At 45.4% G+C, this 240,493-nt stretch overlaps 7 protein-coding genes and 1 non-coding gene across 8 annotated transcripts; 2 read left to right on the top strand and 6 right to left on the bottom strand.

Annotated features, from left to right (window-relative positions):
* Positions 1-664: 664 nt before the first annotated feature.
* On the bottom strand, positions 665-89,190 carry LOC132493269 (centrosomal protein of 78 kDa-like). Its single transcript, XM_060103620.1, is given in 11 exon segments — positions 665-1,219; positions 1,759-1,806; positions 2,129-2,300; positions 3,355-3,521; positions 4,990-5,067; positions 14,581-14,711; positions 17,378-17,513; positions 20,428-20,491; positions 22,708-22,821; positions 84,535-84,641; positions 89,079-89,190. Coding segments are annotated over 7 exon segments (975 nt in total). The 5' UTR covers positions 17,487-17,513; positions 20,428-20,491; positions 22,708-22,821; positions 84,535-84,641; positions 89,079-89,190; the 3' UTR covers positions 665-949.
* On the bottom strand, positions 28,703-47,250 carry LOC132493265 (BCL-6 corepressor-like). The gene is made up of 10 exons (XM_060103614.1): positions 46,772-47,250; positions 45,403-45,589; positions 44,527-44,589; positions 39,768-40,013; positions 38,322-38,503; positions 37,753-37,938; positions 32,701-32,867; positions 31,403-31,548; positions 30,569-30,725; positions 28,703-29,143 (listed from the first exon to the last, which is right to left on the bottom strand). The coding sequence occupies exons 2-10, from the start codon at positions 45,578-45,580 to the stop codon at positions 28,852-28,854; spliced, it is 1,617 nt and encodes a 538-aa protein (XP_059959597.1). The 5' UTR covers positions 45,581-45,589; positions 46,772-47,250; the 3' UTR covers positions 28,703-28,851.
* LOC132493272 (interferon regulatory factor 6-like) lies at positions 47,250-57,919 on the bottom strand. Its single transcript, XM_060103624.1, has 6 exons — positions 57,834-57,919; positions 56,935-57,223; positions 56,369-56,408; positions 49,869-50,074; positions 48,698-48,826; positions 47,250-47,337 (listed from the first exon to the last, which is right to left on the bottom strand). Exons 2-6 carry the CDS (start codon positions 57,029-57,031, stop codon positions 47,255-47,257), a joined length of 555 nt encoding a protein of 184 aa, XP_059959607.1. The 5' UTR covers positions 57,032-57,223; positions 57,834-57,919; the 3' UTR covers positions 47,250-47,254.
* Positions 58,203-68,513, top strand: LOC132493271 (interferon regulatory factor 6-like). Its single transcript, XM_060103623.1, has 5 exons — positions 58,203-58,495; positions 59,022-59,061; positions 65,212-65,417; positions 66,461-66,589; positions 68,130-68,513. The coding sequence occupies exons 1-5, from the start codon at positions 58,399-58,401 to the stop codon at positions 68,354-68,356; spliced, it is 699 nt and encodes a 232-aa protein (XP_059959606.1). The 5' UTR covers positions 58,203-58,398; the 3' UTR covers positions 68,357-68,513.
* Positions 69,708-70,632, top strand: LOC132493276 (BCL-6 corepressor-like). Its single transcript, XM_060103630.1, has 2 exons — positions 69,708-69,887; positions 70,206-70,632. Exons 1-2 carry the CDS (start codon positions 69,710-69,712, stop codon positions 70,382-70,384), a joined length of 357 nt encoding a protein of 118 aa, XP_059959613.1. The 5' UTR covers positions 69,708-69,709; the 3' UTR covers positions 70,385-70,632.
* Positions 89,191-100,973: 11,783 nt separating the features above from the next.
* Positions 100,974-105,275, bottom strand: LOC132493278 (forkhead-associated domain-containing protein 1-like). Its single transcript, XM_060103636.1, has 2 exons — positions 104,906-105,275; positions 100,974-101,379 (listed from the first exon to the last, which is right to left on the bottom strand). The coding sequence occupies exons 1-2, from the start codon at positions 105,047-105,049 to the stop codon at positions 101,254-101,256; spliced, it is 270 nt and encodes an 89-aa protein (XP_059959619.1). The 5' UTR covers positions 105,050-105,275; the 3' UTR covers positions 100,974-101,253.
* A 96-nt stretch (positions 105,276-105,371) lies between these two features.
* Positions 105,372-216,433, bottom strand: LOC132493280 (forkhead-associated domain-containing protein 1-like). The gene is made up of 16 exons (XM_060103637.1): positions 216,302-216,433; positions 211,757-211,863; positions 192,015-192,221; positions 175,652-175,922; positions 161,560-161,669; positions 158,225-158,461; positions 145,551-145,659; positions 141,771-141,901; positions 139,438-139,527; positions 138,306-138,410; positions 134,455-134,562; positions 129,991-130,143; positions 128,943-129,138; positions 117,329-117,453; positions 106,253-106,348; positions 105,372-105,828 (listed from the first exon to the last, which is right to left on the bottom strand). The coding sequence occupies exons 2-16, from the start codon at positions 211,847-211,849 to the stop codon at positions 105,412-105,414; spliced, it is 2,448 nt and encodes an 815-aa protein (XP_059959620.1). The 5' UTR covers positions 211,850-211,863; positions 216,302-216,433; the 3' UTR covers positions 105,372-105,411.
* LOC132494555 (U6 spliceosomal RNA) lies at positions 121,548-121,654 on the bottom strand. The gene has a single exon (XR_009533131.1). It is a non-coding gene; the product is annotated as a U6 spliceosomal RNA (small nuclear RNA).
* Positions 216,434-240,493: the final 24,060 nt, after the last annotated feature.

Here is a 240,493-nt window from a genome sequence, read left to right as displayed (position 1 = left end):
AAGTCCATACATTTAAAAAAAAAAAAAAAAAAGAGCATGGGTTCGGGTCACATTGCAACTTCCCACTTACTTATAGCTGTGTAATTCTGGGCAACTCACATAATGTCTCCTCAGACTGTTCATCTATAAAATGGGGATGGTAAGAGTTCCCTACCTCAGAGCGTTGCTGTAATCCATAAACACGGTTAAGTGCCTTGGTAAATGTTTGAGGCTCTCTGGTTATTATGAATTAAAATATGTCAATGGCTTCTGGCCGTGTGATTTATAATAGTTTGATGTTTAACCAAATGGTAAAACTATTCCATTTATTATTCCCATCTCTTTTTAACCCTTAGCCTGCTTTGTTGTTTATGTTTTCTCCCACCACAGAGTGCTAGTTCCAGGAGAGTAAAGGCTTTATTTTGTTCACTGCTGAAAGCAACAGCACCCAGAAAAGTACTGTACATATGAAGCCCTCAGTAAACACTAGCTGAATGAATGATGCAAAGTGTTACAAGGAAAAGTACACCCAAACTTTCATTATAATAAAAAAGTATAGATAAAAAAATCTTTCTCTAATGGCTTCCAGTCAAGTAACTGAAAACACCATATGCTATAATAAAAACATAAGTAATTTATGAAAATTTGAAGGCAAAAACATAATTTTAAAAGATTTAGACCTATGTTAGGCGTGATAGAGTATGGATGCTTTCTTGAAATTCACAATCAGATCCAAGAGTATCACTTTCAGACTGTTCTAGTACACTGAGTTTACTTTTACTTGTCTTTGATGAAACAGTCACTATTCTACTCTCTTAACAGAAATGTGTTTTTTCGAAGACTCACTTTTAATTGGTTTATTAACCAAAGAATTATTTTGCCCAATTCCTTTGCTTTTCTGCTTTACAGGTGAGTCAGAGCAGGAATGCAGGTCCTTCCCAGGTTGTTTCTTAGCAGAGTAGTTTTTGGTCTATTCACCTGCTTTGCTCATTTTCTCTGAAGAAGACCTGCTATTTCTAGATAATTCCTCTTCTTTTCTTTGACTTCCAGTTCCAGAAATGATGTCTTCTGAAGGAGAACATGTTCTAGCAATCAAATCTTCAAAAGACTCCTGCCGCTGCTCTGTGACTGGGACCCCCAGGTTGTCTTTGGAAGTTTCTAAGGCCTCTTGAGTAGACGCTGGGACACGGAAGGAGTCGAGAGGCAAAGGAATCCTAGCATCGCCTGTAATTTTCGGAAAGTGGAGGGGAAGACAAAAGACAAGACAAAAATTCAGTGATAAACAAAGCCAACCATTAAAAAGTAGAGTTCAAGACTTCAATGTTACTCTGTAATCTTATTATTAACACAGTCAATTGATTAATCAGAAGATTTCAGAGCCAGTTTTTTTTTGTAATTATATCTTGCCAAGTGATTCTCAGCTTAACCTAGCTATATCCAAGGCTATGTCCGCTACGTTTTCAGACTTTGGTGATTGGGGTAGTTATTACCCATTTCCTTTCCCTCACTAAAAATAAAACCCTATTCTGTAAGATAATTAATTTCTTTTCTATCCTCCAGGCACATGTAAACCGTATATAGTTTGTGACCAGACTGTATTCTCAAGCTGTCAGTTCCCAAGACCACTCTGAGATTGGTTGATGGGGGCTCCAAGTAAGGCTAGAGGAAAAGCTGACAGGTTTTCCCCTCCCATTCCCATAACCAGGTGATTCACTCTAATATGTTACCTATTAGCTATGTCTGGATTACTTATTTTAAAAATTATATCAGTATGTGTACCTTCATTAGTGTTCTTTCATTGTAAGCTGACTGCATACAAATAGAAACCTAGATAAAATATGAACAGAATAGACATTTATACAATTTAAAATCTGGAATATTTTCTCTAATGTCTTCTTTCTTCATTAAGGATAGTTTGCTTTAACTCATAAATTTTCTAAAGAACTTCCAGTCTCCTTATTTACAAAAGTACAGTATCATGAAATGGGCACACATTTACTAATCTCAGATTTGGAAAGGACTCCAGAGTCTTCTAGCTCCCGAGCATGTGAACTATTAGGGACTGATCGTTATTGTTTTCTCCCTGACTTGGTCATTTCTTTTTTGCTAATCACTCTTAGAATCATTAAGTGCTGTTCTGTCCATTTACTTGGCTATTTTGCATTTGTTATGGGGCACCCTGTTTTGATTCTGATTTTCCTTCTTCAAGTGCCTTCTTTTCTTCTTTAGGTGGACTACTAACAGTAGAATTCATCGGGGGACGACCTAGTAAATGAAAATCTGACTGATCTATACCAGCCATTGTGGCCAACTGCCCAAGCCTAGACGAGAGGAGGAACGGAGAAAAGACAAAGATTATAATCACAGAAGAGCAGTTTAGATTTCCCCAGACCTACAATCATGAAATACTTCTAAAATCTTTTTTTTTTTTTTTTTTTTTTTTTTTTGCGGTACGCGGGCCTCTCCTGTGGCCTCTCCCGTTGCGGAGCACAGGCTCCGGACGCGCAGGCTCAGCGGCCATGGCTCACGGGCCCAGCCGCTCCGCGCCATGCGGGGTCTTCCCAGACCGGGGCACGAACCCGTATCCCCTGCATCGGCAGGCGGACTCTCAACCACTCCGCCACCAGGGAAGCCCTACTTCTAAAATCTTAAAAGCCAACATCCTACTCCAGACTACAAGCCTCTCTCTCCCCCAAATCCTCAGCCCTTTCCGGATTCATCCTCTAGGAGACATCCCACTGTCTCACTAGCAGCTTCAATATGTTCCATGCACCCTGTCCACTGCCTGTCACACCTCCATTCCCACACTTCTTTACCACCTTTCCTCCAGTTTCCAAGAAAGTGTTTGTTCCTTCCTTCCCAACACCAACACCAATTCATTCACTGACAAAACACCACTATCAACTATCAATCTCCACTTCCCTCTTTCAGCAAAATTGCTCCCAGTTGAGAACCACTGACCTATATCTCCCCTGCAGATTAATAATCATTTTTATGTCTAAGGCAAAGATAACTTTAATTCAAACTTATCAAACAAGCAAAAGAAGTGAAAGATAGGAAAATTCTTATGCATTCCCGACTATTTTCAATGAAAACTGCCTTTAATTTAGTCTTTACAAAACAACTATACCTACTAATTACTCTGTCTACAGGTTACTCTTTTATAATGGGTTCCCCACTCTACCAAAGCAGGCTTCCCTATTTGCATTTCTTAAAAAATTTAATTCCTCATTTTAAAACGTCAACTATATTACCTATAATTACACTAAATTTGGCTAAATATGGCCACGTAAGTGATGAAAATTGCTCCAGTTCCTCAGCAAACTACCATTAGAGTCGCAAAGAGAAGAATGCCATGAAGAGAAATGAACTAACCCAGCATCTTTAAGGAGAACCAGGAAAGCGTGGAACTTCTGAAAAGAATTCTCAGTGCTGCCCAAAACACCTTCATCATCCAGGATCATGCTTGTCAATGAGTGGGCATGAAGGGCTTCAGACAAAGAGAAAGTTGTGTTTCTTAACTGGGCATTTTCATGTTCCAGCTATACAAGAAGACTGAAAACGTCTGACATGATTTTTTCCCATTGTCATCAAAAGTAGTCTTGCCTTGGGCTTCCCTGGTGGCGCAGTGGTTGCGAGTCCGCCTGCCGATGCAGGGGACACGGGTTCGTGCCCCAGTCCGGGAAGATCCCACATGCTGCGTAGTGGCTGGGCCCGTGAGCCATGGCTGCTGAGCCTGTGCGTCCGGAGCCTGTGCTCCGCAACGGGAGAGGCCACAACAGTGAGAGGCTCACATACTGCAAAAAAAAAAAACCCAAAAAAGCAAAAAACAAACAAAAAGTAGTCTTGCCTAGTTTCAAGGAACAAAACTAAAACACTCAAAATGTAATTAATTTATAATTAATGTAACCCTCCACCAGTAAAGACAGAGACCATATCACATAATGACCAAAATCCACAGGCACCCAACAAAGTTTCCTATATAACACTTAAGTGGTATATAAATAAACCAAAGTTACCGTTTTATTAATGATCTTTCACAAAAGATCACATTTCTAACTGGTTTAATTCATAATGGAGCCTCATTCCACATTAGAAAATTACCTGCTTTAAGTTTCCCTTAAATTCGAAAGTGAATTATAGAATCTGATTTGAACAAAACATATTACAACTCTGCTGAATGTTAAGAATTAACTTTAGTGAGTAAAATATCTAATGCTTACGTTTAAAAGTCCTAAATCATATCCAACCCAATTTATTAAATGTACGATCACCAATATTTTCTTTGGCTTCTTGAACATATTCACCCCCGTGCACTCTTCCCCTTCCGCTCAGCATCTACGCACTTAAAACCTCCTGTAAGCTCAACTCTCGTATTTCTCAGAAAGGTCGTTAATTTTCATGATGCCCCTTTTGCCTTACATGAGCAGGTGCTCAACGTTTACTGAATGAGTGTCTGCCAATCCAATGGATGCACTTTCAAAAATTCCTCCCTACACTCACCCTGTGATAAATTATATTTAGATAGAACTTTTTAGATTATGCCCTGCTTTCATGCACATTACCTAATGTAATTCTCATAGTATATATTTTTATCTTTCATTGCATTCTTAGAAGTTTTCCAATATCTTAAATTTATTTCAATGATTCACTTTCCTAATTCATTGCCAGGAGAGTCTCATCATGTCTTTTATGTTACTGTATATACAATATATGCACAGAAAGTGCCTTCTTGAATCAAAGAATCATGAACAGGAAATAAGCTAATGTCATATAAAAGCACACACACACACACACACATACACAAAACCAGATTTTCACATCTTTAAAAACATGCTTTCTGGAATATAGATCATATGATCACTAAATACCAGTAAATGCAAAAGTCCATATGATACAACCAATTTGCAACATATTACAGTTTTAAAGCTTACAAAATATGCGTATATGGCTTAAAATCAAATCAAAATAAAACCAAAACACTCTCAAAAGCAGATGAAACGTGTTTACCTCACTGACTCGTCTATCAGCCTTCAGTCTTATTACTCTTTCCTCCTTTAACTGCTTTAGGCACTCCTCCAGGGTTTCCTAAACAGAGTCCATATTATAACTAATTCATAGTATAATATCCAAAAGCCTTTCCAGCTATTGGTCTCGTCAGGATTTAGGGGCAGAGCCAGAAGTGAACTCAGATTTTAGTCTGCTACTGGTCATATCATACCATGCCAGTGAAATGAATGATCAAAATCTATCAAATTGGCAAAGATTTATTTAAATTCCACTCTTTCCAACATAAATTTGTGGCAGCCCACCATAAAAGGCATATGCATATAACATAGTAAGTCAGAAATAAGAAGTTACGACCAAGAAAGAAAAATTCTATTTTTATTTGTGGGTCTCTTTATAGCAGGAAGTCCTATTAACGAACCTGCTTAGCATACCTGAATTGCATAATTGCAGATTCAAAAGCATGTTTTAAAAAAGTAATCACTTTTAGGGCTTCCCTGGTGGCGCAGTGGTTGAGAGTCCGCCTGCCGATGCAGGGGACACGGGTTCGTGCCCCGGTCTGGGAAGATCCCACATGCCGTGGAGCGGGTGGGCCCGTGAGCCATGGCCGCTGGGCCTGTGCGTCCGGAGCCTGTGCTCCACAACAGGAGAGGCCACAGCAGTGAGAGGCCCGTGTACCGCAAAAAAAAAAAAAAAAAAAAAAAGTAATCACTTTTAAAGCAATTTACAGTCAAGCACTGTTCCTGGAGTTCCCTGGGTATTAAATAATCAAATCATCAAAACCCTAAGAGGGGGCTTCCCTACTGGCACAGTGGTTAAGAATCCGCCTGCCAGTGCAGGGGACACGGGTTTGAGCCCTAGTCCAGGAAGAACCCACATGCCGCAGAGCAACTAAGCCTGTGAGTCACGACTACTGAGCCTACGCTCTAGAACCCACGTGCCACAACTACTGAAGCCTGCACGCCTAGAGCCTGTGCTCCGCAATAAGAGAAGCCACCGCACCGCAACGAAGAGTAGCCCTCCGCTCGACACAACTGGAGAAAGCTGGCGAGCAGCAACGAAGACCCAATGCGGCCAAAAATAAATTTATAAAACAAAAAACCCTACGAGGAAAGAACGATCACTAACTCCATGTTATTTTACAGATGAGGGAAACAGAGGCAGAGAAGTAGAGTAAGTAGAGCAGCACAGCCAAGGTCACACCACTAAGTAGCAGAGCCACACTGTGGACTCAGGAAGCTGGCTGCCATTCCTGCTCACGGAGGTGGTAGTCTTCCCGTCACCAAGGTCACTGAAGTAAAATGAACACTGATAAACTATCTTAGGAGTTTTAGGAACTAAGACACTTCGGTCCTTGAAGTGGGGACACTGCTTGCAATAGGCAGAATTCTGACAGAGCCCCCAAGATGACCACTTACTGAAGTACACAAACCTTCCACTTATCCAATCAAACTCTAAATGTAGGTGCTGTAGTGAAGGGATTTTGCACATGGAATTAAGGTTCTTAATCTTTTAAGATTAAGATCTTAATCTTAAAAGATAGATAGATCTTTTAAGATAGATTATTTTAGGTGGATGTGGCCTACTCGGGCACCCCATGAATAGGACCTGAACTCTTCCTGAATTGAAGTACAAAAGGGACAAGAGGGAGACTCTCCATTGCTGGCTCTGAAGAAGTCCAAAGCTGCGGCAGGGAAGGCAAGCGAGGCCTCTAGGAGCTGAAACTCTCCCCCGACTGACAGCCAGCAAGGAAATGGGGACCTCTGTCCTGCAACTGCAGAATCTGAATTATGCCAACAAGCCGGAAGAAGCCTGTAGGCATTTCTGGACGCTAACACAGCCAGACTGACATCTTGATTTCAGCTCTGTGGCCCACACAAACTATGGTGAACATCCAACGTTTGGGGCTCAATATCTTACACTTAAATTTCACGTGCTTTAACACTCTCAGGAGGGAACCCACAAGTTCCCGTGTGTATCTGAGCAGGAAGCCCAGTCACGCTGTGCCTGGACTTCTGACCTACAGAACTCTGAGCTAGTCAAATAGGTATTGTTTTCAGTCAGTAAGAGTGTAGTAAAAGAATTAATATTCTACTCAACCTCCAGGTTCGTGAACAAAATAAATGATTGTCATTGTTTTAGGCCACTGTTTTGGGGTGGTTTCTTATGCAGTGATAAACAATCATAATACCTATACTTATGAAAACAGTAAGGTATATTTATCCATGTTAACTGCTTTGAACAATCACTTAAAGAATGAGGAACTCTATTACCTGCCATCATTGGGAGAGGAGCTGGTATCACTTTCTGGACAGTAGCTTTTGGTACCTAACAACAATCCTACATCAGGAGTTTACCCTAAGGAAATCAAAGATGTGGGCAAAGATTTATCTACCAACATGATGTCATAAGATTGTTGATAACCAAACCCTAGAAGAAAGCTAAGAGCCTCCGAATTGGGACTGGTTTAAATAAAAACAGCTCATCGTCTGAAGGAATGCGCTATGAAGCCACTAAGAATGACAAGAGGTCTCAACCAGAGTTAATGAATGGGCTTCAGGAGTGCTACATTCAAAATATATCTGTGCGTTTTTCCTGGGAGATGATGCATAAGCTTAATCAAATTCTCTGATGTAGAAGAGTAGTTAGTGACATGGCAAAATATTTCTGATACTTTTTTAAGACAAAAGAGCAGATTAGGTGTGTGTACATGCAGAGGTGGCTTTCATTTCCTTCAAGAAGTTGTTCATTGTTTTCAAACATTTGCTCAATGAACATATATTTTTATATTCAGAACATGTTTAAAAAATTGAGAGTCTAAGAACTTCAAATTCTTTAATGGTTCATTACTAAAGCCAGTCAAGTTTTCAATGGGGAAAAAGGGAAAAAAATTGCAGAATTCCTCTACTTTTAATATAATGGTTTAATCAATCTTCTAAAACTGATTTCAAAGAAATTCTAAACAAATAAACAAAAAAACAAAAAACCCTCAGCACGGTCAGAGGAAAGTAGACTAAAATTCCTGACTGGTTCTAAATAGCACATCAAAGTGCAATTACATGCAACAGTTTCTCCCTCTAATGGAGGGAATTAGAACACAGTGTTCAATTTTTGTGAAAAAGTGTACCCTCCTCCTACAAAGTATTCAGAATTCATGTCCCTTACATGGAAATATGGAACCAAAAAAGTTAGAAAGTAAACTTGCTTGATATTCTATTACTTAAGTAAGACTAATGATAAGGCTTTGGAGTAATTTTCCTTCCTGCCATCTGCTCTCCCTTCCTCCCTTCTGTACACTGGCTAGGGTGATTTTTCTGGGACAAAGCTCCCATCATATTGGATATCAAATTTTATGTTCAACTTTTCTCCATTTAACATTGAAATCAATCATTTCTCATATAATCAGGGGATTCATAACCTTGAATTTTTGTGCGGGCTACAAAATATTCCACTGCGTGGGTTTACTGGTTAACCATTTTACACATTTAAATTCTTTCCAACTTTTCAATATTATCAGACAAAACAACCGTTTTTATGCATGAAGGCTTTTTTCCATATTGAGAATAACATTCTTACAATAAATCCATAAAAATGAGTTTGAGATCAAAGCAAATGAACATTTTTAAGGCTCTGAAGTACCTATCTCCAGACTTCTTTCCAAAAGATTTCTGAGATTTTACACTGCAATCAGCGATGTATCACTTGGTATATAACCTCTACTATAACTGTTGGCTTACTTCCTCACTCAGAGTGCAAGTTATTTGAAGATAGGGGGTGTATTTTATTAAGTGTTTATCCCCAGCACCTGTGCCTAGCACAACGTAGACGGTCAATAAATAATTGCTTAATAAGGAAAATCCCTGCCACACACGTACATATAAAATGTATGTGTGTGAAAGACAGACTGTGTGTTTTTCTCTAACTGGATAGATGAAAACTTGTCATCTTCTTTAATGTGCAATTTTTTTGTTTATAATTAGTCATTAAATTTCTCTTTTAGATTATATTGTAAATATTCAGATTCTCTGAGGCAAATGGGCCTGGCACTACCCATTAGCTACATAACCTTGGACAAGTTCTATAACTCTAGGCCTCAACTTCCTCATCTATAAAATGGAGATAAGCTCCCATATTACAGAGCTCTTGTGAGAATTACATGAGTTACAACACATATAAAATTAGAAGAGTGCTTGGTACATAGAATATGTGCAGTTAATGCTGAATGAATGAACATGCGAATGCAAACAGTAGTGAAGGGCTTAAAATGAAACGGTCTCATCCCACTCCCACATCCAGCACTCAAGAAGCGACCGATTCTTTACGCAGTTTTTAATTGTAAAATACGATATGTGTACTGAGAAGTGCACAGAACAAAACTGTGAATGTGACAAATAAAAAGAGAATACTTACATAAGCACGACTCGAATCTGAAAGTATTGAGACTTGTCAGCATCGCAAAAACCCCCCATATCCTTTTCTCATGACAAGCTCCTTCCCTCTTCCCGGTTAAACACCAACCTCACTTCTTGACAGTCATTTCCTTTAACCTGCATGCATCCCTAACAAAAGAGTTTAGTTGTGTCAACATCTAACTTTATGTACAGGATCATAGTATATGAAGTCTTTTCTATCTTATTTCTTTCTCTCAACGTTGGTTTAAAAAATTCATCCACATTGCTGCCTGTAGCTCTACTTCATTCAATTTTATTGCTGGATAGTTTTCCCACTGTACAAATACACATCATTTATTTAATTTTTGACTCTTAATGGACATTTGGTTTGTTTTCAGTTTGTGCTAATGCAAATCATGGACAGGAATCCTGCTGTACCCGTTATTCTGGTGCATTTACACAGGGCGGGGGTTAGGGCTGCTGCCTCACAGGCTATTTATATACCTTCAGTTGACGGAGAGGGCTAAATGCTTTCCAAAGTAGTTGTGTCGATTTACACTCCAGTATAATAAACAGGGTAGAAGATTCCCATAGTACTTCAGGTCTACAATACCTGATACTACCAGACTTTTTATTTATGTATTTGTCAATCTGATTGACATGTAGTTTCCTTGGTTTTGACTCACTTTTCACTTATTACTTAATGAAGTTGTACACTTTTCTGTGTTTACTGGCTGTATAGATTTCCTTTTTTATGAGGTTTACGTCAAATATTGTTATTTTTATTATTTTATTATTATTATTTACTTTTGGCTGTATTGGGTCTTCGTTGCTGCGTGCAGGTTTTCTCTAGTTGCGGCGAGCGGGGGCTACTCTTCATTGCGGTGGCTTCTCTTGTTATGAAGCACAGGATCTAGGCGCGCAGGCTTCAGTAGTTGTGGCACATGGGCTCAGTAGTTGTGGCTCACGGGCTCTAGAGCACAGGCTCCGTAGTTCTGGTGCACGGGCTTCGCTGCTCCGTGGCATGTGGGACCTTCCTGGACCAGGGCTCGAACCCGTGTCCCCTGCCTTGGGAGGCAGTTTCTTAACCACTACGCCATCAGGGAGGTCCAACTATTGTTATTTTGAATTCTTCTCCATGTCCAAGTAATACTCTTCCATGACTATTTTCTCACTAAATTGGAGGCATTATCTGTTCACTTTCTAACTTACTAATAAGTAAGGGTTTAGTTCCTCTACACTCTTTCCTATGTCCACACTGCTCAGTAAAGTTATGTCATCAGGAGTTATTCCACTGCTCATGATCTCTTTGACTTGTAGTCATATACTTAAAAACCTACATTGTTGATCAACTAGAAACTCTCTCAACGTCACGCTTTGTAAAATGAGGACATTCATACCATCTTCCCTTTTTTCTACCTCCTGTCTACCTTCCAAACCTAGCTGTTACGTTGTCAAAGTTGAAATTTATATTCTGTTCTATGTGCAGTTAAGTCTTCTGTTATTTGAGAGTCAGTACGGAGTAAGGTTTAAGAGAACAGTCAGAGAGCCTAAACTCAAAGCCTCGATCCAACCTTAAATTAGGTACAGCCTGGGCAAGTTCCTTCCCTGACTTAGCTTCCTGCTCTCAAAAGTGGGAATGATATTAGCACCAACCTCATAAGGCTATTCAGAGGACTAAATGAGTTAATATATGCAAAAACACTTAGAGCCTAATATATACTAAGTACATACTAGTACACAATACATTTCAGTACATACCAAGTTAATACTCATACATACTAAGTATAGTTTACTTTAGTTATTTGTGATTACATGCACGTTGACAATAAAAGCTGCAAACCAAGACAGTATTGCCATTATTACAATGAAATTAATATTGCCCACTGCAGATGTACTGTGTCTCTGTGTATAGACTACACCTCGTTCCATACTGTGCCAGTGTCACTGCCCTTGTGCAGGGTGACCACATACCCCAAGCCGCCTTGGGCTGTTCCAGTTTATACCTGTTGTCCTGATGTTACAGCATTAGAGTGCCTCCTTACACTATTGAAGTGTAAGGAGTTTGGACAAGTTCTGGTTTGGACAACAAATTAGATAGGTGGTCATTACCCCTGTGTGTCACTGAAAAGGGGGACATCTATAGTGTCACGTTGAAGTGGATTCTTCCCTTCCTCACCAATAGTAGGTTAAAAATCAACCATAGTTTAGTGTGCTTCAGCTTTATGTCCGTATAGCCTTTTCTCCTCTGGAGTTCAAGTTCCTTCTCCTCTTCCTCTCCCTCCTCCCTTCCAACAGTGCCTAACACCTAGTAAGTACAATATGCCTCAAGGTGTTTCTAAGCTCTCAATCATACAATCAATAGAAGCCTCTCCACTCTAGACTAGCTGCAATCTGCACTGAATCCCCTATTATCTTCCTTCTTGGTTTATTGCCTCATTTTGCTGGATTATGTCTATAAATAGCTTAAGGTGTAGCACAGGAGGTCAATTTTTCAAATTTCTTTCTGTACAAAATATCTTCTTCAGCCTCCACGTATGACTGATAGTTTGGCTGGATACAAACCCCTAGGGTGAAAATTATGTGCCTGAAAAACTTTGGAGATATCTTTCTAATGCCTTCCAGGATCCATGGTGCTCATGACAAGTATGATAAAGTAAGATTTTAACCTTTTTTTTTAGGTGACCAGTATTTTTCTCTCTGGAATGGATGTATCCTCTCAGTATTTTATTCTATTTTAATTTATTTTTTCAGTATTTGAAAGTTTCACAATGAAGGGTGCCTAGGTATGAGTCTATTCTTGCTCATCTTGCATAACTATTTTCAATCTGAGGCCTGATGTCTACTTTCAGCTGTGGGGAATTTTGTTGCCCTTTGACAGCTTCCCTCCATTTTTTTTCTGGGTCTGGACTTTCTAATAGTAACATGTGGGACCTCCCAGATGCAGCCTCTCTAACATATTTCTGTCACATTTTCCATTGTGTCTTTCTTTTTTATACACTGAGAAATTTTTTAAATTCCTACTGAATTTATTTCAGCAACCATATTTGCATTTCCAGGAGACCCCTCTTGCTTTCTGACCATTCTCCTTTTCATTAATACCCTAGTCTTATTTTATACTTGCTAGCTCTTTTTAACCCTCTCTCAGGATACTAATTAGGGTTTTTTCTTAAATTATTCTGTTTCCTACATTGTCCCTGGTCCTACTAGGATATGTTTGCACTCTTTCCCCCTCTCTCATATTGTAAGCTTTACTCAACTAACAGGCAAAAGACAGTTATTTTCTATTTAAGAATGAGCGCAGAAAGCTCCCTGAAGTCAACGATTGATTGGCTTCTTATGCAGGAAGAAGCGGGGAGTAACTGTAACAGGATCTCCCCCAAACACAATTTTCGAGGGTGTAAAAACTCACAGTAGCTGCCCCAGTTCTCACCAGTTTCACTGTTTTCAAAATGAAATCATCTCATTTCAGGAGGGTGAGGGCGGTGCTGGGAGTCCACTCCTCCAAACACATCCCTTCAATGAGCTCCCCTATTTGTCACACTTTCAACTAACTCCACCCTCTCTCCTACATGCGCACCTGAGCATGGGGCTACTTTTTCAGGTGGGGTCAGAATCCTCCTCAGTTGCACGTGGTCCCTGTCCATATTCTAGGTGATGCTTTTCCTCTGTTCTACTGCTTCAGTTTCACACTCTTCCACTTGTCTTCTCTCTTTCAAAACTATGTTGAAATCTCTTGATTGTTGTGGGCATATATACTTAAACACTTTGATACCATCATTGTAGTGTCTTGTCAAAATGGAGAAGAGCTAAAAGGGTTCTCAGTGTATTCTGAATCTGCTATTCTGTGGTCCCAGTGTTTAAACTTCTTGGACTTCCCCAGTGTCTATTACTGCTTTTACAAATACAATCTCGTGGTCTATTCGTGAAGGAAATGAATACACCACATCTAAAATAACAAGGAATGCGGGTTAGATGCTCTAGGGTCTTGTCATACTCTGCCATTTACTAATAAACCACTTACGTTCTACAAATTGTAGGTGCTCATTTATAAAACGAAAGGGAGTAACTCCACTTGAACTATAGATTTCTCCTACTCTAACATTTCATAATTTTCTAAGTTCTTTTCTTAAAATTTCTCTATATTATCATTAATTTTAATTAAAAAATAAAAATCTAACTTTCTCTTTTGAAAATCAAAGAGTAATTCCTGTAGTCCTACAATAATGGGATAATCAGTTCTGAAACCTGTCAAGTATCATGTTTCATATGAAGAGAAAGTCATATTAAATAATTTTAGAAAATTAAACATGGACTTTGTAGCACAAAGATAAGGTCCCCCCCAAATGGTGTTCATTTATTTATTAGAAATGTTCAGCTCTGCATTAAAGTTGAAATAAAATAAATATATTAATTTTGAGGTGCAAAAATTTCTTATAAAAATCAATCTTTCTTTTCTGCCCATACAAACAAAAGTATGGAATGACATTAGAGGTCAGGTTTATTTGGTAATAGAATGTAGCTTCTTGATATTTTTGATTTTAGGAAAGGAGAATATCAACATCAAAACTTTTTTCAACTTTACTTTTATTTAAAATGAGGCCATATTTTCCTCTTATAAAAAGAGAGTTCAGGGCCTCCCCGGTGGCGCAGTGGTTAAGAGTCCGCCTGCCGATGCAGGGGATACGGGTTCGTGCCCCGGTCTGGGAGGATCCCATATGCCGCGGAGCGGCTGGGCCCGTGAGCCATGGCCGCTGGGCCTGCGCATCCGGAGCCTGTGCTCCGCAACGGGAGAGGCCACAACAGTGAGAGGCCCGCATACCGCAAAAAGAAAAAAAAAAAAAAAGAGAGTTCAACTAGAACTGTCCATTTTCTCATCTGTAAAACAAGAGCACTGAATCAGCTGACTGTAGTCATTCAGAACTCAATTTCCTTATCTTATGATCGCTAAGCTTCTCCCTAAATCTAATATACTAAGGTTCTAAGGAAAGGAAAATATATTACTAACGACATGTTTTGATTTTAGTTTCTTAGAGTTCAAATGTCCACCATTCACCTTGGTCTAAGCTTAAGGAACCATTCAAGGGGATACAATGCAGATGGGAGGAGAAAACAGAACCCTCACACAAGCTGTGCTGTGTTGCAATCAGCCTTCCGTTTGAAAAATAATCTTCTCTATAGCTTTAAAGTGATAACTTTGTACCTGCAATGCTTCTTGTTTCAAACGGATTTTCTCTGGCTCTTCCTGAACATGTTCTGAGGAATCATCGACCTCTTCCATTTCTGAGGAGGAAGGACTCTCTACTGTCACAGTCACAGGAAATTCTGATGGACCTGAGTGTCCCAAGAAGAAGATAGAAAACCACAGAGTTGTTACACTAAAGTGCAAAGAAAGAAGACAAGATTGTATAAAAGACAACACAAGCCAGATACCAAATATCCAAATATTAGAGGACATTTAACAAAAGTGATCTGAGGTATCATTATTTATAAATGTCTCTCACTGCTCTTTAGTGTAAACCAGGCAATGACTAAGTAAAAGTACAGGAACTTATTTTTGCTATGTTACTGTACAGACCTCTGTTGTACGTGCTTACGATTAGTAATGGGAATTGCCCATATTATTTTATTAAGTTTCTTTCACAGAAGCCAAGTTAAGATCCAAGGTAAACATTTCTTCTCAGATCAACTTTATACTGCAAATGAAAAATTTATTCTTCACCATCAGACAAAAACAGTCTGGAATAAAATGTAGTTTTTCAGAGGAAAATACATCAGTAAAGGGACTGATGAATAATCAGGAAGTCAACATATCTAAGCTGTGAATAATAGACATTAGAATTTTAAAAAATAAATCACATACACGTACAGAACTAAAACTGACCCATCAAAAATTTCATCTTCTCACTACCCTTAAGCCAAAACTAGGGCAACAGTAATACAATTCTCCCAGCAAGCTTCACTGCCACTGCAATGTTGTTCAATAGGACATTTCCAAACATTTAAAAACTGACCTGGCCACAACCCCATAAAAGTCTACAGATCATAAAGAACTGTGCTGGGATTATATAACCACGCAGAAGACAAGTCACTAGGACATCATTTTGACAACAAGCAGCAAACCCTGCAGCATAGGAAAACCCTAACAGGAGAACGAGGTGCACACCCCTCTCTCTGGGAATGCAAGGCCAGGACTGACACCCAAGATGCGCTTCTCTCAACCTCAGCAGTGGTGCCATTCACAGAGCAACTATGCAGTCTCCCAAGACCACTGGGAAGGAGAATCTGATACTGACAGTATTAGCTTGCCATAAGGCCATAAGCGAGGGAATGTGTGTGGCCTTGGTGAGAGAGCAGAGGTTTGGGAGATGTTGCTTTATATTGGCTTTTAGATCAGGAATTTGTACATATAGCCTGCAAACAACGTTTCTTGAAAACATGCGAATATTCTTGAGTATGACAGCTCCATGTGAGGGGTCAGAAATGGCAGTCAAGTTCGTTTCACTGGGTAACAGCTGATTTGCAGACTGGAAAACAGGCTTCCTTGTTTACAGACATAACCATAAGGCTGCGAGTTGTGCGCCAAATCCACACAACTACACAGTTGCATTGGGAGAGCGACCAAACATGTTTTACATGGATTTATTTCAGAGAGGGAAATGCTTCTTGTAAGGCTCTGTCAATTTAAAAAGCAAGAAGAATGACCATCCACCTTTCCCAATTCAAGCCCTATATATCATAAATATGATAGCTACACACCACCAACTGATTACATACATCACGAGCTTTGATGAATGGAAAGCCCCTAAAAAGATAGCAACAAAACGAAGTTAGATCTTCCTGTAAATACATCACCAGTTAAACCCAGTTAATACAACTATTTAGTAGTATGAACAGTATCCATACAGAATTGTGTATAAAAATAAATAAGCTCAAAACAAGGACCTGGAGGGCTCTGCTACGGAGAAAACACAACAGAATTCAGCCTACTGGCTTGCTAATAACTCTCTGAACTGCTGAGAGGCCCCTTCAGCTCCTATGTTCAGGATGGTTGAGATTTCAGTCTCTCTTCTTTAAATGGTGATATTAAGCGTTCTCTAATTTACCACCCTGTGTGACGAGGATGGACCTGCGATTAAGTGTCTCAGCAAGAAGACAGGAAACCACAGAGCTGTGAAACTCAAGTGCAAACACTGGGGATTCAACACTATAGTTTATGCAACAGCAATTCACATTACCATTTGCAAAAAAGTAGTCGGTTGTCCAGTGGGGATTAGAAACATCCATTTAACATGAGCAACTGAACAGATATTTTACACAGTAACTACTTCAAGTACTATTTAAAATCAATTCTCTTTGTTTTCTTAAGCAATTGTTAATCCCCAATTTCCTGATTACTACCAAGTAAGTCACCTGAAGATCATCTAGAGCCATCTATTTCACTTAGCAAGCCTAAAGCTATAATTCAACCATTTTATTTACTGTTCTGTGACAAAAATTACTATGAACAGCTATCCCCTGGATAAGAAGTCAGGTAATGCTAGTTTGACTCACTAAATCGGATTTACTGAGTTAATAAGCCAGTTGATTTAGAATAGGTCTAATGCATATTTTTCATCCATTCTGCATTAAACTATTTCCCATGCCTAAAATGTCTTTTTTCCCATTCGTACGTCTCCAAATTCCTACTTCTGTGCTGTAGGGCTTCGCTCAACTACACCTGCCTTTAATGAAACTTTCCTCACATGCACAATTGGTGATCATTTTAGTCTCCTCAAGACTCCCACGGAGTTACCTCTGTTGTGACACTTGAGAAACAACTTGAAACTCCCAATTACTTTTAATTTTTCTTCCTTAGAGGGCTCATTAGGCAGAAGCCAAGCCATGTGTGAGTTACCTTTTTTCCTCTACACAAAGCACCAGAGACCACCCACATAATACAAGTTCCAAAATAAAGAACTCTAAATGACTGAAAAAGACAGGGAATGCAAACAGGTTACCTGTTGCTTTTTGCACTTTCTGCAGGACACAATGGCCGGAAACCAGACACTCCAGGTGGTAGCGCTTCAGGAGGGTAACATTCTTTACCAGCAGAGTGTTTCCTTCCATTACTTACAGGCTTCTTTGCGGCCAAGACTACGTTGGACAAAGCATGAAAAGAAGGAATCAAGATGCACCAAAGGTCTACAGAGCAACTGTCACACGTGCACACGTCGAAAGGAATCAAAAAGGCACTTGACAATGATGCCAAGCCCATTAAAAAGAGGATCGTTTTGTACAAAGGTTTTACATAAGCCAGCATTTTTAAAAAATATAAGTTCTCTACAGTAACAAGTTATTTTAACTAAAACAAAAGTATTGACATGTGCAGAAATGCAAAAATAAAGTTTAAAAAAATCCCAAAGTATGATACATTTCATGTATCATGCAGAAACACTCAAGTTTCCTGAATCTTAGAACACCTTTGGCATTTCTGAATCTCAAGGACACAGAAACACAGATACACCCATGACTTCTGCCAAACAGAATCTTCAGAAGTAGAACAAAAGTTAAATTTAAGATGAATTTTTCTATGTAAAAACAATACAAGTTATAAGGCTGCAAGTTGCTGGGGGGTAGGTGAGTCAATTTTACCCTCCTATAAGCCTGTCAACCTTCACTGCTCCTTTGATTTCATATAGAAAACACACAAAAAAACAAATGAAACCCACTGGATGAAAGAGTGAAATGTGGAAACTTACCCTATATTTTAGTAGTAAAGAGGCAAGTATCTTTATATGAAACATTTGGTTGCAAAAACTAGACCTACGTGTTAATATTTTACTTAGAACAAGCCATATATTAAAATTCACATTTAAATATTTAATTTGAATTTACTGAAAACAAACATCATAGGTTAAAATGGTTATATTTATCCTTCAAAGCTACTGTATTTTATGTTATTTTATTTATTTATTTTAATAGATCTTGATTGGAGTATAATTGCTTCACAATTCTGTGTTAGTTTCTGTTACACAACAAAGCGAATCAGCCATATGCATGCACATGTCCCCATATCCCACCCTCTTGAGCCTCCCTCCCACCCTCCCTATCCCACCCCTCTAGGTCATCGCAAAGCACCAAGCTCATCTCCCTGCGCTATGCTGCTGCTTTCTACTATATTTTAGCAGCATTAGGATGCAGGGTAAAATGGAGTGTATGCGGTAATACAGGACAAATATTTCATAGAGTGTAGCTTATTGATAATCACCACACGATCCTCTGTGATTTACATGCCTCTTAAAAATATATAGGAGCTCAGTTCATTTTGTGCTATTTTATTGTGTTTTTTAACTTAATTGCCATCAAAAAAAAAATCTTTGTATGCATATGGTTTGTATGTGTATACCCTTCCTTTACTTTCAGAAACTAATGCAAATACATTTGTATTAAAATTTTTTTAAATTACACTTTTCTTGTTAGGAGATTAAAAAATTTCTAATAAAAGTTCCCATCTTTTATTAGGCATACATAAGTATAATATAAATGTGACACAATTCACACCATTATTTCACCTGTATACTCACCTGGATCTAGGTATATACCCAGATACTGATTTGGCTTACCTCTATGTCTCCAAATAACTGAGGCAAATACAAAAAAAAGCCCAAGAAATAAAATTACTCTTAAAAGAGCTCAATGAGCTTGTATACTTCAATTACATTTCCACTTTGTTTAATCATGCTAACTAAAAAAAAATGTTTAACTGTTCTCATTCCATGATGCCCTATTATTCTGTACTAATTTTACAGAATTCCTAATATGTTTTACATATACATGTTTTATTTATATATCTTTCCATTTCTAATATCATAGCAAAAGTCAAGGTAGCTATTTTAAGAATGCTTTACATAGGATATAAATTTTTAATAATAATATCTAATTAGTGTGATATCACAAATCTTAACTTCTTTGAATGTACTATTTGATTATTAAAATAGCACTCTCTTGAAATAACAATTGGCAGATGATCATAAGCTTTTTTTTGACTTCATAAACACTCTTAACAACTTATTTAATACACTATTGTCCAAGCAAGATGATTAATAGAGAATCAAAAACATACAAATTGAAGTAGGAAAAAAAAAAAGCTGTATTTATGAAGATGTTTACAATAGTTTATTTGAGGTTATTTCCAATTTTTCACCAATTTAAAAAATTGACCTACTCAATGAAACCTTGTGAATGCAATGTTAAAAAGTATAACTATGAATCACAGAATTTAAATTTAGTATGAAAAGAATGGCAAATTATATTGAAGCTATGTGGAATTCTGTTTATAGACAGCAGGAAGAGAAAATTAAAATGTAAATATTGCTTGATAGGATAATGGGATTAGAGGTGGTCTTTTAAATTTTTCATTTTTATGCTAATACAATACCTTTATAAAACCCAAAAATCTTCAAACAACACAGTTTTAAAAAATTGTGGTAAACTACACAAAACAGAAAATTTATAATTTTAACCATTTTAAAGTGGACCGTTCAGTGATATGAAGTCAACAAATTTTTAAAACTTTCAGAGGGCACCTGAATAAAAGATGTGTTGTCCACTGGTGATTTTAATGTATCTGGTATATAACTAAAGTCACCACAAAACTCTTTCTGGGAAATTGGCAGATCATAAACATAAATTTATTTTGCTTTTTATTAAACCTTATTGTTTTGCTGTTTCAAAATTCAAATTTACTCACAAGAAAGAGTCAGTTTCATATTAGATTTGGTTTCACAAATGCTGCTCCTGCTATTCATTCTTATCACCAAAAAAAACAGACTATTTGTGACTAACGATAATATGTTACAGAAAATAAAAAGTTAAAAGGTTTTCAAGCTGCATATCTGGGAACCTAAAGCATCACACAACATTTTCAAAAACAGAAAACCCATTTGATTTGACTAAAATCTTAGTTTTAAGATGGCAGAAAGTACCTTGATAATTTTCTTTTAAGAAAGAAAGAAAACCAAGCCATTAAAGAGAAATTCTTCCGAGAGAACTGAAACATGTTATATACCTCTGACTTGGCACTCCTTCCATCTGGAGAACTTTTTTGGTAACTGTTTTCATCACAGAATGATCTAAAGTAAAATGAATTGAAATTACAGAGTAATTATTTTCCAATGAGTGGCTATTTCCATTTAAAACCAAAGCCAACTAATTATTGCTTTTCCCATACATTTAAATATGAAATCTACATTATATAATTATACACTTATTTCCCCCTTTGTGTATTCTAATTTCTTCCTCAGAAACCTAAGATGCCATCTTGCAGACTGCCCACAGTGGCTACTATTTTGGCAGCAGCAAAGGTCAACTTGAAACATTTTGCATCTAAAGTGGCTTTGGATACCTCTGGATACAAAGTACAGTCTGAGCACCGTCCAGACCCTTAGATACCTAAAGAGCATCTAAGATATCAAACCAGGTCATCCAAGATAACAAACCAAGTCCTGATATTCCCTCAAAAGCTGCTCCTCCCATCAGCCCCCTTCTTCTAAGTGATACCACCCAGTTGCACACATAATCATCAACGACTTGTCTCCTTGGTACTATTTCCTTCATACCTCACATCTATCTGCAGGTCTTGATAGCTACACCCTCAAAACACAACCTGAATTCAACCACTTTTCACTTGCTGCAAACTTCCAACCTAACCTAGGCCATAAACATCTCTTATTTGGAGCACTGTGATAGTCTCCTAACTGGTCTCCCTGTTCCTCTTCTTCTTCTTTTTTTTTTTTTTTTTGCAGTACACGGGCCTCTCACTGTTGTGGCCTCTCCCGTTGCGGAGCACAGGCTCCGGACGCGCAGGCTCAGCGGCCATGGCTCACGGGCCCAGTCGCTCCGCGGCATGTGGGATCTTCCCGGACCGGGGCACGAACCCGCGTCCCCTGCATCGGCAGGCGGATTCTCAACCGCTGCGCCACCAGGGAAGCCCCCTGTTCCTCTTCTTTATCCTCCCAAGGCCCTTCTCTATACCAGGTCACCTTATTCAGATACGATTTGGATCATGCCTTTTTCCAGTTCAAACCCCTCTACTCATTTAGAATAATCCACATCTTTACTCTGGCCTTCAAGACTTTACAAGAGCAGACCCCTGGCTAGCTCCTTGACCTCATGTCCTACCACACTCTTCTTCACTCGGTACTCTGCCCAGATTGGCCTCCTTGCTTTTCCTTAAATACTCCACCCACCTACATGCCTACATACTCATTGCCTCCTTGTCCTGGAATGTGCTTACTCCACATCTTCCATGGCTTGCTCCTCTCTTCATTCACGTCTCCGTTCAAATGCCACTTCTCCAGTGAAGCTGTCCCCTAACAAACCTATCCAATGGAGTCCTACCTGCTCTCCCTCACTCTCCTTACATTAAGAGAGTTTTGCAATTCCTACTCTCTAAAATTATATGACTTATCTGTTTACTCATTTCTTTTTTTTTTTTTTTGCTGTACGCGGGCCTCTCACTGCTGTGGCCTCTCCCGTTGCGGAGCACAGTCTCCGGACACACAGGCTCCGCGGCCATGGCTCGCGGGCCCAGCCGCTCCGCGGCATGTGGGATCCTCCGGGATCGGGGCACGAACCCGTGTCCCCTGCATCGGCAGGCGGAGTCTCAACCACTGCGCCACCAGGGAGGCCCCTGTTTACTCATTTCTATCTGATCTCCTTCACTAGAATGTAAGCTCCACGAGGGCAAGACTTTTGTCTGTCTGGTTCACTGCTTTATCCCTAGTCCCTAAACCCGTATCTGGCACACAGAAGATGATTACAAAATTACTTGTGAATCTGACAAATGAATAAAGTACTCCTGGCAAGAATTCAGAGGTTGCACAGGAAAGAAAGAATGCTCTTGGTGGAAGCAGGCTTAGTATCTAGGTTCACCTCTATTCAGAGTAGAGATAAGAAAAATTTACAAGTATAATTCACTTTAATTAGTACATTAGCTGCTAAAAACATAAGGGAAGTGCAACACTAGAAAAGTACAGTTGAAGCTTGAACAACATGGGTTTGAACCTCGCGGGTCCACTGACACACGCATAGTTTTCAATACATATGTACTATCGTCCTACATGATCCAAGGTTGGTTGAATCCACAGATGTGGAACCACTGACTATAAACTTATACCCAGATCTTCAACTGCGTAGGGGTTGACACCCCTAACCCCACGTTGTTCAAGGGCCAACTGGATATGATGAGGAAAGTTAAACACATTAAGTTTTAAAAAACTGTCAATACCTGAACAAATTCTTTTTGTTTTGCTATGTGTTTATCAATTTAAAAAAAGTGACCACATACCAACAAGCAGATTTTTTCTTATATCCAGAACGAGCAGAGTTCTGTTGGTTTCAAGGGCCTTTAGGAAAGCCTTTGCTCCTTCACTGGTGAGGCCGCACTGCTGCAGGTCAAGTGCTTTCGATGAAAGACAAAAGGTCACTTGCTAACTCTACAGACTTAACATATAGACAACTCTCATTTTCTCACGTGTGGAAGACTCCTGCACAAGACAAGTCATGGCAGGTTTGTAATTTTGGGTATGGAAAAAAACAGAGACATATACGCACACACATAATGCATAAGCCAATTTAAAGACCTCTTCTTGGATGTGCAATGATAACCCTGGCTTTAGTACCAATAAATCAGACAACATATTTTACAATTACAGAACTGAAGAATAACTGTATAGAACCTATGAGCAAAAAGCATCACAAAATGAATCTCAGTTCATAATTAGCAAGGGCGGCAGGGGCATGTAAACCTCACAAGCAAAACCTGGTGGAGCTCAGAAATGCACTGCATTCTTTTGATCATGATCTTCAGCTCCAAATCACACTTGAAACTACTTCAAAGGGGAAAACAAAATAGAAGAAATGTAATAACTGTTAGTTTTAGAGGAAAAAAAGACAAGTCTAAGAGGATACAAATAATAAAAACTTTCAACAATGTGTGAATAGAGAATACATACTAAAAACCTATCATGAAAGTATGATGGTCAAGAACCCTCGCAGTAAAAGGCCAGACAAAAACCAGAAAAACTGATCATGAATTCTAGTAGTTCTGGGCCTGAACAACCTACTCATTTAAACCAAAGGGATCATCACTAAAGCACAGGGATTAAAAACTATTACATGAAAGGAAACTATCATGAGTCTTTCGTTTAAGTGTTGTGTGGACCATCACATTAAAATAACTGGAGTCTTTCAACACCCCCATGACACACAGAAATAGCAAGTCAGACATACGGATCTGACAGGATATGATACAACCCTTACAAACTCTCACTACAGAAGAATGGACACAGGGTATAATTAACCAAATAGCCAAATTAATACAAACAGCCAGTAAACCTCACCAGTCAATCAAATGAATACAAAATAAAACACAATGTGGTTATTCTCCTATCAGATGAAGCCAAGATTCTGTAAGAAAAGCCTTTAAATAATGTCTATACCCTTTGGATCCAACAATTCTCTTTCTAAGAATTTAACCAAAAGAAATAGAGATATAGGTAAGGATATATATCAGAGTACTATTTGTAACTGAAAAACTGGACAAAGCTTATATACAAGAATGGATAAGCTATGTGCACTGTGGCATATTCATATAATGGAATACTGAACAATCTCAAAAAATGATGTAGGAGATGCAAATTTACTGACTTGCTAAAATGCTCATACTAAATTAATTGAAAAAAGTTATAAAATTTGGAGTAATCCCACTTGCATAGAAAATGGAGAGGTACTCATTTTTGTAGTTTTACCTTTTTTTACAAGTGCTACAGGCCAGTGTTTGTGAGAGGCAGGCTTCACATCTACTGTTGGGGTGGACTATAAATTGGCATAGCCTTTCTGGGTGGTAATTTGGCCATGTGTATCAAATGTCTTAAAAATAGGTCACACTTAGTCATTCCACTTGTAGTACCTTATTCTACAGAAGTAATCCCGATGGACACAGAGACGTATATACAACGTATTCACATTGTTTCTGACAGGGAAAAGCAAACTGTCTAAATAGAATTGCAAAGAATTGATTAAACTATGGGACATCAATACGACGCAATACTACATGATACATCATTAAGTGAAAAAAGCAGGAATATGAAATAGCAAGTATACTACAATTCTATTTTTGTAATCCCTAAGTGTACATATATATTTGTAGAAAAAAAAAGACTGAAAGTATATACACCAAAATGAACAGTGATTATATCTGGGTATTAAAATGATAGGTAATTGTTCTCTTGTTACTCTGTATTTTCTATAAAGGATATATGCAACTCTTAGAGAAAGTTTAAAAGCAAAATAAAAGCTATCAGTAAAATGAGGCTTAAAAAAACCTATCACAATAGTATCATGCCAAAAGCTAAGCATATTAAAAATTCAATCTTTTCAATTTTAGAATTTCCCTCTAAGCCATAAATCCTCACTAAGAGATTCTGCCAAAGCACTTGCACCCAGATCACCAATGAGCGTGTGGCAGTTCAGAGTGATGCGCCTCAAACCAGCCATGCAGTCAAGATCAGGTCTCCTGGAATGAAGACTCTCAGCCCAGGTTTCTTCATGCCTTCTGGTAGTCTGATATGTCAAAGATTTAATGGGATGAAATTAAGATGCTTGAATAAGGAAACAGGGTGTGCCTGAGTATGGCTTCTTATGTCAGAGATTTACACACACACACAGATCAAGCATATATGCCAGGAGCATCAACCTGAGAAATTCAACAGTCACTTCTGGTTTACGAGTCCAGTGACCCAGATTCTGCTCGGTCAGTGATTAGATTCTAGCCACTGCATTTCCTGTTTCTAAACACTTATGTAAAGTTGGACAACTCAATTACAGTCTATGAATTATTTTCCTTATCTTCTAAGTCAGGGAATTGGTTCTAAATGCTATCTTTGCTGAGGCACTATATTTCATCATCCTGTCCTCCAATGGCCTCCAAACACCTGACTGGGCAAACCATAAGAAAACTTTTTAATATGCATCTTATTTATTAACAAATTATATACACAAAGTTCCATACATAGAATTTATGTACATGATAAACTACAGAGATTTTTTAAAATAATACAAAGGTAAAAAATGTTCTAATATTTTCTTTTCCTAACTCCTAAGGCATTATTTTATTTTACTTATTTTTTTATAAAGATTTATTTATTTATTTGTTTGTTTGTTTGTTTGTTTGGCTGTGCCGGGTCTTTAGTTGCAGCATGCCGGATCTTTTAGTTGTGGCATGTGGGCTCTTAGTTATGGCAGGCACGTGGGATCTAGTTCCTTGAGCAGGGATCGAACCCAAGCCCCCTACATTGGGAGCACATAGTGTTAACTGCTGGACCGCCAGGGAAGTCTCAAGCATTATTTAAAAAACTATATTTACAAAATGTATCTCACATGCTGCCTAGGGTACGCACACAAGCTTTAGAAGCGTGGACTATGCAGAGCCAGTCTGATGTGCCTTGGGAAAATAATGGTTTGACATTTAAGCAAAAGTACTGTCTTGAAGACATTCAGTTCTTTATATTCATAAAGTAAATTTTGGTAACAGGGAACACTGACTGTCAATGAAAAAAGTCTTATTACATTCCTGAAAAAGTAAAAGACTCAAAGTGCCTTTGTTACTCTAAAAGGAAAATCATTAGTGTCATTTTTCTATTAACAATAACTTATTAAAGCTCCAAGCAGAAACAACAGCAATCACTTACACAGTGCTTAGTATGCGCCAGGCACTATTTATACAAATAAGTGCATTTAAATCTCATAATGAGGCATAGAGGTTAAGTGATTTGCCCATGGTCACGAGCTATGAAATGGGAGAAAGGGAATTTGAACCTAGGCCATTTGGCTTCCGCACCCAAGTTCCTGACTGTTTTCTACCTCAGGGGTCAATGGACTCGCCCTGTATAGGCTCAAAGAAGTTTTCAATTTTTAAAATCTAAATTTAAACATTTCCACATTTGTGGGCTATACAGTTTCTGTTGCAACGACTCTGCCCCACTGGTGTAGGGTGAAAGGAGCCACAACTACCATGTAAACAATGGGTGCGACTATGTTCCAGAAAAACTTCCTTTACAAAGCCAGGCGACGGGCTGGATCTGGCCCACCAGCCAGAGTTTACCTATCCCTGATCTGCACCATCAAACTATTAAAAAGCCTTCATGTCAAATTATTAGCTAACTTTAGGCCTAAATACAGTCATTATAACCACTGTAACGTTGTTAAGGCATTATTTTAAAAACTGTATTTACAAATTGCTGATGTACTGACTTTTATTAGTTTAAAAACTACAACAGCTAATAAACACTTGATTCATTTAAGTCTTGAAGACTAGAATGGCATAGTTTCTTCACAGTATTACAATAAAAGTTTTCAGTAAAAAAAATACATAAAAGTATTATTAGGTATTATATATTAAATCTCTTATTTCTAAAATTAAGTGGACTATCTTTACTAAATGGTAGAATCCCAAACTGAAAACTGGTCATATTCTTTCTGCAAAATGAAAGCTGTGCTCACATGTATCAAAAGACAAAAATTAGGGCTTCCCTGGTGGCGCAGTGGTTGAGAGTCCGCCTGCCAATGCAGAGACATGGGTTCGTGCCCCGGTCCGGGAAGATCCCACATGCTGCGGAGCGGCTAGGCCCGTGAGCCATGGCCGCTGAGCCTGCACGTCCAGAGCCTGTGCTCCGCAACGGGAGAGGCCACAACAGTACCACACACACACACACACAAAAAGACAAAAATTAACTGCCCTCTGTATCAATATATTAATGTGTTTCAATCACATATGTTTTCATGAAAGTTTAAACATAAAATCACCTTTAAGATCTAGGCCATGTGATCTGCTCCATGCCATGTCAGAATACACCCCGTGAAGTTTACTTAACTTGTCTTAAGTGTGATAGAATTCTTTATACCTTGACAAATAACTAAAAGGAAAAAAAAAAAACCCACACACACAATAAGATGAAGAGCCTATACATTTGTCAATCTTGACTTATTTGCTTTTCTTGAGTCAGTTGGAAGTTTATAGCCACATTCTCAAAATCATTAACTACAATCTTCCCAAACAGGTAATTGACGAACAGATGCATTCTAAAACTTGTCAGTAACAAAGTGCTATTCCAGTTTACAGCAACAGTTTAATTCTATTTAGATACTAAAACTGAATACACTGAATACTGCAAACTTTATTCCCAACCACTCAGCAAAGTACTACATACCTTTTCAGATATAGGAAAAAAAAGAAAAAGCATACGACTCTTCCTACTTTCATTTCCAAAGATACATCCCAATCTTAATGACCAATCAGCGATTTAAACGTCAACTATAAACCCAGTATACTGCTGCTATGCAGTGTACTAGAGCAATAGAAGAGAGAGGACCTCAAACCCTCTGTTCCCTCAAATTCAAAGGCAGGCTTCCTGACCCCTCCAGACCACTACTGGACACAGGGAAGGCACACTAATGTTTCAGGACCCCAACCAACAGTCACCTGCTTTGTGATTACTTCCATGACACACCCCTCACCAACACCACTGAGTTTGCTGCTCCTACGGGACGTTACATGTATTTACTATGTTAACACATACCACAGTGCATCATAATTATGATTGCAGATAGATGTTCTAACAATTTAAAGAGAATGATGACTTTTTTGCTCTTTACATCTTGCTATTTCCCTTCCCATAATATTTCTTGAAGCGAAACCATAAAATATAGACAAACACAAAAAACAGAAAATATACAAAACGTGTGCTTTGCACCTTAACGCAAACTTAAGTAAAATGAGTTCTGACAGTATCCAGCATGACAAACTTCCATGGTACAAATGAGAATGGACCAAGGTTTGAGCAGGTACAGGAGACAATCCAGGCATGAACAACACCAAGGCAAGGTAGACAGGAAGTAACATGGTGTGTAGGAAATCACGAGACCAGTCTGATGGGAAGAGACTTAAGACTGAAACTCACTTTCTAAACCTCCATCTCCAATTGGACAATTCGCAGGACACAGGTGCACCAAAGTGGCCAATTTATTCAATCCCTTTAATATGGAGGAAGAGTTTAAAATTTTACTGGTTTTATTTGCCCCAAAAGCAACTCTCAACAGTTATGGCCTCTGTCGTCGGAGCTTTGTATGAAATTAAGTCCAAGTGTGGAGCTCCTTTGCCTTTTTTTTTTCTCCTTAAAAAAGAAAAGAAACAATTGTTCCGAGTAAAAACAAACATATTCCAAAGCATGTGTACGTTGAAAAGTAAAGAAACTTTATTAACAACTTCATAAAAACTGACTTAAAATTTTAAAAAGAAGAAAACATGTTTTGAAGTCCTTCCGACTGGAGTCGTGTCTCATAGTGTCCTTTCTTTACAGAAATAGTCGTATTAGGACACATATGCACAAGGATTAACACCATGACACACTGTACACGGCGGGCCCCGGCGAGCTCACCAGTCGTCGTCTGAGTCCAGGTCTCTGGGGAGGATCCACTCCACGGATGAGCCCAGCAGAGTCTGAAGCTCGTTCGTGAACTCCACCAGATCTAAGAGCTCCTTACTTTCTGGATTACAGGACTCCAGGTCTTTGGGGCAAGAGAATAAGAGACTTGCTGACACTTGCCGGCAGAACTCGGCCTCCGCGATGGTGACGATTTCCACATTTGGGAAATTGCAGCGGAATATGCAGGAGGACATTTGCAGTTTCTTGAGCAGGTCTGAGAGCAACAGCCAGTTACGAGGCCTACACCAGAGAAAGGACAGTGGTTTGAGTTTCCGGCAAAATTAGAGGCGCTCCCAACTATGAACTACCCGTCTCCTGGCGGTGAAAGGGCCTGCTACTTCCACTTTGATTACCCCACCCCCACCCCACTTCTCACTGTCCTTAGAAGATCTACTTCTTCTTCTTTTTTTTTTTTTAATTTTATTTATTTATTTTTGGCTGCGTTGGGCCTGTTGCTGCGCACGGGCTTTCTCTAGTTGTGGCTCGAGGGCTCTAGAGCGCAGGCTCAGTAGCTGTGGCGCACGGGCTTAGTTGCTCCGTGGCATGTGGGATCTTCCTAGACCAGGGCTTGAATCTCTGTCCCCTGCACTGGCAGGCGGATTCTTAACCACTGTGTCACCAGGGAAGCCCGGAAGATCTACTTCTAGCGGGGGAACTCTGGACTCATGTGCATGTGTTAAGAGGCCACCTAGGGCGGATCAGCCAACTTAGACAAAAGCAGGAGCAGCACCCCTGAACCAGCCTCGTTGCAGGCCACCCCAGTGCTGCCTTGGCTCTGGCCACAACTCAGGTCACCCCTCTCCAAGTAAGTGCACCCCGTTCTAGTCACTGGGGAAAACCAGTCTGTATGCCAACCCAAGGGAGATGGCAAACACCTCTTTGACCTCTCCTCTCCTCCGGCCCTCACGGAGAGAGCATGAGAAACACTCGAGGTCACCTGGCTTTCCTTTCCTTTCCCACACCTCCAACCCACCCCTCAATGCTGCCGGGACTGAGGCTTTTTCGAGAAGGGAGGTGGTACAATCCTTCCTGATACCCTGCCACGCTTTATGATCTCTATCCCGAATACAATGTCACCACAAAGGCAGACACGGTCCCAGCCTCAGAGTCCAAGGAGGATGCTACTCCTTAAGCACCGGGCTCAACACACAGCAGAGCAAGGTCTCCTGATGTGTTCACTCCGAAGGGTTGGTCATGGGGCACAGTGGCCCGACCGTGGGGACAAGACTCGATCTAAGCAAATCTGAAGACACATAAGATCCCAGGTGCCACATACGGCTTTCTCTAATCTTATACGAGAAGAGGGTACACATCAGTATCGTCCCGTGGACCTCACGCGCCTTGGAAGGCCCCTATGGTAGCCGTTTGGGGAGGATCCCTTCCCCAAGAGTTTAGTGATTGAAACTGTGCAATTGCAGTCGCTGACTCCCGTGTCCTTTGGGCTCTAGGGGTGTGTTCCAATGAGGGCAGTTGGCTGGGGAGCCCTCCCACCCCCCAAACTTTTCTGGAAAAGTTCCACTGCATTATGTGAGGTCGCTGGACACTTGGTGAGGAATTCACTCACCCCCCAACCCATCCACCCTCATCTGCTGAAGGGGATTTCTAACTCCTGCCACCCCACAGAGCAGCTGGGCTGGCTCTCGACCACACGCTGGCCACACTCACCCCTGAGCGATGGACACCTGGACGTTATAACACGGCAAAAGGGGGTCTTCGGAAAATTCAGATTCTAATAGGTCACCATAGGCCTCGTTGCTGTCGTCCTGGTCCTCCGGTCGTGGGGGATTTGCTAAAACATCGTAACCACTTTCATCATCTGGTTCTAACCGGGGGGGCAAACAAGAGAGAGGTCAGTAAGCTGGAGCAAGATTCCAGCTGTTCGCCAAAAAGGATTCTGGAAAAATTCTTTCCCAAGCAAGTCCTGCTCACAGTACCACCCCCACCCCCACCCCCACAAGCCCAACTGAAACGAACAAGGCTGCTCAGCACACACACAGCTGCCAGAGAACTCCGAAGAGCAACCGGGGCTACCGTCGTCAGGAGCCTGCAGGTTATTTAAACAGTCTGGAGAGAGAGGGGGAGGGAGAGAGAGAGAGAGAAACAAGATAACGCCTGCTGGTAAGAGGCAAATGCTGCTGGAGTTCGGGAACATCTCACGCTGGGGCTGGTGTCACCTCCTGACAAGTCCCACTGCACACGCCTCCAGGTATCTGACTGAAACCTCCCCACGCGTCCACCCGCCTTCCTGAGGGACTGCCCGCCTCACCGCCCCAGCCTGCCAAACAAAAGCTAGCCTGGCTAGCTAAGAGTTTTCCAGCCCCCCACCTTGCAAAACTCAAAGTATGTATCTCTTCTCTGACAGACTAACGTTGGGCCGCTTTTCCCAGTAAAGGGTCACTTAGAGTAAACGGGGGGTGGGGGTAGGGGGAACCCAGGTGAAAGGCTATGAAGTCACCGTCTAAATGCTTGAATAAGACCGTGTCTTGACCTCTGCCGTACCTGTTAAGAACTTCTCCAGAAGTTCGCTGTGGTTCACTTTCTTGATGGTTCTACCTGAGTACGTAGCCAGGGTAGGATCAGCACCGTAGGAGAGGAGCAAGCGGACAATTTCGAGATGATCATTCTTGACAGCATCGTGGAGAGGCCTAGGAGAGGTGCGGGGGATTACACCTGTGCACGCGACGCTTGCTTCTACGGACACGGGGCAAAATCGAGCGTGTGCGGCCAAGCCTCGTAGTCGCGCTATTTCACTGAGGAGGTGAGTGTATGGTCGCTGCGACAAATTACTCTGTTATTTCAACACATAACCCTTTACTGGACAGGTGAAGGGACCATCTCAGGCCTAATTCTTCAATGCAAATCTCTCTTAATGCATGGCCCAAGGAGGAACTCAGGCCACGATGAAAACGTTTCCAATGAACTTAAATAGTGACAGACTGTAAGAAGGTAACATACGGCGGGGTGGGGGGAAGAACCCCAGCACCACGGAAGCAGATACGACAAGCCATTGTTATACCATTACAAACAAAACCCAAAAAGTGCAGTTTGTAAAAGAAACTAGGGGCAAAGTGGAACCTCTCCTGAAACCAACTTGGAGATGAGTGATCAACCCTCTCGCCCAGAAGCAGTCGACAGGCAGGGCGAGTTCTCAGGAGGATACAGAGTCCTCCTGCCCATGTCCGCTGGGGTCAGGAACACTGTCCGCAGTCCCATCCAGAAAGGATGCTATTTGGAAACCATGAACCACCAAATACCTTATGGTTTTGCTCGTTTTATGACCGTCAGGAAAGCCCCAGTGCCCTGCCTCGTGGTGGCATCCCAGGTACAACCAGGAAGATGCTTGGGCTGACTCAGACCTGGGCCTCTGGCCAATAAACCGAGGTCAAGGACAGAGTGGGGGCCAGGCCCGGGGATGTGGGTGGACACGGCAGGTCCTATCAAGCCAGTTGCCACTGGACCTGTCTGTACTCCTGCAACTTTCAACTCACATTTATGTTCAAGATTGAGATTCAACAGACGCTGGTGAAGAGTCCAGGGTCTTAAAAGAGAACACCCCTGATTATTCATGCAGGCTCAACATTTTCAGGGACTTCTGTCCATAAGAGCGTCACAGACTTTTAAAGTTCTGTGTAAATTTGCCAGAAAGATCTGTCCGATTCCATTCTAGAGGACTCCGCCATCAGTGTGCTTACATGGCACTCACTCTCCATCTTTCCTTCTGGGGTTCCCCGCACACCCTGAGAACCACTGCCTATGCCCCAGCAGGGTCAGGCCAAGAGCGCAAGACCGTCACTGACCCGCTTCCATCCTGGGCACTGCAGTTGACATCGGCGCCATATTCAAGGAGGTGTCGTACGATGTTGAGCCAACCTCTTGCACAAGCCTCGTGCGGGGCACAGTAACCCGCGTAGTCGCGGTGGTTCACATCACAAATCTTGTTCTCCAGGCAGTACAAGACCACTTCCTACGGGGAGAGGAGAGGAGAGGAGAGGAGATACCATCAGACCACCATACAGTGAACCTTGTAAGGGTGACCTCCCCATAGCTTGCCGGGGCCCACTTTCAAAGGCATACATCCTTGGGGCCAAAAGCCCACCATGGCGTGGGCAGGCGGCAGGCATCCTGCTGGGGGGCGAGAGTGCGTGAGAAGGGCTTGGAGATGCAGACAGTGTTGTCTAAGGCTCTGCTGCACCAGTGGCCTGGCCATGGGCAAGTTACCCTTGAACTTCTCCAAGCTTCCACAGGGCTGCTGAGAGGACGCATTCGGATAGCGATGAAAGCCCTCAGCCCAGGGGCCGACGTGACCAGTACAGAGGTGTCACGGCTGCTAACATCTTAGATGACACATTGCCAAGCACAGACCATTCTCACTTGATGGGTCTGTTCAGTCGGTGGCAGTGGACGATAACACAAGTTTAGATCAAAGTATGGATGACCAACACTTAAAGAGAGCTTAAATCAGCCGGAGAACATTCCCCAGCTTAGAGAAGCAGGGACACCCAGGTCAGCTACATCCTCGCGCCCCCTGTTAAGACCCCCAATCAGAACCTGGGCCTCAGATGCTCTTGTCTGTATGTTAAGAAGAGTTAAAGAGAAGCTCTCTCCCTCCATCCTCGAGGAATGACACAAAATGCCTCCAATAACCCCACCCTCTATTTTGCCTCACTCCACCCTCTCGGGGCAGAATCAGTCTAATATTTTCATATTTACTCAAGTTAATGACAGGAACCTGATACACCACAGGCTGCAACCTCCACATTTCAAGAATCAAGTAAAACGTTCACCGCCCCACCCCCCACCCCGGAATGTTCTGTGTCAACACTGTGCATTAGAATCACTGTTATTAACCTTCTTTCTTTGGCTTGTTAAAATATTAATATGAACCACTCCCAGTAAGCAGAGCAGGAATTTATTCAATGTTTTATTACCTTAAGAAAGTTTTCAGACACATCGAAAGCATATGCCACCAGAAAACACGTTACACTGTTTAAACTGGGTAAGTCGTGCCCAGCAGAGAGCCGGCAGGTTCTGAGAGCTGGGAGTAGGCAGAACGTGCATGTGGCCCAACACATGGTCTGCAGGGTAAAGGGGGATGCGATGGGGTCAGAACAGGCCTCCTTGTGACATCTCTCAGGTAACTCATCTGTTAAACCCAAACGGGTGTCATTCTAGCCGCCCACAAGTGCGAGATGGGTTCTGTAAAACCTTTTATGCCCTTTGGAGGACACGCCAATCAAAGGTGACCACTCACTTGGGAGCGAACTAGAATCTTCCATTTCCTTACCACGTGAACCCAATGGGGCATGCTGGTAAACCTGGCCATCGGTGCCCTGTTACTTCAGGTCACTGCAGCAGCTCCCTTCCAAAACAAGAGGAGGAAGAGAAAAGGCACGCCCACGAATGCGTTTCTCCGTTTACATCCCAACCTGCCAGAAAGCCCACAATCCTCTGGGCTCCCAGGCCACCTGCCCCGAGCCCTGGTATCCAGGATACCACATGAAGCTGCTGCTCTTTTAGCAGGCCCTCACTAGCCAGACTTGAGTGGACGGCTGCAAGCTAATGAGTTGTGTGCCCCAGCCAGGGAGAGGCCCTGTCACCTGGCTCTGGGATCAGGTCTGAACGCCACCAACTGCTGTGCACACATCAATTTACTCAACCCAGGGTTTATTTGCCGTGACAATCACGGCCTCCGCCTGGAAACCTTCATCACTACTAGGGCAGGTTCAAGGGTACCTAGAAATGAAAGGCCGTCCAAGCTGGTGGGTAAGTCAACTCTCTTCTCCTGGAAGCTGGCAGCACAGGCAGCAGTAGCCCCACGGCCAGGTCAGACCTTTTGCCACGGGCTGTCCTAACTCAACCACGTTGATCCCACTGTTTACACAGTGCTTCTCATTTCCCCAGATGAGGACGTCTTCTGTCACCCGCAGGAACCCAGGAGATCGCAGGAAAGGAAGGTAGTACTATCCTCATTCAACACTTGGAAACTGAGGCCCAGAGATATTAAACCCCAAGTTCAATTAACATGAAGTACTAGACCTATAACTCAGGTCTTTGGTACCTGGTCAGCTGGGAAGATTCAAAAGGCCCAAGAGGGCCCCAGTTAGAGGGATGCAATCCAGCTGTGACGAGCATCCCACAGGCCTTCTCTGTTGGGGGTCAAGTGGGCTAACTACACTCTCCTAGCTAGGAGGGTGATGGCCTCTAAATGGATGGCAACCATCGCCACCAACACTTTCTCTAACTGAAAGGTGAAGAGGCGGGGCGAGTCTGTCGACGCAACACATTCCTTGGTTTATTTTCTCCGCTAGAAATAAACGGGAGTGTCTGAAGGGCAGCCCAGCCATTCCCGAGCAAAGTCAAACTGCTTTTGTCGGACAGCTCTCTGTTCAGCGGCTATAAGCCGAATGCCATTACCTGCAAAATGTGACCATAAAGGCCATAAGCCCGACGTTGTTAGTTAATTAAATGCCTCATTAACTTTTTAAAAAACATGACTTATTCAATTCATAGAAAATTTAACCATCACCGCTAAAGGCACAAGCATGTGGTTGCACACTGGCGTTTTAGCCTAAGAAATAGAAGCCTTTTTCCCAGGAGGGAAAGGTTTGAGGTCTTTGGCCACGCAAGTGATCTATTTAACGCGGATCTGAAGCCAGAGCGTGTTTCTAAACTTCCAGAACCACATTATCATGACATAAAGCTCAGACAGCCTTTATACTGCACATGGTATCTTTGGCTAAGCAGAAGAAAATAACCAAGAATGCTGAAGACAAAACTTCAGGAAAACCCTCCCAAACCACACCCTTATCTGCTTAAGCAAACTGTCCTTCAATTTTAAAAGGTTGAAGCTGCCACATCTCCCAACTGGGCCATCATCCCAACGTTTAAAATTCTGCCCAGAGAAATCCCAGGAAGTTGGATTCAAAGTTGAAAGCGTTCATCTACTTGTCACAATGTTCAGCATCAACACTGGTGATGTGTGGAATCTACATATTGAAATTTACATTTGAAGAAAAAAACAAATCTGACCCTAAACATTCCCAAGGCTTCCTGTGCAATCAAAGGCCAGGTAGCCTAAAAAAGTATGGATCAAGTGCCCCTTGGTCCAGGCCTCAGAGCCACCAAACCAAAATGGAAACTGTCTTAGAGGACCAACGAGGGTCTTTTGACGTCTCTGGTCCCAAAGGGAGGCTGCTGGAAATGATGCCAAGTTCACAGGTGGGGCTCGGAGCCCCGCCCTCCACGGCGGGTGCAGCAGCACCCCGCCCCCCCATCTCCAGCATTTGCTGGAAGCGGGAGTCTGCTTTCTCAACCCTAACCCAAAAGTTGGGGTTAGGGGTCTCCCCCCCACCTCCAGCGTTTGCTGGAAGCAAGGAGACTATCTTCTCAACCACGGGGGGTCTAGCTCAACACTATGTGCAACATCTGCTCTGTCCTCCTAGGCGCCCGCTCTCAGCTCTTGGGGAACCAACTGGGTGCTCCTTGGACTTCACCTGCAAGTAACTGCGCTAACTACCAGAAAGTGCTCTCTAGCTAATGGAGAGGTCTCCAAGAGACGTGTAGATATAAACAACAGCACATTCAACCCACAACAACAACAAAAAACACCCCCAAACTAAGCATAGCCCTAGTGCTTCCAACTTCCCACCCACAGTCATGCCTTAGGGCCAAGGCAGGCACACTTCGAAGGGCTCACGGCACTATGGACCGGGGTGGGGGCACATGACGGGAGATGGGGGACAGGGGCACAGAGCTGGCTGAGGGTGTGGGCGCCAGGGCTCCGGGCCAGCCTGGGTCCTGCCACCCCAGTGCTCAGCCACACCTCCACGCTCAGCCTGCTGCACCGCATTTTACTGTCACCATTCAACTCCCAGAGGGCTGATGCCAGCACAGAAAAATGCCTTTGCCCTGTGGGCTATTACATCACAATTGCTACTGACAAGTATGGTGGGGGAACTGCACAGGGCATGGAGAGCCATCTGTCTCACAGAGGTTTTGAACTGTAAAAAGGGCAATTCCAGTGTGAGCCAGTCTTGCTGAGGAGCGTGGTGGGCTGTGGAGCACTGCTGGATTGCTACCTGTACGGGTATCAGCTAACCCCTCTGAGGCTCAGTTTCCTCATCCGAGAGTGGGCTAGTACTCGTTACTCCCAAGTGAAGATGTTAAAAGGGTGAAAGGAGTTACTACAGATCACACGGGCTTAGGCAGATATCAGCTATCTTTCTATGTTGCTCTAGCAATAGAGGCTATCACTGTCATCAGCCGTGCTGGGTTGGGATACAGCAGTGTGGACAGGGAGTTTTGTGCAAGACTCAACCCCTGCTCCCCGCCCATCAGCCCTCGGCTCCCGTGCCCTCTCAGAAAGAGACTGCTCAGGTCTGCCCCACTCCCACCCCTACTCTGCACAGACACTTCCCACCCGCTACCCCACAGGGGCATCACTCTGCCCCAAACAGCACAAGTTAGTAGAGCTAATAACTACTCTCCTTCTTGCTATTCAGAATCCAAAAGGGCTCATTAAAATTCCCCTGGTCGCCAAGCCCTGGGTTAGGTCAGATTTTGTATCAGAGATAAGTGAGCCAGACTGGCCAAAGCAGCCTACCTGCCTGAATGGGAACGGAACATCAGAGAGGCCTGCCTTTCTTTTCACACCACGACTGAACAAGCCACCAAAGAGCCCGCAGTGTGAGCAGGGCCAACGCAAACACCCTGCTGGAACACCCAGCCCAGCCCGCCACGTGGAGGGGGCTGGGCTCTGAGACCCACCCCCCATCCCCAGCCAGTGTGTCCCCCACCCAAGGAGCAGCAGCCAGCGGATCCTGATCCGGGGCACCCACAAGGATGCTCACCTCGTAGCCAAGCCAGGAGGCCTGCTGTACGAGGGTCTCGCCCGCGTTCTTATTGACAATAAGTCTCCGCGCTTCCGGTGGCATCGGGCGGGACTGGGTGGTCTCTGGACGGGAGCTTGAGCATGTCAGCTGCGAGGCCTGGGAAGCTGGTAACAATTGCTGCAAACGGTCCAAGGGCTTCTGGTCCTGCTTGGCTGGCGAAAGATCATAGTCGGAACTGGGCTCAGGCCGCTTTCAAAATCTCCGGACGGTCACCTATCACGAAACCAGGCAGCGCACACATTTCAGGCTGTCCTTCCTCCACCCGCCTGGTTCGCCTCCTCCCTGAGTTACAAAGGAAAGCACTTTTCCTCCTCTCTGTTTGAGGGAGGTGGGGCGCAGGCGTTGCATTTTTACTAGCTGGAAACTTCACCACCACCCAGGAGACAGGTCCCCTAGGAAGGGGCAGGGACGTTTTGGGGGTGGGGTTCAAGAAAAGGAAAGCTCTGTCCCCAGAAGCAGAGAAGTAGGCAGGCGGGATGTGCCTGCATAGGCCCGGGGGGCGGGGGAGAGCCAGGGGCAAGAGGTACCTTGCCATCCGCATTGTCCACGTAGGAGTCCCCTGGCAGCAGCAAGCCCCGCCTGGGCTCCTGAGGGATCAAATGCTTGGTTTTGCACGGTCGCTTCCCGGATGGTTTCTCGCTGTTGTCAGTGTATTTCTGCGGCAGGGGCGAAGGCTGCCAATCCATTTCTTTGTCCGTGAACAGCACATCTGTCAGGGGGAGAAGCAGCGGGCGTTACACAGTTGTAGCCGGTGAGGAGAGAAAAGCCCATTGTTAGCACTGATCGTTGGAGCACCTTCAGTTTTTAAAGATATACCAATTATGTTTTCAAAGCACTAATATTTTAATTATCCCACATTCAACCGGCAAATAGGCTAACCCACGAAACGCCAAATGGCAAGTCGCTTCAAAGGGCCGCAAGACAGGGCAGAAGCCAGCCCTTCGTGCGCTCCCGTCCCCACCCGTGGGGGGCCTGGCTGCTCGGGACAGGGCGACTGGGGATAGCCTGAGGCTGGAATGAGGGCACTGACAAGCACCCGGGGTCACCCAAGACTTCCCTTCCTGCCCAGCCGCGGGCTGGGTGATGAGGAGCAGCCCAGGAAGTCGAGCTCCCGCCTCACTGTCCATTCCATAAGGAAGTGTGCAGGCTGAAAGGACCTCATGAAGAAAACTCCCCGCTCGCCACACGCTACTCTTGTCAACTTGGATGGCGCTCAGGTCCCCTCCAGGGCCGTTTCCCACAGAAGGCGGGTGATCCACCCTCCAGGAGCGCCCCCCGCCCCGTGCGTACCTTGTTCATTGTCACTGCATTTAAGGGACTCCTCCAACCAGCTTCTGTTGCTTTTGGCCTCTGCCCTTTTCCTGCCAGGTTTCTCTTCGGAGATGCTATTGCCCTGGGGGGTGACCGCAGGCTGAACCGCCTGGGTCACTTCCTTCCTGCCCTGCCGGCCAGGTTTGCTCTCTGCTCCCGCCGTTCTCTAAGGTGCAGCAAGCGGCGCTGCTTTCTGGGATGGAGCCCTGTTAATTCAATGCACACCTCAGGTTGGTCAGCTCACTATAATGTGGCTCTTCTAAGTGGTTAGAGGAACTATTTGTCATTTCCCTCTCAGGCCAGTCAGCTAATGGAGGAATAACTACAAATTAATGAAGAAGCCCCCCGGGGCGGGGGGGTGGGTTGGGGGGAACAAACTGTCTTACACATCACTAACAGGGGTGGGGGAGGGGAGGGGTGTGGTCACTGTGTTGGCTGGAACTTGTCACCAAGTCTCGGGAGGGGGCCTATTTGCCTTTGGCCACCTTTGGGCTCCAGCTCCGGCACCTGGCTTTGGGGGGGTGGGGGGTGGGATGGCGGTGGGGCGTGGGGAGGTGTGAGTGGCTCCCCCCAGGGCTCCAGGGTGGGACTGGAACTTTCCACTGCTCCGCTCCAGGACTTCCGTAGGGTGCCCTGCGAGCCCGAAGCCAAACCGAGCTCACCTTTGGAGACCCGTCTCCGCTTGGCTTTCAGCAGAGAGTCCTCCGGGAGCACAGTGGTCTCAGTGTGGTTCCTATTGCCAGAGACCTTGCGCTTTCTGTTCAGCCGGAGGGTGGGGCTGCGTGACGCGTCCGGGGCCGCCTGGTCGGCGGGGGACTCTCTGGGGGGCTCCGTGTCCATGTCCTCAGGAAGATCACTGTCTTCTGGGGCTTTGAAGGGGTCAGGTTTGCTTCCATCATAACACTCCCCTAGGGGAGGGGAGACAACCCGGAAAGGAGGGAACAAAGGTCACCAGGAGCAGGCAGGACCCCCATGCCCAAGGCAATCTGCTACCAACAGACCACCCCCCTTTGGAGACCAGGGGCCTCACACGCCGGAAGCACAAAACCCTCAGAAAGACGTCCCAAAGGAAGGACAGCTGAACACAACCAGCAAAGAAAGCAGAAAATGAGGCGTGTAGCCCACTCACAATCCATCCTTCAAGGGTCAAGGTGAGGCATCTACACCATCCGTCTATAGGCATGTGAGATCACTCCCTAACTGCTTAACTCTCCAAGGTGGCTTACTTTTAAAGGGGGGGTGAGTGACCTCACAGTAAGATCCAACCAATCAGGGCGGAGCTACAAATGACTATGGAAACAACTGCTAGTAAACAAAAAAGGCTGATGTCATCAAGAGACCAAATAGCCCCCAACTGCCATCTACACAGACATAGCACCCATGTTCACTTGGGTCAGCAGGGGCGAGGGTGAAGAAAAAGGGGAGGGAAAGAATGGTGGGAGCCTGGGAAGCTGGGGAGACCAAGGCAAGAGGAGCCTGGCAAAGGGAAAGGAAAGGCTTCCTGGTGCACACACAAGGGTCAAGGGCAATTTCAAAGAACTCAACCAGATTGCTACAAGTCCGTCTGTCCTCTTTCCACACCCGTGGGGGGAAAAGCATTTCACTGCCATCGAGGGGCTGCTCCTACTTCCTGTCTAGGAAGAAGGCCCTCAGTGACACCAGTCACCCACCTGGCACGTCTCCACGCCTTCCTTCCCAGGCAACAAGCATCTAAGGACATTTCAAAGACAAGACTCCAATCCCCTTCATGGGGGGTGGGGGGCAGGGCTGAACTGCTCACACCCCAGCTCCGCCTGTGTTGCTCCTGCCCCCCTGCTCAATCTAGCATCCACTTGGGGCTTTTCCTCCAATCACCCCAGCCTAACATCACTCCTCACTTTTGCTCTAGCCAAAAAAACAGTTCAACTGCTTAGCTAGTCACATTGTTTCTAACACACAAATAAATTCCATAATGATCACTGTGCTGTTAAAGAGTTCCCTGAAGATGACCCTGTGTCCATCACCGGCCGGGGGTGGAGGTGGGTGTATGAGTTTGGTATTTCGTTAACACCTGAGCTAAGCTCCCACAGCCCGGTTTTTCTAGATGAAATCATGGACACACCCCTCACATGCTGCTCGCATTCCTCCTCCTCTCCCTAGACCACTTCAAGTATCACTCCCACTTCTGCCCAGCCGGCTGGTCCCCTGATCAGCCTCTCTTGGGGGCATTCCCAGCATTTAATGGCAGCCAGTTGTGGGGATGAACCTCACCCTGGCCTGGGCTAGCCTGACCTGTGTTCTCAAAGGTGGAACACACTTAGCTTTTCTCCAAGGCTATCCCAAGGTGGGAGAGATCCCCATCTACTCTTGCCGGAATGGTGGAATCACCCCAACCGCGAGGGTCTCCTGTCATGGCAGCAGGAGAAACCCCAAACTCCTGGCCTGTGCTTACGGGTGATGCAGCCCAGGCTACCGCAGGCCCGGTGAAGACGGCGTGCTGCAACTCTCACTCCGGCTGCTCTGTGACCCTCTTAAACACTCGGGCAGGAATGGCGCCGCTTTACAACTCGGCCCCCTTCACTTGTAAAGTGGGAATGTTACTGCTAGCCTCCCTCCAGGGTGGGCTTCATAATCACGGGCCGGGCTCAGCACAGAGAAAGGCTGGAAAAATCCCTTTAACCAAAAGATGCCAAGACTTTCAGACCAGCCTGAATCTCAGGCCTGAAATGTAGGAAATTTTAAGAGGTGAGCCCTGCTGGTTACACCATTGGACTTCTCTGGTCCAATCTGGTCCATTCAGCCTTCCCTAAAAGCTCCGTGGGAGGGGATCCATGGAGGAATGGAAGGGCTACCTTAAGAACCCTCATGTCCAATTTAACGTTTCTTTTTCCAAACTAGGTCCATCCACCCTTCCCCCAACCCCGGAGCCTTTTAGGGCAAAGATCTCAATTCCCCTCGGCTAAGGCCCCCCAAGACCTTACGCTAGTGTGACCTTACCCAGGCCAGTAATAACCCTGAAGGACACCCACCCCGACTGCCCAAGATGCCCATGGCCACCAGCTATGGGGTAGAGGCTCCGTGTGTGTCACTTGGAGCTTCTCAAAGACTGTTCTAACCACGACCCACAGGAGGATGACCCTTGAGGGCAATGGAGATGGGGAGATAAATAGATACACGGGGATCCTAACCATCAGGCTTTGCCATCATTGCTACTTTTGGCCCTTCTAAAAGTGGGAAGCCATGTGCCCTTGGTCACCCAGTCTAAGCAAGATGTGAACGTGGTCCCTGCAGCATGGTCCTATGACTCACAGCACATATATCCCAAATACATTATGGTTGTACCATAGCATCACCTCACAGAAGCATCACCACAGCAACATTTACAAGTCACTGTGGCAGCAAAGCACCCTCACCACTGTTGAGCCATGCCCAGTGAGGCCTAAACAAGGTGAGAGGGTTCTGAGTTGCTGGAAGGCTCCCCAGGATTAAAATCCCCTTCTCTGTAGCTTAACTATAGCACCTCCAGTCAGGGCTAACCTTGTTAAAAGTTACACCCGCTACACAAGGAGTGCAGGGGATCTCTGTTCCAAAGTAGTTTACAAACGTGCAGGTGCTCAGCTGGAAGAGAAGTTCCCTGAGCAAAGAAGTTTCATGAAGCCCCTCGACTGAGGCTTCCTCCAGCTCCTGGCCAGGCACTGCCACTGAGCAGGTCCTAGGCCTGTCCCAGACAAGTGGTTCGCAAGGGAGATGGTTACTCCAAGTTTGAGAAGGAAGGGACCAATGCCTCCTTGCCCCGCCCCATCTTCAAATGCCACTGAGGGTTCCTAGTGATGAACTTCCAAGTCTGAGGAACCTCCAAACTCATTTGGTGAACTTCCAAAATAAAAATTTCACTCAGCCACCCATGTGATCATAAAGAATAAATGAGTATCTCGGCCACTGTGTTTTCAAGTTAATTCCTTTTTTTAAACAAGCCCCTAGCAACAAGATGCACCCGCACCAGGAAAACCAGGGCCGCGCAAACAGCACCCACCACCTTGGAAGCTCCTGGGCCCTCCATGGGTAGGGGCTGCCTCAGAAGGGGGAAGGCATCTTGAAGGCGTCCTGGACCCTCTCTGTGACCCCTGCCCACCCCAAATCCCCGCCCCAGCTCCCATGTGCTCACAGCTCGGCTCTCGGCCACACCGACACCCATGAGAAGGACCTGAGCCCATATCAGCTCAAGACGTGATGGCCCAAGAACAAGAAGGCCCGTTCATATCCAGCTGAATGGAGTGAAAACCTGTTGGGCCTTGGACGTGGAGGCCGCAGTAAGAACAGTGGCCCCTTCAGGTGACCTTTCCTGACCAGCTATTTACAAACCCCACGTCTCTACAAGACAGAGGGTGGGTGGGGAACCCACCTCCATTGCCCCAATCTTTCAAACGGAGCCCCTCACCTTCCCCAACCCTTCTCCTGCCCTCCCATGGTGGCGATTCATGGCTCACTGGGCCATGTGCCGGGTGCTCCAGGAAGAGACCCGTCGGTCCGTCTGAGATTGGAGGCAGGCGGTGGGGGGAGAGGGCTTTCGGAATCATCTGGGGCTCAGGCCCTGCCCCCCATCAGCCACACCAAGTTCTCGTCTCCACGCTCAGCAGGAAAGACTGGGAAGGACGCACACAAACGTCTCTGGGAAGAAGGGCGGATGAGGCCACTGAGACGTGAAGGGCAGCGGCCACCCTGGATTTCGCCACGTTGCTGGAGAAAAGGGAGAGAAGACTCGAGGCCGGTTAACTGCCCGCTCCCTTCCTCCAGCCTCCCTCACCGTCCACCCACAACAGGCAGATCCCCTCCTCAGAAAAGTGCAGCCCCGTGAACTTGGCCTTGCCCACTTTTATCACATCTCTCTGAGAAACTTCCCCAGGAGCTGAGTTATGAGGCCACTCAGGAGGGTAAGGGCTGCGTTTCAGCTGTGAGCACAGGCAAGGAGGGAGACCTTCTTGCTGCTTCACTCCAGGGTGGCCTGGACCCTCCGTTTTTCATTCCAATCCCGAGGGGGAAGAGCTCGGAATCGTCTACTCCAGGCACATCAAGAGCCCCATCCCTCGGGTCAGGCCGGCACTGACTAGCCCCAGAAATCCCCTTCTACGGGAGCCACGTAAGACACACCGGTCCCGGTGTGGCTTACCCAGAACCCTGGCCACAGGCCTTTGTCTGACCCCAAAGATGAGCTGGGGGAGGGCAGTGCTCCAAGCAGCAGAGAGAAGCACACGCTGCTGCTGACCACAATTTTCCCGAACTGCATCAGGCACCCACGACCTAAGCGTGCGGGCGAACGCCGACCCTACGACTGGGTCCAAGGGCCTGGGCCTCCCAAACGTGCCCACCAACCCCGACTGTCCCATCTCAGGAGGATTTCACGCCCACCCTGTCCTCGACGTTCACCTAGGTGCCCTCACTCACCATCACCCGTGAGGTTTCTGGGGTCCGGAGCAGGCTGCAGGCCACAGGCCACAAGCACGCACACTGAAGAAAGCGGGAGAAAGACCTCCTCTTGCTGCCAACACATCTCATTAGCCCAGGAAGTCTCGAGGGCAAAGCCCGAAGTCAACCCCAGTGGGGGAGCAGCTGATGGGACCGCAGAGTGTGACTCGAGGCAAACACTAGCCTTCTCTCCAGTTTGGCCTCCAAAACCGAATACAGCCCGTCTGGTGGGAAGAACGGCCTCGTCGATCCCACGCCCTCGGAGCGTGCTGTCAACTCCTAGTGACTGCAAACACGCCTCTGCCTCAGAGAACAATTCTGCTCCTCTTTCTGGTGCCTTCATCAGCCCTCATCTCATTTGAACGGAACCTCTGCCTTCGGAGGGAGAATCCGAGTACTCTCCACTCCCTCCCATAGGAGACCGTCACTCTGGAGGGTCTGGCTCTGGCTGCAAGTGTCATTCCACTGCTACCAAAAACCCGTATCCGTACCTGCTACAAAACAGAACACATACCTGCTACGCTGGAGGTCTTGCACTGCCATTGCTCTGCTCTACTGTATCAGACTATTACTAACTACAGGACTAGCATTTCTCCGGAAAAAGGAGATGCGTGCCAGGAAACAACATTTCATAGGTGCTTCACTCCTGGATGCTGCAACGCTCAAAAGGACAACCAGCCTTGCAATCCACAGCTGGGAAGGGTGGCCAGAGCAGCCCGTTCTCCGAACAGCCAGCACCCAGACGCTGGGCCGTCGGAAGCGTATTGTTTCCTCTCACCTCCCTCGGCACTGGGAGCGGAACCGCCCCGTTCCCACCGACGTGGTACCACACGCGAGCCGCCTGGGTTCACTTACATCTCTCACTGTCGTTCTGGTCGGCAATGGCCTCCTCCAGGGCGACCGACTTTGGCTTTTTGTCCTGACTTCCTTTCAGCCTTTTCCAGTCAGCGGGGCTGAATTTGCACACCTCGGAGTCTTTGGTCGTGGGGTGGCCACCTTCTCGCTCTTTCATCTCCAACTCTGAGAAGCGCATCACCGCACGCTAGAAAGAGAACGGAGATGGAAAAAAGACACACCTTACCACCAAAGCTATTTCACTGCCCTTACCTTAAAGGAAAGTATCTTCAAAGAAAAGTTTGCCCAAAACCAACCACAATTTATGATACAACTGAGATATTTTAAAATTGAACGATAAAAATGTAAGAGTGTCTATGTGTAACTAGTCACACACTCTTTCTTCATAAATCCATATGTATGTAGAGATATATGTGGTGTGTATGTATAGCCATACATACACTGTGGCATAGACAGACATTCTCTTTCGAAGGTAAATAAAACAAAACAAAAACACAACGCAAAGAAAGCAAAACAAAAACACAACAGAAAAGAAAACAAATGCACAGTGAATAAAGAAGACCATGGCCCACAAACTTCCCTTTGTATATTTGGAAATGAAATTTAACTCAGAAGGTTTATGTAAGATTCTAGTAATAAAAATTTGAAGAACGGACCTCACAGTAAGCAGCGGGTAGACATAAAATACTGTCCTCTTGTAATCCTTCCATCTATGTCATTAAAATGGGCACTCAATGTCATTTAGATAACTTTAGATAACATTTTTATAAGCATAAACCAATTTTTTTCTTAACATTGCAAAACACTTTGGCTTTATTTGTCTTTTAATTAAAAGTAAAATATCTTAAGGAAATTCCTATACAACATCTATCATTCACTAGCAAGTTAAATACATACTCTATCCCTTTAAGCAAGGTTTGTTTTTTTGTTTTGTTTGTTTGTTTGCTTTATGGTGGAAAAAAAATTGCACGAATCTCACAGACATGCGGCCGCTACACACCTCCACCAAGTATCACGTAAGGCATTCTAAGCAGCGCTTTGAGGTATATTTGTTAACGTACAGTAACGGCAGAGAAAGCAAAGCGATTGATAGGTAAATGTCATGCAGTCTTTTAGACATCCTTCGCAATAATTAAAACTTCCGTTATCAGCATTTGAGTGGAGTTCACTTAAAATCTACAGAATAACTTCAAGTATCCACTTACGTCCCCTTACTGGACACATTTCAAACATTTAAATTATCCTAAGCTTCATTAACCAAATCAGCGCGGTGTCCTGCCCTATCATACCCCCGGCCCCCTCCTCTTCACACATTAAAAAAACCTGACAACTGGTCAGGCTCCTGAAATTCGGGTGGGGGGGCGCTCACCTGCAATGCCCGCTGCTCCCGGCCGAGCTGACTGGAGTCTGCGTACAGTCCGGTAGCGACACGCTTGAACCGGTCACCCACGTAACCAGCGGAGTTTGCGATTCTCTTTGCCAGCTTAGATGGCTTCGGGTTCAGAACTTTGCCATCGGTTGATCCTGCCTCGTCAGCTCCGTCTTTGGTGTAGGTGGGGGTGACGTCCACACTCGGTGGGGCACTGCCCACGCAAAATGGTTTCGGATCCTCTTGGGTTTTCCCGAAAGTGACCGCAGAGCCGTCGCTCCCCAGGGTCGGCTCCAGGAATGGAGTCGAGACCGGCGTCGCCAGGTTCTCCTTGTTGGTTACCGCTGGAACATTCTCCTTGCTTAAGCCGGAAACTGGCTGGCCCGGAGCCTGTTTGAAAGTATAGGCTTCGTGGAAGTCACTGATGCGCCCCAACTCCTCTCTCAGGGCAATGAAATCCCGGTGTGGCTGTAGGGCCACATTTTACTTTTTTATTTTTAATATATGTTCACATGTTTCCATAAAGGATCCAAGGTGGCCCATAACGTAAGGACACACAATATTAGCTTTAAAAACACATGAAAAAAAAAAAAAGGGAAATCATGATCCTGGAAATGGGTTGCATCCTTTTAAGGGGTGAGAATAACAGAATGAGTGAGCCAAAGATTTGGGAAAGGATCTCACATTTCCAAATGTCCAAATCTTAAAATTGCACCAAGTGGGAATGTAGCTGTGGCAGTATTAACCTGAGAGAGCTCTATGATCGTTGTCTTTACTCATCACTTGCTTGCAAGGTTATAAATGACAGAGTAAGTGAAGGAGGGCAAGTAGACAGATAAGAGTCATTTCCTGATTCTCAAAAGAAGGGGCATCACCTAGGGAAGGGGACTCCAAAATCCTACAGGAATCCTCTTCATATACTAAATTTTCTAGGTGGCAAAAGTATCTCATTTGACCCTAGCAGCCAGATGGAACTTAGAAAAGTAGTGAAAAGCTACTCAACTGAATGCACGTCATATGACTAGGAGCAGGTCAGTGAAAAGTTCAAGGGAAGATGCTGTGGAAGAGCAGTTCACCTTGTGCTTGAGCGTCCTCAGAACGTGCAGTGGGAGGTGCAGGACCTGCTCTGTCTCACAGGGACCCTCCAACCTCTAAACTCATCTTTCCTGGGAAGCTGAATTCAAAAAGTCAATTTAAAAAAAAGATAGGGCTTCCCTGGTGGCGCAGTGGTTGAGAGTCTGCCTGCCGATGCAGGGGATACGGGTTCGTGCCCCGGTCTGGGAAGATCCCACATGCCGCGGAGCGGCTGGGCCCGTGAGCCATGGCCGCTGAGCCTGCGCGTCCGGAGCCTGTGCTCCACAATGGGAGAGGCCACAACAGTGAGAGGCCCGCGTACCACAAAAAATAAATAAATAAATACATAAATTTAAAAAAGATAAAAGTCTCTAGTAGAGAAATTTTATCAGAGCCTAGTATTAAGAGCTGTAGAGCCACAAGTTTCCCATGATACAGCCTTAGCAGAGGCTGTTAAGGCAGTGACAGAAAATTTGTACTGAGGGAAATAGCAGAAGAGTTTGCCTACAATTCACGAAAAGGATCCCTGCACTTGGCCTGAAGGAAATCAGCAAAATTTGTAACAGCTTGTGTATTTGTATGTGGGATTGAGAATGAATTTAATTTTTTAATTTCTCTGAATTATCACATAAGATTCAGAAGATGCTCTCTCTGCCTAGAAGCCACCCCACTGGGATAACTATGCCTACGGAGTTCCTTTGCCTAGGACTCCTACTTGCTAACAGACTGGCAGCCTGGCCCCAGGGCCTGGTCGCTGCTCCCAGTGCAATGGTGGATATGGTGTCAACGCTTGCAAAATCAAAGCCCCTCACATCCTCTCCATGCCTCGGTCCCACCCCCCACCCCACTCACCATTGATGTTCAGGAAGGGGAAGGCGTCCTGGATGGGAACGTGGTGCTGTGACTGGTCCAGCTCATCTTCCTCATCTTCTTCATCCACATCATTATCTTTCTCATCCCAAGGAGCAGATCCAGTGGATCCTACCCGAGAAACACACACACACACACACACACACACACACACAAAGGTCAAAAGTGAGGTGCTCACGTTGCACTGTCATCCCTGCAGCTGACCCACTGTTCAAGCTAGGCACTGCCAGCACAGAGGTTCCTTGGGTTCAGTGTGCACCCTCAATGCCAAAGAGTGGGAACCAAGGGTGTTCACCCCACTCCCAGCTCCTCCTACGGAGCCCCAGTGCAAGCTCTCATCTCCTCCCCTATCCAGGAGCTGCAGACCCTACTCCCTTCTCCTAGAAATCTTTTAATTCCTACTCTAAACCCCTTTCTACACATTCGCATCCCTTCTAAGGACCCAAGGAGCACAGCTTCTCTCCTTTATAAGCTTACTGTGAAGACAGACCCTTCCCTCATGGCAGAGCCTCACTAGATTCACTGGAGGTCAAGTCTAAATTATCTGGCTCTTAGTCGGAACTGGCTAAACATTGAGTAAATATAGGGATCAGGTGGTATTCTCCTAGGAAAAATACCATACAAATTAAATGATCACTTACCCATCATTTATAAAGAGAACTTAACAGCCTTCATAATGACATGTCAATGGATTCTAAGAACAGCCTTTGAAATACGCAGGAAAGATGAGAACCCAGATTTTATAGTGGAAGAAGCTGAGGCTCAAAACGTTGAATGACTTGATTCAATGTCCCACAAGTAGTGAAATGGAAAGACCGAGGTTTATAACTCAGACCTTCTAAGTTTTAAGCCCTCCTTCTTCTAAACTACCTGGCCTCTCTTCTCAGTGTTGAGTCCCAAGAGAAGTTATTTTTTATAGAACTCAATACCCCCTCTTCTTTCTAATGCTTTACTGTTCCACTGGGTGGGCAGGAAGACTGTGCTGAGTTTATATCTTTTGTTCTCTGGGTTCTTTCTAGGGACAGCATTTCTTGCTTTATTTACCAGTCTTCAACTTTGTAAGCGAGGCGACTTTCAAGTCGACTATCCCTTTAAGGGTCCAGCCCGGAACCTGGCACACTGTCCACCTTCTCCCCAGCAGCTGGGGCCTCACCTGGGTTAATGATAGAGCCCTGGGGCTGGGGGATGTCACACACTTGATATATCTTCACTGGGTTCATGGGCACCTCCTTGGTGCCGTCGTACATCAGGTTGAATTCCCTGCTCTTGTTGAGCGCACAGCGGAGCTGGGCCTTCCATTTAGCTGGGTCGGGGTCGTCCACCCCTTCCTGGTACTTCCCCGGTCTCCACAGCCCAGGCCTGAGGGATAGGAAACTGCAGTGAGTACCTGCTTGTTGCCCAGAAACACTGGAAAGTGTGCCCGCCCTCCCTCATACAGACACAGATACACACAGCCCTGCCTGACCGCCCCATCACCCCAACTCCAATTTACAGAGACTGCAGCAGAAAACACCACGCTGGGGACCAGGCAAGGCAGGGCCTGAGACCAATTAAGCCAAATGCAAATACAGTATTTTAAAAAGAGGAGCCTCATCTCAAGTGCTTGTGCCAGCATCATCTGTCAACACTACAATGGCCTTAATGAAGGGTTGAAAATAAAGAAAAATCTGGAACAAGTATACACCAAAATACTAATGGTAACTTTTGGATAGCAAGACTTCAGGTAATTTTGTTTTGTTTTGCTTGCCTTATTTGTTTTTCACATGAATTGCTTATATAATAAGAAGAGAAAGGGAGGTGGCGTATGATATGAAGAATTTAGGCTTGCTGTTCCCTCTCCCTTCAGTCTTTAACCTGATGCACAAATAACTGTTGAAACCAAGCACCTTTAGGAGTAGCAGCCCATAGGAGGGCAGGAAGCACGCTCTGGGGGTTCAGCTTGCCTCAGTGCGAGGCTGAGGGCCTCAAGTCCTAATAAACTCACACCACCTGCCTTTCCCTGCTTCCTCAAACTCCCACATTGGGAACATTTTGCTGGGAACACCAGTGGCTGGTGGCCTGGGCCAAAACCAGTGTGGCCCCGCCTCTCTGGTTTTCAATTTCCAGGTCTAACAGGCATTTATGTGTCTGTTCACGGGATATCAGCCCTCCCCCACTGTTAACCTATCTCAGATGTCTACACTTTCTTCAGGGCTGTGACGTATGTGCTGGTGCAGAAAAGGGGGATGTCTTTGGCAGAGGACTCAAGATCAAGAGAACGAGATGGACCGGCCAGACTGCTCCCACTTGATGTTAGGAAGATAAGGTGGCCATGTAGTTAGAATTCTGCAGGGGAACATAGCCTATAGAGTCTATGGGTTTGCGGATCCACAACTTTTATTTTTTCAGTAATGCCAACCAAGCTCATAAGAGACTGACATAAAATCCAGAATGCCAGTCTACTCGTTTTCAATGGGGGATAAAGCTGGTCAGTGACCAGCATGGTTAAGTCCAATAACCTGGACATAACCATGTATGATCTCAACCAGTAACTCCTGTATCTGGTTTCTAATGACAATTCCAAGAACATAAGACCCACTCAACATTTATTTATTTTTTTTTTTCTTTTTGCGGTATGTGGGCCTCTCACTGTTGTGGCCTCTCCCGTTGCGGAGCACAGGCTCCGGATGCGCAGGCCCAGCGGCCATGGCTCACGGGCCCAGCCGCTCCGCGGCATATGGGATCCTCCCAGACCGGGGCACGAACCCGTATCCCCTGCATCGGCAGGCGGACTCTTAACCACTGCGCCACCAGGTAGGCCCCCCCACTCAACATTTAAATCCAAATTTTCAGATGACTCCAAAGCTAAATGGAAATGATTTGATATTGAACTCTAAATTTGCATTATCTAGACTATCTCTTACCCAGTTGGGTAACCCAGAATCGACAGTAAAAGGCTCCTGCTTTCCCAAAAATCACAGGGCATAAAAATGAAAAGCACTGGAAAGGCAAGACCCCCAGTGAATTTGCAAAGCTGCTCTTGTGTCTTTTTCTTTTTGACCTTGAAGCCAGGAGAAATTCTAAAAATACAAAAGTATTCATTTTTAAAACTTGACTTTACTGACTATTGTTCAGATCCCCAAGCCTACAAAAATAATTTTATTTTTTTAAAAATGCTCCCTGGGGCTTCCATGGTGGTGCAGTGGTTGAGAGTCCGCCTGCCCATGCAGGGGGCACGGGTTCGTGCCCCGGCCTGGGAGGATCCCGCGTGCCGCGGAGCGGCTGGGCCCGTGGGCCGGGGCCGCCGGGCCTGCGCGTCTGGAGCCTGTGCTCCGTGGCGGGAGGGGCCGCAACGGTGGGAGGCCCATGCACCGCAAAAAAAAAGAAAAAAAAGAAAAAAAAATGCTCCCTGACCCAAAGGAGTTTACAATCCCTTAAAGGAGACAGGTGAGTCAATAGATCAGAAATACAGATACTATGTGAACACCAGTAAACCTGCCTAATCCATAAAGAGTCGGGGGGTAGGTATGGTTGGCCAAGTTTATCAGAATTTATGATTCTAGGGCTGAATCTTGAACATGGGTAGAAGTTAACCAGGTGAGAAGCGTGGGTCACGATACTCTAAGCAGAAGAAGCTTTATGGGCAAAGGCAGAGGCTGAAAAGCACAGTGCTTAGGGGACCTACAAGCAGTTCAGCTTGCGTGGAGGCAGCATGAGATCAAAGTCTGGGCTTGTAAGTAGGAACCATGCCAAGGAGTTTGGACCTGATTCTTAGAACACTGAGAACCACTGAGAGATTTAAGCAGGTTGTGATGTGATCAGATGTAAGTTTTAGAAAGAACCCTCTAGCTGCAGGACTGAAAAGGGTTTGAAGGGAGGCAAGGCATGAAGATAACACATAGTCTCTATATAATCCATATAATAGTGTCACTAGGGTCTGAACTAAGGCGGTGGCAGTAGGGATAGAGGATACAGGTGACGAATGAGCCGTTAAAGACGCTGACCTGACAGAGCTTGATGATGAACTGAGTCCTTGAAGAAGGAGAGAGAGAAATCAAGGATGATTCCCTGGTTTAGGGTTTGGGAGACTGGGTGGGTGGTGATGCTGGCCACTGAGATAGGAGCAGGTTTAGAAAGATGATTTCCCTTTGGAAATGTCGGATTTCAAATGACTGTGGAAGGCCTAGGGGAGAATGCCCAGCATGCCCAGGGCAGTTTTTTATCCCCACTCACCTCTCACATCACCTGAGGGACTCTCCCTGCCTGCCTCCAGCCTGGAAGAAGGTCCACCAGATTACTGACATCTCTGCTCTGTGGGCAAGGACCAATTTCTTTTCATTTCTGTATCCCTGCTCAGGCTTTAGCACACAGTAGGTCAATGTGTATTTGTTGAATTGCCTCAAATTTACAGAAATACACTTCTTGGGGAATGAATAAGTTGCTATTACAGATGCAAGACCAGAAAAACAGCTATGAGCAGAAGGCCAAGGAGACACTGCAGAAAGTGCTGGAGGAGAAAATGCGTGCGGGACAGCAACTGCAGAGCAAACAGGTGTGGGGATGCTCCATAACCCTTGGGGCTGGGAACCCTGGGGCAGTCTGGGTGGCAAGGGAGCCAGCTGCACAACTCCCTGGAACCCCCAAGGCACCACCCTCTCCTCTGATCTCCCTCAGCGGCCCCTGGCCCTGGCCGAGCACAAGTGTGAAGAGTGGAAGAGCCAGTACGAGAGCCCCCCCAGCATGCAACTGTCCCCTACCCTGCCAGCCCAGTAATCATGAACGCCGTCTTCCTTCTCTTTTTTACAATGTGGTACATATGGATTTTTTTTAACTGAGATTTAACCAGCTTTTAAACCTTTCTTCTTTCTAACAATATCAGTACTCTCTGACTCTCCAAATGCGCCTTTTCAAGTTGATTTAATTTATGGTAAAATCACCCTTCATACTTTCCCTTTCTTTTTTAAACCTCCCCATGGTAGTGTAATGTAGTAGAAGGAGATTTGGCCTGGAGTTTGGACACCAGGGTTCTAGCTGCAGTAACCCACAGTTACACACGTTATATTATTAAAGAAAAAGTAACTTACAGAAATGTATGAGGCCATTATGCACATACACACAAATATATATTCACTCATATATCCATAAAAAAGTAGCCTGGAAGGTTCTATAAAATGTTAAAGGTGTTCATCCCAGGGTGGAGGAGATATACGTTAACTATATTACCCTCTTAAATTTTTACAGTAAATATATATTACTTTTATAATTTAAAAAGCCAAACTTTTCATTTTTAAAAACCTAAAACATGAAAGAAAACTGGAAAACCAAGAAAATTAAAACAATCCCTAAGTCTGAGGCAACGATTTTTGTATCCGAGTACAAGTGATGAATGAAAATACTAAGAATGGTGTGTGACACCTTAAAGTATAGAAAAAAATACAGTAAGGCAAGTAGGCATTAAGATAATAGAATATAAAAAGTTACCCAGATATTTTCAGACAATGGACTACTATTCCAGTAATAAAAAGAAATGAATTACTAATATGAGCTACACGGATGAGTCACAACAACATGAGGAGCCAAAGAGGCCACGTGCAAAAGGGTACTTGTTGTATGCTTCCATTCATATGAATTTCTAGAATAGGAAACACTAATACATAGTGAAAGAAAGCATGTCAGTGGTTGCCTGATGCCAGGCCTGGGAAACTGACTGTAAAAGGACAAGAAGGAACTTTTTGCAGGTATTGGAAGTGTTCTGTATCTTGACTTTGGCGATGACAATATAGATATACACATTTGTCAAGACTTATCAAATTACATGCTTAAAACGGGTACACCTTGTTGAATGTAATTCATACCTCAATAAAGTTGATTTTAAAGTTAAATTAAAAAGTCACCTATGGGGACTTCCCTGGTGGCACAGTGGTTAAGAATTCGCCTGCTAATGCAGGGGACGTGGTTTCAAGCCCTAGTCTGGGGAGATCCCACATGCCGCCGAGCAACTAAGCCCGTGCGCCACAACTACAGAGCCTGTGCTCTAGAGCCCGTGAGCCACAACTACTGAGCTCGTGTGCCACAACTAGCGAAGCTCACGTGCCTAGAGCCCATGCTCCACAACAAGAGAAGCCACCACAGTGAGAAGCCGGCGCACTGCAACAAAGACACAATGCAGCCAAAAATAAATAAATTAATAATAATTTTTAAAAAAATAGTCACCTAGATGTCTGAGTGAGACAGAGTCCCTTTCAGCTTTCAGTCCCAGCTCTTCTCTGAAGCCTCCCCTCATTCACCCTGGCAGCATGTGACCACTTTGCATCTCTTTAACACCTTATATTTATCGGTTCCATTCAGATTTGATGCTTGAAAAGTTTTGCATATTTTATGTCTATCTTCCATTAAACTTGGTCCCTCTAAGGCAGGAACAATAATCTCTTTCATAAATTGAGACCATTACAAAAACAGAATTATGTGCCCTTTCCTCTCAATCAGGGGAATTTGAAGTAGGATTGATGAAACCCTAGAAATCATAAGCAAAAATGTCATTTCTGCATTTTTATGGCCACAGGGTCCTGTGTTTTCATCAGATTCTTGAAGATATCACAGAGCCCAACAATGTTAGGAATCTCTGCTTTGAATCCATGTGCTTTCACCCAGCTCTGTGGTACAAGGCACCCTGCCCCTGGGGCAATCTGTCTGTGGTCCCTGCAAAGATGATAAACCCACATCAGAGACACTCACTCTTCTGCACGTCAGTGGACTCTACTGCCATCTCTTCCTCCACAATGACGTCACTATCGCCATCTTCAAGACTCATTTCTGTCTCATCTAGAACACTGTCTTCTTCCTCTTCCTCCTCCTCATCTTCCTTGGAGACATCCTTTAATGTGGCAAGTAGTCTGTTGTAACCAGAAACTTGTTCTGGTTCACTCTATGCTTCACTTTCAGAACTTGAAGTATCTATAAACTCTCTGACTAAAAGGAAAATGGGGATTTTAAAAACAAAAATTATACTGTTCTTGTTGCTACCCCACGACTATCATCAGGCCCACAGTGGAACCAAGTTCAGACTTTTCTAAATAAAAACTAGCTTTTCTGCAAATATGCAATCCTATCTATTCAACCAGACCTAGCACCAAATTTGTTTAAAACAGCTAATCTAGCTATGATTCTAGAAGCGCTTCCTCTTCTTTGAACTGCTCATGTTCCACATGGGAAGACAGCAAACTAAACACATGGAGATTTAGGTTATAAGGCGATCTAACCTATGTGTCAGACATCTGGCACCTTTAAAGGAGCAACAGGAAAACTTACAACAAAAAAAGTGTACTTTATTTTTGAGTCTGTGGTAATGAAATAAGACCTTTGATGATTTTGCACTCTATTTTATGTTAAGCAAACATGACATTCCCTCTTAGGATTCACCAAGAGCCCTGTGGTAAGCCTCCTTAACAGGTTCTCAAAGGCTAATCTCTTAGGACAGTTTCATACTCTATACGATATATTTTATCACAATGGCATTTTAACAGACATCTGCACTTAAAACTAAGCAATATTACTAAAATATAGCTTACATCTAAAATCAAAGAGAGTGGAAATGTAGCCAAACTTTAGTACCATATATAATCTTAAAAGTAACAGTCCAGAATCTACTATCATAAAGAAGGTATAAAGCATTACCAGTTGACAAGTCTGTGGTTTTGCTTCCTTTCTGGAAACCCTGAGAAGAAACAGGCAATGTTAAACTTTAACTACTAGTATGTAGCAATTAGGAAAAGTCTAATGATACAACTTTCAATGAACGTGGCAGACTATACCATTATAAATACATTATATCTATTGTCAAGTAAAAACTCCATATGCATTTGGACAGGTTTTGGAAGGATATGCCAAATAGATAATAAGAGACGAATGAAAAAGTCTAACAAGACCACATGACAAATACTACAGTCACACAGTAACAGGCTCTCATCCAAAAGATGGGAAATTTTGGCAAATAAAAGCCCTCGGGGTTCACCTTTTCTAGCAAATTTCTTAAGTAGACTATCCCTCTAACTGTTGATAAAGCAGCCCAAAGGGGTGGGATGAGCACTAAGATCATAACTGAGAGTCTGGACACTTAGAGAGGAACCCACAACTACCCAAACATTAGTTTCCTCATGGTCATTGAATAGATAGGTGATGTCGAGGGTCCCAAGCAATTTTTTTTTCATTTTTTTAAACTTATTTAATTTATTTATTTTTGCCTGCTATGGGTCTTCGTTGCTGCGCCCGGGCTTTCTCTAGTTGCGGCGAGAGGTGGCTTCTCTTGTTGCGGAGCAGGGGCTCTAGGCTCGCGGGCATCAGTAGTTGCACCACCCTGGCTCAGTAGTTGTGGCTCGCGGGCTCTGGAGTGCAGGCTCAATAGTTGTGGCGCACGGGCTTACTTGCACCGCGGCATGTGGGATCTTCCCGGACCAGGGCTCGAACCCCTGTCCCCTCCGTTGGCAGGCGGATTCTTAACCACTGCGCAACCAGGGAAGCCCCCAAGCAATTCTTTAAAAACATATAAAACGGGGCTTCCCTGGTGGCGCAGTGGTTGAGAGTCTGCCTGCCAATGCAGGGGACACGGGTTCGAGTCCTGGTCTGGGAGGATCCCACATGCCGCGGAGCAACTGGCCCCGTGAGCCACAATTACTGAGCCTGTGCGTCTGGAGCCTGTGCTCCGCAACAAGAGAGGCCGCGATAGTGAGAGGCCCGCGCACCGCGATGAGGCGTGGCCCCCACTTGCCGCAACTAGAGAAAGCCCTCGCACAGAAACGAAGACCCAACATAGCCATGAATAAATAAATAAAAATTAAAAACAAAACATATAAAACGAACACAAGCTTATAAAATCTCTGCCCAGTCGCCACACAGGAGGCGTGCCGTCTAGCATAAAACTACAGGCTCAACAAAGGGTAGGAAGACCGGCGAAGAACCCCATCTCAGGCGGGAAGCCGCCAGGATCCCCGGGCGAGCTAGGCCGGCGCCGGGGCAGCGTGGCACGCGGCGGGAGCTGCCCTGTCACTACCCCCGGGGCACCGGCGGACCAAACGCGGGGACACGCGGGCTCCCACCGGGAAAGGACGCCGGCAGCGCCGGTCCCAGCCTTGCCTCTCCATACCTGTCATAGAAGGGATGCTCCTCGCCGAAATCCCTTAGATGCTTCTTCTGCTTTTTAGTTAGGGAGTCGAGCAGCTGGCTCTGGCTCCGGCTCCGGCTCCGGCTCCGGCTCCCGCGTTTGCCCATGGGGAAGACGTCAAGTCAGCCAGCCTCCAAGAATCGCGTTTTTCACCTGGAAGTCGTCTCGTCAACCCACTCACGCCGGATTGCCAACGGCGCTTTACGGCGGAAGCAGGGTGCCATAAAGCAGACCCGCTTTACGTCGCGCTTGTACGACAGGCGTTAGAACTTCCTGTTTCCCATTCCGCCCCCTAGCCAGAGCCAGCTGCTCGACTCCCTAACTAAAAAGCAGAAGAAGCATCTAAGGGATTTCGGCGAGGAGCATCCCTTCCCTGGTGGCGCAGTGGTTAAGAATCCGCCTGCCAACGGAGGGGACAGGGGTTCGAGCCCTGGTCCGGGAAGATCCCACATGCCGCGGTGCAAGTAAGCCCGTGCGCCACAACTATTGAGCCTGCACTCCAGAGCCCGCGAGCCACAACTACTGAGCCAGGGTGGTGCAACTACTGATGCCCGCGAGCCTAGAGCCCCTGCTCCGCAACAAGAGAAGCCACCTCTCGCCGCAACTAGAGAAAGCCCGGGCGCAGCAACGAAGACCCATAGCAGGCAAAAATAAATAAATTAAATAAGTTTAAAAAAATGAAAAAAAAATTGCTTGGGACCCTCGACATCACCTATCTATTCAATGACCATGAGGAAACTAATGTTTGGGTAGTTGTGGGTTCCTCTCTAAGTGTCCAGACTCTCAGTTATGATCTTAGTGCTCATCCCACCCCTTTGGGCTGCTTTATCAACAGTTAGAGGGATAGTCTACTTAAGAAGTCTGCTAGAAAAGGTGAACCCCGAGGGCTTTTATTTGCCAAAATTTCCCGTCTTTTGGATGAGAGCCTGTTACTGTGTGACTGTAGTATTTGTCATGTGGTCTTGTTAGACTTTTTCATTCGTCTCTTATTATCTATTTGGCATATCCTTCCAAAACCTGTCCAAATGCATATGGAGTTTTTACTTGACAATAGATATAATGTATTTATAACGGTATAGTCTGCCATGTTCATTGAAAGTTGTATCATTAGACTTTTCCTAATTGCTACATACTAGTAGTTAAAGTTTAACATTGCCTGTTTCTTCTCAGGGTTTCCAGAAAGGAAGCAAAACCACAGACTTGTCAACTGGTAATGCTTTATACCTTCTTTATGATAGTAGATTCTGGACTGTTACTTTTAAGATTATATATGGTACTAAAGTTTGGCTACATTTCCACTCTCTTTGATTTTAGATGTAAGCTATATTTTAGTAATATTGCTTAGTTTTAAGTGCAGATGTCTGTTAAAATGCCATTGTGATAAAATATATCGTATAGAGTATGAAACTGTCCTAAGAGATTAGCCTTTGAGAACCTGTTAAGGAGGCTTACCACAGGGCTCTTGGTGAATCCTAAGAGGGAATGTCATGTTTGCTTAACATAGAGTGCAAAATCATCAAAGGTCTTATTTCATTACCACAGACTCAAAAATAAAGTACACTTTTTTTGTTGTAAGTTTTCCTGTTGCTCCTTTAAAGGTGCCAGATGTCTGACACATAGGTTAGATCGCCTTATAACCTAAAGCTCCATGTGTTTAGTTTGCTGTCTTCCCATGTGGAACATGAGCAGTTCAAAGAAGAGGAAGCGCTTCTAGAATCATAGCTAGATTAGCTGTTTTAAACAAATTTGGTGCTAGGTCTGGTTGAATAGATAGGATTGCATATTTGCAGAAAAGCTAGTTTTTATTTAGAAAAGTCTGAACTTGGTTCCACTGTGGGCCTGATGATAGTCGTGGGGTAGCAACAAGAACAGTATAATTTTTGTTTTTAAAATCCCCATTTTCCTTTTAGTCAGAGAGTTTATAGATACTTCAAGTTCTGAAAGTGAAGCATAGAGTGAACCAGAACAAGTTTCTGGTTACAACAGACTACTTGCCACATTAAAGGATGTCTCCAAGGAAGATGAGGAGGAGGAAGAGGAAGAAGACAGTGTTCTAGATGAGACAGAAATGAGTCTTGAAGATGGCGATAGTGACGTCATTGTGGAGGCAGAGATGGCAGTAGAGTCCACTGACGTGCAGAAGAGTGAGTGTCTCTGATGTGGGTTTATCATCTTTGCAGGGACCACAGACAGATTGCCCCAGGGGCAGGGTGCCTTGTACCACAGAGCTGGGTGAAAGCACATGGATTCAAAGCAGAGATTCTTAACATTGTTGGGCTCTGTGATATCTTCAAGAATCTGATGAAAACACAGGACCCTGTGGCCATAAAAATGCAGAAATGACATTTTTGCTTATGATTTCTAGGGTTTCATCAATCCTACTTCAAATTCCCCTGATTGAGAGGAAAGGGCACATAATTCTGTTTTTGTAATGGTCTCAATTTATGAAAGAGATTATTGTTCCTGCCTTAGAGGGACCAAGTTTAATGGAAGATAGACATAAAATATACAAAACTTTTCAAGCATCAAATCTGAATGGAACCGATAAATATAAGGTGTTAAAGAGATGCAAAGTGGTCACATGCTGCCAGGGTGAATGAGGGGAGGCTTCAGAGAAGAGCTGGGACTGAAAGCTGAAAGGGACTCTGTCTCACTCAGACATCTAGGTGACTATTTTTTTAAAAATTATTATTAATTTATTTATTTTTGGCTGCATTGTGTCTTTGTTGCAGTGCGCCGGCTTCTCACTGTGGTGGCTTCTCTTGTTGTGGAGCATGGGCTCTAGGCACGTGAGCTTCGCTAGTTGTGGCACACGAGCTCAGTAGTTGTGGCTCACGGGCTCTAGAGCACAGGCTCTGTAGTTGTGGCGCACGGGCTTAGTTGCTCGGCGGCATGTGGGATCTCCCCAGACTAGGGCTTGAAACCACGTCCCCTGCATTAGCAGGCGAATTCTTAACCACTGTGCCACCAGGGAAGTCCCCATAGGTGACTTTTTAATTTAACTTTAAAATCAACTTTATTGAAGTATGAATTACATTCAACAAGGTGTACCCGTTTTAAGCATGTAATTTGATAAGTCTTGACAAATGTGTATATCTATATTGTCATCGCCAAAGTCAAGATACAGAACACTTCCAATACCTGCAAAAAGTTCCTTCTTGTCCTTTTACAGTCAGTTTCCCAGGCCTGGCATCAGGCAACCACTGACATGCTTTCTTTCACTATGTATTAGTGTTTCCTATTCTAGAAATTCATATGAATGGAAGCATACAACAAGTACCCTTTTGTACGTGGCCTCTTTGGCTCCTCATGTTGTTGTGACTCATCCGTGTAGCTCATATTAGTAATTCATTTCTTTTTATTACTGGAATAGTAGTCCATTGTCTGAATATATCTGGGTAACTTTTTATATTCTATTATCTTAATGCCTACTTGCCTTACTGTATTTTTTTCTATACTTTAAGGTGTCACACACCATTCTTAGTATTTTCATTCATCACTTGTACTTGGATAAAGAAATCGTTGCCTCAGACTTAGGGATTGTTTTAATTTTCTTGGTTTTCCAGTTTTCTTTCATGTTTTAGGTTTTTAAAAATGAAAAGTTTGGCTTTTTAAATTATAAAAGTAATATATATTTACTGTAAAAATTTAAGAGAGTAATATAGTTAATGTATATCTCCTCCATCCTGGGATGAACACCTTTAACATTTTATAGAACCTTCCAGACTACTTTTTTATGGATATATGAGTGAATATATATTTGTGTGTATGTGCATAATGGCCTCATACATTTCTGTAAGTTACTTTTTTCTTTAATAATATAACGTGTGTAACTGTGGGTTCCTGCCGCTAGAACCCTGGTGTCCAAGCTCCCAGGCCAAATCTCCTTCTACTACATTACACTACCATGGGGAGGTTTAAAAAAGAAAGGGAAAGTATGAAGGGTGATTTTACCATAAATTAAATCAACTTGAAAAGGCGCATTTGGAGAGTCAGAGAGTACTGATATTGTTAGAAAGAAGAAAGGTTTAAAAGCTGGTTAAATCTCAGTTAAAAAAAATCCATATGTACCACATTGTAAAAAAGAGAAGGGGGCTTCCCTGGTGGCGCAGTGGTTGAGAATCTGCCTGCCAATGCAGGGGACACGGGTTCAAGCCCTGGTCTGGGAAGATCCCACATGCCGCGGAGCAACTAGGCCCGTGAGCCACAATTGCTGAGCCTGCGCGTCTGGAGCCTGTGCTCCGCAACAAGAGAGGCCGCGATGGTGAGAGGCCCGCGCACCGCGATGAAGAGTGGCTCCCGCTTGCCACAACTAGAGAAAGCCCTCGCACAGAAACGAAGACCCAACACAGCCATAAATAAATAAATAAATTTAAAAATAAAAAAAAAAAAAAAAAAAAAGAGAAGGAGGACGGCATCCATGATTACTGGGCTGGCAGGGTCGGGGACAGTTGCATGCTGGGGGTGGCTCTCGTACTGGCTCTTCCACTCTTCACACTTGTGCTCGGCCAGGGCCAGGGACCGCTGAAGGAGATCAGAGGAGAGGGTGGTGCCTTGGGGGTTCCAGGGAGTTGTGCAGCTGGCTCCCTTGCCACCCAGACTGCCCCAGGGTTCCCAGCCCCAAGGGTTATGGAGCATCCCCACACCTGTTTGCTCTGCAGTTGCTGTCCCGCACGCATTTTCTCCTCCAGCACTTTCTGCAGTGTCTCCTTGGCCTTCTGCTCATAGCTGTTTTTCTGGTCTTCCATGTGTAATAGCAACTTATTCATTCCCCAAGAAGTGTATTTCTGTAAATTTGAGGCAATTCAACAAATACACATTGACCTACTGTGTGCTAAAGCCTGAGCAGGGATACAGAAATGAAAAGAAATTGGTCCTTGCCCACAGGGCAGAGATGTCAGTAATCTGGTGGACCTTCTTCCAGGCTGGAGGCAGGCAGGGAGAGTCCCTCAGGTGATGTGAGAGGTGAGTGGGGATAAAAAACTGCCCTGGGCATGCTGGGCATTCTCCCCTAGGCCTTCCACAGTCATTTGAAATCCGACATTTCCAAAGGGAAATCATCTTTCTAAACCTGCTCCTATCTCAGTGGCCAGCATCACCACCCACCCAGTCTCCCAAACCCTAAACCAGGGAATCATCCTTGATTTCTCTCTCTCCTTCTTCAAGGACTCAGTTCATCATCAAGCTCTGTCAGGTCAGCGTCTTTAACGGCTCATTCGTCACCTGTATCCTCTATCCCTACTGCCACCGCCTTAGTTCAGACCCTAGTGACACTATTATATGGATTATATAGAGACTATGTGTTATCTTCATGCCTTGCCTCCCTTCAAACCCTTTTCAGTCCTGCAGCTAGAGGGTTCTTTCTAAAACTTACATCTGATCACATCACAACCTGCTTAAATCTCTCAGTGGTTCTCAGTGTTCTAAGAATCAGGTCCAAACTCCTTGGCATGGTTCCTACTTACAAGCCCAGACTTTGATCTCATGCTGCCTCCACGCAAGCTGAACTGCTTGTAGGTCCCCTAAGCACTGTGCTTTTCAGCCTCTGCCTTTGCCCATAAAGCTTCTTCTGCTTAGAGTATCGTGACCCACGCTTCTCACCTGGTTAACTTCTACCCATGTTCAAGATTCAGCCCTAGAATCATAAATTCTGGTAAACTTGGCCAACCATACCTACCCCCCGACTCTTTATGGATTAGGCAGTTTTACTGGTGTTCACATAGTATCTGTATTTCTGATCTGTGGACTCATCTGTCTCCTTTAAGGGATTGTAAACTCCTTTGGGGCAGGGAGCATTTTTTAAAAAATAAAATTATTTTTGTAGGCTTGGGGATCTGAACAATATTCAGTAAAGTCAAGTTTTAAAAATGAATACATTTGTATTTTTAGAATTTCTCCTGGCTTCAAGGTCAAAAAGAAAAAGACACAAGAGCAGCTTTGCAAATTCACTGGGGGTCTTGCCTTTCCAGTGCTTTTCATTTCTACGCCCTGTGATTTTTGGGAAAGCAGGAGCCTTTTACTGTCGATTCTGGGTTACCCAACTGGGTAAGAGATAGTCTAGATAATGCAGATTTAGAGTTCAATATCAAATCATTTCCATTTAGCTTTGGAGTCATCTGAAAATTTGGATTTAAATGTTGAGTGGGTCTTATGTTCTTGGAATTGTCATTAGAAACCAGATACAGGAGTTACTGGTTGAGATCATACATGGTTATGTCCAGGTTATTGGACTTAACCATGCTGGTCACTGACCAGCTTTATCCCCCATTGAAAACGAGTAGACTGGCATTCTGGATTTTATGTCAGTCTCTTATGAGCTTGGTTGGCATTACTGAAAAAATAAAAGTTGTGGATCCGCAAACCCATAGACTCTATAGGCTATGTTTCCCTGCAGAATTCTAACTACATGGCCACCTTATCTTCCTAACATCAAGTGGGAGCAGTCCGGCCGGTCCATCTCGTTCTCTTGATCTTGAGTCCTCTGCCAAAGACATCCCCCTTTTCTGCACCAGCACATACGTCACAGCCCTGAAGAAAGTGTAGACATCTGAGATAGGTTAACAGTGGGGGAGGGCTGATATCCCGTGAACAGACACATAAATGCCTGTTAGACCTGGAAATTGAAAACCAGAGAGGCGGGGCCACACTGGTTTTGGCCCAGGCCACCAGCCACTGGTGTTCCCAGCAAAATGTTCCCAATGTGGGAGTTTGAGGAAGCAGGGAAAGGCAGGTGGTGTGAGTTTATTAGGACTTGAGGCCCTCAGCCTCGCACTGAGGCAAGCTGAACCCCCAGAGCGTGCTTCCTGCCCTCCTATGGGCTGCTACTCCTAAAGGTGCTTGGTTTCAACAGTTATTTGTGCATCAGATTAAAGACTGAAGGGAGAGGGAACAGCAAGCCTAAATTCTTCATATCATACGCCACCTCCCTTTCTCTTCTTATTATATAAGCAATTCATGTGAAAAACAAATAAGGCAAGCAAAACAAAACAAAATTACCTGAAGTCTTGCTATCCAAAAGTTACCATTAGTATTTTGGTGTATACTTGTTCCAGATTTTTCTTTATTTTCAACCCTTCATTAAGGCCATTGTAGTGTTGACAGATGATGCTGGCACAAGCACTTGAGATGAGGCTCCTCTTTTTAAAATACTGTTTTTGCATTTGGCTTAATTGGTCTCAGGCCCTGCCTTGCCTGGTCCCCAGCGTGGTGTTTTCTGCTGCAGTCTCTGTAAATTGGAGTTGGGGTGATGGGGCGGTCAGGCAGGGCTGTGTGCATCTGTGCCTGTATGAGGGAGGGAGGGCACACTTTCCAGTGTTTCTGGGCAACAAGCAGGCACTGACTGCAGTTTCCTATCCCTCAGGCCTGGGCTGTGGAGACCGGGGAAGTACCAGGAAGGGGTGGACGACCCCGACCCAGCTAAATGGAAGGCCCAGCTCCGCTGTGCGCTCAACAAGAGCAGGGAATTCAACCTGATGTACGATGGCACCAAGGAGGTGCCCATGAACCCAGTGAAGATATATCAAGTGTGTGACATCCCCCAGCCCCAGGGCTCTATCATTAACCCAGGTGAGGCCCCAGCTGCTGGGGAGAAGGTGGACAGTGTGCCAGGTTCCGGGCTGGACCCTTAAAGGGATAGTCGACTTGAAAGTCGCCTCGCTTACAAAGTTGAAGACTGGTAAATAAAGCAAGAAATGCTGTCCCTAGAAAGAACCCAGAGAACAAAAGATATAAACTCAGCACAGTCTTCCTGCCCACCCAGTGGAACAGTAAAGCATTAGAAAGAAGAGGGGGTATTGAGTTCTATAAAAAATAACTTCTCTTGGGACTCAACACTGAGAAGAGAGGCCAGGTAGTTTAGAAGAAGGAGGGCTTAAAACTTAGAAGGTCTGAGTTATAAACCTCGGTCTTTCCATTTCACTACTTGTGGGACATTGAATCAAGTCATTCAACGTTTTGAGCCTCAGCTTCTTCCACTATAAAATCTGGGTTCTCATCTTTCCTGCGTATTTCAAAGGCTGTTCTAAGAATCAATTGCCATGACATTAGGAAAGCTATTAAGTTCTCTTTATAAATGATGGGTAAGTGATCATTTAATTTGTATGGTATTTTTCCTAGGAGAATACCACCTGATCCCTATATTTACTCAATGTTTAGCCAGTTCCGACTAAGAGCCAGATAATTTAGACTTGACCTCCAGTGAATCTAGTGAGGCTCTGCCATGAGGGAAGGGTCTGTCTTCACAGTAAGCTTATAAAGGAGAGAAGCTGTGCTCCTTGGGTCCTTAGAAGGGATGCGAATGTGTAGAAAGGGGTTTAGAGTAGGAATTAAAAGATTTCTAGGAGAAGGGAGTAGGGTCTGCAGCTCCTGGATAGGGAAGGGATGAGAGCTTGCACTGGGGCTCCGTAGGAGGAGCTGGGAGTGGGGTGAACACCCTTGGTTCCCACTCTTTGGCATTGAGGGTGCACACTGAACCCAAGGAACCTCTGTGCTGGCAGTGCCTAGCTTGAACAGTGGGTCAGCTGCAGGGATGACAGTGCAACATGAGCACCTCACTTTTGACCTTTGTGTGTGTGTGTGTGTGTGTGTGTGTGTGTGTGTTTCTCGGGTAGGATCCACTGGATCTGCTCCTTGGGATGAGAAAGATAATGATGTGGATGAAGAAGATGAGGAAGATGAGCTGGACCAGTCACAGCACCACGTTCCCATCCAGGACACCTTCCCCTTCCTGAACATCAATGGTGAGTGGGGTGGGGGGTGGGACCGAGGCATGGAGAGGATGTGAGGGGCTTTGATTTTGCAAGCGTTGACACCATATCCACCATTGCACTGGGAGCAGCGACCAGGCCCTGGGGCCAGGCTGCCAGTCTGTTAGCAAGTAGGAGTCCTAGGCAAAGGAACTCCGTAGGCATAGTTATCCCAGTGGGGTGGCTTCTAGGCAGAGAGAGCATCTTCTGAATCTTATGTGATAATTCAGAGAAATTAAAAAATTAAATTCATTCTCAATCCCACATACAAATACACAAGCTGTTACAAATTTTGCTGATTTCCTTCAGGCCAAGTGCAGGGATCCTTTTCGTGAATTGTAGGCAAACTCTTCTGCTATTTCCCTCGGTACAAATTTTCTGTCACTGCCTTAACAGCCTCTGCTAAGGCTGTATCGTGGGAAACTTGTGGCTCTACAGCTCTTAATACTAGGCTCTGATAAAATTTCTCTACTAGAGACTTTTATCTTTTTTAAATTAATTAATTAATTAATTAATTTTTTGTGGTACACGGGCCTCTCACTGTTGTGGCCTCTCCCATTGCGGAGCACAGGCTCCGGACGCGCTGGCTCGGCGGCCGTGGCTCATGGGCCCAGCCACTCTGCGGCATGTGGGATCTTCCCGGACCGGGGCACGAACCCGTGTCCCCTGCATCGGCAGGCGGACTCTCAACCACTGTGCCACCAGGGAAGCCCTATGGTTTTTTAAAATTGACTCTTTGAATTCAGCTTCCCAGGAAAGATGAGTTTAGAGGTTGGAGGGTCCCTGTGAGACAGAGCAGGTCCTGCACCTCCCATTGCACGTTCTGAGGACGCTCAAGCACAAGGTGAACTGCTCTTCCACAGCATCTTCCCTTGAACTTTTCACTGACCTGCTCCTAGTCATATGACTTGCATTCAGTTGAGTAGCTTTTCACTACTTTTCTAAGTTCCATCTGGCTGCTAGGGTCAAATGAGATACTTTTGCCACCTAGAAAATTTAGTATATCCAGATGATTCCTGTAGGGTTTTGGAGTACCCTTCCCTAGGTGATGCCCCTTCTTTGAGGATTCTCAAAAGGAAATGACTCTTATCTGTCTACTTGCCCTCCTTCACTTACCCTGTCATTTATAACCTTGCAAGCAAGTGATGAGTAAAGACAATGATCATAGAGCTCTCTCAGGTTAATACTGCCACAGCTACATGCCCACTTGGTGCAATTTTAAGATTTGGACATTTGGAAATGTGAGATCCTTTCCCAAATCTTTGGCTCACTCATTCTGTTATTCTCACCCCTTAAAAGGATGCAACCCATTTCCAGGATCATGATTTCCCTTTTTTTTTTTTTTCATGTGTTTTTAAAGCTAATATTGTGTGTCCTTACGTTATGGGCCACCTTGGATCCTTTATGGAAACGTGAACGTATATTAAAAATAAAAAAGTAAAATGTGGCCCTACAGCCACACCGGGATTTCATTGCCCTGAGAGAGGAGTTGGGGCGCATCAGTGACTTCCACGAAGCCTATACTTTCAAACAGGCTCCGGGCCAGCCAGTTTCCGGCTTAAGCAAGGAGAATGGTCCAGCGGTAACCAACAAGGAGAACCTGGCGACGCCGATCTCGACTCCATTCCTAGAGCCGACCCTGGGGAGCGACGGCTCTGCGGTCACTTTCGGGAAAACCCAAGAGGATCCGAAACCATTTTGCGTGGGCAGTGCCCCACCGAGTGTGGACGTCACCCCCACCTACACCAAAGATGGAGCTGACGAGGCAGGATCAACCGATGGCAAAGTTCTGAACCCGAAGCCATCTAAGCTGGCAAAGAGAATCGCAAACTCCGCTGGTTACGTGGGTGACCGGTTCAAGTGTGTCGCTACCGGACTGTACGCAGACTCCAGTCAGCTTGGCCGGGAGCAGCGGGCATTGCAGGTGAGCCCCCCCCCACCCGAATTTCAGGAGCCTGACCAGTTGTCAGGTTTTTTTAATGTGTGAAGAGGAGGGGGCCGGGGGTATGATAGGGCAGGACACCGGACTGATCTGGTTAATGAAGCTTAGGATAATTTAAATGTTTGAAATGTGTCCAGTAAGGGGACGTAAGTGGATACTTGAAGTTATTCTGTAGATTTTAAGCGAACTCCACTCGAATGCTGATAACGGAAGTTTTAATTATTGCGAAGGATGTCGAAAAGACTGCATGACATTTACCTATCAATCGCTTTGCTTTCTCTGCCGTTACTGTACGTTAACAAATATACCTCAAAGCGCTGCTTAGAATGCCTTACATGATACTTGGTGGAGGTGTGTAGCGGCCGCATGTATGTGAGATTCGTGCAATTTTTTTTTCCACCCAAAAAACAAACAAACAAAACAAAAACACAAACCTTGCTTAAAGGGGTAGAGTATGTATTTACCTTGCTAGTGAATGATAGATGTTGTATAGGAATTTCCTTAAGATATTTTACTTTTAATTAAAAGACAAATAAAGCCAAATTGTTTTGCAATGTTAAGAAAAAAATTGGTTTATGCTTATAAAAATGGATGAAGTTATCTAAATGATCCATTGAGTGCCCATTTTAATTACATAGATGGAAGGATTACAAGAGGACAGTATTTTATGTCTACCCGCTGCTTACTGTGAGGTCCGTTCTTCAAATTTTTATTACTAGAATCTTCCATAAACCTTTTGAGTTAAATTTCATTTCCAAATATACAAAGGGAAGTTTGTGGGCCGTGGTCGTCTTTATTCACTGTGCATTTGTTTTCTTTTCTGTTGTGTTTTTGTTTCGCTTTCTTTGTGTTGTGTTTTTGTTTTGTTTTATTTACCTTCGAAAGAAAATGTCTGTCTGTATGCCACAGCGTATGTATGGCTATACATACACACCACATATATCTCTACATACATATGGCTTTACGAATAAAGAGTGCGTGACTAGTTACACATAGACACTCTTACGTTTTTATCGTTCAATTTTAAAATATCTCAGTTGTATCATAAATTGTGGTTGGTTTTGGGCAAACTTTTCTTTGAAGATTCTTTCCTTTAAGGTAAGGGCAGTGAAATAGCTTTGGTGGTAAGGTGTGTCTTTTTTCCATCTCCGTTCTCTTTCTAGCGTGCGGTGATGCGCTTCTCAGAGTTGGAGATGAAAGAGCGAGAAGGTGGCCACCCCACGACCAAAGACTCTGAGGTGCGCAAATTCAGCCCCGCTGACTGGGAAAGGCTGAAAGGAAGTCAGGACAAAAAGCCAAAGTCGGTCGCCCTGGAGGAGGCTATTGCCGACCAGAACGACAGTGAGAGATGTAAGTGAACCCAGGCGGCTCGCGTGTGGTACCACGTCGGTGGGAACGGGGCGGTTCCACTCCCAGTGCCGAGGGAGGTGAGAGGAAACAATACGCTTCCGATGGCCCAGCATCTGGGTGCTGGCTGTTCGGAGAACGGGCTGCTCTGGCCACCCTTTAAATGTAACATTTAAAAAAATGAAAACACATTAGTTCTTTGGAAAATGTCACCCACATCATCTTCATCACCATTGCCATTGATCTTTGTGTCCTTTGAACCTTTGATAACCCATGAATGAGAGAAATTCTGTGTGTTACATTTTGTTTGTCTCTTCCCAGGCTTCACTACTTTCAGTTCCTCAAAAACTGTCATGCCATTATTAAGAAATCAAAGCAAGCAGGAAGTTTTAAATGACTCCAAAAAATTGCGTGAGCCTCTACCACATGTTAGGCCAGGAGACAGCTTCCTAGTTCGGCCCTATAATATCACTCGCTCCCTTTACTTGGAAAATTGCTAAATGCTACTACTGGACAGACGCCCTGCTGCTAATACAGACTGACTCTATAAGCCCCAGCCTACTGAGCTGTCCAACTATGAGATGAACTGTTATTTATTTATCATTATTATTATTATTGTTATTATTATCCTTATCATCCTCTAACATATTTTGAGGGCTTCCTGTGAACTGGGCCCTGCTGAAGCATTTTGTGTGCATTTTTATCATTTAATCTGCATGACAGCCCTAAACAGGGACTCTATTATTATCTCCATCTTAGAGATGAAGAAGCTGAGACTCAAAAGTTGAAGTGAGAGGACAGCATTACCTTGATACCAAACCCAGACAAGGACACTACAAGAAAACTACAGACCAATATCTCTTATGAACACTGATACCACAACCCTCAACAAAATAGGAGGAAACTGAATTCAACAGCACATTAAAAGGATCATACACTATGACCAAGTGGGATTTATTCTTGGAATGCAGACTTGATGGTTCAACATATGAAAATTAATCCACGTAATACATCACATTAACAGAAAGAAGGAAAAAAATGATCATCTCGATTGATGTACAAAAAGCATTTGACAAAATGCAACACTCTTTCATGATAAAAGCACTCAACAAACAGGGAATAGAGGGAAATTACCTCAACATAATAAAGGTCAAATATGAAAAGCCCACAGGTAGCATCATACTCAAAGGTGAAAGTCTGAAAGCTTTTCCTCTAAGATCAAGAAGAAGATAAGGATACCTGCTTTTGCCACTTCTATTCAACAAAGTACTGGAAGTCCTAGCCAGAGCAATTAGGCAAGACAAAGAAATAAAGGCATCCAAATTCGAAAGGAAGAAGTAAAATTATCTCTGTTCACAGGCAACATGATCTTACATGTACAAAATCCTAAAGAGTCCATGAAAAACCACAACCCTCTTAGAACTAATAAACAACATTCAGAAGCAAAATCGTAGGACACAAAATCAACACACAAACATCAGTTGTGTTTCTATATGCTCTCAATGAACAATCTGAAAAGGAAGTTAAGAAAATAATTTCATTTATGATAGCATCAAAAAGAATAACATACTTTGGGATAAATTTAACCAAGGTGGTAAAAGATGTGTACACTGAAAACTACAAAGTGCTGCTGAAAGAAATTAAAGACACAAATAAATGGAAAGACACCCTGTATTCATGGGTTGGAAGACTTAATATTGTTAAGATGTCATTACTACATAGCAGGATCTACAGGTTCAAAATCCCAACAGCAGTTTTGGCAGAAATAGAAAAATCCATCCTAAAATTCATATGGAATCTCAGTGGACCCCAAATAGCCAAAAGAATCTTGAGAAAGAAAAGCAAAGCTGGAGGTCTCACACTTCCTGATTTCAAAACTTACTGCATACAAAGGTACAGCAATCAAAACAGTGTGATACTGACATAAGGTCAGGCACATAGGCCAATAGAATAGAATAGATAGCACAGAAATAAAACTTTGCATATATGGTCAAATGACTTTTGACAAGGGTGCCAAGATTATTCAATGGGGAAAGAACAGTATTTTCAACAAATGATGCTGGGAAAGACTGCAAAAGAATTAAGTTGAACTCTTACCTTACACCATGTATAAAAATTAACTCAAAGTGGATCAAAGACTTAAACGTAGTCTAAAACTATAAAACTTGTAGAGGAAAACACAGGAGGAAAGCTTTATGACACTGGATTTGGCAATGCTTTTCTGGATATGATACCAAAAGCATAGGCAGCAAAAGTAAAAATAGATAAATTCAACTATGTCAAAATTTAAAACTTCTGTGAATCAAAGGACACAATAAACAGGGTGAAAGGCCATCTAGAGAATGGGAGAAAATAGTTGCAAATCACAAATCTGAAAAAGGGTTAATATGAAGAATATATAGAGAACTATAACTCAACAACAATAACAACAAAAAAAACCCCAAATAACCTGATCAAATATGGGCAAAGAACTGGAATAGACATTTCTCCAAAGAAGATATACAAATGTCCAACAAGCATATAAAAAGATGCTCAACATTACTAGTCATTAGGGAAATGCAAATCAAAACCACAGTGAGATACCACCTCATACCCATTAGGATGGCTACTATCAAAAACAAACAAACAGCAACAGAAAATAACAAGTGTTGGCAAGGATGTAGAGTAGGGGAACACTAATGCACTGCTAAGAACGTAAAATGGTGCAGCTGATAGGAAAAACAGTAGAGCGGCTTCTCAAACAATTTAGAATAAAATTATATGATCCAGCAAGTCCACTTCCGGGTATATACCCCAAAGAATTGAAAGCAGGAACTTAAAGAGATATTTGTACACTCATGTTTATAGTAGCATTATTCACAATTGCCAAAAGTTGGAAGCCACCCAAATGCCCACTGACCGATGATTGGATAAGCAACATGTGGTCCATCCATACAGTGGAATATTATTCAGTGTAGGAGGAAGGAAATTCTGACACATGCTACAACATGGATGAACCGTGAGGACATGATGTGAAATAAGTGTCACAAAAAGGCAAATTTTGTATGATTCCACTTATGTGAGGTACATAGAGTAGTCAAGCTCATAGAAACAAAATAGAATAGGGGTTGCCAGGGGCTGGGGAAGGGGGAAACGGGGAGTTGTTGTTTAATGGGTACAGTTTCAGTTTTGCAAGATGAAAAATTCTGAGGCTGGTTGCACAACAATGTGAATAACTTACAACTACTGATCTGTACACTTAAAAGTGGTTAAGACGGTAAACTTTATATGTATTTTACCACGATTTAAAAAATGGCTAAGATGAAGGGACTCACTCAACATCAGGATGCTAGCACAGGGCAATGTCAGGGTTTGAACCCAAGTCTAATTCCAAAACCTGTACCTTTGATTTGTACCCTGTGATTTTCAGAGTAGAGAGTGATTTAATAATGAGAGAGGAGACAGGCAGGACCTAATAGAGAAAACAAGTGCATTTTTTAAAGGCTCCTGCATTTTAAATGTTTAAAAAGTATATAGTGAGTCCATAAAATATTGAGACGTTGAAACATCTCTTAACAATGACCATCTGCTCTGATGACTCCTGTGCTTTGAGGAAGCCTCCTCGGGAAGCTGACTTAGTTATGACGTTGCCCTGACGTTCGCTGACGTTGTCGCTGAGGTTCGACGTGTACCTGGAACCGTCCTTTGGAGCTAGGTTTCAACCTTGCATCACCTGGAACTGGGAAGCCCCATCTCAGACCATAACTTCCCGCTCCCAGCCTTCCTTATCCTCTGTCTCGTCCTCTCCTTGAGTCACGTAGCCTTTGCTCCCCGTCCCCTCCCTATGCGTAATGCCCTACGCTCACCCAGCCTGGGCCCTGCTCGAGCTCACCAGCTCCTTCAAGTCCGTCCTGGCCCCCAAACCCTCCTGCCACCCTCACACTTCTGTCCTGAGGCTGTCCCAGTGCCCTCTGGGCCCCCCAGCCAGCAGGTCCCTGGTCTTAGGCTTTTCATTCTACTTTGATAACAGCCTCCTAGGTCTTCACCTCCTGCACCTGCCTGCATCCTCCGTCTGCTTCTCCAGACCCTCCTCCATCCCTTTCCACGGTGCCCTCTGCCCAGCAGGCCCACCTGTGCAGCTACATCCATGGGCTGATGGGCTCCTTGCCTCTGGTTTCTCGTTGGGTTTGGCCAATGGGGGGGTTAGAGATCAGAGCAGGGAGGAGAGAGCTTGGGGTACTTACTCCCCTGGCTTCCTTTCTGTGGGGCCACACAGCTTCCCTCAGAGGACTCTACCCAGCCCTCAGGGTCTCCGGGTCCCAGGAAATGCCCCTGCCCCTCACCCCTCAGCTCTGGGGGTGGGAACAGTCCTCACTCATACTAGCTCTGGGCCCTGCACTATCCTTTGTGGTTTCTCTGAGCCCTGCCCACTCCCTATGGAGTCCCTTCAGGAAACTCCCCTCCATCACTCCACACCCCTGTGAATGTGCCTTCAGCTCCCTGCCAGGACCTGGACTTCCCAGGCATGGAGAAGCTCTTAGGTGGGATCCTCAAGGCTTCTCTTAGCTGCCAAGCGCCTCCGGGTGGTCCTGCCTTCATCCCACCCTGGTCTGGTCCCTCTCCTCAACCATCTCCTCTTCTGCATCCTCACCTTGACAGTGTAACTTCTGTCTAACCTGTGAACGTGCTCACCACTCCCTCGGCCTGGAAACGCCGCCCCTTCCCCCTTCCTTTCCTTTATTGTCAAATGGCTTCAAGAGGTTCCTCTCCCGCTGGGTCCTCAACCCACTGCCACTGCCCTCGGGGGCCTCTTCGGGCTCTCGGCCTCCCTGTGACATGTGACACAGTTGTCAGAGAGAGGCACGTGGCCTGGTGGTTCAGGGGTTGGGGGAGCAGGGCAACGTGGTGGTTATTAGACTGGGCTCGAGCCCAGCTCTCCTACTTCCTAGCAGGGTGACCTTGGGCAAGTGATACCTCAGCTTCCTCATCTGTAAGGTAACAAAAGGACAGTCTTATAAGTTACTGGTGACGTATAAATGATATAATACATACTAAAGCACTTAAAAGAGAACATAGGGCAAATGGGAAATGTTCTCTATTATGAGCAAGAGGATGGGCTCTGGAGTTAGAAAGCCTTGAGTTCAAGTCTCACCTCTGCTACCTTCCAGCTGTGCAGCCTGGGGCACGGTTCTTTGCTTCTCTTTGGTTGCTCCCTGAGCAGCAAAAATGAGTTTGATAAGCTGGGCTTCGTAGGATTGACAAAAGGTACTGCTTGATGACATGTTCAAAGGAGTGGGATAACATTTTCTGAAATTAACTTGTGTGTGTGTGTGTGTGTGTGTGTGTGTGTGTTTTATCTATTTCTTTTAACCTTTTGGTTCTAGGCTATCCCATCCCCCAGCCCCATCCCCCCACTGCTTCCGGAAAGGGATGTAGTGCAGAAATAGTAAAAAAAAAATGGGGTTTTCAAAAGAATAAGGATATGAGGAAACGGCCAGGCGCTGGTGAGACGAGTCTGGGAGTGGAAGGAAAGAAGAAGCTTCTCTGCTTCCCCGTCGGCTGGCTCCTTCCTCCCAGTCTCCCCGGGAGAGCCCTGTGGACCGGCGAGGCCTCAGGAGAGGCTGGTCCTGAAGTCAGACCGCCCGAGCGTGGTGCCCAGTGCCCCAGCCTCCCTCTGTGACCTCAGGCAGGATACTCGGCCTACCTGTGCCTCAACGCCCTCATCTGTAAAGTGGGGCAAACAACACTAACCTCCTAAGGATGAAATGAGTTAATACACTCGAGAGTGCCCAGAACAGTACCTGGCACAAAGCAAGCTGTCTCTGTGATGAATACCCTCAGCCTGGCAGCAGCTCTCTGGCTCCCTCACCTCTCTGACTGCTTCCAGGTCTCCACGCCGGGCTCCTCTCCCCTCAGATGTCCGTTTCCTCCGCACTCTGTCCATGGGCTGGGGCCACTGTACCACCCCCTCGATTCGCAGGTGTGTATTTCCAACCCCTGGTTCATCTCCAGGCCCCAAACTGCCTGGCTGCTTCCGGGATGTTGAGGTGCTCACTCAACCAGTCCTGCTTCCTGCCCTCTTGGTAACGGGATTATCACCTGCCAGCTCATCCAGCCATCTTTCTCCATGGCCTGTGGCATTGATCCTACTGATTCTTCCAGAAAGCTCTCAGACCAGTCCCAAAGCAACGGTCCAGTCAGGTGGTAGTATTAATGTGGTGGGCAGAATGGTCTCCCAAAGATGCCCATGCCCTGATCCCCAGAACCTGGGAATATGCTCCATGAGGTGGCCAAAGGGACTGTGCCGATGTCAAGGTTACTAATCAGTGCTCTTAAAAGAGGGAGACTAAGGACTTCCCTGGTGTTGCAGTGGTTAAGAATCCGCCTGCCAATGCAGGGGACACGGGTTCGAGCCCTGGTCCGGGAAGATCCCACATGCCATGGAGCACCGAAGCCCGTGTGCCACACCTACCGAGCCTGCGCTCCAGAGCCCACGAGCCACAACTACTGAGCCCACGTGCCACAACTACTGAATCCACGTGCCTAGAGCCCGTGCTCCACAACAAGAGAAGCTACTGCAATGAGAAGCCCGTGCACCGCAACAAAGAGTAACCCTCGCTCGCTGCAACTAGAGAAAGCCTGTGCTCAGCAACGAAGACCAAACCCAGCCAAAAACTTTTTAAAAATTTTTTAAAAAGTGGGAGACTATCCTGGGTTATCCAGGTGGGACTAATTGAACTCCACCAGTCCTTATAAGCAGAGAACTTACTCTGGCTGGATTGCAGAGATAAGTGGTGTTTCTTGCTGGGCCCCCACTTAACAGCCCCAATGCTCCTCTTCCTGGGAAAGCACCAGGTCAACGTTTCCTCTTTACCCAAATCCCCCCCTAGATGGCACCACCTCAGTCTGTTGCATGAATGAGGATCAGGAGAACATTGATCTCACATTTCACTGACAACCCCCGTTCTCGATTCCACAGGGTGGAATTTCCCTAGCTTACTCAATTATTTTGTTATCTCAGTTAACTGAGAATTTCCAATTTAGATATTAGATGTTCCCAAAGCTAAATTTACACTCAAAAAGTGAAGCTTCTGTTTTTAGAAGCTTGAGTCAGCTCAGTCTGAAACTCAGCCCCACCTCCCCCGTCTAGCTGTGTGATTTGGGCCAGTTCCTTAACCTTTCTGAGTCCCATGTCCATGTCATCAAATGAGGAAAATAATGATAATAGTAGTTCTCACCCGCACAGGATTTGTTTTGTGGATATAATTCTATAAATATATATACAGAACATACATAGATGATGTATAAAGCCATGTGAGATACAGTAAGTAGTCCATAAATGTATGCTGTAGCTGTTTGTATTATGTATGCTATTCAAAAGATTATGATCTTTCTTTCATCTCACATCCATCAGAATGGCTAGTATAAAAAAAAAAAAGGGAAATCACAAGTGTTGGTGAGGATGCAGGGAAAGTGGAACCCTTGTGCCCTGTTGTGAGAATGTAACTTGGTGCAGCCACTATGGAAAACAGCATGGCAGTTCCTCAAACAATTAAAAATAAAATTATCATATGATCCAGCAAGTCTACTTTTGGGTATATATCCCAAAGAACTGAAAGCAGGGCCTTGAAGAGATATTTATACACCCATGTTCATAGCATTGTTTGCAACAGCCAAAAGGTGGAAACAACCCAAGTGTCCATCAGTAGATGAACGAATAAACAAAATGTGGTGAATCCACACAATGGAATATTATTCAGCCTTAAAAAAGGAAGGAAATTCGGACACATGCTACAGCATGGATGAACATGGACATTATACTCAGTGAAAGGATATTATACTCAGTGAAAGAAGCCAGTCATGAAAAGACAAATACTGTTATGATTCTACTTATATGAGATACCCAGAGTAGCCAAGGTCATAGAGACAGAAAGCAGAACGGTGGTTGCTGGGGCTGGGATGGGGGGACAAGGGGAGTTGTTGTTTCATGGGTGCAGTTTCAGTTCTGCAAGATTCAAAGAGTTCTGGAGATGGATGGGGGTGATGGCTGCACAACAGTGTGAATATATTTAATGCCACTGAACTGCACACTTAATAAAAGTGGTTAAGATGGTAAATTTTATGTTATGCATATCTTACCACAATTTTAAAAAGTGAGAAAAATGAGATCACGATCTAGCCCTTTCCTCTGAACTTTTTCCTCTTGGAAGCCCTCCATCTGCTGGTGAGAAACTAATCCCATCAATTGCTGTGGTGGGTACTGACCAATGAAATCAGCCGCCAGTTCCCAAACAGGGGACAAAACATTGCCTGAGGACTTGTGAGACCAAACAAGTGAACCCCCAGAGCAAGGAGCACTTGTGGAGAAGCCAGGGGTGAGGTGTGGGGGGAGGGGGGAGGATGGGAGCACGACCCAGGCAGGAGGACAAGCGCGATGCAGATGGGGAGCCAGCAAGTACACCCTCCCAGGCCTGTTTCATTCTGTGGATTTCCCCACAGAGAGTCCACCTGTCACCTGTCTCAAAATGCAGGTGTTCGCTTAGAATAAGAGAAATGTGAATTAAAATGACACAGGTACCATACTTCACCCCGTAGATCAGTGAAGATCCAATGGGGGGTCAGCACCCTAGGCTGGGGAGGGAGTGGGAGACGGGCGTCGACTGCTGGCAGGACACCACATCCGGAAACCTCTGGTGGGAAATTTGGCCATGCCCATCAGAGCTACAGCTGTGTGTGTCCTTTGACAGAGCAGACATACCTGCATGGTATGTCCGTGAAATTATGCAAATAGTAGGAGAATCCCAGCAGCTTTGTTTAATAATAATAAACAAGATTATGGTGTAGGCTCTGGTTCTTTCCTGAGAGGCAGCCCAGAACTGACAGGGGCCAGGAAAAGGGACGAGAGTCATCCGGCTGGATGGGATCTGGGGTATGTGTATGAGATCAGTCTGGCTTCACGACCCTCAGATCCCACGCGAGAAGGGCTGACACAGGCTGGAGAGATGGCTAAACCCATGAGAAAGGAGATGGCTGGCAGGACACTGACCACCGAGGGTGAGGTGTGGACACCAGCATTTCATCCCCCTGTCATGTCTGTTCTTTCTTTTTCTCTTCCATCTCCACCTTCCTAGCTGCAGCCCTGCACTGACTTGGGCTGTCCTAGAGCTCAGTCTTCTAGGGATCCTGGGACTTACCCAGGGTGGGACTGGGGGAGTCCCTGGGGAGGGGTAGGGTCAGTCAGCCCTTCATTGTTTACCCTTCGCTTCTCTTTTCCTCAAAACAAAGTTTATTGAAAGAATACACACACACACACACACACACACACACACACACACACACACACACGCAAGCAGGAACTCTGCTGATCAAGAAGGGAGAGGGAGGGAGCACTGATGGTGGGGTTCTCAAAGTGTGGTCCTGGAATCAACTCCAGGGACTCCATTCCCCCCACCTGAACCTGGGGAGTATATAAATGTGAAGATTCCTGGGCCTTACCCCAAACCCACTGGGTCAGAATGCCTAGGAGTTCATGTTGAACAACCACTCTTAAACGTGCGGAAAATCCAACAACCACTGGCTTTGGTGTTTCTTCATTCTGGAAGAACTTTAGAGTCCCTTTCTCAGCAGAGTTTAAATAACAGCCACATCCAACTCTAAAAAATACAGTTTACAAGGCACATCAAATCATATAAATTATAACTTGCAAGGTTTAGCTGTGAAATGAGCAAGGCTGAGGCTTTTGAGCCGTGTAAAATGGGAGAGGGGAGATTGTGAATAGAGCTCCTGATGGCTCGTCTGCACACAGCAGCCAGGATGTTCACTGGCAGGTCTCCCCCTTGTTTACAATCCTTGAAGCCTTCTTCCCACTGCTTTTCAGATAAAGATCAAAACCCTTATGGTGACACGAAGGAGGCCGACTTGTCCCTTAGCCCTCCTCCTTCCCACTCTGACTTCTGGACGCCCTGGTTTTCTCTCAGTCCCTTGGGTTCACAATATGCTCTTCCACCCCAGGGCCCTTTCACATGCCATTCCCTTCTCCTTTTGTCTAGTTAAGTCCTCCTTGTCTTCCATATTCCTTTCCTTTACAGCCCCAATGTTGGAATGGAATTAGTCACACCTTTGTGGGATCATTTGACTTATTTCTCTCTCTCCTGGCAGCTTCCTGATGGCAGGGACCATGTCCAGTTCTGCCGTCACTGTACCCCTAGACTTGGCTCGGTGCTGAGGCTCTGGGTAAATACTGTGCAATGAATGAGTGATAGCAACAGTTATCACTGTTGACTATAAACACTTCTCACTAGCCTGGCTATAAACAGGCTTCCTATTGCCTTAGGGAACCAAACTCCTTACAGGATATAGAAAAAAGTCTGGAGGGTAAAACCCTGCAAATATCAATACTGATTTTTCCCTGAGCCAAATGATTACAAGTGACTTTTATTTTCTTCCTTATATTTTCCTTTCTCCCAATTTTTAAAAACAAGAAGCATGTAACTACCTTCCATTATCGGAAAGAGTAAATGATGTCGAAATACTACGATACCAATAGTCCAAACAACATGTCAGCCTTGCTGATGAGTAGAAATCTTTAGAAGCATGACTGCCTGTTCTTTAGGATTGATCCAGGCAAATAAAACAAACAATCTTTTTTATTTGCTAGATGTAACCTCTGGGTAATTGCAAGGATGATTTTTAGTAATATAAATCCCTGAAAATTTTTTTTTTTTTTTGCGGTACACGGGCCTCTCACTGTTGTGGCCTCTCCCGTTGCGGAGCTCAGGCTCCGGACACGCTGGCTCAGCGGCCATGGCTCACGGGCCCAGCCGCTCCGCAGCATGTGGGATATTCCCGGACCGGGGCACGAACCCGTGTCCCTTGTATCGGCAGGCGGACTCTCAACCACTTCGCCACCAGGGAAGCCTAGTGACGTATTTCTTAAGCTAAGTCCGAGGAGCAGTAAGCAGTCAATTATTTATATACAATGAATGCAACTCAATTTCTGTCTAGTTAATAACTGTCCTCATTAGTTCCCTTTTCCAAATGGCTTATTAATGTCAGTGGATCCTCATCTCAACCCTGTGCACCTCTGAGGATTCTTCTCAGTCTCTGTTTTAGGAGACCATAATAATGATCATTGTGTCATTCACTGAGCACCACATGCCAGGCTCTTTATATGCATTTCTCACTTAATCCTCAGAATAACCCTGTGAGGTAAGAGGTTTACAGACAGGGAAAAGGAGCTCTGAGTGATTAAGTAATTTGGTTGAAGTCACTCAGCCACAAAGTAGCCTAATGAGATTCAAACCCAGCTCTGTCTATCTCCAAAGCCTGTGCTTTTAAAAATTACTACAGTTTTCTAATATCATAGTCAGGTTCAAAACAGAGATCGCTGTCTCTACTTTAGCCAGACAGGAAATAAAGCTACCCCAAATCTATGCCTTGTTAGGATAAAGAAGAAACTACAGTTCTTCTTCTTCTTCTTTTTCCTCCCACTTTGCACACTGCACAGATGTTCTGTGTCCTTGAAGGGAGACCATATCATGGAGGAGAATCTCACGGGGAGGTTCATGGAGTTATCTTTAAATCTGTTGCATTTACAATAAACATTCTCAGAAAACTAGGAATAAAGGGGGAAATTTCTCACTTGGTAAGAACATGTATAAAACCCTACAGCTAACCTCCTACTTAACGGTGAAAGAGTAACTGCTTTCCCCTAAGGTCAGGAACAAGCGAATATAAGGATTTATACACTGCTCTTGTTCAGCAGAGTCCTGGAAGTCTTAACCAGGGAAATAAAGCAAGGAAAAGAAGATTCAAGGCATTCACATCTCCTTTTCTGAAAGGAGAAATAAAATTGTTCTTATTTGCAGATGACATGATTGTTTATGTATAAAATCCCAAGAAATCTACAAAAGCCCTTATATAAGAAAGTGCAGTTAAGGTTGCAAGATCCCAAGAAGCATACAAAAATCAACTGTATTTCTATATACTGTCAATGAACATGTGGACACCAAAATTAAAAATATAATACCACTTACAATCACTCAAAAAAAAAAAGGAGACATACTTAAGTGTAAATCTAACAAAACATGTACAGGACTGGTATGCTGAAAACTACAAAACACTCATGAGAGACACTGAATAAATGGAGAAATACACCATGTTCATGAATTGGAAGACAATGTAGGAGTATATCAATTATTCTCACATTGATATATAGGATTAAACACAATTCCAATCAATATTACAGCATGATATTTTGTGTATACAGACAGGCTTACACTGAAATGTAAATGGAAAGGCAAAGGAACTAGAATAGGTTAAAAAAATTCTTTAAAGAAAGTGGGAGGAATCACTCTACCTGATTTAAGACTTACATAGCGACAGTAATCAAGGCTATGTCATAATGGTAGATCCATTATGACAAATAGATCCATGAAACATAATAGGCAACTAAGAAGTAGCCCCCATAGAAAGTATGGCCAGATTATTTCTGACAAACTTGCAAAAGCAATTCAATGGAGAAAGGATAGTCTTTTCAACAAATGATTCTGGAACAACTAAATATCCACATGCAAGAAAAATGAACTTTGACCTAAATCTCACATCATAAACGACAGTGAACCCAAAATGGTTCATAGTTTTAAAAATGAAACTATAAAACACTTAGAAGAAAACATAAGAGAAAATCCTCAGGGTCAGGGACCTTGTGGCATGTTCTTAGACATGACACTAAAAGCATGATCTATAAAAGAAAAACTAACTACCTGGACTTCATCAAGAGTTAAAGCTTTTGGGCTTCCCTGGTGGCGCAGTGATTGAGAGTCCGCCTGCCGATGCAGGGGACACGGGTTCGTGCCCCGGTCCGGGAAGATCCCACATGCCGCGGAGCGGCTGGGCCCGTGAGCCATGGCCGCTGAGCCTGCGCGTCCGGAGCCTGTGCTCTGCAACGGGAGAGGCCACAACAGTGAGAGGCCTGCGTACTGCAAAAAAAAAAAAAAAGAGTTAAAGCTTTTGCTCTGTGAAATACTCTGCTAAGAGAATGAAAAGACAAGCTACGGATGGGAGAAAATATTTGCAAACCATCTATCTGACAAGGGACTCATATCTAAAATATATAAAGAATTCTCAAAACTCAATGGTAAAAAACCAAACAATTCTATTAGAGACACTTAAAAGATATGAAGAGATATTTCACTGAAGAGGATATGCAGAAGGCAAACACGTACATGAAAAGACATTTAACATCACTATCGATTTGGAAAATGCAAGTTAAGACTATGATGAGATACCACTACACACTTACTAAAACAGCTAAAATGAAAAACCGTGTTTATGCTAATTGCTGGTGAGGATGTGTCTCATACATTGCTGGTGGAAATGAAAAATGGTACAGCAACGCTGGATAAGACTGGCAGTTTCTTTACAAACTGAATATATATTAACACATATGTTAATCCATGCATTCATACTCCTGAGCATTTATCACAGAGAAATAAAAACTTATGCTCATACAAAAACCTGTACACAAATGTTTATAGTACATTTATTTGTAATAGCCCCAAATGGAAACAAAATGTCCTTCAAAAAGTGAATGGTTAAACATAGGTGATACGTCCATACCGTGGACTATTACTCAGCAATAAAAGAACAAGCTAATAACCTAAATGGATGTCAAGGGCACTACACTGACTAAAAAAAAAAAATCAATCACAAAGGTCATACATACATGATGAAAATTATAGAGACGGAGAACAGATTAGTGGTTTTCGGAGTGTGGGGACGATGGTGGGAGGAGGAATTGTGACTATAAAAGGAGCATCACAAGGGACATCTCTGATAATGGAATACTCCTATATCCTGAGGGCCACACCCAAATCCACACGTGGTAAAATGGCACAGGACTCCACACATGCTTCGTGCCATTCCCTCTACTATTTGTGCATCTATAATTATTTCAAAATAAAGTTTAAAAAAATCTGTTGAGTGAAGTCTGAGAGTGGTCTGCCTTTCACAGTCCTAAAGGGATTCCATTGCATTTCTCTTTCTGCTTCAATATTTTAATCCCTTTCAAAATGTTAAAAGGCTCAAAGCCACTGTTTTTATAATTCCTTACTTACAATTTCTTCCAACTTCCTTGGCTGTCAATGAGCTGGGACTGTGGACCAAGCCACAGCTAATTCAGAGAATGGAATGAAATGAAGTGAGAGAGCGCTGAGGCCATGCCCAGGGCTTACCCTGATTTACTACTTGGAGGTACGGGGGCTCGGGAGGGCTCTGAGGGGCCCATAGTCTCCAGAAGCTCTGGAAAGGGCGAGAGGCCATTGCTCAAGCTGGGCACTTCAGGTGGCCGTGGCTGCCAGACGCGGAGCAGGTGAAGGTCAAGCATCAGCTCTAAGCCCACCTTCCAAACCACGCCATCAGGGTGGGACACTGCACACACAGTCAGCAAAGGACACAGGGCCCATCGCACTTTGCACTGTGCTCATTCTTACCACATGTGCCAGGGAGACCCAGCACATGCCGGGATTGGTTATTGGTGGCACACCGAGGAAGGCTGGGACTGTTAGCCAGAGGCTGTGCTTTACAAGAGACTGGAGTCCACAGAACAGTAAGGACTTTTGGTGGTGTGAGGGGTAGGGAGGGTCGGGGACTGGCTAGGAAGAGGTCTTACCTCTAAAACAAGGTCTGAATTTTCATGCCTTCCAATCGTAGTGCTTTTATTCAGGACAAAATAGCCTTCTGCACTCTTTAGATAGGCTTTCATATTCTCTGCTTTCCCTATAAAAGGTTTTCAGAAAACAATTTTGTTAGAAAAATACAGTCCTCTAATTATTCAATGTCATATTTAGAATGAATGGAATACACCATAATGTCCACAGGAGAAGTCAGCAGAGGTAGGAGTGGATAGCTGGATTTAACAATGATCACAATGATAATTCCGCACATTTTTAAGACTGTCCTTTTAACAGTGATAGCCGGCATAGATGAGCTTGCTTCTGATCACAAGAGGACATCCTTTATGTAACTCAGAGCATAAACAAGCAATAGCAAAAAAAAAAAAAAAACCCAAACAAATCTGAATTCCACTGATAACCGCTCTCCACCTCCCATTAAGCTTAGTTTGGGGTTAGTTATCTGACAGAATCAAATACTCAGTGTTACTAACCCACCACTTACTAGCTCTGTGACTCTGAGTGAGTTACTTATTCTCTCTCTATGCCTCTGTTTCCTCATCTGTAAAATGGGGCTAATGATACTCTGTATCCCAAAGAGTTTTGTGAGGATTAAACGTGAAGCATCTAGAATGGTGATTGCTACACTAAACACCCATTTGTCCTACTGTGATTGTGACTGTTATTAATCTTGGGCTTCTGAACTTTGACTCAAGAAACCCCAACTTCTACAGAGCTTCTTAAAGTGTGGAAGAGTCAGTCATCGAGGAAATGGGCATTAGAAGATACTTTCTTTTTAAGTCACCGCATTCCTTCATATATTTAGGTTGAAAAAAAAATGATTTCCAAAGACAAAATATCAAGATTATAGCTTGGCTGTACGGTCAAGACTCTGTACGTATCTTTTGCTGGCATTTTATTATGAAAATGTCAAACACACAGAAAAGTTGAAAGAAGTGGATGGTGAACTTCTATAGAACCACCACCCAGATTCTACAATCAACATTTTGTTCTATTTGCTTTATCACATATCTACCCATCTATACATTTTATATTTTAATGTATTTCAAAGTAAATCCTATACATGTTTTTAAATTTTATTTATTTATTTTTGGCTGTGTTGGGTCTTCGTTTCTGTGCGAGGGCTTTCTCTAGTTGTGGCAAGAGGGGGCCACTCTTCATCACGGTGCACGGGCCTCTCACTATCACGGCGTCTCATGTTGTGGAGCACAGGCTCCCGATGCGCAGGCTCAGTAGTTGTGGCTCACGGGCCTAGTTGCTCCGCGGCACATGGGATCTTCCCAGACCAGGGCTCGAACCCATGTCCCCTGTATTAGAAGGCAGATTCTCAACCACTGCACCACCAGGGAAGCCCTATACATGTTTTTTTATTTTTTATTTTTATTTATTTATTATTATTATTATTATTTTTTTAGCGGTACGCGGGCCTCTCACTGTTGTGGCCTCTCCCGTTGCGGAGCACAGGCTCCGGATGCACAGGCTCAGAGGCCATGGCTTACGGGACCAGCCGCTCCGCAGCATGTGGGATCCTCCCAGACCGGGGCACGAACCTGTGTCCCCTGCATCGGCAGGTGGACTCTCAACCACTGTGCCACCAGGGAAGCCCATATATACATGTGTTTTAAAACATAAAAATTTCAGTGACTTCAGCTGGTTCCAAGATGTTGATGATAATTCACATGATATTTGAATTCTGATCCTTCTCAGTGCCATGTCAAAGATAGTCTCTTTTCTTTTTTTTCCTTTTTTTTTTTTGGCTGGGTTGGGTCTTCGTTGCTGCATGTGGGCTTTCTCTAGTTGCGGCGAGCGGAGGCTACTCTTCCTCAGGGTGCGCAGGCTTCTCATTGCGGTGGCTTCTCCTGTTGTGGAGCATGGGCTCTAGGTGTGCAGGCTTCAGTAGTTGGAGCACGTGGGCTCAGTAGTTGCGGCACACGGGCCCTAGTTGTGGCTCGCAGGCTCTAGAGTGCAGGCTCAGTAGTTGTGGTGCACTGGCTTAGTTGCTCCGAGGCATGTGGGATCTTCCTGGACCAGGGCTCGAACCCGTGTCCCCTGTATTGGCAGGCAGATTCTTAACCGCTGAGCCACCAGGAAAGTCCCCAAAGTCTCTTTTCAACTGAAAGGTCACTGAAGTGTGAAGTTGTTAGACTGTGGATAAAAACAAAAATCATCTAGGTCTGACCGTAGAGGGTCTCCGGTCTGGCTCTGCTTTCCATCAACATCTCCATCATCATTCCGTCACTGAATCCCTACTAAGTGCCAGGCACTGGGCTGTCCTTTTACACACGTGGCCTCTTTTCACCCTCAGAACCACCCTGCCAGGCAGGTGTCAGTATTGTCCCGCTTTACAAATGAGGAAACTGAGACTCAGAGAAGTTAAGGTCACACAATAGTAAGTGTGTGAGAACTCTGGGCCTTTGCATGTAACCAGTGGACAAACCTCCATTGCTGCTGCTGGGGCAGAGTAGGGGTGGGGGAATTGCACTGTCTGCTGACACTTGGGACATGTAGTAAAAGAAAGTCCTTGAAACCAGCATTCTATGCTCTGAAAGGAAGACGAGACCCTACCTGGGAGTAAGAGAAATAAAAATAAGCAGCATAGTTTATATTTGTAAACTTTGAGGCCTGTGGATGTCCCACAAATATTGATGCTTTCAGATAATGAGAAATAAGTTTTATTAAGTTCGCTGTCATGTGTACAGGGGAAAAGACATTTCCTCTTCCCAAAGAACCATGCTCTGCTGCCTTCAGTTATTAATCTTCAATTGCAGAGGACCATGTTAGCACGCAACACATTCAAGTCTAATTAAGCTAAAATGGAAACTTCCAAATGTCTCTTCTGCAGGAAAACCACAGGAAACGCCACTAATCTAAAACTTAAACTTCGATCATGTGCATATTTGTTTTTTAGCTCTCACCCCAGACGTCCCCAAGGCTGGGGTCTTCTCTCTGCTCAGACGTCCCCCCTCGGGGCAACCACCTGACCACTCTGGCTAAAGGCACCCTCAGTCATGTTATTCCCCTGCTAGTTTTCCCCTGCTGTGTTTCCTTCCTTGTACTTATCATTCTCTGACATGTTCTTGTTCCTTTCTTTAGTTATGCTTGCTGTTGGTTTCTCTTTCACTAAGATATATGTTCCTCGAAAACCAGGACTGTGTTCATTTTGTTAAGAAGCAATTCTTCATGGGTATTTTGTGTTTGTACCCATCTTCAGAGCAAAGGCATTGAAAGATTTTGTCCTGCACTCACTTTCCAAGGCTGCTTGTATGGCAAACAGCCTGGGAGGATAGAGGTAATGTTTCTAATAAAGATAACGGCTCCTTCTGGGGCAAAAGTTGGGCAGGTTTGCTAGCAGCCCCTTTCAAAGATTGCAGTTTCCTGAGTTTGGAGTTCCTTACCTGGGACACAGACCCACTGTGCGCACAGCATCCACACTGGCTGCTCTGCACCAGCCCGAGGGACTTTCAGGGCAACAGGAACCAATGTGCATATGCAGCTCTGCTGCCTTTTATGTCAGCTGTGCTGTGAGTAATCAAGTTCTTTGTTTCTGGCCCAGGAGTCTCCTGTCTTCTGCCAGGAACTATAAACTGGGCAGGCTAACTTACTAACTTTCAAACAGGGTCAAATGTCAGACCCTTTGCAGTTCCTGCCAGTTCTGTGCATTACCCCTTCTCCAGGGTAGGGGGTGGCGGGGGGGGGGGCAGAACCTGACACATAGTAGGTGCTTGGGAAACACTTGCTGAGTGAATGAAAATACAAAGGGCACCTCAAAGCAAGTCAGTACAGCCAGCTGGCTAGGAAGCTTTGATAGTAACTACCTTTCATTTTCCCTGTCAGTATCTAGCTTAGATGACTCCTTGGAAAACCTAAATTCTATCTCTTTAGCTTTTGGATTGGACAATATTTCTCCACCTTCATTTTGCCCTGTGCATCACTTCCTTGCGTGAAAACACTGTCAAAGTAATTTGAATGTGTGGAGCTCTGTGAATTCGTTCTTACTCAGTGCCATGGAGCACCAGCCACAGGAAAGAGCAAAAGGGCTTCAGTCATCTGCGTTCCCCCGACCACTTTGGATGGCTCAGAATTGGGCTATAGGAGCAAACTTACTTTTGAGGTATACAGTGGCCTCAAAGTTCCTTAAAGAAGGGGAGTTCAGGTAAGCTGTGGGTGTGGGTGTGTGTGTGTCTCTGACCATTGGGTGGGTGTTGTCCATAAATCAGGGGAAACAGGGGTTCCTCTCTTAATCCCAGCTATACCCACAGGACATCCAAGAGCTGGTGCCCAGGAGAGGCTTAAAGCTCCCGTGCCGCCTCCCTTGGGGGGCGAGGTAGGGGCTGCACTTAGGAAGGAATGGCTGGTGTTGGGGCACCTTTTCTGGGGTGCTCCTGGCGACCGGAGCCTGGATCAGAGAGTTCGGACTCGGCTGGTGCCGGGTCCCCTGCCTACCCCAACGCCCTTGACCTCGCAGGGCTGGCCTCCTCCGGCCCAGGTTTCCGCCCGCCGCCTCCTCGCGCGCCGCTCTCACCTGGCCTGAGGAAGAAGCCCACGCCTCGTCCTCCGCCGAGAGCCCTGACCTCCGCCCTGCCGCCCTCCCGCGGAGTCTCCAGGCGAAGGCCCGCAGCCCGCGCGCCCGCCCGGCCTTTTTACAAACGTCGCCACGGCAACGCCATTCTGACGGCCGAGCTGGGGAGGGGCGTGGCGTGCGCGGCGCCCGAGGATGAGGGGGAGGTGCGCTGGCAGCACCCGGCCAATTACAGCCCGCTGCAGCGCTGCGAGCCCTCCCCGACCTGCCCCCTAGAGGTCCTCAGCCCCGTTTCCAGGATGGGGAAACAGGCTCAGTGTTCACAGAAGTAGCTGCAAGTCTTACAGCGGGGAAGGAGCAGACTCAAGAATCCTTCCTAGTTATCTTAGCTCCAGGCTCGGTGCGTTGAGGAGGGGGTGGTCAGGCGTGGGAGGGAAATGGAGCTGAACCACGAGAAGCTTGGAGATTAGTACCCCCCGTCTCACCGGAATCTCTAGTTCTCTCTGTTGTGGAGGAGAAAACAGAGTAAGCTGGGGGGACCATCACTTCTGGGGGTGGGGGTGGAGATGGGAGATGGGTGGGGTGGAAGGAACACTTCTGAAAGAATGAAAGATTCTCCCACGTGCTAGGGAAAGGGTATTTACAAGCCCTCAACCTTACTGTTCCTGTCCTTCCCTGTCAAAACTCGCGTTTATTCATTCATGTGTTCCTTACTTCTACAAACATCACCTCTCCTAGAGAAATGGAAATAAAGACAAAAATAAACACATGGGACCTAATGAAACTTCAAAGCTTTTGCACAGCAAAGGAAACCATAAACAAGACGAAAAGACAACCCTCAGAATGGGAGAAAATATTTGCAAATGCAGCAACTGACAAAGGATTAATCTCCAAAATTTATAAGCAGCTCATGCAGCTCAATAGCAAAAAAACAAACAACCCAATCCAAAAATGGGCATAAGACCTAAATAGACATTTCTCCACAGAAGATATACAGACAGCCAACAAACACATGAAAGGATGCTCAACATCTTTACTCATTAGAGAAATGCAAATCAAAACTACAATGAGATATCATCTCACACCAGTCAGAATGGCCATCATCAAAAAATCTAGAAACAATAAATGCTGGAGAGGGTGTGGAAAAAAGGGAACACTCTTGCACTGCTGGTGGGAATGTGAATTGGTACAGCCACTATGGAGAACGGTATGGAGGTTCCTTAAAAAACTACAAATAGAACTACCATATGACCCAGCAATCCCACTACTGGGCATATACCCTGAGAAAACCATATTTCAAAAAGAGACATGTACCAAAATGTTCATAGCAGCCCTATTTACAATAGCCCGGAGATGGAAACAACCTAAGTGTCCATCATCGGATGAATGGATAAAGAAGATGTGGCACATATATACAATGGAATATTACTCAGCCATAAAAAGAAATGAAATTGAGCTATTTGTAATGAGGTGGATGGACCTAGAGTCTGTCATACAGAGTGAAGTAAGTCAGAAAGAGAAAGACAAATACTGTATGCTGACACATATATATGGAATTTAAGAAAAAAATGTCATCAAGAACATAGGGGTAAGACAGGAATAAAGACACAGACCTACTAGAGCATGGACTTGAGGATATGGGGAGGGGGAAGGGTAAGCTGTGACAAAGTGAAAGAGCGGCATGGACATATATACACTACCAAACGTAAGGTAGATAGCTAGTGGGAAGCAGCCGCATAGCACAGGGAGATCAGCTCGGTTCTTTGTGACCGCCTGGAGGGGTGGGATAGGGAGGGTGGGAGGGAGACGCAAAAGGGAGGGGATATGGGAACATATGTATATGTATAACTGATTAAATTTGTAAAAAAAAAAAAAAAAAAAAAAGATATGTACAAACATCACCTGAGTCCCTACAAGGTCAGACGGTGGCCCCAGTGTTGACCTGGATCAGATCCTTAAGAAACCCCCCCGCACTCCCCATGGGCACGGGGCTGGGGGGATGGTGCATGTGGAGAAGACATGCAAATGCCAACTATCTCCCCTCACCCCATGTCACCTTTTTCAGATCAGCCCCTTCTGTCTGGGAGCAGAACAGCCCCACTGACTACCTACAGAATGCCTCATTTCCCTGGCAAGAAATGACGGACAAGGTGCCCCAAGACAAACTCAAAATATTCATCTGAGAAAGATGAAAGATGGCAGACTCCACTCTAGTCAATTAGAAGAAGATATAAGAGAGAAAAATCATGGAAATCGATAGGGGATGGAATATATGGTAAAGATGCTCCCACATGCCTAGAGGCTCTTGGAAATGCACATTCCCTGGCACAGACCTCAGAGATTCTGATTAAGCAGCTCTGGAGCATGGTCCAGGAATGAATTTGTTGCATTCTTGCAAATTCCTTGTGCATTTGTTAAAAGCTAGGCAAAACCTCAGGACTTATTCAACCCTGCAGTTGAATCGCAGAGCCCTCCCATCACTTGTACCTAGAAATCTCTTCCAGGCCCTCAGTCAGCCTGGAAGGTTCTGCCTGGGTTAGTTCCCTTCGACCAGAAAGACCTTAGGAATGTATGAGGAGTGACCACAGAGGCCGGGGCCCTGAGTGGTAACTTCAGAGGAACAGAGAGGGTCAGGCTCAACTCTCCAGGCACATTTCTGCCTCAGGGCCTTTGCAGTTACTGTTTCTTCTCCCTACCAGGCACTTCCCCCAGGGATCTCCTTCAGCTCCTTCAGATTTTTACTCAAATATCACCCTATTTAAAAGGGTCTTGGAATTCCCTGGTGGTCCAGTGTTTAGGACTCGGTGCTTTCACTGCCCGGTTCGATCCCTGGTCGATCCTGCAAGCCCCATGATGCCACCCAACAAAACAAAACAAAACAAAAAACACCCCCCCAAAAAACATGAATAACAAAACAAACACCTCACTCTATTGCTCTTCCCTTCATCTTACCACTCCTCTAACATGCTACTTATTTAGTTTCCTTCTCTTATTTGTTGTCAGTCTCCCCACTCCCAACTCCCCCCTGCCCCCCAACTTAAGCTCCATGAGGGCAGGGTTTTTTTTTTCTCTTTTGTTCACTGCTGTATCACCAGTACCTAGAACAGTGCCTGAATGAACGAATGAGTGAATGAACAGGGGCAGCCCTTGCCACCCGCCCACAGCCTTGCCTCCTACTCTTGAGCTGCTGAGCTGAACTGTCCTTACCCCAGGACCTAGGCTTCTGTAGCCTTGGCCCTCGCCAGCCCCACCCCCATCTCCATGCTTGTCTTCAATGTCATCAACATGAACACAGAACGCAACCCTGCTCACTGCCAGCCAGACCCTACGGAGCCCATCCAGGCCAGCCTGGAGCCGGAGCCGCCCTTGGCCCCCTGATAGGCTTGGGAGAGCATATGTTGCCATTAGTCCATCTCTCGATGAGGAAATACTAAACGCAGAACAAAGCTGACATTCAGGCTCACTGGAGCAGAAATTGCCAAATCTTGATTGGATCCTGCCACTCCCCACAGGATGCCACAGTCATGTCAAAGGGTGTGTGAAAGTCTAAAAACCCAGTTCCATGTCATCCACTTAAATTTCAAAAACAGAAACTAAAATACCCCAATAACTCATGGCTTTATCATAGCATGTCCTGGGCTGAGTGAGAGTTGTACTTTGCGATGGTGGGGTGTTCAAAATACTGCACCTGAGGAATTCCCTGGCGGTTCACTGGTTAGGACTTGGTGCTTTCACTGCCATGGCCCGGGTTCAATCCCTGGTGGGGAAATTAAGATCCCGCAAGCCACACGGCATGGACAAAAAAAAAAAGAGGTTTCTAGTTTATATGGGCTCCTTGGTGATGCCTGTAATCAATCAATCTTATTGAGCTCTGGGTGGCTACCAAGGCTGTACTGTATCTCCATCAACATCAGGATGCTGGTGTCTGAAAGGCCTGGGTCCAGGTCCCAGCTTTGTCATTCCCAGCTGTCCTCATAATACTGGAGTGAGTAATGTTAACTCTGGGCTTTCCACCCTCAGGGCTCTGTCCCAGTCTTTCCTGTGGATCATCTCATTTAATCCTCACCATAACCTGGGCCAGTAGGTGTGTGTGAAAAACCTGGAACTCTGCAGAGAAGCGCTCAAAAATGTCGTGATGGGTATTATTTCTATCACATCACTCCCACTTGAACAGGAAAATAGGGCTCGAGAGACATGGAGGTATGTGACCAGGGTGACACAGCCAGAAAAGGATTTGAATCCAGATGACGGTGACGGGACGGTATTTTCCCCGGGGACCACAGGTGACAGGTGTCACAGCCACGAGACACCCATGCTCACCACCTGCTTTCCCTCAGCCCTGAACAATCTGGGCTTCTGGCTGTCCTGAAGTTTGGGCAGTGCCTGCAGCAAGAGGGGGAGGGAGCTGAGGCCAGGAGGGGGTAGCTGGGGCTTGCCAGGGACCTCTCCTGCCACCCACTGGGCTTCTTTCCTGCAGGACCTCTGCCCCATAAAATCTCATTGGGCCACAGTTACCTTCCCTGGGCTGTCCTTGACTGGGAGAGCCCATCCACTGTGCCCCCTCCCCAGATCTGCTTGTTGTCCCCTGCATTCCAACAAGAAATGAATGCTGGCCTCCTGCCTGGAAGAGGTAGGGAGATTGCCCAGCCTTTAAGGGGTAAGAGAGAGCCAGGGAAAGAGCTGGAAAAGGAGAAAGGGAGAGTAAAAGAGAGAGAGAGCGCTCGAAGATCAGGAAGTAGCTAAGCTGTTGAGTAGGTGACAGATGGGAGAGCAAAGGGCCACTGGAGGCTCCACAGTCCATTACTAACCTGGTGCGATGGGCTAAGGAAATGCAGGTTTTTATACACACACACACACACACACACACACACACACACACACACACGTTCACAAAAATAAATTCAAACCACAAAATCACAGCTGGTCACTGAGGCCTTCTGCGGCCGTGCTCACCCCCTTCCCCTGTCAGAAAATGAGAAATCACCCAGGTGTTTTCTCAGATAGAGACAAGGCTGGTTGGGATGTTCATCTCTTGCAAATCAGAGCTCTGCCAGGGGGCTTCCCTGGTGGCGCAGTGGTTGGGAGTCTGCGTGCCAATGCAGGGGACGTGGGTTCGAGCCCTTGTCCGGGAGGATCCCACATGCCGCAGAGCAACTAGGCCCGTGAGCCACAACTACTGAGCCTGCGCGTCTGGAGTTTGTGCTCTGCAACAAGAGAGGCCGCGATAGTGAGAGGCCTGTGCACCGCGATGAAGAGTGACCCCCGCTTGCCACAACTGGAGAAAGCCCTCGCACAGAAACGAAGACACAACACAGGCAAAAATAAATAAATTAATTAATTAAAACAAATTAAAACAAAAACAGAAAACATTGTCTCTAAAAAAAAAAAAAAACAGAAAAAAAGCTTTGCCAGGGAGGTCAGTCTGTATGTTGTTTGAAAACTGCAGATGAAGGGTGCTGATCCCACCTCTGATCGGCCTGGTTTCGTTTGTTTGTTTGTTTTATTCTGTCTGTACCTCACTTCTCTCACCTGTAAAATGGAGGTAATAACAGCATTGACTGTAAAGACCAAATGGGTTAATATGTGTGAAGTAGTAAACTGTGCCCGATACCACAGACTCCTTCTGTGAATGTCCGCGTTGCTGTCTGTCTGTTTGCTTGTTTTTGTTGCTTTCTTGATGATGTGGGAGGACAGCACCATCTCAACCCGATCACGGCCATCCTGGGGAGAACTTTGATTTGCATCGTCTCAGTCCCAACCCAGAGCAAACTTGACCTCTGAACACTCGCATATCATCTTGCTTGTTGCCCAGGGACCTTTCTGGGTGTGGGTGCCAGAGGCAGGCTGAGCTCCCCTTATCACTGCTAGAGGGATTCTGAGAATCCAGCTGGTCTCTGTGGGGTGGCACCTGCAGGACAACTCCATAAATTCGACTTGCAGGCATCCAGGCACATCAACCTCCACTACTTCTTTTTTTTTGAGATTAACAATGAACCATTATGAATGAGGTGAACCAAACTAGCTAATATTTATTGAGGCTTGTTAGGTACCAGCTGTTATGCCATGCACTGTTTTATTTAATTCTTGGCCCAACCCATTTTACAGAAGCGGGCTCAGAAAAGTCAAGTAACTTGAGCAGTTACAAATCTTGTAAGTGATAGGTCCAAGATTCGAACCCTGGCTGTTTGACTCCAGCATGTTGTCATTTTTGTAAACTTTTGTTTTCAAAACATAATCTACATCTCGAAAAGAACACAACTGATAAGTGTACGCTTGAAGAATTTTCACAAAGTGTATGCACCCACCCTAACCAGAACCCAGAACAAGAAGCAGAACATTACCACCCGCCCCCGCCCCTCCGAGAAGACTCCCTGTGCTCACTTCTGGTTAGCCCCTCCTGCTTGTCTGACTTCCAATCATAGATTAATTCTGCTTGGTTTTGAACTTCATGGAAATGGAATCTTACAGATTCCATTTGCTGCCTGGTTTCTTTCACTCAACTATGTGAGGTTCGACCACGTTGTCTGATGTAGCTGTGGTTCATTCATTCTCACTGCTGCATTGCTTTACACTCTGTTATCTATTCCTGCAGAACAAATTATGGCAAACTTAACGGATCCAAAAAACACACACTTATGTCACAGTTTCTGTGGGTCAGGAATCCGGGCACTGCTTAGCTGGGTTCTCTGCTCAGGGCCCCTCCCAGGCTGCAATCAGGGAGGTGGCCAGGGCTGGGGTCTCATCTGAGGCTCAGCTGGGGAAGGATCCTCTTTCCAGTTCATGTGGTGGTTGGCAAGATACAGTTTCTTGAGCGTTGTTAGTTAGTCTGAGGGCCTCACCTCCTTGCTGGCTGTTAGCCAGAGATCCTGCACTGTTTCTTGCCATGTGGGCCTCTCCATAAGGTGGCTTGCTTCATCAAAGCCAGTGAGAGTCCATAGAGAGAGTCTCCAGGCAAGATGGAAGTTACAGTCTTCTGTAACATAATCACAGAAATGACATGCCCATCACCTTTGCAGCATCTACTGATTAGAAATAAGGTACAGTCCGTCCTACTCGCAAGGGGAAGGGACACAGAGGTGTGAACACCAGGGATAATTGGGGGCCGTTGTGTATGCCTTTTGGTCTGCACATGTGCACATATCTCTTCGGTATATATCTAGGAGTAGAATTTCTGGGTCACACATATGTCCCGCTTTACGAGATTCTGCCAAACATTTTTCCAAAGTGCAGGTACCCTCTACACTCCCTCAGCAGGCTATGAGTTTCCCAGTTAGAGCACATGCTTTCAATACACTCCTCCCCTCTCTCCTTACAGAAGGGGTGTTTGAGCTGGGGCTCTTTGGGAAGACAGGTCCTAATTCTGGCCCCATGTCAGAATCATTGAATTCCCGGGCCGCTTCACCAGACATTCTGATCATTTGAGGGCTCAGATACAAACTGGAAGGTCCACTCCATGAGGCAAGGATCCCTGTATCCTTGGTGTCCGGAGCAGTACCCGGCAGCAGTACCTGGCAGGTACCAGGGAGCTGGCACTCAATAAATGTTGTTTTGATTAAGTGAATGAGTTCAGGAAATATTGTTCAAGAGATGGGCCCCAGGGCGGGTATAAGCTGCTTAAACGGGAAGGAAACTTTGTTGTGACTGAGGCTGTGTTCATTTTTCTGGGAAGAGGGCTCAGAGCCTCAACCAGGTATGTCCCCAACAAAGGTTAAGGGCCGCTGTGATTGGATACTGTCCGGCTTAGGTATTTTATCACATGAAGAAAGAATTGTTCCCGGGGCAGGTGGCATGGGAACTGTGGACAAGGTCCCATGGTCTTTAGAAGTAAAAAGCGAGACAGTGTTTGCCTGGGGTGGCTCATAAACTGAGACCTTGCTTGTTTTGACCTTTGACCCATGGTACCTCTTTTGGTACATCTAGCCACTGCCTGGCCTCCTGGGACCCTCCCTGTGTCTGTCTGTTGAACAGAAAATTCCAGAAGGCCTCGGTGCCCTGAGTTTCCATCAGGGGCAAGACAACATGAGCCCTAGCTTTTGAAAAACCCCTTTCAATCCATAGAAAGCCTCCCAGTTTATCTGGTTTGAGATGACCTCATCCTTTGTCACCTTCTCTCTTGTTTTCTGGAGGTTGCTCAGCGTCTTGCTGCTGTCTGCATTCTTTTCTCACGGGAACAGTGCACCTATTTTGGGCATTTTGTCGTTGTTGTTTTGGGTCATTCCCGTCACACATTTTTTGTATTCCTTTCCAGTCAGATCAACCTCATGCCTCTCTAGACATTTCTTCTCAGGTTTCCTCTGAATCATTTCGTTTGGTCTAAATATGTCCAGTGTTTCCTCCTTCCTCACTGCACTCCACATAGACCCTCTCTTTTCCGCGGAACAACTGTTCCTTTCTTTCGAATCCCTGACCCAAATCCTCATTTTTCACCATGTTTTCTGACTTCTCTTAAGAACTGATTGTTTTTTGAAACTTAAGCCTCAAATATCATCCCTTCTAATCTGCGTCTGAATTTGGATCACGATCAAGAAGCAGGCGAGACAGGAACGTGGCTGGGTAATTAGGATCCTCAGCAGAAGGGCTGAGTGTTCATCAGGGCTGTCAGAGGGGCCTGGGGGTGGAGGGAGAGGTATCTTCTTCTGCCTCGGGTAGGGCTTAGGGTGGGGTTGTCAGGAAAGCGCTAAGAAAAAAGGACCCATTTGACTTGAGTTCTGAAGGACGAGTAGGATTTCCGGAGGTAGAGCAGGGAGAGCAGAGGATGGTCCAGGGAAGGAGCAGTGGGAATGGAGCCTAGAAGACGAGTCATCAGAGAAGCTAGGGACAGGAGTACAGAAGGAGAGGGGTGGCCAGGTGCTGAGACCACACACTGAAGGTCCATGGTCAGCCCTCAGATATGTTTGTCTGGCTTTCCCAACGTGTTAAAAGACTTTTAATTAGTTGCTGAAGGAATAGGCCGCTTTCTGTGGAGTGACAGAGAAACCTATTCAAATTGTCTTTAGCATGAATGCAAATTCACTGGTTACCAAAAATGAAAAGTCTAGAGGGAACCTCTGGGTTCAGGCTCAGATGATTTCATGAGGCCTTGGCCTCTCTCCAGCTCTCAGGGATTCTTTGAACCATGTGGATCCAACCTTAGACAGAATCTCTGTATAATGGTCACAAAAAGGCGGCCGAAGCTCCAACCCTTACATCTTCTCAGCTTTAAATTCCATAGGGAAGGATAGGAGTCTTTTTCCTAAGCTTCCCCCAATGGCTTCACTGCTTCTCATTTTCTCTGGGTGGGTCACAAGCCCATTGCTGAGCCAATTATTGTGGCCCAGGAGACTGCTCTGATTGGCTGAGCTTGAGCCAACATGCCCACCCCTGCAGCCAGAGGTGGAATCAACAGTGTCTCTGAGAAACTGGACTGAGACTAGGAGAAAGGTGTTGTCCCCAAAGGGGGATCATAACGCCATAATATTTTAGAAGAGAGGTGAATTGTTATTAGGTGAAGAAAACCAGATGTCTACCACAGTAGCCAACATGTACAGATCATTAACATCTGGATTTATGCCTTTTTTTGGGAAAATGGGAATATCTGGCAATACCTGGACTCTCTTCTTGTATATAGATCAACAATCTGCTGGGGCTGCGAAGAGGCTCCCTCTTTAGATACAGCCTATGTTCTGCCTGCCCAGTGCACTGCTCATATTTCCTCTCTGGCTCCTGGAAGCACTTGAATTTTTATTGCCAGCATAATTTGATTCTGTAAAGAAATCTGTTCTTCCCACCAGAATGGAAGAGCCAAATGTACAGGGGTCAAATAGCTCTCCTGTGCTCCCACAAACTCCTGAGGACAAATGCCTGGCCATTTTTATTAGTCTCGTTCCTTGCTCATTTTAAAAGCCTTCTTTAAAAAAAATATTGAATACATAGTGATTTTAGAATCTGTTATCTGATAATTCCAATATCTGAAGTCTTTGGGTGGGAGTGGCAGAGGGGTGGTGTCTCAATATCTTGTTTGTTGTGTCTGCTTACTCTGGCTCATACTGACTTATTGCTTGGATGTTTAGTAATTTGACTGTGATCTCATTCTTGATTGAACTTAATCTGTGGGAATCCTGAGGGGTCTGATTCCTGGCTGCTTTGCTCTCGGAAGTCTTTTTTGTTTGTTTCAGCTGGATGCCGGGGATGCTAATAACCTCTGAACACTGACATTTATTTCCTCAACTTGGAGTTTTCCCACTGAATACATGGAGTATAAACTTGAGCCCCAGACCCACGTGGTTACAAACCTTCAGGGTGATCATCATCATCATCAGTATTGTGGCCATTATTAGTTTTCCCCTCCAGAGCCACATTGAAAACTACAGGTTTTCATAGGCTCCGCTTTCTGAAAGTCCAGAAGAAAAATTTTTTTAAGCCCTCCTCTTGCCAGGGTGTGGAGCATCTTTGAGGGTGCCAGCTTAATACAGGCATCTTAGACTTGGTTAGCTCATTTTTCAAGGCCCAAGGCTTAATCTCCTGTTTCCTGCACTTACTAAATGCAAATGGCTTCCTCATTTGCTTATGCTTTGGTTGTAGCTCACTCTGTTTGTGTGTGTGTCTGTATGTTCCTTTGAGATTGCCTACATAAAAATTGTTTTTTATTCTGGGATTTTGGAAACACACACAAAACTAGAGAAGCCTGCGATTAACTCCATGTATTCATCATCCAGCTTCAACATTTTCCCAGTGTTCTCTCATTCTTTTTTCTTCCTTTTTGAGTTTTTTTCTAGGTTAATTTAAAGCAAGTTGTGTCATTTCACCCATAAAGACATCCTAACTGAAAGGACTTTTTTTCCCTTTACATTATCCCCGCCTGGACATGATCACAGCTAAAAATACTTATAATCATTCCTGAATAACATCTAATATTCAGTCCATGCTCACATTTCCTTGATTCTCTCAGAGATATCTTGTTTACTTTTATCTTTGTTAGAATCAGGATCCAGACAAGGTCCACACATTACACTTGGTTGTTACGTCTCTGAAATGTCTTTAATTCTGTAACAGCAACACCCCACCCCTGACCTTTTTTATCCCCCAGCCACTGATTTGTTGGAGAAACTGGGTCTTTTGTCCTGGAGAACATTCACATCCTGGATTTAGCTGATCACTTCTTCTTGGTTTCAGTTAACTTGTTCCTCTTTTCCCCATGTTTCCTGTAAACAAATAGTTAGATCTAGAGGACTGAGGAGATCAAAGTCTTTTTGTTGTCCAGACGCCTTCATAGGCGGTACTGTGTGATCCATCCTGCATAACACAGTGAGCACATAATGTCTGGTCATCCTGTTTTTAATGATATTGAGATTGAATGGTAGGCCCAGTGCTAACAGACTGAGCCATCCATTACAAGGTCCCCAACAGCTTCTTTTCCCCCAATAATTAACATTTTTAATTTTTAATTATGGTAAAATATACATAACGTAACATTTACCATCTTAACCATTTAAAAATATACAGTTCGGGCTTCCCTGGTGGCGCAGTGGTTGAGAGTCCGCCTGCCGATGCAGGGGACGCGGGTTCGTGCCCTGGTCCGGGAAGATGCCACATGCCGCGGAGCGGCTGGGCCCGTGAGCCATGGCCGCTGAGCATGCGCGTCCGGAGCCTGTGCTCCGCAACGGGAGAGGCCACAACAGTGAGAGGCCTGCGTACCGCAAAAACAAACAAACAAACAAAACACACAAGTGGCACGGAGGAAGCCAGAATCTTGAGAATACCTGGGCCCAAGGAAATCTTGGAAGATAGTGAGTTAAAGAGAATAGTGAGGATAATGACGATGGTAGGAGAGCATGTATGCTTTGTGGTCCTATGTACTAAGGGTTTTGTATACAAGCTCCCATTGGGAAGGCTACGAGCTAGGTGCCATTTTTATTCTCATCTTAAAGAAGAAGGATCTGAGCTAATTAAGCAGAGGGAAGGTTAGGGGCTTCTCCTGGCTGAGACCACAAGACAAAGCGGTGGTCACGCCCCCTAGCCAGGACTTGATTGGCTGGAGATTTGATTGGCAGGAGAGCTGAGCGGCTTCTCCTGCCAGAAGCAGCCGGTGCCCTTCAGCCTTTCTTCCACTTCAAGCCCTGAGAAAGGGCTTGCGTGCTTCCCAAGTGGCAACTTCTGTGCGTTTAAAAATTTCCTCTTGAAAATCCCAGCCTTAGCCCATTCACAAAAGGTATCTGGGTCCTTTCTTGGCCGTGGCCGAGTCATATTCACCAAAGAGAAGAGCGCATCCCATAAGAGCTGGCGGCTTTGGGAGGACCGGGGAAGGCGTCAGCTGGCAGGAAGCTCCCTGAAAGAAATAGAGGAATTCCCACCCATCCATGAGCTGCCTATTCTTCCCCCTTAGAAACAGGGCTTGTGATGTGCCAGGCACTGCAGGCATTTTGCCATTTAACCCTCCCACTGCCCCACGGAGTAGGCCCCTTGCTAACAGTTTTGGTTGCTTTTGTTGAGGAACCTGGGATACAGAGGTCAAGCCACTTACTCAGGGTCATTCGGGGCAGTGGTGGGGCTTGACCCCTATTTGTTTGACTCCAAATCTGGCCTCTGAACTCTGAGAGACACTGCCGGCTTCTCGAGGGATGTGGGAAGTGGATTCGAGTGCGCACGGCCTGGGCCGCGGTTCCCGTCCCTCTGCCACATGGACAGAGCCACAGACCCAGTTCGCTGTGAAGGCCCAGCATCTTATACCAAGTCTCATTTTCACAGCCAAAGATATTAGTGTGGAAATAGGACTTTTGATTCTTGAAAGGTCTGCTTGGTGAAGAGATGGTCAAACATTAAAACTACAAACTCCATTTTTTTTGGGGGGGGGCAATTCTGAGGCTAAAGATGTGTAATTTCATCTCAGTGCTTCAACCTTGCCACCTCTGTGAACGGGTGAAGAGTTTCAAAGTTTTATACAGAAGGCTAAAAAACTAAGGCTCCTTGTGAAAATACTAAGTGTAAAACTTAGAAAAGAGGAATTCTACTTTCTGTTCATTTCTGCTTAAAGACAACGAAGATATACTCCCTGGAAGGAACGGATGCCAAGACAGATGTGTACAAGTGCCCTTTAGGATCCAGCAAAACTTTCAAATGTATTATTGTTTTCTTCCCGACAAACAGGGATTTCTGACGACATATTAACAACAAGCCTGAAATGCAAACCTGAGTCCTGGAGTGAAACCCCCAGGAGCAATGGTGCGATGTATCCAAGGGGGCCACCCTGGTAAGGGAGACACAGAAGGAGGGGGTGTGGAAAAGTGAACATGGGCGGGGGAGGGCAGCAGGTGGGGAGGGAATCCTGTTTCTGCCACTTAGTAGCCAGGGAACGGTACCCTCTGTCAACTCAGCTTTCCCCTCTCTCTAAGGGGCTGACACTTGCCAGCATCCCTTGCGGGTTGATGGGAGAGATGAAGCATGTGCGGTGTGGAGCAGGTGCCTGTCCCTTGGTCAGTCTTTCCCCCAGTTGTGAATTCCACGAATTTGAAAGCTACTAGTTGTAGCTCTTCTGGGGACCCTGACACAGGTTCAGCTTGGCCATTTCAGACCCTTCTTGGCTGAGGGATGTCCAGCGCCAAACAGGATGGCATGTCCCTTGCGTTGTGTGTGAATGAGGCAGCCCAGGAATAATGCATGTGAAACCTCATTATGTAAATCCTCAGGTTTTCAGTACATGACAGTGGCTTTTTTGGTGGCCCTTCTCTGTCCCATTCTGTGGTCTGGTGTCTCTGCTTTGGGACCTAGTCTGCCAAGCCCTGGGGGTGGTGGTGGGCACCTTGGGGAGGGGTGAGCTCTCCAGAGGGCACATCAAAGGGAAAGTCACAACTCTGTCACTGGCCCAGCTCTCCCTGGCATTGCTTGGTGTGAAAGGAAACTATCCTCTGCCTGAGGCAGCCCCATGTCACACACAGACTAAGGCCTGTGATGTTTAATTCACAGCAGTGAGCACTGGAAACACCGCATCCAGGCTCCCTCAGAGCAGGACAGCCACTTTTCATTTCTGGGGCTCTAAGCAGAGAGCCTGCTGTCTGGAAACCTATTGCCTGGAAGGTTCGCAGGATGGAGGGCAGGCTTCTGCAAGGAACTATCTGACCATCACCTCCTGGTTGAGGAGAAGGGCACCCTTCTATGACCTTGGCCTCCTTAGAGCTCATGCAGGCAACAAACACACACATACAAATACACACACATGCAAACACACAGCACATACTCACATGTACACACATACATGCAAGCATGCGTGTACAAATACACAGCCCCAAGTCAGAAAGACTGGAGTACTATTCTGGCTACTCACAAGAGCAAACCCAAATCTTTATTCTCAGAGAGCTTATCCCTCGGTGTATCCCTGCCACCTGGCAGAACAATGAAAATCAGAAGCGCCGCCTTTAAAAACACTCGGGCTGTTCACTCAACTGATTGTGGTCATCATTGCAGGAGGCAGGGAAGTCAGATCATGATGCTGGACACCCTTAAGCTCAGTACAGTGCTGTGTGTCAATTATGTCTCAATAAAACTGGTAGAAAAAATAGTTATCTGGATAGAAAGAACAAGATAAAATACACGAATTATCAAAAGTTAAAAAAATACAGACGAGCTAGACTATGAGTCTCAGAAAGCACTGTTCACAACAGCCAGGACATGGAAGCAGCCTAAATGTCGATGGAGGAGTGGATAAAGAAGATGTGGTACAAATATACAGTGGAATACTACTCAGCCGTAAAAAAGAATGAAGTAATGCCATTTGCAGCAACATGGATGGACCTAGAGACTATCATACTATGTGAAGTAAGTCAGACAAAGACAAGTATCATATGAATTCACTTATATGTGGAATCTAAAAAAAATGATACAAATGTGCTTATTTATAAAACAGAAACAGACTCACAGACTTTGAAAACAAACTTATGGTTACCAAAGTGGAAATGTGGTGGGGAGGGATAAATTAAGAGTTTGGGATTAACATATACACACTATTATATATAAAATATATAATCAACAAGGACCTACTGTATAGCACAGGGAACTCTACTCAATATTCTGTAATAACTTATATGGGAAAAGAATCTGAAAAAGAATAGATATATGTGTATGTATAACTGAATCACTTTGCTGTACACCTGAAACTAACACAACACTGTAAATCAACTATACTCCAATATAAAATAAAAATTAACTTAAAAAAAAGAAAGTTAAAAAAAATAGAGGCAAGCTAGACTATGAGTCTCAGAGAGGTTAAGCTGACACATATATATAGAATCTAAAAAAAAAAAAAATGTTCTGATGAACCTAGGGGCAGCCAGGAATAAAGACACAGATGTAGAGAATGGACTTGAGGACATGGGGAGGGGGAAGGGTAAGCTGGGACGAAGTGAGAGAGTGGCACGGACATATATACACTACCAAAGGTAAAACAGATAGCCAGTGGGAAGCAGCCGCATGGCACAGGGAGATTAGCTCAGTGCTTTGCGACCATCTAGAGGGGTGGGATAAGGAGGGTGGGAGGGAGACACAAGAGGGAGGGATGTGAGGATATACGTATGCATATAGCTGATTCACTGTTATACAGCAGAAACGAACACCACACTGTAAAGCAATTATACTCCAATAAAGATGTTAAAAAAAAAAAAGCTGCCTGAAGTCACACAGTAAGTGGCAGAACAAGAGTCTAAACCTAAGTCTGCCTAACGCTAAAGCTATTCTGTCACCTTCCTTTGCAATGAGCGAATGCATTCTGTGCTGCCTGGATCCCACCGGGACCTCAGTTGGCTGTTTCTAAAGGGAGCTGAGGGGCAGCCTCAGAGGCTCTGCTCTGAGCAGGGACCTCTCACCTTCTGCTGCCTGATCGCCCTGGTGACCCTCTTCTCCCGGTGCAGCCGCTCTTCCATGTGCACCAGGGCCTCCTTCAGCAGCGCCTTTTCTTCGGCCTCTTTGGAGATGTCGTCCTTCAGCTTTGCCACCTGTGACTGGTACATCTGAACCGACACTTTGCTCTGCCTGAGCACACAGGAGAGACAAAGTCTCTTTTCTCCTCATCTTTCTCACTCACCACCAATGCTCCCGACCTGGGAGATCCTCAGAACACTTCCATATATGCCTGGTTTCGCGGTTTCCTTACAAGTGGGGGGAAGGCTGAAGATGTGGGGACTAGAGGGCAGAATAAATAGCCCATTGGCTGTGGACGTGCAGCATGAAGGGGGCACAGGTTATGCTACCAGCCCCTCCCAATTTCCCAGAGAGGGTGGGGGAACGGATACCACTGAAAATAGGATGGAATTATGAAAAGCACACACATGGTGAAACATCAGACACATTTATAAAAGGTGCACCTTATTCCTTAACAGTACGGTACTTTAACTGCTGCTTTCTTGCCCAGAGACTTGGGTCCATCAGGCCCTGAGTCACCATCCCGCCTCCCCCCTCCACACCCAGGCCTCTGTCCTCTTGTCCTGATCCCTACGGGTCTGGAGCTGCCCCGAGGTTTAGCCTGGAGAATGGAGGCCTGGGCCTTTTGCTGGGGACATGGGCCATACTTGAGCTGTTCAATGTCCTTCTCGTATCGTTTCAAAAGCTCTTCTTTCCTCTGCAGCTGGTTCTTGAGAAGGGTGATCTTATCAAACACCAGGTAGAGGTCTCTTTGTCGAAGCTGGTAGACTCTCTCCCTCTCTTTTGGGGAGAGGTGTTTCATGGACACGTGACCTGACATATCTTTGATGTTCATCATAGTCCCGAGGGTTTTGCTCATATCCAAGTACTACGAGAAAGCGTTTCACAGGTAAGAGGCCTGGCCCAAGACCGCTGGTGGCCACTTTGAGGAGGCAAACATCTAATTCTGTTTCATTCATTTTCTGCAGTTGCAGAGAAGAAACACATGCTTTGCAAATGAGTGCATTTGGGGCTTTTAGTATGACTTTCATTTTCCCCCGCATCCATTTACACTATGCCATTTTGAGAATTGGGGGGAGGGGGGGAGGGGGAATGACAACAGATATAAACATTCATTCTTACTACCCAGTCTTCCAAGGAATTGGGCTCTGCAATTTCCAGCCCATGCTGGGATAGGAGATGGGTCTCGTGGAGCTACTGTAACAACTAAACATGTATGTGAGGTTGATGTGTAAACTATCTGCAGGGCACGCAAGTTTGGACAGGAGGGGACTGATGCTGGGTATACCTACCAGCTTTTCACTAAGATCTAAAGCCTCAGCCACATCCGTTTTCCATAACTTCTCAGTGGCCATGATGGACCCTGGGCTGGAAAGGCCATTTTGAAGCTGAAATTAAAAAAAAGAAAAAAAAGTCTCTTGGCATTCCATTATGATTTTCTACATCCAGAAGAATAACCCAAAGAATAATGGAAGAACTGGAAAGTTACTAAAGAATAATTTGAGAGAGTTAATTTTTTTAACATCTTTATTGGAGTATAATTGCTTTACAATGCTGTGTTAGTTTCTGTTGTATCAAAAAGTGAATCAGCTATACGTATCCATATATCCCCATATCCCCTGCCTCTTGCGTCTCCCTCCCACCCTCCCTATCTCACCCCTCTAGGTAGACACACAGCACTGACCTGCTCTCCCTGTGCGATGCAGCTGCTTCCCACTAGCTATCTATTTTACCTTTGGTAGCGTGTGTGTGTATATATGTCCATGCCAAGAGACTTGGTTTTAAATCCAGTCTGTCTCTGTGAACTGCTTTCTTTATGTCTGTGCTCCTACCCCTTCAGAGCACGACTGCCTTTGAAATGATGCATCACTTGTGCCATTCTTTGGCCACTGTCTCGTCTGTCTTCCCTTTAGGCCAGTGGTTCTCAACCGGGGGTGACTCTGTCCACCCCACCCCCTCCAGGACATTTAGCAATGCCTGGACACATTTGTGGTTGTCATAATTGCTGCTGGCGTCTAGTGGGTAGAGGACAAGGATGCTGCTAAACACCCCACGATGCATAGGGCAGTCTCCCAAACAAAGAGTTACCTGGCTCAAAAAATCAGTACCGCTGATGTTGAGAAGACAAGCTCCAGAAAAATGGGGACCATGTGGCTTTTGCTCACTATCTCCCTCCTTGTGCCCAGCATGGCACCTGGCAATGAGTGCTGCATAGTGGGCATGTTTGTTGAATGAACGAATGAAGGTTAAGTGGAAAATAGCCTCCCTCCTTTTTATTAAAGGAATCTCATTTCTGTGCAGCAGAAACCATACCCTCACAAAATTTGGCCCAACCTTCTCCTAGCTCTGGAACCTGGTGGGTGGGCATCACTTCAGACCCTTTCCAGAGACAATGCAGATAGTGTTTGCAGCTGCATCTCCCTAAGACCCCAACCAGCCAGCTGGCTGCTGGAAGCCCAACTGACTGCATGGAAAGGCCACCAGACTGAATAGGGGACCTGATCTGAACGACTACAAATAACCATAGTAAACATCCTTAAAAAATAAAGTGGCTTTTAATGCTTGCCATGAGCCTCTCTTAGCCCTAGCATTTGTTGGCACTACCCTGAAAACCTCTGAGATTAAAAACAAAACAACTGGCGGCGCCGCCCAAGTACCCAGGAGGAAGGCACGGGCCCTCCCTGCCTGAGGGATTAGAAGTCTAAAGTGGATGAACACTTAGTGACCATCTTGTTGGAGACCCTCTTCCTACGTGGTATCTGAGACTCAGTGGAAATGTAATTCTCTGTCCAAGGTCACACAAGGCAGCACCAGTGGAACCAGAAGTCTGGGCTCTGGACTTACCATATGTTTCTTCAGTCATTCACCACAGAATTATTGAACACCTACTAGACTAGATGCTGGAGATGTAATGCTATCCACTTATCTCAATACCACGTTTAAAAAACCTATCTTTTGGACCCGGAGGAAGATGGCGGAAGAGTAAGACGCGGAGATCACCTTCCTCCCCACAGATACATCAGAAATTCATCTACACGTGGAGCAACTCCTACAGAACACCTACTGAACGCTGACAGAAGACCTCAGACCCCCCGAAAGGCAAGAAACTCCCCACATACCTGGGTAGGGCAAAAGAAAAAAAGAATAAACAGAGACAATAGGATAGGGACGGGACCTGCACCAGTGGGAGGGAGCCGTGAAGGAGGAAAGGTTTCCACACACTACAAGCCCCTTCGCGGGCGGAGGCTGCAGGTGGCGGAGGGGGAAAGCTTCGGAGTAGCGGAGGAGAGCACAGCAACAGGGGTGTGGAGGGCAAAGCAGAGAGATTCCGGCACAGAGGATCGGTGCCCTCAGGCACACACCAGCCCGAGAGGCTTGTCTGCTCGGCCACCGCCGGTGGCGGGGGGGGGGGGGGGGGGGCTGGGAGCTGAGGCTCGGGTATCGGCTTTCAGTCGGAGCGCAGGGAGAGGACTGGGGCTGGCTGCAGGAAGAGAGCCTGAAGGGGTTAGTGCACCACGGCTAGCCCGGAGGGAGTCCGGGGAAAGGGTCTGGAGCTGCCGAAGAGGCAAGAGACTTTTTTCCCTTTTGTTTCCTGGTGCGCGAGGAGAGGGCATTAAGAGGGCTGCTTGGGGAAGCGCCGGAGACAGGCGCGAGCCGCGGCTAAAGGCGCGGACCTCGGAGACGGGCGTGGGACGCTGGGGCTGCCGCTGCCGCTGCCGCCGCCGCCGCAGGGCCTGTGTGCGAGCGCGGGTCACTGTCCACCCTGCCTTCCGGGGGGCCTGTGCACCCCGCCACTGCCGGGGTCCCGGGACCCGGGGACAGCTTTCCCGGGAAAGCGCACGGAGCGCCTCGGGCTGCTGCAACATCACGCCGGCCTCTGCCGCCGCAGGCCCGCCCCACACTGCGCGCCCCTCCCTCCCCTCTGCCTGAGTGAGCCAGAGCCCCCGAATCAGCGGCTCCTTTAAACCCGTTCTGAGCGAAGAACGGACGCCCTCCGGCGACCTACGCGCAGAGGCGGGGCCAGGTCCAGGGCTGAGACCCGGGAGCTGTGAGAGCAGAGAAGAGACAGGGAAATCTCTCTGTGCAGCCTCGGAGGCAGCGGATTAAAGCTCCACGGCCCATTTGATGTGCCCTGCGTCTGTGGAGTGCATGAATGGACAGCGAATCATCCCAAATTGAGGAAGTGGACTTTGAGGACAAGATTTAAGACTTTCCCCCCTTTTCCTCTTTTTACAACGAATTATCCCAAATTAAGGAGGTGGACTTAGAGAGCAAGATTTCAGACTTCTCGCCCTTTTCCTCTTTTTACAACGAATTATCCCAAATTGAGGAGGTGGACTTGGAGAGCAAGATTTTTGATTTTTCCCCCTGCTCTCTTTTTGTGAATGTGTATGTGTAATCTTCTGTGCAAGAGTCTCTCTGTATAGCTTTGCTTCCACCATATGTCCCAGGGTTCTATCTGTCCGTTTTTTTTTTTCAATCATTACTTTTTAATTTTAATAACGCTACTATATTTCATACTTTATTCTATTTTACTTTACCTGCTCTTTCTTTTTTTTCCTACCTTTCCTTCCTCCCTCCCTCCCTCCGCTCCTCCTTTCCTTCTTTTTCTTTCCTCCCTCCCTCCCTCCCACCCTTCTTCTTTCCACTTTCTTTTTCTTTCCTTCCTCCCTCCTCTCTTTCTTTCTTTCTTTCCATCCTTCCTCCCTCCCTCCCTCCTTTCTTTCTTTCTTCCTTCCTTCCTTCCTTTCTTCCCTTCTTCCTTTCTTTCCCTCTCACTTTCTTTCTTCTAATAATTCTTTCTTTCTAATTTTTCTCCCTGTTATTCTGAGCCGGGTGGATGAAAGGCTCTTGGTGCTGCAGCCAGGAGTCAGTGCTGTGCCTCTGAAGTGGGAGAGCCAAGTTCAGAACACGGGTCCACAAGAGACCTTCCAGCTCCACATAATATCAAGCAGCGAAAATCTCCCAGAGATCTCCATCTCAACACCAGCACCGAGCTTCAGTCAACGACCAGCAGGCTACAGTGCTGGTCACCCTATGCCAAGCAACTAGCAAGGCAGGAACATAAACCCACCCATTATCAGAGAGGCGACCTAAAAACATAATAAGGCCACAGGCACCCCAAAACACACCACCAGACGTGGACCTGTCCACCAGAAAGACAAGATCGAGCCTCAACCACCAGAACACAGGCATTAGTCCCCCCCCACCAGGAAGCCTACACAACCTACTGAAACAACCTTAGCCACTGGGGACACACACCAAAAACAACGGGAACTACAAATCTGCAGCCTGCAAAAAGGAGACCCCAAACACAGTAAGAGAAGCAAAATGAGAAGACAGAAAAACACACAGCAGGTGAAGGAGCAAGATAAAAACCTACCAGACCTAACAAATGAAGAGGTAATAGGCAGTCTACCTGAAAAAGAATTCAGAATAATGATAGTAAAGCTGATCCAAGATTCTATTTCCAAGATCCAAAATCTTGGAAATAGAATAGACAAAATGCAAGAAACAGTTAACAAGGACCTAGAAGAACTAAAGATGAATCAAGCATCGATTAAAAATACAATAAATGAAATGAAAAATACTCTAGATGGGATCAATAGCAGAATAACTGAGGCAGAAGAATGGATAAGTGAGGTGGAAGATAAAATAGTGGAAATAACGGATGCAGAGCAAAATAAAGAAAAAAAGAATGAAAAGAACAGAGGACAGTCTCAGAGACCTCTGGGACAACATTAAACGCACCAACATTCGAATTATAGGGGTTCCAGAAGAAGAAGACAAAAAGAAAGGGGCTGAGAAAATATTTGAAGAGATTATAGTTGAAAACTTCCCTAATATGGGAAAGGAAATAGTTAATCAAGTCCAGGAGGCACAGAGAGTCCCATACAGAATAAATCCAAGGAGAAATACGCCAAGACACATATTAATCAAACTGTCAAAAATTAAACACAAAGAAAACATATTAAAAGCAGCAAGGGAAAAGCAACAAATAACACACAAGGGAATCCCCATCAGGTTAACAGCTGATCTCTCAGCAGAAACTCTACAAGCCAGAAAGGAGTGGCAGGACATAATTAAAGTGATGAAGGAGACAAACCTGCAACCAAGATTACTCTACCCAGCAAAGATCTCATTCAGATTTGATGGAGAAATTAAAACCTTTACAGACAAGCAAAAGCTGAGAGAGTTCAGCACCACCAAACCAGCTTTACAACAAATACTAAAGGAACTTCTCTAGGCAAGAAACACAACAGAAGGAATATACCTACAATAACGAACCCAAAGCAATTAAGGAAATGGGAATAGGAACACACATATCAATAATTACCTTAAATGTAAATGGACTAAATGCTCCCACCAAAAGATAGAGAGTGGCTGAATGGATACAAAAACAAGACCCATATATATGCTGTCTACAAGAGACCCACTTCAGACCTAGAGACACATACAGACTGAAAGTAAGGGGATGGAAAAAGATATTCCATGCAAATGGAAATCAAAAGAAAGCTGGAGTAGCAATTCTTATATCAGACAAAATAGACTTTAAAATAAAGACTATTAGAAGAGACAAAGAAGGACACTACATAACGATAAAGGGATCGATCCAAGAAGAAGATATAACAATTGTAAATCTTTATGCACCCAACATAGGAGCACCTCAATACATAAGGCAAATACTAACAGCCATAAAAGGGGAAATCGACAGTAACACACTCATAGTAGGGGACTTTAACACCCCACTTTCACCAATGGACAGATCATCCAAAATGAAAATAAATAAGGAAACACAAGCTTTAAATGATACATTAAACAAGATGGACTTAGTTGATATTTATAGGACATTCCATCCAAAAGCAACAGAATACACATTTTTCTCGAGTGCTCATGGAACATTCTCCAGGATAGATCATATCTTGGGTCACAAATCAAGCCTTGGTAAATTTAAGAAAATTGAAATTGTATCAAGTATCTTTTCCGACCACAATGCTATGAGACTAGACATCAATTACAGGAAAAGATCTGTAAAAAATACAAACACATGGAGGCTAAACAATACACTACTCAATAACGAAGTGATCACTGAAGAAATCAAAGAGGAAATTAAAAAATACCTAGAAACAAATGACAATGGAGACACGACGACCCAAAACCTATGGGACGCAGCAAAAGCAGTTCTAAGGGGGCAGTTTATAGCAATACAATCCCACCTTAAGAAACAGGAAACGGGCTTCCCTGGTGGCGCAGTGGTTGAGAGTCCGCCTGCCGATGCAGGGGACATGGGTTCGTGCCCCGGTCCGGGAAGATCCCACATGCCGCGGAGCGGCTGGGCCCGTGAGCCATGGCCGCTGAGCCTGCACGTCCGGAGCCTGTGCTCCGCAACGGGAGAGGCCACAACAGTGAGAGGCCCGCGTACTGCAAAAAAAAAAAAAAAAAAAAGAAACAGGAAACATCTCGAGTAAACAACCTGACCCTGCACCTAAAGCAATTAGAGAAAGAAGAACAAAAAAACCCAAAGTTAGCAGAAGGAAAGAAATCATAAAAAGCAGATCAGAAATAAATGAAAAAGAAATGAAGGAAACGATAGCAAAGATCAACCAAACTAAAAGCTGGTTCTTTGAGAAGATAAACAAAATTGACAAACCTTTAGCCAGACTCATCAAGAAAAGAAGGGAGAAGACTCAAATCAATAGAATTAGAAATGAAAAAGGAGAAGTAACAACTGACACTGCAGAAATACAAAGGATCATAGAGATTACTACAAGCAACTCTATGCCAATAAAATGCACAACCTGGAAGAAATGGACAAATTCTTAGAAATGCACAATCTGCCAAGACTGAATCAGGAAGAAATAGAAAATATGAATAGACCAATCACAAGCACTGAAATTGAAACTGTGATTAAAAATCTTCCAACAAACAAAAGCCCAGGACCAGATGGCTTCACAGGCGAATTCTATCAAACATTTAAAGAAGAGCTAACACCCATCCTTCTCAAACTCTTCCAAACAATTTCAGAGGAAGGAACACTCCCAAACTCATTCTACGAGGCCATCATCACCTTGATACCAAAACCAGGCAAGGATGTCACAAAGAAAGAAAACTACAGGCCAATATCACTGATGAACATAGATGCAAACATCCTCAACAAAATACTAGCAAACAGAATCCAACAGCACATTAAAATGATCTTACACCATGATCAAGTGGGGTTTATTCCAGGAATGCAAGCATTCTTCAATATACGCAAATCAATCAATGTGATACACCATGTTAACAAATTGAAGGAGAAAAACCATATAATCATCTCAATAGATGCAGAGAAAGCTTTCGACAAAATTCAACACCCATTTATGATAAAAACCCTGCAGAAAGTAGGCATAGAGGGAACTTTCCTCAACATAATAAAGGCCATATATGACAAACCCACAGCCAGCATCGTCCTCAATGGTGAAAAACTGAAACCATTTCCACTAAGATCAGGAACAAGACAAGGCTGCCCACTCTCACCACTCTTATTCAACCTAGTTTTGGAAGTTTTAGCCACAGCAATCAGAGACGAAAAGGAAATAAAAGGAATCCAAATTGGAAAAGAAGAAGTAAAGCTTTCACTGTTTGCAGATGACATGATACTATACATAGAGAATCCTAAAGATGCTACCAGAAAACTACTAGAGCTAATCAATGAATTTGGTAAAGTAGCAGGATACAAAATTAATGCAAAGAAATCTCTGGCATTCCTGTACACTAATGATGAAAAATCTGAAAATGAAATCAAGAAAACACTCCCATTTACCATTGCAACAAAAAGAATAAAATATCTAGGAATAAACCTACCTAAGGAGACAAAAGACCTGTATGCAGAAAATTATAAGACACTGATGAAAAAAATTAAAGATGATACAAATAGATGGAGAGATATACCATGCTCCTGGATTAGAAGAATCAATACTGTGAAAATGACTCTACTACACAAAGCAATCTACAGATTCAATGCAATCCCTATCAAACTACCACTGGCATTTTTCACAGAACTAGAACAAAAAATTTCAAAATTTGTTTGGAAAAACAAAAGACCCCGAATAGCCAAAGCAATCTTGAGAACGAAAAATGGAGCTGGAGGAATCAGGCTCCCTGACTTCAGACTATACTACAAAGCTACAGTAATCAAGACAGTGTGGTACTGGGATAAAAACAGAAAGATAGATCAGTGGAACAGGATAGAAAGCCCAGAGATAAACCCACGCACATATGGTCACCTTATCTTTGATAAAGGAGGCAGGAATGTACAGTGGAGAAAGGACAGCCTCTTCAATAAGTGGTGCTGGGAAAACTGGACAGGGACATGTAAAAGTATGAGATTAGATCATTCCCTAACACCATACACAAAACTAAGCTCAAAATGGATTAAAGACCTAAATGTAAGGCCAGACACTATCAAACTCTTAGAGGAAAACATAGGCAGAACACTCTATGACATAAATCACAGCAAGATCCTTTTGGACCCACCTCCTAGAGAAATGGAAATAAAAACAAAGATAAACAAATGGGACCTAATGAAACTTCAAAGCTTTTGCACAGCAAAGGAAACCATAAACAAGACCAAAAGACAACCCTCAGAATGGGAGAAAATATTTGCAAATGAAGCAACTGACAAAGGATTAATCTCCAAAATTTATAAACAGCTCATGCAGCTCAATAGCAAAAAAACAAACAACCCAATCCAAAAATGGGCAGAAGACTTAAATAGGCATTTCTACAAAGAAGATATACAGACTGCCAACAAACACATGAAAGAATGCTCAACATCATTAATCATTAGAGAAATGCAAATCAAAACTACAATGAGATATCATCTGACACCAGTCAGAATGGCCATCATCAAGAAATCTGGAAAAATAAATGCTGGAGAGGGTGTGGAGAAAAGGGAACACTCTTGCACTGCTGGTGGGAATGTGAATTGGTACAGCCACTATGGAGAACAGTATGGAGGTTCCTTAAAAAACTACAAATAGAACTACCATATGACCCAGCAATCCCACTACTGGGCATATACCCTGAGAAAACCATAATTCAAAAAGAGACATGTACCAAAATGTTCATTGCAGCTCTATTCACAATAGCCTGGAGATGAAAACAACCTAAGTGTCCATCATCGGATGAATGGATAAAGAAGATGTGGCACATATATACAATGGAATATTACTCAGCCATAAAAAGAAACGAAACTGAGCTATTTGTAATGAGGTGGATAGACCTAGAGTCTGTCATACAGAGTGAAGTAAGTCAGAAAGAGAAAGACAAATACCGTATGCTAACACATATATATGGAATTAAAAAAAAAATGTCATGAAGAACCTAGGGGTAAAACGGGAATAAAGACACAGACCTACTTGAGAATGGACTTGAGGATATGGGGAGGGGGAAGGGTAAGCTGTGACAAAGCAAAAGAGAGGCATGGACATATATACACTACCAAACGTAAGGTAGATAGCTAGTGGGAAGCAGCCGCATAGAACAGGGAGATCAGCTCGGTGCTTTGTGACCGCCTGGAGGGGTGGGATGGGGAGGGTGGGAGGGAGGGAGATGCATGAGGGAAGGGATGTGGGAACAGATGTATATGTATGACTGATTCACTTCGTTATAAAGAAGAAACTAATAAAAAAATAAATAAACAAAAACAAAACAACTACAAAAATATAAAGGCCCCCAAAGTAACTGTGATAGATAAGAGTGGACATATTTGTCTATGTATCTATGGAGATGAGAATAAAAGAGGGTATCTGAAGATGACAATAAACCGGGCAGATCTGCTGCAAAAAGAACCTGAGATGCTGCTCAGTGTCTTCAGCTACCCTGAGCTGCATCCTCTGTACCTCTCCAGACGCCCCCTCTTTTCCTGAGGGGAGGGTCACTAAGGAAGAGCCTGGGCTACAGGATCCAAGCACACAGTCCCCACCCGGTCTCTGCAGGCTAGCAGACACACCACCAGGGACACACCCCTGGTGTGTCTTCAATCATTATTCTGTGACCTTGGGTGAGGTACTTGACCTCCTGAAGCCTTAATTTTTCTTATCTCTTAAATGGGGACAAGAATAGTAACTATGACACAAGGCTGCTACGATGGTTCAATGACATAAGGCATGGAGCCGGCTGAGCTCAACGCCTGGCACACAGTAAGCAGTTCACAGATGTCAGCTATTCTTCCTCCTGCTCTTTCGTTTAATTACTGCCAATCTTGGAGGATTGAGAGTTGGGAGGTTTCCTGCTCTGTGGTGTCAGTGGTGGGATGAGGGCTTGTTGCCAAGGGGAAGGTCAATCTTGGAAGCAGGACCATCAGGACGTGAGATCCAGCTGAGCTCCCCACCTGGAGACGGTCCCTCTACTCCCAGCCTCAGAGAAGGAAGGTTCGATTTTATCAGGAAAACCAACACGTTTCTGAAGACTCACACCTCTAGACGTGTGAGCAAATGTCTAGAAAAATTGTAGGAGAAAATGCTGGTACAGAGAGGATGGCTTTATTATGTTTTCCAAAAGCTGGTTTAGACCAGCTGCCACAGCAAGCCACGCTGACCTGAGCTGTCCATTGTCATGTGTCAGTCAAACACCCGATCAAACATCCATTTAGGATACAGGGCACCTTCAACCTAACAATCAAATTACTTCTGAAAATCCTGGCAAATACAAACTATGCTCCCTAAGAAAGGAAGGTTGTCTTGGATAATACTCTTTAAATACTGTTTGACAATAATAACTATCATCTATTAAAGTGCTCGCTATGAGCTAGGCACTGGGATAAGCACTTTACATAATGATCTCCTTTAATTTTTCCATCCTCATTTTACAGAAGGGAAATGAAGTCCCAGAAAGGTTAGGAGCCTGCCCAAGGTCACAGAGCTTGCAGAGCTGGGATTAGGACACAGGTCTCTGATTCTAGAACTTGTGTCTTCTTAATCATCATGGCTCCCTTTGGCTGCCCTTTATGTGTTCATGTTTTTCAGTTTATAGCAAAAAGCAAATGTTAGGCAAGCTCATGACATAATGTTGTACATAAGCTTGTTGGATATTTTCTGCAGAATATAACATGTGATGTGAAAAGGAGGGCCCAGAGATTGACCTGGCCAACATCAGTGCAATGCTATATCATGCTGTACGTGATGGGAAGCCGCCTTTCTATTCAAACATTGGATCGCTGGTACGGCCAGGCACCGATCAGTCCATACAGGTGCCAGCCCATCAGGGAGGACCTGACCTCGAACCAATGATGTATACAGTGGTGCCAGGGCACACAGCTAGTGTCTGTCCTCATGCCCACCCTCCCCACGTGTCAGTCAGTGCAGAAACAAAGTTTCTTTGGTTACCGTTCGGATCTCTACTCTTGAAAAAGTTGGCAAGTCAGGTTTTACATCCAATATTTTCTGAACATGTTTTTCCATCCCGAGGGTCTTTAAGTCTAGAAATGATCGATCCATGTGGTCCTTATGATCTATAAAAGAAATAATTTACATTCAAAAGAAAGGCTCAGGAAGAAGTTACTGCATGTAAAAGTCACAGCTGCTATTTACTGGACACTTACCACAGGCCAGTACTAATTAGCTCACCATCCTCCCGTGGCAGGTGAGGCATCGAGGCCCAGAGAGGTGACATGACTTGTCCAAGGCCACACAGCTCAGATGAGGCTGCAGCCTCCCAGGGCAGGGGCACTGAGGGGGAACCTTCGGCCACAGGTGTGAGGATGGACTTGAACCCAGGCTTCTGTGTCCTAGCCCAGGGCTCCACCCAGCAGCAATCTTGGTTTCTTGAAAGCCCTATTCCCTCTAAACAGGGTATTTATCCTGGGAAGTTCCCCAAGGTTGGTCCTTGCACACCATCCGTCTATGAAAAAGTCCCAGGGGAGGTGCCATCATTCACCTGGTGTGATCACTGCTTGGCTGAGGCCTCACTGGGAGTGGGCACGCGTGGGTATGCAGAGTTGGAGGGGATGGCGTGTCAGAATGGAAGATGTGGTTGGGTGAATGATGCCTCCCCCCCAAAGATGTCTGGGTCCTAATCCTTAGAGCTTATGAACATTACCTAACAGGGCAGAAGGACCTTTGCAGATGTGATGAAGGTAAGCATCTTGAGATGCGGGCTTATCCTGGATTAGCTGGGGGGACCCAATATAGGCGCATGGGTTCTTACAAGAAGCAGACACAGGGAGTCTGACTACAGACAGACAGAGACGGTGATGTGACAGAAGCAGAGAGTTGAAGGTGCTCCTCTGCCGTGAGCCAAGGAAAGTGGGGAATTTTTATTTCCTCGCCTTTTCCAGTCTAGAGACTAGAAAAGGCAAGGAAACGGATTCTTTCCTAGAGCCTCCAGAAGGAACCAGCCCCTTGCATTTACCTTAGCGAAACTGATTTTGGACCTTTGGCCTCCAGAACTGTAAAGAATAAATATGAGTTGTGTTAAGCCCCTCAGTTTGTGGTAATTTGTTAGAACAGCCATAGGAAACTAATATGGGGGGTGAAGGCAGGAGGTAGGATGAGAGGTGGGGAAATGCAGTGCATGTTCTGGAAGAGCTTAATTGGGGTAGAGCAGATGATGGGGGAGGGGAGGAGTAGAGGGAAGAGTCGCGATGGAAAGCTGAGCTCAGTTTGTGGCCAGCCTAGAACCGTAGCCTAAAGAGTATAAACTTGATTTAAACATCACTGAAATGTCACGAGTGTGACCTGTGTGCCCGGCCCTCTGCCAAGCAATCAACGCATCACCCCACTGTACTGTCCCGCCATCGCCTCCTTTTACACATGAGGCAGTCGGGCTCTGAGACGTGTGGCTGCTGGACGCCACACAGCTGGCACATGGCTGAGCCAGGGCTTGGGATCACAGTGGTGTGACTCCAGGGTCTGAGTCACTGCTGTTTCAGCTTCTGATGGAGCAGTGAGTTGGCTTAATGAAGGGTGATTTTTTTTTTCAGAACAATAACCGGGATGTATTAGAGACGAAGGAGCCGGCAGCATCCCTCAGCTGCAGCATTCTCGACGTGTTGGGCTGGACAGTCCTCGCTGTGGGAGCCGTCCTGGGCACCGTAGGATGTTTAGCAGCATCCCTGGCCTCCACCTACTGGCTGCCAGGAGCATCACCCACCCAAGCTGTAATTATCAAAGATGAGAGGGTTTCAAGAAAGCAAACCGAGAGGGTTGGGTAGGCCAGAGAGAACATGGCGGGGGGAGGAAGCTGGGGCTTCAGTGCAGGGGGGGCCACGTCAGTTGCCAAGGAGGCAAAGACAATGTGGGAAGTTGGTGGTGAGCACACAGGGTGTAATGCACTTCAAGGTCTTAGTGGGACAGGAGTACAAGCAGTAGAAAAGGAGCTAAAGAAGCAGTGGTCCCAGTGAAGATGCACCAGCTTGAAGCGCATGTTTGATGACGAAGGAGAAAGATGGAGTGGGAGGCTGTAGACACTGAAGAAGGAGGTCGTGATTCAGGAGCTTGTGCACAAGGTGGTCTGGGAGGGAGAGAGAAGGGGAGACTCAGGGAGGGAAGAGCTGCATTTGGAAAGAGAACATAGTGAGGGAAGATGGAGGGAAAGGAGGAAAGGTGGGTGCGGAGAGAGACAGGAGGAGAGCTGAACCGGCTCGTGCCTGGGCCCTTGACCTCTGACAATGCCACTTGCTGAGAATTTCCAGCTTGGAAGAGTGAGAATAATAATATTATAATAATAGCTATTCAGTATTAACCACTTGCCGTGTGCCAGGCACCATGCCAGAAGTTTACCACGTGATATTTTCTGAGCATTACAAACAGCCCAGCAAGGAAATGTGTTTGCATTTATAGGTGAGACACAGACGCCCAGCAAGGTTCAGCTATGGAGCTGGTAAGCAGTAGGATCAGAATTCAGACCTAGGTCTGTCATTCTCTTTTCAGAGAGACTAGAGGCTGGAGAGTGAAGGGCTGGGCTGGCTGATGTGAAGGGTGCGTGAGGAGAGGGGCGCTGGGCGGATCCCGAGATGGCAGAGATGGTGATGCGGACTTGGGCTGTAGGAAAGAGGGATTTTCTTCTTTGGGAGAAGAAGCAATTCTTGATTATAGTTCTGGATACAAAGGTTACACATGCCTGTTACACAAATCCAAACAGGTCAGAAACCCATAAAGTGGAAAGTGTCCCCCCGCTGTATCCTCAGTGGCCGGCACACAGTAGGGCTGCAATAAATAGTTGTTGAACGAATGAGTGAAAGTCAAGGCTCACGCAGTCTCATCATGCTGGGATAATACTCTCAACACTTTTATGTCTTTTCCTCCAGATTTCTCCTGTGGTCGGATATTGGCATTTGAAAAAAAAAAAAAGAAAACAAAGGGGAGAACACTGTGCATATTGTATTACAACTTTCTTTTTTTTCACATAAAAATACTGCGTATCTTGGATATCTGAGAAAGAGCGATTTTCTACGTATGCAGGGAATCCTTTTATTTGCAACAAAGTCTTGCAGAAATAGACACAATCAACTGAGCTTGCAAAGATAAATGTAAAAAGTCCTTTCTTTCCCTTATCAAAAGAAGCTGAGAAACCAGGCAGGACGAGAGGGGAGCTAACTTTTAAGGTCCTCCTTAGATGTTTCCTGTCTTCCAGTGGGACCACACAGTAATCCTTCACCAATCAGATTTTTTTTTTTTTTTAGGTCACAGCTTTTTTATTTTTTAATTGAGATATAGTCAATGTAAAATATTGTATGTTTCAGGTGTACAACATAGTGATTCACAATTTTTAAAGGTTATATTCCATTTATAGTTATTATAAAATATTGGCTATGGGCTTCCCTGGTGGCGCAGTGGTTGAGAGTCTGCCTGCTAATGCAGGGGACACGGGTTCGGGCCCTGGTCTGGGAGGATCCCAAATGCCGCGGAGCGACTAGGCCTGTGAGCCACAACTACTGAGCCTGCGCGTCTGGAGCCTGTGCTCCGCAATGAGAGAGGCCGCGATAGTGAGAGGCCAGCGCACCACAATGAGGAGTGGTCCCCGCTTGCCACAACTAGAGAAAGCCCTCGCACAGAAACGAAGACCCAAGACAGCCAAAAAAATAAATAAATAAACAAATGTGGGGTTTAAAAAAAAAAAAGAAAATAATTTTTAAAAAATTAGGGGGCCTCCCTGGTGGCGCAAGTGGTTGAGAGTCCGCCTGCCGATGCAGGGGATACGGGTTCGTGCCCCGGTCTGGGAGGATCCCATATGCCGCGGAGCGGCTGGGCCCGTGAGCCATGGCCGCTGAGCCTGCGCGTCCGGAGCCTGCGCGTCCGGAGCCTGTGCTCCGCAACGGGGGAGGCCACAACAGTGAGAGGCCCGCATACCGCAAAAAAAAAAAAAAAAAAAAAAAAATTAGGAAAAACTGAAATTAAAAAAATATATATTGGCTATATTCCCTGTGCTGTAAAATATATCATTGTAGCTTATTTATTTTATACATAGTAGTTTGTACCTCTTTTTTTTAAATTGGAGTATAGCTGCTTTACGATATTGTGTTAGTTTCTACTGTACAGCAACGTGAATCAGCTCTATGTATTCATATATCCCCTCTTTTTTGAATTTCCTTCCCATTCCGGTCACAAAAGGGTGGAACGCTTCATGAATTTCCGTGTCATCCTTGCACAGGGGCCATGTTAATCTTCTGTGTATTGTTCTGATTTTAGTATATGTGCTGCTGAAGTGAGCACAGAAGTTTGTTCCTCTTATTTCCCTACCTCTAACTTGTCCCTCCCCCTTTCCCGCTCCCCACTGGTAACCACTAGTTTGTTTTCTATATCTGTGAGTCTATTTCTTTTTTTTGTTATATTCACTAGTTTTATTTTTTAGATTCCACATAAAAGTGGTATCATACAGTATTTATCTTTCTCTGTATGACTTATTTCACTAAGCATAGTACCCTCCAAGTCCATCCATGTTGCTGCAAATGGCAAAATTGCATTCTTTTTTATGGCTGAGTAGTATTCCACTGCATATATATATATATATCCATATATATATATATCACATCTATTTTTTGGGGGGGGCCACACCATGCAGCTTGTGGGATCTTAGTTCCCCAACCAGGGACTGAACCTGGGCCGTAGCAGTGAAAGCGTCAACTCCTATCCACCGGACCGCCAGGGAATTCCCTACTGCATCTTCTTTATCCACTCATCTGTTGATGGGCACTTAGGTTGCTTTCATGTCTTGGCTATCGTAAATAATGCTGCTATGAACATTGGGGTGCATGTATCTTTTTGAATTAGTGTTTTCCATTTTAGGGGAATAAATACCCAGGAGTGGAATTGCTGAATATGTGGTAGTTCTATTTTTAGTGTTTTGAGAAACCTTCAAACTGTTTTCCGTAGTGGCCACACCAATTTACATTTCCACCAACAGTGTACAAGGGTTCCCTTTTCTCCATATCCTCGCCAACACTTGTTATTTGTGTTCTTTTTGGTGACGGCCATTCTGACAGGTGTTAGGTGATATCTTAACCAATCAGATCTTTAGTAGTGACCCCAATCTCCTGGGCTGCTCATGACATGATCCAACAATAGTTACTCAACCTGGATTTCCCTGAGGGATTTATTCCAGGATTTTACAGACCTAGCTCGTTACGTGCGTTTTATCCCTTAGGACAATATTTTAAAAGGCAGGTAGTATGGTGGTTCAGAGCAGGGGCTTTGAGGTCAGAGGGACCTGGATGGAGTCCCAGCTTTACCACTCGGCAGCTAGGAAATGCAGCCCATTGTCAAGAGCCGAGGAAGAAGGCCTGGGAAGAGAACTGAGTGCTCACGGCTAAGAAAATCTGACTAGCTGTCAAATAGAGATGCGGCAGGGGTCACAGGTAAAGGCACCTCGGCGTGAGTAAATCAAGCTGCCCTACCTGTGCGCATACCCATCTGCTTGCCATCCACATTTAGTTCACATTCAATCAACAAGTATTCAAGGCTGATGCGGATGGCAGCTACCGTTTCCTAAGGCTTATGTGTGACCCTATGATTTGGGTACCACGTCGTTTAATTCTCACAACTACCTGGTGAGATCTTAACCCCATTTTATAACCAAGTAAACAGAGGCACACAGAAGTCGAGACCTGCTCACACAGTGAGTAAGCGCACACTTGATAGTCACACCTTAGTAGCTGGTCTCCAAAGCCTGAACTCAGACTTATTCGCTCTAATGCAAATGGGGCTTTGCTGGGGCGAGGCCCGCGGTGCGCATCAGACACCCTTCACTCCAGGGAATGAAACTCTCAGGTTTGTCTCTGTTCAAGTTAACGACAGAACCTGTCCTCTAGGAACTGGGCATGTACCTGGTACCCCTCTGGATCTTCAGAGAGCATGTGGGGTCACAGAAAAAACACAAGTGCTAGGATCACAACGACCTCAGTTTGAGTCCTGACCCTACCATGTACCAGCTGTGTGACTTTGAGCAAGTTTCTTAATGTTATTGATACTCAGTTTCCTTACTTGCAAAATAAAGACGACAATAGTACCTGGCTCATTGGGCTGTTGGAAGATGAAAGTACACAGTACATGTAAAACAACTAACACAGTGACAAGTACCCAGGAGGAGTTAAACAAACCATCGTTCCTACCCTCCTCTTAGGAACTGTGAACACAGAAGGCTCTTAGGACTGTTTGTGTATGGTGATGAGTGACTGGGGGATCCCCTGCTGGCCTCAGTAATGGGAAGTACCTTGAATCACTTATCATGGTGGACTAACACATAAAAAGTTTTTGAGCCAGCTTCTTTTTTTTTTTTTTTTTTTTTTTTTTGCGGTACATGGGCCTCTCACTGTTGTGGCCTCTCTCATTGCGGAGCACAGGCTCCGGATGCACAGGCTCAGCGGCCATGGCTCACGGGCCCAGCTGCTCCACGGCATGTGGGATCTTCCCGGACCGGGGCACGAACCCGTGTCCCCTGCATCGGCAGGCGGACTCTCAACCACTGCGCCACCAGGGAAGCCCCTGATGGCTTAATTTCGCAACCCATGTTTCTTTACGGGAATGTATGACTAGATTTAGAGACAGAGGCTTCAGTGACTCCTGAAGCCTGGGGAGGGGACAGTGCACACATTGCTTGGCCCTGCTATTACTAGGATAGAGATCATGGTCTTTCCTTGTTTTAGTTCTGATTTTGAAGAACAGCTAGAACTGTGGGCCACATCTCTCTTGGTTTCATGCACACTCAGACTCTGCCATGATTACAACGACAGTAATACAGGGGTTGGGGAGGGGTTGGGTTGCCGGGAGAAATGCAGCGCCCCTGTTCTCTATGCTATCTGTGAGGGGCAGGCACTTACAGAAAAGTTAATCTTGATTTTGCCTTTTTTTTTTTAATACTTTTTTTTTCTTAAACCCCACATTTGTTTATTTATTTATTTTTTTGGCTGTCTTGGGTCTTTGTTTCTGTGAGAGGGCTTTCTCTAGTTGCGGCAAGCAGGGGCCACTCTTCATCGCGGTGCGCAGGCCTCTCACTATCGCGGCCTCTCGTTGCGGAGCACAGGCTCCAGACGCGCAGGCTCAGTAGTTGTGGCTCACGGGCCTAGCTGCTCCGCGGCATGTGGGATCCTCCCAGACCAGGGCTCGAACCCGTGTCCCATGCATTAGCAGGCAGACTCCCAACCACTGTGCCACCAGAGAAGCCTTGCCTTTCTTTTTAAACACGTTTAAAAGAAATTCACACCACCTTCTAGATTACCTTAGAGATATCCTGGCTGGGGTTGCTTAATCACCAGAGTTGAAAATCACTCCTCTATTCTCATTCATTATTGTAAGAATGTCAAATTTGCGCAGCCTCTCTGGAGAGCGCTTTGGCAAGTAGTATCAAGGATAAATGTTGGTGTGGCCCTGGGCTCTCCCTTCTCATTCAATACTTTCTTCCTAGTGATACCATTCACCCATATGGCTTTAATCACCATCCATCCATCCACCCGTCCATCCATCCCATCTGACTAAGCACCCGCTATGTGGCACATGTTCTTCTGGGTTCCGGGGCCACATCACTGATACGGTTGGATATCCAGGGTGACAGCTGCGTCCTTGGCACCTCACTTTGGATGTCTACAGGCACCTCACACTCATCTTCCCTCTCAAACCTGGTCCTCCTGTGGCATTCCTTACTCTGGATTTTAGTGAAGGAACCACATCTGTACTTTTAACACAAGCCAGAAACCTGGAGATCTGTAGCCCCCTTTCTCTCCATCACTTGCCTTCTAGCCATATCTAACTCCATCACTGAGGCCTTCTGATTCATCTCTTAAAATCCCCTGGAATCTTCTCTCTTGCTCCGTCCCCTCCATTGCCACAGTGAGGGCCACCATCGTGTCTTGTGACAGCCTCCTAACTGCTCTCCCGGGGTTCTGTGCTGGCCACCTTCCTGTACGTTTTCCACTCGTGGCCAAGATGACTGTCTCCAAATGCAAGCCTGTTCCATCAGTTCCTTACTTAAAACCTTTCGTGGGCTTCTCTCTGCTCTCAGGTTAAAGCAGAGCTTCTTACCAGGGCTCTGCAAGCCCCCGGCCACACCATGATACAGCCCCTGTGGACCTCCTTCACCAGTCCCTGCCTTCCGCCTCCTTTTCTTTTAGCCCCATGAGTTCTCCATGCTTCCTGCGATCCCACCACGCTGCTCCCTCCACCCAGAATGCCCTCCCCTCCCCTCTTTGGCAAATAACTCCTATGCACCCTGCAGTTGCCCTGCCGTCCCTGACCAGGTCAGAGCCCTGCACTTCTCCTTCAAAGCAACTGTCATGAATAAAGTTTTACATGTGAGTGATTTTTCAGTTAATGCCCCACCCTATTCCTCCCTGAGACCCTAAGATCTACAAGCGCAGGGAGAGTGCCTGTTAGTTCCCCAATATTTTATAATGAAAGATTTCAAATGTACAGTGAAGAGGGAGGAATTTTACAGCCAACATCCATATACCCCATAACCTGAATTCTACCTGTTTCTGACCCCATTATGTTTCCAACCTGCACTGTGCCTGGTATCTAGGAGGCCTGCGATAAATCTTTGTTGAATGAAAGTGGTTCATATCCTTCCACATCTAGGATGATAAAGATAAGACGAACAGGTATGTGTGAATAATATTTATGTCAGCCTCATCTATTAAGTGTGAAAAACTGGAAGCAACTTAAATGCCCATTATAGAGGACTGGCTAAATAAATTACGGTACACCCTTCAGAATGGGGTTCCTTGCCATCAGTGACAGCGATGATGTAGATCTGTGTGTATTGACATGGAAGGGTGCTCCAGATGTACTGTTAGGAATGAAACTAAAGGAATTTGGGTATAATATGACATTATTCTTTTGTAAAGTTAAAAAATCAATACACGTGTATAGGTAGTGCCTATTTTATGCCAGGTACTATTTTAAGTACTTTACATGTATCAATGCATTTTAATCCTCACAAAAATCCTAAGGGGTGAGTATTCCCTATTATCCCCATTTTACAGGTAAAGAAACAGGCACAGAGAGGGGAAGTAACTTGCCTAGAATCACACAGCTCTTTCCATGGGAAAATGCCCTGGAAGTTCCACACAAAATATGATAGTAGTGACGATACCAAACGCTAGCGTGCATGTGAAGCAACAGGAACTCTCATTCATTGTTGGCGGGAACGCAAAACAGCCACTTTGGAAAAGAGTTTTGTGGTTTTCTTAAAAACTAAACGTACTCTACGGACTTCCCTGGTGGCCTAGTGGTTAAGAATCCGCCCGCCAATGCAAGGGACACAGGTCCAAGCCCTGGTCTGGGAAGATCCCACATGCCACGGAGCAACTAAGCCTGTGTGCCACAACTACTGAGCCTGTGCTCTAGAGCCCGTGAGCCACAACTACTGAGCCCGTGTGCCACAACTACTGAAGCCTTCGCACTTAGAGCCCATGCAATGCAACAAGAGAAGCCACTGCAATGAGAAGCCCGTGCACCACAAGGAAGAGTAGCCCCCGCTTGCCGTAACTAGAGAAAGCCCGTGCGCAGCAATGAAGACCCAACGCAGCCAAAAATAAATAAAATAAAATAAATTAATTAAAAAAAAAACCTAAATGTACTCTAACCACACGATTCAGCAACCGCGCCCTTGGTATTTACTCAAAGAAGTTGAAAACATGTCCACAGAAAACCCTGCATGTGGACGTTTATGGCAGCTTTATTCATAACTGCCAAAACTTGGAAGCCACCAGGATGTCCTTCAGTAGGTGAATGGATAATGGAATATTACTGGGCACTTAAAAAGAAAAAAAGAGCTATCAAGCCAAGAAAAGACTTGGAGGAAATGAAAATGCATATTACTAAATAAAAGAAACTAATCTGAAAAGTTGTATGATTCCAACTACATGATATCCTGGAAAAGGCAAAAACTATGGTGATGGTAAAAAGATCTGTGGTTGCCAGGGGCTGCGGGGGGGCTGGGAGGGAGCACAGAGGATGTTCAGAGCAGTGAAACTATTCTTTTTTTGAGGGGGGGGGATAGGTTCTTTAATTTGGAATAAAAATGTCCAGTTTTGAAAAGAAAAGACGTTATCTTAAAAACTTAAGTCCTCAAACCACAGGTTTCCCCATGACGAGTTGAATTCCTGAACACTGCAGAGGGATTACTGGAGATGTTGATTACTTAAGGCACTAATAGGAAGGCACTGAAGAACAGCAGGGCCAGGCTTCAATCAGACAAACATGCGCTGCCATGGAGGAATTGCATAGGCTGGCTTTGAAGTTGGCTTCTCCTTTGCTTCTTTTTATTTTGTTAAACTTGTAGCTTTACTTTCCTCAATTTCTAGAATATCAGTTTCTAGATATTTGGGTTTATGGGTTATCATCATTTTGCTTTATTACCACGTCCCTGATCTGTAACTTCACCCACCCCACTTCCCCTCTATGGACTCCACAGGTGGCTTTTAATGAATTCTGCGTACTTTCTGTTACTGTGTAGTTACAGAGTGACCTGAGAAGTGAAACTCATAAATCGAGTTGACCTAATACCAGGGCTTTGTGCACAGAATCCACCAATCTGCTCAGAGATGGCCTGATCTGAACCACATCCCCCGCCGTGCTCCCTGGCTTCTGCTTAGGGCAGTAGATTTGGGATCAAAGGCACCTTCAGGACTGGACCATCTTCCCGGTGGAGCATCGTGACTTACAGGGCCTCTGGGTCCTCCCCGGGGTGGGCCTCATTATTGGTGGACCTGCTGGTCTCAGGACTTAATGAAGCTCAGGTTGTTGATGTCTCATCGCAGAAAGAATTCAGTGAGAGACAAAGTGATAGGTAAGACATGGACTTATTTAGAGAGAAACACACTCCACAGACAGAGCGTGGGCCATCTCAGAAGGCGAGAAAGGCCAGGGCAGTGAAACGATTCTGTATGATATTATAATGGTGGATACATGTCATCACACATTTGTCCAAGTCCAAACCCATAGGATGTACAACACCAAGAGTGACCCCTACACAGCACTGTAAATCAACTACACTCCAATAAAATTAAAATGAAAAAGAGTGAACCCTAATATAAACCATGGACTTTGGGTGATTAGGGTGTGTCAATGTAGGTTCATCAGTCCTGACAACTGTACCTCTCTGGTGCTGATGCTGATAAATGGGGGAGGCTGTGTATGAGTGGGGACAGGGGGTACCTGGGAAATCTCTGTATCATCCTCTCAATTTTGCCATGAACATAAAACTGCTCTAAAAAACGTCTCTACTCTATATATGTATATATATGGTTACTTCTGAGAGAGAAGATTTAGCATAATTTCGATTTTTCCTTTTGCCACTGTCACGTCTCATTTTTCTCCAGTAATCACGTCTCACTTGTGTACTTTTTTCCAGAAACACTGCTTCTCAAGTGGTGAAGCAAAGTGAAGTCTGGAGAAGGGAACACTTGGCCACATACCTAAGAAGCCTCCCTCAACAGATGTCCCATCGTGATCAGATTCAACGCAATATTTCAGTCATGTAACTATGTGAGAAAAGAGTTTCAATCACCTTTGTCGGAGCTGGAGAACTGGATCCCCACCTCGTGGAGGAGATGCTCCGTTTCCTCCAGCCAGGACAGTGACAGGCGCAAGATGTCCAGTGCCACCTTCTGGAGCCCTGAGACAGGTGGGCTCACCTGCAGGTGCTGTAGGAGGTCGACCTCCTTCTTCAGGTCATTGCTAGAGCAAGACATTGTCATGCATGCCTGGAAAGAGATGAGGTCGTGAGGAGCCCGGGCACCATCGCCAGAAATACCACCTGACGGTTGTGACCCACACAGAGCAGTGTTCTTGACGGGCCCGTGAAGCAGGCAGAGCCCTGTGTTGGCCGCCCTGTGACGGCCCAGTTCTACTTCCCTTTTTCGGGGGGCGGAAGGAAGGAGGCAGCTTTTATTTCACGTGCACACTAATTGGGACTCTGGATGGACAAATAGACCCTTTGTTTAGGTATAGGCAATTCCAAAGCCAAATTGCCAAGGACGATTTGGCTGAAAGGAGAAGCAAATTTGGTTACAGAATTCCTGCTGAGATCAACACACAAGCTGGTCATAAAGTGCGGTTTCCTGATTTGAAAGAGTGCTGACAAGCCAACATTTGCCCAGACTCCCCAAATAGTAGCTGCATATTTCCAGAGAAAGCAGAAGCAGCTGCCTGATGTGATAAGCTGGATCCCTGCGTGGGGGCCATGAAGTGGGGGCTCTGCCAGACCCTCTGGTCCAATAAGGGTAAGAGCAGCCTTCCACTGCTGGGACAGAAAAGAAGACTGCAAATAAAGAGCAGAATGTTTCTTTGGTTTCTCTGGAAATAACACGGGGCTGTTTTTTTTCCCCCGGGGTCTGGGGCCTCCCAAAGGCAGTACTTGGAGTGTGTCGGGCAGCTTCTCCTTGGCCACACCAAGTTCACCTGGGAGGCATTTCTGGAGGTCCTTTGTTTTCTGAGCTCAAACAGATTTCTCCAACAAGAGAAAAGGTGGACTAAAAGCAGAGCTGGACAATTTCCTGAACAAGGAGCACAAAAATGAGACACAGGGGACATTTGAGGAATGGAGAAGGGGGCACCTGGCAACTCTCTAAGGATGTCTTCAGCTTCTTGATGTTCTGGGTGATTTCCTCCTCTTTGCAGCTGCTGAGCTGGGTCTCCTTCTGCAGGGTCCGCTTTTGCTGCCAAACGTTGCTATTGTCCTCTGTGACCCTGGTGCTCTTTTCTAGTAACTGGTGAGAAAAAGAAAAAAAAAAGATTTAAAATGCAGGGTGGTGGGCTTCCCTGGTGGCGCAGTGGTTGAGAGTCCGCCTGCCGATGCAGGGGACACGGGTTCGTGCCCCGATCCCGGAAGATCCCACATGCCGCGGAGCGGCTGGGCCCGCGAGCCATGGCCGCGGAGCCTGTGTGTCCGGAGCCTGTGCTCCGCAACGGGAGAGGCCACAGCAGTGAGAGGCCCGCGTACAGTAAAAAAAAAAAAAAAAAAAAAAAAAAAAATGCAGGGTGGGGCTTCCCTGGTGGCGCGGTGGTTGGGAGTCTGCCTGCCGATGCAGGGGATGCGGGTTCAAGCCCTGGTCGGGGAAGATCCCACATGCCGCGGAGCAACTGGGCCTGTGAGCCACAACTACTGAGCCTGCGCGTCTGGAGCCTGTGCTCCGCAACAAGAGAGGCCGCGATAGTGAGAGGCCCGTGCACCGCGATGAAGGGTGGCCCCTGCTCGCCGCAACTGGAGAAAGCCCTTGCACAGAAACGAAGACTCAACCCAGCAAAAATAAATAAATAAATAAATTAAAATGCAGGGTGGCTCTGGGGGGAGGGGGCCTGGAGGGCTTCAGCTTAAGCTCGGAGGAGGGAGGTCCTGGCGTGTTTTGGGGATGGCTCTGGAGGGTGGATATTGGCTCTGTCACCGGGGCATGTTTCCCAGGATCAGAGATGCTGTTTTAAGAGCCAAAGGCCTGTCATGTGGCCACGAGTGTGTTCTAGATTCTTCTGCATTCTGGAAGGGATTCATCACGCTGAGCCTGATGCTTTGGGCTCCTAAAAAGGAGGTCGTCCGAGAGAAGCCCGTGGTGTGATCTTGTGACCCGCGCGCTGACACCCAGGGTTGGAGAGGATAAACGGAAGGATAATAAGGCATCGTTACAGCCAGAGGCCCACCCTCACTGCCATCTGCCACTTCAGGAGGAACGAGCGAGCGAGGACGCACCGTCCATGCTGAGGCTGCCCCTTTCCTCGCGGGGCTAACGGAGGTTCACCGTGTGGGTCTGCCGACCAGACACAGTCCTGGGTGGTTTAATTTGATTTTCACAGAAACACTGCAAGGGAGTTTACCTGGCTTTTACTTGAAAAGCCAGGAAATCCCAGAAAATCAAAACAAATCTTTATGGTGTAGCAACAGTGTGAAAATTATGTGCCACCAACAAAAAACAGGAACATATGCTCCCAGTGTCTGGAGCCCCGGGTCCCTGAAGGAGAAAGTGGGGAAGAGAGACGAGCCTGCTGATTGGAGACGGGTTTGTCCTGGAACGGTTTCACGTGTCCGCAGGTGGCCTTGAGGACCTGACCTCTGAAAAGCTCCAGCTGCAGCACAAAGAAAGGGAAGGGGATGAGGTGAGTGGCGCAGCTGCAGCTGCAAGGCTGGGGGAGGCGCCTCCATCGCTGGGTCTGGGAGAAATCGGTGAGAAGGCTCTGCACGCCTTTAGTGGTCATTATGGGTAATTAACACCTTCACCTCTCACCGGAAGGGGCAGTGCCCACACAAGAGAGGGGGACAGCAGGTTTTAATGACTTTTCAGGTGTGCCCGCCTAACCTAGCCGACGCACACGGTCAGCACACACACGTCTTGGGCTCTCAGAAGAGCCACTTGCTGCCAATTATCCAGTGGGAAGTCCAGGGCCAGGAGCGCTCTTCCGTAATTGCTACGTTGGCACCAGGCTGTGAGATAAACATTGAGGCTGTCAGCCCGGGTAACTCGTGTCATCAGCAAGGGCGCCTGGGGAGAGGAGGAGGAGCTGCCTGCTGCCGTTTTGTGCCTTAGACCTTGTGTCCTGAAGATGACGTCTCCTGTATTCCTCTCCAGGTCCCCGGAGCCTGGTGCAGCGCCTGGCACACAGCAGGCACTCAATAAACGTTCATCGAATGCTTAGAACAGAAACACCTGTCAAGTCAGATGTTCAAAGTCCTCTCCTTCAGTTCAGCCAGTTTTTACTGAGTGCCTCCCTGATGCTGGTGTCTTCATATTACGGATGATGAAACAACGCAGTTAAATTAAATCAGGGCTTCTAGAATGACGAGTTCAAGATGCCCCAGGCTCATGAGACTTGAACGGCAAAGAAGCCCAAGTTTCTCTGGAAATTTCCCAACGTGATGGCCCTTGGCCTGGGTTTTTGGCTCACTGGCAAAATGTGGTCATGAAAGGCTCTACAACAGAGCCCTGAAGGACCACAAGGGCCACAGAATCAATGAGAACGTGAACAGGTCCTAAGACACAGGAGTCTGCTGCACACCAGGGAGCTCTGGGAAGCCAAGTAGAGGAATTGTGACTCTCCTAAGGACACCTCTGCAGTCATCCTGCCAGAAGCCAGCCGGGTGATTGGAGGGACTCTGGGTCGTCTGCTGGTTTCATGGCCAAGGGAGGGTCCTAGCTCGCCTGAGGAAGAGGTTATGTAGAGGACCCTGTGGGCAATGGCCCGCGTTATCACCAGAGGCGCCCTACAGGACTGCTTGGTGGGGGGTGGGGGTGGGGGTGGGCAGGGACAGGTCCTGCTGGACGGTGGGCTGAGTCCTGTGGTCACTGGCCTGGGGAAGGGCAGGACCTCAGGCCGGGAGCGGGCTGTGGAGACAAGGGGGTGAAGCAGGAAGGCCCAGGCAGTGCAGAGAAGCCTTGTTCGTCCTTTCTCTCTCGAGTCTAGACCTGGAGGAATCTCAGTGTCTCTGAGGGTCTTCCTGGATGACCCCTGGCCAGAGCCATGACCAGGCGCTTGGCAAGTGGCGCAGATCATGCCCTCAAGGCGGGTGTTCGCCGTGGGTGCAGAGTGCCAGCAAGGTGAGGGGTAGCCCAGGTGCACGGAGGGAAGCCCAGGCTGGCGGGCTCTCTGCCTTGCTAAGGGGTCGGCACCCTGCAGGAGAAAGGACACCGGGGGTGATGGTGTGGAAGTTGGTTGAAGAGGCTTTCAAACCTGCCTGAGGGTCAGCATCGTCATTTAACTTGTGGGTGCCTCTGAAGTTCAGCGCGTGGGACAAATTCCGGTCACACTGATGGTCCAGGCTTGGATGCTACCAAACGCAAGGGCTTTGGGAGCTGGGCTGGGTGGGACGGAGGGCTCCTTTGAGGATCGTGGTTCTTAACCTTTTTTGGTGGTTTACAGATCCTTCTGAGCATCCAATGAGTGACGAGGTGGACTCACTCTCCCAGAAAAAGAAAAGCACAAACACATACACGCAAAACGTTCTTGGTCCCCCTGGAGCCGTGGCTGCCAGGAGAGGATGCCTCGTGGAGGGGGTCCAAGATGGGCTGCCCTCGGTGGGCTGTGTTCTGGAGGGCCAGTGCCCCGTCTTGGGTTCTCGTTTGCTCTCCCTTAGCCTTTGGTGAAGGCTCGTTTGCATGTCCTGGCCCTCATGTCTGTGCCACGTGTCAGAGGAAGGGCCACTGGGCCATCTTGGGTCAGAGCCCTGGGAAATGGCCCTCTCCCCACCCTGCCCACCTCCACCTGGCATAAGCTGTGGTATTCTGGGTTTTACTTTATTAAGAAAAGTGGCAGGACTTCCCTGGCGCTCCAGTTGTTAAGACTCCACGCAGCCACTGCAGGGGGCACGGGTTCCATGCCTGGTCGGGGAACTAAAATCCTGCAAGCCACGCGGTTCGGCCAAACAAAACAAACAAACAAACAGAAATGTGGCATTTCCCTGGGGACACTGACTGTAGCATCTGCTTGGGGGCCCAGAGGAAGAAAGATCGCTCTAAATGTCAGGACAAAAAATGTGAAGGAGAGGGCCTCCCTGGTGGCGCAGTGGTTAAGAGTCCGCCTGCCGATGCAGGGGATACGGGTTCGTGCCCCGGTCTGGGAGGATCCCATATGCCGTGGAGCGGCTGGGCCCGTGAGCCATGGCCGCTGGGCCTGCGCATCCGGAGCCTGTGGTCCACAACGGGAGAGGCCACAACAGTGAGAGGCCCACATACCGCAAAAAAGAAAAAAAAAAAAATGTGAAGGAGAAAGTGCTAGAAACACCACCGGGGTCAAGAGCTCAAACCCTTCCCAAGAGGGAACTGCACAGCTGGTTCACTGGGGTGGGCCTTGAGCTGGGACTGGCTGCTTGGTCAGGGTCTCAGGCAACAGCAAACACTGGAGTGGGCAGCTTCCCAGAAGGAAAAGCCTCTTTAGTGAAATCCATGGGGACGCGGAAGCCGCACAAAGCCCTGCCCCTGAGATAAGCGGGTGAACTAAGCCAGGCCGTCTTCCTCCTCATTCATCCCTGCCGGCCGCTTGGGTGCGGGATTCCGTGGAGAGCACGGGCCCGTGAAGGGGCTCTGCAGCACGCCTACCTGACCTACTGCCCTTTCCAAATTGGCTTTAATGAGGTTTGCTCTGTTCCTCATTTCTTTCAGCTGAAGCAATTTCCTTCTGGAATCCTCCCGAAGCTTCTCTTCCACCTGAAAGGATGATGAAAGCATGGGCTTGCTGCTAGTGTGATCATCATGCCCTCTGGGGAAACTCTTCTCGGGGGGTGCTAATGGCAGTGGGGGAGTCCCTGAGGGGTAGGGACAGCTGCAGCCCAGCAGCAGGGGTCACAGGCATGCAAAGGGTAGAGGCAAACTCACAGGGAGTTGCCCCCTACGGGAAAGGGCTGAGCTCTGCACCCGGGGCTCAACTATGTTCTACCGCACACTCCCATCCCAGCTCGGTCCCTAACAAGCCGTACGACACTGGGAAAGTTATTTCACTGCTCTGTGACTCAGTGTCCTCATCTGTCAAATGGGGATGATGATACTAGTATCACTGCATAGAGTTATTGTGGGCATTCAATGTTTGGAATAGTGCTTAAGGGCTCTGTGAGTGTGTTAAGTACTGTTGTAACCTATGAAAGGTGGACGGGAATGTCCGCCGTACAGTCTTCATTCTAATAACTCGTGATGGGTACTTGGAAATGTTATGATTGGGTTTATTATCATAACTGTTTGTCGTTACCACTTTGAGCACACTCACTGGTGGTAACCTCTCTGGAGGCTTGCTAAAGCAATGTCTATTAAGAATTGCAGCCTGCCAAGGAAGGCATTTAAAGTGGAGAAGCTTGCCTACTTTTCCCCCCTTGCTTGGGTAACAGTCAACGCACGGTAAGCTTGGGCGTGCTCCACGCTACCCTTGGCTGGCCAGTGTAGGCCTCGCAGCTGCTCAATTCTTGGATGCACCTGCTGAGCCCTGGGCCCTGGCACTAACAGGAAATGAGGCAAACACTCGTAAATAAATGGAAAGTTTTTGTGCTGAAACAAATTCACAGGCTGTGTTTTTAGGGATCTGAAGAGGGGGAATCACAGGGATGTAATAAAAGACCCAGAAAAGCCCTTAAGAGCTTTCTTCTGAGTAGTGTGGTCCAGTGGAAGAGCCTCTACCCAGCTCCGTTACCTTGGAAAAGTCATCTAAGCTCTCTGGGCCTTAGTTTTCTCCCAGGTCTAAACATGCTCTGACTTCTATTTCAGCAGCCTGTTTCATATGCTGCAAAAGCCAAGTCCAGCTTTGGACTCTGCCCCTTTTAGTGTTCTGCATGAACAGCCCCCGTTCCTGTCCCCAAGCCTCAGAGTCACCTTCAGCAGCCGCCCTGCTCCCTCTCTCACACTCGGGGGTCTCACGCCTGTCCTCCAACCCTGTCAAATGCTAGCTGGACTGTGACAACTGGCCTCCTAGCCTCGAGTTTAGTTTCTTCCAGTGCAATCTTAACGGTACTGTGAGAGTTACCCTGCTATAAGGCAGCTCTGTCCAACAGAACTTTCTGCAACGGTACAGGTACTCTGAGCGAGGCTGTGTTGTCTAATGCGGCAGCCACCAGCCACATCTGGGGATCGAGCACTCGAAATGGGGCTGGAGTGGCGGAGGAACTGAATTAAAATTTTATTTAATTTTCATTAATTTCAGTGTAAACAGTAGCATGTGGCTGTTTGCTATGCCAGGGTAACTGAAGTCAGATGAACCTGGAGTCAGACAAAACTGACTGTGCCATTGGGCTAGTTACTTTACTAGTAACTAGTAGCCTTGACTTTCTCATCTGTAAAATGGAGAGGATGATTTCTAGATCACAGCGCTGTTGTAAAGATTAAGAGGTGAAAAGTTCAGGGTAACGCCTAGTACATGACAAATTGTAACTATCATTTTCACCCTAATTACTGTCCACGAATGTCATTGCATCAGTCACTTGTTAAGGAGGCTTAGTAGCTCCCCACTGCCTGTGTGGTACAGAGCCCAAGCGCCTGAACTAAGGCAAAACACCAAGCCAGAGATTCAAGAAGCCCCTACGAACTCTGTACGAGGTAAATAGAACTGGATCCACACCTAGATAAACCATAATAAACCTGCTGGAAATCAAGGGAAAAGACAATCTTAAAAGCAACCGGAGAAAAAGACAGATTATGCAAAGGTACAACAGTTAGGCTTACAGATGACTTCTAAATAGAAATAATAGGAGCCGCAAGACAATAGTGACATATCTAATGCTGTATCTAATGTGCTGAAAGAAAAGAATTGCCATTGTAGAATTCAATACGCAGTCAAATGTGTTTTAAGAATGAAGGTTAAATATACATCTCCAGACAGACACACAGGCACATCTGAGAATTTGTCATCAGCAGAGCCACAATGAGGGAAAACATTAAAGGCTATTCTTCAGACACAAGAAAAATGAACCCAGGTGGGTGATCAGAGATGCAGAAAAGACAAGCAACAGTAAGGGTAATGTGTGGATATGATACTGACGATAGCAAAACACTAATAATGTCTTGTGGGGTTTTAACTATCAAGAGGAGTTTAGAAAATGACAGCAAAGGCTTCTAACTCTGGAGGGGGTCAGTGAAGTTAAGGTGTTTGAAGCTCACTGCACTGTCAAGGAGAAGGGCAGGATTATCAACTACTAGTGCCTCCTGGGAAGTTAAGAATGCAGGGCTTCCCTGGTGGTGCAGCGGTTGAGAGTCCACCTGCCGATGCAGGGGACATGGGTTCGTGTCCTGGTCCGGGAGGATCCCACATGCTGCAGAGCGGCTGGGCCCGTGAGCCATGGCCACTGAGCCTGTGCATCTGGAGCCTGTGCTCCGCAATGGAAGAGGCCATAACAGTGAGAGGCCCGCGTACCGAAAAAAAAAAAAAAAAAAGAATGCACTTAATAGTCTTCAGGATGACTACTAAGAAAATAGTAGAAGAGTGAAAAACTTAATTAATGTGTGATTTTGGTGAGTCAAGGATGAATGCTATTGTCTTACTATTACTAAAAGAATAGTAAAAAAGTGAAATATTTCCAAGCTAATAGAGGGGGAAAGTGGAATAAGAGAAAACCATCCACTCAGAAGGAGGCAAGAAAGGAGAGAAAAAGGAACATACCACGGATGGTACAACTGGTATTGAGCAAGAAGGTAGAGTTAAACCCCAGTACACGAGTAATTACATAATATAAATGGACTAAAAGTCAAAGATTGTCAAACTGGATTTTGTAAAATTGATACGCTATTTGAAGGCATATGTCTAAACCTTAAGACAAAATTTGACAGAGAACGTATGAAAAAGATATGGTATGAAAACTCTAACCAACAGAAAGCCAGTGGTGAAGCTAAATGACAAAGGAGACGTTAAGGGAGAAACACTACTAGAGATGAAAAGGGACATTTCATGATGATCTAAATTTTTGCTCTACAGGAAGTATTAGGATTCTAAATTTATATGCACCTAGTAACACAGCCTCAAAATATATAAAGCAAACATCGTTCATATTAAAAGAAGAAACACTCAAATTACAAACATGTTGAGATTTTTAAAAACATTCTCAATGATGGAACAAAAAGACAAAAAAAAATCAATATGAGAATTTAAGTTGGAACAACATCATTGGCAAACTTGATTTAATGGATCAATTCTTTCTTAGATAATTTCACAAGTAAGATTTGGAGGCAGTCTAGGGTAGTGGTTACACACAGGAGCTTTGGAGTCAGGCAGACCTGGATTCAAGTTCTGCCACAACTACTTTATGCAAGTGAACTTGGATAACTTCCCTCACCTCTGTGAGCCTCAGTTTTCCCGACTGTAAAGTGGGGTTAATACCAGTATAGACCGCATGGGGTCATTGTGAGGATGAACAGAGATGAGGCAGGTGGAGTGCTTGTCCCAGAGTGGTTCCCAGGCCGACCTGTCCCTGCCATACCTTGCTCTTTTCCCGCAGCGTCATAGAGATCAGGCTCTGCTCGGTACTGCTCCTTTTCAGCTCCACCCTGAGCTTCCTCATTTCTTTTTCCATGTCATGGATTTGCTGAAAGAGTTCCAACAACAGGGAAGTCAACTCCACAACTCATTTCATCCGGTTCATTAAGGCAGAAACCTAGTCTGGGATTCGCTTAACTCCTTCTCTTGGGGGACAATTCCACATCTTTGAGGCAAAGTAGACTTTCTTTCAATGGATGCAATGAAAGGGCTGGGTGAGGGAAAATTTGAGTTTCTTTTGAAGATCAGCATGGATCCTGGATTAAACAGTACAAGATACCTATCCACTCATTAGAATCTCTTTCCTTGGGGTATATTTTTGAGTTCAACCTAAATAAGGGCTGTTTGGAAGACACAATGGGCACAGTTTGGAAGAAAAGAACAATGACATTTTTCTTTTTTCTCATTTGAGGTAGAGAAGTGTGCTCCTGACAGAGAGAAGAACACACGTCTCCTGCCCCCGTCCCAGGCACCGTCCTTTCCAACGGATGGAAAACGTATGCCTGGTGATGTGCACGAGGGTTCGGGCCGGTACAGGGGGTGAACATTTACATTGAGTGGTCATCTTTTCATTGTATTGATTTTTATGTTCACCTTCCATACAAGGCCAGTGATACATTTGCTTTTTATTTTGTTTTTATGAATTGTTGTAAAATTGAATGCATTTAAGCAAAAATACTTCAAGAAGAGTTGTGTTAATAACAGTGCTCAGGGCTGTGATAAAACTTGTGACAGTGGATCATGAAAGTCTGGGCATCACAAGTCCAGGGGTAGGGACCACGGTGAATTTCTAGCAGCATATGGTGGCCACCTCCCGTCCCTTTCCCCAGGGGAAACCTGATGAGGGGCCTTGAGCCAACTGCCCAGAAAATCTGGGGAGAGTGTGTTTTCCATGGTCTTTTTACCCATCTCTTTGAGGACAGCAAATCAAATAATTAGGAGACTACATTAACAGACAAACACCCAGAAAGCCCCAGAGCTTGTGCTAGCTAATGGGCCAAGGAACCCGTCCAAAACCCTCAAGGCCACAATCTAGGCTTTCAGTGGACACCGAGGGGTCAGGAGGTTCAACGCACTGTTTTGCAGAGTTTTAACTCTTTCTCTTGGGCTTCCCACTTCTCCTTCTGGGCATCTTCCTTCTGTAACTCTTCTTTCAGCACTGAGCACTGTGGAGAAAAAGGACAAGGCCACGGGGGCTTGGCTGGGGGTCCCAAGTACCTGTGTTCACGCCCAGGAGTGTTTCCTGCTGTATAACCCAATCACACCTCTGAATTCTGAGAGGCGAGACCATTTGTGTGATGGGAGCACGGGATCCTGCAGTCATTCCCAGTTCACCCCTCTCATGAGTTCTGAGGAATAGAGCCTCTAAATTCCTCTTCAAAAGCCAGCAAACTTCACTGCAGGGGAAATCCAGCTTTGTAGAGTCTGGGTACTTAGGGTGCAGGAATTGGGATGTTTTCACGCTGTGACCGGTGAGGGTGGAGGGGGCTGAGCCAGTGAGCTCGGGTCCATCTTAGGGCTCTTGTGCAGGTTGCATCTCAAAGACACAACTGCCCCGACTGGTGTGGAGGGGTAAACAGAGCTGTCTTGCCTGAGGGCGGCTTGGCAACAGGCATTAAGGGCGTAAGCATGGATGTGCCTTCTTTTGACCCAGCAATTCCCACTTTAGGAATGTACCTTAAGGACAATGACTGGAGAAATAAGTAAATCTGTAGTTTCAAGGATGCTCTTCACAGAATTGTCAGTAACAGTGGAAGAAAAAAAAAAAAAGAGGAAACAACCCAAGTGTTGTTTAGAACAGCAGACCACTTTATAACACTGGGTACATCCAGGAGAAAGTATGTAGCTTTTAAGACGAATGATAAGAGTGTTGATTTATTAGAATGGGAAAATAATAAGTATTTAAAAATTTTTAAAATGGGCATAGTATAAATTCACTATAAAATGATTGATTGATTGATTTCTAGACAATATATAGAAAGAAGACTGGAAGAACATACATGAAAATATTAACACTGATTTCTCAAGGTAACATTTCTTCTCCTCTCTTTTTATTTTTTCTTCTCAATGTCATCTACTTATTTTTCTAAAATTAACACACATGATGTATGTCATTAAAAAAAAGGCATCTCAAATGTTCACAAGAGCAGTACCTTTGGTGGTAACGAGCCCTTGTGCTATAGGCCAGCACAGTCTAGAGGAGAAGGGACCTCATTCCGAGGTCAACGAGGAAGGGGAAACGGGGACATAAATCATCCAAATGCACTTCAGGAGGTAGAAGAGCCAAGCAGGTGCTGTCTTTGCAGATTCCTTCTACTTAGCACCAGCTCTGCATCCCCTTCCCGTCCCCAACACACACACACACACACACACATACACCACATTAAACAGCTATAGCACATGCCTGGGAAGACACTCTGTTTGGGAGAAACGAATGCAGAGGGCTTGGCCAGGCAGCCGACCTCGGGCAGAGGCAGAAGAGCACAACGAAAACCAGCCTCCCACTTCTCGGAAAACGATTTTGTCATCCCCATTTCACAGATGGGGAAATGGAGGCCAAATAAGTTACAATAAAAGAAAGCTCTGGGATTGGACCCTGGTCTGTCTGATCCCAAAGCTCGTGCAGTGCCTTTCACCAGCTCCAAACTGGGTATGGTACTATGTACCAGGTATTACTTATTGTGCCTTTTCCTTGGAACCTCAAGATCTGTTCTCACCCCACCCCCATGCAGACCTAGCTATCGGGTAGCCTCTGGGAATCTCTGAGTTGCCACCTGAGATGAAACCTTTGAGGTTTTACCTTGACTCACAGAAACAGGCACATCATACAAATACTGAGAAATCTTATCCTATAGAGGCAGGATTCTAAAGTTAGCATTGAAGGCAAGATTTGCAAATAGTCAAAGTTACATGTAAAAAGCTCTTTGCTTGCCTACCACATTCATCTTCCATAGAGACATTCTATACACTAAAGTCTAAGGAAGAAATGAGAGTCTGCGTGTTTGCATCTGGATCTTCAAACATTCTGCTTTGAAGACAATTATGAGAACCAGTGGTGCAGGGACCATGATGCAGCCGTGTGGTCATCCTTGCTCACAGAGAGATCGTATTCTGTTTAATATTAAACTTTGCAATGGCAGTATATGCTCATAGGTGTGTTTGTTGCTGGGATTAAACAAACTCATTTATAATAGGGGATGGAAAATGTTTGCTGGATTTGAAAATCTATTATGCTTATTCTGAGCCACATACACACTGTCCTTTGAAAGGCTTCAGAGAAGTTGGCCACCTGCCCAGCAGCTACCCTCCCTGTGTCCTTGGGCACTGGCCTCATCGCACCACCGTGTGTCATGTGACTCCACTGTGTCTGCTTTTCGCAGCTACAATTTGCTGATGACCCGACACTCACTCTGGAGCTGAGGGCTTCGAGCTGGTGATCCTTTCCTTTGTTCTCACTTTTCAGTTGATTCACCTCCTGTTGTAGTTGTTGAACTTGACCATCCTTTACTAACAGGTCTCTTTGCAAAGATGACACCATCTCTGTAAAAGAACCAAACAAACCAAAACAAAAGACTCATGGAGGTGAAAGAGGCAGGAAGGATTATTGGCAACACCATGGCTGTCAGCCAACGTTTGGACAAGACCTTCCAAGCCTGGGCCACCACCGGTGCCCGCTTAGAACTGGGGAGGCTTTTTCCAAGGGTCCCAGAGCAGGAATGGGAATGAGAGCAAAGTCCACGGAACAGGGTTTGAGGCTTCAGTGAGAATGAGGGGCAGTCAGCAGCAGCGAGAGGAGAAGCCTTTAGGGGCCCCTTGTGGGCACAAGCCAGGCAAAGCTGGGAGGAGAGGCCACACCATGGGCCTGGGGAACAAAGGCCCAGCAGAGGGAAGGTCCAGGAATTCTTCTCCAGAGGCCAGGAGACGGGCGTGTGGCAGAGGGCACTGCTGGACGCTATTGATGGGGTGGGTGGTTTCTCAGTCCTCTGAGTTTGGACCCCTCTCTACCACTTATTAGCTTGGTGGTCTTGGACAAGCTATTTCACCTCCCACTGTCTGTCCCACACAGAGTTATTGTAAGGGTCAAATGAGACGGTATGTCCAAGAACACAAAGTGGCTAAATTATGTTTGTTCCATGGCGCCTATTATTTTTCTCGGCAGCCAGCTTCCAAAATGGCCCCAATGATTCCTGCCGCCTAGAATTCATGCCCTGTGTAGCCCCTCCCACCCTGAATAGGGCTGCCAGGGTAACAAATATGATACTGTGGAAATGACGGACTGTTTCCTTCCAGGCTGTCTCATAAAAGACACTGTGGCCTCCTCTTTGCTCCCTCTTGAATCACTCACTCTGGGGGAAGCCAACTGCTGTGTTGTGAGGACCCTCAAGCAGCCCTAGAGAGAAGCATGTGTGCTGAGGGACTAAGGCCTCCAGCCAATAGCCACATGAGCAGCCATTCTGAAGGGGGATCCTCCGGCTCCACCCGAGGCTTTAGATGACATGACTTAGGCCCCAGCCGACATCTTGACTGCAACTCATGAGAACTAAGTCACCCCCCGCTCAAATTCCTGAACTAGAGAAACTGGGGGAGATAATAAATATTGGTTGGGGTTTTATCCATTACATTTTGGGGTAACTTGTTATGCAGCAATAGATAACTACTCCATTACTGTAGTATCATTTTTTTAACATCTTTATTGGAGTATAATTGCTTTACAATGGTGTGTTAGTTTCTGCTTTATAATCAAGTGAATCAGTTATGCATATACATATCTCCCCATATCTCTTCCCTCTTGCATTGTAGTATCATTTTGAATAAAAGTGGGAAGAAGGGTGCATAAATGCAGTGGTATTGGGTTATCTCCTACGGTTCTTTTCTTGAAAGAACATCAGGCTCAGTTTTAGTGGTAGGTATCAATCAAGAATGTCTATGAAATAAAGCACAAAATGCTCCAGAATTTCAGTTTAAAAATGAGCTTTGCCTCCAGGACACAGTTCAGTTACTTGGAAATCCCTCTGGGGCTTGCCACACTTTGAGTGGGTCCAGCCCATCTCAAGCGTTATCCCAACCCAGGTCTGTCCGACTCCCTGATCGGAGAAGGAGGGATCTGAGACAGGCTTGATGCTTGGATGAGGTTTCACTGGCTGACATACGGGAGGAAGGTGAGGACCAGCGAGTTCATCCTTCCATTCCTGGTGCCCAGAACAGCACCTAGCCTGGGGGATGTGCTCAGAAAATATCTGAGGACATCCCAAGTGAGGGAGGAGCATAAGCAGAGACCTGGGGGCAGCAGGGGGTGGGGGTGGGTGTTATTAAGTTGCAGAGTGAAGCAGAAGAAAAGCACAGATTCATACAGAGATGGTGATTCACGTGCGACTCAATGCTATGCCTGGCTTCTACAGCTGTGGGCATGTTTCCTGCTACGCGCTGGCTGCTTTCAGAGTGATGTGCCCCTCCGAGGCTCACTTCCTCCTCCCTGTCACCTGCTTCTCTCCCTCCCTTCGTCTGTGAGTGGTCCCATCCTCTTCAGGTCTCTAGGCATCTCAGGTCCTGCTTAAAAACCTCCACTGGATTCCCAAAACCCTTGGAATAAAAACCCAGACCCCCCGACCCTGCCCATCCCCACAATCCCCTGTTCACTCCATGCAGCCTCTCTTGCCCTTGGCTTGTCCTTGCCCACCTGAAACAGGTCCTCTCTAAAAGAAGGACATAGCCATGGAGGATACAACATAAACTGGTTAGAATCAGCTAGGTCCAAGGGGGCGTAAGATTCGACTTCCAGGGGAACTGGAGCCTCATTTACAGGCTCATTGTAATACATGAGCAAAATGACACACCCACCAGCACCAGGACAGTTCGGAGGCTGACCATAAAGGTCAAAAAGTGGGTGGTGGGGCTTCCCTGGTGGCACGGTGGTTGAGAGTCCACCTGCCGATTCAGGGGACATGGGTTCGTGCCCCGGTCCAGGAAGATCCTACATGCCGTGGAGCGGCTGGGCCCGTGAGCCATGGCCACTGAGCCTGCGCGTCCGGAGCCTGTGCTCCGCAACGGGAGAGGCCACAACAGCGAGAGGCCCGTGTACAGGAAAAAAAAAAAAGTGGGTGTTGGCCCAATTCCTGGAAATCCCCGCCCCTTCCCCAAAATATTAGAGTTGTCCCAATCCTCCCACTCATTAGCCTATAAAATTACCCAGCCCATAAAAACTAACCACCCCACATTTGGGGGCCTCTAGCCTTCTGAGATGGCCCACACTCTGTCTGTGGAGTGTGTTTCTCTCTAAAGAAATCCACTTCTTACTTGGTCTCTCACTGAATTCTTTCTGCGATGAGACATAAAGAACCTGAGCTTTAGTAAGTCCCGAGACCAGATGCGTGATCTCGATTAAAAGATAGTGGGGTCTGAGTGGGTTCGAGTCCCAGCCCACGGGTTCAAGTCCCACCTGAGTTCCATGGTTGCACACCCACTAAGCTGGTCCCCCTTGGCCTCCCCCCTGAAGCGCTGGCCACGACACACAGTTTATTTTCTCCACAGCAGCACTGCTCTCTGACGTGGGCTTGTTTATTCATCCCTTTACTTTTATTGTCTGTCACCCCTCCCGAATCTGTGAGTACAGGAATCTGACTGTCTTGCTTGGCTCTCCCTCCCCGGAGCCTGGAACGGGACCTGACACTTAGTAGGAGCTCAAGAAACATGTGGAAGCAATGAAGGAATCCAGGGAATCAAAGCTCAGCCACAGCTGTGCGTTGGCTGCCCCTCTCCCAACCCAAGCCCTTTATCAGGGAACCACCTTGGATCAAATTAGAAAATGGTTTCCTTTGGGCCCAAGTGCACTCGGCTGAAATGGGTGAGACCATGGGTGCCTTAAAGGAGTGACCCCACTTTGTCCACGCTCTAGTTTGCACTCACGCTGCTTTGTGGAACCACCCAAGCCACAAGGCGACCTGTGTTCTCCCTGGTGGGGCCAGTGCTCAGGAGACCTTGTAGCCAAGAGATACCATTCTCTCAAATATTTACCAGGCCCTGCCCTCGGAACTGGGTGGCAAGAAACCTCCACTGAGGGAGAACTCTAATGCACCGACACGGGTGATCCCTGAGGCTGCACCCAGGTCACGGGCACAGGTGTGCTGGTTGACTGGTGATGTCTGCAGGGGGAGGGCAGAAGCTCTGGGTCCTGAATGCACAAGGGCCTCACCTGACGTGATGGCGGCGTCCCTCCTTAAGTTCTCGGCCTTGTGCTTCAGGGAGGTGATTTCCAGGGTCTGGCTCAGCACCTGGTTGTAGCCTTGCTGTAGGGCACTGATCTGTGGAAGGAGGCAACACACCGTCAGAGGGGGCCAGCCAGGCCTGCAGGACACACCGGTACTTCTCCAACGTTGGGCAAAGAGTCGGGCTGATCTTGGATCGGGGTGTTGGGGAAACCAAGGTTTTCAGTTGTCACTAGTGGAAGGGGCAGGAGGGGCCTGTTCCTTCAGTGACCACCATGTCATCGGTCCTGAAGACACGAACTTTATCTTTGTGGCCACCCAGGGGCTCCGGTGCTGCTGTCTTCCTATGACCTGTGAGTTTTCAGCCATAAATAGACCAGCTGTTGGTTCCAGATCATCCAGCACTGACTGGATGCACAGCAAAGTTCAAGAGCCGGGAGCAGGTTATGAAATGAATTCCCTCTAATGAGAATAGAGGGTAGTTTATACCTCACAGAACACTCCAGAGTTTACAGAGCCCGTTCACACATGCTACACTGATACTCGTCACAGCGTTGCTGAAGGCTGACGTTCCCATTAATGTGCCCATTTTGCAAGGGAGCCAGGTTGAGACTCAGAGAGGCGAGGCCCCCTGCTCGGGATCACGCGGCTGGTCAGACGTGGAGTCTGATTCAAACCCAGTCTTTAGTTGCCTGGTTCCTCCTTCCCAGGTGGCTCTAGGAATGAGCGTGAGAAGTTGGAGGCTGTAAAGCATGGCATGGACTCGGGAGCCAGACTGTGGCCTTCAAGTCCTGTCTCTGCCAGTTAACGCGCTTTGTGAACACAAGGAGGACACCATAGTCTGTTTCCTTTTGTTCAGTCTGCACGCGGGGTGATGGTAGTCCCAACCTGATAGGATTGTTAGAAGTATTTAATAAGTAAGCATGTGTACAAGTGCTCAGATCAAGCCTGGCACACGGCACAGGGGGATGAGCTATGACGGTCCTCTCCTCTGACTACCCACGGGGTGTTTTTTTTCTTTTGTTTTGGGTTTATTTTGGTTTTTTTTTGTGGTACGCGGGCCTCTCACTGTTGTGGCCTCTCCCATTGTGGAGCACAGGCTCCGGTCGTGCAGGCTCAGCGATCATGGCTCAGGGGCCCAGCCACTCCGCAGCATGTGGTATCTTTCCGGACCGGGGCACGAACCCGTGTCCCCTGCATTGGCAGGTGGACTCTCAACCACTGCGCCACCAGGGAAGCCCTCACGGTGTGTTTTAGCTTCAACTTCCCTCGTACGTCTCTAGGGAAGGTAGTTGGTAATCTTTATGTGTGCATTTGTAAGCCTTGCCAGGCTCACTTAAACGCCAGTGTGGTTGTTATTAAGAGGAAATACAGGGGCTTCCCTGGTGACGAGGTGGGTGACAGTCCACCTGCCGATGCAGGTGACGCGGGTTCGTGACCCAGTCCGGGAAGATCCCACATGCCGTGGAGCGGCTGGGCCCCTGAGCCATGGTCGCTGAGCCTGCGCGACCAGAGCCTGTGCTCCGCAATGGGAGAGGCCACAACAGTGAGAGGCATGTGTACCACACAAAAAAATAATAATAAAAAAATAAAGGTAATACAGGAATCGTGGGTGGGAGCACCACAGGCCGGCTCTATCTATGGCTGCTGTGAGCACCCTCTAAGTCCATGGCTCAGAGCCCCCTCAAGGGCGGGCCCCCCTCCAGGGGTCTAGGTCTACACGTGGGGTGCGGAAGGCTCTCCATCAAATGCAACGTTGGTAAGGGCCCGAAAGTAGCTGCCAGGCCTCGGCCTCCACAGAGCAGGTACCCGAGAGGCCAGGAAAGAGAGCTGGGCCCAGAACCCCCTCCCTCTCGGTCTGATGTGGCCAGACTGCTTGTTCTGAGTGGCCCGGACATTCCCACCTCAAGGTGCACTGTGGGCCTTTGCCCTGTGATTTTTCAGATTTCAGGCCTCAGTACTCCCACAGGGACACATTTATTGTGGCATAAATGTCAAGCAATCCGTAGACAGGACAAGAGCTAGCTTGTATTTTTTTTTTTTTTTTCGCTGTACGCGGGCCTCTCACTGTTGTGGCCTCTCCCGTTGCGGAGCACAGGCTCCGGAAGTGCAGGCTCAGTGGCCATGGCCCACGGGCCCAGCCGCTCCGCAGCATGTGGGATCTTCCCAGACCGGGGCACGAACCTGCGTCCCCTGCATCGGCAGGCGGACTGTCAACCACTGCACCACCAGGGAAGCCCCACTAGCTTGTTTTGATAGATCAAAACGGAAGTGACAAGGAGAAGGATGCAATATCTTTTCTTTTTTTAAAAATAAATTTTATTTATTTATTTTTGGTGTGTTGGGTCTTTATTGCGGTGCATAGGCTTATTGTGGCGCCTTCTCTTGTTGCAGAGCCTGGGCTCTAAGCACACGGGCTTCAGTAGTTGTGGCACGAGTGCTCAGTAGTTGTGGCGCACAGGCTTACATGCTCCACGGCATGTGGGATCTTCCCGGACCAGGGCTCGATCCCGTGTCCCCTGCACTGGCAGGCAGATTCCTAACCACTGTGCCACCAGGGAAGTCCTGGGTGCAATTTCTTTGTTCTCCTAAGGTAAGGTTGCCAGAGTTAGGGGAGGAAAAAAGGATGTTCACTTAAAATAGGATTTCAGATAATGAATAATATTTTAGTGCAAATGTGTCCCATGCAATATTTGGGACACACACTAAAACGAAATTCTAAAATTCAAATTTAACTAGGTGTCCTTACTTTATCTGGCAACCCCACCCGAAGAGAGTTCATAAACTTCAGTCATTCATATACCACTTTCACTATTTGTCCCATGTCTCTTGGCTAGCCCTACTATAATTTCTTAGCATTTTTCGTAGAAGCAGCTCCCTTTTTAAACTTAAAAACGTTCATTAAATTAAAAATAACTGTTATAAGAGTAAATAGAGACTCAGTGTCTTAAATAAAAATAATCCCTCCAAAAGAAGAAGTACAGGAATTTCCCTGTTTACAATCAGACCAGGTTGCGGGCATCACGCTAAAAAAAAAAAAAAAAAAAAAGATTGGGGGGAGGTGGTGGGCATGCCCAGGTAATGGAGTTTGGGCGTGCTGATATGGCCACCAGATGGCGCTCACAGCCTTTGGTCTTGGTTTGTGTCCTTGGAAATCTTGTCATTATTACTCTGGTAGAATTAACAGATACGTCAAGGTCTCACAAGTTTTCTGACTCGTTTCATACACCATCATGGTTCAGAGTCTAGGACATTTGGGGCAGTTACACTTACTTTTTCTCTGGGGCACCTGAGACATTATTGGGGGGGGTCTATTCTAGAAGTTGCGGGGACACAGGCCACTCTGCCCCCCACTCTCCCCAAGGCTATACTTTTGCATGTTTGTGCTTTGGAAACTTTGAGTGAAAAAATTCTTTCACATCTTACTTTTCTCTGTTGGGGGGAAATACAACTTTTCCATAAAAGGTCCTTGGAACACTGAAAGTGTTTGTAAGCTCTTCTCAGCTTAATGCTTTTATTTGCATGATACCAGAGATAGAACACACAGAGACAAACTTCCAGAAGGGAAAACATATGTTCCCCTCTAAGACTCCAGTGGTTTTGACAGATTGAAAATATTTCAATCTGAGTGTCAGAGTTTTAGGATTTCGGATTGCTGGAAAACTCCAAAGAGTCTTCAAACCTCTTTGATACTTTTACTATCAAAATAAATATCCATATTGTTTGTAATGGCATAAATTCCAAGATGTTTAATGTCTGTTAAGCTGTGTAATAAAATGGGCACTGAATCATAAGAAAGTTAAGAGTGCTAGGAGGAGTGATTGTTTCAGGATGATAATTTGGCTTCTAATTAGCACAGGCGTATAAGAGCACATGGAGGTAAGAATTTTCTAGTGATATTGTAGCGGATCGAAGATCTCTGAGAGCAAATCATTATACACACACCTTCGGGGACCAGGGAAAACACATAAAGTAATCAGAACCATAAATCAACCTGCCATGTGGCTTACACTTCTGGTGGAATGCTCTGCAGGCAGTAGAATACTTAAGAAACTAAAATGTCAGTGGATGAAACTCGATTTGAGTTCAAACCAAGGGAGCTTCTGGTTCATATATGCCTTGCTATAAAATATTCTTCTTCAGTTATAAGTGAAGCTCCAGGGGTAGGGGCGGCAACAGCATGATGCATCAGTGTAATTATTTCTAGATAATTTCTTTGTAGAAAAACATTTTTTCCCCCAGATATCGGCAGCCACTTTAAATAATACTCAAATTGGGACCGGCTGATATTCAAAGATATGTGGAAATTATATAATATTCTATGTCAAATATATTTCAATTATTTAAAAAAAGGTATGTGGGGAATTCCCTGGCAGTCCAGTGGTTAGGACTCTGTGCTTCCACTGCTGGAGGCCTGGGTTTGATCCCTGGTCAGGGAACTAAGATCCTGTAAGCCGCGTGGTACGGCCAAAAAACAAAAAGGTATGTGGGAATAATTCAGCCTCGTACATGTACCTGAAAAAGACATGTCATTTTCTCAGGAAAGCTCTGAAATGAGAGAATAACTGAAAGGAATATTTCAGCATTCAAGAAAAAGATGCTCATTAATGTGTCAGCTACATGTCAAGGTAGCTGTTTGCACTAATAATTCCTATAGGACCTGTTACTTTCATTGTTTTTTGAAAACCAGGTTTGAAGGAAAGTCATTAGTTCATTTAAATATTAGAGCATGTATTTGTTGACTTGTTTATTCTGTCTCCCTCACTAGAGCATAACAGGGGGAAGGATCATGTCTGTCTTGTTCTCTGCTGAATTCTCAGAGCCTGGAAGAGGGCATGGCACGGGATAGGCCCCCCAAAATATTTATTTGGATTAATGGACAGATGGATGGATGGATGAATAAAGAACAAACAAACAGACACGGTCCTAACAGAGTTCTAGAAGGTTACTGGGCCCAACCTTTGCCTTCATGGAGCTTACAGTTTCCTGCTAGAATCTCCTAGGTTCACCATACACAATCTGTGTCCTTTCTAGAGCACCATTTCTAGGACTGAAACTGTGTACCTAGAATCGGTTACAGAAGGGAAAGACAGTAAACAGAGAACAAGAGAACAAAGGCCCCCAAGCACTGACTACGGTTTTTTTCTCTCTCTCTCTCTTTTTTAAAAATGTTTATTGGGCCTCCCTGGTGGCGCAAGTGGTTGAGAGTCCGCCTGCCGATGCAGGGGATACGGGTTCGTGCCCCGGTCTGGGAGGATCCCATATGCCGCGGAGCGGCTGGGCCCGTGAGCCATGGCTGCTGAGCCTGCGCGTCCGGAGCCTGCGCGTCCGGAGCCTGTGCTCCGCAACGGGGGAGGCCACAACAGTGAGAGGCCCGCATACAGCAAAAAAAAAAAAAAAGAAAAAAAAAAGTTTATTTATTTATTTATACTTTTCTTATTAGTCACCCATTTTATACACATCAGTGTATACATGTAAATCCCAATCTCTCAATTCATCATACCACCCCCCTCACCCCCTGCCGCTTTCCCCCCTTGGTGTCCATACGTTTGTTCTCTACATGTGTGTCTCCATTTCTGCTCTGCAAACTGGTTCATCTTTACCATTTTTCTAGGTTCCAAATATATGTGTTAATATATGATATTTGTTCTTCTCTTTCTGACTTACTTCACTCTGTATGGCAGTCTCTAGATGCATCCACGTCTCTACAAATGACCCAATTTTGCGGTATGCGGGCCTCTCACTGTTGTGGCCTCTCCCGTTGCGGAGCACAGGCTCCGGATGCGCAGGCTCAGCGGCCATGGCTCGCGGGCCCAGCCGCTCCGCGGCATATGGGATCCTCCCAGACCGGGGCACGAACCCGTATCCCCTGCATCGGCAGGCGGACTCTCAACCACTGCGCCACCAGGGAGGCCCCAAATGACCCAATTTTGTTCCTTTTTATGGCTGAGTAATATTCCATTGTACATATTTACCATTTCCTCTTTAACCATTCGTCTGTTGATGGGCATTTAGGTTGCTTCCATGATCTGGCTATTCTAAATAGTACGGCAATGAACATTGGGGTGCATGTGGCTTTTTGAATTATGGTTTTCTCTGGGTATATGCCCAGTAGTGGGATTGCTGGGTCCTATGGTAATTCTATTTTTAGTTTTTTAAGGAACCTCCATACTGTTCTCCATAGTGGCTGTATCAGTTTACATTCCCACCAACAGTGCAAGAGGGTCCCCTTTTCTCCACACCTTCTCCAGCATTTGTTGTTTGTAGATTTTCTGATGATGCCCATTCTAACTGGTGTGAGCTGATACCTCATTGTAGTTTTGATTTGCATTTCTCTAATAATTAATGATGTTGAGCAGCTTTTCATGTGCTTCTTGGCCAGCAGTATATCTTCTTTGGAGAAATGTCTATTTAGGTCTTCTGCCCATTTTTGGATTGGGTTGTTTGTTTTTTTAATATTGAGCTGCATGAGCTGTTTATATATTTTGGAAATTAATCATTTGTCAGTTGCTTCCTTTGCAAATATTTTCTCCCATTCTGAGGGTTGTCTTTTCATCTTGTTTATGGTTTCCTTTGCTGTGCAAAAGCTTTGAAGTTTCATTAGGTCCCATTTGTTTATTTTGGTATTTATTTCCATTACTCTAGGAAGTGGATCAAAAAATATCTTGCTGTGATTTATGTCGAAGAGTGTTCTTCCTATGTTTTCCTCTAAGAATTTTAGAGTGTCTGGTCTTACATTTAGGTCTCTAATCCATTTTGAGTTTATTTTTGTGTATGGCGTTAGGGAGTGTTCTAATTTCATTCTTTTACATGTAGCTGTCCAGTTTTCCCAGCACCACTTATTGAAGAGACTGTCTTTTCTCCACTGTATATCCTTGCCTCCTTTGTCATAGATTAGTTGACCATAGGTGCGTGGGTTTACCTCTGGGCTTTCTATCCAGTTCCATTGACCTATATTTCTGTTTTTGTGCCAGTACCATATTGTCTTGATTACTGTGGCTTTGTAGTATAGGCTGAATTTAGGGAGTCTGATTCCTCCAGCTCCGTTTTTTCCCCTCAAGTCTGATTTGGCTATTTGGGGTCTTTTGTGTCTCCACACAAATTTTAAGTTTTTTTGTTCTAGTTCTGTAAAAAATGCCATTGGTAATTTGATAGGGATTGCATTGAATCTGTAGATTGCTTTGGGTAGTATAGACATTTTCACAATATTGATTCTTCCAATCCAAGAACGTGGTATATCTCTCCATCTGTTGCTATCATCTTTAATTTCTTTCATCAGTGTCTTACAGTTTTCTGCATACAGGTCTTTGTCTCCCTAGGTAGGTTTATTCCTAGGTATTGTATTTTTTGGTTGCAGTGGTACATGGGAGTGTTTCCTTAATTTCTCTTTCAGATTTTCCATCATTAGTGTATAGGAATGCAAGAGATTTCTGTGCATTCATTTTGTGTCCTGCAACTTGACCAACTTCACTGATTAGCTCTAGTAGTTTTCTGGTGCCATCTTTAGGATTCTCTCTGTAGAGTATCCTGTCATCTGCAAACAGTGACAGGTTTACTTCTTCTTTTTCAATTTGGATTCCTTTTATTGCTTTTTCTTCACTGATTGCTGTGGCTAGGACTTCCAAAACTATGTTGAAGAATAGTAGTGAGAGTGGACATCCTTGTCTTGTTCCTGATCTTAGAGGAAATGCTTTCAGTTTTTCACCATTGAGAATGATGTTTGCTGTGGCTTTGTCATATATGGCCTTTACTATGGTGAAGTAGGTTCCCTCTATGCCCACTTTCTGGAGAGTTTTTATCATAAATCAGTGTTGAATTTTGTCAAAAGCGTTTTCTGCATCCATTGAGGTGATCATATGGTTTTTCTTTTTCAATTTGTTAATATCGTGTATCACATTGATTGATTTGCATATATTGAAGAATCCTTGCCTCTCTGGGATAAATCCCACTTGATCATGGTGTATGATCCTTTTAATGTGTTGTTGGATTCTGTTTGCTAGTATTTTGTTGAAGATTTTTGCATCTATATTTATCAGTGATATTGGTCTGTAATTTTCTTTTTTTGTAGTATCTTTGTCTGGTTTTGGTATCAGGGTGATGGTGGCCTCAGAGAATGAGTTTGGGAGTGTTCCTTCCTCTGCAATTTTTTGGAAGAGTTTGAGAAGGATGGGTGTTAGCTCGTCTCTAAATGTTTGATAGAATTCACCTGTGAAGCCTTCTGGTCCTGGACTTCTGTTTGTTGGAAGATTTTTAATCACAGTTTCAATTCCATTACTTGTGATTGGTCTGTTCATATTTTCTATTTCTTCCTGGTTCAGTCTTGAAAGGTTATAACTTTCTAAGAATTTGTTCATGTCTTCTAGGTTGTCCATTTTATTGGCATAGAGTTGCTTGTAGTTGTCTCTTAGGATGCTTTGTATTTCTGCGGTGTCTGTTGTAACTTCTTTTTCCTTTCTAATTTTTTTGATTTGAGTCCTCTCCCTCTTTTTCTTGATGAGTCTGGCTAATGGTTTATCAATTTTGTTTAACTTCTCAAAGAACCAGCTTTTAGTTTTATTGATCTTTGCTATTGTTTTCTTTGTTTCTATTTCATTTATTTCTGCTCTGATCTTTATGATTTCTTTCCTTCTGCTCACTTTGGGTTTTGTTTGTTCTTCTTTCTCTAGTTCCTTTAGGTGTAATGTTAGATTGTTTATTTGAGATTTTTCTTGTTTCTTGAGGTGGGCTTGTATAGCTATAAACTTCCCTCTAAAACTATGGGATGCTTTTGCTGCATCCCATAGGTTTTGGATCGTCGTGTTTTCATTGTCATTTGTCTCAAGGTATTTTTTGATTTCCTCTTTGATTTCTTCAGTGATCTCTTGGTTATTTAGTAACGTACTGTTTAGCCTCTATGTGTTTGTGTTTTTTACAGGTTTTTCCCTGTAATTCATTTCTAATCTCATAGCGTTGTCGTCAAAAAAGATGCTTGATATGATTTTAATTTTCTTAAATTTCCTGAGGCTTGATTTTTGACCCAACACGTGATCTATCCTGGAAAATGTTCCGTGTGCACTTGAGAAGAAAGTGCAATCTGCTGTTTTTGGACGGAATGTCCTACAAATATCAATTAAATCTATCTGGTCTATTGTGTCATTTAAAGCTTGTGTTTCCTTATTAATTTTCTCTTTGGATGATCTGTCCATTGGTGTAAGTGAGGTGTTCAAGTCCCCCACTATTATTGTGTTACTGTTGATTTCCTCTTTTAGAGCTGTTAGCAGTTGCCTTATGTATTGAGGTGCTCCTATGCTGGGTGCATATATATTTATAATTGTTATATCTTCTTCTTGGATTGATCCCTTGATCCTTACGTAGTGTCCTTCCTTGTCTCTTGTAACATTCTTTATTTTAAAGTGTATATTATCTGATATGAGTAATGCTACTCCAGCTTTCTTTGATTTCCATTTGCATGGAATATCTTTTTCCATCCCCTCACTTTCAGTCTGCATGTGTCCCTAGGTCTGAAGTGGGTCTCCTGTAGAAAGCATATATATGGGTCTTGTTTTTGTATCCATTCAGCAACCCTGTGTCTTTTGGTTGGAGCATTTAATCCATTCGCGTTTAAGGTAATTATCGATATGTATGTTCCTATGACCATTTTCTTAATTGTTTTGGGTTTGTTTTTGTAGGTCCTTTTCTTCTCTTGTGTTTCCCACTTAGAGAAGTTCCTTTAACATTTGTTGTAGAGCTGCTTTGGTGGTGCTCAATTCTCTTAGCTTTTGCTTGTCTGTCAAGCTTTTGATTTCTCCATCGAATCTCAATGAGATCCTTGCTGGGTAGAGTAATCTTGGTTGTAGGTTCTTCCCTTTCATCACTTTAAGTATATCATGCCACTCCCTTCTGGCTTGTAGACTTTCTGCTGAGAAATCAGCTGTTAACCTTCTGGGAGTTCCCTTGTATGTTATTTGTCATTTTTCCCTTGTTGCTGTCAATAATTTTTCTTTAATTTTTGCCAAGTTGATTACTATGTGTCTCGGTGTGTTTCTCCTTGAGTTTCTCCTGTATGGGACTCTCTGTGCTTCCTGGACTTGGGTGGCTATTTCCTTTCCGATGTTAGGGAAGTTTTTGACTATAATCTCTTCAATATCTTCTCGGGTCCTTTCTCTCTCTCTTCTCCTTCTGGGACCCATATAATGTGAACGTTGTTGTGTTTAATGTTGTCCCAGAGGTCTCTTAAGCTGTCTTCATTTCTTTTCATTCTTTTATCTTTATTCTGTTCCGCAGCAGTGAATTCCACCATTCTGTCTTCCAGGTCACTTATCCGTTCTTTTGCCCCAGTTATTCTATTGATTCCTTCTAGTGTATTTCTTTTTCAGTTATTGTATTCTTCATCTCTGTTTGTTTGTTCTTTAATTCTTCTAGATCTTTGTTAAACGTTTCTTGCATCTTCTGGATCTTTGCCTCCATTCTTTTTCTGAGGTCCAGGATCATCTTCACTATCATTATTCTGAATTCTTTTTCTGGAAGATTGCCTCTCTCCATTTCATTTAGTTGTTTTTCTGGGGTTTTATCTTGTTCCTTCATCTGTTACATAGCCCTCTGCCTTTTCATCTTCGCTGTCTTTCTGTGGATATGGTTTTTGTTCCACAGGCTGCAGGATTGTAGTTCTTCTTGCTGCTGCTGTCTGCCCTCTGGTGGATGAGGCTATCTAAGAGGCTTGTGGAAGTTTCCTGATGGGAGGGACTGGTGCTGGGTAGAGCTGGCTCTTGCAGTGGTGGGCAGAGCTCAGTAAAACTTTAATCTGCTTGTCTGCTGATGGGTGGGTTGGTTTCCCTCCCTGTTAGTTGTTTGGCCTGAGGTGACCCAACACTGGAGCCTACCCGGGCTCTTTGGCGGGGTTAATGGCAGACTCTGGGAGGGCTCATGCCAAGGAATACTTCCAGAACTTCTGCTGCCAGTGTCCTTGTCCCTTGGTGAGCCACAGCTGCCCCCGCCTCTGCAGGAGACCCTCCAACACTAGCAGGTAGGTCTGGTTCAGTCTCCTATGGGGGTCACTGCTCCTTCCCCTGGGTCCCAATGCACACACTACTTTGTGTGTGCCCTCCAAGAGTGGAATCTCTCTTTCCCCCAGTCCTGCCAAAGTCCTGCAATCAAATCCCACTAGCCTTCAAAGTCTGAGTCTCTAGGAATTCCTCCTCCCATTGCCTGACCCCCAGGTTGGGAAGCCTGATGTTGAGCTCAGAACCTTCACTCCAGTGGGTGGACTTCTGTTGTATAAGTGTTCTCCAGTTTGTGAGTCACCCACCCAGCAGTTATGGGATTTGATTTTATTGGGATTGCGCCCCTCCTACTGTCTCTTTGTGCCTTCTCCTTTGTCTTTGCATGTGGGGTATCTTTTTGGCGAGCTCCAGTGTCTTCCTGTTGATGATTGTTCAGCAGTTAGTTGTGATTCCAGTGCTCTCGAAAGACGGAGTGACAGCATGTCCTTCTACTCCGCCATGTTGAACCAAATCTGACTACGGTTTTAAGCAGAATTATGCACTGATGCCAAAATTCATCAATGACCAACTGCTTTTTTATCGACTTTGTTGAGATATAATTTATGAACAAGATCAGTGGCCAATTTTAAAGTAATTCTTTAAAACTTAAAATTTTTTTTTTTTTTTTTTTTTTTGGATTTAGTTTCACGAGGAAGGAAGTTGACTGGTAAATCCAGACATTCTGGGTGGAGAATTTTTGGTGAAATTCCCTATAAATGAACCAGCAGCTGCCTTCAGGGTTTGATAAAGGCCTCAGTGTTTGGAACACTGTGGGGTTCCTTCTCCCCATCTCCAGCTCTTTCTGGCTGGGTCTGGGTGGGTGTGAGAAGTGGTCACTGAAGCGACAGGAGTTGGGTGGAAATGCAAAGTGGGTGTGAAAGCATGAGGTGTACAAGGTGGCAGAGCTGAGCCCAAATCACATCACTGCCTCTCACTTGCTGTGCAAGCTGTAACAAGCTCCTGGGCATCTCTGAGCGTGCCTCAGTCTCCTCATCTGTAGAATGGCATCTGCCAGAAGACTGAGGTTTAAATAGCTAATGAGGGGACTTCCCTCATGGTGCAGTGGTTAAGAATCTGCCTGCCAATGCAGGGGACACGAGTTCGAGCCCTGGTCCAGGAAGATCCCACATGCTGTGCAGAAACTATGCCCGTGGGCCACAACTACTGAGCCTGCACTCTAGAGTCTGTGAGCCACAGCTACTGAAGCCCTCATGCTGCAACTACTGAAGCCCACGTGCCTAGAGCCCATGCTCTGCAGCAAGAGAAGCCACTGAAATGAGAAGCCCACGCACCGCAGTGAAGAGTAGACCCTACTCACTGCAACTAGAGAAAGCCTGTGCACAGCAACAAAGACCCAATGCAGCCATAAATAAATACATTAAATAAGTAAATAAATAAATAAGCTAATGCACCCAAAGCACCTGCACCGGGGCCTGAACATGGTAGGCACTTAATGAAATCTAATATTGTTCTTACAAGGCTAGAAACTTGCCAACCCTCCACTCCCTGGATCTGCACTCTTCACCATGCTGTGCTCAATGCCCATTTCCAACTACCCGGGTGGCTCCCCCCAGGCTCTACCTGAGAGCTGTCACCCTGTGTTGTGACCCCAAGGCCCCAACCCACTTGTCTCTGAGCCCTACCTGGTTTTTCAAGCTCTGGATCTCTCTCTGTTGGGCATCGTCCTCTTCATGCAGAACCTGAAACTTGGGCGGGATCACCCTCTCCTTCTGCCTGGAGGTGGCTGTTTCCAACAGCTTCTGCCTCAGGTTGGCCACTTGGTTCTGCAGGCTTGCTATCACCGTGTCTTTGTATTTAGATTCAAGTTCAAAATCGGAGAGACGGCTGACTTCTTTTCCCAGCAGCCGAATTATTTCATCCTGGGTGGAGGACAGATGGGAAATTTACTAGGTGTGGGTCTGGATGTAAGGCTGAGCCCATTTAAAGAAAGACAGGAAAAATATGGTATCATTCTTTGGGAAGGTGAGGGCAGGCAGGGAGGGAAAAAGCAGACTTTCAAGGCTATCTCTGTCACTTGGAAAATCTCATAGAGACAAGAATTGGGTTAAAATGATGTACTTGTATATAGACTCCTGTAATGGATGTCTGTACCTCACAGGTACGGAAACTTTCCTTTCCCCGAGAATTAGACTTTCATATTAAGAACAACCATCCCACTTGGGAACATTTGTTGCTAGAAAGTTTACTTAGAATGATTTCATTTATAATATACAGCCTAGCACACTGGGGACCTAGGAAAGGTACTTAGGAAAACAACATTCTGTTTGACCACATTCTGCCTATAATGGGGGTTATTTGTTTTAACTTAAAACATTCTGAACTATTTGTTTTCCCTTTCCTCTCTTCTAATATTTCCTGCCTCTTTTGGCTATTCATGTATGAATTTTTTCCAGGTAACTCAATCTGGAAAGTAAATGAGACAGGAATAGTGATTTATTTGCATGGGCTCATGTAAACTTTCGGCTGGAAAAACAAAATTGCTGGTAGACTGTACCCACAGGTATAATTAACCCTGTCCTCCATCTCTCCAGTGAAAAAGCTCTGCAGCCAAAGAATTGGTTAGGTTTTCCAAAAAAGGAAAAAAAAATTCCCCCAAACTTCTCACCATACGTTATCAATAAAATGTCAGAAAAACTGAAGAAGAAGAAGAAGAAGAAAAAATTCCCCAGAGGCCTTTTCCAAAGCAGTCACAGGAGGAGGTAAACGGGCAATTTCTGGGCCAGCTCATTCCCAGGAGAGCCGTCCAGTCAGCCTCACGACCTGCTAGCTCCGTGACCTGGGGAAGGACAGGGTCTCGCTCATGAGAAAGCCTGTCTGACATTGCCAGCTGCTGCCAGGGGCCTTCCTTTGGGTCCTTGTGAAAGTTGGTGGCAAAACTTCAAGAGAGAGCATCAGACATATTCCCTACTCCTGGGCAGTTTCCCCTGTTTCACCCTGTTATGATCAGCCAGGTGCTTATTCATTTTTCATGCAACAAACATTCATCGGGCAGCAACTAAGTGCCAGGCCCCGTGCCAGTGCTGGAATATAAGAAGTTTGCAGAGGGCAGTGGACAGCTGTGGGTTCTGCTTTCCTGGTGAGGGTCCCCTTGCCCTTCTGGAGGGAGCGTTCCTCCTTCCATGGGGTCTGGGTAGGACTGTCAGTCATGTGCCCTGCTCCTTCCTGTCCCACCTCCCCATGTGCATGTGGCCCAAGCTGGTCAATCAGAGATTTCACACATCGATTACAGAGGGAGAGGATCTTGCCTTCTTTTGGATCATAAACTTTAAATATGTAGGCTTGTTTGCCTGAGTTTGTCTTTTCTGACACACAAAGCCAGCCTTATGTAGAAAGCCAGACTCTGAGGGAAACAGAGGGGAGAGGTTGGTAGTGGGGAGGTGTTCTGATGACATTATTCAAGCTCCTGGATCTAGCCATACCTGAAGCTAGTGGCCCTTTACATTTTCCAATAAGTTGAGCTAATCGATGCTCCCCCTCAAGCTAATTTGTTTATTGTCACTTGAAGGAGTCCTGGCAAGTCAGGGTAGAAATGGCTTATAAAGAGAAAGAATTCTTTCTATTATAAATAGAAAAAATGATAAATGGCTTATAAAAATTTTCTATAAATAGAAAAAATTATAGTGGTTGCACTATATTTCCGAGTTAAAATTGAGGCAGGTTGAAAAATGGCAACAAACACTTTGCAGTTTTGCCATCCAGTCTATTTCCCCACCCTCTAGTCTGGGCTGGCCCCGTGACTTGCTTTAACCAACGGAATGGAGTGGAAGTGATGCTGCATGATCTCCAGGCAAGTTCTTACAGGCTGTGCAGCTTCTGCTCTGGCCCCCTGGGAACTCCGAGACCACCGTGCTGTGATGAAAAACCACATGCACAAAGGGGTGCACCAGTCCAGGCGTCCTGGCTGAGGCCCTAGATGTGGGAAGGAGGCCAATGGAGACCGACCACCAGCCTGGCCAAGCCAGCGGCTTACTGAGGCCGCATGAGTGAGGCCAGGGGACGCGAGCAAAGGAACCTTCCAGGTCAACCCATAGATTCTGGGGAATAATGAATTGCTGTTTGAAGCCGCTAAGTTTTGGGATGGCTTGTTACACAGCGATAAATACAGAATCTGAGTGTGGCTTCTCGCCTTTCTGCAACATTTTTCAGAGTCTGGTCCCAGGATGCCTCGTTGGAACCCCCTGCCTCCTGAAGGTTTGGATTTCCGTGTCTGACAAGAACCCCAGGTAGGTCTGCTCCTCACAAACTCTGAGAATTGCTGCAGGAGCAGGCCCTGGCCCTGAAGGAAAGCGAGATATTATAGACTGCTTCTTTTAGAGTAACTTTCAGGTCGTGTCTAAGTGGGGAGAAATTGACCTGGGCCCTTCCCAGGATGGCTTGAATCCACCTGTTCTGCTCGCATCCCTGCTTTAAACCTCTCTGGTTCTTTAACGAGTCTCTTGGCCCAGGCCTCCCTGACTTCAGGGCTCACTTCCTCCTGCTAGGAATGTGTTTTTGCATCACTGTTCCATCACTGAAGGTTGACCAAGTGATTACTGTGTGGGAGTTAGAAGTACCCGCTGAGAAGCTAACCAGACCTCGCTTTGAATCATAACACTGCTCCTTGCACTGGGCAGCCTTGAACACATTACTGAACCTCTCTGAGCTTCAGTTTCCTCATCTGCAAAGTGAGGGTGATAAAATCTATTTTGAAGATGGTGAAGATTAACGAGCTAATAAATGTCAAGTGCAGAGGACATGGCCCAGCACACAGTAGGTGCTCAGTACCTTGTAGTTGTAGATGTTATTTGGGATAAAATGAGCAGTGGCCAAACCTGGCTGAATGTCTTGGGAGGAAGAGGTGGTTTCTTGGAAGTAGGAAAAAGGGACAGTCCTTGAGACACAGAGAACAAGAGGCAGTGGCAATCTCTCCATGGTCCCTCTTGCTGCTGTAGCTCTGTGCTTCCCCGAGACCCCTCACCTTATCGTACTGGGACAGGTCCTGGTCCACAAAAATTTCTCTGTAGGGCTCTGCCCCAGGAATTTCCTCGGCCACTGATTGTTCCGACAGTTCTGCCACGTTGGTCCACACTAACACACAAGATCAACAGAGAATGCAGAGGAGACAGTGAGTTTCCCCAAAGTCTTAAAGAATATTTTCAGATTAACCTTCACATTCATGAGACTTATGCACTGAAAGCATTGCAGGAGGACTGGAAAGGGCAAGAGCTGCCTCATTTCTCTTCCCCAGCGTTAACTGCACTGATGCACTGTGGTGTGTCTCTTTCCAGACTTTTTTCTATGCTGCATAAGAGCTGAGGACCTTGGGCAAGTCATTTGCTCTCTCTAAGCCTTCGTTTCCACATACATAATTCAGGATCCCTGATAGTCTCTGCTATAAAGGGCTATCTGGAGATTAAATAGAATAATGATATAGAGCAGGGCTTGGCAAACTATGGCCCTGCGGCCAAATCTAGCCTTCTGCCTATTTTTGTAAATAAAGTTTTATTGCAACACAGCCACAGTGATTCATTTACATATTATTTATGGCTGCTTCCCAGCTACAAAGGCAGAGCTGAGTAGTTGCAGCAGAGACCATGTGACCCACAAGTACTAAAGTATTTACTATCTGGCTCTTTACAGGAAAAGTTTGCTGACCCCTCAAGTAGAGCATTTAGCACTAAACATTAGCTATATATTTTTTATTGCAGTCATATCTTTTCAAAAAACAAAAATGCATTTACATGTCAGAGATTCTTATCCAGCTTACTTTTCAGCTAACAATATCAAAAACATCTTCCCATGTCAGTATTTGTAGCTGTACTTGGTTCTTTTCCAGGGCAGCATTGTGGTCCATTGTCCAACTGTGCCAAACGTGTTTAACTAGGATCCACTTGATAGCCATTTAAGCTTTCCTATATTTTTTCTTATTTACCCCAGTATTACAAAGCCTTTTTATATGACTTTCAGGGATTATGGCATTGCGTTTGGGGACCCCACTCTGTATCACATCAGACATCTCGCAATTCACTCACATCAACACTGAATACATTTCTTTTTATTGGTGTAGAAACGTTTGTAAAGATTTCTATAATTCTACGTGTGAGATCACTTGGGCCCAAGCAGCATATTTTAAATTTCCAAGTGACTATGGTTTCTGGAAAGTCACTGCACATTCTTATCTTCTTGTGAAGTGAGAAACTGAACAAATTGTTTTCAGTGGTGATGAAACTTTAATGAGTATTAACATTAATGATGAATGAAGCACGCACTGTCATGTATGTGGACATTCATCATTTATTCATTTTGCTTCTATATTTTTTATTTATGCATTTTAGAGTCAAAGATTCCTGCCCCCCAGCCAGGTCTCAAACCTCTTTGTGGACCCCAGAACCTCTAGTGGACATAGCTGATGGCCTGTGGTGCCCAGAGAATGCACAGCCTTGCGTGTTGAATGAGCAGCCCTGGCCACAGTGTTTCCTGGGGCACGAGGAACAGAAGGGCCTGGAACTTCAGCAGCTGCCCATTTTCTCTCCCTCCACCTCCCCAACTAGGTCCATGATTAGAAAACTGTTATTTGAAGCTCACTGCCCCCATCTGACTCTCTTGGATCCTGAGCAGCAAAGTCCTAACTGACTACAGCAGCAGTGCCTGATAGAGAAATAATGTGAGCTACAGAATGCAATTTTCAATTTTCTAGTAGTCACGTTAAAAAGGTAAAAAGAAGAGAGGAATTTTTAATGATCAATTTTATTTAACCCAATACATTAAAAAGCATCATTTCAACACATAATCTACAAAAAATATGGAGATATTTTATATTCTTTTTCTTCGAGGCATGAAGCCTTTGAAATCTGGGGTTTATTTTACACTGATTGCGCATCTCAATTTGGAAACTGAGTTTTCAGGAGGAAGATTTCATCTGTTTTCATATTCCTCAAGAAATCGGCTCTCACTGGAGGAAGCTACTGACTGGCCTGTGTCCCCAGGGAGGGCCTCGGGGTCTGACCCTAACTGGGCCCCTGTCCAGGCTCAGCTTAGAGTTCTGGCGTCTAATGCCATCTCTAGGGGTGACTCCGGCTGCCTCTGCGACCCTGTCGTGGCTGTCTTGAGGGACGCTTCCCTGCAAGATGATGGCCGGAGGGGGGACTTCATCAAACTTACAGAACAGGCTGATCGATGGGGTCCCTTTACTGGGGAAGGTGTGTTTACTCAAAGTCTTTGTGGGGCTAGAATTTGCTCTGAGACTTGCTTTCCTTACACCCAGGCAGGGAGGTGCGGGAGCAATTACCCCTCACCTGCCCCAAACTTCTTTACCGGCTACTGTTATTTATCAAAAAGAACCTAAGGGCCATGTATGACCAAACCGGCTTAACTCTAGATGCTGGATCCTTCGAAGGTCCCAGTGGGGAGAAGCCCCAGGGAGAGTCGGGAAGGCTGGGGCAGTGGGACGGCGGATATGGGGACGCAGGCACTTTAAGAATTTTCGGGCATGAGCTGTTGGCCAAAAGGCAGGGGAGTTACTTTAATATTTTAACAACCCCCAACTGTCCTGGTGTGCTCCAATAATCACCAGTCTGCAGCAGGGGCAGTATGTGTGCACCTTAACTGTGTCTTTAAGACATTGTAAGTTGTAAATAAAAGTTAAATAACAATCATGGTTAGGTAATAACTTAAGTTTTAAATTTTAATATTTAAAATTTAAATATTAAAATTTTAAAATATTTAAATTATTAAGATTGTAAAATTTAAAATTTAAATATTAAAATATTAAATATTTTAATATTTACTGAATGTTCGCTATGCACCAGGCGCTGTGCTCAGCACTTACAGGCAGGATACGATTTCGTCTTCATAACAACCCAGTGAGATAGGCTTTATTATTCCCATCTCCATTTTATATGTGAGAGATATGAGGCACAGAGACGTCAAGTCACCTGCTCAAGGACACACAGCTGGTAAGTGGTAGAGTCAAGGGATGAACCTAAGTTTGTTGGATTCAGAGCCTATGCTTTTAACCACTATGTAGTCAATGTATTGAAGTGGGAAGATGTTTATGACATATTATTGAATTTTAAAAATCAGGTAGGGAATTCCTTGGCAGTCCAGTGATTAGGATTCTGTGCTTCCACTGCAGGGGGCACAGGTTCCATCCCTGGCTGGGGAACAAAGATCCTGCAAGCTGAGCGGCATGGCCAAAAAAAGAAAAAAAAAGGTTACCTATGTTAGGTTCATATGATCCCATTATTGGGAAAAAAATATATATATATATGAATCAAGATGCTATTTTAGAGTGGGCGCGGTCGCCGGAGCTCAGCAGCATGTGATGGTGGACTTCCGGGTAAGATGGCGGAAGAGTAAGACGCGGAGATCACCTTCCTCCCCACAGATACACCAGAAATACAGCTACACGTGGAACAACTCCTACAGAACACCTACTGAACGCTGGCAGAAGACCCCAGACCTCCCAAAAGGCTCGCCCCGCACTCCGTGCCCCTCAGTCCCGCCCGGCCTGAGTGAGCCAGAGTCCCCGAAGAGGCTGCTCCTTTAACCCTGTCCTGTCTGAGCGAAGAACAGACGCCCTCCGGCGACCTACACGCAGAGGCGGGGCCAAATCCAAAGCTGAGACCCAGGAGCTGTGAGAACAAAGAAGAGAAAGGGAAACCTCTCCCAGCAGCCTCAGAAGCAGCGGATTAAAGCTCCACAATCAACTTGATGTACCCTGCATCTGTGGAATACATGAATAGACAACAAATCATCCCAAATTGAGGAGCCAGGAGTCAGTGCTGTGCCTCTGAGGTGGGAGAGCGAACTTCAGGACACTGGTCCACAAGAGACCTCCCAGCTCCACATAATATCAAATGGCAAAAATCTTCCAGAGATCTCCATCTCAACACCAGCACCCAGCTTCACTCAACGACCAGCAAGCTACAGTGCTGGACACCCTATGCCAAACAACTAGCAAGACAGGAACACAACGCCACCCATTAGCTGAGAGGCTGCCTCAAATCATAAAAAGTCCGCAAACACCCCAAAACACACCACCAGACGTGGACCTGCCCACCAGAAAGACAAGATCCAGCCTCATCCACCAGAACACAGGCAGTAGTCCCCTCCACCAAGAAGCCTACACAACCCACTAAACCAACCTTAGCCACTGGGGACAGACACCAAAAACAACGGGAACTACGAACCTGCAGCCTGCAAAAAGGAGACCCCAAACACAGTAACATAAGCAAAATGAGAAGACAGAAAAACACACAGCAGGAGAAGGAGCAAGATAAAAACCCACCAGACCTAACAAATGAAGAGGTAATAGGCAGTCTATCTGAAAAAGAATTCAGAATAATGATGGTAAAGATGATCCAAAATCTTGGAAATAGAATAGACAAAATGCAAGAAACAGTTAACAAGGACCTAGAAGAACTAAAGACGAATCAAGCATCGAATAAAAACACAATAAATGAAATAAAAAATACTCTAGATGGGATCAATAGCAGAATAACTGAGGCAGAAGAACGGATAAGTGAGGTGGAAGATAAAATAGTGGAAATAACTGCTGCACAGCAAAATAAAGAAAAAAGAATGAAAAGAACAGAGGACAGTCTCAGAGACCTCTGGGACAACATTAAACGCACCAACATTCGAATTATAGGGGTTCCAGAAGAAGAAGAGAAAAAGAAAGGGACTGAGAAAATATTTGAAGAGATTATAGTTGAAAACTTCCCTAATATGGGAAAGGAAATAGTTCATCAAGTCCAGGAGGCACAGAGAGTCCCATACAGAATAAATCCAAGGAGAAATACACCAAGACACATATTAATCAAACTGTCAAAAATTAAACACAAAGAAATCATATTAAAAGCAGCAAGGCAAAAACAACAAATAACACACAAGGGAATCCCCATCAGGATAACAGCTGATCTCTCAGCAGAAACTCTACAAGCCATAAGGGAGTGGCAGGACATACTTAAGGTGATGAAGGAGAAAAACCTGCAACCAAGATTACTCTACCCAGCAAGGATCTCATTCAGATTTGATGGAGAAATTAAAACCTTTACAGACAAGCAAAAGCTGAGAGAGTTCAGCACCACCAAACCAGCTTTACAACAAATGCTAAAGGAACTTCTCTAGGCAAGAAACACAACAGAAGGAAAAGAACTACAATAACGAACCCAAAACAATTAAGAAAATGGGAATAGGAACATACATATCAATAATTACCTTAAATGTAAATGGACTAAATGCTCCCACCAAAAGACACAGACTGGCTGAATGGATACAAAAACAAGACCCATATATATGCTGTCTACAAGAGACCCACTTCAGACCTAGAGACACATACAGACTGAAAGTAAGGGGATGGAAAAAGATATTCCATGCAAATGGAAACCAAAAGAAAGCTGGAGTAGCAATTCTCATATCAGACAAAATAGACTTTAAAATAAAGACTACTAGAAGAGACAAAGAAGGACACTACATAATGATCAAGGGATCAATCCAAGAAGAAGATATAACAATTGTAAATATTTATGCACCAAACATAGGAGCACCTCAATACATAAGGGAAATATTAACAGCCATAAAAGGAGAAATCGACAGTAACACAATCATAGTAGGGGACTTTAACACCCCACTTTCACCAATGGACAGGTCATCCAAAATGAAAATAAATAAGGAAACACAAGCTTTAAATGATACATTAAACAAGATGGACTTAATTGATATTTATAGGACATTCCATCCAAAAACAACAGAATACACATTTTTCTCAAGTGCTCATGGAACATTCTCCAGGATAGATCATATCTTGGGTCACAAATCAAGCCTTGGTAAATTTAAGAAAATTGAAATTGTATCAAGTATCTTTTCCGACCACAATGCTATGAGACTAGATATCAATTACAGGAAAAGAGCTGTAAAACATACAAACACATGGAGGCTAAACAATACACTACTTAATAACGAAGTGATCACTGAAGAAATCAAAGAGGAAATTAAAAAATACCTAGAAACAAATGACAATGGAGACACGACGACCCAAAACCTATGGGATGCAGCAAAAGCAGTTCTAAGAGGGAAGTTTATGGCAATACAATCCCACCTTAAGAAACAGGAAATATCTCGAATAAACAACCTAACCTTGCACCTAAAGCAATTAGAGAAAGAAGAACAAAAACATCCCAAAGTTAGCAGAAGGAAAGAAATCATAAAAATCAGATCAGAAATAAATGAAAAAGAAATGAAGGAAACGATAGCAAAGATCAATAAAACTAAAAGCTGGTTCTTTGAGAAGATAAACAAAATTGATAAACCATTAGCCAGACTCATCAAGAAAAAAAGGGAGAAGACTCAAATCAATAGAATTAGAAATGAAAAAGGAGAAGTAACAACTGACACTGCAGAAATACAAAAGATCATGAGAGATTACTACAAACAACTCTATGCCAATAAAATGGACAACCTGGAAGAAATGGACAAATTCTTAGAAATGCACAACCTGCCAAGACTGAATCAGGAAGAAATAGAAAATATGAACAGACCAATCACAAGCACTGAAATTGAAACTGTGATAAAAAATCTTCCAACAAACAAAAGCCCAGGACCAGATGGCTTCACAGTTGAATTCTATCAAGCATTTAGAGAAGAGCTAACACCTATCCTTCTCAAACTCTTCCAAAATATAGCAGAGGGAGGAACACTCCCAAACTCATTCTACGAGGCCACCATCACCTTGATACCAAAACCAGACAAGGATGTCACAAAGAAAGAAAACTACAGGCCAATATCACTGATGAACATAGATGCAAAAATCCTCAACAAAATACTAGCAAACAGAATCCAACAGCATATTAAAAGGATCATACACCATGATCAAGTGGGGTTTATTCCAGGAATGCAAGGATTCTTCAATATACGCAAATCAATCAACGTGATACACCATATTAACAAATTGAAGGAGAAAAACCATATGATCATCTCAATAGATGCAGAGAAAGCTTTCGACAAAATTCAACACCCATTTATGATAAAAACCCTGCAGAAAGTAGGCATAGAGGGAACTTTCCTCAACATAATAAAGGCCATATATGACAAACCCACAGCCAGCATCGTCCTCAATGGTGAAAAACTGAAACCATTTCCACTAAGATCAGGAACAAGACAAGGTTGCCCACTCTCACCACTCTTATTCAACATAGTTTTGGAAGTTTTAGCCACAGCAATCAGAGAAGAAATGAAAATAAAAGGAATCCAAATGGGAAAAGAAGAAGTAAAGCTGTCACTGTTTGCAGATGACATGATACTATACATAGAGAATCCTAAAGATGCTACCAGAAAACTACTAGAGCTAATCAATGAATTTGGTAAAGTTGCAGGATACAAAATTAATGCACAGAAATCTCTGGCATTCCTATATACTAATGATGAAAAATCTGAAAGTGAAATCAAGGAAACACTCCCATTTACCATTGCAACAAAAAGAATAAAATATCTAGGAATAAACCTACCTAAGGAGACAAAAGACCTGTATGCAGAAAATTATAAGACACTGATGAAAGAAATTAAAGATGATACAAATAGATGGAGAGATGTACCATGTTCTTGGATTGGAAGAATCAACATTGTGAAAATGACTATACTACCCAAAGCAATCTACAGATTCAATGCAATACCTATCAAACTACCAATGGCATTTTTCACAGAACTAGAACAAAAAATTTCACAATTTGTATGGAAACACAAAAGACCCCGAATAGCCAAAGGAATCTTGAGAACGAAAAACGGAGCTGGAGGAATCAGGCTCCCTGACTTCAGACTATACTACAAAGCTACAGTAATCAAGACAGTATGGTACTGGCACAAAAACAGAAAGATAGATCAATGGAACAGGATAGAAAGCCCAGAGATAAACCCACGGACATATGGTCACCTTATCTTTGATAAAGGAGGCAGGAATGTACAGTGGAGAAAGGACAGTCTCTTCAATAAGTGGTGCTGGGAAAACTGGACAGGGACATGTAAAAGTATGAGATTAGATCACTCCCTAACACCATACACAAAAATTAGCTCAAAATGGATTAAAGACCTAAATGTAAGGCCAGACACTATCAAACTCCTAGAGGAAAACATAGGCAGAACACTCTATGACATAAATCACAGCAAGATCCTTTTTGACCCACCTCCTAGAGAAATGGAAATAAAGACAAAAATAAACACATGGGACCTAATGAAACTTCAAAGCTTTTGCACAGCAAAGGAAACCATAAACAAGACGAAAAGACAACCCTCAGAATGGGAGAAAATATTTGCAAATGAAGCAACTGACAAAGGATTAATCTCTAAAATTTATAAGCAGCTCATGCAGCTCAATAGCAAAAAAACAAACAACCCAATCCAAAAATGGGCAGAAGACCTAAATAGACATTTCTCCACAGAAGATATACAGACAGCCAACAAACACATGAAAGGATGCTCAACATCTTTACTCATTAGAGAAATGCAAATCAAAACTACAATGAGATATCATCTCACACCAGTCAGAATGGCCATCATCAAAAAATCTAGAAACAATAAATGCTGGAGAGGGTGTGGAAAAAAGGGAACACTCTTGCACTGCTGGTGGGAATGTGAATTGGTACAGCCACTATGGAGAACTGTATGGAGGTTCCTTAAAAAACTACAAATAGAACTACCATATGACCCAGCAATCCCACTACTGGGCATATACCCTGAGAAAACCATAATTCAAAAAGAGACATGTACCAAAATGTTCATAGCAGCCCTATTTACAATAGCCCGGAGATGGAAACAACCTAAGTGTCCATCATCGGATGAATGGATAAAGAAGATGTGGCACATATATACAATGGAATATTACTCAGCCATAAAAAGAAATGAAATTGAGCTATTTGTAATGAGGTGGATGGACCTAGAGTCTGTCATACAGAGTGAAGTAAGTCAGAAAGAGAAAGACAAATACTGTATGCTGACACATATATATGGAATTTAAGAAAAAAATGTCATCAAGAACATAGGGGTAAGACAGGAATAAAGACACAGACCTACTAGAGCATGGACTTGAGGATATGGGGAGGGGGAAGGGTAAGCTGTGACAAAGTGAAAGAGCGGCATGGACATATATACACTACCAAACGTAAGGTAGATAGCTAGTGGGAAGCAGCCGCATAGCACAGGGAGATCAGCTCGGTTCTTTGTGACCACCTGGAGGGGTGGGATAGGGAGGGTGGGAGGGAGACGCAAAAGGGAGGGGATATGGGAGCATATGTATATGTATAACTGATTAAATTTGTAAAATAAAATAAATAAATAAATAAATAAATAAATAAATAAAAGAAAAAAAAAAGATGCTATTTTAATAAGTCACTCCACATATTTTCTTTTCTCAGTAATTCTTCCCCACCTCCCATGAGCTCTTGCCATTAAGATTTGGCCTTGGAGCTGACGTTTTATTGCCTTGTGGTAAAGGAAGGATGAGTATTAACTAGAACAGGGTGATTTTTCCCCCAGGCAAAATGATGTTTTGATTTTTGACAATGTCTGGAGACATTTTTGAGTACCACAGTTAGGGTGGTTGGTGGTGGTGGTGGTGTTGCTACTGGTATCTCTGGTGGGTAGGAGTCAGGGATGCTGCTAAACATTCTACAGTGGACAGGACAGATCCTTCAACAAGGAGTTATGCGACCCACCTGTCACTGTGCCAAGATTGAGAAACCCTGACCTGATCTGCAGTAAATAAATCCTTGGCTTTGGGTTTTCAAATAGAATTTTTCAAGTCTAAAGCAAGGTGACAGTCTAACAGTAAACCAATTTAATTGGAAGAGCCCAGCTTTGCTAAGAGAGGAAAGAGCTTTCTCGGAACCCTTAAAAAGAGGTGTTTTCTGTCAAGAGACAGCATGGAGGACTGGAGCACAGAGTTTTCTCGAAAGCGTGGAGTAGAGAGGCCCAGACAGAAAGGAACTCCCCATGACACGGGAAGATGAAAGTCCTTTTCTGAGGATGGCGAGAGTGTCAGGGGAACGAGGGCAAACGTTTGGAAACATGAGACCTGGCTGAGAGGCTGAGGAGATAGAGCCCAGGTAGATGTGAGGGACTCTAAGCCATACGACTCATCCTTCATTTCTCCAGGGGGAATCCAAGTCCTTCAGAGAAGCCCCAAGTTCAGCATGGCACTGGAGAAACCGGTGATTACAGTGGAAAAATTTAAATGGCGGAGTGAAAAAAAGAAAAGAAACAGCCCATGTGCCATGTGTCCCAAGGACACATTAAAAAAAAAAACCCCAAAACCCTGTATATATGTTCATAAGACAGAACATGATGCATACAACAAAATGAATGAATCTCAGAAATACTATGCTGAGTGAAAAAAGCCTTCCACAAAGGAACATGTACTACATGGTTCTGTGTACTTGAGATTGTAGAACAGGAATATCTAATCCATGGCGGGAAAAGAATTCAGAAGAGTGGGTGCCTCTGGGGCCTGGGGCTGGGAATTGACTGGGGAGGGACATGAGGGAACTTTCTGGGGTGATGGTAATGTTCTATATCTTGATAGGAATTTGGGTTACATAGTTGTGCACGACTGGCAAAACTCAGGGGCACATTCAAGATCTACGCCTTTCAGGGTGTGGTAGCCAGTCTCCAAGATGGCCCCACTGATTCTTGTCTCCTGGTATTCAGACCCTTGCATCATCCTCTCCAATACTGGATGGACTTTATATTAGTTAGCTGGGGCTGCCATAACAAAACACCACAGGAGGTCTTAACAAAAGAAATTCATTTTCTCACAGTTCTGGAGGCTGGAAGTCCAAGATCAAGGTGTGGGCAGGGTTAGGCCTCTCTCCTTGGCTTGCAGACGGCCACCTTCCTGCTGTGTCCTCACATGCCCTTTTCTCTGTGCACGTGCAGCCCTGGCGTCTCTCTCTCTCTTCTTACAAGGACACCAGCCCTTGGATTAGGGCCCACCCAATCATCTCATTTGAACTTACTCATCTATTTCAATACACTATCTCCAAATAGGGTCACATTCTGCGATATTGGGATTGAGGCCTCAGCATATGCATTTTGGGGGAATGCAATTCAGTCCGTAACAAAGCTTCTCTATGTAACCAAGGATATTGCAGAAATGACACAGTTTGACTCCTGAGGTTAGATCCTAAAAGACATTGCAGCTTCTGCCTCACTCTCTAGGACCACTTGTCTGGAGGAGCTGGCAGCTTGAGGATGCTCAAGCAACGTATGGAGAGGTCCGCTTAGTGAAGAACTGAGGCCTCTTACCAAAAGCCATGGGAGTGACCCATCCTGGAGGTGGGTCCTCCAGCCCCAGACAAGCCCCCAGAGGACCACAGCCCAGCCACCACCATGACTGCCACCCCATGGACAAGTCTGAGCAAGAATCCCCCAGCTAAGCCATTCCCAACTTCCTGACTCAGAGAAACTAGGAGATAATAAATGGTTACTGTTGTTTTAGGCCATGACATCCTGCAGTAATTTGTTATGCAACAATAAGTAGCAAATACAGGTTTGGGCACCAGGAGTGGTGCAAAATTTAACAAAAACCCTACTATGTGGAGTGGTTTGGGATGGAACAGTGGCCAGAAGCTGGAGGACTTTGGCCAAGAGTCTTTGAGAAAGCCTGAATAGTCTTAGTAGAAGCCCGATGGCCTTTGAGGAGGCCGTGAGGGAAGGGTCCCAGGAAAGTGAGGAAAATGTTACTGGGGTTAAGGGATCCTTGTTAGGTGGTGGCAGAAGGTTTCCTAACACGTTGCCTGTGGTCATGAGGAAGGTAGAAAATGTTTGTGATGAGGCTGAGTGGTCAAGCTAAAGAGAGTCCCAGACAGAGTCTTGGAAGGTGCTAGCTGGTTACATCTTGCTACTTATAGTGAAATGTGAGCGGGAGAGACAGTTAAAGGAAGGGCTGTTAAACCAGGGCAATGCTCTGGGCTTGAAAATTCCCTGCCTCTCCAGGTGGCAAATGAAATGTAAGAAACAGGTTCTGGGCAAAGATCAAATCAAGGGCACTCTCAAGAAAACACAGTCCAGAGAAGAAGCTGAGGGTGTGGTTGTAAAATCCTTTGTTAAGAATACAGATCCAGGGCAGTGTCCAAGAGAACCCTTCGGTCAAAGAACTGGGCTTCTAAGAAGCTTCTGTCCTTTGTCAGTCTTTGCAGAAGCCCATGGTGGAAGGGCTTGTGACAAAAAAGTCTGTGGGCGTGGTTTTTGCCTGATAGGATGAACCCCAATAAGAAGCACTGCCAACTCAGACTGACAGAGACCCACAAAAGTCAAAGAAGCGTCTGGACCCCCAAGCTTCTACAGGCAGGAAGCAGGCTGTAAAACTATGCAGCCACATCCATGGGACACCTTTCATAGGAAAGGGAGGACGACTCAGAAGGCAGAACTCAGGGACCAGCGGGCAGAGCCAAGAGCCCTGGTAAGTCATTTCTGGGCAAGAGTTGGACTGAAGCCCAGTCAAGGAACTGCCGATATTGTCCCAGCTGGACTTCAGAACTGCTGTGGGCCAGGGACTCCTGTGTGTTTCCTGTTTCTCTTCTTTTGGAACAAGAGGAGTGTGTGGAGCAGTGATGCTATGCCTGTCCCACCAGTATGTGCTGGGTGTGTGAGGGACAGACCCTCTGTGCAGAGGTCTTCAGATTTCTGGAAGTAGTACTTGATGAGCTGAACGTAACATACTACACCCATGAGCCCCATCTGTACCTGGACTTGATTTAGACGAGATTCTGGAATTTGAGCCGATGCTGTTACTGGGGTGAGATTTTGGGGGGCCTCGGGAGAGAGGAGGAGGAGTGTGAATCATGGAGGACCCGAGGGCAGGCTGTGGTAGCCGGCCTCCAAGATGACTGCTGATAATCCCTGGGGACTCAGAGGGGTCTGCGGCTGGGACGCAGAAAACAGAGAATGGGACCTTCACACCAGTGGCCACAGAAGAAACCTGGGAATCATGCCAGGGACTAAGTCGAGCCAGCTACACTGCCAGTAAGGCTGGCAAGGCCAAGAGGATGGTGACAGACAGGAAGTCTCCTCCCCAAGTGCCATGAGGCCTTCTGGGGGGGAGGGGGGGAGAAGGAATCCCTGATGGCTGTGTGTCCCCAAAGTGACCAGGCTTTGAGTGACAGTCACTGAGATAACCAGCCTTAAATTTTACTGAAAAGCGTTATTTTAGATTAGATTGAATACATAACCTCCGGAGAAGTAATTTTCTCCATAAGCCTCAGTCTCCTCTTACCTGTAAAATGGTAATAAAATATTTAAAAACCTCCTAAGGCAAGAGGGATTTCAGTTACCAATATGTCTGTACATCTGAGTTGAAGTATATAAATTTAGATTCTGATACAAATTCATATATATTCATATATATCTACAAACACACACACACACACACACACACTCACCACAGAGGTACTGACGTGTGCAGATGGGCAGAGCACAGTCTTGGAGGAGTTTGTACCAAAAAGTCAACAGGGAGAATTCTGGTGATAAGGGTGACAGCTTATCTTTTACTATTTTCTAACTTTCTGCTTATCCCAATTTTTTCACATTTGATTATGTTCTACTTCAGAACCAGAGAACATAAGCAAAAGCCAGAGAAAGACAAATAGCATACCATATTGCTTATATGTGGAATCTAAAAAAAGGTACAAATGAACTTATCTACAAAACAGAGATAGAGTTACAGATGTAGAAAATAAACTTATGGTTACCGGGAATAAGAGGGGGGAGGGATAAATTGGAAGAGAGGGATTGACATACACAATACTATACATAAAAGAGATAACTAAGAAGGACCTACTGGATAGCACAGGGACCTCTCCTCAATACTCTGTAATGGTCTATATGGGAAAAGAATCTAAAAAAGAGTGGATACATGTATATGTTGAACAGATTCAGTGTGCTGCATACCTGAAACTAACACAACACTGTAAATCAACTGCACCTCAATAAAACTTTAAAAAAAAAGGGGAAAGCAGAAACTGAGACCCATCCTCCTAGCAAAAGCCCCTCCCCTAAGCCGCCAAGGAAGCATCCATGAGTACCTTGCCTGATGATGGGAACGCTGTGGGCGGCTCTGTCCACCTTGAAGGAGAACATCTTCTCACTGGTACTCACGGGCCGCCTGTGGGAGGCTGGTGGGACCATGGGGGGCTCGGGGGACCCCTGCGACCAGCTCCTCTGCACTGGTGCTGTCCAGATGCCCGGGTAGAAGGGGGTCTGTGTTGGTGAGGGTGACTGGTTCAGTTGCTGGGTGGCCCAAGGTGGCTGTGGCCTTGGCCAAGGTGCTGGGCCCCTCACCCATGGGAAGGAGACCTGCAGGGGCAGACAAGAGGGTCAGGGGAGGTTACGAGCAGCTAGGGTGGTCTTCACCTTTCTGTCCCGGCGACATAATTGCTGCCCTAGATTTTGGCATATAAGTCACTTCTCCCAAGAATCCCTCCCACACTCTCCCCAAATTTGGGATGGCGGTCCCCACCATGGGTCACCTTGCACACTATCACACCACCATTTATTGGGTGCAGCCTTCGTGCCAGGCACTCAGTCAAGAGATTCACATGCATTACCTCATTTAATACCCCTGATGCTCTGTGATGAGCCCGAGGCTGAGCAAGACCTAGTGACTTTCCCAGGACCACAGATTTGGCAGTGAGCGTCTGAGCTGGTACAACGCCACCTCTGAGCTCTGAGAGGCTGACAGCTTTTTGTCTACCTTGCTCAGCACCGTATCCTCAGCTCCTAGAATAAACCCTTGGCACATACACAGTAGGTCCTTAAATACTGGTTGAAAGAATGAATGAACACATCTCCGAGATTCAAGCCCAGCTCTCCAGGACACACACATCCACACTGTGTGTCTCCCTGGCACTCCCATTCCACCTGTTCCCCGAAGCCGAGAGCTCTGGGGTGGCAGGCACCCCAACGGGCTCGCACCCCAACTGGCTCATTAACCTGTGATCCTCAACATCTGCCACATCTGATTCTTGCCAGACGCTCCATAAATATCTATCGAGGGAACCTTTTTTCATCTGACCCGGCGGAAGATGTCTGTATCTACTTTCATTAGAGAGCACATCAAAATCCATCTACACCGGGAGAAGCAAATGCTGAGAGGTGCTGACACCTGGCTTTGTCTTGGTTAATGCTCTTGTGGCCGTCCCTCCCCGAGCCTAGTGGTTAAACCGCGACATCGTGAATGCTACCATTTATTGTAATTACTCACCGATTTCTCGCGATAGCCCTGAAGGGGAGGAGCTCTCCTTATTCCTAGCTTACAAATGAGGCTTGGAGAGGTTAAGGACTTCACCAAGCTCAGGTGGTGGTGGAGAGGGTGGTGGGACTGGGGTTCTGGAAAGCTCTTTCCCTCTCTGTCTCTCTCTCCCTTCTCTGCCCCAACCCCACCCCCAGTCTCTTGGCAGAAAAAAACACACTTTTCAAGGAAGAAGCTAAGTTCAAAGGTTTGCCGCCTGTGGCGGTCACGTTTCTCTTTCTGCAGACTGCAGACACAGAATGAGAAACAGGACAGAATGCTTCCGAAATAGGAGCACTGGCAGACAGAACTTCCTAGAGCTCCAGCTGGATTGTATTCAAGAGGAAGGTTCTCCACTCACTCAGGTTCCCAAACCAGTCTTTTAGCTACAGTCTTTCCCAGCCAAGTCAAGAATCTGGTGAATTCCCCTGAAGACTTTTTTGGAGTCAGGGAGAACACTGTTCGGGAAAATCAAACTCCAATTGCCTGGCGACACCTGGCCCAGCATTTATGATGACACTGGCCCCGTTGAAACCTGTTTCAGGAACGGACTTGGCAGTGTTCCAGAACTCTGTTACCTTATGTGAAGATTCGAATTTCTCTCCACTGTGGGCACCTCGGTCTCCACCTAAGCTTTCTTCCTTTCTCTCCTTTCAGAAGCTGAGGTGTCCTGCTTCTGCCTTGCACTCACTTCTCCATCCATCCTATCCCTTCCCGTCCTCTCCTCTGGGGCTGTCTTGCCTCAATCATTCCTACAACCTTTCCTCATCGATTTAATAAAGATTTATCGAATGAAAGGGCTGAAGGTGGGAAGGGGGAAATTTGAATATGTTTTACCCCCGCCTGATAGAAAACAAATCGAGAGACCACGGGTAGTGTGGAGGAATTCCCTTGTGTGCTGGGATGCTCAGGTAGATGTGCCTCACTGCCCACTAACTGCCAGGGTGCTGAAGGGAGTGCTCATATCTCATGCCTCAAGTGGTTCACTGCCGTAGTGGACAGGCCGCAACCCACCTGGCTCTTCTGGAAATTCCAGGAATCTCCCTCCCAATCTGTCGGCCCATTGCTGTGGGTGGGGCTAAGCAATCAACCAATCACAATCCCTGGACATACTGATTGGTTCAGTGGTGGGGCAAGTGATGCAATCAGAGCCAAGGAGACCCAAGAAGACTTGGCTGGACACCAGGATCTGGAGTGACCTGGTGGGACTTCAGAATGCAGCCAGCATGAAGGAGTGGAGCCCAGACATGGAGAGAGGGAAGCTGTTTATTTATTTTTCAAATTGTGGTAAATAACCTGCAACATAAAATTTATCATCTTAGCCATTTTAAAGTATACAGTTCAGTGGTGTTAAGTATAGTCACATTTCTGTGAGATGGATCTCCAGAACTTTTTCATCTTGCAAAATGTAAACTCTATTAACCATTAGACAACAACTCCCCATTCCCTCCGCCACCCAGCCCGTGGTGACCAACATTCTGTCTCTATGAATTGGACTACTCTAAGTACCAAGTACCTCAAATAAGTGAAATCACATGGTACCTGTCTTTTTGTGACTGGCGTATTTCACTTAGCATAATGCCCTCAAGGTTCATCCATGTTGTAACATGTCAGAATTTCCTTCTTTTATTTTATTATTTTTGTGTGTGTGTGGTAGGCGGGCCTCTCACTGCTGTGGCCTCTCTCGTTGTGGAGCACAGGCTCCGGACGCGCAGGCTCAGCGGCCATGGCTCACGGGCCCGGCCGCTCCGCGGCATGCGGGATCCTCCCAGACTGGGGCATGAACCCGTGTCCCCTGCATCGGCAGGCGGACTCTCAACCACTGCGCCACCAGGGAAGCCCTTCCTTCATTTTTAAGGCTAAATAATATTCCACCATACAGTTTAGAGTGTATTTTTTTAATCCATTAAGCGTCATGGGCACTTGGGTGGTTTCTACCTCATGGCTATTATAACTATGCTGCTGTCTGTGAACATGGTGGGGAAAATAAGGAAGCTGGTTTTGAGCACTGGCTGGGGTGCTACCCTGAAGTGCTCCATCCCTGAGGCTGGCTAGAGCTGGTTTCTGCTGCTTGCAGCACACAGAGCCCGAACGATAGGGCCCCTAGTGGGAAGGAGCCAAAGATGTATCAACGCAGCAGAGACTCCAAGCTCTTCGGGTTTAAAAATTTAAAAATAAAGGGTTTTTTTTTTTTTTTCTCTGAAGCATGTTGGTTGAGGGTAGCTTTAGTTGGATGGTTAAAGTTGGTTTTCTCTAGTTTCCCGGCTTGCTTTATCAAAGGGAAGGTCAAGGTTTTCTCAGAAATTCCTGCTGGCAACTACAACGATACAGGCAGGGAGAAAAGGAAACATAAGAAGAAGACTCACATTAAAAGCTAGCTCTGGGCTGTACAGGAAGCATGGGGTCAAGGTCAGTTATCAACAAGTTTGTTTTTATTATTTATTTATTTTAGATTTAATTCTATTTATTTTTGTCTGTGTTGGGTTTTCGTTGCTACGTGCAGGCTTTCTTTAGTTGCGGCGAGCGGGGGACTACTCTTGTTGTGGTGCGCAGGCTTCTCCTTGTGGTGGCTTCTCTTGTTTCGGAGTGTGGGCTCTAGGCGCATGGGCTGCAGTAGCTGGGGCACATGGGCTCAGCAGTTGTGGCACGAGGGCTCCAGAGCACAGGCTCAGTAGTTGTGGCGCATGGGCTTAGTTCCTCCACGACACATGGGATCTTCCCAGACCAGGGCTCGAACCTGTGTCCCCTGCACTGGCAGGTGGATTCTTATCCACTGTGTCACCAGGGAAGTCTTCAAGTCTGTTTTTAGAAACTTTAGTTTAAAAATACACGCTAATGCCTTTTCTCTTTCTTTGTGTCTGTTCTCTGACCATATGGTATGTTGCCATGGTTGGGTTTTTTGTTTTGTTTTTGAGGTAGCATATGTGATACTCCTGATTTCTTTTCCATACTACCTTTAAAATAGCAGGTTGGGGCTTCCTGGTGGTGCAGTGGTTGAGAGTCCGCCTGCCGATGTAGGGAATATGGGTTCGTGCCCCGGTCCGGGAAGATCCCACATGCCACAGAGCAGCTAGGCCCGTGAGACATGGCCGCTGAACCTGCGCGTCTGGAGCCTGTGCTCCGCAACGGGAGAGGCCACAACAGTGAGAGGCCCGTGTACCGAAAAAAAAAAAAAAGCAGGTTGTCAACCACCTGGATTAACCATGACCACATCCACGGCTGAATTTATATTAGCTTTAATAAACACAGGTCAATGATTTACTCAAGAAATCACTATCCATTTTTTTTCAAATTATCTATTTGTACTTTGTGTTATTTACCCAATATCTGCTTCTAACCCTGAAAAGAGTGTAAGTTGAATGGGACACCCTAAAAAAAATTCGAAGTAGTTTGCACATCGAGTGCCTACAGTACACATGAATTCTGCCAGGAAGCCCTGGAGCCTGCAGAGAAGGTGGAAACTTAGACCTTGCCCTTGGAGAGCTTGTTATGTGCTCTGCCATTTGTAAGTAATTGTGGACAATACAACGACTATGAGCCACTGTGTAGAGAAGCCACAGATGTGCCACAGACTGTGCTGGGCACTTAATGCATGTGGTCTCATCTGATCTCCAGAATAATCTTGCAGGAGGCATTTTACCCCTCATTGTGTGGATTAAGAAACTGAAGCTCAGAGAGGTTAAATGACTTGCCCAACGTCTCACGGCCAGGAAGTGGTGACACAATTTGACTCCAATACCTGTGCTCTTAGGACTTCTAGGTTACTCCAAGTCATGATTTATTACCTGCTTTCCATACTCACAAACGGATCTTAGACGATTGGTTAGTGAATGATAGGATATTTTCCAAGTTAAAAAAAGGAAACGAACATTAGATGGTGTGAAAAAACACAAGACATCGCATGGGCTACTTAGAAATGGGATTTTCTAGGAACACTGACAACTGTCTTATGGAAGTGTTATTCTTTCTGGTACATGCCACGCCCTGGAAGCAGCTCAGAGGACCCCAGCCTCCATCCGGGAAGACCTGTGGTATGTTCACTGCTGTACCAGAGGAGTGCTGGGGCCAGCTGGTACCCGCCCACGAGAACTGATTGTTAAATGTCCAGGAATTTTGCCAACTGGTTGATAAACACAGCCATTAATAAGAATTAACTTACATAAATTTACAATTAAATTATATCAGAAACAATTGGTATACAAACTTAAAAGTCACCCCTTCCTAATTATTTTACTCTATTTTATTATTACCTATGCTCTTGAGGTTATTTCACTCTACTATATGTTTCTGTTGGAAATGTTACATAGTAATGTGTTACCACACCTCTCTTTCCTTCTCTGTATTCAGGGATGTGTCATTGGGAGCTGGAAATTGACCGTGGAGGGCGTATTACACCATAGAAATCAGGAAATGTTATAAATGAGGGCTTGGTTTTTAAAAAGTTTTATAAATAGGTTTAATAATGGTGGTTCATGTAGAGCTTGATTTTGTTTGTTTGTTTGTTTTGTTGATTGCCTAGACTTAAGACGGTAATGGAGAAAATGTTAACAATGCAGATTATACAAAAGCATGTTGTGTCTTAGCCGTTATGTTATGAATAGAGCAAAAAATTGGGGAAACGTTCTTCCAGTATTTAAAAATTATTATCTGATGCAGCAACAAAGTCACTCATGTCACTGATGAACATGTGAAGTTCTAACGTCTTTCTTTTTTCACTTGTATTATTCATAAATCCAAAATATCCAAAAATACCCACCAGTGCTCAGGTTGGGAACTCTCTCATTCATCAACTGCAATGAGAAATTGGCTATGGATACAAGAGTTCACCTAAAGTCAATGAAAGCATGCTGTGAGACTCAGCTGGCTATATAGAATTTACAAGAAAGAGTACTGTATATTTTGTTACATGGATAGACTGTGCTACACATTCTTTATATCAGTAAACCTTATGCTATGCATCCATGTACTTTACTTTTTCCAGAGAGCTGGTCATTAAATATTTACCAGCCCATCGCTGGCTGTGCTGGCACCCAGCAGAGTGCCTGCTGCTCATGGTAGGTGTTCACTGACTGAGCTGAACAGTTGGCAAATGGAGTGTAAATAAAAAGCACTTTGATTCTGGGGCTGGGATGGGGAAAACACATGCTAAGCCTGGTGCATCTTGTAACAGCAAAGAGTAAGCAAGTGCCCAAAACGAAAAGGTGGGGAGGTGCTCAAGGACACAGCAAGCAATCTGAAAGAGCTCCCAGTGGCCAAGGCTGGAAGAATTTGAGCGAAGAAATATTTAATGAGTATTGGATTATAATTCAAAGTGTAAAATCAGTATACATGGATCCATACTGACATAGATACATTAGTGAGTAAATACATAAAGGAGGGAGAAGAGACCGGCTTCCTTACAGAAGAATTTAACATACATAGATGTGGAGCTTAATTCCCATGGTCTGGAAGGGCCTGGGGGGTAGGGGTGATGGTGGCGAGCAGGGACACTGACCGCAGCATGGAGGAGCCATGGACCTGGAAAGACAGAATGGAGACTAGAAAACATGGCCAGTAGATCTCAGAAGCCAGGAGAGGGTGCTAGTTGGTGCCAGGACAAATGGCCTTTATCTCAACAGCTACCGGGGTGCCACCGTAACTCAGAGACGGGTAATAATTCTATGTCCCCAAGAAAAGGGTAAATCATGTACGGGGCTTCAGTGTGAGAAATCAGGGTTATACATTTAGAACACAGAACTGCCAAGTTATACATTATTTTTAGGTTTTGGAACTTAAAAGAATTAAGTCCCTTTGAGCTGTTCAGAAAAGCCATTCGTTTGGGGTTTTCCCAGCTGTGTTAAAGGAGATCTGGCCCATCTAATTTTCCCATTTTCTTGTAAATCTTCAATCTTACAGTTTTTCCTTTCCTTTCAAGTTCTAATCAGCTTCCTGGTCAGTCCATAAAATGGGAAATAGAATCTAATGAGAAAACAGCCGGATTTTTGCAAATAGCTTTTGCTACCCCTAGACTTGGCCTGCTTCAATTGGGTCTTGCCAGATAGAGAGACGGAATGAATGAATGAATGAATGATCATCAACTAAGTTCAGAGAAGGAGCAACGTGGTTCTGATTTGGTAACAAAGGGTGTGGCCTGCCAGAGGAAGCAGGACGCGGCCCGATTCCTGGCCGGGTCCGGGTTCTGTCTCAGCAGGATGCTAAGGGTTCAGCCCGCGCTCCCGTCTCCACCTCCCCCGATGTCATCTGCATCGCCTGTAGACATCTGGTGACAACACAGCCTCAGGGGTCCTTGTGTGTGAGTTTCTGCTGCAGAGGCTGAGCCTGAGGCTGTCTGCTGCCCCCTGCCTTCCACTTCACTGGTCTCGGGAAATCGCCTTTGATATAAAACACCCAGCCTCAGGAGTTCTCATCACATAAGTAAGTCCCCACGGAACCTGTAAGAGCACAGGGTAGAGGAAATCCTACAAGGTCAGGTAGGAGATGACAAAGCTTGACCAGAAAGAGGCTTTGTTCTGAAGGGCACCATACTCTCTGGTCATTCACTCAGTTGCCGGCTCCTCAACCCCCGGTACAGTAAAGCCACATCCTCCTCAAGAACGGACCCTATTCAGAGGTCCCAGGAACATGGAAATGCCACCCTTCTTGGGGATGGACAACTAAGGCCCCGACTCTGAGCTTCTCATCACACCAGTTCACCACAGGAGAGAAATGAGCAACTCTGCTTCCTTGGAGACTGGCCTGGGACTTTTCCAATGGAAAAGTGGATTATTCATCATTTTCCTCCCCCCACATCCCTAGTGGCAAATCCTGTTAGGAAGGCTCCACTTAGGCAATAGGAATGCTTCTTAATGTCATGGACATCTTCTTTGTTTTTGCCTCCCCCGCATCCATTTCTTCCATCTTTTGGATGGGCACCTTAATTTTTTTTCAGGGAAGACACCCTTTCCCTGACAATCCTGAGTCCATAGAACTCTGACCCTTCCACCCCAGGGGTGAGACCATAACCCAGGCCTGGCCAATCAGAGCATTCCTTGCCCCTGGCCTCAGTGATTGGTTCAGGGGAAGCCACGTGATCCAAGCCACTGTCAATGAAGATGCTGGCCCTTTCCCTGGAACTGCTACTTTGTAGGGTGCTGGGGCTGCTGGTGGCCTCTTTCCTACAGGTGAGAAGAGTCTGTCTGAGATTGGGAAGCTAACAGGGAAGAAAGAGTCAGATTCCTGACCATGATTTGGGCGCCTGGATCCAGCTGGGCCTAAGCTGCAGCTTTTGGCCTTTTCAGTTCCATGAGCTTTATTTTTTTATTTTTATTTTTTTGCCTAGGATACTTTTAGTTGGTTTTCTGACACTTGCAAACAATCAAATTTCCTGGACAGTATGCTTACTGAGACTTTAGCATAAGCATCACTATATACTCAGAGTGAAAGTTGTTTTAAAGGTTATGACATGCTCAAATAAAACCCACCAGACTGTCATCATGCACCAAATTTACCTTTCAACTTATAAAAGTAAAGCAGCATCTCCAGAGAAGAATGATTTAAGACCAAGGAACCAATCATAAGACAAGTAGTAAAACGCTGCTTAGAGAAACTTTGATAGATAAATAGTTCTCTAGCTACAGCAGGCTTCAGACTACAAACCCCAAATTTCTGCTTCAAAAGTGACTCAGGGAAGACATTCCATAGTTTCATTTATTTCGTTTTTTGGCCTCGCCGTGCACTTGTGGGATCTTAGTTACCTGACCAGGAATTGAACCCAGGCCCTCAGCAGTGAGAGCACTGAGTCCTAACCACTGGACCACCAGGGAATTCCCAACAGTCCACAGTTTTAAAAGAAAACGTTCCAGTTGAAGAAACAGGTAAAATTTATAATATGCATCTGTTGTATATATAATATGTTAATGTCTAGTACATTTATCAGATCCATGTCAATGTAATTATATTATTACTATATTTGCAAATGCATATATATGTGTATGTATAGTTAGAACCACATATTTCCAGCTCTTTTTAAAAGAGGTATTGAAAAGACTGTTCAAAATTTAGTTTTCCAGCTTGTCTGTTTTTTTCTTATTCCTCAGTAAACTTAAGCAATTAACCAGCACATTTCCTGGCACACAGTAAGGCTCAATCTGAGTGAGTTCTTTCTCCCCAGCTCCCCCCTCTATTTTAAGTTCTTCTTTTAGAAACCAAGTCAAATGACAGAGGCAGGACTGCATAGTGTTACAAGCAGAGGCTGGCAAACGTTTTCTGTAGCACCAGACAGTAAGCATTTCCAGCCCTGTGGGCCATAGGATCTGCCCAGCTTACTCTGCCCTTGTAGCCGACAACACAGGCAATACTGAAATGACTGGGACGGCTGTGTTCCCAGGAAACTTTACAGAAACAGGCGATGGCCCGCACTTGGCCCTGGGCCATAACGTGCCGACCTCGGGTTAAGACCTTGGGATCCGGCGTCACACAGACTCTGGTCCGGCTCCCGGCTCTGCTCCGTCTCTGGGACCCTGACGAGTGTGTCATTTCTGTGCCTTGTCTGTAAGACACAGGGATACCAACAGCCATTTCTTAGTCTGTGAGAAGTGGGTGAGATAGTGCACGTGAAATGCTGGGAACACTTCCTGGTCCATAATAAATGAGCATAAAACATTAGCCACCAGGTGTGATCACCATCGTCAAAAAAGGAGAAGAAAGGGCACAACTGAATTTGTCCAGGAACGGCAGCAATATCCCTGGTAAAGAGTTAGTGGGTGGACTTCCCTGGGGGCGCAGTGGTTAAGAATCCGCCTGCCAATGCAGGGGACAGGGATTCGAGCCCTGGTCCAGGAAGATCCCACATGCCGCGGAGCAACTAAGCCCATGGGCCACAACTACTGAGCCTGTGCTCTAGAGCCCGTGAGCCACAACTACTGAGCCCGCGTGCCACAACTACTGAATCCCACGCACCTAGAGCCCATGCTCCGCAACAAGAGAAGCCACCGCAAAGAGAAACTCGCGCACTGCAAAGAAGGGTAGCCCCCGCTCGCCGCAACTAGAGAAAGACCGCGCGCATCAACGAAGACCCAACGCAGCCAAAAATAAATAAATAAAATAAATAAAATAATTAAAGAAAAAAAGTTAGTGGAGCCAGGGACTTCCCTGGCCGTCCAGTGGTTAAGACTCCATGCTTCCAATGCAGGGGGTGCAGGTTTGATCCCCGGTTGAGGAACTAAGATCCTGCATTGGTGTAGCCAAAAAAAAAGTTAGTGGAGCCAAACAAGCAAGGAAGCCAGATAACTGAAAATGCAGTTTCTCCTATTATCAGTGGCTTTCGTTTTTACCCACATAATGAATCGTCAGCGTGTGAAATTGCAGGTTGGACTGGGAATTGCAAGACCTTCCTTAACCGCTGGGCAGTGAAGGACCTGCCTGGGCTCTCACGGCCCCACGATGCTTCGTGCTATTAGGAAAAGGCTCCAAGGGACTCAGGAGAGCCGGCTTTTAATCCTGCCTCTGGATCTATAGGACTGATGCCTAACCTTGGGGAAGTCACTGAAACTCTCTGAGCCTCAGTTTATGCCATGATAGGGGTGGTCCCAGGGACCTCTATAAAAACAACTGAAGGGGGAAAGGGGACCTGGGATTAATGAGTAGCTCCTTGGCAGAAATTGGAAATTGAAGCTCAGAAAGGTAAAGCCAGTTGCAGCTGGCATTTCAACTTGGGTCCATCCAACTCCAAAGCCCTTGCTTTCTCGATTGTGTTCTGCAGAGCTTCCCCATTAAAGCAGCAAGGAATATTGGCCGACAGAGGGCGCTCTTCTCGCAAGACAGGACGTCATGACATTGCAGGGACAGAAGACAGTATCCAGGAGCCACGTGGGAGAGTCTGGCTGGACTGGGAACAGGGCAGAGCAGGCTACAGGGAAGGCCAGACACAGGCAGTCATGGGGATGGGGGCTGCCGACAAGGAGCTGTCAACCCCCTCATGGAACAACTCGGCACGTCATTTGTGGCGCCTGGCTTCCTTTTTCATTCTGGCCATTTCCATCCGTTTTGCCGTATTTCAGAACAGAGAAAGACATGATTGATACATACGGGTGACGTGGGTTTCCTTACTCAGCTGCCTTGTAAGAACGGCGCCACTGTGACTAGCACAGCTTGTTTCCACACCTCCTTTCCCAGAGCTCAGAAAGCACGAGTAAAGGCAACAACCAACAAAACCCACAACATGGCAGCACACCTGACTCTGGGACTTCAATTTCCCACGCCTGGTGCCAAGACTCTATGGGATTAATCAACGGTTGCTTCAGAGCATTGCAGATGGCCCTGCAGGTTATGTCCTGCACAGTTTCAGTGGGCGCCATCCACATGGACTACGTTGTGAATGGTGACCCTGGAGTTGTGCAATATGGCAGCCCTAGGTAATACTTTGATGAGAGAGGTATAATTTACAAAGTATGGTCCTGGGGGCTTCCCTGGTGGTGCAGTGGTTGAGAGTCCACCTGCCGATGCAGGGGACACGGGTTTGGGCCCCGGTCCAGGAAGATCCCACATGCCGCGGAGCGGCTGGGCCTGTGAGCCATGGCCAATGAGCCTGCACGTCCGGAGCCTGTGCTCTGCAACGGGAGAGGCCACAACAGTGAGACGCCCGTGACCACAAAAAAAAAAAAAAAAAAAAAGGATGGTCCTGGGCACAACCTGGCTGCCAATGCACTTTGTCAAACAAGAGTTTTTCTTTATATTTTTCCATCTTGTATGTTATTCTATGGGTAATTTATCTGCAAATGTATTTATCTGCTAGCGGGGGCAGGTCTTGGGAGGTTTCCCTGTCCATAAGGACACTTACAAAGGAGGCATCTTGGCTGCTCCATGCTGGTTTGCTTGACTCTAAAGCTGAGGGTTATCATGTGCATATTAGGTGCCAGACGCTGGACTAAGCAATTTACGCACTTTGCCCACTTAATACCACAGTCACTCAAGGTGGTAGGAACTATTGTTACAGGAGTGGGGACCGAGGCCCTGAGAGGTAGATGATTTGTGCACGTCCAGTATAAAAGCCGGTCAAGAGCAGGGCTGGGACGGCGCTGGAGTCAGCCTGACCTCAGGGCACGTGCTCTAACCACTGTGACATCTGCAAACACATCTGGATTCCTAACCGCCCCGCACCTCACCCCCCTCCCCCAGTAAAATGCTGTCACACCCTCCTCTGTTGGTTAGGGTCACCACAAAACCTGAAATAAATGCTTTCATTTGGGAACTCTTTGTCGGGAGAAGAACAGTTCTCATCATACTTAATCTGTATGATATCAGGGCAGTCCTCCGTGGAAACTCCATCCAAGGAGGAAACACAGCGCCCTCACCAGGGACCCCAAAATCAATTGGAAACAAGAATATGCCGGAAGCAAGACGGCCACGAATTTTTTAGAAAAACTGGGCTTCAAAATATTTGATGAGAGATGCTCTTCAATACCTCTCCCTTTTCCCCTCTTCCTTTCTCTTCTTTTAAATAGCCAGCAGGTTGCGGTCATCAGGAAGTGGAATTTGTAGGAAGGTGTCAGTCAGTCCACACGCTGCCCTCACACGGACGCTGCAAAGGACCCCTCCATGAATATGAGCATCATGGATGGAAGCTTCTCAAGCTGGGGACGCCCCGGCAGAGAGCACTTTTGAGAAGATGGGGCTGTGGAGAGTCCTGCACAGTGCCCTGGGCACAGGCCAGGGGAACACTTGTGCAGCTGCCTGCAGTCAACCGAGGAATGAAGCAAGGTGCAAGTGCGTGTAGGAATAAGAATTGAAAAAATCCGTGCATATTCGAGTGATCGTGAGAGTATGCTTTCCACGGTGTGAAAACCAGTCAAGGCTACTGCTCCAGCTAGCATCAGACTGAATGGTTTTCTCCCCTACTTTTTCCGCAAGTGGGGATAGTGTTTAATTTGCACTGACTAGCTGTGTGGCCCTGGGGAAATTACTTAACCTCTCTAAGTCTCGGATTCCTTGTCTGTCAAATGGGGATCATGGGAGAACCCATCTCATAGGTTGCTATGAGCGTGAAATAAGGGAGAGCAGGTGAATTGCTTAGCACAGTGCTGTTCACGTCAGTGATTCCTCCTGCTGCTCTCCTGGTTTCTCTTCTTACAAAGCATCTTCTTCCGTCTTATCTACTCAAGGTTAGAGGTCATCATCACTTTTTCCCACAATTATATAAGAAGCACCTTGTAAAATAAAGTCCCCATTCCATAGTTGTACACACGTGTGCATAACAAACTTACTCAAAATGGCCAAAAGGTGGAAGCAACCCAAGTGGCCATGGATGGATGAACAGGTAAACAAAATGTGGTGAATCCATACAATGAAATATTCAACTGGAATGAACCATGAGGATATCATACTAAGTGAAATAAGATGGTCACAAACGGACAAACAATGTAAGATACCATTTATATGAGGAACCTAGAATCGTCCAATTCACAGACACAGAAAGCATGGTGGGAGGGGAGGAAGGAAGCAGGGGGTTTGATGTGATGGGCATAGAGTTTCAGTGTGGGAAGATGAACAAAGTTCTGAAGATGGATGGGGGTGATGGCTGCACAACAGTGTGAATAGATTTAATGCCACTGTGAACTGCACACTTAAACATGGTTAAGATGGTAAATTTTATGTGTATTTTACCATAATTTTGAAAATTAAAAGTTAAAAACAAACCCCAAAATGAAATACCTCCAAGGTTTCTCCGAGGTTTGGGGTGATAGAAATGGAGGAAAATGTTCTGAGAGCAGGTTGTGGTGATGGCTGCACAACTCCATCAATATATTCAAATTGATTGAATTGGACACTTCAAATGGGTGAAGTTTCTGTTATGTAAATTGTATTTCAGTGAAGCTGTTAAGAGCAAGCAAGCAAACAAACACATGCTGTGATCCGGAGGAAACTTTGGAGGATGAAGGAGCTGTTCACTGTCTTGATTGTGGCTATGGTTTCACAGGTGTACCCATATGTCAAAGCCCATCCACTTACAGACTTTAAACATGTGCCGTTTATGGCATGTCAATTATATCTCAAGAAAGCTGTATTTTAAAAAGGCAGAACAGTATTCCATATATAAACAAACTCCTTATAATATATTAAACTCCTTATAATATATTAAACTATATAATTAATTAAACAATGCCTCCTTTGGATGGAAATTTAGGTTTCAAATTTTATGCCCCTATCAATAATATTTCAATAAATATCTTTGTAGAAAAAAAAAGAAAAAAATGCAGATATTATTTGCTGCTCCCCTATTCTTCTCTCCACGGGCAAGCCACAGAGTCAGAATTTCCCAGGGAGGGGGCCTGGGAACCTGTAATTTTACTGAACATTCCTGAAAAATTCTTGGAATCAGACATGTTGGGGCACATTGAATCAAACTTCATGAACTTGGATTTTCAGGTTTGGGAGTGTGAAATCCCCTTTTCTTTGATCCCTAAAAAATTCTGTAAGTGTTCCATACAAATGATTCTAAATTTCGGTTTCCCTCCTATTGGCGGTGCATCAGAATCATCAGGGAGCTTGTGAGAATGCATATTCCCAGGCCCTACTCCCAGGGAGGATGTGTATGGTTGCCAGATTTCGCATAAATAAATGATTGAATAAATCAATATATAATAAACGATAAGGTGTCCGTTAAATCTGAATTTCAGATAAACACCAAATAATTTTTTTAGCATATGTGGTTCCTTGCAATAGTTGGGCCACACCTGTACATAAAAATTATTTGTTGCTTATCTGAAATTCAGATTTAACTGGGTGTCCTGTATTTCATCTGGGAATCCTAAGTATGAGTCCTCAGGCCTGGGGTGAAGCCCAGATCTGCACTGTGGGTCTGCTCCCCACGTGCTTCTGATGAGGGGGATCCTTAGAACCCATGTTGAGAACCCCTGATCAGGTCAACACCTTCTGGGTCAGGAGCCCCTCCTCAGGGCGGCCAGTGGATCCCAGTGCATCCCACAAGTGAGCACACTTTAATGTTGGTCCAAGGAGTAAAAGGGGGCTGAGAAGCAGCAGGAGAAAACTGCCCCAGGTTTTCAAAGCCAAACGTGGTGGATGCGGTGTCACGGGCCCTGCAGCCTGAGGGACGGTGCTCATCTTCTCTGAGTGAGTATTTAGGGCTGCCTAGTGGACCCACACCCAGGATTCTGCCTAGATTCTCTAAACTTTATTTATTTATACCCAGCCTCGTCCCAGAAAGGACTTTAAGCCTCGGAGGTCTCAGTCCATGCAGCGTTCTTGGTGCTGGGGAGTGAGGTTAACACGCCGTCTCTCTGGGACACACACGACAGGTATTAATTGTGTGCTCACCACGAATGGGCATTATTCTGGGAGTTTTACAATGATAACCATCTCATTTAGCCCTCGAGATAAGCCTGCAAGGTCATTGCTGTCGTTGGCCCCATTTTGTAGATGAGGAAACCGAGGGTCCGAGGGGTCCAATGGCTTGTGCAAGAGCGCACCGAGTAGGCCAGTGGCAGAGCTGGGGTTCTGACCCAGGACTGTGTTGCTAACCAGCCCCCATCCTGCCTCCCTACTGAACCAGATACTTCTGGTGACTGAGCTTTGCTGGGCGAATTTTGGGTTACGTTCCGCTTAACCTGGGGCCATACTTTAGGTCCTGATCCCGGGAACATTTCTGATCCGGTGTGATAACAGCTGGCAGGCCTTGAGCGTCTACTCTGGCCAGAGACTTTGACTTTTTATACATAGATACTCTCTCAACGCCCTGCACCGCTGAGAAGACCCAGACCCAGGCATACAGAGAAGCCTGGCCGAGGTCGCAAAGCTAGGAAGTTGCAGAGCACTGATCTGCCTAAAAAGGAAGCATCCATCTCTGCATCTTCAAAAGCACACACTTGCTTTCCACCTCCCCTCGCCAAGCTTCACTTTTCAGGAAAATGCTCTCGCTCCGGGCTGGTCGCTAGGCAACCCTTGCATGTAATTCCACGAAATGCCCAGAAGAGGGCGCGAGGACTCGCTCTCCTCGGGCACCCACGCGATGGGGCTGAACTTCGCAGAATCGCGAAAGGAAGAATGACGCTCTCCAGACGAACTCCACCTGTGGCCGTACCCGAGCCCTAGGCTGCACGGAAGGTGACACAACACGGCACCTCTGCACCCCACCCCACCCCACCCCCGCAGGGGCCTGGACTCACCGAGGCTGGGTTTTCGATGACCAGTTCATAGGTCAGCCCTCCGGACCCAAACCTCACGATGTCTCCGGGTAGGAGCTTCACAGCCACGTTCTGAATGTGGCACTCATTGACAAACGTGCCGTTGCAGGAATTGAAGTCGTGGAGAACAAAGCTGCTTTCGGCCTCATTATATTCAATGAGTGCGTGATGGTTGTCGACGTCTGCAGACTGAAATGCAGAAGGGGGACAGTCAGAGCCAGGAATAACAGGAATAACAAGGAATAACTAGTGCCACTGACACTGGGTGCCCCAATGTGCTAACCACTTCATCTGGCTGGACAGTCACTGCAATCCTCATTTTAAGAGGAGGATGCTGAGGGTCAGAGAGGTTAAGTGACTTGCCTAAGGCCACACAGCTAGTGAGTGGAGGGTCACCAGACCCTGACAGCAGACCCAGACTAGATGCCCAGTTTTGGGGTAGGGCGTCAGGCAACACAGAGGCAAGAGGGAACTCGGGGGGAATTGGCCAGGACTTGGCCACTTGATAGTTCTCTGATCCCATGCAAGTATCCTTTTGGTTGTCCCGAGTGGCAAGACAGCAGAAATGGTCCAACACAAACCAGAAAGGTCAGTTGGCAAGTGACAACTGTCCATTTACTGCAAGTGTTAAAGTTAAGGGGAGGTTTTGTAATAATTGTTGTTTGTTCTATTCATTTTTAAAATAACATGTTTTTTGTAATAATGCAGAAAATGAGAACTAGAGAAAAACACAAAGAAGACATTAAAATCACTTAGACTCCCGTCCCCCAGAGGCAGGCACCGAGAACACGGTGGTTCACATCCTTCCAGTCTTTTCTCTATGCTTACAATCTTTTTAAAAAGTTTAAACACAATTGCGCTCACACCACAAAACATAGTTTTATAACTACCTTTTAAAAGCCTTGGTGTATAATGAAGGTTTTTCCCATGTGCTTAATTATTACTGTTGCTTCTTAAAAGCTAATCAGAATTTATCTAACCAAAGATGATCTATTTTTCAATAGGGGCCCTGGTGTGACCACATTTCCCTCAAAAGAGAGAGACCCCAGACAGTGATTTGTCAGTGGGGTCAGAAACCTCCTGTGTAACCACTTTAATAAGAAGAATGAGCAAACCTCGGCACCAAGGAGGAAATATCACATCCCCCCCTGGACCCGGCGCCCTGGACTATGGGCTGCAGGGCACGTGCGAAGTCCTCTGTCTTCTCAGGACACTGCCTATGAGCCATCCACTCCAGCCTGAGACTTTGCAAATATTTTCTAAGTCACTCTTCTCAGAGTGCCTCATCCAACTTTCACAGAGAGTACTTGGAATTAGAAATCTATACAAACGTCCCACAATATAATTATAACCAATAGCTTATATTAATAATAGCTTATAGTATATGAATAGATAATAATATAACTGCATATATTAGTAGAATATATTAATGACACATTATGTGTAATTACACAAATGCCAGGAAATTTGCCAAGTGCTTTACTGCATTATCCCGTTTCATCTTCACAATAATTCAAAGGGATACTTCCTCATTTAAAAAAAAATTTAATTTTTTATTGAAGTCTAGTTGATTTACAATGTTGTGTTAGTTTCAGGTGTACAGCAAAGTGATTCAGTTATACATATATATAATATCTATTCTTTTTCAGATTCTTTTCTATCACAGGTTACTGCAAGATATTGAATATAGTTCCCTGTGCTGTACAGTAGGTCCGATAGTTACTCATTTCTTAGATGAGGAAACTGAGGCATAGAACGATTAAGTGTGCCCACAGTCAGCCACTTTGACTCGCTTGGCTTGTTCCCAGGTTTGCCTGATTCAAATGACTGTGCCTTTACCCACTTTTCAAATTCCTACCGAATACTTTGGCACTTAAAATACTGAAACACAAGAAGAAAGCAGGAGTAGCTCTATTAATTTCAGGCAGAGCCAACTTCAGAGGAAGGAAAGTTATCAGGGATAAAGAGAGGCGATACATAGTGATAAAGGGGTCGATTCTCCAAGCAGACATAACAGTCCTTCATTGTATGTACCCAACAATAGAGCATCAAAGTATGGAAGGCAAAAACTGATAGAACTGCAAGGAGAAGCAGATGAATCCATCATGGTAGCTGGAGACCTCAACAGCCCTCTGTCAGTGACGGGCAGACCCACCAGGCAGAAAATTAGTAAGAATGAAGTTGAACTGAATAGCACTACCATCATCTGGATCTAACTGGCAACCACACAGCTTCATCCCACAGCAACAAAACACACATCCTTCTCAAGCTCCCATGGAACATTCATGAAGCAGACCACATTCCAGGCCACAAAATATACCTCAACAAATGTAAAAGAATAGAAATTATGCAAAGTACGTTTTCAGAACACAATGGAATTAGGCTAGAAACCAATACCAGAAAGACAGCTGGAAAATCCCCAAATATTTGGAGATTAAACAACACACCTCTAAATAACAGATGGGTCAAGGAGGGAGTCTCATGGGAAATAAAAATTTATCTTGAGCTAAATGAAAATGAAAATACAACCTATGAAAATTTGCAAGATGCAGTGAAAGCAGTGCTTGGAGGGAAGTTTATGGCATTGAAGGCATACATTTGAAAAGATCTAAGCTTCCACCTTATGAAACTAGAGAAAGAAGAGCAATATAAGCTTACCACAAGCAGAAGAAAAGAAGCAATGAATGAAATAAAAAGCAGGAAAACAATAGAGAAAAGTCAGCAAAATAAAGAGCTGTTTGGTTTTTTTTTTTTTTTTGTAAAGATCAATAAAATTGACAAACCTCTAGCAGGATAACCAAGAAAAAAAGAGAGAAGATACAAATTACTCAAATCAGAAATGAAAGCAATGGCATCACTACTGATCTCATGGACACTGAAGGGATAATAAAGGAATATTATGAATAATTCTATGCCCACAGATTTTATAACTTAATGAAGTGGACCATTTCCTTGAAAGACACAATCTACTGAAACTCACACAAGGAGAAATAAATACTCTGAATAGACTCATATCTAGTAAAGAATTTGAATCAATAATGAATAACCTTCCAAAATGGAAAGCACCAGGCCTGGATGGGTTCACTGGTCAATTCTATCAAACATGAAGGAAAGAATGATATCAGTTCTAAATAATCTCTTCCAGAAAACAGAAGAAGAGAGAACACTTCCCAGCTCATTCTGTGAGGCCAAGCTTATTCTAATAGCAAAACCAGATAAAGATATTGCAAAACAGGAAAATTGCAGACCAATACCTCCCATGAACATAGATGCAAAATCCTCAACAAAATATTAGCAAATTGAATCCAGTGATGTATAAAAAGACTTCTACACCACAGACAAGTGGGATTTATTCCAGGTATGCAAGGCTGGTTCAACATTTGGAAATCAATTAATGTAATCCATCACATCAACAGCGTAGAGAAGAGAAATCGCATTATCATAACAGTAGATGCAAAAAGAGCATTTGACAAAATTAAACACCATCCATGATAAACTAACAAACCACCAAACCACCACAACAACTCTTGGCAAATTAGGGATGGAGGGGAACTTCCTCAACCTGATAAAGTACATCTATAAAAACCCTAAAGCTAACGTCATATTTAATGGTGAGAAACTAGAAACTTTCCAATTAAGATCAGGAATAAGGTGAAGATGTCCCCTTTCACCACTCATTTTCAACATTGTACTGTATGTCCTAGCTAATGCAACAAGGCAAGAAAAGAGAATAAAAGATAGATTGGGAAGGAAAAAGAAATCTTCTTTGGTGAGGTGTTTGTTCAGATCTTTTGCCCATTTTGCAGATGGCATGATTGTCTATGCAGAAAATCCCAAAGAACCGACAGAAAGCCCTCCTGGAACTAATGAGCAATTGTACCCAGGTTGCAGAATACATGATTAATATACAAAAGTCAATTGCTTTCCTATATACCAACAACGAACAAGTGGAATATGAAATTAAAAACACAACACCATTTACATTAGCACCAAAAAAAAAAAAATGAAGTACTTAGGAATAAATCTAACAAAATACTTAGCTATATGAAGAGGTATATGAAGAAAACTACAAAATGTTGATGAAAGAAATCAAAGTAGTCTAAATAAATGAAGAGATATTTCATGTTTATTTGAAATTCCTTAATGATATATGATGTTTAACATCTTTTCATATGCTTATTTGACATCTGTAGATTTTCTTTGGTGAGGTGTCTGTTGAGCTCTTTTGCCCATTTTTAAGTTGGGTTGTTTGGTTTCTTATTGTTGATTTTTAAGACTCATTTATATTGTTTATTTATTTATTTTATTGAAATGTAGTCGATTTACAATGTTGTATTAATTTCTGCTGTACAGCAAAGTGATTCAGTTATACATATATATATACATTCTTTTTAAAATATTCTTTTCCATTATGGTTTATCACAGGATATTGAATATAGTTCCCTGTGCTATACAGTAGGACCTTGTTGTTTCTCCATCCTGGATGTAACAGCTCACATCTGCTAACCTCAACCCCCCACTCCATCTCTCCCTCAACCCCCTCCCCCTTGGCAACCACAGTCTGTTCTCTATATCCATGAAGACTCATTTATTTTGGATACATGCTTACAGCATCTTTATTCATAACTGCCCAAAACTGGAAGCAACCAAGATGTCCTTTAAAAGGTAAATGGATAGACAAATTGTGGTACATCCATACAATGAAATACTAGTGATAAAAATAAATGAGTTATCAAATAACAAAAAAGACATGGAGGAATCTTAAATGCATATTGCTTAGTGAAAGAACCTAGTCTGAAAAGGTTACATACCGTATGATTCCAACTGTATGAAATTCTGGAAAAAGTAAAACTATAAGGAGAGTAAAAGATCAGTGCTTGCCAGGGGCACAGGGGCTCTGGGGCTCAGGATGAAGAGGAGGGGCACAGGGGATTTTACGGCAGTGAAAATATTTTTTATGATACTGTAATGGTGGATACTTGTCACTATACATTTGTCAAAACGAAAGAACGTACAATGCAAAGAGTGAACCCTAATGTAAACTATGGACTTAGTTAATAATAGCATATCAATATTGGTTCATCAGTTGTAACGAATGTACCGCACTAATGCATGATGTTAATAATAGGGGAAACTGTGTGTATTGGAGGGGTGGATATATGGGAACTCTCTGTATTCTCTGCTAAAATTCCTGTAAACCTAAAACTGTTCAAAAAAATAAAGTATTAAAAAAAATGAAAACACATTAGTTCTTTGGAAAATGTCACCCACATCATCTTCATCACCATTGCCATTGATCTTTGTGTCCTTTGAACCTTTGATAACACATGAATAAGAGAAATTCTGTGTGTTACATTTTGTTTTTCTCTTGCCAGGCTTCACTGCTTTCAGTTCCTCAAAAACTGTCAAGCCATTATTAAGAAATCAAAGCAAGCAGGAAGTTTTAAATGACTCCACAAATTTGGGTGAGCCTCTACCACATGTTAGGCCAGGAGACAGCTTCCTAGTTTGGCCCTATAATATCACTTGCTCCCTTTACTTGGAAAATTGCTAAATGCTGCTACTGGACAGATGCCCTGCTGCTAATACAGACTGACTCTATAAGCCCCAGCCTACTGAGCTGTCCAACTATGAGATGAACTGTTATTTATTTATTATTATTTTTATTATTATCCTTATCATCCTCTAACATATTTTGAGGTCTTCCTGTGAACTGGGCCCTGCTGAAGCATTTTGTGTGCATTTTTATCATTTAATCTGCATGACAGCCCTAAACAGGGACTCTATTATTATCTCCATCTTAGAGATGAAGAAGCTGAGACTCAAAAGCTGAAGTGAGAGGACAGCATTACCTTGATACCAAACCCAGACAAAGACACTACAAGAAAACTACAGACCAATATCTCTTCTGAACACTGATACCACAATCCTCAACAAAATAGGAGGAAACCGAATTCAACAGCACATTAAAAGGATCATACACTATGACCAAGTGGGATTTATTCTTGGAATGCAGACTTGATGGTTCAACATATGAAAATTAATCCACGTAATACATCACATTAACAGAAAGAAGGAAAAAAATGATCATCTCGATTGATGTACAAAAAGCATTTGACAAAATGCAACACTCTTTCATGATAAAAGCACTCCACAAACAGGGAATAGAGGGAAATTACCTCAACATAATAAAGGTCAAATATGAAAGGCCCACAGGTAGCATCATACTCAAAGGTGAAAGTCTGAAAGCTTTTCCTCTAATTTCAAAAATAAGATAAGGATACCTGCTTTTGCCACTTCTATTCAACAAAGTACTGGAAGTCCTAGCCAGAGCAATTAGGCAAGACAAAGAAATAAAGGCATCCAAATTCGAAAGGAAGAAGTAAAATTATCTCTGTTCACAGACAACATGATCTTACATGTACAAAATCCTAAAGAGTCCATGAAAAACCACAACCCTCTTAGAACTAATAAATAACATTCACTAGCAAAATCGTAGGACACAAAATCAACACACAAACATCAGTTGTGTTTCTATATGCTCACAATGAACAATCTGAAAAGGAAGTTAAGAAAATAATTTCATTTACAATAGCATCAAAATGAATAACATATTTTGGGATACATTTAACCAAGGTGGCAAAAATGTGTACACTGAAAACTACAAAGTGCTGCTGAAAGAAATTAAAGACACAAATAAATGGAAAGACACCCTGTATTCGTGGGTTGGAAGACTTAATATTGTGAAGATGTCATTACTACACAGCAGGATCTACAGATTCAAAATCCCAACAGCAGTTTTGGCAGAAATAGAAAAATCCATCCTAAAATTCATATGGAATCTCAGTGGACCCCAAATAGCCAAAATAATCTTGAGAAAGAAAAGCAAAGTTGGAGGTCTCACACTTCCTGATTTCAAAACTTACTGCATACAAAGGTACAGTAACCAAAACAGTGTGATACTGACATAAGGTCAGGCACATAGGCCAATAGAATAGAATAGAGAGCACAGAAATAAAACTTTGCATATATGGTCCAATGATTTTTGACAAGGGTGCCAAGATTATTCAATGGGGAAAGAACAGTATTTTCAACAAATGATGCTGGGAAAGACTGCAAAAGAATTAAGTTGAACTCTTACCTTACACCATGTATAAAAATTAACTCAAAGTGGATCAAAGACTTAAACAGAGTCTAAAACTATAAAACTTTTAGAGGAAAGCACAGGAGGAAAGCTTTATGACATTGGATTTGGCAATGCATTTTTGGATATGATACCAAAAGCATAGGCAGCAAAAATAAAAATAGATAAATTCAACTGTATCAAAAATTAAAACTTCTGTGAATCAAAGGACATAATAAACAGGGTGAAAGGCCATCTAGAGAATGGGAGAAAATAGTTGCAAATCACAAATCTGAAAAAGGGTTAATATGAAGAATATATAGAGAACTATAACTCAACAACAACAACAAAAAAGAACCCCCAAATAACTTGATCAAATATGGGCATAGAACTGGAATAGACATTTCTCCAAAGAAGATATATAAATGTCCAACAAGCATATAAAAAGATGCTCAACATTACTAGTCATTAGGGAAATGCAAATCCAAACCACAGTGAGATACCACCTCATACCCATTAGGATGGCTACTATCAAAACCAAACAAACAGCAACAGAAAATAACAAGTGTTGGCAAGGATGTAGAGTAGGGGAACACTTATGCACCGCTGAGAATGTAAAATGGTGCAGCTGATATGGAAAACAGTAGAGCGGCTTCTCAAACAATTTAGAATAAAATTATCATATGATCCAGCAAGTCCACTTCCGGGTATATACCCCAAAGAATTGAAAACAGGAACTTAAAGAGTTATTTGTACACTCATGTTTATAGTAGCATTATTCACAATTGCCAAAAGGTGGAAGCCACCCAAGTGCCCACTGACTGATGATTGGATAAGCAAAATGTGGTCCATCCATACCGTGGAATATTATTCAGTGTAGGAGGAAGGGAATTCTGACACATGCTACAACATGGATGAACTGTGAGGACATTATGTGAAATAAGTGTCACAAAAAAGCAAATTTTGTATGATTCCACTATGTGAGGTACATAAAGTAGTCAAGCTCATAGAAACAAAATAGAACGGGGGTTGCCAGGAGCTGGGGAAGGGGAAACGGGGAATTGTTGTTTAATGGGTACAGTTTCAGTTTTGCAAGATGAAAAATTCTGAGGCTGGTTGCACAACAATGTGAATAACTTACAACTACTGATCTGTACACTTAAAAGTGGTTAAGATGGTAAACTTTATAGGTATTTTACCACGATTTAAAAAATGGCTAAGATGAAGGGACTCACTCAACATCAGGATGCTAGCACAGGGCAATGTCAGGGTTTGAACCCAAGTCTAATTCCAAAACTTGTACCTTTGATTTGTACCCTGTGATTTTCAGAGTAGAGAGTCATTTAATAATGAGAGAGGAGACAGGCAGGACCTAATATACAAAACAAGTGCATTTTTTAAGGCTCCTGCATTGAAAATGTCTTTAAAAAGTATATAGTGAGTCCATAAAATATTGAGACGTTGAAACTTCTATTAACAATGACCATCTGCTCTGATGACCCCTGTGCTTTAAGGAAGCCTCCTCGGGAAGCTGACTTAGTTATGACGTTGCCCTGACGTTCGCTGACGTTGTCGCTGAGGTTCGACGTGTACCTGGAACCGTCCTTTGGAGCTAGGTTTCAACCTTGCATCACCTGGCACTGGGAAGCCCCATCTCAGACCATAACCTCCCACTCCCGGCCTTCCTCATCCTCTGTCTCGTCCTCTCCTTGAGTCACGTAGCCTTTGCTCCCTGTTTGCTCCCTATGGGTAATGCCCTATGCTCACACAGCCTGGGCCCTGCTCAAGCTCACCAGCTCCTTCAAGTCCATCCCGGCCCCCAAACCCTCCTGCCACCCTCACACTTCTGTCCTGAGGCCGGCCCAGTGCCCTTTGGGCCCCCCAGCCAGCAGGTCCCTGCTCTCAGGCTTTTCATTCTACTTTGACAACAGCCTCCTAGGTCTTCACCTCCTGCACCTGCCTGCATCCTCCATCTGCTTCTCCCGACCCTCCTCCATCCCTTTACACGGCGCCCTCTGCCCAGCAGGCCCACCTGTGCGGCTACATCCATGGGCTGATGGGCTCCTTGCCTCTGGTTTCTCGTTGGGTTTGGCCAATGGGGGGGTTAGAGATCAGAGCAGGGAGGAGAGAGCTTGGGGTACTTACTCCCCTGGCTTCCATTCTCTGGGGCCACACAGCTTCCCTCAGAGGACTCTACCCAGCCCTCGGGGTCTCCGGGTCCCAGGAAATGCCCCTGCCCCTCACCCCTCAGCTCTGGGGGTGGGAACAGTCCTCACTCATACTAGCTCTGGGCCCTGCACTATCCTTTGTGGTTTCTCTGAGCCCTGCCCACTCCCTATGGAGTCCCTTCAGGAAACTCCCCTCCATCACTCCACACCCCTGTGAATGTGCCTTCAGCTCCCTGCCAAGACCTGGACTTCCCAGGCATGGAGAAGCTCCTAGATGGGACCTTCAAGGCTTCTCTTAGCTGCCAAGGGCCTCTGGGTGGTCCTGCCTTCATCCCACCCTGGTCTGGTCCCTCTCCTCAACCATCTCCTCTTCTGCATCCTCACCTTGACAGTGTAACTTCCGTCTAACCTGTGAACGTGCTCACCACCCCCTCAGCCTGGAAACGCCGCCCCTTCCCCCTTCCTTTCCTTTATTGTCAAATGGCTTCAAGAGGTTCCTCTCCCGCTGGGTCCTCAACCCACTGTCATTGCCCTCGGGGGCCTCCTTGGGCTCTCAGCCTCCCTGTGACATGTGACACAGTTGTCAGAGAGAGGCACGTGGCCTGGTGGTTCAGGGGTTGGGGGAGCAGGGCAACGTGGTGGTTATTAGACTGGGCTCGAGCCCAGCTCTCCTACTTCCTAGCAGGGTGACCTTGGGCAAGTGATACCTCAGCTTCCTCATCTGTAAGGTAACAAAAGGACAGTCTTATAAGCTACTGGTGACGTATAAATGATATAATACATACTAAAGCACTTAGAAGAGAACATAGGGCAAATGGGAAATGTTCTCTATTATGAGCAAGAGGATGGGCTCTGGAGTTAGAAAGCCTTGAGTTCAAGTCTCACCTCTGCTACTTTCCAGCTGTGCAGCCTGGGGCACGGTTCTTTGCTTCTCTTTGCTTGCTCCCTGAGCAGCAAAAATGAGTTTGATAAGCTGGGCTTAGTAGGATTGACAAAAGGTACTGCTTGATGACATGTTCAAAGGAGTGGGATAACATTTTTGAAATTAACTTGTGTGTGTGTGTGTGTGTTTGTGTGTGTGTGTGTGTGTTTTATCTATTTCTTTTAACCTTTTGGTTCTAGGCTATACCATCCCCCAGCCCCATCCCCTCACTGCCTCCGGAAAGGGATGTAGTGCAGAAATAGTAAAAAAAAAAAAAATGGGGTTTTCAAAAGAATAAGGATATGAGGAAACGGCCAGGCGCTGGTGAGACGTCGGGTCTGGGATTGGAAGGAAAAAAGAAGCTTCTCTGCTTCCCCGTCGGCTGGCTCCTTCCTCCCCGTCTCCCCGGGAGAGCCCTGTGGACCGGCGAGGCCTCAGGAGAGGCTGGTCCTGAAATCAGACCGCCCGAGCCTCCCTCTGTGACCTCAGGCAGGATACTCGGCCTACCCGTGCCTCAACGCCCTCATCTGTAAAGTGGGGCAAACAACACTAACCTCCTAAGGATGAAATGAGTTAATACACTCGAGAGTGCCCAGAACAGTACCTGGCACAAAGCAAGCTGTCTCTGCGATGAATACCCTCAGCCTGGCAGCAGCTCTCCGGCTCCCTCACCTCTCTGACTGCTTCCAGGTCTCCACGCCGGGCTCCTCTCCCCTCAGATGTCCGTTTCCTCCGCACTCTGTCCATGGGCTGGGGCCACTGGGCCACCCCCTCGATTCGCAGGTGTGTATTTCCAACCCCTGGTTCATCTCCAGGCCCCAAACTGCCTGGCTGCTTCCGGGATGTTGAGGTGCTCACTCAACCAGTCCTGCTTCCTGCCCTCTTGGTAACGGGATTATCACCTGCCAGCTCATCCAGCCATCTTTCTCCATGGCCTGTGGCATTGATCCTACTGATTCTTCCAGAAAGCTCTCAGACCAGTCCCAAAGCAACGGTCCAGTCAGGTGGTAGTATTAATGTGGTGGGCAGAATGGTCTCCCAAAGATGCCCATGCCCTGATCCCCAGAACCTGGGAATATGCTCCATGAGGTGGCCAAAGGGACTGTGCCGATGTCAAGGTTACTAATCAGTGCTCTTAAAAGAGGGAGACTAAGGACTTCCCTGGTGTTGCAGTGGTTAAGAATCCGCCTGCCAATGCAGGGGACACGGGTTCGAGCCCTGGTACGGGAAGATCCCACATGCCATGGAGCAACGAAGCCCGCATGCCACAACTACTGAGCTTGCGCTCCAGAGCCCACGAGCCACAACTACTGAGCCCACGTGCCACAACTACTGAATCTGCATGCCTAGAGCCCGTGCTCCACAACAAGAGAAGCTACTGCAATGAGAAGCCCGTGCACCGCAACAAAGAGTAACCCTCGCTCGCTGCAACTAGAGAAAGCCTGTGCTCAGCAACGAAGACCAAACCCAGCCAAAAACTTTTTAAAAATTTTTTAAAAAGTGGGAGACTATCCTGGGTTATCCAGGTGGGACTAATTGAACTCCACCAGTCCTTATAAGCAGAGAACTTACTCTGGCTGGATTGGAGAGATAAGTGGTGTTTCTTGCTGGGCCCCCACTTAACAGCCCCAATGCTCCTCTTCCTGGGAAAGCACCAGGTCAACGTTTCCTCTTTACCCAAATCCCCCCCTAGATGGCACCACCTCAGTCTGTTGCATGAATGAGGATCAGGAGAACATTGATCTCACATTTCACTGACAACCCCCATTCTCGATTCCACAGGGTGGAATTTCCCTAGCTTAGTCAATTATCTTGTTATCTCAGTTAACTGAGAATTTCCAATTTAGATATTAGATGTTCCCAAAGCTAAATTTACACTCAAAAAGTGAAGTTTCTGTTTTTAGAAGCTTGAGTCAGCTCAGTCTGAAACTCAGCCCCACCTCCCCCGACTAGCTGTGTGATTTGGGCCAGTTCCTTAACCTTTCTGAGTCCCATGTCCATGTCATCAAATGAGGATAATAATGATAATAGTAGTTCTCACCCGCACAGGATTTGTTTTGTGGATATAATTCTATAAATATATATACAGAACATACATAGATGATGTATAAAGCCATGTGAGATGCAGTAAGTAGTCCATAAATGTATGCTGTAGCTGTTTGCATTATGTATGCTATTCAAAAGATTATGATCTTTCTTTCATCTCACATCCATCAGAATGGCTACTATAAAAAAAAAAGGGAAATAACAAGTGTTGGTGAGGACGCAGGGAAAGTGGAACCCTTGTGCCCTGTTGTGAGAATGTAACTTGGTGCAGCCACTATGGAAAACAGCATGGCAGTTCCTCAAACAATTAAAAATAAAATTATCATATGATCCAGCAAGTCTACTTTTGGGTATATATCCCAAAGAACTGAAAGCAGGGCCTTGAAGAGATATTTATACACCCATGTTCATAGCATTGTTTGCAACAGCCAAAAGGTGGAAACAACCCAAGTGTCCATCAGTAGATGAATGAATAAACAAAATGTGGTGAATCCACACAATGGAATATTATTCAGCCTTAAAAAAGGAAGGAAATTCGGACACATGCTACAGCATGGATGAACATGGACATTATACTCAGTGAAAGGACATTATACTCAGTGAAAGAAGCCAGTCATGAAAAGACAAATACTGTTATGATTCTACTTATATGAGATACCCAGAGTAGCCAAGGTCATAGAGACAGAAAGCAGAATGGTGGTTGCTGGGGGCTGGGATGGGGGGACAAGGGGAGTTGTTGTTTCATGGGTGCAGTTTCAGTTCTGCAAGATTCAAAGAGTTCTGGAGATGGATGGGGGTGATGGCTGCACAACAGTGTGAATATATTTAATGCCACTGAACTGCACACTTAATAAAAGTGGTTAAGATGGTAAATTTTATGTTATGCATATCTTACCACAATAAAAAAAATGAGAAAAATGAGATCACGATCTAGCCCTTTCCTCTGAACATTTTCCTCTTGGAAGCCCTCCATCTGCTGGTAAGAAACTAGTCCCATCAATTGCTGTGCTGGGTACTGACCAATGAAATCAGCCGCCAGTTCCCAAACAGGGGACAAAACATTCCCTGAGGACTGGTGAGACCTATCAGGTGAACCACCAGAGCAAGGAGCACTTGGGGAGAAGCCAGGGGTGAGGTGGGGGGGAGGGGGGAGGATGGGAGCACGACCCAGGCAGGAGGACAAGCGCGATGCAGATGGGGAGCCAGCAAGTGCACCCTCCCAGGCCTGTTTCATTCCGTGGATTTCCCCACAGAGAGTCCACCTGTCACCTTCTGTCTCAAAATGCAGGTGTTCACTTAGAATAAGAGAAATGTGAATTAAAATGACACAGGTACCATACTTCACCCCGTAGATCAGTGAAGATCCAATGGGGGGTCAGCACCCTAGGCTGGGGAGGGAGTGGGAGACAGGCGTCGACTGCTGGCAGGACACCACATCCGGAAACCTCTGGTGGGAAATTTGGCCATGCCCATCAGAGCTAGAGCTGTGTGTGTCCTTTGACAGAGCAGACATACCTGCATGTCCGTGAAATTATGCAAATAATAGGAGAATCCCAGCAGCCTTGTTTAATAATAATAAACAAGATTATGGTGTAGGCTCTGGTTCTTTCCTGAGAGGCAGCCCAGAACTGACAGGGGCCAGGAAAAGGGACGAGAGTCATCCGGCTGGATGGGATCTGGGGTATGTGTATGAGATCAGTCTGGCTTCACGACCCTCAGATCCCACGCGAGAAGGGCTGACACAGGCTGGAGAGATGGCTAAACCCATGAGAAAGGAGATGGCTGGCAGGACACTGACCACCGAGGGTGAGGTGTGGACACCAGCATTTCATCCCCCTGTCATGTCTGTTCTTTCTTTTTCTCTTCCATCTCCACCTTCCTAGCTGCAGCCCTGCACTGACTTGGGCTGTCCTAGAGCTCAGTCTTCTAGGGATCCTGGGACTTACCCAGGGTGGGACTGGGGGAGTCCCTGGGGAGGGGTAGGGTCAGTCAGCCCTTCATTGTTTACCCTTCGCTTCTCTTTTCCTCAAAACAAAGTTTATTGAAAGAATACACACACACACACACACACACACACACACGCAAGCAGGAGCTCTGCTGATCAAGAAGGGAGAGGGAGGGAGCACTGATGGTGGGGTTCTCAAAGTGTGGTCCTGGAACCAACTCCAGGGACTCCATTCCCCCCACCTGAACCTGGGGAGCATATAAATGTGAAGATTCCTGGGCCTTACCCCAAACCCACTGGGTCAGAATGTCTAGGAGTTCATGTTGAACAACCACTCTTAAACATGCGGAAAATGCAACAACCACTGGCTTTGGTGTTTCTTCATTCTGGAATAACTGAGTCCCTTTCTCCGCAGAGTTTAAATAACAGCCATATCCAACTCTAAAAAATACAGTTTACAAGGCACATCAAATCATATAAATTATAACTTGCAAGGTTTAGCTGTGAAATGAGCAAGGCTGAGGCTTTTGAGCCGTGTAAAGTGGGAGAGGGGAGATTGTGAATAGAGCTCCTGATGGCTCATCTGCACACAGCAGCCGGGATGTTCACTGGCAGGTCTCCCCCTTGTTTACAATCCTTCAAGCCTTCTTCCCACTGCTTTCAGATAAAGATCAAAACCCATATGGTGACATGAAGGAGGCCGACTTGTCCCTTAGCCCTCCTCCTTCCCACTCTGACTTCTGGACGCCCTGGTTTTCTCTCAGTCCCTTGGGTTCACAATATGTTCTTCCACCCCAGGGCCCTTGCACATGCCATTCCCTTCTCCTTTTATCTAGTTAAGTCCTCCTTGTCTTCCATATTCCTTTCCTTTACAGCCCCAATGTTGGAATGGAATTAGTCACACCTTTGTGGGATCATTTGACTTATTTCTCTCTCTCCTGGCAGCTTCCTGATGGCAGTGACCATGTCCAGTTCTGACATCACTGTACCCCTAGACTTGGCTCGGTGCTGAGGCTCTGGGTAAATACTGTGCAATGAATGAGTGATAGCAACAGTTATCACTGTTGACTATAAACAGTTCTCACTAGCCTGGCTATAAACAGGCTTCCTACTGCCTTAGGGAACCAAACTCCTTACAGGATATAGAAAAAAGTCTGGAAGGTAAAACCCTGCAAATATCAATATTGATTTTTCCCTGAGCCAAATGATTACAAGTGACTTTTATTTTCTTCCTTATATTTTCCTTTCTCCCAATTTTTAAAAACAAGAAGCATGTAACTACCTTCCATTATCGGAAAGAGTAAATGATGTTGAAATACTACGATACCAATAGTCAAAACAACATGTCAACCTTGCTGATGAGTAGAAATCTTTAGAAGCATGACTGCCTATTCTTTAGGATTGATCCAGGCAAATAAAACAAACAATCTTTTTTATTTGCTAGATGTAACCTCTGGGTAATTGCAAGGATGATTTTTAGTAATATAAATCCCTGAAAATTTTTTTTTTTTTTTTTTTGCGGTACGCGGGCCTCTCACTGTTGTGGCCTCTCCCGTTGCGGAGCTCAGGCTCCGGACACGCTGGCTCAGCGGCCATGGCTCACGGGTTCAGCCGCTCCGCGGCATGTGGGATCTTCCCAGACCAGGGCACGAACCCGTGTCCCTTGTATCGGCAGGCGGACTCTCAACCACTTCGCCACCAGGGAAGCCTAGTGACGTATTTCTTAAGCTAAGTCCGAGGAGCAGTAAGCAGTCAATTATTTATATACAATGAATGCAACTCAATTTCTGTCTAGTTAATAACTGTCCTCATTAGTTCCCTTTTCCAAATGGCTTATTAATGTCAGTGGATCCTCATCTCAACCCTGTGCACCTCTGAGGATTCTTCTCAGTCTCTGTTTTAGGAGACCATAATAATGATCATTGTGTCATTCACTGAGCACCACATGCCAGGCTCTTTATATGCATTTCTCACTTAATCCTCAGAATAACCCTGTGAGGTAAGAGGTTTACAGACAGGGAAAAGCAGCTCAGAGTGATTAAGTAATTTGGTTGAAGTCACTCAGCCACAAAGTAGCCTAATGAGATTCAAACCCAGCTCTGTCTATCTCCAAAGCCTGTGCTTTTAAAAATTACTACAGTTTTCTAATATCATAGTCCGGTTCAAAACAGAGATCTCTGTCTCTACTTTAGCCAGACAGGAAATAAAACTACCCCAAATCTATGCCTTGTTAGGATAAAGAAGAAACTACAGTTCTTCTTCTTCTTCTTTTTCCTCCCACTTTGCACACTGCACAGATGTTCTGTGTCCTTGAAGGGAGACCATATCATGGAGGAGAATCTCACGGGGAGGTTCATGGAGTTACCTTTAAATCTGTTGCGTTTACAATAAACATTCTCAGAAAACTAGGAATAAAGGGGGAAATTTCTCACTTGGTAAGAACATGTATAAAAACCCTACAGCTGGGCCTCCCTGGTGGCGCAGTGGTTGAGGGTCCGCCTGCCGATGCAGGGGATACGGGTTCGTGCCCCGGTCTGGGAGGATCCCACATGCCGCGGAGCGGCTGGGCCCGTGAGCCATGGCCGCTGAGCCTGCGCATCCGGAGCCTGTGCTCCGCAACGGGAGAGGCCACAACAGTGAGAGGCCCGCGTACAGTAAAAAAAAAAATAAAGGGCAGAATGAGCCCTTTAAAAAAAAAAAAAAAAAAAAAAAAAAAAAAAAAAAAAAAACCCTACAGCTAACCTCCTACTTAATGGTGAAAGAGTAACTGCTTTCCCCTAAGGTCAGGAACAAGCGAATATAAGGATTTATACACTGCTCTTGTTCAGCAGAGTCCTGGAAGTCTTAACCAGGGAAATAAAGCAAGGAAAAGAAGATTAAAAGCATTCAGATCTCCTTTTCTGAAAGAAGAAATAAAATTGTTCTTATTTGCAGATGACATGATTGTTTATGTATAAAATCCCAAGAAAACTACAAAAGCCCTTATATAAGAAAGTGCAGTTAAGGTTGCAAGATACCAAGAAGCATACAAAAATCAACTGTATTTCTATATACTGTCAATGAACATGTGGACACCAAAATTAAAAATATAATACCATTTACAATCACTCAAAAACAAAAAGAGAGACATAGTTAAGTGTAAATCTAACAAAACATGTTCAGGACTCGTATGCTGAAAACTACAAAACACTCATGAGAGACACTGAATAAATGGAGAAATATACCATGTTCATGAATTGGAAGACAATGTAGGAGTATATCAATTATTCTCACATTGATATATAGGATAAAACACAATTCCAATCAAAATTACAGCATGATATTTTGTGTATACAGACAGGCTTACACTAAAATGTAAATGGAAAGGCAAAGGAACTAGAATAGGTTAAAAAATTTCTTTAAAGAAAAGTGGGAGGAATCACACTACCTGATTTAAGACTTACATAGCGACAGTAATCAAGGCTATGTCATAATGGTAGATCCATTAGGACAAATAGATCCATGAAACATAATAGGGAACTAAGAAGTAGCCCCCATAGAAAGTATGGCCAGATTATTTTTGACAAACGTGCAAAAGCAATTCAATGGAGAAAGGATAGTCTTTTCAACAAATGATTCTGGAACAACTAAATATCCACATGCAAGAAAAATGAACTTTGACCTAAATCTCACATCATAAATGACAGTGAACCCAAAATGGTTCATAGATTTAAAAATAAAACTATAAAACACTTAGAAGAAAACATAAGAGAAAATCCTCAGGGTCAGGGACGCTGTGGCATGTTCTTAGACATGACACTAAAAGCATGATCTATAAAAGAAAAAATAACTAACTGGACTTCATCAAGAGTTAAAGCTTTTGCTCTGTGAAATACTCTGCTAAGAGAATGAGAAGACAAGCTACGGATGGGAGAAAATATTTGCAAACCATCTATCTGACAAGGGACTCATATCTAAAATATATAAAGAATTCTCAAAACTCAATGGTAAAAAACTAAACAATTCGATTAGAGACACTTAAAAGATATGAAGAGATATTTCACTGAAGAGGATATGCAGAAGGCAAACACATACATGAAAAGACATTTAACATCACTATCGATTTGGAAAATGCAAGTTAAGACTATGATGAGCTACCACTACACACTTACTAAAACAGCTAAAATGAAAAACCGTGTTTATGCTAATTGCTGGTGAGGATGTGTCTCATACATTGCTGGTGGAAATGAAAAATGGTACAGCAACGCTGGATAAGACTGGCAGTTTCTTTACAAACCGAATATATATAAACACATATGTTAATCCATGCAATCATACTCCTGAGCATTTATCACAGAGAAATAAAAACTTATGTTCACACAAAAACCTGTACACAAATGTTTATAGTACATTTATTTGTAATAGCCCCAAATGGAAACAAAATGTCCTTCAAAAAGTGAATGGTTAAACATAGGTGATACGTCCATACCGTGGACTATTACTCAGCAATAAAAGAACAAGCTAATAACCTAAATGGATGTCAAGGGCACTACACTGACTAAAAAAAAAAAAATCAATCACAAAGGTCATACATACATGATGAAAATTATAGAGACAGAGAACAGATTAGTGGTTTTCGGAGTGTGGGGACGATGGTGGGAGGAGGAATTGTGACTATAAAAGGAGCATCACAAGGGACATCTCTGATAATGGAATACTCCTATATCCTGAGGGCCACACCCAAATCCACACGTGGTAAAATGGCACAGGACTCCACACATGCTTCGTGCCATTCCCTCTACTATTTGTGCATCTATAATTATTTCAAAATAAAGTTTAAAAAACTCTGTTGAGTGAAGTCTGAGAGTGGTCTGCCTTTCACAGTCCTAAAGGGATTCCATTGCATTTCTCTTTCTGCTTCAATATTTTAATCCCTTTCAAAATGTTAAAAGGCTCAAAGCCACTGTTTTTATAATTCCTTACTTACAATTTCTTCCAACTTCCTTGGCTGTCAATGAGCTGGGACTGTGGACCAAGCCACAGCTAATTCAGAGAATGGAATGAAATGAAGTGAGAGAGCGCTGAGGCCATGCCCAGGGCTTACCCTGATTTACTACTTGGAGGTATGGGGGCGGGGGAGGGCTCTGAGGGGCCCATAGTCTCCAGAAGCTCTGGAAAGGGCGAGAGGCCATTGCTCAAGCTGGGCACTTCAGGTGGCCGTGGCTGCCAGACGCGGAGCAGGTGAAGGTCAAGCATCAGCTCTAAGCCCACCTTCCAAACCACGCCATCAGGGTGGGACACTGCACACACAGTCAGCAAAGGACACAGGGCCCATCGCACTTTGCACTGTGCTCATTCTTACCACATGTGCCAGGGAGACCCAGCACATGCCGGGATTGGTTATTGGTGGCACACCGAGGAAGGCTGGGACTGTTAGCCAGAGGCTGTGCTTTACAAGAGACTGGAGTCCACAGAACAGTAAGGACTTTTGGTGGTGTGAGGGGTAGGGAGGGTCGGGGACTGGCTAGGAAGAGGTCTTACCTCTAAAACAAGGTCTGAATTTTCATGCCTTCCAATCGTAGTGCTTTTATTCAGGACAAAATAGCCTTCTGCACTCTTTAGATAGGCTTTCATATTCTCTGCTTTCCCTATAAAAGGTTTTCAGAAAACAATTTTGTTAGAAAAATACAGTCCTCTAATTATTCAATGTCCTATTTAGAATGAATGGAATACACCATAATGTCCACAGAAGTCAGCAGAGGTAGGAGTGGATAGCTGGATTTAACAATGATCACAATGATAATTCCACACATTTTTAAGACTGTCCTTTTAACAGTGATAGCCGGCATAGATGAGCTTGCTTCTGATCACAAGAGGACATCCTTTATGTAATTCAGAGCACAAACAAGCAATAGCAAAAAAAAAAACCCAAACAAATCTGAATTCCACTGATAACCGCTCTCCACCTCCCATTAAGCTTAGTTTGGGGTTAGTTATCTGACAGAATCAAATACTCAGTGTTACTAACCCACCACTTACTAGCTCTGTGACTCTGAGTGAGTTACTTATTCTCTCTCTATGCCTCTGTTTCCTCATCTGTAAAATGGGGCTAATGATACTCTGTATCCCAAAGAGTTTTGTGAGGATTAAACGTGAAGCATCTAGAATGGTGATTGCTACACTAAACACCCATTTGTCCTACTGTGATTGTGACTGTTATTAATCTTGGGCTTCTGAACTTTGACTCAAGAAACTCCAACTTCTACAGAGCTTCTTAAAGTGTGGAAGAGTCAGTCATCAAGGAAATGGGCATTAGAAGATACTTTCTTTTTAAGTCACCGCATTCCTTCATATATTTAGGTTGAAAAAAAAATGATTTCCAAAGACAAAATATCAAGATTATAGCTTAGCTGTACGGTCAAGACTCTGTACGTATCTTTTGCTGGCATTTTATTATGAAAATGTCAAACACACAGAAAAGTTGAAAGAAGTGGATCATGAACTTCTATAGAACCACCACTCAGATTCTACAATCAACATTTTGTTCTATTTGCTTTATCACATATCTACCCATCTATACAATTTATATTTTAATGCATTTCAAAGTAAACCCTATAAATGTTTTTAAATTTTATTTATTTATTTTTGGCTGTGTTGGGTCTTCGTTTCTGTGCGAGGGCTTTCTCTAGTTGCGGCAAGCAGCGGCCACTCTTCATCACGGTGCACGGGCCTCTCGCTATCGCGGCCTCTCATGTTGTGGAGCACAGGCTCCAGATGTGCAGGCTCAGTAGTTGTGGCTCTGGGCCTAGTTGCTCCGCGGCACATGGGATCTTCCCAGACCAGGGCTCGAACCCATGTCCCCTGTATTAGAAGGCAGATTCTCAACCACTGCGCCACCAGGGAAGCCCTATACATGTTTTTAAATTTTTTTATTTTTATGCATTTATTATTATTATTATTTTTTTTTTTTTGTGGTACGCGGGCCTCTCACTGTTGTGGCCTATCCCGTTGCGGAGCACAGGCTCCGGATGCACAGGCTCAGAGGCCATGGCTGACGGGCCCAGCCGCTCCGTGGCATGTGGGATCCTCCCAGACCGGGGCACGAACCTGTGTCCCCTGCATCGGCAGGCGGACTCTCAACCACTGTGCCACCAGGGAAGCCCATATATACATGTGTTTTAAAACATAAAAATTTCAGTGACTTCAGCTGGTTCCAAGATTTTGATGATAATTCACATGATATTTGAATTCTGATCCATCTCAGTGCCATGTCAAAGATAGTCTCTTTTCTTTTTTTTCCTTTTTTTTTTTTTTTTGGCTGTGTTGGGTCTTCGTTGCTGCATGTGGGCTTTCTCTAGTTGCGGCGAGAGGAGGCTACTCTTCCTCACAGTGTGCAGGCTTCTCATTGCGGTGGCTTCTCCTGTTGTGGAGCATGGGCTCTAGGTGTGCAGGCTTCAGTAGTTGGAGCACGTGGGCTCAGTAGTTGCGGCACACGGGCCCTAGTTGTGGCTCGCAGGCTCTAGAGTGCAGGCTCAGTAGTTGTGGTGCACTGGCTTAGTTGCTCCGAGGCATGTGGGATCTTCCTGGACCAGGGCTCGAGCCCCTGTCCCCTGCATTGGCAGGCGGATTCTTAACCGCTGAGCCACCAGGAAAGTCCCCAAAGTCTCTTTTCAACTGAAAGGTCACTGAAGTGTGAAGTTGTTAGACTGTGGATAAAAACAAAAATCATCTAGGTCTGACCGTAGAGGGTCTCCGGTCTGGCTCTGCTTTCCATCAACATCTCCATCATCATTCCGTCACTGAATCCCTACTAAGTGCCAGGCACTGGGCTGTCCTTTTACACACGTGGCCTCTTTTCACCCTCAGAACCACCCTGCCAGGCAGGTGTCAGTATTGTCCTGCTTTACAAATGAGGAAACTGAGACTCAGAGAAGTTAAGGTCACACAATAGTAAGTGTGTGAGAACTCTGGGCCTTTGCATGTAACCAGTGGACAAACCTCCATTGCTGCTGCTGGGGCAGAGTAGGGGTGGGGGAATTGCACTGTCTGCTGACACTTGGGACATGTAGTAAAAGAAAGTCCTTGAAACCAGCATTCTATGCTCTGAAAGGAAGACGAGACCCTACCTGGGGGTAAGAGAAATAAAAATAAGCAGCATAGTTTATATTTGTAAACTTTGAGGCCTGTGGATGTCCCACAAATATTGATGCTTTCAGATAATGAGAAATACATTTGATTAAGTTCGCTGTCATGTATACAGGGGAAAAGACATTTCCTCTTCCCAAAGAACCATGCTCTGCTGCCTTCAGTTATTAATCTTCAATTGCAGAGGACCATGTTAGCACGCAACACATTCAAGTCTAATTAAGCTAAAATGGAAACTTCCAAGAAATGTCTCTTCTGCAGGAAAACCACAGGAAACGCCACTAATCTAAAACTTAAACTTGGATCATGTGCATATTTGTTTTTTAGCTCTCACCCCAGACGTCCCCAAGGCTGGGGTTTTCTCTCTGCTCAGACGTCCCCCCTCGGGGCAACCACCTGACTGACCACTCTGGCTAAAGGCACCCTCAGTCATGATATTCCCCTGCTAGTTTTCCCCTGCTGTGTTTCCTTCCTTGTACTTATCATTCTCTGACATGTTCTTGTTCCTTTCTTTAGTTATGCTTGCTGTTGGTTTCTCTTTCACTAAGATATATGTTCCTAGAAAACCAGGACTGTGTTCATTTTGTTCAGAAGCGATTCTTCATGGGTATTTTGTGTTTGTACCCATCTTCAGAGCAAAGGCATTGAAAGATTTTGTCCTGCACTCACTTTCCGAGGATGCTTGTATGGCAAGCAGCCTGGGAGGATAGAGGTAATGTTTCTAATAAAGATAACGGCTCCTTCTGGGGCAAAAGTTGGGCAGGTTTGCTAGCAGCCCCTTTCAAAGATTGCAGTTTCCTGAGTTTGGAGTTCCTTACCTGGGACACAGACCCACTGTGCGCACAGCATCCACACTGGCTGCTCTGCACCAGCCCGAGGGACTTTCAGGGCAACAGGAACCAATGTGCATATGCAGCTCTGCTGCCTTTTATGTCAGCTGTGCTGTGAGTAATCAGGTTCTTTGTTTCTGGCCCAGGAGTCTCTTGTCTTCTGCCAGGAACTATAAGCTGGGCAGGCTAACTTACTAACTTTCAAACAGGGTCAAATGTCAGACCCTTTGCAGTTCCTGCCAGTTCTGTGCATTACCCCTTCTCCAGGGCAGGGGGCGGCGGGGGGGCAGAACCTGACACATAGTAGGTGCTTGGGAAACACTTGCTGAGTGAATGAAAATACAAAGGACACCTCAAAGCAAGTCAGTACAGCCAGCTGGCTAGGAAGCTTTGATAGTAACTACCTTTCATTTTTCCTATCAGTATCTAGCTTAGATGACTCCTTGGAAAACCTAAATTCTATCTCTTTAGCTTTTGGATTGGACAATATTTCTCCACCTTCATTTTGCCCTGTGCATCACTTCCTTGCATGAAAACACTGTCAAAGTAATTTGAATGTGTGGAGCTCTGTGAATTCGTTCTTACTCAGCGCCATGGAGCACCAGCCACAGGAAAGAGCAAAAGGGCTTCAGTCATCTGCGTTCCCCCGACCACTTTGGATGGCTCAGAATTGGGCTATAGGAGCAAACTTTCTTTTGAGGTTTACAGTGGCCTCAAAGTTCCTTAAAGAAAGGGAGTTCAGGTAAGGGGCGGGTGTGTGTGTGTGTGTGTCTCTGACCATTGGGTGGGTGTTGTCCATAAATCAGGGGAAACAGGGGTTCCTCTCTTAATCCCAGCTATACCCACAGGACATCCAAGAGCTAGTGCCCAGGAGAGGCTTAAAGCTCCCGTGCCGCCTCCCTTGGGGGGCGAGGTAGGGGCTGCACTTAGGAAGGAATGGCTGGTGTTGGGGCACCTTTTCTGGGGTGCTCCTGGCGACCCGAGCCTGGATCAGAGAGTTCGGACTCGGCTGGCGCCGGGTCCCCTGCCTACCCCAACGCCCTTGACCTCGCAGGGCTGGCCTCCTCCGGCCCAGGTTTCCGCCCGCCGCCTCCTCGCGCGCCGCTCTCACCTGGCCAGAGGAAGAAGCCCACGCCTCGTCCTCCGCCGAGAGCCCTGACCTCCGCTCTGCCGCCCTCCCGCGGAGTCTCCAGGCGAAGGCCCGCAGCCCGCGCGCCCGCCTGGCCTTTTTACAAACGTCGCCACGGCAACGCCATTCTGACGGCCGAGCTGGGGAGGGGCATGGCGTGCGCGGCGCCCGAGGATGAGGGGGAGGTGCGCTGGGAGCACCCGGCCAATTACAGCCCGCTGCAGCGCTGCGAGCCCTCCCCGACCTGCCCGCTAGAGGTCCCCAGGCCCGTTTCCAGGATGGGGCAACAGGCTCAGTGTTCACAGAAGTAGCTCCAAGTCTTACAGCGGGGAAGGAGCAGACTCAAGAATCCTTCCTACTGACCTTAGCTCTAGGTTCGGTGCGTTGAGGAGGGGGTGGTCAGGCATGGGAGGGTAATGGAGCTGAGCCACGAGAAGCTTGGAGGTTAGTACCCCCCGTCCCACCCGAAACTCTAGTTCTCTCTGTTGTGGAGGAGAAAACAGAGTAAGCTGGGGGGGACCATCACTTCTGGGGGTGGGGGTGGAGATGGGAGATGGGTGGGGTGGAAGGAGCACTTCTGAAAGAATGGAAGATTCTCCCACGTGCTAGGAAAAGGGTATTTACAAGCCCACAGCCTTACTGTTCCTGTCCTTCCCTGTCAAAACTCGCGTTTATTCATTTATGTGTTCCTTACTTCTACAAACATCACCTGAGTCCCTACAAGGTCAGACGGTGGCCCCAGTGTTGACCTGGATCAGATCCTTAAGAAACCCCCCTGCACTCCCCATGGGCACGGGGCTGGGGGGATGGAGCGTGTGGAGAAGACATGCAAATGCCAACTATCTCCCCTCATCCCATGTCACCTTTTTCAGATCAGCCCCTTCTGTCTGGGAGCAGAACAGACCTGCTGACTACCTACAGAATGCCTCATTTCCCTGGCAGGAAATGATGGACAAGGTGCCCCAAGACAAACTCAAAATATTCATCTGAGAAAGATGAAAGATGGCAGACTCCACTCTAGTCAATTAGAAGAAGATATAAGAGAGAAAAATCATGGAAATCGATATGGGATGGAATATATGGTAAAGATGCTCCCACATGCTTAGAGGCTCTTAGAAATGCACATTCCCTGGCACAGACCTCAGAGTTTCTGATTAGGCAACTCTGGAGCATGGTCCAGGAATGAATTTGTTGCATTCTTTCAAATTCCTTGTGCATTTGTTAAAAGCTTGGCAAAACCTCAGGACTCTTTCAACCCTGCAGTTGAATCGCAGAGCCCTCCCAGCACTTGTCCCTAGAAATCTCTTCCAGGCCCTCAGTCAGCCTGGAAGGTTCTGCCTGGGTTAGTTCCCTTCGACCAGAAAGACCTTAGGAATGTATGAGGAGTGACCACAGAGGCCGGGGCCCTGAGTGGTAACTTCAGAGGAACAGAGAGGGTCAGGCTCAACTCTCCAGGCACATTTCCTGCCTCAGGGCCTTTGCAGTTACTGTTTCTTCTCCCTACCAGGCACTTCCCCCAGGGATCTCCTTCAGCTCCTTCAGATTTTTACTCAAATATCACCCTATTTAAACGGGTCTTGGAATTCCCTGGTGGTCCAGTGTTTAGGACTCGGTGCTTTCACTGCCCGGTTCGATCCCTGGTCGATCCTGGAAGCCCCATGATGCCACCCAAAAAAACAAAACAAAACAAAAAACACCCCCCCAAAAAACATGAATAACAAAACAAACACCTCACTCTATTGCTCTTCCCTTCATCTTACCACTCCTCTAACATGCTATTTATTTAGTTTCCTTCTCTTATTTGTTGTCAGTCTCCCCACTCCCAACTCCCCCCTGCCCCCCAACTTAAGCTCCATGAGGGCAGGGATTTTTTTTTCTCTTTTGTTCACTGCTGTATCACCAGTACCTAGAACAGTGCCTGAATGAACGAATGAGTGAATGAACAGGGGCAGCCCTTGCCACCCGCCCACAGCCTTGCCTCCTACTCTTGAGCTGCTGAGCTGAACTGTCCTTACCCCAGGACCTAGGCTTCTGTAGCCTTGGCCCTCGCCAGCCCCACCCCCATCTCCATGCTTGTCTTCAATGTCATCAACATGAGCACAGAACGCAACCCTGCTCATTGCCAGCCAGACCCTACGGAGCCCATCCAGGCCAGCCTGGAGCTGGTGCCGCCCTTGGCCCCCTGATAGGCTTGGGAGAGCATATGTTGCCATTAGTCCATCTCTCGATGAGGAAATACTAAACGCAGAACAAAGCTGACATTCAGGCTCACTGGAGCAGAAATTGCCAAATCTTGATTGGATCCTGCCGCTCCCCACAGGATGCCACAGTCATCTCAAAGGGTGTGTGAAAGTCTTAAAACCCAGTTCCATGTCATCCACTTAAATTTCCAAAACAGAAACTAAAATACCCCAATAACTCATGGCTTTAACATAGCATGTCCTGGGCTGAGTGAGAGTTGTACTTTGCGATGATGGGGTGTTCAAAATACTGCACCTGGGGAATTCCCTGGCGGTCCACTGGTTAGGACTTGGTGCTTTCACTGCCATGGCCCGGGTTCAATCCCTGGTGGGGAAATTAAGATCCCGCAAGCCACAAGGCATGGCCAAAAAAAAAAAAAAAAAGACATTTCTAGTTTATATGGGCTCCTTGGTGATGCCTGTAATCAATCAATCTTATTGAGCTCTGGGTGGCTACCAAGGCTGTACTGTATCTCCATCAACATCAGGATGCTGGTGTCTGAAAGGCCTGGGTCCAGGTCCCAGCTTTGTCATTCCCAGCTGTCCTCATAATACTGGAGCGAGTGATGTTAACTCTGGGCTTTCCACCCTCAGGGCTCTGTCCCAGTCTTTCCTGTGGATCATCTCATTTAATCCTCACCATAACCTGGGCAGTAGGTGTGTGTGAAACACCTGGAACTCTGCAGAGAAGCGCTCAAAAATGTCGTGATGGGTATTATTTCTATCACATCACTCCCACTTGAACAGGAAAATAGGGCTCGAGAGACATGGAGGTATGTGACCAGGGTGACACAGCCAGAAAAGGATTTGAATCCAGATGACGGTGATGGGACGGTATTTTCCCCGGGGACCACAGGTGACAGGTGTCACAGCCACGAGACACCCATGCTCACCACCTGCTTTCCCTCAGCCCTGAACAATCTGGGCTTCCGGCTGTCCTGAAGTTTGGGCAGTGCCTGCAGCAAGAGGGGGAGGGAGCTGAGGCCAGGAGCGGGTAGCTGGGGCTTGCCAGGGACCTCTCCTGCCACCCACTGGGCTTCTTTCCTGCAGGACCTCTGCCCCATAAAATCTCATTGGGCCACAGTTACCTTCCCTGGGCTGTCCTTGACTGGGAGAGCCCATCCACTGTGCCCCCTCCCCAGATCTGCTTGTTGTCCCCTGCATTCCAACAAGAAATGAATGCTGGCCTCCTGCCTGGAAGAGGTAGGGAGATTGCCCAGCCTTTAAGGGGTAAGAGAGAGCCAGGGAAAGAACTGGAGAAGGAGAAAGGGAGAGTAAAAGAGAGAAAGAGCGCTCAAGGATCAGGAAGTAGCTAAGCTGTTGAGTAGGTGACAGATGAGAGAGCAAAGGGCCATTGGAGGCTCCACAGTCCATTCATAACCTGACGCTATGGGCTAAGGAAATGCAGGTTTTTATACACACACACACACACACACACACACACAGGTTCACAAAAATAAATTCAAACCACAGAATCACAGCTGGTCACTGAGGCCTTCTGCGGCCATGCTCACCCCCTTCCCCTGTCAGAAAATGAGAAGTCACCCAGGTGTTTTCTCAGATAGAGACAAGGCTGGTTGGGATGTTCATCTCTTGCAAATCAGAGATCTGCCAGGGGGCTTCCCTGGTGGCACAGTGGTTGAGAATCTGCCTGCCAATGCAGGGGACGTGGGTTCGAGCCCTTGTCTGGGAGGATCCCTCATGCTGCGGAGCAACTAGTCCCGTGAGCCACAGCTACTGAGCCTGCGCATCTGGAGCTTGTGCTCTGCAACAAGAGAGGCCGCGATAGTGAGAGGCCTGTGCACCGCGATGAAGAGTGACCCCCGCTTGCCACACCTGGAGAAAGCCCTCGCACAGAAACGAAGACCCAACACAGCCAAAAAAAATTAATTAATTAATTTAAAAAATTAAAACAAAACCAAAAAACCACTCTCTCTAAAACAAACAAACAAACAAAAAAAAAACAGAAAAAAAGCTTTGCCAGGGAGGTCAGTCTGTATGTTCTGTTTGAAAGCTGCAGATGAAGGGTGCTGATCCCACCTCGGATCGGCCTGGTTTCGTTTGTTTGTTTGTTTTATTCTGTCTGTACCTCACTTCTCTGACCTGTAAAATGGAGGTAATAACAGCATTGACTGTAAAGACCAAATGGGTTAATATGTGTGAAGTAGTAAACTGTGCCCGATACCACAGACTCCTTCTGTGAATGTCCGCGTTGCTGTCTGTCTGTTTGCTTGTTTTTGTTGCTTTCTTGATGATGTGGGAGGACGGCACCATCTCAACCCGATCACAGCCATCCTGGGGAGAGCTTTGATTTGCATCATCTCAGTCCCAACCCAGAGCAAAGTTGACCTCAGAACACTCGCATATCATCTTGCTTGTTGCCCAGGGAGCTTTCTGGGTGTGGGTGTCAGAGGCAGGCTGAGCTCCCCTGATCGCTGCTAGAGGGATTCTGAGAATCCAGCTGGTCTCTGTGGCGTGGCATGTGCAAGACAACTCCATATATTCGACTTCCAGGCATCCAGGCAAATCAACCTCCACTACTTTTTTTGGGGGGGATTAACAATGAACCACTATGAATGAGATAAACCAAACTAGCTAATATTTACTGAGGCTTGTTAGGTACCAGCCGCTATGCCATGCACTGTTTTATTTAATTCTTGGCCCAACCCATTTCACAGAAGCGGGCTCAGAAAAATCAAGTAACTTGCCCAGTTACAAATCTTGTAAGTGATAGGTCCAAGATTCGAACCCTAGCTGTTGGACTCCAGCATATTGTCTTTTTTGTAAAGTTTTGTTTTCAAAACATAATATACATCTCGAAAAGAGCACAACTGATAAGTGTACACTTGAAGAATTATCACAAAGTGTATGCACCCACCCTAACCAGAACCCAGAACAAGAAGCAGAACATCACCACGCACCCCCGCCCCTCCGAGAAGACTCCCTGTGCTCATTCTGGTTACCCCCTCCAGCTTGTCTGACTTCCAATCATAGATTAATTCTGCTTGGTTTTGAACTTCATGGAAATGGAATCTTACAGATTCCATTTGCTGCCTGGTTTCTTTCACTCAAGTATGTGAGGTTCGACCACGTTGTCTGATGTAGCTGTGGTTCATTCATTCTCACTGCTGCATTGCATTACACTCCGTTATCTATTCCTGCAGAACAAATCATGGCAAACTTAACGGATCCAAAAAACACACACTTATGTCACAGTTTCTGTGGGTCATGAATCCGGGCACTGTTTAGCTGGGTTCTCTGCTCAGGGTCTCTCCCAGGCTGCAATGAGGGAGGTGGCCAGGGCTGGGGTCTCATCTGAGGCTCAGCTGGGGAAGGATCCTCTTTCCACTTCATGTGGTGGTTGGCAGGATACAGTTTCCTGAAGGTTGTTAGTTAGTCTGAGGGCCTCACCTCCTTGCTGGCTGTTAGCCAGAGATCCTGCACTGTTTCTTGCCATGTGGGCCTCTCCATAAGGTGGCTTGCTTCATCAAAGCCAGTGGGAGTCCATAGAGAGAGTCTCCAGGCAAGATGGAAGTTACAATCTTCTGTAACATAATCACAGAAATGACATGCCCATCACCTTTGCAGCATCTACTGATTAGAAATAAGGTACAGTCCGGCCTACTCTCAAGGGGAGGGGACACAGAGGTGTGAACACCAGGGATAATTGGGGGCCGTTGTGTATGCCTTTTGGTCTGCACATGTGCACATATCTCTTGGGTATATATCTAGGAGTAGAATTTCTGGGTCACACATACGTCCGGCTTTACGAGATTCTGCCAAACATTTCTCCAAAGTGCAGGTACCCTCTACACTCCCTCAGCAGGCTATGAGCTTCCCAGTTAGAGCACATGCTTTCAATACACTCCTCCCCTCTCTCCTTACAGAAGGGGTGTTTGAGCTGGGGCTCTTTGGGACGACAGGTCCTAATTCTGGCCCCATGTCAGAATCACTGAATTCCCGGGCCGCTTCGCCAGACATTCTGATCATTTGAGGGCTCAGATACAAACTGGAAGGTGCACTCCATGAGGCGAGGATCCCTGTATCCTTGGTGTCCGGAGCAGTACCCGGCAGCAGTACCTGGCAGGTACCAGGGAGCTGGCACTCAATAAATGTTGTTTTGATTAAGTGAATGAGTTTAGGAAATATTGTTCAAGAGATGGGCCCCAGGGCGGGTATAAGCTGCTTAAACGGGAAGGAAACTTTGTTGTGTCTGAGGCTGTGTGCATTTTTCTGGGAAGAGGGCTCAGAGCCTCAACCAGGTATGTCCCCAACAAAGGTTAAAGGCCGCTGTGATTGGATACTGTCCGGCTTAGGTATTTTATCACATGAAGAAAGACTTGGTCCCAGGGTAGGTGGCATGGGAACTGTGGACAAGGTCCCATGGTCTTTAGAAGTAAAAAGCGAGACAGTGTTTGCCTGGGGTGGCTCATAAACTGACACCTTGTTTGTTTTGTCCTTTGACCCATGGTAGTTCTTTTGGTACATCTAGCCACTGCCTGGCCTCCTGGGACCCTCCCTGTGTCTGTCTGTTGAACAGAAAATTCCAGAAGGCCTCGGTGCCCTGAGTTTCCATCAGGGGCAAGCCAACATGAGCCCTAGCTTTTGAAAAACCCCTTTCAATCCATAGAAAGCCTCCCAGTTTATCTGGTTTGAGATGACCTCATCCTTTGTCACCTTCTCTCTTTTTTCTGGAGGTTGCTCAGCGTCTTGCTGCTGTCTGCATTATTTTCTCACGGGAACAGTGCACCTATTTTGGGCATTTTGTCGTTGTTGTTTTGGGTCATTCCCGTCACACATTTTTTGTATTCCTTTCCAGTCAGATCAACCTCATGCCTCTCTAGACATTTCTTCTCAGGTTTCCTCTGAATCATTTCGTTTGGTCTAAATATGTCCAGTGTTTCCTCCTTCCTCACTGCACTCCACATAGACCCTCTCTTTTCCGCGGAACAACTGTTCTTTTCTTTCGAATCCCTGACCCAAATCCTCATCTTTCACCATGTTTTCTGACTTCTCTTAAGAACTGATTGTTTTTTGAAACTTAAGCCTCAAATATCATCCCTTCCAATCTGCGTCTGAATTTGGATCACGGTCAAGAAGCAGGCGAGACAGGAACGTGGCTGGGTAATTAGGATCCTCAGCAGAAGGGCTGAGTGTTCATCAGGGCTGTCAGAGGGGCCTGGGGATGGAGGGAGAGGTATCTTCTTCTGCCTCGGGTAGGGCTTAGGGTGGGGTTCTCAGGAAAAGCGCTAAGAAAAAAGGACCCATTTGACTTGAGTTCTGAAGGAAGAGTAGGATTTCTGGAGGCAGAGCAGGGAGAGAAGAGGATGGTTCAAGGAAGGAGCAGTGGGAATGGAGGCTAGAAGACGAGTCATCAGAGAAGCTAGGGACAGGAGTACAGAAGGAGAGGGGTGGCCAGGTGCTGAGACCGCAGACTGAAGGTCCATGGTCAGCCCTCAGATATGTTTGTCTGGCTCTCCCAGCGTGTTAAAAGACTTTTAATTAGTTGCTGAAGGGAGAGGCCTCTTTCTGTGGAGTGACAGAGAAACCTATTCAAATTGTCTTCAGCATGAATGCAAATTCACTGGTTACCAAAAATGAAAAGTCTAGAGGGAACCTCTGGGTTCAGGCTCAGATGATTTCATGAGGCCTTGGCCTCTCTCCAGCTCTCAGGGATTCTTTGAACCATGTGGATCCAACCTTAGACAGAATCTCTGTATAATGGTCACAAAAAGGCGGCCAAAGCTCCAGCCCTTACATCTTCTCAGCTTTGAATTCCATAGGGAAGGATAGGAGTCTTTTTCCTAAGCTTCCCCCAATGGCCTCACTGCTTCTCATTTTCTCTGGGTGGGTCACAAGCCCATTGCTGAGCCAATTATTGTGGCCCAGGAGACTGCTCTGATTGGCTGAACTTGACCCACATGCCCACCCCTGCAGCCAGAGGTGGAATCAACAGTGTCTCTGAGAAACTGGACTGAGACTAGGAGAAAGGTGTTGTCCCCAAAGTGGGATCATAACGCCATAATATTTTAGAAGAGAGGTGAATTGTTATTAGGTGACAAAAACCAGATGTCTACCACAGTAGCCAACATGTACAGATCATTGACATCTGGATTTATGCCTTTTTTTGGGAAAATGGGAATATCTAGCAATACCTGGACTCTCTTCTTGTATATAGATCAACAATCTGCTGGGGCTGAGAAGAGGCTCCCTCTTTAGATACAGCCTATGTTCTGCCTGCCCAATGCACTGCTCATATTTCCTCTCTAGCTCCTGGAAGCACTTGAATTTTTATGGCCAGCATAATTTGATTCTGTAAAGAAATCTGTTTTTCCCACCAGAATGGAAGAGGCAAATGAACAGGGGTCAAATAGCTCTCCTGTGCTCCCACAAACTCCTGAGGACAAATGCCTCGCCATTTTGATAGTCTCATTCCTTGCTCATTTTAAAAGCCTTCTTTAAAAAAATATTGAATACATAGTGATTTTAGAATCTGTTATCTGATAATTCCAACATCTGAAGTCTTTGGGTGGGAGTGGCTGGGGGGGTGTCTCAGTATCTTGTTTGTTGTGTCTGCTTACTTTGGCTCATACTGACTTATTGCTTGGATGTTTACTAATTTGACTGTGATCTCATTCTTGATTGAACTTAATCTGTGGGAATCCTGAGGGGTCTGATTCCTGGCTGCTTTGCTCTCGGAAGTCTTTTTTGTTTGTTTCAGCTGGATGCCGGGGATGCTAATAACCTCTGAACACTGACATTTATTTCCTCAACTTGGAGTTTTCCCACTGAATACATGGAGTGTAAACTTGAGCCCCAGACCCACGTGGTTACAAACCTTCTGGGTGATCATCATCATCATCAGTATTGTGGCCTTTATTAGTTTTCCCCTCCAGAGCCACATTGAAAACTACAGGTTTTCATAGGCTCCGCTTTCTGAAAGACCAGAAAAAAAATTTTTTAAGCCCTCCTCTTGCCAGGGTGTGGAGCATCTTTGAGGGTGCCAGCTTAATACAGGCATCTTAGACTTGGTTAGCTCACTTTGCAAGGCCCAAGGCTTAATCTCCCATTTCCTGCACTTATTAAACGCAAATGGCTTCCTCATTTGCTTATGCTTTGGTTGTAGCTCACTCTGTTTGTGTTGTGTGTCTGTATGTTCCTTTGAGATTGCCTACATAAAAATTGTTTTTTATTATGGGATTTTGGAAACACACACAAAACTAGAGAAGCCTGCGATTAACTCCATGTATTCATCATCCAGCTTCAACATTTTCCCAGTGTTCTCTCATTCTTTTTTCTTCCTTTTTGAGTTTTTTCTAGGTTAATTTAAAGCAAGTTGTGTCATTTCACCCATAAAGACATCCTAACTGAAAGGACTTTTTGTTCCTTTACATTATCCCCGCCTTGACATGATCACAGCTAAAAATACTTATAATCATTCCTGAATATCATCTAATATTCAGTCCATGCTCACATTTCCTTGATTCTCTCAGAAATATCTTTTTTACTGTTGGTTTGTTAGAATCAGGATCCAGACAATGTCCACACATTACACTTGGTTGTTATGTCTCTGACATGTCTTTAATTCTGTAACAGCAACTCCCCGCCCCTGACCTTTTTTATCCCCCAGCCACTGATTTGTTGGCGAAACTGGGTCTTGTGTCCTGTAGAATATTCACATCCTGGATTTGGCTGATCACTTCCTCTTGGTTTCAGTTAACTTGTTCCTCTTTTCCCCATGTTTCCTGTAAACTAATAGTTAGATCTAGAGGTCTGAGGAGATCAAAGTCTTTTTTTTTGTCCAGAAGCCTTCATAGGCGGTACTGTGTGATCCATCCTGCATCACACAGTGAGCACATAATGTCTGGTCATCCTGTTTTTAACGATATTGAGATTGAATGGTAGGTCCAATGCTAACAGACTGAGCCATCCATTACAAAGTCCCCAAAGGCTTTTTTTCCCCCAATAATTAACATTTTTAATTTTTCATTATGGTAAAATATACATAACATAACATTTACCATCTTAACCATTTAAAAATATACAGTTCACTAACGTTAAGGATATTCACATTGTTGCTTAACCAACCTCCAAAAACTTTTCATCATGTAAAACCGAAACTGTGTACCCCTTAAACAACTACTCTCCATTTTCCCCTTACCCCAGCCCCTGGCAACCACCCATCTCTTTTCTACTTCTATGAATCTGGCTACGCTAGGGACCTCATATAAGTGGAATCATACGGTGTTTGTCTTTTTAGTGACTGGCTTCTTTCACTTAGCATAATATCCTCAAGGTTCATCCATGTTGTAGCATGTGTCAGAATTTCCTTCCTTTTTAAGGCTGAATAATATTTCCTTGTGTGTATATACCTTGTTTTATCCATTCATTTGTAAATGGGCACTGGAGCTCATCCATCAACTTTTTACCTAATAGTTTTAGCATCCTTTGAGGATCATTCCCTGGATCCGCATTTCTTGTGGGGTCACAGAGTTGTGATCTTTTTTCTGATTGTTATTCCTTTGGTAATTATTAGCTAGAATCCTTCATCAACCATTTGTTTATTTGTTTATCATAAACTACAGTTGGTTCAGGGAAGGCAGAATAAGAGATTGGTTCTTTCCTCCTATGTGTCATTATTCAAAGAAGCAACTGCCAAAGTGACCAGTGAGTTTTAAAAAATATCATTAGGAGTCTTTGATTTAAACAGTGTAGATGTGTTTTAATCCACTGAACTCATTATGTGGTTTGAGGCTCGTACTATGCCACCTCAGGGGTTCATGCAGGTTGGCTCCCGTGTTTTTGTTTTTCCAGGTGGAAACTACGCAGGATTTACTGGTAACCACCTATGTTTGTACTGCATTGGTGTGGTCTTTAGACAAACAACTCTGCCTCTCAGTTTTCCTTCGCTGTACAAGGAAGTTGGACAAAATGAGCTCGAGAACCATTCCTGTTCAAAACTCTCCCTTTTGTAGCATTTTCATTACATAGAACAGTATGGTTTAGTCATTGGATTCTTCCAGTCCTGTGACTGAATGCAGTTACCAACACCTTCCTTTCAGAAACATGAAAATTGCCACCCTGCTGATACTGTTTTTAGTCTACTTCTCCATACTGCATTTTCCCCCAGTAGACTTAAAGCTGTATCTCTCAGTTAGGGATATTTTGCCTCCCAGGGGACTTTTGACAATGTCTAGAGACATGTTTGATTGTCACACCAGGGAGGAGCTACTGGTATCCAGTAGGTAGAGGCCAGGGATGCTGCTAAACATCCTACAGTGCACAGGACGGCCCCCCACCTCACATAAATGCTCTCCGGCACCAAATATCATTAGTGCCAAAGCTGAGAAACCCTGACTTGAAGAAATCCATAGAGATAAAATCATATTCCTCTTACTTATATGCTTCAGTGAAAGGAAGTACATATAAAAATGTACACATCTGAGAATTCAGCTATACATGACGTACGACAACGAGATCGTCTGTTTTTAACCTACCCATAGAATTTAGTCATTTGATGTGCATCTCCTTACTGTTTCCCATTCAATCTTATTTCTGGCTCCTATTCTACCCCTTGAGACCTTTCTATTATTGGCCTGAGGGAAGGTTAATGGACAATTTTTACTACTTTCAGGTCAATGGAAAAATCTTAGGTCTTAAATTTTTTTTTTTTAGACTCGGGAAATAAACATCAAAATCAACTTTTTTTTTTTTTTTTTTTGCAGTACGCGGGCCTCTCACCGCTGTGGCCTCTCCAGTTGCGGAGCACAGGCTCCGGACGTGCAGGCTCAGCGGCCATGGCTCATGGGCCCAGCTGCTCCACAGCATGTGGGATCTTCGCGGACCGGGGCACGAACCTGCGTCCCCTGCATCGGCAGGCGGACTCTCAACCACTGCGCCACCAGGGAAGCCCCCAAAATCAACTTTTATCGTAAATAGCAGTTAGATATTTTTGGTCCCAATTCCTCTTTGCCATTTTAATTCATTGAGTGGATATTTTCAATAAACTTAGCATTACCTTTCAAATTATTGCTCTCTTCTGCTCACAGCATCTCCTGTGAGATGTGTATTCCTGAATCTTTCTCTCTCATGCTTTTGTGCTGATTTGAAAGAACCCACTTGGTGCTAAAATGAATTTATCATTGGCAACTGCTAGAATGGTGTGTCCTTTCCTAATCAAAAAGTCAATTCGTGGGCTCATACTTTGAATCTGATTTTCAAAACAGACAACTAATTTGTCAGAAACAAAAAAAAAATGCAGCTTTTATCTTCTTTGTGGTTGTTGTTCAGCTTTGAAAGAGGCAGCATTTAGATAAGGCAGGTACATTTATTTTTATTTTTGGCTGCGTCGGGTCTTTTTTGCTGCGCACTGGCTTTCTCTAGTTGCGGCGAGCGGGGGCTACTATTCGTTGCGGTGCGCGGGCTTCTCATTGCAGTGGCTTCTCTTGTTGCGAAGCACGGGCTCTAGGCACATGGGCTTCAGTAGTTGTGGCACGTGGGCTCAGTAGTTGTGGCTCACGGACTCTAGAGCACAGGCTCGGTAGTTGTCGCACATGGGCTTAGTTGCTCTGCGGCATGTGAGATCTTCCCAGACCAGGGCTCGAACCCATGCCCCCTGCATTGGCAGGCGGATTCTTAACCACTGTGCCACCAGGGAAGCCCAGGCAGGTACATTTATTCACTTGTTTATATCAAGTATTCACACAATTTCTCTTACCAACACATATATTCACAGCTTGTCAAGTTTTACGCAAAAAGTGAAGGAAAAAGCTTGCTATCCCATTATTATATGATTTTTCTCTCTTTTGTGTTTTGTTAAAGTAGATGCTGATGATTTTTCTTGACTGGACATATCATCAAGGATGCTTTCTGAAATAAGTCATCTTGATGATAAACACTAAGGACATTTTCTTGCATTTAAAGTTCCCATGCACCTCTCCAATTTTATACAGTATTGAGCCTAGGTGATCTCTGAGATGCATGCTGTATTGTTTGACATTGGTTCTTTTTTCTGATAAGGAAGACCTATAGCCCAGAAGGCTTTTTGCCATAACTTTTGCTTCCCAAATTGTATTCTAGTTGGTTTTGTTGTGGTTATTCACCCTCCATTAGTTCCAAGTATGCTTTTAAATAATCTAAAATTTCTCCAAATCAATTTGAGTTTCTAACTACTACTGACTCTTTTCTTTCCCACAGTTTTTATATTACAATTAAATTCCAGGTTTTAATGCACAGAGTTGGGACTGGAGATAGAGAAAAGGAGAAAGGGAAGAGAAGTCTGTTTCTATCATGCCATGGAGAATTTGATTTATAGTTCTGGACTGGGGAGGGATAGGAAAACAGTCTTTGTAAAAGACTGTTTCTTTAAAGGAAAATGGTAAGTACCACACTCAGACTGGTCTCCAAGGATGATTGTTTCCTGTTTCTTTCTTATGGAACTGACACCGGGTGTCCAGGCTCTCTGCTGGGAATCCTCACTGCCCAAGAGAATGGATTTTCCTTTGTTCAGGGCAGCGTTTTTCAAACTCGGCCCCATTGACTGTGGGGTAGAACAGTTCTTTGTTGTGGGGACTGTCCTATGCATTGGTGGGTGTTTAGCAGAATCCCTGTTCTCCTAGATGCCAGCAGCAGCTCCCCCTCCGGCCACTGTGACTTTGCCAAATGTCCACTGGGGGGCAAACCCAATCCTGGTTGAGAACCACTGATCTGAGGTGAGAACATTCAGTTCTGGCGTTGGCTTGAATCCTTAACAGTGTCACTGCAAGCTGAGAATGTTTTGTCACATGTGGCATCTGGGAGCTGGTCGGCTTGTATCAGCATGTCATCCACCTAACTGCCTTCCTGGAAAGTGCAGAGTTCCAGGGGTCTGATGAGACACATGGCAGTCAGGCGGGTTGGTCCCAAGGAAACTCCTGTTGCCAGGGCTACGTTTTAAAGGTGTCTGGTACACGTGTATACATGTTCGCTCTAGTGGCTTTTCTGGAGAAATTTGCATCTGTGTATTGTGTGCTCGTATTTCCCTATCTTTCCCTCCCTCTCTGGGTCAGCTTGCTTCGCAATGTCCAAGGAGAGCAGGTTTCCTGACCACTACTCTCCTTCAGTTATTGGAGGATCTGAGCCTGATGTGCTGTGGCTCGCTGTCACGTACCATCCCATCTTCAGGCACTCTGGGACATCGCTTCCTAGGCCAGCTTCATTGCTACAAAGACACTGGGGAATGGCTTTCTCCTGTCGGCTCAGCATGAAAGGTGCTTCTGAATGGTCTGACGGTGCCTTGCGAACCACCATCCACACAGGTGGCAAGAAGTTTGGAAAGCATCCACCCCTCTGCCATGAGGCTGTCATGAGGGGGTGCAGGCTTCCCATCAGAGGCACACGCTTCCCTGTCGGGGAGTGGACACAGCGGGGTCTGAGCTGGAGGTTCCAGGCGCCTGTGCCTGGCTCATCCTGCACCCATGAACTTGGTTCTACCCCGCTGCCCACCGCCACCACTGCCAGGCGCTGCTGGGCCATCTTAGTGGCTTGCCCTTACTGGTGATCTGAGATCTGAATGCCACCTAGCGAGAAAGCTGATGGATGACTTCATCAATGAGCTGTAGGACTATGGGCAACCCTTGTCTGCTCTGGGCCCGTTTCTCCCCCTGCAGAATATCACATTTGGCTCCATCACCATTCCCTGCAGGGTGTTCTGTGAAAGCTGACCCTGGAAGATGCTCTGTGGGGAAAAAGAGTTTTGTGGCCAAATGGGTTTGGGAAATGTGACGTCATACAGCATCTGTTTGGAGATTCATAATGTGCACAAACATTTGAGAGATTTTCTGGAATTCTCTGCACCCAGGTGTCCATGTGGCTCACTCGTCACTTTTCTGCAATGTGATTTCCCTCGAGACTTTTCCTGATCACCCAGATCTGAAATCCCTTCTCATCTGTCCTTTACCCTGCCTCATTTGTCTTCACAGCACTTCTCATTTTCTGACACTGCATCGTATTTTCATTTATTGGTTTATTTTATGTCCCCCCTCCACCCAAGATGTGCCCTCTGTGTCAGCAGGGACTTGATCCATTTGTTTGCAGATTATCCCTAGCATGTGACCCATAGTAGGTGCTCAATAAAAATGTGTTGAATGAATAGACTGTTTAACTTGGAGATTCCCAAATGGAGCTCATCAGGGACGTTTTCCCATTAAAATCCTGGGAAATGTGCTTGGGGACTCACCAGGAAGAGGGTGGCTAAAATCCTGATGGCCGTGCTTCCTAGTACTAGCCACTTAGTTCTGAGTACACAGACAACTCGGCGTTAGACTGAAAACAAACAAAACGGACGTCATGAGAGTTGCCATCACGTGCCTTGAGGAACCAAGCCTTGTGCAAGGCTGAGCCCAGGGCTGCCTCAACTGGTCTTACCTACGTGGCCCTGCTGCCGTTTTCCTGAGATGGCTTTATATGAAGATTCCTTGCAAACTATTGGTGGCGCCTGTTGAATTTTCCCAAAACACGGTTTCAGAAATGAGTGTGAGGCTCACACTTGGAGAAGTGCTTGAATCTTCAAGTTCTCCATCAGGAGACTGTGGTCTAGTCACAGCCACCACGTGGCAGCTCCCCCCCCGCACCCCCGCCTCCACTCTGTGTCAGGTGTAGCTTTGGCACTTTGCCTGTGGTTTCCTCAGGTGCTCAAAAGTAGGAAACTCCAGGGCTTCCCTGGTGGCGCAGTGGTTGGGAGACCACCTGCCGATGCAGGGGACACGGGTTCATGCCCCGGTCCGGGAGGATCCCACATGCCACGGAGCGGCTAGGCCCATGAGCCATGGCTGCTGGACCTGCGCATCTGGAGCCTGTGCTCCACAACAGGAGAGACCACAACAGTGAGGGGCCCGCGTACCACAAAAAAAAAAAAAAATTAGGAAACTCCATTTTGCTGGTGTAGAGAGGAAGGCTCAGAGGGATCCAATTATTTGCTCACAATCATCCTTCTAGGAAGTAGCAGTGCTTGGATTAAAACAAAGTCCTCCCCAGTTGAAAGCCCATCTCTTGCCCTCTGTGCTTGCATACAGAACAGGGGCTCTCCTTTTGTACCTCCACACTTAAATACTCAGCACAATTTGTCCTAGGAGCTAAATGGGCCTGGCCAGGGCCCTTAAGGCAACAAATGAGACCAGTAATCCTCAGAAGGGCTCTTCGTGTACTGCCCATTTATGGCCTGTGGTTTGATTGATCCATCCATTTCCAGGGATAAAGCTGTGTCCCATTTTCAGTTTTGCTCCACAGTTGTGGGTTTAGTTTAGATTTCCCATCTCACACGTGTTCATCCAGAGCCAAGGCGTCTCAGAACATTGGGCATCAAGCAACAGAAACCCACTGCAACTCGTTTAAGCATAAGATAGGACTTTATTGAAAGTAGCCTGGGGCATCCTATAGGACAGTGAGTGAGGCCAGGCTAAGGAGAGCCCAGAACTACCTCTTTCTATGAAGGACTGTTTTCTCTGTGAACCTCTGCTTCATGAGTCTCCTCTTGCAGACCAGCTTTCTCTGTGCACGTGGCTCCCTGGTGGCTTTCAAGTTGATTAGATCCAGTGCAAGTAGCCAGTCCAAAATGACCATGGTCATGGTCACCCAAGGCCACGGGACCCACTTTGGGAAACACTGTTCAAGCAAGGACCCTTCCCATGGAGAGCGGGGCTTCATGCTTTGTCCCCAGAACCCAGAACAGTACCCTGGCACATATCTGTGGAGCTCCATACTTATCTGTGGGTGGATGCAGCTGACTTAGCTGCACACACACACCAGGCAGCGCTCTGCACTGCAGTCACAGTTGTGCTCCAACACGATCTTTACCTCAATCATCTGCTTGTGGCTCCCCTTTTCAGAACTGTAACTGGTCTGAGAAAAGTGAAAATCAAAATTGAGACCAGGTGGAGTATCCACTGTGGGCCCAGCACTGCCTGATATGATGCAAAGGCAGGGCCCGCCTTCAAGGACATGGACTACATTTAGGATCCGACCTTAAAAGGGGAATTTATTGGGAGGACACAGCATTTCTTGTGGAACCCAGGGGCAGAAGTACAGCTGGGCTTTCCAAGGCATCAGGACCAAAGACCATAAAGTCATCAGGACACAGCTATGATTGAGGTCTCATCCTCATGTCGGCCTCTTTCAGCAATCAGCTTCTCTCTGTGCTGAGGTATGTCCCCTGCTTCACTCACCTGTGGCCCCTTAATCCCTGATACCACATTGCCCTACCAGGACCTGGGAGAGATGAGCCTACCCCAGCCCAGCTTCTGATTGGTTCTCCTGGGTCAGGTGAACACATACCTATCAGCTGTGACTTGAGAGGGTAGAGGTCACATGGCACCAATATGGCTGCTGAGGTTCCTCCTTTTGGGTGGGGTGGGAGTGCTGGGGGGAATTTTCTTTGCTCTTTCATAGCCCTGGGGCCAGTTAGGGCCCAAGAACAGGTGAGGTGGGTGGCTTTTGATTTTTCTCCCCTGTCTCTGCCTTTCTTATATTTAGTCTAAGAACAAAAACACGGCGGAGAGGAAAGGAAGGGCCAGGGTCTTCTGGTTTTTACCTTTTTAGCTTTTTCTGTAGTGAAAAGATAGAGAGCTCTGAGAAGTCTGAACCAGTGAACAAGCAGGACGAGTGTGCCTTCGGGAATTTTGAGGTGAAAGTGACCTCCTGCTTTGGTTTTAATTTACTCTTGCAGATAACTTCCTTGTCTTCCTAGGCACTATTCAGGGCTCCAGCCTATTGCTACCATTCCCAGCTAACATTCTCCCTGCCTTCCTTTTAGACGGAGGTGCATCCATGCTCCATATTTTACGTACTAAACATCCATGAGCTAGTCTCTGAACAACGTGAATAATTTTCTACTTGATTGTTTCCACACATACAAAACTAAGGTCCTTTGTGCAATTCCCACAGCACTCCTGCCGTATAGGAAGAGTCCAGAAGTGTTCAGATCAAAGTGGGGGGCTGGTCTCTAATGAGTTGAAGATTGAGCCCCGTGTTGGTTTGCTAAACACAGTGATGAATTCCCACAAGCTTAGTGGCCTAAAACAACAAACGTATTCTCTCATGGGTCTGGGGGCTGGAAGCCCCAAATCAGCATCAGCTGGGCTGCAATCAAGGTTTTTCAGAAGGACCAAACTCCCTTGGATGTTCTAGGGAGGAGTCCATCCCTTGCCTCTTCCAGCTCTGGTGGCTGCTGGCATCCCTTTTTTCTTTTTTCTTCTCGCTATGTAGGATTCCCATCTAGGGAAATACAATAATTTATATGTGCATTTTCCTGTTGATGGACATTTAAATTGTTTCCAATTTTCAATATGATTTCTTTTAAAAAAATTTTTATATACTTTTTCAAGGTTACATTTACAGTTATTACAAAATATTGGCTATATTCCCTGTGTTGTACAATACATCCTTGAGCCTATCGTACACCCAGAAGTTTACATCTCTCACCTCCCCACCCTGTATTGTACCCTCCTCCCCCTCCGCGCTGGCAACCATTAGTTTGTTCTCTATATCTGTGACTCTCCTTCTTTTTTGGTATATTCGGTAGTTTGTTGTATTTTTTACATTCCATATATAAGTGATATCCTACAGTATTTGTTTTTGTTTGACTTATTTCACTTACCACAATGCCCTCCAAGTCCACCCATGTTGCTGCAAATGACAAAATTTCGTTCTTTTTTAAGGCTGAGTAGTATTCCATTGGTTATATGTACCACATCTTCTTTATCCATTCATCTCTCTTAAATTTTTTTTTTTTTTTTTTTTTTTTTTTTGCGGTACACGGGCCTCTCACTGTTGTGGCCTCCCCCGTTGCAGAGCACAGGCTCCAGATGCTCAGGCTCAACGGCCATGGCTCACAGGCCCAGCCTCACCGCGGAATGTGGGATCTTCCTGGACCGGGGCACAAACCCGTGTCCCCTGCATCGGCAGGCGGACTGTCAACCACTGCGCCACCAGGGAAGCCACTATCCATTCATCTCTTGATGACACTTAGGTTGCTTCCATATCTTGGTAATTGCAAATAATGATGCTCTGAACATTGGGGTGCATGTATCTTTTCAAATACATGTTTTTGAAAGCACGTGTTTTTGTTTTTTTCGGATTTGTACCCAGGAGTTGAGTTTCGAGGTCATATGGTAGTTCTATTTTTAGTTTTCTGAGAACCCTCCCTACTGTTTTCCACAGTGGCTGTGCCAGTTTACATTCCTACCAACACTGTACCAGGGTTCCATTTTCTCTAAAACTTGTAAATTTTCTTCCTAGGGGTAATTGAGATGGTAGTTCAATAATAACATAAGATCAGGTGAAGTCTAAAGAAATTTTAGAAAACCTGGATGAAGTAAGACAACATCTGTTCGCTGGCATCTGAATGTTAGAGAGACACCAAGACATGTGGGCCAAGTTCTGGAGAGAAGGGAAACACAGACGCAAGCTTGACATTTGGTGCAGCTTTTCTCCTTGGGGCATTTGCGGATTCAAATCTTACAGCCTAGGAGCTGAAAAGCCAAGGAGTTCAAAAGACTCTAACCACAGAAGCTGCTGGCATCCCTTGACTTGTAGGTGCAGCACTCTAGTCCTGCCTCTGTGGTCCCTGCCTCCGCCTCTTCCTTGTATATAATCTCCTCCTGTCTCTCACTTATAAGTACACTTACAGATGGCACTTAGGGCAAGGATAGTCTCACCTCAAAATCCTTAGATCCGCAAAACTTTACCTTGTAATGTAACATTCTCAGGTCCCAGGGATTAGAGCCTGAGATCTTTGGGGCCACCAGTCAGCCCACTGTAAGCCCTAAACGTCTTCTCTCCTGAGGAGGGTCTAGGCTGGGCAGAAACCCCGACAGACATCTACCAGAGGTCAGATTGAGAGCCCTTTTAGAAGGTCAATTCTCAGCTCATTTGGAACCTTGCTATTGCCCTTTTTTTTTTTTTTCTTTTCTTTTCGGTACGTGGGTCTCTCACTGTTGCGGCCTCTACCGCTGCGGAGCACAGGCTCTGGACGCACAAACTCAGCAGCCATGGCTCACGGGCCCAGCCGCTCGGTGGCATGTGGGATCCTCCCGGACCGGAGCACGAACCCGTGTCCCCTGCACTGGCAGGCAGACTCTCAACCACTGCGCCACCAAGGAAGCCCTGCCCTTTCTTTTTTCCTCCTGTTTGTCCTCAACAGGGGGAAACATTAAGAGTAAATGAGGGGCTTCCCTGGTGGAGCAGTGGTTAAGAATCCGCCTGCCAATGCAGGGGACACAGGCTCGAGCCCTGGTCCAGGAAGATCCCACATGCCGCAGAGCAACTAAGCCCGTGCCCCAAAACTACTGAGCCTGCGTTCTTGAGCCTGCGAGGAACAGCTACTGAAGCCTCCATGCCTAGAGCCTGTGCTCCGCAACAAAAGAAGGCCATGGAATGAGAAGCCCGCACAACAAAACAAGGAGTAACCCCTGCTCGCCACAACTAGAGAAAGCCCGGGCGCAGCAACGAAGACCCAATGCAGCCATAAATTTAAAAATAATAATAATAAAAAAAATGCATTAGCAGATTTTGTGTTTCCTCTCATCGTTAGTGTATTGCTTTCATTCCTAAGACCCTAAAAAATGGGAAACCACTCCACTTTCCAGGAACACACTTTGCAACACGGATCCAGGGGAAGCTGTTTTCTTCCACAGACACTTCATGACCCCGGTTTCCACAACAGCAGGCAGTGCTGGCTCTGCCAAGTTGCTGGAGAAGGGCACCTTATCTGCAAAGTCACGAATCCAAATGGGCCCCCATTGGCAAGGGTGGAAGGAAGTTGTTTGGCTTAGCTTCTTGGGGGATCAGAAGATTGGGAGTTCTGGGGGGGGAACTGCAGGTACCTTGCTGTCCCTTGGTACAACGTCAGGGGAAAGAAAGGTCGCTGATAGCTTCTCAGAGCTACCAGTTGGGGCTGTGCAGAGCATCTTAGTAAATGCCATTTTGGTTGCAAATAAAAGAAACTTAAACCGGCTGAAGCAAAAATGGGGACATCTATGGGGAAGAAAAGATGGCTCCTGCCTGTCGAGACTCCTCAGCTTTGCTTGCCCTTTGATTCTCTAACCTTCCGCATTTCCTTTCAGTAAACTCCTTTTCTGTTTAAGTTAGCCACAGGAGATTTCACTTGGTTGCAACCAGAGAATCTTGAGTGATACAAAAAGTCCTAGTGGAACCCAAGGGCAGGCATTGGAATGGGCCTTTCCAAGGAAAGAAACCAGGAACCAGAAAGTCATCAGGAATCAGAGCAACTTTCTGCATCAGTTGGAATGCCTTCAACTTTTTTTTTTTTTCCTTCATGGAGCTCATAATCCATTCATTTATTCAATAAGCGATTATTGAGTATCTATCCTGTGCCAGGCAACCTGGTAGGTCTTAGAGTTCCATACAGGTATAAAATATGCCAAGACCCCTGCCCTCAAGTAGCTCACATTCTAGTGAAGATAAGACATGTGAGCACATAGAGTATATTCACAACACAGAATAAGAAGAGCTATGCCATGGACACATATACACCAGCAAACATAAAATAGATAGCTAGTGGGAAGCAGCCGCACAGCACAGGGAGATCAGCTCGGAGCCCCGCGACCACCTAGAGGGGTGGGACAGGGAGGGCGGGAGGGAGGGAGACGCAAGAGGGAAGAGACATGGGAACACATGCACATGCATAACTGATCCACCCTGCCACAATGCAGAAACCGACACACCATTGTAAAGCAACTACACTCCAACAAAGATGCAAAAAAAAAAAAAAAAAAAAAAAAAAAAACAAGAGCTATGCCAGAGGGATGAAGCATGACTGTCTTCAGAGACCTAGAAAGCACAGATGCAATATCCTGGTAGAGAGGGCCTGGGCAGAGAATCGCAGGTAGGTGAACCTGTGTGCACAGAGAACATGGTATGTATGAGAAGCTGCAAGTTTTCAACATCCGTGGAGCAAAAGATTTCTTGCAAAAGTAGTGGGAGACGTGGCTGAAGAAATTGGTTGAGGATGAAGCATAAAAAACCCACTGAAGTGTGATCTTTTTTTTCTGAGGCCCACGGGGGAGCCATGGAAGATTTTTAAGCTGTTTGAGGACATGGTCAATTCTCTGGGTTTCAGAAAAGTCCCTCTGGAGTCTGGGATGTGGTGAAAGCTGGGCTGGACCTTTCACCAGCGGGCATGCTCAGTCGCTCAGGAAAGGTTTTCGCTCTGCCTTGGGAAATTTTTCACGCCGCTCTGGCAGCGGAGCTCGCCCCGCCCACGGCTTCTCCTCACTGGATTGGTTGAACTCAGGGAGGCTACCAGGAGGCCCAGTTGACCTCCCAACTCCACACCCCCGCCCCCCCCCCCCCCGCCGTTAACGCTCTGGGCGCGCGCTGCCTTCAGCTTTAAATAACAGAAACCTGGATGTGGGTAGATGGTGAAAATTTGGAGCCCCTCCCAAATGAACTCTAGCCATATGTGGCTTGCTTTGTCTGATGAGATGTTGGCAGACACATGGCAGGTGGAGACTTGAAAAGTGTGCTTTGAGGCTTTCTCTCTCCTGTCGCTCTTGGAAACCTGTACCCACCACACGTGGCCTGGTCTGGCCTGCTGGGTGATGAGGGACCACACCAGGCAGAATCAGACGTCCCAGCTGAGGCCTTTCTACACCAGGGTTTCTCATTCTCGGTACTATTGACATATTGGATCAAATAAGTCTTGGTTGTGGGCAGCTGTTCTGTGCACTGCAGGGTGTTTAGCAGCATCCTTGGCCTCTACCCCGAGATGATAGTCTCACCCCCACCCCAGTTTAACAACCAAAGTGTGTCCAGACATTGCCAAATGCCCCCTGGGTGGCAAAATCGCCCCCAGTTGAGAACCACTGTCCTAACCCAGCTTGCCTGGTAATGACCAGGCAGGCATGTACGAAGCCACCCTAAACTAGCCCCAGCCAAACCAACCAGACCAGTACAAGTGGCCAGCTTGACGCCTGGAATCCTGAGAACTAATAGTCGCCATTTTAAGTCACTAACTTTTGAGTGGTTGGCTCCACAGCCCAAACAGGTACATCTGACCACAGTGGCTTAAACTGATAGGATTGATTTATTTCTACAACAGGATGTACAGAGGTAGGCAGTTCAGGTACAGTGCAGAGCACAGTGATGCCACTAGGCTCCCACCCAGGCTTTTCATGTCTTTCCACTCCATTGTCCTTTGAGGTGGGCTTTGGTCTCTTGCTTGTTACCTGGTGATCCCCAACATGGCTGCTCCAGCTCCAAGTCCGAGCTCCAGGAGAGGAAAAGGAGACAAGGCAAAGGGACAAAGAGAAAAACTTTCTCCTAGCAAAGCCTTGCCTTTAATTCCAGAAGGGAAGCCCTGCCCAGGGCCTTCACCTGCATGTCACTGGGCAGAACCGAACAACACAGACAGGCCTAGCTGCAAGGGAGGCTGGGAAATGAGGGCATTTCACGTGCTGCTTATAAAGTAGAGGGAGGCAATGACTAAGGGGCTTGTAGTGTCTGCTGCACTGTCTCTCTGGGGGTCGTCTTGGTTTCTTCTTCTTCTTTTTTTTTTTTTTTTTTGCCACACGGTGTGGCTTATGCGATCCTAGCTACCTGACCAGGGATTGAGTCTGGGCCCTTGGCAGTGAAAGCGCAGGGTGGACCGCCAGGGAATTCCCTGGGTTTTGGTTTCTCGTCTCTACCTGTTGCTTATCTATCCTGGCCAACTCTTTCTAAGACTGGCTTTGTTTCTCCAAACACAGTGGGAGAAATGGCCACCCCAGCTGGGAACTGCATCAAGACTTTCAGCTCTGGGCCATTAATGACCTGTGTGGTAACTCCGTGTCCCACTTCCAAATATCAAGGGCACAGGTGCTGATTGGCCCAGCTTGGGTTAGAAGAGAAACCTGATTGGTCTGGCTTGGGTAGACTATCTACTGATCAGCCAGTCAGGTGT

Source organism: Mesoplodon densirostris, chromosome 7 (genome assembly GCF_025265405.1).
Source record: "Mesoplodon densirostris isolate mMesDen1 chromosome 7, mMesDen1 primary haplotype, whole genome shotgun sequence".
NCBI lineage: Eukaryota > Metazoa > Chordata > Mammalia > Artiodactyla > Ziphiidae > Mesoplodon > Mesoplodon densirostris.
Note: the sequence above shows the minus strand (reverse complement) of the source record. Positions and strands in the feature narration are given on the sequence as shown.

Coding starts and splice junctions, on each gene's coding strand:
- LOC132493265 (XM_060103614.1), bottom strand. CDS start 45,580: ATGCGCTTCTCAGAGTTGGAGATGAAAGAGCGAGAAGGTGGCCACCCC. Junction 44,590..45,402: donor CCAGAACGACAGTGAGAGAT/GTAAGTGAACCC, acceptor CGCTTTCTTCAG/TGTGCGTGCTTGTGGCCTGT. Junction 31,549..32,700: donor AGTGCCCAGGATGGAAGCGG/GTCAGTGACGGT, acceptor CACCTCTCCTAG/GCCTCTCCACGATGCTGTCA.
- LOC132493272 (XM_060103624.1), bottom strand. CDS start 57,031: ATGCCCGCGAGCCTAGAGCCCCTGCTCCGCAACAAGAGAAGCCACCTC. Junction 56,409..56,934: donor GCAACGAAGACCCATAGCAG/GCAAAAATAAAT, acceptor GTTTCTTCTCAG/GGTTTCCAGAAAGGAAGCAA. Junction 50,075..56,368: donor AACCACAGACTTGTCAACTG/GTAATGCTTTAT, acceptor CCTATCCCTCAG/GCCTGGGCTGTGGAGACCGG.
- LOC132493271 (XM_060103623.1), top strand. CDS start 58,399: ATGCCCGCGAGCCTAGAGCCCCTGCTCCGCAACAAGAGAAGCCACCTC. Junction 65,418..66,460: donor GGGCTCTATCATTAACCCAG/GTGAGGCCCCAG, acceptor TTTCTCGGGTAG/GATCCACTGGATCTGCTCCT. Junction 66,590..68,129: donor CCCCTTCCTGAACATCAATG/GTGAGTGGGGTG, acceptor ACTTTCAAACAG/GCTCCGGGCCAGCCAGTTTC.
- LOC132493276 (XM_060103630.1), top strand. CDS start 69,710: ATGCGCTTCTCAGAGTTGGAGATGAAAGAGCGAGAAGGTGGCCACCCC. Junction 69,888..70,205: donor CCAGAACGACAGTGAGAGAT/GTAAGTGAACCC, acceptor GTCTCTTCCCAG/GCTTCACTACTTTCAGTTCC.
- LOC132493278 (XM_060103636.1), bottom strand. CDS start 105,049: ATGTACCAGTCACAGGTGGCAAAGCTGAAGGACGACATCTCCAAAGAG. Junction 101,380..104,905: donor GGGCGATCAGGCAGCAGAAG/GTGAGAGGTCCC, acceptor TATTTCTTTCAG/GGAGCTTCCTGCCAGCTGAC.
- LOC132493280 (XM_060103637.1), bottom strand. CDS start 211,849: ATGAAAGCCTATCTAAAGAGTGCAGAAGGCTATTTTGTCCTGAATAAA. Junction 129,139..129,990: donor CATCCTTAGAGAGTTGCCAG/GTGCCCCCTTCT, acceptor ATCTCTTTCCAG/GCATGCATGACAATGTCTTG. Junction 117,454..128,942: donor GTTCTCCAGCTCCGACAAAG/GTGATTGAAACT, acceptor TTTCTTTTATAG/ATCATAAGGACCACATGGAT.